At 37.2% G+C, this 288358-nt stretch overlaps 12 protein-coding genes, 1 long non-coding RNA gene and 2 other non-coding genes across 15 annotated transcripts; 8 read left to right on the top strand and 7 right to left on the bottom strand.

Moving 5' to 3' along the window:
- Window positions 1-3783: 3783 nt before the first annotated feature.
- LOC145786467 (S-adenosyl-L-methionine-dependent tRNA 4-demethylwyosine synthase TYW1-like) lies at window positions 3784-16232 on the bottom strand. The gene is made up of 14 exons (XM_082598130.1): window positions 16090-16232; window positions 12259-12453; window positions 11593-11778; window positions 11008-11126; window positions 10490-10604; window positions 9060-9178; window positions 8491-8588; window positions 8260-8374; window positions 7760-7926; window positions 7051-7178; window positions 6475-6660; window positions 6008-6119; window positions 5371-5540; window positions 3784-4346 (listed from the first exon to the last, which is right to left on the bottom strand). The coding sequence occupies exons 1-14, from the start codon at window positions 16177-16179 to the stop codon at window positions 4134-4136; spliced, it is 2013 nt and encodes a 670-aa protein (XP_082454256.1). The 5' UTR covers window positions 16180-16232; the 3' UTR covers window positions 3784-4133.
- A 9819-nt stretch (window positions 16233-26051) lies between these two features.
- On the top strand, window positions 26052-26163 carry LOC145787017 (U6 spliceosomal RNA). Its single transcript, XR_014291345.1, has one exon. It is a non-coding gene; the product is annotated as a U6 spliceosomal RNA (small nuclear RNA).
- A 31730-nt stretch (window positions 26164-57893) lies between these two features.
- LOC145786152 (uncharacterized) lies at window positions 57894-65860 on the top strand. The gene is made up of 12 exons (XM_082597802.1): window positions 57894-58020; window positions 58245-58336; window positions 58752-58911; window positions 59733-59893; window positions 59995-60053; window positions 60693-60810; window positions 61758-61919; window positions 62273-62403; window positions 62721-62788; window positions 63187-63370; window positions 63819-63904; window positions 64197-65860. Exons 1-12 carry the CDS (start codon window positions 57897-57899, stop codon window positions 64298-64300), a joined length of 1449 nt encoding a protein of 482 aa, XP_082453928.1. The 5' UTR covers window positions 57894-57896; the 3' UTR covers window positions 64301-65860.
- An 8667-nt stretch (window positions 65861-74527) lies between these two features.
- Window positions 74528-80228, top strand: LOC145786153 (uncharacterized). Its single transcript, XM_082597804.1, has 8 exons — window positions 74528-74769; window positions 76183-76312; window positions 76493-76622; window positions 77451-77585; window positions 78046-78209; window positions 79094-79223; window positions 79550-79700; window positions 80039-80228. Exons 1-8 carry the CDS (start codon window positions 74528-74530, stop codon window positions 80226-80228), a joined length of 1272 nt encoding a protein of 423 aa, XP_082453930.1.
- Window positions 80229-81807: 1579 nt separating this feature from the next.
- LOC145786092 (uncharacterized) lies at window positions 81808-93956 on the top strand. The gene is made up of 5 exons (XM_082597735.1): window positions 81808-81854; window positions 81994-82130; window positions 82484-82649; window positions 83859-83997; window positions 90200-93956. Exons 2-5 carry the CDS (start codon window positions 82000-82002, stop codon window positions 90394-90396), a joined length of 633 nt encoding a protein of 210 aa, XP_082453861.1. The 5' UTR covers window positions 81808-81854; window positions 81994-81999; the 3' UTR covers window positions 90397-93956.
- A 3284-nt stretch (window positions 93957-97240) lies between these two features.
- LOC145787011 (5S ribosomal RNA) lies at window positions 97241-97359 on the bottom strand. Its single transcript, XR_014291339.1, has one exon. It is a non-coding gene; the product is annotated as a 5S ribosomal RNA (ribosomal RNA).
- A 2847-nt stretch (window positions 97360-100206) lies between these two features.
- On the top strand, window positions 100207-130497 carry LOC145786089 (uncharacterized). Its single transcript, XM_082597733.1, has 15 exons — window positions 100207-100332; window positions 100589-100622; window positions 107081-107175; window positions 108258-108387; window positions 109340-109431; window positions 109638-109791; window positions 111309-111463; window positions 111721-111779; window positions 112245-112365; window positions 113655-113816; window positions 114165-114295; window positions 120292-120359; window positions 127482-127665; window positions 129338-129423; window positions 129715-130497. The coding sequence occupies exons 1-15, from the start codon at window positions 100249-100251 to the stop codon at window positions 129816-129818; spliced, it is 1659 nt and encodes a 552-aa protein (XP_082453859.1). The 5' UTR covers window positions 100207-100248; the 3' UTR covers window positions 129819-130497.
- A 3628-nt stretch (window positions 130498-134125) lies between these two features.
- Window positions 134126-142290, top strand: LOC145786154 (lactosylceramide 1,3-N-acetyl-beta-D-glucosaminyltransferase-like). Its single transcript, XM_082597805.1, has 6 exons — window positions 134126-134306; window positions 136444-136541; window positions 140162-140340; window positions 140864-140999; window positions 141404-141592; window positions 141850-142290. Exons 1-6 carry the CDS (start codon window positions 134126-134128, stop codon window positions 141967-141969), a joined length of 903 nt encoding a protein of 300 aa, XP_082453931.1. The 3' UTR covers window positions 141970-142290.
- Window positions 142291-142427: 137 nt separating this feature from the next.
- On the bottom strand, window positions 142428-161596 carry LOC145786783 (uncharacterized). The gene is made up of 10 exons (XM_082598525.1): window positions 161488-161596; window positions 152985-153130; window positions 152468-152526; window positions 151449-151818; window positions 151212-151291; window positions 150019-150101; window positions 149147-149323; window positions 147610-147708; window positions 144180-144319; window positions 142428-143493 (listed from the first exon to the last, which is right to left on the bottom strand). The coding sequence occupies exons 1-10, from the start codon at window positions 161592-161594 to the stop codon at window positions 143357-143359; spliced, it is 1398 nt and encodes a 465-aa protein (XP_082454651.1). The 5' UTR covers window positions 161595-161596; the 3' UTR covers window positions 142428-143356.
- Window positions 161597-171911: 10315 nt separating this feature from the next.
- LOC145786615 (uncharacterized) lies at window positions 171912-185935 on the bottom strand. The gene is made up of 3 exons (XM_082598304.1): window positions 185799-185935; window positions 180285-180633; window positions 171912-172599 (listed from the first exon to the last, which is right to left on the bottom strand). The coding sequence occupies exons 1-3, from the start codon at window positions 185817-185819 to the stop codon at window positions 172529-172531; spliced, it is 441 nt and encodes a 146-aa protein (XP_082454430.1). The 5' UTR covers window positions 185820-185935; the 3' UTR covers window positions 171912-172528.
- Window positions 185936-193213: 7278 nt separating this feature from the next.
- Window positions 193214-213819, bottom strand: LOC145786356 (synaptotagmin-like protein 4). Its single transcript, XM_082598000.1, has 15 exons — window positions 213713-213819; window positions 212465-212612; window positions 208182-208246; window positions 204288-204403; window positions 201741-201858; window positions 199637-199753; window positions 198964-199106; window positions 198573-198730; window positions 197913-198008; window positions 197519-197589; window positions 196503-196677; window positions 195888-196052; window positions 195275-195453; window positions 194729-194952; window positions 193214-194257 (listed from the first exon to the last, which is right to left on the bottom strand). The coding sequence occupies exons 1-15, from the start codon at window positions 213817-213819 to the stop codon at window positions 194148-194150; spliced, it is 1992 nt and encodes a 663-aa protein (XP_082454126.1). The 3' UTR covers window positions 193214-194147.
- An 11430-nt stretch (window positions 213820-225249) lies between these two features.
- On the top strand, window positions 225250-228271 carry LOC145786558 (uncharacterized). Its single transcript, XM_082598235.1, has one exon. The coding sequence runs from the start codon at window positions 225257-225259 to the stop codon at window positions 228269-228271; it is 3015 nt and encodes a 1004-aa protein (XP_082454361.1). The 5' UTR covers window positions 225250-225256.
- A 1722-nt stretch (window positions 228272-229993) lies between these two features.
- LOC145786508 (dnaJ homolog subfamily C member 27-A-like) lies at window positions 229994-237723 on the bottom strand. The gene is made up of 7 exons (XM_082598174.1): window positions 237587-237723; window positions 236942-237024; window positions 234579-234679; window positions 233625-233758; window positions 232126-232245; window positions 231364-231524; window positions 229994-231011 (listed from the first exon to the last, which is right to left on the bottom strand). The coding sequence occupies exons 1-7, from the start codon at window positions 237677-237679 to the stop codon at window positions 230882-230884; spliced, it is 822 nt and encodes a 273-aa protein (XP_082454300.1). The 5' UTR covers window positions 237680-237723; the 3' UTR covers window positions 229994-230881.
- Window positions 237724-258647: 20924 nt separating this feature from the next.
- On the bottom strand, window positions 258648-279117 carry LOC145786357 (RNA-binding protein 25-like). The gene is made up of 23 exons (XM_082598001.1): window positions 278953-279117; window positions 278608-278651; window positions 275642-275779; window positions 273541-273621; window positions 272999-273106; window positions 272193-272250; window positions 271936-272027; window positions 271522-271584; window positions 270909-271085; window positions 269561-269644; window positions 266011-266138; window positions 264698-264832; window positions 264341-264530; window positions 263503-263666; window positions 263028-263178; window positions 262229-262372; window positions 262034-262105; window positions 261791-261929; window positions 261439-261544; window positions 261049-261180; window positions 260614-260740; window positions 260050-260148; window positions 258648-258937 (listed from the first exon to the last, which is right to left on the bottom strand). Exons 1-23 carry the CDS (start codon window positions 279020-279022, stop codon window positions 258797-258799), a joined length of 2643 nt encoding a protein of 880 aa, XP_082454127.1. The 5' UTR covers window positions 279023-279117; the 3' UTR covers window positions 258648-258796.
- Window positions 279118-286257: 7140 nt separating this feature from the next.
- Window positions 286258-287475, top strand: LOC145786083 (uncharacterized). Its single transcript, XR_014291269.1, has 2 exons — window positions 286258-286483; window positions 286793-287475. It is a non-coding gene; the product is annotated as an uncharacterized LOC145786083 (long non-coding RNA).
- The last annotated feature ends 883 nt before the right edge of the window (window positions 287476-288358 follow it).

Genomic DNA, 288358 nt, shown 5'->3' on the forward strand with positions numbered 1-288358 from the left:
CCAATAAAAACAATGAATAATGACTATGTATACTATGTTCGTGACATGCATAACTTTAATCTTGAACTTTACATTGACGAATTAGACCGTAAACTCAATTATAATAATAATCTCAACGATCTTTCAGTGCATGAATGCTTTGATAAATTTGAAAGCATTTTCTCTGAAGTAGTAAACAATCATGCCCCTTACAGAAAAGCTACCCGTAAAGAAAAGCGCCTCAAGCTTAAACCGTGGATCAGTCGGGGACTGCTAAAATCAATTAAAACGAAAAATTCCATGTTTAAGCGTCTACATAAAAAATTTGAGCATGCAATGCATGAACGATATAAAACTTACCGTAATCTACTAAACCGTACTATCGAGGCTGCTAAACGTAAATATTATCACAACACCCTAACAGAAAACAAAAACGATTCCAACAAAATATGGAAAAGTATTTATGAATTATCCAGTATCAAAAAGAAAAAAGCAACAATGCCCTCTAAAGTAATTACTACAAATGGCAAACCTCTGACGTCTCCAAAAGACATAGCAGAGGAACTAAACAATTTTTTTGTTAACATCGGGCCAAACATGGCAAAAACAATTAAACAATCAAAAGACCAGCGTAATATAACTCCGTCTCCAGACAGTGTCAAAAACTCTCTTTTTCTTGATCCCGCAAGTCCAGAAGAAATATATAAGTTAATCTCTAATTTGAAAGACAAAAAGTCAACAAGGAAATCTGACTGTGAAACTAAATTTATAAAATATGCCAGCCCTGTGATCTCTTTCTTCCTAAGTAAACTATTTAATTTGTGCGTCACTACTGGAGTGTTCCCTGATGCCTTAAAAATTGCTGAGGTTATTCCGGTTTATAAAAAAGGTGATCCTCATAATTCCACCAACTATCGACCAATATCACTGCTATCTCCATTTAGTAAAATATTTGAAAAACTTCTTCACACTAGAATTTACACATATCTAGAAAAATTCCACCTTTTGAGTGCTCAACAATTTGGATTTCGTCAAAATACATCCACTGCAATGGCAATAAGCACGCTGTATGACGATCTGTTAAACAATGTGAACAAAAATTTCTATACCTGTTGCATATTCCTTGACTTGTCAAAGGCATTTGATACAGTTGACCACAACATACTGACAAATAAACTTCAACATTGCTACGGAATACGTGGCACTGCTCTTGAGCTGATGAAAAGTTATCTTACTAATCGATACCAATATACCAAAGTGTCTAATTCTGCTTCAAGCTTGCAAAAAATCCTTTGTGGAGTCCCTCAGGGTTCAACATTGGGACCCCTTCTCTTCCTAATGTATATTAACGATCTTCCTTTAATGTCTAAATTTTCTACCGTGCTTTTTGCGGATGACACATATCTAGCTTTACGTGGTGAAGACTTGGAATCTTTACAAACAGAAACCAATACTGAACTACAAAAAATTGATGCTTGGCTACGAAGAAACAAACTCTCTTTAAACTACTCTAAAACAAGCTACATTTTAATAAACAAAGTACCTAAGCGTACTGTTGAAACTAATTTCAGGTTGTGTATAAACCAAACAGTGATTGAAAGAATGAAAACAGTTAAGTACCTGGGAATCCATGTCGATGAAAATCTAACCTGGTCCTCACACATTAAACATTTGTCGCTGCAGTTGGCTCGATATTCCGGAATTTTTTATCGCCTTCGTAACTATGTGTTAGAGGAAACATTGCTTATGTTATATTATAGTCTGGTATATAGTCGTGTTCAATACGGTATTACTATATGGGGTACTGCAGGTAAAACACTAATCAAGGAAGTTGACGTAAGACACAATAATATTATTCGCGCAATCACTAGAAGTACAAAATTCAGTCACGTCACTAGCTTATACAAATCTTTGAATATTTTACAACGTGAAGATATTTACAAACTCGAAATTGCAAAATTTATGCATAAAGTTTCCAATAATAATCTACCGCCTGTATTGCAAGATCGTTTTATAAAACTTGATAATATTCACTCGCACAACACTCGACAACTAAATAAAATGAAGTATTTTCTTCCACAAATAAACAAATCCGTGGCACACAATCTTCTGACACATCGGGGTACTAAATTGTGGAGTGAATTGGATGAATGTATTAAAAGCAAACACCTAGCTTTGTTTAAAAAACTTTATAAAATTACCTTGTTAAGTTCTTATTAAATCGTTAAAATCGTTCAGTTAAATTATTTTATCTCATGTAACCTCGTATTTGTGTTCTTAAACGATATGATTCATTATATGCTCATGTTTTCCCAGCTGGTCTTGATTCAATATTCTACAAAACCTTATATATACAATTCGATTTCGAAGCTACTGTTCCATCCATCATTATATTTTATTGATACAGTTATAATGTCTGATGCTGCAATGTAAGATGACTGATGACAGGCAGCACCTTGACTGGTTAACCGCAAGGTTGTTCGGTGCTGCCAGACCTTTCTATTGCCATATTTTGATTTGTATGTAATTGTGTTTCTTTATATCGAGTCGTATTAGAAAGGCAAATAAACAATATCTCTCTCTCTCTCTCTCTTAACAAGTATGCAAAACTAGCAGGACTTCCAAATTAAAAAAAAAATCTCATCACTTAGCCTACAGGTCCACTTGGGCACTTCTTCGACCTTGAGGCTAATTAAGTGACATGGCACAGGAAAATTTTAGTGTATTCCATGCACAAACTTTCACTCTTTTTTTATTGCGCAACTTCCCTGTAGCTTAGAATTTAGATCTGAAATGGTTTCTTTTTCTGCATTGCTATCACTATCAGTCAAAGGACTGTGAACATCTAAAACTATTTTTTGAAAAGTAAATATTTGCACGCATATATTTAACCTGGTGAAAACCTCAAGATCTTCAATAAAATACTTGTAGGTCTACGACAGAGGTTCCCAACCTTTTTTACACGGCAGCCCCTTTGAAAAATCAATGGCCTCCCTATTTTTTTCAACCTTTTGAAAAAATTAAGAAACGTCATTTTATTTATAAAAAACTTGTTTATACAGTAACCGGTAAAGACCATTTCATAAAAATTTGGGCAAAATGTTCCGGCATTTTTTTAAATTTTAATTTATTTCTTTTGTTATATAGTGTTGGAGTGGACTTAGAGATGATAAAAAAGATTATGATTTTTCAAATTTTTCCATGGCCCCCTTGAAAAGGATAGCCCACTAGGGGGCTATGGCCCCCAGGTTGGGAACTCCTTGTCTACGAAACACAAATACTGCTGCAAAAGCTTTCTTAATGTGCTTTGTTCCATTTTTTTGCCCAAGCCTTTGGCAAATTTTCCATTAGTAGGCTATATAAAAAAAGAATTACTAAACCTTATGCAAAAGCTACGGTTGTGGAGAGAGCAGAAAATCAACTCCGCATTTTTTTAAAGAACCTACTCCGCAGAAAATTTAAAAAAGGTAGCCAACATTTTTTGCTTAGGGTTTTAAAGAAAATTTAATCCCTTATTGGGTTGAAGAACGCAGTGGTCGGATAGCTAGTCTTGCCCTTTGGATAGAGAAAAGCATTCTCATATAAAGTGCATCCATACTCCATAGATAAAAGTTTATTTTAGTCAAAAAACTCGCCAATCTGGAGTAGTAAAGGTTAGGTTGTTGGGCTAGGCCACGATTTTCAGAATTTTACCGAGAAAGGAGATATCCTTCCGTGGGGTTTTTACTGGTGTTTCTAACTCGAGAAGATTTCTTTCCTACATTCACTCCATCTAAACAAGGAGGTAAACTGAAGGCGCAAAAACCCCATTTGAATTTTATTCACCTACCACGTAAAACATGATTGCTACATGGACGTAAAAAACAAATCAACCGCAACGCTTCAGTAATGAGGTTCATTGTTTAGTCACGATCTTCTTACAATAAGCAATAAACATGCGTTTCTTTCAGAAGTTTCCAGCATAGTAGAAGTTCGCGTCAGTGGTATGGAAATGCAAAGACACTGCTAAGAGTGCCTGCTAAGTCCACCGAAAAATCTACAATTTGTAGAATTGCCACCGATGCCACCCGGCAGACGATGCTAGTAGCAACCTTCATAATACATCTTGGGCGTTACTTCAAGGCCAGCTACTTCTTGTAATCTTGCTTGCACGTTCAGCAGCCTTGAGTGACCTTCTCTTTGCGCCGCCACCTTGTTTCTTGGGGATCGAATCCTCGTTCTTTCGAGCCAATCACAGCCCAAGCGGGCGTGTCAGCCATGTAGTCAGCGGCTGTAAAACTTTCACCGGTGGAACAATACCGTTGAAACAGCTCATGGAATCTGCTGTAATCAATCCATGTCCGCCATTTTCCATCATTTGATTTAAACTGAAACAAACCGTTTGTATTATTCGTTTTATGAAATTAGTACATTGTGTAATGTGTTTACTTTACAAGGCTTCAACAGTAACAGATATTAAACGTTTACAACATATACAAATACATGTGAACCTCGTTGGCGGCCACTAATTACCGGTAGTTGGTCCGAAATAGCAAATTTAAATCTTCGCAACAAAAAATAGGGCACACACAAAAGAGAATATAACTGCACATTAATGACAAGTGTGAATAACGAAACAGTGTTTCCAATATTGCGGTTTTTTGGCAAATTTGGGCTTGTTTCTTGAAGTTTGCGTATGATTTTTTGATATTTTGAGCTGCTTGTTTTTCTACTTCAGCTTTTTTTAATTTAAGGTTAGTTTTTGGGACTGAAATTGAGAGTCTTCTAGTTGTGGTCAATATTCGGCTTTTCTTGTGTTTTCTCGTTTTCAGAATAATTGTTGAGTGCCAATACGTCATAGCAATAACCACATTTTTAACAGTTGCCAGATAAGAATTTTGTCGAAAACTTACAGGTTTTTGTGGTAACTTTTTTACAGGACTTCGACACACTCAAGAACGATGTTTAAAGATCACCTGTAACTTATCAGAAAACCACCATATTCCGAGCTTGTTTTTTTTCAGGTTTACTTGGTTATTTTAAATATATACCATGGCAACACTTAAAGAGTGGATATACGCGCTACGAACATGATGGTTAACAAACCCGCTGGCGCGAAAACTTAAATGCAGTTTTGTGGGTGGTCAGGCAAGCGGGGTTCGATTGTAGTTGATAATGTGAGTAATTAGCGAATGCCAGAGGTAGGAAAAAACTGCCTTATGAGATTGGTACCAAGAGAGATGGCCTCTAGTCCGATTACAATGTGCAAATTTGTGAAATGAAGAAAAAACTTCACTGGACTGTTAGCAGGTGCTATAAATTGTAACACAAGCTCAAAGAGTGACACTTGGCACCACGTTCGGGTAGAGAAAGACTCCACCACATAAAAGTGGTAAGCGGCAGCTTGCTTACCTTCTTATGAGCAAGGAGCACGCAATTTGAATGTTCATGCTCACAAGCTATCTCATAGTCAGGAAGAAGATTCTCGAGCATTCCGACAAAATGTAGAACTTCCTCGTGCCATGGTACGTTCTTTAACGTGAGACCGTCACTCGACTTACTGTCGCCACAGAAAGTCACCCCTGGATGAAAAAAATAACAAATTGCAATCACAAAGAAACATAATGGAATGATGCAGTTTTTAAACATTACTAAAATTAATGGAATCAAATTTTTTTTACTTTTTTGGGCCCAGCATCATCTTAAAATAATTTGCTGTTTGATGAGAAAAGCCCAGCATGATTTTAAACTGACGCTCGTTAATGTGCTTTATTTTGTTACAAAATATCTATAAATTTATTGATCGCTTGCAAATGCGTGTCGCTGGATTGAAAATATCAAAGTTGTCGGAAACAAAAATTGAAAATGGAAAAATTATCAGGTTTTGGAAAGTTGTATTATAAATCGAGCAGTGCAAAAAGAACCGGCAGAACCGCCTGGAATTTTCAGTCAAACTGGGAAAAAAAAAACGCTGGGCGCGAAAGAGTTAACTAATTGAGCAACCAGCTATTACCGTGAGAGGTATCACCATGATAGCATCAGCACAAACCTTTGACTTCGATGAAATCTGGGGTTCCATGAGATACGAGATCAGCATAAGCTTCTATCTCTTCATTATTCCAAGCCTTGACTATAGTCAACCTATACACAGTCCGCTGGCCCTGGGGAGTTGATAATATTGTCAACAGTAACAATGAACAATTGAACATGCCTGAACACTAAACTAAGTGGTACTTAACAAGTTATCACAGTTGGTATCAGTTATCAGTATCACAGTTGGTTATCACAGTTGGTACTTAACAAAGTTGAGGTCTCACAAAAAATGAATTTTTTTATCACAGCCGATGTCGCAAGAACCGCAACAGTCTCAAATGCTAATAACCATAACTGAAGTTAAGAGATCTTTGATTAGTAGTCCACCAATTTCCCGACGTAGCATTTGCAGAGATGGCAGTTGCTCACCTTGTCTGAGCAAGAATAATGCAACGTAATATAAAGATGATTATAAAAAAATACCTTGTCCGAGAGCGCTTTCAAACTGTCAATGAACCTCGGCCAGAAGTCCTTGAAGAGAGGTCGGTCAATCTTTTTCAGTGAGTCCTGCGTGGCGGCGTCAACGCTGACGTAAAGCTGCGTCACTGGCGTCAAGTTTTTGATTGCATCAGGAAACTGGGCATTTGTGACCAGAAAAGACGATATCCCCTGAAGTTTTGAACCATAACTCAGTAATATAATTTGGGTAGAGAGGTTACTTTTTTAACTATACACAGATATAACAGTTACGGTATGTCTATTTATAACTAAGTGATTTCGCCCATAAAAAATACAACAAAAGACTTGCTTTGCAGTGAGAACAATCAAACGCAGGTAGCTTGGAAATGAGATCGCAAAGCTCAACAATTCCAATGCCAACCGAGAAGTAAATCAGCAAACGAGCCAATCATAAGATCAGGTTTAAAGTTGGTTCAATGTGTTGTGCACTCAAAGAAAATCGCTCGATTTAGCGGAATTTAGTAGAATAGTCCACACGTAATCATCAGAGAGCAAAAAAAAACAGCATACGAACCACTCACAGAAGCTGTTGTTACTTACTCTTTCATGAAGCATATCGATGAATTCATTGATGTCTGGATACATGATGGGTTCTCCCACCAACGACAATGCACAATGTTGTATCGAGAAGCCTTCAGCGAAACGTTCGGGCTTTACTCCGGGAACACCTAATTGTTGCAAAGATGACTCAAGGTGGTAGAAAATTAACTCCACTACAAAAATGGTGAATAAATTTAAGAAACTAGAACTTATGTGAAAAGAATTTAGACTACTTTTGAGAAAAACGTAGATAAGACAAGCACTACTATTATTCTATATCGGAAGTGACCTAGACGCTGATGACTATTTCTCTTCCAGTTTCTCGATGTTATTGAGAATGAAAAGTAATACAAGGATCCTTCATTTAGGATGCAACCGAATAATTGAACAGAACAAGTGAATAAAACCAGCCAGGTTCGAAAATTTGATAAAGCTTTCGCCACCGTAAAAGCGATTTCTTCAGTATCTTTTGCGGAAATGATTTGAATAATATACAGAAGCAGGCTTTGCGAGGCGAAAGCTTTATCAATTAATTATACAGGTTTCCGAAGCTGTGTGGTTTTATTTACTTTCATTACGGAAAGGTTGGAAGATTTTACAGTTTCATCATCAAACGTATTGTGAGAGCACTTGGTGTAACCCATTGCTAACATATTAAGCGAGTTTGAAGTAGGTCTTGCTTCGAATGCAAATAATTAAAAAAAAATACCTTTAAATTGTTTTATCATGTCATAATGGTTTTGAATTGCCCCTTTAATGATGACATCAGCAGAATCCTGCTGCCATTTCCACTCGGTGCCCACAGGATTCGTGTGATGGCGCCAACAGAACACGCATTTGTTGGCACACGCCAGACTGGGGGTGGTTTCCATGCATCTGTTATCAATAGCTGGTTCAGTCAGTACTTTAACTTTATTCGAAATTAAACGGCGGTGACCTACGAATTTTGAAGTTGGAATAAGAGATGTTTTGCAGAGTATGAAACATTTCCTTGAGACTCAAAATTACAATGTAGATCGACCAGTATGATACGTTTGAATTTTTGAAAGCTAGAGGATCGCTGTGATCAAAAACACAGTGCCACGCACTAGAATAGAGTCACAAGAACCATAGCAAGAGTTTATGGTGTGGCACGTTTAATGATTACGGATTCGCAACATTCAGACAGTTTCACAAAGTTGTATCTAGGCTACCGTACAGGAACCTTACCTATGGCTCTCTATGCCGTAGAAGGTGTGTTTGTAGCAGCCTCCCCGACCCCGTAGCATCGACTTGGTCCACCTGCATAACTTGACACCAGAGTGAGATCCCACTAGTCGGTAACCTGGATGGGATAGTCAATGTAAATTTAGCTTCATTCAAATTGACAGTACATATTTTCTGAACATAAAAAGTTGCATAAAACATCAATATTTCAATGACACAAATCAGTCATCTTACCCTGTTTGGTCAAGTTCTTTCGAAGCTCTGGCGTTATCATCTCTCTGGGTTCTTTCTTTGCTTTCCTGTTAACTAAACTTCCACCGTTTGCTGTGCTTCTGTAGAAAAGAAATAGATAAAGAATCACTTTACATACTTACAAAGACAATTTTAAAAGTACAATATTGTGGTACTAGAGAGGTGACTTTTTTTAACCATAGACAAATAAAACCTAACAATCAGATGGCATTTAACACAATAATATGAAAATAAACCAAAAATTATGAACGTTTTCGGTCATACTCATGTCAGCCCTTTTCAAGTAACCAACTGACTGTTATTTCAATTTATGAAAAACATCAGTCAGTTGGTTACTTGAAAAGGGCTAACATGAGTAATTGAGTATGGCCGAAAACGTTCGTAATTTCTAGTTTATTTTCATGTTATTATGTTAAACGCCGTCTGGTTGTTAGGTTTAAATTTTAAAAATGACGATCTGAATTTAAAAATAGTTTGAAAGACGGTGAATTCATGTTTGAAAAGTTAAGCAAAGCTTATAAAAAATAAAAAGATTCTGAATCAAAACAAACCTTTTCTTCAGAGGATAGTTTGACATGGCTTGGCCAACATCTTCCACATCCACAAGTCCATCGCTATCTTCACCATCATCATCACTCTCACTGTTCTCCGCATCTTGAACAGTTCCATTCTGGGGAAATCCAGCTACTTATGAGCTAATTACCAGGATACGCAACTTTATGCCGCGGTCCGAATGACGCGATCCCTAGGCCGCAGTTCACGAATGACGCAAGACATGAATGACGAGAGATTTGATGTAATAAAATTAATCATTCTTCTGAATACAGCAGTAATTTTATTTGTCACAGCAGCAACTTTAATTTTTATTTTTTATACAAACAAAAATATAAAATGTTTTTTTCCTCTTAACGAAAATATGAGAACAAATAAGTGAAATTTTACCCACTATCCAATAAACGCATCTGTACTAAAACAGGACCATTCTGTGCGCAACAAGAAAAAAAATCACAACAGACGAAGGTGAAGACATATATGCGCGATTAGACAAGGTCTTTTGATTTTTTTTAAATTCAGCAAACAGGTTTCGAAAAACTAATTATTGGAAGTAGGCTGCAGTTCCTTCAGTATTGTCACGAAAGTGAAATACTGTGCATTCAATTCGCCAGTATATATGCTTATGCAATATGCAATTATGCATACCTGCGCGAGTAGGTGGTTCGCCTTTGTCAACAGTACCCTAGTTTTGCTTTTATCATACAGCTTCATTAGGCTAATAAACAACAGACACATAGCTTAAAGCAGGCGAAAAAAATAGAAATTTCTATATCAATCACACATTTTTTTAGTTGCTTATTCCGTCACAGAAAACTTCTTGGTTATAATTTCTGATATCAGAAGAAAATTTATGTCTTCCTTGACCTCGATGTGAACATAAATAACACTGTGCTACGCAAATTTCAAGGTTGCCAACTTGCCAAACTGTTGACGGGTCCTAGTGTACTTTTCGATGCTGAATCCAAAAATGTTATCCTTTTTTTTTAGTGAGAAATAACCAACTCCCATCTTTACTTCGTCAAGTGCAAAAAACGATTTTAATATTTCTATTTGCATAAAAAATGAACTTGCTACCGTGACAAATGAAATTACTACCGTATTCACAAAAACAGTTAATAAATAATCAAATCTCGCATCATTCCAGCGTTGCGGCATTCAGGTCTTGTGTCATTCGTGCCTTGCGGCCTAGGCATCGCGTCATTCGGACCGCGGCATTAACTCGTGTACCATAATTACCACAACACAATCACCACGTGCTCAATCGCAAAGCCTGGAAGAAGAATTTTGATCTAATTTAAATCAAACGCAGTTAAAAGATAAGTTAGACACTTCACTCATATGGTGAATAATTTTGTTCCCACTTGTTCATCTACCGTTACTTTACATTGAACATGTGTGGGTTTATGGTTTCAATTACGTGACTTACAGTTTGGCAACACGGTTTGTCAGCATCTCCTTTTGCTTGGCAATCACATGCTGGATCAGACTGTTCCTTTTTCAGCAAGTAATTGATAACATCCACTACACTGGTTTCCCATGCTCTAAGAACAAAAAATTCATAAAATATGTAAGCTAGTAGGAAAGTGTGAAGAAGGGAGCATTCTTCCAGGCTATCAGCACAAGGCTGAGTACTCACTGGTACGGCAAGCAATTGCAATTCGCTAACTATAACGGTGTAGCTTCCACGCTAGCCGTTTAGAGCATTCAATCAACGATATGTTTCTCGGCAGCCGTTGTGGCTAATAGTTTGTGGCAAAATTAGTGGTGCTATACCGACGAGCCCAGCCTCGTGGGCAAAACACGGTGTCTATCGCTGTCAATTCTTGCTACAATCGACTGTCGAGAAACTACCTGTAAGGAAGTTTTGCATAATTTTTTTTACATTTAGTATTGATTAGCTTATATTTCAATTTCAAACCAAATTTGCAATAGTTTAGTGCTTACTTGTAATCAGCTTCTTGACTCCCGTAAACACTTTGAACAACGTTTGCATCTGCTTCACTCAGTGGCAAAAACCTTGAAGCGCTGAGCTTATGGAGCCATTTGTCGACGTTTTTAGCCACCTGAAAATAGACCGTAACCATTAACATGTGAATTACTAAATTAGCCTTCTTTTAGCAGTCATTGTATGTGCAACCAAATCTACCATTTTTCTCTAAGCCCAATAATCACCGGAATGTCTAAAGCGCCGAAACGCAACTTGCAACTAGTATATTATTATGATATTTCAACCTCAGTTAATGAAATGGAACTTGTAAGAACTTTTTCTGTCAGTATTGATATATGCTAGGAGTCTTGATACAGTAGGCTATAAAGCTCAAACAAATCATTTAAAAAGGTACAACAGGTATTATCATTAAGTAAAATGTACAAATGTACAGTTGCTCACTCAAGCGTAATTTATAAAACTGCTGAAATATAAAAAGACAAGAGTAAAACAAGCCTTCATTCTTAGTTAAGAACCTTGAAATTTGGTTTCATAATCACAAAATCTTACACAAATGTATTGCTTGAAACACTGTAACTTACTACATTATAATGATCGCTATAAAGAGAGTTGCCGAGACCAAGAACAGTGTACTTCATTCCCATTAAAAGGGATTTTTGAATTCGAAAGTCATTGGAAGAGTCTTGCAACCATTTGTAAAACCAACGACAATCTTCTGGAGGAACACCGTCCGTGTATGTCGATAAAATGAACACAAAAATGCAGCCCTGTTGAAGATACATTTCACAATTACCTATCTACACTGTGACCCAATGCAAAACATTTAAACCACCTCACATCATCATCACAATGTCCACATAAGTATGTAGCCTACCAGTTTAACTTTGAAAACACTAAAAAGAATTTGTATATACATATTATATTAGCAATACAACCATGTCTACTTGAGCCAAAAGCACACTTTTGTGAGACATTCTACAAATAGTAAAAGACATGACATATATATATCAATTAAAACCAGCACCTGGAAAGACAATATGTATACAGGATAAAACTGTTCAAGTAATGTGCATTGGTATCTATTGTTCATGCTCGAGGGCAACTAGATCACATCTGATTTTGGTTACAAGAATTTAAAGTATAAGCCAACAAGATTCGACTAAACCTTCCCATTTCTATGCCCAGCAGGTATACATTTTAAAATACAACAACATAGAAATTTGTAAATTTTGAAACACCGAGATCACCATTTCCTTGGGGGACATATCTTCTAGGTCAAAGTCTTTAAGATTGCTCATTTGAGACGTAATTCCAATACAGGTGAGAGCTTCAGAGAGATTATTGGCATATCGTTTAGCTGTGCCAGTTTGAGTGGCATAAAAAATATGAACTTGCTTGAGTTTCGCTGAGTCTCCTTCAGTGTTTTCTGCAGCATCAACATTCTGCATAAAAATGTTTATACTTTCTTACCTTGTTATTAACTTTTAAACATTATAAGATGCCGTAGTATGAATCTTTTTCCAAACGTTTGTAGTGGCTAAAATAACCATAATGGTCAAGAAAGAAAACCATAGCACATGAGTTTATGGTTTTAGAATTATTCAATCGAGCACAAAGTTTGTGCTCAGTTTTGGAATCACTTGAACAAACAGTTTGCCATCGAAAACAGACCTGTCATCAGCATTGTTGCTAGAGGAAGTGTTTTAATCTAAATCACTTCAGCTCTTTTTAGTTTAGCAGAGGCTATATTCACCATATCATGTGAAAATATGGTAGCCTCTGAGGCAATGTTCCCGGTTTACTTTACCAAGATGCTTGATGTCAATGTGCAGTTGTGCACTCAGGTGTGTTGTATATTGTATATAACATCTAGCGACGTTGAATTATCATGAAATAACGTTAATTGCTCAATCAGGTACTGGTAACAAATCAATAGCTCCCTGCAAGAAGAATGCCTCGATTGACGTATACACTCACATAATGTCGGCACAATAAAGAACTACAGTCGAAATCGGCTAGTCGCATATCGGTTAAGAGCATAAATCGCTTTAGAGCAGGGGTTCTTAACCTTTTTTGTCCCGTTTACCCCTTGCCGAATGAAAAAAGTAAAATTTACCCCCACCGTTTTGGTGGCCTCTTATGATGTCATCGTGTCCAGTCAACCATGCGAAGAAATGCAAAACATCCTTTTTTGTCTGGATTTACCTTGGCAAATATCAAAAACAAGCTGTTTATTTGCCGAAGACACAATTGTTCTTGACGGGGTCTTGTGAAAAATAATGTCTACTCAAATGTCCTAAATAACTATGATAAAAGCACACAAGAATGTTTAAGTTTTTTTCTTTTTATTAATAACTGACACGCAATTTCAATAGTCAATCAGTGAGACTTTTGTGCTTGCTTTCCACGAGCAATTTTGGAGATTCTTAAAACAGTCGTTGAAAGAGCTACTCGCATGTCGTCTTTGGGAACTAAGCGAGATCGATGTTTTGTTTTAAATTAATAGTCAACAATGAAGAGAACCCTGCTTCACACAGATAAGTAGCTGGAAAAGGTAAAATAACTTCAAATGCACGCTTAGTCAGCGCAGGCAACTCTTCGACTAATCCATAGTCCACACCAAAACTTGGAAAAGTCACCATTGCACGATAAGAATTTGGAACAAAGCGTTGTTGAACATTAAAAATCAATCAATTCATCTTTGCAAAGATCATCGTCAGCAATACTTTCTAACTTGGCTTCGAAGGGATAAGTTATCCAAAGAGCAGTAGGCTACTGTTAAAACTTTTACCTTCGAAGTAACCGTCAAAGTTCTCGTTTAAGGCGACAAAGTGCTGGCATATTTCGACTTCCAGGTCAGAAATCTCGTTGCGACTTCTACTGACTTTCCAATCCTCAAATGTTGGAAAATTTGCGCAAATTCATTTTTGAACTCTTCTACTCTACAGATCTAATTTTGTCTGAAAGACCTGAATTTTATTTTTATCAGTACATCTATAACGATCACACTTTTTCCTTGCATTTGCATATTGAGCTGGTTCAAACTTGAAAAAATGTCTGTCAAGTAAGCCAATGCACCAATAAGTTTGTTGTCGCCAAAGTGCTTACTCAAGCTCAACGGGTATTTGCGTTCTCGAAGAAAACTCTTGATTTCACCATGTAGGCCTAGTTTGAAAACTCGACTCTAAACAAGACCCCTAGAGAGCCACCGAACTTCGGTGTGATAAAGGAGAACAGAGTGTTCTGATCCCATCTGATCACAAACCACTTTGAGTTGCTAGCAATTAGCAGAGTTGCAATCCACTTTGTGGTCGAAGTCCTAATTAGGCTGTGTACAGTAAAAATGTAGCAAACATACGGTGCTGAAATGAAACTGGTAGTCTACTTGCGTGGAGATAAAAGAAAAAGACGAAAACTTATATTAAGCATAAATTTGAATCAAAATCGAGTGCAACACTACCAGTTTTTTAATAACTGAAAAAATGAAGTTTGCTTGAATTTATGATTCAGTAAATTTACTCCCTCGATAGGTGAAATTTACCCCCAGGGGGTAAATTTACCCCCGGTTAAGAACCCCTGCTTTAGAGCATAGCATTGCATAATCCCAAACCATTCCCATTCACTTGTGAAGAAAATTCAACGGTTAGTCGCATAATGATTAATCGCATAAATCGGCTAAGCGACTAGGAATTCTTGATAGATTTGTAGACTTTTATCACTTAACCGCATATTTCCTTTGGCAAAGCAAAGTTGCTCAAGATAACACCTCAAGACAGACAGTTAGCGCCTACATGATTTAAACAATAAAGTAAAACCGCACGAAAAAAGGCCTTCTCTTCTATGATTTGAGTACAGTGCTGTATGAATCACAAGACCACATTTCATTTATGGATTGTTACATCATAAACAAGTATCATTACGTCGCAGTACGAACTGTAGAACCACAAGACTAAGGAAAATCTAAATCGCATGATTAGTGAATTTTCTTTCTTGCTCGCTGAAGCGAATTCGTTACGGTTGGGTGATTACGACAGCTACCCGAAAGCCACGAGGAACGCGCGTGAACAGTTGTTGCTGCGTCACACTTCGCTGACCAACAGCCAAACAAAGTAGTACCGTTATTTGAAATTCGGTTGTACAGTACTATTCTAGAATATTCTGTAAATCTCCTAACACTCCGGGTTACGTATTAAGGCTCAATGCCTTCGTTCATCGAAAAAGTCCAGCGGTCTGTTTTCACGCTTTTGCGTTAGATAAACGTTCGGTATTGACGTATAGGATACTGTCAAACAATGTAAACGGTTAAGCGCATATACCGTTTAAGCGCATAAAAAAGCTTGACAAATTGACTATGCGCTTAAACGATTTCGACTGTAGTCAGAATCGGAATCAACGGAGGATGAAGTTGTCGCATCGTCACTGGAATACTTGAAGACGCAAAACTGCCCTTTCATGAACGCGCGATGCCATATGATCGAAAGCATTACTTTTCTTTACTGCCGAAGAACCATTTATCCAATTTTGTACCACTTTTTATATTCGCAACCACACCGGTAAAATATAAGCAGTCGATGAAAGAATAACTTTTGCGTAACAATTAAGCCAGTATTTGTAAGGTTGCAAACTTTTTACAGTTCACAAGAGCATTGTCAGTGCATAAAATAGCTTGCCTGATGCTCTAAGCTACAGTCGTGTGACACACGATGAAGCGCATAAAATTTTGTTTGATTAAAGCATACGGCAATTGCTGCCGCAATCCAAAGTTTGTTGATTTGGCGACGGCAATGTTTTTGCCGTCGTATATGGAAGCTAATTTCGAGGGCTGACTCAGGTGTGTTGTATATATACATAGGAATTTAGCCTCAAAGGCTTTATTCACAAATTACAATATATACATGGTAAAAATAGCCAACTGCGTTTTAGTTTTCACACTTCTTGAGATATAGCCTAATTAGTTAATTACTTTTTCCCTTATTTATGCAGCTTGTGTGTAACTCTCCAACAAAGACAAACACAGCCTACTTAATAGAGTTGCACTTTGATTTTATTAAACTGGCCAAACAGCATTTACATCCTACCTGATTTTTTGCACGTTTCTTCCACCAAAGTCCCACCAAATGTGTCAGTATAAATGCTACAACTGCTATCAAAATTTCAATCCAAATCATTTTTGTTTGTCTATTAAATAGTATTTTAACATCATCTAGCAAAGTAAACAAGACAAAATCTGAATAAGAACCTTTTGATAATCCCACAAAGGATGAAACAGGCTGTTAAGGTTACTCTGATTACAGTGATTTTATGTACTACTCCCCATAAATAGATCTAACATATATAATAATAAAGTATACAATAGATTAAGTCTAACGTTCAATGCTTCGAACTCATTCATTAACTTCAAAATAGGAACAAATTCTAGACAGAAATTCCCTCATAAACAAAAGCCCTTGGAATCTAGGATGCAAAAACCTAATTCATACCATGAACAATTCGTACCGTCAGTTCGTACCTTAAGTTGCACCATTAAAGGATGCAACCTAATTCGTACCGTCAGTTCGTACCTTGAAAAGATCAAGAAAAAAAATTTAAAAAAGCCGAAGTCGCTGATCGCAGTTTCCGCAAACATTGTAAAATTTTTCGCAAACAAACAAAAACTCTTAGGATCATTACCAGAAGTTTTAAAATGTTTGCGGAAACTCCGATCAACCCTAACCCTTTTAAAATGTTTGCTGAAACTGCGAATCTGCGATCAGCGACTTCGGCAAACTCTTGGGATCATTGCCGGAAATTTTAAAATGCTTGCGGAAACTGCGGAAAAACGGAAACTGCGATCAGTGATGTTCTATTTTTTTTCTCGATCTTTTCAGTTTGTTTGTTTGCGGAAACACCCTAATCCTTTTAAAATGTTTGCGGAAACTGCAATCAGCGACTTCGGCAAACTCTTAAGGATCATTACCGGAAATTTTAAAATGTTTGCGAAAACTGCAGAAAAACGGAAACTGCGATCAGCGATGTTCTATTTTTTTCTCTTGATCTTTTGAGTTTGTTTGTTTGTGAATACCGATACCTAACCGATACTCCGAGGGTGCAACCTAGTTCGTACCCTAAACAGTTCGTACCTTCAGTTCGTACCCTGAAAAGATCGAGAGAAAAAATTAAAAAAAGCGGAAGTCGCTGATCGCAATTTAATAGCACAAAGCCGAACTCGCTGATCGGAGTTTTCGCAAACAAACTCGAAGGTTAGGGTTAGCGGAAACTGCGGAAAAATATTTGCGGAAACTGCGATCAGCGAGGAGAGAGAGAGAAACCTTTTATTTTGTCTGCTGCAAAAAATAGGGTTAGGGTTAGAGCATAAATTATGGTTAAGGTAAAGGTTAGCGGAAACTGCGATCAGCGAGGGTTAGGGTTAGAGAGCATAGATTACTCGATTGTTAGAGTTAGGATTAGCGGAAACTGCAGAAAAATATTTGCGGAAACTGCAATCAACGAGGGTTAGAGCATAGATTACTTAATGGTTAGAGTTAGGGTAAAGAAAAGGTTAGCGGAAACTGCGGAAAAATGTTTGCGAAAACTGCGATCAGCGAGGGTTAGGGTTAGAGCATAGATTACTTTATGGTTAGAGTTAGGGTAAAGGTTAGCGGAAACTACGGAAAAATGTTTGCGGAAACTGCGATCAGCGAAGGTTAGGGTTAGAGCATAGATTAGTCTATGGTTAGGGTTAGCGGAAACTGCGGAAAAATGTTTGCGGAAACTGCGATCAGCGACTTCGGCTTTGTGCTATCTTTCTCTCGATCTTTTCAGGGGGAAAATTTTAAAATGTTTGCGGAAGCTGCGATCAGTGACTTTGGCTTTTTTAATTTTTTCTCTCGATCTTTTCAGGGTACAAACTGAGGGTACGAACTGTTCAGGGTACGAACTAGGTTGCATCCATACTCCGATACCCGGGTGCAATCTACCGTCAACCGGGGCAACTTTGTTCAGTTTTCAAGGTTTTCGGTTTCTAATTTCCTCTGAACAAAATTTAAAAAAGTGTTGCCATGCTAAACGTAACATTACAGGTCCCACCTATCTAAGAAAAAATTTTGCGTTCGTCGTCCTAGTGACATAACGGCACAATTTCTAGTTTTCTACTGAACAAAGTTACCCCTATCGTTGGGGCAACTTTGATCACTAACTTGAAACCTCTAGGTGAACAAAGTAACCTGCCTTTTGAGGCAACTTTGTTCGTTGCATCAGAAAATAGAAACCTGTACATTATTTAGAAATGCGTAAGGGACTACTGTGATCACTATAGAATAGTTGGATGATAATTTTAAGGCAATAAAAGGGTTGGGTAGGGGTACTAGCAACTACCATTGTTGCATGTGATATTACATCATTAAAATATCTATTTTACTTGTAACTTTATTTGCAGTTGCTGCCAATCTTTGAGATAATATCTTCTTGGTGATCGAAGAATGGCAAAGAATTGTTGGAAAGATGATGTAGGCCAACCGGTATCTCTGGAGCAACGCGAAGAAGGGAAACAAGAAGCATCACTTTCTTTTTATTTACTTAATGATATTATTGTTGTTTTCAATAAAATCGATATGATGGAATTAAATTAACTTAGAAATAAATAAAAGAAATGCGTAGGCTACGTGCGGAGCGTGACATTCTAACATAGAAATAACATTTGCGATATGCAGCGGTATGCGTGATAGCGTATGTTTTGTAACGGTACGGTTCATCATTGCAAACGCATATTGCAATGCTTTCCTATCACGACGTGAGGTATACAGGGGTACCATATAGCCTATCACTTGAAAAGAGTGGAAGTGGACTGACTTCAGCCTACCCTAGCATAGGCTACATAGCGATTAAGCCCATGAACGATGACAGGTAGAGCACAGCACCGCAGAGGGAGAGCTCCTCTTAGCCTATTCGGACCTCGTTACCTTAATTGAATGAGTTCAATAACTGAAGAAAGCAGCCTTTTTAATGTATTTTTAATGCTTTTGTTTTAACAAAAGCATTTTATCAATCAACAAAAGCATTCAACAAAATCAACAAAAGCATTAAAAAAAACATTTTAATGAAATGCAATCAATAAAAATTAAGTAGTCTACAAAACACAACATATTAAGATCAACAGTTGATCATCAAGTCCACAGAAAACTGGTTCATATAATGTCCCTCTAACATTTTTCACATTGGAACTCCGTTCCTTCAATATCATACGAATAGTAATCTTGAGTTTCATAATCGATACCAGAACACTGAAGATGGTACTGTTTGTGACAAACATCACAAACGATCCAACGGTCGTCTCCATCTTCTTCCCATGCTTTATTGCAGCTGTTGCACACCCATTCTTCCTCATGTGTATCAGTAGATACTTCATGGTTGAGTGAAGTAGGAGTATCACGGGTTGGCAACGATACAATCCTTCTTCCAGGCACAATCTTTTTTCCTCGTTTGCGAGTTTTTTCAGTCGGTTGTTGGTTCAAGCCACAGTGAGTCTGCAGTAGACTAAGTACAGACTCATTCAAAGCAGATGAAGTACCTTCACCACCAGGATCTCTGGTTGCTGAGGTTGAAGGTAACCTTTTCAGCACCTGGTTACGATCCAGTGGACATATTCCACATGCACGAAATCCAGCAACAAGATTTGATGATGAAATAGTTTGATACAGACGTTTGAGCAATCCTGGAAACTGTGCTTTCGGAATGGTTCCCTTGGAACGTGTTTCGCTTCTGCATTGGTCGAGAATTCGACGCCAAGATCTTTTAATTGGAGCAAATGCCGCCACGTCCAATGGTTGGCATAAATGTGTCGAATTTGCTGGCATGGTCACAAAGATGATATTATTTTTTAGAGATTCATTTATCACCAGCGTAGAGAAATGCGACGGCAAGTTGTCCCCTATCAATAGTATCGGACTTGATGCACGATCTCCATTGCAAACGTTTGGAACAAACACTTTCATAAACCATTCCTCGAAAGTTCGAGAATCGAACCAACCACTTTTTGTTGCTTCATATACTGTTCCAGAAGGGCCGCCCACGGTCCAGTTTGTATACAGGTTTAGAGCTTTATATACGACCATGGGCGGCAGGTAAGAACCTTTGCCATTGCCACAAAACATCACGCTGATGCATTGCTTGGAATGCTCCACCTTTCTTTCCACTCTTCTCAACCCTCTACGTACAATCACTTTTTTTGAACCTGGATTGTCGCTTATGTTTGTTTCGTCGTAATTATAGCAATTTTCCGGTGGAATTCCTTCTATAGTGTTCTCCAGGCTATCGAAATAGTTGTTGATGGTGTCCGTTGAGATTTCTGCTCTGTTACTTTTCACATTATCGGCAATGCGTTTGGTTAAACCATGTGTTTTTATGAAGTTGTTCAGCCAATCACTTCCTGGCAGATTATCTTTGAAGACTTTATCTGTAACACCACGACGATCTAAATACCCTTTAATAAGCAAGGGAATATCGGACCCGGTCAGTGGAACTTTCCATATTGTTAGACAATTTATAGACTCCAAAATCTGCGCTGTACATTCGGGAGAGAGTCTAAGTGGGCGTCCAATCTTTCCCGAATGAAGTCCTTTTACTTTGTGGCGCAAAGTTCCAAATGGTATCTTATACTGTTTTGCTGCTTTTCGAATCGACATCTTGTTAGTTTTGACGTCATTCAGAGCAGCTTGCAATGCGTCTTCTGTATATCCGGTGCAGTAGTTCCTGCTACCGGCTTTCCTCTTGTAGCATCGAACCATTTTCAAAGCAAAAGTACCGTAATCGATTATAGTCTATATACACTCCTGAAAATAAAAATAAACTTAAAAATGAAGCTTATACCTGAGCGTTACACAGATTTATCTCACTAAATTTTGATTCTCTTTAGTATGAAAACTGAAAAGTTTGAATGCTCATCAGGACAATTATCGTTTCTAGCACTAGTTGCATCCTTCATCTGATGAAAGTGAAACGCACCATGGCAGAAAGTTGCTTCATCAACATTGCAATGTACTCAACCGGAACAATGGAAATCTATTACCAAAAGCTTATAAATCGTTATTATCTTGACAGGCAGGCTGCATGCCTATTTGAACACAGTTGGAAACGTTATTGTAATTTAATTTTCGTCTCGAATTTATATTTATTGGAAGTTTTTACGTAATTTAACGTCGAAAATAACCGCTCACACATCTTGGCCAATCTTTAAAATAATGTGTGTTTCATTTTTTCTTGCGTTTCACCGCACTGCGGTATATAACTTTGTAAATTTTATTTTGTGTGTTAATCGCTGAGGATGCGCATTGTCAAGGTGGACGAAACGTCAGTAAAGCAATAAATCAACCTGCTTATTGTCTCTTTAGTATACCATTATGTTTTAGTCTCTGTTTTTGATGTCTATTTAATTTTCCATTATGTTGTCATATATGAACAAACTTACCCCAATAGAACAAAGTTACCCCGCAGAACAAAGTTGCCCCGGTTGACGGTAGTTCGTACCCTGAACAGTTCGTACCCTGAAAAGATCGAGAAAAAATTAAAAACAGCCAAAGTCGCTGATCGCAGTTCAATAGCACAAAGCCGAACTCGCTGATCAGAGTTTCCGCAAACAAACTCGATGGTTAGGGTTAGCGAAAACTGCGGAAAAATGTTTAGCGAGTGTTAGGGTTAAAGCATAGATTACTCTATGGTTAGGATAAAGGTTAGCGGAAACTGCGGAAAAATATTTGCGGAAACTGCGATCAGCGAGGGTTAGGGTTAGAGCATAGATTACTCGATTGTTAGAGTTAAGGCCGAGTTAGGGTAAGCGGAAACTGCGAAAAAATGCTTGCGGAAACTGCGATCAGCGAGGGTTAGAGCATAGATTACTCTAGGGTTAGGGTAAAGGTTAGCGGAAACTACGGAAAAATGTTTGCGGAAACTGCGATGAGCGAGGGTTAGGGTTAGCGGAAACTGCGGAAAAATGTTTGCGGAAACTGCGATGAGCGAGGGTTAGGGTTAGCTGAAACTGCGATCAGCGACTTCGGCTTTGTGCTTTCTTTCTCTCGATCTTTTCAAGGGGAAAATTTTAAAATGTTTGCGGATACTGCGATCAGCGACTTCCACTTTTTTTAATTTTTTCTCTCGATCTTTTCAGGGTACGAACTGTTCAGGGTACGAACTAGGTTCCATCCCCGATACCCTAACCCTTTTAAAATGTTTGCGGAAACTGCGATTAGCGACTTCAGCTTTTTTAAAATTTTTTCCTCGATCTTTTCAAGGTACGAACTGACGGTACAAATTGTTCATGGTACGAATTAGGTTGCACCCGCAAAAAGCAGTCAAATCTCTCTTTCAAAAAGACAAAGCAGAGGTGTACGGAGTCATGTATTCTGGACTCCTCCTCCACTTTGATGTCTGTAACTCCAAATCCACTTCCTGCTCTAAACGTTTTTGGAATATTTATTGACTTCAATCTCTATTTCAACTCCAAACGCAAACCATAGTCCAGATTTTTTTATATCGTAACTTATACCTTATAACCCCTATAATAAAAAACATACTTTGAGATAAAAAAAGGACTGCTAGTGCTTGGAAAATAAAAACATAATAGTGCTCAAAATAACAACCGCACGAAGTATATACAGTGTAAATTTATAGCTTTGGTAGAGAGGTACTTTTTAAAAACCATAGACAGACAATCGATAACAACTTAATAACATTGAATTGCATAGGCTAATTCAAAATTAATATATACAGAAATGAAATATATTTTTGTCGAAAACGTTTGAAATTATGTATCTATTTCATTTCTGTATTAATTTTGAATTATGCAATTCAATGTTATTAAGTTGTTATTGATTGTCTGTCTATGGTGTAAATATTTGTACGCTAAAAGTATAAACTAGCAAAAAACTCAGACCCCAGCTCTTGTCTTTGCCACGAATTTCAGACTCCAGCTCCACTCCGACCAAAAGCCTAGATTCCGTCTCCTAAATGCTTCAAAATTGGCCTGGGACTCTTGTGCACCTCCAAAATCCAAATCTAAAGCAACTAAGCAAGCATGAAATTTATCAGAGTTTCCATTGAAGAAATAGCAAATGGCCAGCACCACACTTCACAGTTTGGACACTGCGTTGATAAAGTTGATTGGTGGTTGATTTGAATTTTCTTTTTTGCCTACCTTGCTCTTTTTGAAGAGCTAAACATCACGTATCAAAAGTTGTGTCCCCCACGTCCACCATCACTCTTGATAACGCACCACGACCGATCAACATGGCATTTGTCTGAAATGTCTGACAAGTTTGTTTTTTTAAGATTTGATTTTTGATATTCTTTTACATTTCCTTTATTGTTTAATTTCTCAGAGTGTTGCAAAAATTCTTGTATTTAGTGACACATTTTTTTCGAGCTTGCTCCATTGTTTGCGTTTTGTCGCTTCTGCTTTTTCTAGACCCTTGGTGACTTGGTCCCAAGAGATGTACGTATGCGCCGCATACTTGCGGCGTAGACTTTTTGTTTGCGCTAACGTTTGCGGCCACATTTTTTTGGATAGTTTGCGCTTGAGGCTGCGCCGAAAAATTTTCGCGGTTTTTTAGCGCATAGCGTCAACGCATACTTTTTAATGTTTTAGTTGTTGTTTGCAATTTTTTTTGTCAAACTGCGAAATGTTGACGTCTTCCAATTGCCCATTGTTCTAGTGTTGTGTCACAGTGTCATCTATTGTTCAGTCAGCTGGAGTTTGTTTGTATATCGCACTACTGCCTTTGACGCTAGAGTCTCACGTGGAGACTGAAGTCTTGCAGAAAAAAAGAAAGAATCAGTTAAAACAACTTAGGCCTACTGAGAAATTTGTAAATTACGGGTCAGAACAGGAATGTAATGTAAGCAAGCAAGTAGGTAGGTTGGTAATGTCCCTCCATGTAAAATGTAAACAATGACTTGGCTTCGTAGTGTGAAGTTTTTTTAGTCAAGCAGTGTTGAAGGCGTTTGTAAACACTTTAATTTATATTAGTTAAGTCTTGCATTTTGGGGCAAATCAGAAACTTCTCAGGCTTACCCGGCAACAAGACTTCAACAATCGGAAACTTCACTCCGTCAATCTCGGTGACCGGGCCTGCGTCAGTGATTCAAAGCCTCTACAAATACAAGTATGCGAAACTGCCAGGATTAAGCTCTGCAAGAAGCTTTCCCAGTCCGAGGATAAAGATTCAATCAATCAATGAGCAGTGCAGCCTATAAGTATCTAAACAAACTCAAATATTTGGTCTCCGACCGTGATTGCTTGCATGATGTTGTACTCTGTATGTTATAGGCTATGTAGTACATTACTTTGCCTTTGCCAGTTATTCTTGTTGTAAGCTATGTAGCGTAGTAATGTGTAGGCCTACATACAGTAGGCCAGGGGTCACCAACCTTTTTTGCATGCGGGCCACTTTGGCACTAAGGAGAGCTGTGGCGGGCCGCACTAATAAAATTTTATGTAGGTTGACTCTTATGCTAGAAAAGAGCGCATTTCGTACCTAGTACCAAGCGTTACATGTTGTTCATATGTAGGCCTATGTTAGAATACCGCAGCAACAAAATTAATCGAACAACGCTACTGCCAGGCCAAGCTCCTTTTACCACACTTTTGACTTTTTTAACAATGCCTAATAAACGAGGCCACTTGTTTGGCGCACTTATAGCCAGGCGAGCGGTTTCATCAGAATATTCATCGCCAAGCAAGAGTGGTGTTGTCACTTCGCTTCACAAATGATATCTTGCAATTAACAATTTCAGTAAACAAGGAAATGTTTGACACATCGCAATACAGGCAACCAGTGGCGGCTCGTCATAAGGGACTGCGGGACTGCAGCCCCCCCAACATTTTTGTGCATATGTGAATTATATTACATATAGATAGTTTTGCCATGTTTTTTTAATTTATTTCGCTTGAAGAATTAAAAAAACTCTTAATATTATATTTTTTTGTAATAAAAAAAAAATTGTGTTACAAAAATTAATTGGCAACTCTGGGTCTGCAAATTCTGCAGGTCCGGTGTTGCTTGTTCTTTTTTTTATGACGTAGGTTTTTCAGAAAAAAGTTTTCTATCGTCACTGAACAAGCGCTGTAGGGACTGCAAATAGAACAGACCCTGGTCAGGGATTCCAACTTTGGTTCTCGTAAATCTTTAGGGTAAGCGTGTGGAAGCTATCGGTGATTAGGTGAAGGGATCGTAGGTTACTTTACTTGATCTGTGTTTTGAGAAGTCACTGAGACAAACAAGTTTTAATGTGAAGTAAAGCCAAATACTGTAATTATTGGTGCTCTTTCACAATTCGTCCTTTTGGGATGATGACGTCATCATACGTCACACAGGTTGGAATGGACCATTATAAAGGAGGAAGTACGAGGTGGAAATGCACTGAAAAACACCTGAAGGAAATTGTCTCCCATTTATTCATTTGTTGTTCAATTTCAACAAATTTGCTATCTTTGGAAAGCACAAGCATAAATCTAACCAACTAAGTTAATACCAAGTCCCAAAATAGTAGGCTACTAGCTCCATCTGGTGACCACCTAAACTTGACCAAATTCAAGCCATTATCAAAAGTTTACTTTAAATGATAAAAACATTAAACGACAGCCAATTAAAAGAACATGTTACTGTGTTACTAACCCTAACTCGGTGCATTTATAACTCAGTCCGGTACAGGTTTATAATTATTTATATTAGGTTAGCCTACTGGTTGATGCAGCCCCCCCATGTTTTGAGACCACGAGCCGCCACTGCAGGCAACAATAGTGACCTGCATACATATCAGCGAAAAGTAGGCTCCAATAACAGGGAAAAAGACACTAGGCAGTAGGCACCATGAAACAAACGCTTGTGGAAATCACCGAAAAATCGTAATTCTATCGTAATTCATAAACAGTGTTCCCTCTAAAAAAGCAATGAGTTGTTTTTTCATCCTTTTTTGTGAGAGTCTATAAAACCGTCTTTCTTTTATTATAGACAACTGTCACTTGCGGTGCTTATCAGCGTGGCAAGAATGTGTTGATTAACAACATTTTGCAGTACTTGCTTCGGCAGTAGGCTACATATACTAAAATTGGAACGATACAGAGAACATTAGCATGGTCCCTGCGCAAGGATGACACGCATAATCGTGAAGCGTTCCATATTTCTTTAAAAAAAAAAGCTAAATGTTGTCATAATACAATCAGAAAAAGTCTTTAAATTTATATAATATTTTGCCAATTTATTATAAATTGAGTTGGCACACCGACCTATTTTGCCAACAGAAACTTGTATGAAGAGAACACTGTTCGTAAAACACAATAGCGGTGAAACGCACACTAGTGTTTACATGACATTTGCAAACTTAAAATAAGCAACCCTATGCTCACAGAAATTCGAAAACAGACGTTTTAATCAACCACTGGACATCGCATTGGAATAACTTTAAGCGACCCCCACCTAGAATTACAATCTGATTGGTCGGTCGGTGGAATCGTATGCAAAGGAAAAACTTGTATTTTGTTGATGTAAAAAAGAAAGAAACGCCTTAAGCAGTTTCTTTCGAAAAGGTTGGCAGTTTTTTTGTAACTAATTGGGCGCCAGCAGCGTTCACACTGCCAACGTGGTAAAACCTGCAAGTGCTAGTTTATAATACCACAAACTATTTAACTTTTGCTTTGAAAATTTAACAAATACTCGTACATACAATTGTGATCTGAGAATTAAAGCAGTAGGCTATAGTATAGCTCGCAACAATGATACCAAGCGAGCCATACAACTTCCAAAGAAGACTTATAGTGAAAGCTGAATGCCAAGGTTGGCTGAGCATAGACAATTTTATTAGTTTCTTCATGGAAGATGGCTTTCTAAGCAAGTATTCTAAAGGACTTGAAGGAGTGCGCACGTTAAACCTAAAAGAACATCAATTCGTTATCACACACACCGAAGCAGAAAAGAAAAACTTGGAAAAACTAGCTATAGATCACCAAACCCCGACAGCATATCAATTCCAAGGAGCTACAATAACAGTCACAGCATGGAAGCCCAAACCACCCTGTGACATAGTAACACTGTACCCAGTTCCAGTAGAGTGGCCGGTAGAACTAACAAGAGACATAGCAAACGACTGTAAATGGGGAAAACCCGAAAAAATCTTTCTTGGGAGATTTAAAAAATTCCCAAACGTAAAAAACGAATATGTCCATATCCATTTAAGGGACATAAACCTGGAAAACATCCCAGACAAAATCAAAGTACACGGTATATGGATATATATCACAAAGCCAGGAGAGGAGCATCTCCCCCTGTGCAGAATATGTAAAAAGCGAGGTCATTGGGCAGCAGATTGCGCCCAGTGCGATATATGCAAAAAGAAGGGGCACACAGCCCAACAATGCCGAACAACACAAAAAATGAATAATACTCCTCAACGTCATCTTTGTCGCTTCTGCAAAGGACTAGACCACCTCGATGCAACATGTCCCATGAGGATATTGTGTGGGTATTGCCAACACCGAGGACATCAAGGTACGGAATGCCCAAAACGTGCCCTCCTAACTCAACAAAGAAACGCCGAAACAGAAAGTGGTACTACAAGCCCTAACACAGAAGGACTATCCTCAGATAGAGAGTCCACTGACATAGCATCAAACCCATGGGAAAAGAAAAGCACACGAAGGAAGAAAAAGAAAAAGAAAACAACACACAATCAACAAAGACATCCGATATCTAAAACAAGAAATGCACCTGAAAGTCACCATTCACCAACATCCACCTACATCAGACCTAATAAGCGACCTCTTGAAGATAGTCCGCCCTTAGAAAACAAGACCCAAAAAATAGATCCAAACTACTCAAAAAACTCATCCTCCGATTCAGAACAAAGCATAATGCCTCTGATGATTGACACATCATCCCAGAATCAGACAGATGAAAACCCTCTCACGCCATCAGAAAACGATGAAAAATCTACCCTTGAACCAAACAAAGAAGAAGAGCTGCCAAGAGACAACGAAAATACTTACTAACTATAATATTTAAAACGAATTTTTATTGAATCCTTTTATCGCCTAAAAACCGAAAAAAACAAAAGGTAATAATAATCATAGTGTTAAATAGCCTATAATATAGCCTAATGTGATTGTGTATCATACTTTTGACACCTAGTGAAATGCTTTCTGAGGCAGAGAGTCAAACTTGTCACATGCAAGTTAAAAAGCTTAAAATTTGCTCAATCAATATAAATGGAATTTCCAAAAAATTTACCAACATTATAAAATTCTTTAAGCTTCATAGACTCTCTGCCTTAGCTATTCAGGAAACTCATCGACTTTTACCTAAACAATTAGAAAATTGGGAAAAATTTTATAACATAAAACTTTTCTCAAACATATATTCCCTGATTCTCCAAGCTTTCGTGCAGGAACTATGATAATACTAAAAAATGAAATATATCAAAAGGGTCAACCCAGACATACTATTTTAAAGAACAACCACCTTCACCAACTACATATCAATATTAATGGTGAAAATATGCATATTATCAATGCATACTTTCCACAAAATCATAAAGACAAAACATCACTATCAGAAATACTATCCACAAACTTACAAAAATGGAATGATGACAAAATAATACTACTTGGTGACTTTAACCTGATCACAGACCCTCTAGATACTGCAAACCCTCAATCCTTCTCAAACACCTACGACAAAAAGACATTTAAAACACTATTAAATAATTTTCAACTAATAGACATATTTCGATACAAACATCCACACAAAGCAATCTATACATATTCACACCCAAAGCAAAAACAAGAATAGATAGAATATATATAAACAACAATACCTTGAAGCACTTTGAAAACATTACACATCACACAAATTTGTACTCAGACCATAATAATGCACCAACCTTATCATTAAGCTATCACACACAGATAAAATGGGATCAACACACATATAAAGTAAATAACTCCATCTTTCAACATCAACATGTAATATCCGAAATAGAAACAACATGGACCAATTGGACAATAAGAAAACCAAACTTTCAAAATACTCTTGAATGGTGGGATAAAGGAAAAGAAATACTTAAAAATAAGCTGATAGAGCTCTCACAGCAACTTGCAACGATGCAACGAGAAGCATATGACACAGCAAACCAACAACTCCAGATCTTAAACTCTAAGATTGAAGACGAATTTCATCCAAACCTAGTATCTGATCGAGCAAAATTTACCGATGTTATTGAACAATTTCACAATAACACGCAAAGAGGAGCACAAATTCGCTGTAAAATACCTCAAAACGATTCAGAGAAAACAAGCAAAGGATTCTTTCATCTTGAAACGAAAAGAGGTAAAAACAATACTATCACCGAACTACATACAGAGGACAATAAAGTTGTAACCAACAAAAATGACATCTTAACAGAAACACACAATTTTTACCATAAGTTATGGGGAATTGATGGAAAAATTGATCCAACTGAACAAGATGAATATCTAAACATTTTGAACCACACCACAATACATGCAGATGAAGCACAAGAAAATGAAAGACTAATAACAAAAGATGAAATTAAGATCGCAATTGATACATTAAATAAAAATTCAGCCCCCGGCTCGGATGGCCTCAGCGCAATCTTTTATCAAAAATGTTGGCACATTTTGAAATATGATTTGCTTGAAATGTATACTAACTGTTTTCTAAAAAACACTATGACAGTAACGATGAGAGAAGCCATAGTTAAACTTTTTCACAAAAAAGGAGATAAATCATCGCTGAAAAATTGGAGACCAATCTCATTATTGAACACGGATTACAAAATTCTAAGCAAAATCCTAGCCAATAGAATCACCCCCTTAATGAAAACACTGATTCAACCCAACCAAAAATGTGGTCTACCGAACAGACGAATTGAACACGCTACAATGAATATTCAAGCAGCCATCGAAGCAGCAAAACTAAAAAACAGAAAATTATATATAATGGTAACAGACTTTGAAAAAGCGTTTGACAGAGTGGAACATTCTTTTCTGTACAAAATACTGCAAAAAATTGGATTTAAGCCAGTGATGATTTCATACTTAACTCTTATATACTCAAACATCTCTAGTCGAGTTGAAATGAATGGAGCACTAACAAAAAAAATCGACATTAGGCGAGGCATCCGACAAGGATGCCCTCTGAGCATGCTCTTTTTTATAATATGCGCCGATGTACTCACACGCCGCATAGAGAGCAATGCATCAATAAAAGGCTTCTCCATAAATAAAAAAGCAGTAAAAATCGAACAATACGCAGACGACACAACGTTTATCACAAATAACCTTAATTCTATTACTGAAATACTTAAAGAATTAAAACTTTACCAACAAATGTCAGGACAAAAAATTAACGAAAACAAAACACAAATGCTTGTATCACAACCTGAGTTACAAAGTGAAGTACAGCAACATTACCCACATATTCAAATTCAAAATGAAATAAAAATCCTTGGAATCTGGCTAGGAAACAACAACAAAAAACTAGACACTCTTAACTGGGAAAAAGTGATAAAACAAACTGAAACGACTGCCAACATTCATAAATTTCGACCACTCTCCCTTCTAGGAAAAATCACCATAATAAATACTCTCCTCGTGCCTATATCTCTTCACATGGGAAGGGTTCTTTACCCACAAAAAAAGCATATTCAATCCTTAAACAAAATCTTATACAATTTTCTATGGTATCCATCTCCAATTGAGCAATTAAGCAGAACAAAAATCATTGCAGAAGTTAAAAACGGAGGATTAAAAATGATTGACATAGAAACAAAATTTCAAACCAGTAGAGCTGACAGAATTAGACACCTGTCCACACTCGATAAAGCTACAGAACTATGGCATGAGTGGGCAAAGTACAATCTAAACTATAAAATAAGGCACATCAACCAAAAATTATATAACCTAAGTGAACCACACTCTGATTGCCCAAATTCGTTTTATTCTGATATTTTCCGCACTTTTCTCCAACTCCGAAAACACAATCTTGACTGGACTGATATATCATATAATACAATATACACAACCCTAAAAACACAAAAAGAAACTAAAACTGAAATTAAGAGCCAAAACAATGAACCAATAAGCTGGTCAGAAACGCTCCTTATGAAGAAAAATATCAAACCATACTTTTCAAACTCTGACATATCGATCTGCTATCGAATAGCACATTCAGCTTTTAAATGGGGCGATTTTTACAAACAATCTAACTCATGGCGTTGCAGCCAGAACAAAATTACTCAGTGCAAATTTTGCAAAATGGCTGTCGACAATATAAAACACCTGTTAACTGAATGTACCTTCACGAAATCAATTTGGAAAAAAATAGAAAAGCTATATCATTCAATAACAAAACAAAAGATTAAGCTTACAACTGATATAATCCTATACAACCATTTTCCAAGCAGACAGGCAGACAACCTACTGATTCTGCTGATCCTAAATACAGTTAAGAGTACCATAATTAAAAAGAAAATTTCACTAGACATTGGAGATAAATATATGTGGGACAACAAAAAATTTACCAAAACAACCCTCTGGGTTATTAAAACAAAAATTAAAGAATATCTTCAAAATGACACCTCTGTAATACCGACGCCCCTTACAAACTCCCCACACTGTAGCATAAGTCGAACATGACAACCAAGAACCCACTGTTCTCGAAAGAATTCTGCTATTAATTGTTATCATTTGCAATGTATGTACCTGACTTGTGAATTTTATGAAATGCGCCATAGTAAATGATACTTATTCACACATACCATCTGCATGTAGCATCATTGCACTACAAGAGAGCAATGAGGCAACATGCAGATCCTTCTTCGTTTATGCAATTGCATGCATTACATTATATTCCTACTTATTGATTTGTTTATTTTTGGCTACAAATGTGCGTTGTGGGACGCACAATAACATAGAGACTTTTATTGTGACTGGTAATGTGTTACCTACCTGCCTGCGCAATGCATCTGAATTAATGTCGAACACAACAACGCCTTTTGGCATATGCATGATAAGAATATCTTTTGGGCTACTATTGTATGAATGTACTTGTTAGATGACCGTTATTGTGGAGATAAAACACTAGCCTCAAACATAAAAGTGATATCATAGCTACAATGAATTTCCAAATCTATCGCATGCCTTTGATCTCTTAATACAGGTATAACTTATACTGTGCAACAGATTGGTATCAATAATATGATTGCATTCACCAATTGCTTCTTTTGTATTGTTTACTGTACAACTGTTTTTACTTTTCAAAAAAAAAAAAAAAAAAAAAAAAAAAAAAAACAGCCTCATGGGCGAAACACGTGTCTATCGCTGTCTATTCGATGCTACAATCGGCTGCCAAAATAACTTAAACGTTTAATTGGAGGTCTCAATGGCTGGCGTGGAAGCTACACCGTTCTGGTTAGCGAAGCGTCACTGCAGCTCGCTGTGCTAGTGAGTAATCAGCCTTGTGCTGATAGCCGGGAAGAACGCCTTTCTTCACATATGTAATTATATATGTTTTGTAACTTGATGAGCAGTTTAGCAAAACATGCATCCAGGGGCCAATTGTAAGAGGCTTTTGAGTAGCCTACTGCTAATAACACTAGTATGCTAACTATCCCTGAATGCTAATAACAAAGAGTTGTGCAGTTCAGAATCTAACCTTGCTTGTGTCTGGCAGTTTTGTCTTCCATTAACCCACTTTTTAAAAATCTTATCAGAAAAAAGCATAGAGCTTACTGAGAGAATTATGGCATTAAAAGCAACATTAGTCTTATTCAAACGGAATCATTTTAAAAATAGTGTTTTTTATAATGGATTTTTAGGGAGCGACAGTTAGTATATTGCTCGGAGCGACAGTTAGTATAATACTAGAATTTTCTTGATAGGCATATTCTACAGTTTCTTACACTACACTATTGTAGGCTATTCAGAGAATAACTTACGGTAATACTAATCTCCAAGTGAAATGGAGCATGATAATACAAATCCATGGCCCTACATGGAAAAGTATTTTAAGCTCTCTTTTTCGAAAAGCAAAAACTTATATTTTCAATGCCAGATGTGCCTTCTGGCCAAAAAGATAATTTCTTGTGACGAGAAATCGCGAAGTGGCTTGAAAAGTGTGTTGTTTCGAGTGGTTTATACCGTGTGAATGTTTAGCACCTAGCAAACAAAATGAGTTTGCGCTAGAGTATGCGCTAACGCTGACGCCGCCAACTTTTTTACAAGTTGCGTTGACGCATGCGGCGTATAGTTTTTCGAACGTTTGCGTTTGCGCTGACGGCGTCAATATTTTTTGAATGCGCGTACATCACTGTTGGTCCCTTTGCTATAAGTTATATAGCCTATTTTATGGCAAGTGAAATTGTTTTGTGTTTACTTTAATGGTCGTAGCGAATCTGTTTTAGATATCTCAGGATGGTCAAAAATAGTAATTAAAAACATAAATGAATCTCCATCTTCGGACTGACAAAGCCTTTGATAAGTTATTTCTGGCAGTTTTGCACATTTGTGGAAGCTTTGAACCACTAACGCAGGTCCAGTTGCAGAAATTGCCAGAATGAGGTTTTCTCTCGTAGCCTACTGTAATCTAGTTGTTGTCGTCTATGAATTAATTAATCTAGTTATTAGATTACACTAATTAAGTGCCTGTTCCCGACAATGGTTCACCAAATCAAACGTCATATAAAACCGTTCAGGTCTACTGAATCTTAGCGTATTACGTCATGGAATTTTTCCTAAAAAAATGAGCCAAGATTGCACCATCGTTCGTAAGACTTGTATCACACCTGTTGAAAATTGCTTCACAATGTTTCACTATGACGTCACAGTAACTGCGTACGTGAGTTTGAGATATAGCAATGTATTCTAGTCATTCGTAAAATGGTTCCTTGAAAGTTGGTAGCATATTTAACTGTTTGCTTAGTGCTTGCCAGCTGGACGAAAATTCCGTCTTTATCTAAGTAGTTTGTATCGTAGTGACAAGTGTTTAGTGGTGTACGGTGTTGCATCCCAATTTCGACAGCCAGGTGGCTAATTTTACAGAAATGCAATTTTGAATAGACGTTTTCAAAGGAGTGTTTCTTTCGGTCATTACATACAGACGAACGGATCCGAGAATCTTATGTTACAATTTTCCCATGAAGAGATTATGGTTTACCGCTGTGACCATAAATAATAAAGACGTGGCTTGTTAGTTGGTAGGCCAAGAAGCATTTAAAGCACATAAATAATAAAAGACGTTACTCTGTCTAGTGTTTGGTACAGAAGCAGAAATAATAAAAGACGAAGTTGTTGGTTTGGTAGGCTACAGAAGCAAAGAAATAACAAAAGAAGATCTTGTTGGTTGGTAGTCCACAGAAGCACAAGAAAATTGAAGACTTTTTTTCTCAGTTGGTACTGAAGAACTTCAAGCTAAAAATTAAAGGCGTTTCTTTGCTGGTTCTGAAGAAAAAACAACATTGACATTCATTAGCAAGAAAAAAGATTAAAGACAATCGATCTGTGCTTGAAGATTCAAGTGGACGAATCCAACCAAGTTTTGTGGAACTTTAGGACTTCATATTAGGGTGGGCCAAAATTGAGCGTTTTTCAAATTTATCTTTCAATCGCTTCAATAAATTGGTAAAAGTTGCCATTTTCTATATGGTTAACGATGGCAAAAAAATTTTTTTGAATAAAAAAGTTTTTAGGGTCCCGCAAACGCCCCAAAGTGCTCCAATTTTGTTAAATTTCGCAAAAAAACGACTTAAAACGCCAATTATACCATCTAAATCAGGGGTGGGGAACCTTTTTAGTATTGCGGGCCACATAAAATGAAAAATAACAAAGGCGGGCCACTAAAAATTTCGAAATTTTAGCTAGTAGCTTGACAACGGTGACAATGGATTCTTTCACGAATTCTCCATCTGCATGTGGTTTCAGCTTCTTTGTTATCAGTTCAGTATGGTAACTTCATAACTCGTTCTGACAATATCTTCACCCTGTTTGCAGTAGCCTACCTTGACAAAGTGCTTTGCTGCGCTTGTAACTCTCTTCTAAGGACACTAATCTTATCCTGCCTCGCCTGCCCTGTTAGCTGTTTAAAATAGCAGGAGTCATAATGACGCTCTAAATGTGATTTTTTCTTTGCTGCTACAGATTTACCACAAACAATGCACACAGGTTTGCCACTTAGGCTACTTCAACAAAGTACAAGTTTGTCCAATCTTTCTGGAACATTCTGCCTTCATCACTAATCTTTCTTTTCTTTGCAGAAGCCATTATACAACGTAAAATTTTGCTAATTTGAGAAGTAGGCTACTCTGCAAAACACTTTTCACGAATGGCATAACTGACCGATTAACAATAACTGGTCACATTGTTGTTACAAATTGCCTTCTATGATGGATTAACTAGTCATAGAAAGCCATTCGCAATATACCGAGAATGCAGAGCCTAGCCTACTCTTTTTTGAGCTGTTGTTTCAATATATTTTGGGTAAAGAAATATTGACGCGGGCCACATGGAACAGTCACGCGGGCCGCATTTGGCCCGCGGGCCGCAGGTTCCCCACCCCTGATCTAAATTATCGCCAATTGTTCTTATACTTGACAATTATATGGAGCAACTTGATACACAACATGTAAAAAAAAATTAATTAACATGGCTTAAATACTTACTGAGATATTCATGTTTAAAGTTTTAAAATTTTCAGCCACATGGTGGCGCTATAATTTTATATTTCCTTTAATAACTGGTGACACACTGAAGCCACCGACATATACAAGGTATCAATGGAAAGGTAATTAGCACGGCTAAACGATTGTGTATTGAACTTGGTCATGATAATGTTTGATGACGTCATTATGACTTAATATATTGGAAATTGAGTTCATATGAACGATTCATTTGCCTTTTACAGTATATCGAATTCTTAAAGTACAACTTTTAATTAGTGATATTTTCTTCCCAGTTTAAAGTAACATTTTCTTTTGGATGCAGGTGATCGGAAGTACGTGGTTTGTAATTATACACTTATACAGACAGTAAGTGATACTAATGCACAACACTATAAGTCAAGAAATCAGCCAAAGTTTTTTTGGTTACTGGTTCAGATGCAGTAGCTGCAGATCGTTGGAATTTTCTAACTGCATCAAACACTTTATATGTTGCTTGTAGCTGCTTTTCATTTTTTGGCTTTGTAGGACCATGAAGAGATGTTGCCATGCCGAGTGCTCTTTCGGCACAATCATTTACCACTGACAGATTCTTGACAACAGATATGGTATATTGATAGTCTGGTGACTCAGGCCATTTAAACGCTGACAGTTTTAGCAACTCTTCATTGAAATGTAGAAGATCAAAAAGTCTATATGTGTCGCCCCAACAAAATCTTTCAATTGCTTATTGGAGAATGAAGAGCATTGTGGCATCTCCTGACTTATTTGAAGAGGTTTTCCTTTGTATTTCACCAAAGCTGAGCGCATTGCTTCTTTGGTTAAGTTATCCACTGATGTATCGAAAAGAGCAAGACCTACCAGCCGTTCACTCAAGTACCAAGTGTGATCTTAAATCTTATCTAGAGCAGGTTGGACAATCTTTAAAAACTCATAGGGCAATATTCCTTTAGCACTGCAGATTTCCTCTAGTGCTTTAATGAAAGCCAAGTCATTTGAGGGAGCTTTGGAAGCAAACATGCATGTTAGCCACGCTTTGGCATAGTAAACGCTGTAGAATGTTGTCAAACTCCGGAGTCTATGTCATGGGCAAAATATGGCTTAAGCATTGCTAACTTCATAACGTAGAGAACTTTAGACATTCATCTTGCATGATGGTACCGTAGGCAGACGGTGCCCGCAGCTTAAATGGCATATATTTTCGTGGAAGAATACCACCAAGACACACGTAGCAAAGTTGGGCCATTTCTAAATAATCATGCCTTAACACTGTATCATTTTCCAACCAACTTTTCAAAAATTGTTTAGCTTCTTCAATGTGGCGGAATAAAGTGCGTGAAAGTTTCTTCTTATCCAAGAGTTCGAGATTTTGTGTATCTGTATTAATATCACTCCAAGCAGAACACAGCTTCTTAAAAAGTGGTTCATAAGGTGATGTGGTCTTCTTCTTATCTCCAGTTGTAGACAATTTTCCGAGGACGGATTCACTTGCTGCACCACAAAGCAACTCGTAAACATGATCCCGGCAGCTAATTCCAACAGTGCTTGGGATAAGGAAGTTTCCAAGCGTTTTACAATGCCAAATTTTACACCAGTATTAACTGCGGTAGTGTCAAATAACTTACACATGCGATTATTTTGTTTAGTTCTATGCCCTTTTCTATTAGCAGATTAAGAATTTTGAAGTGCTCTTCAGCTGCAGATCCATTTTTCACAGGTATTATTCCGAGTAATATCTCGTCTCCCTCAGAAGTGGTTGGTAGCTCGGCCACTCGCTCCTCCTTGTCAGCACAGTGAGTGAGAGCTTTGAATAATTTCCCGTCCCAGTGAAGTGTCAAAAAATCAGTAGCTGCAGCAAGTTCATTAGCTAAGAGATTTCTTTCTGCTTCAGTAGAAAGTTTTATCTGCTTTCAGCGTAGGCGTACAGTATTTACAGAGAGAATTTTGTTATTAAGACTATTTTCTGCAGTCGCGGCACCTACCATTTCAAACACTTGCCTGTTCGACAAATAGTATTTGGCTGCCAGGCTGCAAACTTGGGGTGTAAAAACTTTCTTTTTCTTGGTTTCCGTTGTCTTGCTTGTTTTTGCCGACAAATCCCCCACATAGGTTTGATCCAGATCTTCTCCACTTTCTTCTGTAGAAGTACTGGATTGCAACAAATCTTGCGGAAGTGGTGTATCTAAAGCATCTTTAAGTTTACGTTTTATACCTTGATCTTGTCTCGTTTTCTTTCTTTTCATTTTTATTTGCTCTTGAATATCTAAAGAACCCAAAGTGGCTTTTCGATTTTTACCCCGAATTGCTTTAAGATAATTCCAGTCCTCCATTTTCTTAGGGTTGGTAGACGTTCTCAAATCGTCTTCTACGTTTTTCTTAACAACCTATAGCGTCTTATTTCTTTCTGTTTCTCTTTCTTTTCCTTCTCTGTGTTTGCATTTTTTCAAATTTTTATACCGGTCTGTCAACTTCTTGACCATGTAAGTTATAGCATCTGTGGTTTTAAGACCGATTCCTGTTTTCTTCCACCATTGTTTAATATCTTCGACAACTAGAATTATTGCTTCTCGTTTCGGGGAAGTACCTTTCGATTCTTCTTGCTTAATTGTATGATAACCATGGAAGTGAAGCAACACTTCCTTCCCACATGGAGGATACTTTCCAATAAATCCAAGTCTATGGACACCAGCGTTGAGATTTAGCAAAAGTGATTCGTCAATTAGCCATAGTTTTTTTTTTGGATACATTTTATTTGATTAATTGCAGAAAGGCAATTTTAAATAGTATGACGTCATAGTGACGTCATTAAATATTAGTTTGGCCAAGTTTAATACATGATCGCTTAGCCCTGCTAATTATCTTTCCATTGATACCTTGAATGTGTCGCTAGCTTCAGTGTGTCGCCAGTTACTAAAGTAAATATAAAACTACAGCGCCACCATGTGGTTAAAATTTTCAATATTCAATCATCTTCTCCACATGAATATCTCACAAGGTACTTGAGCCATATTCATCAAATTTTTTTAATATGCTGCGCATCCAGTTGCTTCATACGCGTATCAAATATGAGGAAGATTGGTGGTAATTTAGAAGGATTTATTGGCGTTTTATGTTGTTTTTTTGCAAAATTTGACAAAACTGGAACACTTTGGGGCGTTTGCGGAACCCTTAAAAGTTTTTTAATCAAAAAAATTTTTTTACCATCGCTAATCATATAGCAAATGGCAACTTTTTCCAATTTATTGGAACGAAATTCCAAAGTCGTTTTTTTTGGCCCACCCTACTTCATATATATACCCCTACAACTACGGTATTGTGCCTTTAAATTCTTTTTGTATTTTTACGGTCTTTGCAGTTAAGTTTTTTATAACTACTATAATAATTTTGTGTGTTTGTGTAACTTAATTTTTTAATTGTTAAATTTAGCCCCAACATTTAATATGTCTACACTCGGTGGCTACAGGGACTCGGCCGCCGTCGACTCGACTGAGTTTAAGCCTGATGATGTTCTTTGCGGTCGGGCAGGCCATTCTGGGGAGGGACCCAGTAACGATGAGGCTAAGTCAGTTCGAGAGGCCCGGCATCTTAGAAGGGATATTTTGAATCAAATTGGGAAACTTTCTGTAGCCCTAGGTTCTTTGGGTGATAAGCAAGAATTGTTAATTTTTAGATCTAAGTTCTCTACTTTAGAAGAGGAATTACGGCATTTCCATGCTCTTTTGAGTAAAATTTTTAACTCTTCAATTTTGGCAGAACTTCGTGATAGGGTAGATCCCGAATTTAACTCGTTAAAAAATAACTTCGAACAAAAAGAAAGTGAGTACTCCGAAATGTTGAATGCTGACATACATCCTGAGGATAGCGCCTCAAATGTAAGCACTAGGATGTCTAAGAGTTCGTCTTGGATAGTGGCACAAATTAACCTGCAGCTAAGACGAGAGGAGCTCCAGATACAAGCCGAGGCCGAAGCGAGAGCTGCTGAGGCCGCCGCGAGAGCTGAGGCCGAAGCGAGAGCTGCTGAGGCCGCCGCCAGAGCTGAGGCTGCCGCGAGAGCTGAGGCCGAAGCGAAAGCTGCTGAGTTTGCACTCAAAGACGCCCAGTTGAGAGCTGAACAACGTAAGGAGGTAGCTTTAGCTGAATATCGATCAGAGTTGGGCTCCCGGCGTAGTTCTAAGAAGGGATCTTCTAGACATTCCAGAAGTGAACATCAATTTCGGTTAAATTTAGATAACCTTTTCCAGACGCCTGTTCAATCTGTAAGTGGACCAGTGCAATCCACACGTTTTCAAGCTGTTTCAGGAGGCCTCGGGGCCGCGGCTAAGGGTCTTCCGAAGGACCTAGTGCCAAGACCTGCGAATTTTAGCCGAACTCCTCCCCCAGAGCGTATAGGTCACGGGGCCGCCATTAGCAGTAATGTTTTGCCCTCTTCACAGTTTTCTGCGCCGCTAGGTTTTGATCGCCCAGCTACACGTAATCTGAGTGGTTGTGAGAGGCGTGTCGCGTCTACTGATTTTAGCGTTTGTGAGGATCTTGATCGGGCTGTGCATGTGACTGAGCCCCCTCAGCCCCTTAATGGATATAGCTTGTCTTCTCCCGCTAAATCGAGTTCTTAACAGCAGGATTGCTTTTTTGAATACCAAAATAGTAGGACGTTTTTCGATAAGGTGGCCTTGATTGGTTACGATGGTAATAATATGCCATTTGTTTTCTTTAAAAATTGTGTAACAGCCTTAATGGCAGCTTCGCCCTTTAAAGGAACTCGTTTGACTTTGTTGCAAGCAGCTTGTGTTAGGACAGCTGCGCAAACGATTGCTAATTTGGTTTCTGACACTCCTGCGGCTTGTCAGAGGAAGACAGGATAGAAATGTCATTAGCTCGCTTGTCCCAACGTTTTGGAGTTCGTGGAGGTCTTTTCGCCGAACCAGAAATTAGAAAGTATCTTTATGGTAGCAAATTAACTTCGATCTCTTTCAGTGATTTGAAGGAGTTTAAAGATGAATTGTCACAGTGTCTGCTTTATGCGCAAGCTTATGGTCAACGTGATAAATTTGAATAGACGTTTTCAAAGGAGTGTTTCTTTCGGTCATTACATACAGACGAACGGATGCGGGAATCTTATGCTACAATTTTCCCACGAAGAGATTATGGTTTACCGCTGTGACCAGTGCCGCTGAATGGACAGTAATCCTAAACCTCTGGTCCTAAAATACGTTGCCCAAGCACACACCCCGACAGCAGAATCAGCGCTGTGCGGGTTGGAGACTATATAAACCAAAAGCCTAGCTATAGTCCTCACACCCGTTGGTCGACGTTGCCTTAGGCTACATGCAAGAGTGGGAGCTCTTGATGTTGGGTTGCTCAGCGAAGGCAAGTCGACCCTTAGGCCTATGTGTTCTGTCATCAGAAACAACTTAGTCTTGTGGTAGGCTACCGAAGCAGAGCATAATCCCGAAAACAAATTTAATTGCTTGTGCCTCAGCTGCTTGATTTTAATGTTTATTCGTGTAGAAAGCTCGACGCTTGACCTCTGAGCAAACGGGATGGTCAAATTTGTCATAATCTTTTTGCCACACAATTTGGGCTTGATCAGGGCTGTTGGAAAAATGTGCCGGGCTTGGTAGGCTACGGTGCTTGAGGGTGCATGTCGAGCATTGGGTTTGGATGCTTGCGGCCACGTCGCCTTCTTCGTTGTTTCAAATCAAAGCGTTAAAAAAACCTACTTAGCCTACGTGTGGGGTAACCAATGCGGTAAACATATATATTAAGTATAAAAATGTAGTTACATTTCTTTTACGTAACTTATAATTAAAGATGGTAAAATTTATTTTATATGGTAATAGGCTGTCTAATGAAATTCTGTCTGTCTAACTCAGTGGTTCTCAAACTTTTTTTTGTTGCGACGCATCTGGAAAAGTTTTCTGGACTTGCGACGCACCAGCAAATAAAAGTTAACGAGGAAACTTATTATTAAAGTTTTGTTTGTTGATACAACAACAAAAAGCAATGCATATTATTTAATGTGACGTGTGGGCTTGTTTGTTTTTACAGAGTTCATTAAATCTTGGGAGAATTTGTGAAATTGCCACCCGCATTTTTCTTTCAGTGTTTATTGGTGATCGAAATTTGCTTTTTATTACCGCCAAGGCAGAAAATCCTGCTTCACATAAATATGACGTGACATATGGGATAATAATTCGTAGTGCTTTCTTCACCAAAGCTGGATAATCGCCATTCATTGAAATCCAGAAATTTGCCGGATTTCCTGAATTAAACATCCTTTTCAGGAAATTGTCACAAGAAAGGTCAATGTAGGCTTCTTTTTCTTGTGCAGTAAAAGACAGTGGAGTAGGTTGGACGAAAGGATCACGAATCCATTCGTAGTTTGTTAAATTTTTCGGGAAGTATTTTGCAAATTTCAACTCGAGCTTGGACAAATGTTTCCCAAATAGGCTATATGCTTCACAAATTTGAAGGCAGCGTCATACTTTTCTTTTCAAGCAAATTGGACAAGAAAGTGAAGTATCGAGAGCTTCCAGACAGGTTTGCTATATCTTCCTTCCACAATAGCAGCTTTTTAACGAATGCTGCAAGTTTATCTGAAATGTCATTTTTATTCGGCCCTTGCATAGAAATGTTCAGTTTGCCGAAGATATCACACAAGTAAAGTAAGCCAATTTCAATAAGAAATTGTTCTGAGCTAAACAATCTGCAAGTGGATTATTTTCTTGCTGCAAAAAAGCCTGAAGTCCATCCACCAATTCGTAGAAGCGTTCAAAGAATTTTCTAAGCGAAAGCCACTTGGATGAAAATTAAAAGAGCAAACTCCGATGCGCTGCATTCATTTCTCCACAAAGTTTTTTGAAAACTCTTGACTTCAGTGGGCGTGTTTTAATGAAGTTAACAACTTTGATGACAACTGAAACTACTAATCAAAGGATTAACCTCATCTTTATAAGATAAACTGAATTCAGCTACGAAACGAAACTCTTCTGCGACGCCCTTGGAAAATTGAAACGACGCACCAGGGCGTCGCGACGCACAGTTTGAGAACTACTGGTTTAACTAACGGATATTCTAACTAATTTGACCATCTGACTCCATTAACCATTTCCACACAATTAGGCTATAACTCTAATTATGATTTTTAGTTATCAGAAGGTGGTCATATTAGCCTATATTGTAGGTTTATGACAGAAGTTTAAATTAAACATTACAGGATAGTGAAACTACAGGACAGTGAAACATTATTACGAATTATTACATTTTAGCAGTCGTCCAAATGTTATATAAAAGTACACAATCGATTTGATGTTTTCTAAGCGGAGCTGAACTGATCTGACTGTGTTCTCTCCAAATGTGAGCAAATCACTTTATTTTCTGTTCCCTTTTTCCTACTTACAGTAGGCTACTTCGGGAGCAGTTGCATGGAAAATTACAGAATCTTTAGGACATTGTATAGGTTAAATCGGTTCACCATAGTTAAAGAAAGGGAAACCTGTTTGATGCAATTAATGGATCGCTACAAAGGGTAGGCTATGGTTTAGTTTTGAATCTTTATCCTCGGACTGACAAAGCCTTGATAGGTTATTCCTAGTAGTTTCGCATACTTTTAGAGGCTTTGCTTTTGACGCTGGACCCGTTACCGAGATTGGCAGAGTGAAGTTTTTCGATTGTTGAAGTGTTATTGCCGGAGAATTATTCCATTCACTAGGTGCCTCTGAATGGAGAGCAGTCCTGAAATGTGTGCTCAAGCGCACACCCCGAGAGCCGAACCATCGTCGCGTGATCTTGCTCCGGGCACGTAACCACAGAGCTAACGGGGCTTGGGAGATTTTGGACCAAGGCCTATGAGAGGGGGGTACGGAGAGAACGGCGTACCCTTGCGGGCCCAGGCCTGTGTTTGTTAGGGGGCCCAAAATTATGGTTTTATAGTTTAAGCGCAAAAATGTTTGGTTAAAACCATCCTATACGACTGATTTCAAACATAAAAGTTGTTATTCTTTAGTCCTGGGGCCCGTAATGTAGCAAAAGGGCCCAGAAAGGTAATCGAGTGCTTTGTGAGCAAATTAGGGGCCCAAAGTGGCAATAAAAAGCCCGGGTGTTTTTTGTTTTCTTTAAAACTATTTGACAAAGGTATTTTCACGCTTATTTCACTTCAAAATGACTTTCGGAGTTAGAGCAGGAGCCGGAGAATACTTTCGGAGCAGGACCGGAGCTGGAGTCAAAAAAAGTGACTTTTCTCGTTTACCTCTGCTAGTGCTGGGCATGTGGCGAATGCAAGAGTTAACCCTATCTGGTATTCGTATCAAAGACACGCGAAAAGCACAAGACGTGGCCGTTTGGCCACGCCCTGATTAATGGCTTATAACTCAGCCGCTAAATATCGCACATTTGAGAAAATAGACCTTTTGCATGACAAACCAACAGAGCGTGACGTTGGAGTCGTGAACGACTAGCCGCTGTTTGCAATGCTGTGCAATAGAGTTAGTGGCGTAGTTTGCAGGCGAATAAATTGTTTAACGTTTGCTTAAGCTGTTGTTTTGTGGTCTTTAGAGGCGTGTATCAGTGTTTCAGTATAATTTTCCAGAAAATAAAACTCTTTTAAGTAGTAAACTTAGGCTACAGAAGTGTTAACCTTCGACCCGTTCTTTACTGTATTGGAAGCGATCTTGCCCGGCAAAGATAGGAAGAATTTCCTGTATTACACAGCTTCAAAAGCTAAGCATGCAAATCAAAATGGTGATGCAGTACTTGATGACGATGCTACTTTCGAAATACCTCAAAATGATACAGGAGCACTGCATCTAGGCTACATAGACTAGCGGTGGAAGATGAATTTTTCTTGGTGTTGATGAAGCTTCGCCTGGGTTTGTTTTATACAGACTTAGGCACAAGGTTTGGTATTACTTCTGCATTCGTACTGTGCACCGTATTTTTTATTCATGAATGCATCTCATCTCATGTATTCAAGGTTGATTAGTTTGAACATATTCCGTCATCGTGATGTTTATCATAGCAGCCATGAAGCTAGACTTTAAAAAGGATTAGTCTACTCAAGCACCATGATCACCATCGACTGCACTGAAGTACGTCTCGAAACACCATCCTCATTTCACCGTCAGTCGCAAACGTACTCGAACTATAAAAGTACGAACACTGCAAAGGCATTAGATTAGTGGGAGTTGATCTAAGAAATGGGGCTATTATGTTTGTATCTCAGTTGTAGGCTACACTGGTAATGTGAGCGACAAAGAAATATGTCAGAGGAGTGGATGTTTCACCTTTTAAAGCAGAAAATAGCTGCTAATGCACTGCACTTCAATGATGCTGTTATGGCCGAAAAAAGATTTCTTATAGAAAAAGATTTAGCCTAGATGGTATTGGTCTACATTTGAATATCTCTCCTTTCCTAGGTAGGCCTCAAATGAGTGAAGACGATGTGTTGAATACACGAAGTATTGCACGCCATCGCATTGTAGAGAGTGGGCCATAAAAAAAATTCGTCAATTTCACATCTTCGACAGAAAAATACCTGTGACTATGCTTGGCATCACCAACGAAGTGTGGTTGGTTTGTTGCATATGTTATGCAGAATGAAAAGAAAATGTTGCAAGACAAGGTAGGCTACCACTAACGTGATCCATAATTCCCGGTCAAAATGCACACGCTCCACAATGGCCGTCCTAAATTGCCTTTCCTAGTCTGTTAGCCAACATTATGATTAAAACGAACAAGAACTGAAGTGTACCGATAACCTACAACAATTCATAAACACAAAAAATTTACTTTCACCTTCCAGCGACCTCACGCTTGCTTGCAATGACAAGAAACGCCTTCATAAACCGTAGAAAACAAGCGATTCTTAACCCTCAGACTCCGCGTAACTCAAACGTCACGCTCTGGTGATTTTGAATGTGCAAAAGGTCCAAGTCACATGCTTTTATTTTATATTGTATTTGTTTGTTTTCGAAATAAATGCTTAGTTTGTGTATTCTGAAAACATATGTTGCAAAAAAGCTCTAAAAACACGAATTTTGCTGTCATTTAGTCATTTTATGTCCGATTTTCTTCGTTCGAATTTTGATTTTGATGATTTGTGAACATTCAAAAAATACTTTGAAACAAATTATTTTTTCTTATAATAAATGCAGTATTTTTCATATTCACACTACATCAAGCGGTTTTGAGGTTATTGTGATGAATTGCTTATCCGCAGGTGGTCATGGCTGCTTAGCATCCTAGTATCTCTCATGACAAATCAAGATGAATGAAAGCATAAAATAGTTGTAGCGATCCCGGCCAGCAAATCATTTTTTTCACATTGATTCAACGTTGGCAGATTGATTTTCTGGTTGAAATAACTCTAGTTTATCACATTCTTTCCCAGCCAGCAAAATTGGTCCTTTTTTCATTTATTTAACGTCTGCCGACGTCAAATCATTGTTGAAAGTGGTTGATTTACTGGCTGGGTTAGAAGTATAGGTAACACGATTTCCAGTCAGCTGTTTTGTCAAGCGTTTCATTTCATAGAGTGTAGCTTTCATTTTAATCTGCCAAAATGTTTTAGAATCAAAAGAAAAAAAACTTCTTTTTGATACTTTTCAATGTAGCTAAACGTTGAAACGATATAAAAGCCAACTTTTCTGCCTGGGCTGCCTGCTTTTTGCTAAATTTCCCAGACAGCAAAACCCGTCATTTTTTAGACTTTGAATCAATGTAAAAATGACGGGTTTGTCTGTCTGGGTTGTTTAACTTGAGTCTGGCAATGTCGAGACAATGTAAGAAAAGTTAATTTTACTTTTCAAGATTCAAAATGAAATGTGCCACAATTCTGGATCAACACACATCGAATGATAGTGGAGTTATGAAAAATTTAGTTTAGCAAAACACAATGCTCGCTGTTCTGTCGTGAGCAGTCAGGTAGTGCTGACGCCAGGAAGATCGCTCATTCTCAACTGTACATGTCATGAATGGCAATAACATGCATAGTTTCAACATGTGCTTTGTGCAAAAAGGCTTGTTGCATGATGAGGAACTTTGCCGAGATTATTTCTTTTTTTGGAATAACCTGTTCCTCTGATGTCGTCTACACATATGGTACAAAACGCTTTGTGGATGGCTGTGGTTGATGATTCGGTTGTGATTAGCTTTGTTTTTCTTTTTAGAAGTAGCAAAGTGTAAATATTAAACTAAAGTAACGGATCATTCCTAGTTGCCAAAGTTTGCTTTTCATGTTATGAACACGTCTTATCTTCGTAAAAACTGGTAAACTTTACTTGCCTTGCAATGACGCAACAAAAACTGCTGGGTTGAGATAAAACGATAAATTGTACTATGAGTCCCATTGCGTTTCGTTCTTAGTTTTAATGTGTGATTGATGACTTGACTCGCGGTTGACTGCGGCCACTATGTATACAATAATAGAAGCGATGAGTCATTTCGATGCCGATTGCCAAAATCTAGGAATTTAGACAAAATTTCTGAACAACCTGTGACAAAATGGTTATTGTGAACCACATAGTGCTCCAAAAATAACAAAATTAGGTTTAAACGATGGTCAAATGATAAAAAGTAAAACTCAAGAAATATCAGCGTTTTAGGAAAATTCCTTCTATATAAAATTTCAAAACTAGTGAAGGGCGTGGCCATTTGACCACGTCTGATAACAGGTCGAGTTAATGAAGAAAGGTTAGGATTGATCAGATGATTAACTTGATTTGCCTATGTATTAACAAGATTTTATGTTTGAGCCTTGGTAGAGAGCTTGGCTTGTGCCAGATAGGCTACATATAACACTCAGTAACGTTAACGGATTTAACATTAAACACATAAAAAAAAGCATAAAAAAACTACTAAATCTAACGTTTTCGACACCACATAGTGTCCTCTTCAGAAATAATTACATATAAGCTACATCTAAGAGAAATAAACAAATGAATTTAAAAATTTTACATCAAAGATGTAACCTATACAAGCGACACTTCTCAACAGCACCATCAACAACTGACACACGAATTCAATGCAGGATACACAAATTGGCGAGGGACAGATCACATGATATGCACAACACAAAATAATAATTTTATTGCAGCCTGATACGATTATTGCGCACAGATGTCCAATTCTGCAGTAAAATGTTGTATGGTGTGTAATACGCCTACGCAAACATTACGCGTTTTGCACAAGACAAAGGGGGCCCGGAGTGAGAGGGGCGCCTGGAATGACTCTTTGTAGCCTACCCCTAGTGAAAATTTCTCTCAGAGGCCCTGACCCTTGAGGGCCCAGGACTGTGATTGTTGGGTGACCTAAAATTGTGATTTTATAGTTTACGCGCAAAATTGTTTGGTTAAAACCATCTTAAACGACTAAATTCAAGCATAAAAGTTGTTATTCTTTAGTCCTGGGGGGCCCGTAATGTAGAAAAAGGGCCTGGAAAGGTAATTGAATGCATTGCGCGCAAATTAGGAGCCCAATGTGGTAATTTAATGCTTTACGTGCAATAATGTTTTGTTAAAAGCACCCTAAATTAAATTATAAAAGTTGGTTATTCTCTTGTACAGGGGGGCATTATAGTGTAGCAAAAGCATGGTTGAGAAAAACCTGGGCTTTTTTTTAAAAGCCCGGGTATTTTTGAGTTTTTGTGTTTTTTAAAAACTATTTGAAAACGGTAGTTTCACGTTTATTTCACTTCAAAATGAATTTTGGAGCAGGAGCCGGAGTGAATAGCCTACTGTCGGAGCAGGAGCGCAGCCGAAGTAAAAAAAAGTGACTTCGTTTACCTCTGCTAGGCATGTGGTGAATACAAAATTAAGAAAGAAAGTTTCTTGGTCAGATGATTAATTTGATTATGCTTCAACAAAATGTTATGTTTGAGCCTTGGTAGAGAGCTTGACTTGTTGTAACAGATACCGTACGCATAACACTCAGTAACGTTAACGGATTTAACATTTTTTATTAAACACACACAAAAAAGAAAAAACTACTAAATCCAAAGTTTTCGCCACCACATAGCCTAGCGTCCACATCACAAATAATTATAGGCTACATCTAAGTAAAATGAATTTGAAAATTTTACATTAAAGCTGTAGAAGCGACCTTTCAACAGCGCCATCAACAACTGACACACGAATTCAATGTAGGATACACAAATTAGCGAGGGACAGATCACATTATGCACAACACAAAACACTAAATAATACTTTTATTGCAGCAGCCTGATACGATTATTGCGGACAGATATCCACTTCTGCAGTAAAATGTTGTATGATGTGCTATATGCTTAAGCAAACATCACGCGTTTTGCCCAAGACAAAGGGGGTCCGAAGTGAGAGGGGGGCCCGGAATGACTCTTCGTACCCCTAATAAAAATTTCTCTCAGAGGCCCTGTTTCGGACATCCTGATTTCGGACACCCAAAGTCTCCCCACAGCCATGTTTTTAAGTAAAAGGATTTCTTGCTCATTATATAGGCCAGAGATGTACGTATACGCCGCAAATTCTACGCCGTAGACTTGCGGCGTAGACTATTTGTTCACGCTAACGCTTACGGCCACATTTTTTTGGATAGTTGTTGCTTGAGGCTACGCCGTAAAGTTTTCATAGTTTTTTAGCGCATAGCGTCAACGCATAGCCTACTTTTTAAATGTCTTTTTTTCGCTACAACACGCCAATACCTTCCAGCGCTGCAGTTGAAAGAATGTTTTCAATGGACAAAGACATATTGGAACCAAAACGCAGCAAAATGTCAGATGAACACTTTCAGATGCTTGTGTTTCTTCGTGGAAATTCAAAATAAAACTTGTTTGTTTCGAGTGGTTTATACCGTGTGAATGTTTGGCACCTTGCAAACAAAATGAGTTTACGCTAGTGTATGCGCTGACGCCGCCAACTTTTTTTACAAGTTACGTTGACGCATACGCCGTATGGTTTTTCGAACGTTTGCGTTTACGCTGACGGCGTCAATATTTTTTGTATGCGCGTACATCACTGATATAAGGCAGATTACTCATCTCATGTTTTTGATCAAATTTTTCTTGATGTCAGCAGAAAGGTGCAAGGAGTCTCTCGCCTCCGAAGCTAAGTGTCCTCACCTTTCCCACAGTTTAACTACGCTTAGGCCAGAAACAACAAAAAGCATACCACAGCTTAAAGCAGACAAAATTTAGAAATTTGCATAGGCTACTAACTTATTTAGGTACTTTTGTGTACCGTTGCAGAAAATTTCTTAGCAATAATTTTGTTATCACACCATATATTTATGTCTTTCTTAACTTCGATTAGGCCTAGACAAAATAATTAATAATATGCGCTGATAAAGAAAAATAGATGCCTAATAATTAACCCATGTTAGAAAGCCAAAGGCCTAATGGCAGTCAAAAGATAGTCTCAAAAGTTCAGCTTACATGCTCAAAGTGTGCACTTGATCACCACTGGAAGAAAAAACGTAGCAAACTTTCAGCAATCATAGACTAAAACTTAGCCTACAACTTCACCGTGCAAAAAGCACCAAGTTTAATTAATTATTGTTAGACGGGCGTTTAAACGACTTTGCGTCACTAGCCTACCACAAACTGCAACTTATTCTATAACAGACAAAATAAAACTAATAATCTTAAGAAATCAAACCTTAGCATTACAAATGCATGTGGCTTTAAGCATCCCTTCCCATTTTAGAAATCTAACTAGGCTACCAAATTTACATATTTGCCTCAAACTTTTTTCGTTCCCATCAGAGATATGCAACGACGTAATAGGCTATATGGCTGTTAAAATTCTGCCTTGAACACCTAAGCCTGTGTTAAATCATGCACTGCTTTTTTTGCCACCTTAAAGGTTTTGTGTTTATTTATTATTCCATAAGTGTTTACTGCCACCCATTATAATGGAGAAACTAATATGAAAAGATTCAGAATTAAAAAAAGAAAGAAGTTCGATAACATTTGAAGTTAGTCAACCGTGAAGAATAAATTAATAAAAATCTTAAAGCGCAAGCAAACTGATTTAAAAAAAAGTAGCCTAATTTAAACGATGACAAAAATCTGGATAATCAAAATAAAAAAAAGTTACCTTAATTTTAACGAGTGTCAGTGAACACCTTGAACACCTGAAATATATGCCATTGGTTGCCAGGTTTTTAAAAACGCCATCATTGTACGGAATATACGTTGTTTTTGAAAACATCAACTTTATTTGTAACGTATTTTCGTGACGTCACTGCTATTTCTTTAACTTGCACTCCAGTTTTCAAAACAGAACAGTTTCAAGTGAATGAATTGCGCAATTTGAGAAACCCGGACCCTTTTCTTTCCATCCTTGATAGCCTACTTTGTAATCTAGAAAAAATTCAAATTAACTTTTAAAAAAAAAACTTGTTTTTTTTCAAATAGTAATAACAATTTTCACTGCAACTTTAAATAAAAGTTACATATCGCATAAAACTGAAACACAAAAAGTACCCTAATCAATTCAAGAAAAGCATGAAATTGCTTTTGCGAGAGCAGGCTACAGTATGGAAACTCCCAAAGCTTTTTCGTTTGTGACCATTGCAAACTGCCAAAAGACAATTGCATCAGCTAGCTTATGTCTATTTCGTTCCTAAAGTAATATTCCAACTTGCTCCGTGACAATTTCCAATTGATTTTAATGTCGCACCAAGACAGATCATGTTGCAATCAAAACTTTTCTTCAAATGACAAATCAATGGGAAGAAATTCGAGTTAGGCCGAATAAAAATGATTCTAAAAACTTTTAAGCAGTTTTGAAAACATAGATAGTCTATAGCAGGGCTACTCAACTGGCGGACCGCGGTCCAAATCCGGTCCTTCTGGGTGTAGATGATGGACCTCGTGCTTCTGGAAGAATAACCTCATTGCCACGTTTCAAGGCCTCTTTAAATAGATTTCCACTAGGAGGAAGCAATTTGTTTCTGTGATTATTCTAGTAACTGGGGAGTTTCGCCCCCCAGACTCCCCAACACTTTAAAAATCTAACCCGAGTTACATTTTACCCCCCAAAAGTGGTTTGGTACTGGTACTAATAGTGTAACTTTTGTGGTTGTGTGTGAAATTACTTATTCACCGGACCGCTAAAAATATTCAAATGGTCAAACTGGACCTTTGTTAAAATTAGTTGAGTAACCCTGGTCTATAGCCTATTTTTGACATAGAGCAGCAGCTCAATCGAGTTTTCTTGTTTCGAACGGAGGATTGGAATAGGCCTATAGAGCTTTATTTTATTTTCAAATGACAAAAATGGAGAGCTTTTGGCATGTATTTAAACGAGAAGATTAAGAGCTGGCATGGACTTTACTTGGTTGTCATGTTTGTTGTGTAGAGACTTAAGCAATAGCATTGTTTATTCTTTGGTAGCAACGAAGAAACAATAAACGACGAAGATAAAGGGAAAAAAATGATTTAACAAGATACTTGCCAAGATAACTTGTATTGCAAGTATTTTTTATTTAACACATTCATTGAACAAAGCAGGTCTTGATACTTTTTGTGATTTTATTTGACGCTAACATGGTGGAATTCAGAAATCACTTAGAGGTTGATTGCCATGCTTACTTTTCGTTTTGTAATGAACTAAATTGTATTCTAGCTAAAGTCCCTGGCTAAAGTCATAAAACAAAAAATGTAAAATAGGCAAATTAAAGGCCTACTTCGCTCGAATGTTAGTTAGGCTACTGACGTTTACTCAGCAGGCAAATATTGACTTTAATTGAGTTATCCTCAATTCTTTATTGAACTGTTAGAAGCCTATGCATTTAATTAATTTTACTTCCTTTTTTTAACGATAGTTGAACCTTCCACGTCTTTTGCTTTCAAAAATGATCAAATAGGTTTATTGTATTCTTTTTTTATAACAAAAAAAATATTCCATTTAAAATGAAAATTACGTTTTTTGCATTACTTCCATGCAAAAATGCGAAGGTACAATTATACATACGCCGCGTGGAGTACAAAAAAAATGTTGGCCCTTTATCCCGGGATAGTGTTGAGATTCTTTTCTAAAATTTGGCCTACGCAATTTAACTCAAAAACGTAGAGATGTCAGGAAATTTCAGGTCAATGCGGCTTCCATTAAAAAAGTTATCACAATTTTAAAACGAAAAAGTTACAAATGTAGCCTATCTATGTCGCCAGATGAAGGTTAAAATCAACGTTCGTATATTATGCAATAAAAGGCATCGGTTGCATCACGCTACCAAAAATCATATTTCAATAAGTAGAATGAAAATTACCACTTTGTAGCAAATAACAGCAGCATGATTCATTGTTACTAAAATCAAAGCTACTAAACAAATTTGTGTAAAATTTACTTTTGTGACACAAATAAAACTAAATTTTGCAATAAATCTAGAATTTTTTTTTAATAAGTCTGTGGCCCGCCTCATAATGTTTCCATGACCCACCAGTGAGCCATGACCACTGGTTGAGAACCGTTGGACTAGAAGTTTGGAAACGCTTGCGAAGAGGTTTAATTTCTGCAATTTGTGCACTGTAGGCTGCATTTCTGTAAAATCCTTTTACTAAATTTTTTTTTAAGCTTAAATCTTTACTTTGAAACTAACAGACTTCATTGGTAACCTGAGGTGAGAAGAGAAAAGAATTTTAGATCACTGAGACAAGTACAATGTAATATTTGTAGTCTATAGTAGTTCGAAACGATTTCTCAAAAAATATAACCTAATTCCAAATAAAATCAATACAATGGTGTTTGTGTCTGAAATATTTTGAAATTTCGGAATATTTTGTGCTAATCATTCATAAATCTAAATAATTCACTAATTGTTTTGATTCGAATTCAAAACGAACAAAATGGATTTTTTTTTGTGGAATTAAAATGAAACAATGACGAATATTTAGAAATACAAGACATCTAACAACTTTAAAATACTTTATATCAGTAGCTCATTTTTAATATTATTGTTGCATTGCTGACTTGTATGTCACAGACTGTGGTTTAGTCTATAATTAGTGAGTAATTAGAGGCAAACATATGCAAAAATTAGCCCACTGGCCAAATACAAACATTGAGGAAAACGTTTTAGATTTAGCTTGCCAGGGAGTGGGACGGTTTTCCCGCTGTCGGTAACGTTCTTGGTCATTTATAATTTGGCATGAAAGTCACCCAGTTTTCAACCGATTCTTGCACGATTTGCACTTTACGTCAAGCTGTAAGATGACAACAAAAATAGTTGATGCTTCTAGCCACGACTGGTTAATTACTGTCACTTCCGCTTGTCCGTCTCATCAAGAAGTCTTTCATAATTTACACGTTTTGACATACTGTGTGATTTATTCACATATAGAGCCACACATTCATCCCATTTCTTAATTTAGGATCTTACAAAAACTTCTTATTAGTTCTACTGGTTATTCTTTCTAAGGGCAAGGCCGTTTATAGGTACATAAAGTTAAAAGTCAATAACCTAAGTCTAAAGCTCGAGCAGACCTAGGATACAAGACAGGATGAAAATTAATGACAGCCATGTTGCCAAGATAACAAAGAAACGTTTGGGCGCCATACTATGTGTGACGTAAAAGCATGCAGTGACGTAGAGTACGCTAGAAAGTTACACCACAACAGCTTTTATTTAGAAAGTGTTGCAGTAAAGTAGACTTCAGCTTGAAATTTGTCTGAAACACTATGATTTAATTGTTTTCTTTTGTTTTGTTTCTTCAAGTTTTTGTTTCTTCTAGCTTGCTGTGAATAGTTTAGTTTAAAAACAAGGAAAAAAAACATTTATTCAACAGTAGTCAGCTGTAAATTGACAAAGAATCACTTGATGAGTTGAGAGTACAGTGGAAATCTTTAGCTAACCAAACTGGAAAAATAAAACAATGGAAACTGTGACTTGGAAGGCAGTTGCTTTATTGTCTCTTGTTGGTGCTTTGATCGCTTTAATTATTGGAGTTGTTGCAATAGTAAGTAATTTTGAGTTTTGATTGGAATAGCCCTAAAATAAAACTATGGGTAATTACAGCAAAGTGTGAACTTAAACAAATTTCAGCTTTGTTATCCAGCCTACTTCAACAAAGTTTTTTTTTGTGAACATGTCTGCATTTTATACTTAACTAAATTTAGGGAAGCAGTAAGCTCAACAAAGACCACTGACGATTCGTTAGCTAGAATGCATGTTGCAGAAATCATTAGAAGGCTACTCAAACATTTTTCTACCGTTTACCGTTCTCGTTTACCCCAAGCTACTCTGTAATAATAAACTTACTCCCTTGATAAATGAAACTTAGCCTACTCCTTGGGGGGGAACTTCCCCTTTGTTTAGAACCCTTCAATTCTACACTTTTTACAACAAAGCCATAGTCAATATTCGGCCATAGTATTCGGCTTTTTTTACCATAATCCCTTGCCCTAACCTTAATACTAGACTGTTTATACTGTGGTAGATCATTTTGTAGATTCCAATTCAAATTTAACACCATGTCCATACGTCACAGCACATGACTGGGAAAATGTATTCCGAAAGCTAGTGCATATCGCTATTATCACAGCGAACTCGTAGCATCCGGCTAGAACAGGTCATTAATATCTGCATTGTGAAGTGCCATGCAAAGGTTGATCACAATTTACAAGCTATGCTAGAAACATGCACGTAGATCACTGGTTATGCTAGCAAACTTTTTTCTTTGTCTGATTGTGGTAACAATACTAATAGCTTAAAGCAAAAGTATCGAACCCTGGGTTCGCGACTCGCTATGGAATTTTATTGCAAAATAATTAACAACTAAGGCCCACCTCTCTAAGCGCCACATGTTTTTATACTGCGAGTTGTTTGTGTTTTTATTAAACTTTTGGAAAATGGCAAAGATGTTGGACATTGACCGATAGTAGCCTTGAAAGGAATCAAAATCTTTTTACGAGTCCTGCAATTGAAAAGAAACTTCAAAAGCTGCTTTTTTGCGAGCTAATTTGTGTAATTTTGAAGTAGCGCTTTTGCATCTTTCCCAGCGTCTTTTAAAAACAAACACTGCTTTATTCTTTTCTTTTTTGTTTTTAGTTTTATTTGTTCAAAAATTTTTCAGCTGCAAATTATGTGGTCGGCCTTTTCATTGGTACCAGGCCCAAATTATTCTCTGAAAACCATCCTGTTGACAACATCTGGTGAAACCAGTCACAAATAAACAAAAAATTATGTTTGATAAAAAAGATGAAAGCTCAGACATATTCCTGATTTTGAAGAAATAAAATTGCTCTAAGATTAAATTTTAGCATAATCAAGATTAAATTAATCGTTAACTGGTTGAGTAAGCAACGTTTTCACTTCTGAGTATTGCAATCTTTTCTTAGTTGTTGAAAAGCACATAAGATTTGTACTCCTCAATTTACTGATGAAAAGATATGAACCACGAGCTTTATGCCGCCAATCATACGTTAGGAAGCAAAAAAACTTTCACAAAAGGAGAAAAATTGCATGCTTTTTTTCAGTTTTGGGAGGGCACGTAACCAAGTGCCCTCCGGATCCGCAAAATCCGTCACTTTTACATTGATTCAACGCCAACAGACATTGAACAAATGTCAAAAATGACGGATTTTGTTGTTTAGGTACCATGCATAGATCATTGAACATTATAGAAATATAAAACCAATAGCTGTCCGTGTCTAACTTTTTGTCGTAGGCGAGTAGTGTAAGATGTCACTAAAAATAGAAGTCAACTGGTGGATTTCGATTGGGAGGAGGGATTAATTTTGAAACAACAAATGAAAAAATAATGCGATTTTATATCTGTACGCTTTTAACAAAAACAATTCGCAAACTTATTCTATTTCGATGTTTTTATAAGGAAAGTCGATATGACGGAATTTTTCGAAACAATTTAGTTAACTACTGTGTATAAAGCTTAAGGCAATCTTTTACGTAATACATTTTTGACTTAAAAGTTGTCAAACCTCATCACTGATATCACCTTATTTACAGGATAAATCTGTTACTTTGGAGGATACAACGAGAGTATCTGCTTCACCCTGTGAGTCTAAAACAACTTTATCAAATATTGTTCAGTAAACAATAACACTCTTTTTAAATCAACCTTAAGAAGTTTCAAGAAATAAACATCAAAAGCTGATATGTTCCTTAGATCAACACTCTGTTCCTTGGTACGGTACTTAAATGGCTTACGTTAAAAAATGCTTTCGCTATTTGAAAGCAACGACTGCATTGCTCATTCCTGGTGATGCCATGCCAAAATTGAATCGTCTCAAAAAATCTTCATTATTCGACGTTTTTTGTTGTTGCTTCCAGACAGGCATAAGTACCCAAAATCGTGTACACACCTTCCTTCTGGGAGTCCCACCAGTTTATACATAATTCGTCCAAAGCCAGAAATGCTTGCTTTTCCGGTAAGCAGCGTCGTTTTAAATTGTGTGCATTTTTATTAAAAGCAATGAAAGTGAATGGCTTAAAAAATTGAAGCCAATCAAAACTGTTTTTGTAAACTTTATCTAGCTTCTTAAAACGTTTTAAAACCTAAAGCATGTTTTGTTGTGTTTAGGCTACCTAATGCTAGACTATCACAAAATGTCGAACGTAATAATCTGCACTTAATTTGACGTTTCATCAACTAGCCACGGTGAACTTCTTCAAGCAATTTGATTAAGAAGTCTGATGGTTACTTCTCCAACGCGTGGCAGCTCACAAAACCAGTTGCTGACAGCAACTTGCTGTAAATGTGAAGTCAAACCAGTCGATCGTGTCTGATTGACAAAACGTCGAAGCCAACACAGTTTGTCACGTAGCCTACAACATTTATTTTATTTTGAGTTTCACATCAGATAATGTACCATACTTTTAGATTGCAAACTATCAACTTTTGCTCATTAAGTGCAACATTAGTACAACCGAGACTAAAAAAAATATCGAGCTTGATGACGTGTAGCAACTTGGAAAAAGATCTTTTTTGGCTCCCTTAAGAATTGAACACTCATACAGTTATGAACCAGCCTAAATAGCATTATTATTAGCCTGTTCATTTTGTGTTTGATTTCGTTTGTGTCTGGTTGTATTGTTCAAATATCCAAAGTAGATGATTTTTATTCGGTGTTTTGTAATTGAACAAACCCAATCGGTTTCAAGAAAACTTACTCCAGGTTACTTCAAGTAATATAATAAATAATGATTTGTTCTAAATAGACTTAACCATTATAGTATTTTCGTGTTGTAGGTATATTGTGATATGAGCACGGCTGGAGGGGGTTGGACCTTAGTAGCTTCCGTTCATGAAAATAACATTGATGGAAAATGCACAGCTGGAGATAAATGGTCAAGTGAGCAAGGAACATCCGGAAATGGGGTCCTTGGTAAGGCGCTGAGTCACTTAGCTTGTATAGTAGATCACTAATTCTAAATTATTAAGCTAAGTAACTCAAGTAAACCAGTGGTTTAAAACCAGTAGCTACAGTATACACACCACCTTTAGAAAGAGCTATTTCAAGATTATCTGTTTCACAAAGACGCATCATGTTGAGAACAAAGCATTGATTGTTAGATGACAAATTCAAACATTATTTTCTTTCACTTACAGGTTCAAGAAACTGGGAAAATAAAAACTTTTTCGGAAACGTAGAAGGCGTAACAAGCGATGACTATAAAAATCCGGCATATTTTGCTCTAAACGTAAGTACCCTATTGCAATATGGAACTTTACAAAACAGAAAAGATCTTTAGTTTTGTCAAAGTTGACCGAAACATTGCAAGAGATAATAGACGATGTAACAGGTAATCTTTGAAAGGAAAACATTACGACATGGATTCTGAACGGCATCCAGCCCAGAAAAGTTTGGCTAAGTTTGGCTTGTTAAAACTCTTTTGATCAAAAGGTCTTTTAAAAATGTGCAAAAGAAGATTGAACTAAAGTGGCAACTTTTTTCTTAATCTGAGATCAAATTCAACACCCAAAAACCACACAAGTTTCAAAAACAATCTTTTCAAAAAACGTTTCTCAGTTGATAGTTTAATTTAAGACTTCTTCTTCTTGCTGAGTCATATTAAAAACGTGTTTCATTAATTCAAAAATATGTTTTGTCCTCAGGCTTCCGATATCATGCTATGGCATGTCCCTAATGGAAAAGACATACCTGAGATCAGCAGTTCAGCTTTTTTAAAGTATTACACAACCAATAGCTTTTTAAAAAAGTATGGAGGAAACTTGCAAAGTTTATTTCTGGAAAAACTGCCGCTTGTAAGAGAAAGTGAGTAAAAACTTTGTTCGTGCAATGACAATGTCTGCGTGCTTCATTGTTTTTGCCTTCAACCGTTCTGCAGTTATAAATATGTAAATTTTATTTTGTATGTTGTTTGCTCTGAGGATGCGCATTGTCATAGTGCTCAAAACGTCAGTGAAGCAATAAATCAACCTGTTTGTCGTTGCTTTTACTGTCACTTTTTACTTTCATCAGATGAACGTTACAACTCGTGATAGAAACGATAATTGTCCTGATGAACACCTAAACTTTTCAGTCTTCAATGTCTGCATTGTAAGGCGCTAAGGAACAACGCATATCTGAGATGGATATAGCGCTATATAAAAACCAATATTATTATTATTAACAAAGTATAGATTGCAACTGTTAGAACAAATAATGTAAATGTTGCTGACTGAAAAATATGCAAATGAATAAACAAAAAAGTTCGCCGAGCAAACCAAAATCAAGTCTTAACTATTGCTCATAATAAAATGTCTTTCACTCAAACGGAAGCTGCACTTTCCAACCCATCTTCGGGAGAGCCTGCAAAATCTTTTTTTCGAATGGCGATATTGTCTTGTGATGAATGCGTTTGCATTGGTGGTGTTTGCGCTGTTGCCACATCGTTTTTCATGTATGTTACTGTGCATCATATCATTGTTGTTGTTGTTCTGATGAGGCCAAGTTTAAAACTAAAGAGTTTTTAAATTTGATTTGTTTGAATGCAAATCTGCTCATCATTTTGATGACATTTCTTCTTGTTTCCAATTTTTTTAAATGTATGCTTATTTTAATATAAAATTGGAAAACTTTTTTCTAAATTTCAGTTGGGGGTCTTAATCCACTATTTGACTCAATTGCTGAGAACTTAACCCCCGAAACAACCAGTTCCATCATACAAAACTGGTACGAGTACACATACGACAACCCAACGGCTAACAATGTCATTGTGGACGGGGGTGGAGATATGTATGATGAAGGAAACAAGGTGATCAGCCTGTTGTAGAATGGAAACAACTCGCTTATTTGTTTTTAAACAACATTGTTTTTGCATAAAGAGATTACCATTTGATTTTTATATTTATCCAGGTATTCTTCAGAATAAATGGAAACTTTTTTACGAGGATGACGTACAACACACCTTACTTGTGAGCAGTCTACATATAATAATACATACAGTCACATGGCTAATTTTGTTGTTTTCAGGTTGCTACTGTTTTCACTTGTTTGCTTCTGTATCAAATTTACGATGCATGGCCACTTTCTTGCCCTTACTTTTCTTCTAGCTTTACAAAAGAGCGAAGGCAATTAACAGCTAGACTAGTTTTAGATTAGACTAGTTACTATAGTTTTAATATTTTTGGCATGGCCTGACTTACAATCTAAACAAAGGCGCACTGGTTCTTGAAACGAAGACTAAAACAAGGCGATCAATGGATTCGAAAGTTGTGTAATATTTTGCTCAGTCTTCTTTTACTTTGAGGAGTTTGATGCACCGATAGTTTCTGGCCGTTCTGACAGTTAAATTGAAACTAAATTGACTGTGAGATTACTGACTGTGAGCCCTGATGATTTCAACAACAACAAAATGTGTGCTGACAATATTATTGTGGGAAGTTTACGTTGAAATTACTGACGGCTTCTTTAAAGAAATTTGTTGTGGCCTTACAATGTGAGATTTTCATGATTATCTACCAATGCTTTGAGAATTGACAAAAAAAGAAAAATACTTTCTAAACGTTTTCAATCAGAAGCATTTATGTTGATTGAAAGTCTGATGTTTCTAGTTTGTACGCAAATGGAGTAGAAGTCAAAAGTGTTCAAACTCACCCGTTCCTCGCCTTGGCTTGGATTGGTTCTGGGCTGAATAACGTTCAAGCCGATGTGGATTCCTTTGAATTTCAGGTTCGTTTGTTTTTGTGGCATTTTGTTAATTTCTTCAGCAAGGCCCATCATTCGAACCTTATGCTGAAACCGGTGGCGGTAACTAGCTGACAAGAGGCAGGGTAGCACTCTCCAGTCTCCACACTCATTGATAAAAAATTTAAATTGGGAGCCTCCTTGCTTTTATTCAGGGTAAAAAATGAACCAGGGACTTCTTATTGGTTATGTTCGCTGTTTGTTAATAAGCAACGCGTCCTAAGGCGGAGGGTGCCTGCACAAAACAATCGTTGTTGACTTGGTGATTTTAAGCAATTTACAATATGACGCTGAATATGCAAGCCACGCATGTATCGTGGCTTCGACTGTAGCAAAACCGACAATGTATAGAAGTGAATGGGCCTGTTTCATGTTTTGAGGTTTCTCACTGTTACAGGACTTACGCAATCCAGTCTTTTTTAAAAATAAAAATATTAGTTTTTGTTCTAAAACAAAACAGGAAAGTTTGCCAAATAAATCTACTCACAGTCACTGCTATGCACAAGAAAAACTTTTGGCCTTTCTGAACTTCCTGAATTAGATGTTGGAATTCAATGATTTTGATCCCACCCCCAAGTTATGCTAATAGTACTCTAATATCTAACAGCCACTCTTACTAATGTTGAGCACTAAACCTGCCTGGAATACTGAACAAAAAGGAATTTTACTAATCAGCATAAACTTCCTTTTTGTTCTACAAGATGTTGCCTTTCAGGGTTGCTGTGGCAACTTCTAACTTTATATCATGGTCACTTTTTAAACCTTGCGATCTTCAGCGAGTTAAACGCTCATACCGAGAATCTCAAAGTCTTTGCCGACATAAACTCGTTCTATTCCTTTCTAGCGTTTGCAGTGTTTACCTTTCGATTTCCACTTTTCTATAATTCTTTAAAAAAATAATAATAATACAAAACAGTGGAAATTTTCAACAGGTTGTTTCTGACTTCGGTGCCGATGGTCGAGGGACAGTAGTGACGTATACTGATCGACCGATTGTCAATGGCCAAATGGTCGGCCAATATTCCGCTTTTAATATCCACAATTCGGGTGATCCTTCTGTTTGTGAGGTCTATTTTTATTTCGGGAGCAAATCGGTAGGTTCAAGAGCTTCAAAGTTATCAAAATACAAACAATTTTTATTTAATCTTGGCTTGTGTAACATTGCATAAGCAAAAGAGCCTGGATTTTTTTTAATCATGTTCAACAATACTCACCTATTAAAATCTTTTTACTAAAACCTTTTTTAATTCTAAAATACTAAATTTTAATTTTAAATTAAATAAATAATTCTTCTACTAAATTCTAAACTAGTTTCTTTTTTAATTCCAAAACAAAACTTCGTTCCTAAACTTTTCATCAAATTTTCCTATAATTCAACTGATGATCCACTGGGATGCGCGGTGTTCTTTTTACATTGATTTAACGTCTTCAATTGCTTTAATTTTAGATGTGGAACAGTTCTTTTCCAACTAGTATAAATAGGTTTAACTGGCAAGACACGACACTGAGCGCTATTAATGTGGTTCGGTATCCAGGAAGCCCTAGAAATGTTATAGTTGGATACACACTGCTCTCAAAGTAAGTCGGTTGCTGCCAGGGGCTTTTCAGTCCAGAGCGTCGTTACAGTTACAGTGCATAGTCAGATTTATCTTAAAATTTTCATTTTATGTACAGTATATTGCAGATTTAAGTAATTCCTGATGGGGACACTCGTACGTGTTGAAAACGTTTGAGTTGATTTTTAATTATGTAATATCTCTTTGTAATAAAACATGTTAAACCCGCTGTTCAACAAATTAAACTCTCTACCAAAGCTATATTATTTTATTAGTCGAAAATTGTAGCCTAAATGCAAGATGATTGATGCTATTTTGATGCAACTTGCGTATCAACAGACTACGTGGAGAGCTGGTAACACCACAAGAAATCGAAACAATTTTGATGATTTATATGAGTTCAGCTAGTAAGTATCCATGTTTATTAGTTGACACAGGCGATGCCATAAAACAGTGGTCTAAAATGAGAGTAAGAGGGTTGCGACTTGCGACAACTATCAGGCAGCCATTCAAGATGGCAACCATTGTTGAAAAAAATACGATAAATGCCACATTTGCATAAAATTAAAAAGTATCTGACCTTATTGGTCGGTTACACTTTTATCGCGGGCTAAATCAACGTTTTACATTTTGCTGATGACAGTTCTCTGACGGTTGAAGCGTTGCCAGTGTTTCGTAATACAACAACTCAACAAATCTATATGAAAAAAATATTACACTGGCTAATTTATTTTGTTCTTGCTTTGCAAATAGCCTACTATAAAAAACACAAACACGGTTAAACTGGTGTTTCTTATTGTTTCAGAAGACTTCCGTTTTGAAGTAACTATCCCCCACATTGTCACTCCGGTACGTTATGCAGTCGGGAACAATGATAAAGTAATGAGTGGCATTCCAACAATTCACAGAGGTTTGGTGGATCCAGGTTATATTCAGTTTCGAGCGTTTAATTCAGTTGGTCTGCCAAACGCCATATGTCCAGGGGTAGGGTAAGTTAACTATTGGGCTATTAATATTGTTCAGCAGTAAGTTGTTTTGATTCTGTTGCTGAGATTGCGTTTGGTTTAAATCGTGTAACTCATGCAGTGTCATAGATCAACCCATTGAGGCTGCGTTTCGTACGGTAGATCGTTAAAAAATAAAACGCGGAAGTGCACACTTTGCTTTTGACTTAAGTTACGTATCATGTAAGTTAACTGTTGTGCGATGTGTGACAATATTTCCTTTCACAGTTTTGAAATTCGTGACGCGTCATTTGTAAGTTTGCCAATGCCTATAAAGTGGATTTGTGACTAATCAGAACTGTTGTAGCCTAAATTACCTGATGTTGGTCAGTTATCTGATTACATATCACGTTGGGCAAGTTTTGTACAATTTGCGTATCTATTTTTGCATAACTTGACGACCATCAAAACCCCCCATGTTTTTGTTGTTTAGGGTGAGAACTAACAACCCTGAACAAATTTGCATTGGCGGATCAAGCACAGCAAACTTGGATATAGATGAGTGTGGCGATTTCGCTGGTAAGTTTTGGAATGAAAACGTACAGTTTGCTCATATGTTGAAATACTGTGGAAAAGAGTGTTCTTACTGTTATTGATGCACTGAATAGTTCATTAGATCGATTTGCTGAATATGATGCGAGAAACCGCTTGAGTTTCTTGTTTGAGTGACTATAATTCATTATGTGTTGGACACGTTTTGAAGGTAAGTTTCTCTTTATTGGTGATTTGTTGATGAAAAATGTCGTATTTGCTCTCAATGAAAGTGAAAGATACTTTTCAAAACTTTTCTTGTCAATTTTGAACTTTTTAGGTTGGGCCGGAGTTGCTGGAGACAGGGGGAACCAAACGACTCCATCAAGAACAGGAAGATCAATCAATGACATTGAATCTTCCATTCTTATATTTATTCGATGAAACACAACAGCCTAGACAAAAACTGAACAATCTAAAAATATCTTCTGAACAATCATGTCATGGTGACTTCGATGAAGACACTCGGCTTGAATTTTCCTACTCACAACTGGGAAAACGTTTGTAAAAAATCAGTTTTCAAATCTTTGTTTTACCTAAGTGCAAAGTGTCGTATGTAAGTCGGACGTGAGTAGTAGCCTGGAAAATGCTTTTATTTTCTAGTATCTGCCAACTGTTCATGTAGTAAAAACGTTACAATTAACTTATGTTACCGTGCTCAAGTTTGCACAAGCAATTTTATCATCTCATCTATTATGTTGTTTATATGTCAATGCTTTGTCATGTACAAAGAATTACTTGCCCTTGCTCAGTCTTTTCAGCACAACAGGGTTATTAACAATTTGCTATTAAAATGATGCAAGAATTTAGTTTGTAATGAAACCGATCTCCTGAACCTCTTTGGAGTTTTTTGTAAAAACCAACAGTTTTACAAAGCCTTTTTTGAAAACTACTGGCCAAACAGTAAATTAGTCGTTTTTTCGGCTGAGTGGTTTAGACCAGGGTTTCCCAAACTGTGGTCCGCGACGACTGCACAGGTGGTCCGTGGCGATATGACAAGAAATCAAAAAGTTACACATATACGTTGTACAGTACTTTATAGGCTACTCTGTCAAAGATAATTGCCACAGTTTTTTACAACTTAAATGATATCGAAAGCTTTTGCTATCCAGTCCAGTATCGTAAATATTACTTGTTGCACCTTCGTTGCAGTTGAAAAGTTGTTTACGAAAAAAAGTGGTCCGTGGCCCAAAAAAATTCACAAATAGTGGTCTGTGGCCGAAAGAAATTTGGAAACTCCTGCTTTAGAGGAACAAACTAAATAAAATCAAACTTGAATAGGCTTTTTTGAGAAAACTGGATCATTTTGTTTATTTAATATTGGTGCATGTACAATAAATGAATGAAAACTTTACATTTTGCAGCAAACATTGTGATATTTGTGTGTAGCAGCACGTTATCTCACATGCATTGCAAATCAAGTGTCGTCACTTTCACGCCAACTTAACAAATAAATGTTGTGCATAAACGTGATGCTGAAGTATTGTGAATGATTTTTAACTCAAGTTGGAAGAAACTCCGTTTTCTTACCAGCATATCAAAATAACTTTATGCTTTCTCGAAAACGATTTTCGTGCTGCTCTAATCCATTTGCTGTTTTTTCCCCCAGTCCCTGAGTTGAACAGCGAAAGCGATTTTTTTACATTAGTTTTACGTCTGTAGAGGTTGATGCAATGTAAAAACGACTTTTTATTTGATGAGAAATGACAAATGATCTGTTATTTGAAAGAGCTGAAAATGAGCCAAAATAATACAAACTGCAGATGGTGTCAAAAAAGTTGATGCCTGTAAATACATTAAAAACAACTTCTTGTTGAAATCATGTCCTCTAAGTTTTTGTATTTTTTACATGCCTGCAACATTTGTAATTTTAACTCTTCTAATGTTTTTTGTTCATGTTTTTGTTTTTATTGTCGTTGGACGCTTTAAACCAATAAAATGAAACTTGTGATTTACAGCCTTTTATATCGTGTAACCTTACATACTGTTGACTGTTGTAATTACTATGGACAGCCTCAGAAAATCAAAGTAATTGACACTTCGTAAGCTACAAAAACACTTTTTGGAATTTAAATCCCAGTATTTCGGATACAAAAATTTCCTGAATTTAGTAATTCGATTTTCGGTTTCCAGCTTTTTAAAAATAAACTATAAAAAAATGTCAATTTTAAAATCTGTCATTTACTAAAAAAAATTCTGAAAAAAAATCTTATTATAGATTGTGTAAGTACGGTACTGTAATAATTGGCTTGAAAATATCCAAAGCAGTAGGCTAAGTAAACAGTGTGCTTTGCATTGTAATATAACAAGCGCGATAGGTAAACTTATTGAAGGTCTTCATTATAGCCTACAATAGCGAAGCTTTTGTGCATTGCTAAATTTCAGACTCACTAAGAAACATTTAAGCTATATAATAATTTGGTTTTGTGTATATCATATTTTCCCCATCAGAGTTGGATTTTTCCCTTTCTTTTGGGTTTGCAAACGATTTGAAAATGCATTCCCTGGTATATATGCCAAACTCAAAACCTTTTTTTCAAACTGAATTGCAGTTGTTTTTGGACGAGCTCATTGCTTCCGGAAATTAACTTGGCACAAATTTCCTGCAAAGCCTTTGTTTTTGACCAAAAGGTGTTTATACTGAATTTATCCGCTGCACTGCTTTTTTGTCAAGACGTTTTTGCTCAAGCAAATTAATTTATACAGTTAGATAAAGAAAAATTAGCAACAGCTGTTTCCATAAAGACTATGCAAAATCTACTTGCTTTGCATTTTCAGTCACGTTTTTCACATAAACTCATTCAAGAAAAATATGCAAGAGGTCTTAAGTCAACTGGGGAAATTTTCGGATACATTTTTGGTTCAAATGAAAAGATTTATTTAAAAAAAGACAATTAAATGCACTTTGTAAAGTATGGTCTACAGAGGAAGCTATGAACAAAACTATGGCGAAAGTCAAATCCTTTTCCCAATAATACATTAAATTTACATCCAGATCGGTGAAACAGAAATTGCACGAACAATCGAAGGTGTTTTGAAAGTCCTAACGCTAAGTGCATTTACCATATTTCTGGCCACGATGCACATTTTTCGTTTCGTGGCTTGGCTTTGTTACTGCAAATTTTTTCGTACAAATCAATTTAATCAATTTGCAGCAGTATTTTGAATTTACGAAAAATTTCATGATGTAAAAAACTTCACTCTGCCTTCCACTCAGTCTGAAGTAAAGTTTGCTTCTTGCTTTTCAGCTTTTGTGGAAGTTGAGCTGTTAGCACAATTTTGGGTGTTTTGATTTCTATCTAAGGGAATGCTTATTTGGATGGAAGAAGATAGTCTGGAGTAGAAAAGAAGATTTAGCCTAAGTAACAGTCTATCAAGGAACAAGGCAGTTTTTTTGAAACAAAACTCAATGGTTTGAACGCCTGCACGAATAGCAAGGTTATTTAATATGGTGGGATTCGGGTATCCTGTCACAGTTCCCAAAGTAAGCCACTGTGGATGCCACTGTCGATGTTGTGAGAATGAGCATGCGACATTAAACATATGCACAGAGCAGTCTGCCTTGCTGCTGATTGTTGGGCATCAGCCCTTCTTTTCTTTCTGCAATTTCGGGAAACACTAAAAGGTGGAAATGCGGAAACGCGGAAATAAGCCGGGCGTGAAATGGCGTATTGTCCGCAGAAGTAGCGATTTAATGCCGATGTGGAAAATGCGGAAATACGATCTTGGCGTCCATATTGTTTAACATAGCAATAACTCAATGATATTTCAACATAAGAAAATGTTCGGTATTGAGTTGTGGCTAAAAATCGCATTTCTGCCTTTATCCTATTTCAATAAATTCCAGTAAATTTTGAAATTTACTCCAATAACTGCGGAATTAAAACAGTCAAAGTATTTAATGACCTCACAATTGCTTCTAAACAATATCTTTCAATAATATTTCAACATAAGATAATGTTCGGTATTGAGTTGTTGGTGAAAATTGCATTTCCGCCTTTTTCCTGTTTAGGAATCCAAGATCGTATTTCCGCGTTTTCTACATCGGTGTTAAAACGTTACTTCTGCGGACAATACGCCATTTCACGCCGGCTGATTTCCGCGTTTCCGCCTTTTAGTGTTGCCCTGCAATCTCTTTAGTTCAACAACGAAAAGTAGCAAGCGGTTTGGCTTGTGTTTTTCTACCAAGAGATATGTTTTGTTCAACTATGAAACAATTTTATGGTTTTCTGGTGCAAGCTAACTAGTGTGAAAATAGTTATCAAATTTTTAGTGTGTGAAAATAGTGTGAGTGCGAAACTAGTGTGAAAATAGCTTGCAAATTTTTAATTTCTTGTTTTATTTATTTTGTCTCAAAAAATTTGCTTAGGCTAAAAACATTTTAGCAAAGTAGTGGGACGCATTCAGTTACGTCTTGAAAGCTGGTGATAGCATGTAGGCTACATTGCACTGGTTAGGCTATAGGCCACTTGCTCTAGTTGCTTACAGTTCCACAATAGGTAAACTGAAACATATACGCTGGTAGGCTATATAGCTTAACGCAATTTGATCAAATACAGTAGTTTGAGCATGCTATTGTTAGAGCAAAATGCCACACGGACGTATTGCAAACTCTATGCCGTTTATACATTATTGATGAGTAGGTTCTGTTTGATCATCTGTTTGTTGGTGACAAGAGCAATACTGCAGTGATCAATTTCAGTGGCTAGATGAAAACTAGTAAAACTAACTTGGAGTTCAAACAAATGAAAACATAAGCAGTAGTGTAGCCAGAAAGCTGCGATGGTGCGTACTGTCATTTATGAGAAGGTCTTCACTGCACTGTATGCTGCAGCTGGTGCGTCCCCAGGCGGAAAAGATACTACGGTACATGCTTCTTCATAAGATTTGTTTAAAAATCTGGCAGGTTAGGTTTAAAAACAAACAGTTTGCTGTTTTTTTCAAAGTAGCTCCAGTACAATACTTTTTTTCATCCATTTAGTTGTCTTTATTTTTTCAATTTTTGAGTTGCCTGACATTTTTAATGTAAGGAGTTTTAATTTGTAAGCTAGATAAATTCCACGAGGTTTCAGAAACGTACAAAAAGAGCAACAGTTTATAGAGACCAATCAATGTTCTGCTGCAAAGAAGTCAAAAGCATCTATTCAAGCAGACCTTATAATAGTTGACAAAGCATGTCGTACCACATATGACACCCTTGCTACAAGAGGGTTTATCAGAGCAGCTGCATTGACGATACGTATGGGAGAAAGGTGAAGCTCTGCGGTGTTGTGAAAATGTTTGTTCCTCGTTGCTTATCAAGTCGTAAATTTGTTTCACTTCAAACAGACCTACGTTTTTATTAGGAAATTGCATGTGGGTATCGAAATCCATATGACAAAAGTTAATCTTGGTTAAGGAGAACACAACATGGTGTTATGTTTTACAAGCAGTATTTAAACATCATAGCTGAAGGACTCCTAATCCTTTTCAAACCAAGCCTTGTACAAAATCGGTAATTTTATCCACTTGTTTGTCGTGATTGCACACAAGCTGTATACAGGAAATCAGTGTAACTCGCAACCCTCACGTCTATACTACAGTACTGCTGCAGTTAATTTTCATCGAAACATCTGGCACTCTGGCCTCATTCTCTTTCTGACGAAACTTCCAGATCGTGTAAACAAAAACCATCCAAATTCAAAACTGGTACCTTAGTCATTCAAATGACACTGTAACAAAAGCAATAAATTGCTTAAACTACGGTTCTATCATACTGCAATAATGCATTGCACACATATAGCTCCCTGCCCGCAAAACTTTTCTTTTTTACATCGTTCCAGCGTCGCCAGACAGAATGTTTCTTTTGTAGATTAGCTTCCACTTTGTATATCAATTAGCTTTTCGATCAAACAATAAACCTGGTGCTATCATCATACATCATTTGCAAGATTCCATGCTTGGGCCTAATAATTCTCCGCTAAATTCGACATATGAAAAGCGTTTATTTAGAACCTGAAAACGTGCGATTTTAGGCGTGTCTACAAAACTAAAATATCACTGGAAATTAAATGAGACTGTTTATCAGATATATCCGATTTAAAAAACATGGTGAGCTTTTCTGCAATATATAAAAAAAATGCCATTGGTTAGTATGATGAATATTTAGCTTTGTGTAGAAGGAGTCGTTGAAACTGAAATACGTTTTATATTCGGATTGGAGTTACCAAAATGTGATAAAATGAAACTATGAGAAGTAGCTTCAGTAGGCTAATGTGAATGTTTCAGTGTAGTGAGCTTCTATAACCCACCCACCTCAATAGTGTGGTGCAGCCATTGTTTTATTGGCATACAGAAGCAAACAGCAAGATGTTTAAAGCTGAAAAAGAGTTGAAAGTAAAATGTGATGAATTGCACATGACTATTCTAAATAAAAAGCAAGAGCCTAAAAAGCTGAAACTGAACTTGTGATGTTCAGCAAATGTTTTGATAACGGCATTTTTCATCTTTATTTCCCCTTTAAAACAATGCACAGAGCAGGAAATCTCCAGATGGTTCATTATAACATATTGTCAACATCTCGAATAATCAGAAGAAAGCATGCGCCTGCTCTACTTACAACAGCCGGATATGATGTGCAGTTAAATCTGTAAGGAAGCCTGTCAAACGAACTCTGCAGCTAGCAAGCTGCTTACTTTAGAATGATTGTTGCTGAGAGGTTGAGTTGCTCCCTAGCAATGTGAATATGAAGTGAAATTAACTGTAAGAAAATTTTTTGACGTGTTTATTGTGTTGCATTTACTGCATGCAACTGAAAGCGATTAGAAAGCTTGCATATAGAATTATGGTCCATGAAAACTAGCAGCAGCAGAGCTCGAATTTAAATGTTTGTGCGTTTTAATCAGGGCTTTTTCGCAACTACTAATATTTGTCTCAAACATGCATTAACTCAAGTTATTTGTTGATTTGTTGATTTTGTTGATTTGGTTTAAAATATTGCTCGATCACTGAAAATGGTTAACCAGAGTTACATCAAGGTTTAAAAACCTAATTACTTCAATGCAAATAGCCAGTTAAGTCTAACAGGAAAAGAAGTTACTTGTTGACGCTGAAAGATTATTTTATCAATCAAAATTTTCACTAAATGAGATGTCTGATTGACAGGTTGTTTTCGAGGGTGTGACTGATGAGCAATGTTGTACGCGTCAATGAAATAAATTGACGGAGTCAGCGTCAGCGCGAATTGTGTAAAAACTTTACAGCGTAAAACAGCCTACTGCGTCAGCTCTTAAAGAAATTGACGGCGTCAGCGTCAGCGCTAATTTCTAGCGCTATTTTAGCCAGGGTCTCACAAAGCGGAAGTATGTCAATCAAGTGTAGGCTAACAATAGCTATAAAGAGCAGGTTTTATGTTTTGAGACTGTATTGTAATTAGCTGCTTAAGCTTATTAGTTACTTCTTTGTAGAAACAAAAGCATTTCAAAACGTTTGTCTGACAACCTGCTGCGTTTGGGACGCATAATGTCCTTTCCAAGCGAAATGCGTTCCACAACAGCGTTGAATGGTATTGGTGTGTTGCATTTCAAAAACAAGCCTTGAAAACGTTAGGCTACTGTGATGGCTTAGCATATAGCCTACGGTAAATCTTATTTGAACGAGGTTCACTGCACCAACATCGCTCTTTTCAAGGGGATAGAGCTCTTGAAATAAAGTTTCTTCAACCGCCGCAATGACATTCATTGATTTTTTGCTTTCTCTCTCTGATCCCTCGTTCTCGATACTGCTCACGATATGAGTGATCACCATTTGGCGAACTTCTTCCGCTTGTATTACAGGGAGCCATTCCAACCAACGCGAAAGCCGGTAATTCGGATGAGTCGCGCTGGCCAGAATACATTGTGAAACTCTCATTGTAAAACGAAATTTTCCATGAAAACAAAAAATGACACATAGCGCTTGACGCTTAAAATCGGCAAAATAGTTGACGGCGCTATCACTTCCGTCAACTAAAAAATAAACTGACGGCGCTAGCCTCAGCGTCAACAAAAAGTTGACGCCGTCAACGTACAACACTGCTGATGAGGGACAGGCCGCTACCTTCTCTAGCAAATTAAATATCAAACCTAGACCAATTTTGTGCATATTTTTTATTCAAAATTCTACATTTCGACAATGAAGCTAATGGTCTATTATAATTACGTCTCTCTTTTTGGCAGTACGAATTGTCGTCATCGTCGTGTGAGCCTCTGGGGTCGAGGGACTATCTTTTTATCACACCAGATTCACAGTGCTCCCGGGCTAAGCTGGAAAGCTACTGGAGGACAACCAGTATTTTGTTGCATTATTCCAGACATGCAGACTTTCCACTCTATTAGGTGGCTTGAAGATGATGCAATCGTTGATCCTGTGGTCTGCAATTAGTTCCTCAGCACCACATTCACAAGTAGAGAAAGAAGTCATTCTCCATTGGTGCATAGTTGAGCGGAATAGCCCGTCGCCCGTCAGGAGGCGGTTGAGGGGTAATCCCCTATCTTTTGTACTGTCAGACCGGTGGTAAGGGTGTCGTCATCGAGGATGAACGAATAGAGTCTGGTGGTGTTTGACTTGGCGCTACCGATTATATTAGCTAAAAAAAAATTTGTTCAACCATTTATTTAGATGAATAATAAATTTCAGTTACCAATTTATTTTATTACAGAACTGATTCTATTTTACAAACAGCGTATTTATTCTAAGATATACTTATATGTCAGCATAGAAAATTTGTCATGAAAACACTTGTGAAACTAAAGATGCATTTTTCTTCAATGCTGCTTGTCCTTTTAAAATTTACTCATAGTTCGAATTCAGAAGGAATAACGTCATCTTTAAACATTGGATGCACAATTACGACTTCTGATTCCACAATACCAGCTTCGCATGAAATGTAAGTGAACTGTGGACTGGTCTGATATCAGGAAGTATTGCAGCAGTAGCGTAGGCTATCATATGCAAAAGACCTTTCACAAAGGGCTAGAGTAGGCAACGTTATAATTTGCCATAACATTATTTGCCTTCAAATTGGTTGTAGTTACTACAGAGCTGAACTATCTTGTGGCATTGCAGTTTTTATGCTGCAATGTTAGCTGCTCGTAAAGGAGAAAGTGCCACCAAAAAACCTGTTACCTAATTCCGTCACGTCACTATTATTTTGTGGGCTCTCTATCTCAAAAGTTTTTTTTAACTATGTAAGCAATTTTTTGGTTTAATTTGTAAACTAAATACCTACGAGCAAGCAAGAATTGCTTATTTTGTACTGTTGTAATTTTGAAGTATACTGTAAGTAAAGGTAAAGGTTATTCAAATGTAAAATTGTGCAATATGCTACCAATGAAAATGTTTTTATTGAATTGTTTTTAGTTTATGTTCTATTTGAGTTGTCAATAAAAGCAAAAAGTTCGAAAAACAAACTACGACTATGTCTTAAAAAAAGAAATCACAGAAATGAAGATTTTTATGAGTTAGTAAAGTGAATAAAAATTACATAACAGAGTAGGGGAAATGTGGAACCTATGGAACGGTTTTTGTTAATTGGCCACAATGTCCACAAATTAAATTAAAATTTTCTAATTTTTTTTTACATTATTTTGGGACTAACCTACCTCCACAATTAATTAATTTTTTTTCTTTTGATAATTTATGACAAGAAACTTTTAAAAAGATATCATTGTTTTAAAGGTCCCATCCATGTGTCACCAATGAAACACTTAATGGGACCTTTGGAACAGTATTTAAACACTCCTGAAAACATGCTATCTGGAAATTTTAAATTTTTGTATCATTCGCAAAACATGTTTAGCAAACAAAACAAGAGTTGCCAAGTCTTATTTTTGAGTATTTTAGATAAAAATAAAAAAAATAAAAAATTTACAAGTAAAACAAATCTAAAAAATAAATAAACAAAGGCACAATGCAGACTTGGGCTCATTGTGTTTAAAACATCAGTTACAGTTTTCTGCAATTATTATTCAGAAAATAGACCGATTTTGATTTATTTGTCTTAAAAGTAGGCAAAACCTAAAAGACAAAGGTTCGATAAAACGCTTGGAAATAGTCCATTTCATTGGTCCCACATAGTCAAAAAATGTAAAAACGACATTGTAACTTATGTATGCTCAGCTTGGATAGGCTAAACGTATATTCACCTTTTAGTTTAATACTTTTACTTGTCAATGTGTCACAACTTATGGGTATACAGTAGGTTTAGTCGGACTAAAGAAAATTCCTTACATAAAGAGAGCAAAAGAACTTGTTTTTACCTATGAAATCACGCAAATGTTATTCACAGCCAAAAAAAAGAAATCTCCACTATTCTGGTTTTGATTTGAAATAGTTATAGAATTGATGTTTCTCATTCGGAAAAAGTCTTTACATTTTACAGGGAACTAAATAACCCGATGTTTCATTGGTCCCCCTGTATCCATAGGTGCCACATCTTTCCTATTTATGCTTATTTCGCTCGCAAAACATTTTGAAAGTAATTTTAGTTATAGTTTTGTTTTGTTTTTCTACAACTGCATAATTATGTACGTATGTACAGTTGTAGTTTTTGTTTTGTCTAATTTTTTTTTTCATTTCAGGGAGTGGTATGAAATGCCTCTACCTCATTTAATTTGTACTGGAGCAAATCAAACCCAACTTGTTGTTGAAAGTCTAAATGTTCAAACAGTCAAAAGCATCACTTTATCAGAGACTGACTTAGTGGAGCTACATATCGATGATTTGAAGGTCTTTATAAGTCTCGAAAAATTGAAGATTAGTTCTAACCGTTTGCAAAGAGTTATTCCGTCAAAAGAAAATCTGCTTCTTCCAAATGTTACCTACGTATCTTTTACGTGAGTTTTGATGTGTGGGTTTACGTTCACCACCCGATTTTACAGTGCATAGCTCGTTAATTAACGGAAATAGGCCAAAGACCGATTTTACTACCGATTTTAAGAAAATGACTTGAGAATGTTTTTATGTTTTGATAGAACCTGAACGCCTGTCTTTTTTTTGTGTTATTTGAGTTTGTACCAAAGGATTTGCACCTTGTTAGGCACCTGGTTTTCATTTTCCATAAATTCTCTGTACCCCATCTACTTGCAACGAAAGAACGAAGCAATAGAGGGGCATGCAACTCAGTATTTTATTTGTGTATAGCCTATCCTAAATTACTCAGAAAGTGGTTGATTCCAGCTTGCGGAATCATCACAGGTTACACACGTTCTTTTGTGACAAATAAAGAAAATACCCGGACAGCAATTGTCTGATGACCAATTTAAGTGTAGGCAGTGGTGGGATTTGGCCGGTAGGCTACGCACCGGTTCCGCCGAACCGCTTTCTATAAATAATATATTTTTCGAAACCTGTTCATGGATAACTTTTTCGAGAGTGCCTAATATACCGGTTGGTAACTATAAGTTGCTAATTAGATTGAATTCTACCACTGAGTGTAGATTATATGCTTACCGGGATTGCAAAGCCAGATTAAAGACATTGACCAACTCCGAGTCCACAACCATCATGCTTAGCCTATGCTTCCACAAATGTACTTTAGCATTTGTTTACGGTCCAATGCCAATCAGCTAAAGTGATGAGGAGCCAAAAATATTTAAATTCATTTAGAATAACATCGTCGTCGTGTGAGCCTCTGGGGCCGAGAGTTTATCTTTTTACCACACCAGATTTACGATGTTCCAGGAATATACTGAAAGGCTACTAAAGAGCAGCCAGTCTGTGGTTTCATCATCCATGACGAGCAGACTTTCCACTCCGTTAGGTGGCTTAAAGATGGTATACAGTCATTGATGGTGTGATCTGCGGTCTGTTCCTCGGCACCACATTTACAGGATTAGGAAGAGGTCATTCCCCATTTGTGCATATGGTTGAGCGAAAATGCCCGACGCCTGCATAAAGACAACCGATGCGCACCCACACTGTTTCTGCAGTGTCAGGCCGATGTGTTTCTGCAGTGTCAGCGCCAGATTTGAAATAACAATAACTCGCAATGATACCATACTACTATGAATAGCAATTAACATATTGTTCATACAATTGTTGTAGCATAAGTGTCAACTTTAAACAATGTAGTGCATATTTTTAAACAATAAAATATTGTCACACATAGTCATTGTCACCAGAAGTCACAGGCCTATTAGTAGACTATATAGGTCCATACCTTCGGTCACTCGTAGCCTACAGTGAACGTTCTTTGGCCTATGCTGCGCTGTTCCCTATCGCGAAACTTTCAAGCTGCTTCTGTTTAGGAACAACTTTCTTTCGTTCGTTCCAACTCAAGCCCTTCAAGCCTTCCCAAATTTGAACGTGCTTGTTCTTCATAGAAACGTCATTTCTCAGATTTACCAAGATGATTTCAGATTTAATTTGCATTTGATGGTAAGTTGAAAAACTGACTAAAGACGTTTCAAGTACCAAACACAATTTGAATAACTTTATGTGCTAATTAAATTTTATAATCGTACATTAGGTACAAGGTTACATAAAAAAAAAACATTTTATCTGAATCAACTGAATCAACCTGTAGATTAAATTTTTTTATTTTTTCCTACTGTTCAGCATCTTTTTCTTGGTTGGAACCCGATACTGACATTTCATGACGAATGGATGAGCACGACACATCTGAACACGCTCCACATACGTGGATGCAAGTTGAAAAAAATTCCAGAACGCATCAAGTCCTTGTCAAGTAAAGTCAATTATAACAAGTATAGTTTGCGCATCTTTATCCCTTTATCCTCACTAAAATAGCTTGCAAACTTATGAAATAACAATGAGTCGTATAGCCTACTGGTAGGCTACGTGTTTTTCAAAGGGTTGTACCTGGCCTGCTGCAGTAGCATTGTAATTTATTGTTTTAAAATGTTCAAAACGCTATGAAATTTAATCGTCAGATGTGAATGTTAAAAAATTTTAGTGAAAATAATCTTATCAAACAGTTTTGGAACCTTTTTATCCCCAAAGACTATATCCTGATGCAATGTCAAGGGCTCCTAGTACACAAAACCATCAGTAGCCTATATCGGTTTAATTTTCTTGAAATTTTGTGTTTTGGTTATCATCTCAAAAGTCAGTGAATTTAGTATTTGACTTAAAATGGTTTTATTAGATTAACTTTCAAGCGAGAGCGAAAATATCGATTGAAAATGTTAACCCACTTTAAAACTTCCGTGATAAAATATTAAGCTACTTAACTTGTCGACATTCACTTCAGTTCAGTTTGTTTTTATTTCTGGCCATTACAACGAAAAACAATATATGCCCAACATAGCAAAGGTCCAGAAAAAGGTAGAAGCGATAAAACACGGACTTTATAACGTGCATGATATCAAAGCTGGACAATTAGTTTAAAATATGGCTTGGTCACAATTGTTTCGGTCCGCATTTATTTTTGAATTGGAAATACAACTGATGTTCTGCGTACAGTAAGTACAAAAGTAGACTAATTTTGACTATGCTTTCAAAATTACTCTTGAATTACTTGAGAGGCGGTCTAACTCTAAACTGTGTTTTTTAGAGTTACAATTTGCTGATTTGTCGGAAAACCTGATTGAGAGCCTTCCAGCCAACGCGTTTTCGAGCTGCACATCTCTTCAGAGACTTCAGATGGCGTCAAACAAGATCAAAAATATTTCAATAGGAGCTTTTAACGGTATTGCAACTACTGTTGCTTGACGTCTTGTAATAACAATAACTTAACAACAACAAGTATTATTCCTAAAAACATATTTTAAACTTGGATTGATTACTCTCTAAAAATAGCTTTATCATCTGCTAATCTTTTTCATTAAAAATGTGATAAAGCGGGTCAACGCAATCATGTTCACCCACTGCGTATTCTCCTAACTACGTTCACTACATCTTTTTCATAATACCACAACCACAGTTATAGTTACACCATTGACGCTGCATGGACTTGACAAAATTCAGTTTCTTTTCGTTTCTCTTCCGTTCATTCTGATTGGTCGAGCATTCCGGCCATTTTGCTCATAAATTTCGAAACAGCTTGCCTACTTTGAAGCTGCTTTTAGGATCATTCTACTGCAGAGGTTAGAAACCCTGCTTCTGTCGCCCTTTTAACTTAACTTTATTCAAACAATTCTTTCATTCAGGCTTGCGCAACCTTGCCATTTTGGATCTTTCTGACAATTTCATTGACCATTTATCTGAAGGAACATTTGATCATTTCAATAAAGACGATTTGGACATTAATCTTTACGAAAATCCAATCAATTGCAACTGTAAGATGGCATGGATCACATCATGGCTGGAAGATGTGAGAAATAATTGTGTTTTGATTTTTAAGACGCTTTATTGATTTACAGATTGTTTTGTAAGCGTTTGATTTTGTGATTACGACGAAAACTCATCAACGGAAATAAAACTCACTTTAGGGAAAACAAAACCAAGTGTTGGTTACTGTTGTATTTCACTGTATTTAATGTAGCCTATGTTAAAGTCTTGAAAATGATTGTTTCGTGAGCAATTAAACATCAACACTGCCAATTACCTTATTTCAACTAAAAATTTTGTGTAGTGGTAGATTATTATCAATTGTCGTCTTTTTAAGAAGAACACTGCCATATGGTTCACTGAAATGCCAGTCGAAAGCTCGTTTTGTCTCGGTGGGCACTAGTTATTGGATATCATAATAAAGAAATAACAAAAAACATTTGTTATAATCATGTGCCTTACAAAGAGACGGCGCAGTGGTTTCAATAAGTGTCGAACCGATTCCTGATAGCATTATGTTCTATTCCATGATATTGTAACCTACTGAACCTCTTTTCAGTATTACATTATAGTAGATTATTGTCAGAAAATTGAACATGTATATCAACAACTACGAAACAAGCTCTCCACTTTGTACAGCCTGGCCAATTGTTTGATAGTTATCATTTAAGTTCGCATAGTAATGGCCAATAGCCTCAACAGATGGGTCAACGCTGTGTATCCGTGTCCGAAGAATTATTGAGGCCACAAACTTTTTCTGACGATCTAAAAACGGAGAAAAGGCAGCGTATTCTAAGTCCTATTGTTTTTTTTTACATATTTTTCGTTTGAGGGAGCAGGTCTTTAATTTGTACCGGACCTAAATTGTCCTTTCAACAATTTGCTTTAAGTAACTATTAAACTACAAAGGCCAGTTTGTTTTCTTAGATGAAAGACATCAACATAGCAACTGAAATCCGTTTGAAATGCAACCAGCCTGCTCGGAATCATGGAAGGAAGTTTCATCAGTTATCATCAGATGACTTCACCTGCCAATATGATGACATCCCATGGAGAGGTATAGGCTAGTATATAAAGTAGCCTTTATTTTTCATTTTGTAAACTGTTCTGGTCTATGCAGATTTATCACTTGACCTCAATCAGAACATAAAATTACGTAGATTATGGCATAAATGCTAAAGTTGTTCAAGTAGATTATTTTTTTAGTTTTACTTCTAAGTTAGCTTATCGGCAATTTTTATCCTACATCTTTACTTTTAACCAAAATAAAAGCCCTGCTTTAAAGCGCACAGTATATGCGACAAAAACCTTTGAGAAACTCATTGCCGTCTCAGTATTTTAATACAACCAATAATATGAAATTTCGTGGTCTGTTTTGTGAAGGTTGTGGTGAAGAACCGGCAAGAAAAATTGTCCCAGCCAAAAGGCTGTCTCGAAGTTGCCCAACTTCATGTGTATGTTATGATGAGAATGGAATGCAATACTCACCCAAGCCACCAGAGAATTCCACCAACGTTGAAGACAATTCGAAATCGTAAGAAAATATAATGCGTAACATAAGTTATGGTAGAGGATAAGAAATAGAAATAGTAAGAAGTTCCCTCAATATTACACTTTGCTTTATTCTTCCTAGTGTTTACAGTACTTAGAAGAATCTAGTACTGAATGGCCTGTCTTGATTTCTTCCTCCAATAAAGAAAAATGTACTTTCAACAATCGTGTTAGGACAAAAAAGATTCCATTTTGTAATGTCAGTAAACTGCTTAATTTCAAACGTATATACTGGATATATTTCAAAAGCTTATTTTTTGGCCTTCTTAATCTTTTTAAAAATAGCTTCGGTAATTAAACCATGTTTTTGTTGTTGTTCAGAAGACATGGGAGTCCACAGGAGTACCCCAAAGTAAAATGCTCAGATGCTGCTCTTAAAAGAATTCCAAAACCAATACCCATGAATGTGAAGACACTTAGCTTGCATGGAAATAAACTCAACGTTTTAAAAGTCAAGCATTTAAAACCATACAAGAATCTTGTTGTTTTGGATGTTCGTGGTATGCCTTAAGAACGTTGGATATATGCAAGTTCTTTGGTTTTCTTAAAAATTTTAGTTCAACAACCAACTGTTTGTTTTCGTTGTAGGCTATATCGTGTTTACATTGTGAAGAGTAACTAGATATCAAAACGCAGAACCCAAAATGTAGATGCTAAGTTCATGTACAGGAATTGTTTTTAAATCTAAATTGTTTTCATCTTCACTCCCATTGAATTCATTATTGTTTTGACAACATTGAAGATGAAAAAGTTTAGCTTTCAAAACGTTTGCTAAACATGAGTTTAGTATCTTCTACATTTTCGCTTATTTATTTTTGATTAGAATGACGACACTAGACGTTCCAACCATTTTGCTCCAAGCTGTAGGCTATATGTTTTAATAATTTGTACACATCTATTTTTCTGAACCATAGACAAGCAAAGCAAAGTAACCTTACCAGGTTTAACATAATGTATTACATACAAAACAAAATATATAACATAATGATTCAAACGTTTTCGGCACGTACCTATTTTTTTTTTTTTCTAAAAGGTTAAAACTAATATCTTTAGTTTGGAAGACTTTATGCGAGTTGCACCCGCTCATAAATGTTGTACAAGGATAACGTTTTCTGACTTCGTTTCAGAAGCATAAGTCTGCAGTCGATTGGTACTAGCCTACCTTCATTCATGTCCTATCTACAGGCAAAACCATACTATTTTAATTAATTAGACTTACTAAAACATTTCCAACATGTACACTTTACAGTTAGGGCATGGAAATAACTGTCCTTTGACTAGGTTGAAATTGTTATAGGTTTGAACTGTTTCATAAACGCCAGATTTTTTTGCTGCTTGCTGGTATCTCATTAAGACTCAATTACTTTTGCTTGGTTTTGATACAGATTTCCAGGTTTGTAGTATTAAGTAGCAAATAAAAATTCGAATTGTATCTTCTAGGAAATCACATTCGAACAATACTTGCGGACACAAGCGTCATGTTGCCAAAGGTCACGAGTTTAAGTTTGAACAACAACAATCTGACTTATTTGGACAAAACTTTTTTCTATGGCCTTCCAAAACTTCGAATGGTTGAATTTTATCACAACAAAATAAAAGAAATTCCGAACGATTTATTTATGTATACCAGGTAAGGAAATCGATGCAACGTTAACATAAATGAAATGGCTTTAGATATAATGGTATAGCTATCCATTTAAAGACTATTGTAAGTAAATATGGTCGTTGGTTTGCCAACCTTTCATAAAACACCACAAGCAATGTTGGTAAATGTTACAAAATTGTTCATTTGTCTGTCGGTTGTCAATTTTTCATTCAAAACAAAGAGATGTTGCGTAGTAAATATTATTGTCGAGAAATAAAAACTTCAAATCCAGTAACAAGTAATTACAATAATCTTGCTTGGTTGCTGAGAGTTCCATCTTCACCATAGATGAGCAGCACAGAATGTAAATTTTGCTATGTGAAATGTTTAGAAACTTACAAAGACTGTATGCTGGGCCAAACCCATTAAAATCCTTTCAAGAAGATTTTCTGGTAACCCTGAACTTGAAGTCAGTGGTCTTGCGGAAAATTTCTTTGACAGAAATTCCAACTTCGCTTGACTCTCTGGTAAAGCACTGCATCCAGTTATTCGGTGATTATTAATTTTCCGCAGTATAGCTTATGCAGTTAGTTGGTGAGTAGCCTTTTGACTAAAATCGATTCACTACGATTGACCTTATAAAATACATTGTATGTTTGATTCAAATACAGCAGATGTTACTTTGTGTTAGGAGGAAATGAGAACATGTGTGCTTAGCGACAACTTCATCACCAAGATAAAAAATTATGCATTTTCCAAGTGCAGTCAGTTGGATAAGCTTTTGCTGAACAACAACCAAATCGCCACTATTGAACCAAATGCTTTCGTGTAAGTTGATGTGTTGGCAGTGCTTAACTTCAGGTATAAACTTGAAGAAATTGTTCATTTTGTTCAATGATCCGACGTGCTGGAGCTAAGTTTTGTCACACGAATTTGCCTTTTTTAGTTTAAAATACAGTTAACTTAAATAGCTTTGTTATTCGTTCGACCTAAAGATGAACATTATTTAAAAGAACGGGACTCAGACTTGTTTTATTCAGATCATCTATCATTACTATAATAAGTTACCAATTACTGATAGATTGAAGAAGATAGGTTTGCTTATCGCTGTAGCCTAGGCTACTTGCTAGTTAGTTAATGAAAATATTTTTTGTGTAATGCGGTTTGATTGTATTTGTTAGGGGTGCTACCGTTCTCCGATACATAGACTTATCAGAAAACCGCTTGACAACATTATCACCAACGTCATTTTTAACCTTGAGTCTGGACGAATTGAGGATAGAGCTCTTGGAAAATAATCTTGAATGTGATTGTAGGATGAAAAAATTCAAAACTTGGATTGAAGAGGTGAAGTAACAAAAAGTTCTCAGCTGCAGTTAACTTACTTTGCATCAAAAAGTACCCACATGTAATTTTAACAAAACTATTATTGCCTAATCAAGTTGACAATATACGGCAGACGTAAATTGAATATCGTAGCCTATATAGCCCTTATTCGATAAGGTCACAATTATTTTAGTAACTCTTTTGATGTGTATAGTCTGCAGGGGCGCCAGAAGCGGAGGGGAAGGGGGGCGGATAACTAAAGATTGGAGGTGTGAACATGAAATTCTAAGACGGACAGAAATTGCAAGAACTATACTTGGAAAATGAAAAATGTTTTAATCAATCAAAGTTCAAATTTATCAATTCGTCAACGAATATTAAAATGCTATGTCTGGTCAACCCTTTTATACAACTCTGAAACTTGGACAGTCACAAAAAATGGAAAAACGGCCTTCGAGCTCTGGTCATACAGGCAAATGTTAAAAGTTTCATGGAAACAAAAGATCACTAACGATGAAGTATTATCCAAATTTAATTCAAGCAAAATTCTCTTACAAATAGTCAAAAGAAGTAAATTAAAGTATTTTGGACACACAATAAGGCAAAACTTGTTACAAAGATCATTAATAGAAGGGAAGATAAACTGTAAAAGAAACAAAGGTAGACCAAGAATGATTTGGACATCAAACATCACTAAATGGACAAAATTAAGTTATGAAAATGCAGTACGAACAGCTCATGGTCGAGAACAATAGCGCATTGTATCCAACCCTCAATACGAGGAAGGAACGTAATGGTGATGATGAAGCTATAACTGCACATTTTGCAATATAACAATTTCTGCTTTTCGCTTTTAGCCTAATTATATTCTTTCGTTTTTGCTTCAAAATAATATTTACGACACAAAATTCTGCAACACAGTTAGTAGGTTACATCATTATAACATAGCATGATGCCCTTCTTTGTATACCGGACACTTGTATCATTAGCCTACTCGATAGTGAGCTGATAGATGAGCACTATTGCTACCGTATATCTTTTCTTAAAACTTTTAAAACAAATTGGCCTTTCAGCAATAAAAGTGCCCCTTTTTATAATCCTTCCCCCCAGTCAAAAACAGTTCAGGCGCCCCTGATAGTCTGATTTGTTATTCATAAACTTAAACGAAAGGTTGGCACCAAGTCTCATTATTTTAGTCTTTTTAATGTCATATTACTTTTTTAAATACAGGCTCAAAACACCGATGCGACAGTAGACGTTAGATTTCGATGCAAGCAACCTTTGCGAATGCACAATCTTCTTTCGCACAAACTATCTCCAAAGGAATTTGTTTGTAGAGAAGACGATGTTGATTATCTTGCAACGCCAGGTTCAAACAATTTGTTTTAGAATGTTAGAAACCCGAAATTTGAAAATGTTTCACCAAAACGCAGCATGATTTGTAACCTATTTAAATAAAATATCGAATCGATTTAAGAGAACCAATATGAATACAACCTAATATTTTGATTTTGTTTGGTGCAGGTTTTGGTCATCAAACTTAATCATTTGAACTTTTGTGATTGTAATTTTCTACTGTATTGCATTGTAAATGCTACTCTGTGCAATCTCTTTGTGCACCAGCATCTGTTTAAACCAGGGGTGACGAACCTTTTTGCGGTCGCGGGCCACTTTGTCAGTTACACATTAGTTATCGGGCCACACAACTTAGCGCTTGTCAAAATTCCATGGCGTGATAGACTGGAATCGACCAAAAATACAAGGTGAAGTTGGTAAATAATGTTTTCACAACTTTACCTTTAGACCGAGAGCCTACGACAGAAGATTTCACCCCATAATGTACAAAAGGTTTGACCCCTTGAAGTTACTGGGGTCAACCATGTCACTCACAAAAAGTATGGAAGATTGACCGCGCCGAGTGGATCTGGTCCCTAGAGCCCCCTAAAAAGCCCAAAAAGGGGGTTAATTTCACCCCATAAGGTACATGGACCAAACTTGGTGAAAACGAAGTTCTATGTCAGGACATCACAAAAATATCAAATCTAACAATATTTTCGAGTGGAAAGGTGATGTAAGACCCCCCCGAAAGTGACCCCCCGGGGGGTTAATTTCACCCCATAAGGTACATGGACCAAACTTGGTCAAAACGAAGTCTTATGTCAGGACATCACAAAAATATCAAATCTAACAATATTTTTGGGTGGAAAGGTGATGTAAGATGCCTTCAAAGTGACTTCCCATAATGTGACCCCCTCGGAAGGTGTATTTCACCCCATAAAGTACATGGACCAAACTTGGTCAAAATGAAGTCTTATGTTTGGACATCACAAAAATATCAAATCTAACAATATTTTCGAGTGGAAAGGTGATGTAAGATGACTTCAAAGTGACTTCCCATAATGTGACCCCCTCGGAAGGTTTATTTCACCCTATAAAGTACATGGACCAAACTTGGTCAAAACGAAGTCTTATGTCAGGACATCACAAAAATATCAAATCTAACAATAGTTTTGGGAGGAAAGATGATGTAAGACTCCCCCAAAGTGACCCCCCAGGGGGTTAATTGCACCCCATAAGGTAAGCTACATGGACTAAAGTAGGTTAAATCGAAGTCTTATTTCACGGCATAACAAAAATATCAAATCTAACAATATTTTCGGGTGGAAAGGTGATGTAAGATGTCATCAAAGTAACCCCCAGAGGGTTTATTTCATCATAGAGTACATGGACCAAACGTGGTCAAAACGAAGTCTTATAGGACACCACAAAATATCAAATCTAACAATACTCTCAGTTGGGAAGATGATAAAAGACCTACCCAAAAGTGAATCTGCTCCTATAGTTTAACTTACTTCATTCCTTACTCGAACCAACCTTGGTGTAACGGAAGTGCTATGCCAGGACAGTACCAATGGATTAAATCGACAAATATTCTTATATAGGTTTTGGTGAAATACATTCACAAGCTGTCCCATGATGCATGAAATGGAATTATAGCCTACTTTACAAACAGTTTTTGTATAAATCATATTCAGTCAATCTAAAAAAGGCAACAGGACGTAACAATACATGGCTTTGTAACACCAAAAACAGAAAGTACATAAGAAGCATATAGGCTACAGTCATGGGCGCCGATCGCTCTCTAAGATTGGTGGGGACATTTACTAGGAAAGAAAGGGCAGACGAGCGAAGCGAGCTGAAAGATTGGGGTCTGTTCAACAAACAAACAAATAGGCCTACAGTAGATAGGCTACAAGTCTAATGCGATGTATTTTAATTGTCTGTGTCAGCATTGGACAGCAGAAGTCCAAACACTGCAACTCGGCAACGAGTCTCCGGCGAACTAAAAACGAAGTCCTTGGTTGATCCTTGGCTTGTAATGAAGGTTGATCGAATTCAAAACTTTATTGTGCACATAGCAGACCATTGCATGATTTGGCCGTTTCTGTGTCATGGTAGATCGTAACAAAGTTTTGATACGTCGCAAAGTTGAAAATGAGCGTTCAGCTGAACACGAGCGGGCTGGTGATATGAGCAAAAGTTCCACTTGCGGAAACATTTGCCGAACAGCGGATTGTATCTTCTTGAATATCATTCGAAAATCTTGTGCAAGGGACTCTGTGTCAAAGAACTGATGATAATCGTCTACCAAATGTGATTGTAGCTTTCCACTAAAGAGTGATTCTTGTAGAATTTTGTAGTGCTCAAGATCGGTCGACTTGAAATAGTCAGTAAGATTTTGCTGCGAGCTGTCAATGACTGCAAAATACTCTGACCGATCGATCTTGAAGTTTAGGAGGTTGACCATGGCCATGTCCACACTGAAGACGATTTGGAACGTGACAAGTCTTTTAAAAATTGAGTAGGGTAAGAGTTTTTTCAATTGAAAAAAAGCTGCCTGTCAGCCTTCCAACTGCTGATTTTCCTATATACAATTTTTTGCCAAACCGGTAAAGATATTTCAGCAGCTCTTAACCTCAATGTAATAATAACTGAAAAAATAGCTTTTTTCTTATACAAAAGTAACACAAGCTACACTTACTGCACTACATGCTGGTACGACTCTTTCAAAGTAATTCTAAAACTCTGCACTGTGTGGCCCTGGCGTAACAAAATTAAATACAATTTGCGAGTTACACTAGGGTTTCTCTGCCTAATAAAACATTTCTACTACGGTTGGGGCTTCCTCGCATAAAACAAAAATGTTGTCCCCTCCTTTCAACATATTTTAAACGTTTAACTGGTAAAATTGTGACATTCGGGTAATATTTTCCCTTTTACGTTACAAAAATAATGTAAAAAGATGATGGGGACATGTAAAAAGATGGTGGGGACATGTAAAAAGATGGTGGGGACATGTCCCCACTGTCCTATAGGGATCGGCGCCGTGGCTATACTGTAGCCAGAAAATTGATCCAAGATCTTGATACGACCACTAAATGTTGACTTAATAGAACAACTGACTATCCAAATAAGACGAAGAATAAGACGAAAAAAGTGAAAGCGACAGCAGTGACAATGAAGAATAAAGAAACGACCGTTTACATTTACACAAACAATCTCTGTTTATGAATGAACAGTTACAATAACTGATTAGAGACATGAAGCAAATGGCATTAAACAAAAATTTACTACATTGGGTTTATTGGGTTATTTATTGTAGCGGCTGGAAAATGTTCATTACTGCCTGAATTAACGTTCCGAAATGATTCACTTCGAAACGTTTTGATTTGGATAGTCAGTTGTTCGATTAATTCAACATTTAGTGGTCGTATCAAGATCTTCGATCAATTTTCTGGCTACTGTAGCCTATATGCTTCTCATGTACTTTCTGTTTTTGGTGTTACAAAGCCATGTATTGTCATGTCCTGTTGCCTTTTTTCGATTGACTGAACATGATTTATACAAAAACTTTTTGTAAAGTAGGCTATAGTTCCACTTCATGCATCATGGGACAGCTTGTGAATGTATTTCACCAAAACCTAAATAAAAATATTTTTAGATTTAATCCATTGGTACTGTCCTGGCATAGCACTTCCGTTACACCAAGGTTGGTTCGAGTAAGGGATGAAGTAAATTAAATTATAGGAGGAGATTCACTTTTGGGTAGGTCTTTTATCATCTTTCCAACTGAGAGTATTGTTAGATTTGATATTTTGTGGTGTCCTATAAGACTTCGTTTTGACCACGTTTGGTCCATGTACTCTATGATGAAATAAACCCTCTTAGGGTTACTTTGATGACATCTTACATCACCTTTTCACCCGAAAATATTGTTAGATTTGATATTTTTGTTATGCCGTGAAATAAGACTTCGATTTAACCTACTTTAGTCCATGTAGCCTACCTTATGGGGTGCAATTAATCCCCTGCGGGGTCACTTTAGGTGAGTCTTACATCATCTTTCCTCCCAAAACTATTGTTAGATTTCATATTTTTGTGATGTCCTGACAAGACTTTGTTTTGACCAAGTTTGGTCCATGTACTTTATGGGGTGAAATAAACCTTCCGAGGGGGTCACATTATGGGAAGTCACTTTGAAGTCATCTTACATCACCTTTCCACTCGAAAATATTGTTAGATTTGATATTTTTGTGATGTCCAAACATAAGACTTCATTTTGACCAAGTTTGGTCCATGTACTTTATGGGGTGAAATACACCTTCCGAGGGGGTCACATTATGGGAAGTCACTTTGAAGTCATCTTACATCACCTTTCCACCCGAAAATATTGTTAGATTTGATATTTTTGTGATGTCCTGACATAAGACTTCATTTTGACCAAGTTTGGTCCATGTACCTTATGGGGTGAAATAAACGTTCCGAGGGGGTCACATTAAGGGAAGTCACTTTGAAGGCATCTTACATCACCTTTCCACCCAAAAATATTGTTAGATTTGATATTTTTGTGATGTCCTGACATAAGACTTCGTTTTGACCAAGTTTGGTCCATGTACCTTATGGGGTGAAATTAACCCCCCGGGGGGTCACTTTCGGGGGGGTCTTACATCACCTTTCCACTCGAAAATATTGTTAGATTTGATATTTTTGTGATGTCCTGACATAGAACTTCGTTTTCACCAAGTTTGGTCCATGTACCTTATGGGGTGAAATTAACCCCCTTTTTGGGCTTTTTAGGGGGCTCTAGGGACCAGTTCCACCCGGCGCGGTCAATCTTCCATACTTTTTGTGAGTGACATGGTTGACCCCAGTAACTTTAAGGGGTCAAACCTTTTGTATCTTATGGGGTGAAATCTTCTGTCGTAGGCTCCCAGACTACTTATAGCTTTCCTATTTTCTAGTTTTAAACCCTGAAAGCAGGGGCGCGGGAATTAGGGGTGCTCAAGGGGCTGCAAACGGTGAGTAAAGATCTGATACTGAGATTAGCTTACCCGATGACATCAGAAAAGATCGCCTTAAAACGGAACTTACTTTGCTCAGCGTTGTTGCAAGTACAAAAACCGCAAACTTCGTTGAAAAGGTTGCTGAGATAGTATCGCAACTAAACCCTCAAACACTAGATCTTTTTAAAGAAACGCGAAAATTCGTGGAGCTCTGCCTTTGCTTTTCGGTTTCAGCTGCATCATCAGAACGTTCTTGTTCTGCTCTAAGACGCCTGGAAACGTGGTTGAGAAGCTCAGTGACACAAAAAAGACTCACGGTACTCATCTTGAGTTGATGCATGTCCAGTTGTCCACCAAAGCATTTTGGACACTGTCGATGTCAAAGAACTCATGACACAATTCATAGAGAAAACACCTGAGCGAAAATCAATCTTCGGAAGCGTATGAGAGCTCATTTCCACAAACTGTCGTTTTTATGTCCCTTTCTAATTTGTTCGTTTTAATTTTAATTTCCTGAACAGCTTTTTGTCGTTTGCCGTTCTTCATTTAATTGTTACAATTTCCAATGTGTGTGTTTTGGCGTCGTTTTTTTTACGCAGGAGGTGACCAGATGCTCACTACCAGTTTTTAAAATAATGCCCTCGCAGATAATGGGGGTCTGGGGGGCGAAGCCCACAGAAGCTGACAACGCTATGGCAGCTTCACCCCCCCTAAAGAAAAATAGTTCCCGCGCCACTGCCTGAAAGTTAGTGTTTAGGTCGTTAGGGTAAGAAAATAGCAAAGGAAAGGTGTACTAGTGAAGGCATAAAACAGCTTTAAGATGTCTTTTGTCTTTAATGCATGAGCGATTGTCATTTTTTTTGCGGGCCGCACAAAATTCTTTGACGGGCCACATGCGGCCCGCGGGCCGCAGGTTCGTCACCTCTGGTTTAAACGCAACAGAACAGGCCACTTTCCATTACCTTCTATACTTTACTTACTACACCTTGAACAATGGTTTTTATTTACGGTAGACTTGTTTCTTCACTGAAGTTTGATATCCACACATTAAAGAATCAGAAAGAAACACTAAGACCGTGATATAGGCTACGAGTCTTTTTTCTTCTTCTAACTTTATTTCCACTTCAGGTGGGGACGTCCGTGCACACTGCAGTCTTCCACTTCACTCTGCGACATTTATCATCATTTTGGTTTTATCTGTTTTAAATGATCCTTGTTTTATTTCAGGTGATTCTTGTCCTAATCTCATCGGAGGCATTGTGGCTGCTGTTGCTGTAACTTTTATCGTCTGTGTTTTGGTCAGCGGCTTTCTCTTGCGGAAGTTTATTCCTTCCAATCGTCACCGCATGCTGTTCAATGATCACAGTAGTAATGAAAACATTGTTAAACTACAAAATATAGAATTAAGTGGACAGCATATGTAAAAGAAAAAAAAAACCAGTAGTTGCAGTTACTGAATGCAACAGTTTTTTTGTTTTTTAAATCAACTTGTGGATGTTCTTCTGGCCGTTAATTGTTTTACTTTGTGAATTTTTCACTCCATTCAGAAACGTGCTGATGTTAAAATTATGACTCAAACTAGCGCTAGCCAATGACCTGCCGTGAGCTATTCGGTTGATGATGCAAATAAGCGATAATAAATTTTTGACTAATTTATGTGAAAACAAAGTAACTTAATATAATCAAAATACAAAACGTGGCATGGTTTTGCGTTTATTTGGTATATTAATGAGACTTACGGTCTAATTTATAAACATAAGCCCACCTTATGTTTTGTTTTGACAACTATTATCTTTACCTGGTTTGTTTGCAAACAAACGTTTTGAAAAATTCTTTTGAGGGAGAAAATATAGATTTCTTGTTCTTTTAATCGAGCAACGCAATCTACAGCATTTTAGTTGCAGCGAATATTTTGCGAAACCATCAAAAACAAATTATCTTACCTATCTATTCTGCATGCTCTGTTACTTTGTAAAAAACAAAACATTATAACAAGATGGTGGAAGCTTCTATAGCGACACAAAAAAGGGCAATATAAGAGATACAGCAATACACACAGAAAACAAATAAAACAATATAAAATCGTGGAACAACAGCTTTGCTTCCTTGATTTACTGCGATTAATACATAAGTAGTCTGTCATAAATAGTTTTTAAAGATTAATATAACGGTGTTTAAGATGAGCAGCCTAACGTAGCCGAGAGACAAATTTGGGGAGATAGAAACTATATGCAAGGAGCACCATAGACAGATAATTGACTACAATTTAATAGGATTGAATTGCATAATCCAAAAAAACACTTAAAATAAAAGATAAATACATAAATTCGAACGTTTTCGGCAAAACTTTTTGTCCTCGTCAGGAAAATAACTTAATTCATCTAAACAAAACAACAGATATTTGTAATTGTTGTTACCTCTCGCTACCTTGTCTTGTGATTGCACTCCCGCATAGTTTCTAACAGAATGTTGACACCTTTTGTGTTTGTTTTTCAGTTGTGTTTGTACGTAGCTCAGTGTAGATTGTAATTAATTTCAGTCATTTAGTATTAATACTTTATGAATGTTAAACTTGATTATAACTTTTGCTATACGCATGCTGAAATATTAAATATTACAACCCAAGTCCTGTAGTTTCATATACCAGCTCTGTTTTCCTACTTCTCTAAAACTACTTTTATAACGTAACTCTAGAGTCTAGAACTTATTTGTTTGTGTTATTTTGATTTATTTTAACGATTATTATGCAACTAGATCAGTGGTTTCCAAGCAGGAGTCCACAGACCTCTTGGAGGTCCACGGACCTCTTGAAACAGTTTCACGAAGTCAGTAAGTGCGCTATAAAATGGACAGAAATGAGTTATTGTATTTCATTGAGGACATCTTCATCAAGAACTTTATCACATTTCAATGCTTTGATGCTTAGAAGTCAATAAGAGCTGTCTCACTAACTATTTGTTCATGTTATTGTTAGTTTGTGTCATAGAAGTATAGCTTACTTTTACTGTCTTAAAGTTTTTTATTTTGTGGTTTTTGAATGTCTCATTTTATGTTTGAGCAAAGTTTTTCATTCAATTCGATTACAATATTTTAGAATGCTGAAAAGAAGTTTAGATGTTCATTGGGATTATCCAGTAACAGTTTCAACGTTTATCTGATCAATGTGAACGTAAAAGCAAAAACATCTGAGTTATTTTATTGCTTCTTTGACGATCTGCGCACAATGGCAACGTGCATCTTTAAAGAAAATACCAAGCAAAATAAAATTTCGAAGTTAAATGATGCAACGCGTGTGAAGGCAAAAGCAAACGTTGATTTAATAAATAGGGTTTGGCGTGGTGGGATGATACAAAAGATGCGAAAATGGTTCATATGTCGGATAACATAAATGTTACAAAAAGAAGCATAAGCTTTTAGATTCAGAATAATTTAGATTACAGGCTGCAAACGGGCAACTTGCTTATTTTTATCGTATGCAGTAGATTAAGAGAGTTTTATTTCATTTTATGTACTTGCGGCTTTTACTACGAGAGATTAGAGATGGCAAACCAATGGCCCTTGGGTCATCAAGTGACCCATCAATTTATTTTAGTTCCACTTGTCTTTTTCAAACTAACGAAATATAATCATATGGTCAATGTCGCTTTTCATTTGCTAAGGTCTTTTAACGACAGGACTAATTTTCAATTTGTATCATATTTATGAAGTTATCGCATTATTATCACCCTACTTATCTTCACTGCGTTATGCAAGAAAGAATACAATTGCTAACGTTTGTAAAGTCTTAGGCATGACCCAACCTGGAGTCGATCTTAGACTTGCACAGCACAAAAGCAAAAGGCGATAACCAGTCGGCCACTGAGCTAGTTACAGCAAAGAATAAATGTTTAACTAAATATTTGCAACAAGCCTCAACCTAATTTTAATCTTGTTCCTTACCGAATTGCCAAATAGAAATCTGACAAGTGATTTTTAATTGTGTACAGTAGACAAAAGTTTATCTTATTTTCAATGGCGTAAGCTGCTTGTTGACTGCAGCCGCAATTATTGTGATGAGCACATCTGCACAATGTTCACTGAATATATGTAAGAAAAAACCACACCTCTTTATAGTCTTAACTCTCAGTTTCGTTGGTCAGCTCAGTGGCCGAATGGTTATGACCTTTGGTTCTTGTGTTGGTAGATCTGAGGTCGGTTCATGCCACAACGGTACAAATTTGTTCTTTCTTGAGTAACGCAGTTAGAATAAGTTGGGTAATACTATGATGACATTGTAAACGTGATACAAAAATGAAAATGAGCATTTGTAAAGCGACAATAAATATAACCATAATATTATTATTTTACATCGGACCATTTCTTGATTTGATTTATACGACTACGCAAGTTGTCCGTGGCTCTTTAACAATTGAATAAATATGAAATTTGATGTCTATTTGATTTTATAATTTATTGATCGAAGGTGACACTCACGTGCGAATGGTTACCTGCAATGTTATTTATTTTTCGTTTTGGTTTATCCTTTCACGCTGATTGAGCGAAAAAAGATGAAGCGAAACATGATTGGGGTTCACGAGAAAACAGATTCACAAATTCGTTTTACCTGATTTCCCAACAGCGGCGCCTATTTCTTAGATGTGTAAACGGTTTAAAGCAGGGGTGTGCAACGTGCGGCCCGCGGGCCAAATGTGGCCCGGGAAGAAAAATTATGTGGCCCGCGAAGATGTGCTAATTTTGAATTGGGTTTTTTGAAACATGTTTATAGGGTAATTTAGTTTAGTCTGGTACGTTTGAACAATTCATTGTGGAGTGGAATATTGTAGATTTCGCACCTTCTGTTAACCATTTTAGAAGTCTCCCACCGGCCACCGCCAATCCATTGTATTTAATTTTCTATTCTGATGTCTCTGGATTTATTAATATTCAATTGAACACTGAGAATATGTCCTTATAATGTTTGTAATGTATTGTATTGAGTTTAAAGTTAACCGTTGTTATTGCGTTCATAAACGTAGTTGCACTGATGAGAATTTAATATTCGAAAACGCGTTCTGCAACACTGTTTTTTGCACTCTGTAATGCCAGATGCAGATTTAGCTGTAGCTTTCCATCACGCATTGAAGCGGTGATCTAATCATGAAATTTTCTACGGTTCGAGAAAAAGTTTTCTCTGCCTATAAAACGTTGAATGGTAGTTTAATCAATTATTTCTAAAAATGTATGGTCACATAAAAGGCATTATGAACAAAGTACGACTTTGGAAAGCTCACATACAGACAGGACATCTTTTCCACTTTCCAACTTTGAGAGACTATGGAATGCATCCGGAGAAGAAAACTAAATTTGAAAAATTGTTGTATGAATTTTTGGCTCGTTTCAAGGACTTCAATCTCATGAACATTTGTTTGATATATTCTCTTCGCCATTCAACACGGACATTGACAAAGCACCAGCTGATATCCAACTTGAACGGATTGATCTTCAAGAGAAAAAGGATTTGAAAGCAAAGTATTTAGAAATGAATCTTGGCGGTTTTTACCGAAAACATTTCAACTAAGATGACTTTCCACATTTGAAAAATTCATGGCTTCAAAAATGGCACTTTTTGGCTCAACGTATTTGTGCGAACATTTTTTTCTAAAACGGGCGTCATGAAATCTCCCTATTGATCGGTTCTGACAGACCAACACTTGGAAAATGGACTTCGAATTGCGACCACTTCCAAGTAAATTTGGAAAAAGCCGTCAGGAAAAGAAGCCAGCTGCAAACTTCTCACTGAGCTCGTTTAAAGACGGTGTGACAATAAATTTGAATAGCAGTTTTCTTCAGAAATTTATGCGTCCTAACTTACTATTTCTGGAAGGAGATAACCCCTAATATAAGAATAACATGAATAACAAGAAAAACTACTCTTTTGTGCCTGCAACTACTAGAAATCATATGTTAAATAAACGTGCGGCCCGCGGTTTCACCCAATTATTTATATCTGGCCCTCCTGTAACAAAGGTTGCACACCCCTGGTTTAAAGCCAATCAAACTCTTTTTTAGCAAGAGAGCGCGATGCGTTGTTCAGCAATCACACAAGTATGCGTTTTTATACTGCAGCCGTTACTGCATGCCCTTTGAAGCTTCACATATTCGTACAAGAGCTCTCGTTGGTTGGCCGTACAATCGCCTGCAAGTTGGTCAATAAATAATTCATTACCAAAAACATGTCAGACTAGGCAATACAACAGGAATTCGCATTATTTTAATTCAAGAACAACAGTGAACCAGCAAGCCACAAATAAACAACAATCGTTTTGATTTCCCATATAGGCTACTGTAGGCCTAGTCTTCAACAAAATTTTAACAGACCATTATCGTGATGGTGCCATACATGAAGCTTTTTTTTCTTCCAAAACTGCAAGCGACGCTTTTGAAAACTCACTGTACGACTCGACAAGTATAACAAACAAATGCTAGCCTACCCCGAGAGGAAGCAGATCAAGCGATAAGTAAAAACGCGGGAAACTAAATTAGCCTACTCTTTTCTGCTGCTTTTTTTCTGATTAACTGAAGAGTAGGCTACGATCGGTATGGTGAAACCGTAACTTCGACAAACAATATTCGTTTTCAATGGAGTAAGCAAAAATGTTGTCCTGGTTTATTTTAACATTTCATTATCTTAGTTTTTAAGTTAGGCCGACATTAAATTAATATTATGATGACTTGTCTGATCTCTGAAATAGAAACGAGGTTAGATTTATGATAAATCATAAAGTGTGAGCCTATATTTCTCACAGTAGTGTAGTACTGTAGTGTATGTAGAAAATTCTTATGAAGCGTTTTAAGGTGTTATTGCTTGTGCTGCTTTTTGGGGCATCCTTTGATTTGTAGTTTATGGCAAACCTTCGAATTTTGTACCAGGCAAAACAAGTCTGCTTTTTTCGAATAATTTTTTTTTGAAATACCCTTAACTCTTAATTTCCTGCCTCTCCGCAGACGTTTTCCCTCCACACACCCATGCCTTATTTATATTTTCCTCTTCATTTTCTGTTAACAGATCTTGTCGGTCTCTTAAATTCTATGATAAAAAATATCGTTTAGGCCAGGGCTACTCAACTGGCGGACCTTCTGGGTGTTGATGGTGAACCTTGAGCTTTTGGAAGAATAACCTCATTACCACGTTTCAGGGCTTCTTTAAACAGATTTCTACTGAGAGGAAGCACTTTTTACTGTGATTATCCTACTTGCAGGGGTGCTTCGACTCCCAAACTTCCCAACACTTTCTCAGAAATCCAATTCGAGTTACATTTTACCTAAAAAGTGGTTTGGTACAGATAACTTAGTTTAACTTTCGTGGGTGCGTGTGAAATAACATATTCACCGGACCGTTAAAAATATAGCCTACAGCTGGTCAAACTGGACCTTTGTTAAGATTAGTTGAGTAACCCTGGTTTAGGCTTTATTGAGTTGAAACGAAAACCAAAGAAAAATATATGGAAGGCTTAAGAAATCGTTAATTTTGGGAGCAAAGTCATGTACTTTATAACCAACTTAACGATACTTTTTGCGTTCTAAGATTTATTGATTTTTGTGTTAAGCGAACAACCAACCGAAAGATATTTAATTTGTCCCAAAAATTGGTTAAAATATTTTTCTGTGCTTGATGGCTTTCAAGCAGGCTGGCACTAAATTTCGAAAATCTTTCCTAAGTGGGCATTTCCCTGCATTTCGTACAAGGTATAGTTTACTTAACCCATATACGGTATATTAGTCGGTCAGTGATCATACTTCTATTAACCCTGGGATATGTCAACTTGGTTGTTAATTTTGTTGTTAGCCAAATATTTTCACATTTTTCGTCTCTTTATGTCGGAACAGTTTAAAACAAAAGTATCCCAATATGTGCTGCCGGTTTGTGATTCAGCAAGCGAAGTATATGCATTGCATGTTTTTTTTAAGGCAAGTGTCCATTAAGAACCAGTGGACCCCGTGGAATGAACTGGTGGAATCCAGATTTAAAACTACTACAGCTACAGAAGAGGAAGACATTAATGTCCGCTTAAAAAGATACTGCTTATCTCCATTTTAGTTAAACAGCTGCTAGTCTAAAACCAAATTGAAGCAGTCCCCGTTTCAAACGTAGCTGCCCAGGCTGGGATTCGATGCCAGGTTTTTCACGAAATGGTCTCTTTTCATGACGTAAAATGCATAAATTTTTGTCCTAAATGTAGTAGTATCGAGATATCTTTTATTAAAGATCAAAAGAAAAAAAAAGAAAAAAGCCTACAACACGTGGTATTCCCAGGCGGTCACCCATCCAAGTACTAACCAGGCTCGACGTTGCTTAACTTCCCAGATCGGACGAGATGGGGTGTTCTCAACGTGATATGGTCGTAGGCGTCAGTGCAGTTTAAAACAACGCTTTTATATTGCTTTCTGAACAAAGTTCTAACTAAATGATCTATGTATTGTTTTGGTAGCCACTTTAACAAGTCGAAATTCTGCCACTGAAATTGACTAGAATGAAACCGCCAACCAATCATAAGCTACGGTTTAAGTGACGTAATAAATGGGGAAAACAAGATCATTGAAAGCAAATTAAGTGATGGATTTTTTGTCAGCTGGTTGGTTTAGGGGTTAGGGTTAGGGCTAGAAAGTAGTCATTTCATTGACGCGTGTTCGATTCTCACCACTGCTATTGCTCTTTTACTTCTGTAATTACCAAATAAAGTTCAAAACAAGCATTAGCTCTCTGGATGAGTGCTAGAAGGGTCACAATTGGACAGTAGCCTCTTATAACACGTTCTGATTGGTTGGCGGTTGCATTGTAGTCAATTTCAGTGGCAGAGTTTCGACTTGTTAAAGTGGCTACCTATTGTTTTAGGGAAATCTTGTCCTGGTCCGATCGGAGGCATAGCTGCTGCTGTTGTTGACTGCTATTACTTTTGTCATCTGCCTCTTGCTTTGTTGCGTCATCTTGAGGAAGTACATTCCTTTCAATGGTAACCGAATGAACTAAATTATGAACAATGTAGGCTAACCTTAAACTTGTTTCAACCAGCCCAGAGAGCAAATCAACGGTTTGTTACATTGATTTTCTGTCTTGGAAGTTTGATCTCATCCGAATAGCGTAGCCAGTTCGCGACAAGCCAAGTAAGCATATGACATTGCAAATGTGTGCTCATTCTTAAATAGCCAGAATTTTTTCTTTTTAAGCTGACTGACTGAGGTACGTTCTTCAGTACACAGGTATGCCAAAAACCTGTTTTTGTATATAACAAAAACATTTGTAGTCACAAAGTATAAATGTTTTCCTCTGATGTCAATATCACTAATGATTGTTGCCTTCATTGAAATTAGATAATTTCTCTAATTATGCAACAATTATATGATCTAAATAGTGTAAGTTATATCTAAACCAATAACGATATAAATAGTAAGTCTGGGAGCGCACTTGGTCATGTTTCTTCTCCCCTCACAAAAAAAAAGAACAAGAAACTTTTTTGCTTTCATACATTTCGTTAGTCTAACTGGCGACATAGGATTCGGGTGTAGGCCTATCAGTGAACTTTGGGGTAAAAGTTTTACTTGCCCTTCAACAACTAACAAAATATTGGAAGATTTCGGAATACAGAAGTAATAACTTGTTAAATAGTATGGTGGAGGGTGGGGACAACTCTGAAGGATTATAGAACTTTTACTGAAAGACTATATAACACAATAAACCGTTTTGATAAATGAGCTACATTACTAAAATTATTTTAATTAAAACTTTAAACTTCCAACTTTGATAGAATGAAGTTTTAAGTGATAAATTTGGTCAAATGAAGGTGTGCTCAAAGTAAAAAATCATTATTCGGCCATAAAAGTCACCCAAACAAAATAACCTACATTTTTTTAAGTTTTTCCGGGCAAGTTCCATAGTCTCCCCACCAAGCTATTGTAATTGCTTAAAAGTCAATTAGACCTAGTACATTATCTATTTTGTCTTGGAAGATTCGTTTTTGATTGAAACTCTGGTGCCTCACAATTTCTTTTATAAACCCGGTACTGATAAAGCCTAGTTTTGTAAGTTTTAAAACTTTAAAAAGTTTGATATCAATCAAACAAAGGAAAATATATCTGCATACGAAACAGGATTTAGGCGAATTTTAGCTTCTAAAAAACGATTTAAATGAAATAATTCTTTTAGGCTAATTTCTTTTGAAGGAATCAGTGCTTGCAATTTTTGTGACAATGTGTTTGAATAAAATTGCAATTAGATTTATCTTTTATGATTATGATAATATGAAAAAATGTGACCTCATCGATTACAATTTTCCCATTTCTAGACTTAATCAGCCAAAGACAAAATTTGGAAGAATATAAATAAACAAAAAAAAAACTTCTACTATCGCAAGTTCTTGGTTGATGACCAAATGGATAGCACAATGCCAGTAACAATTAATATGTGATTAGTTTGGTACATGTTGATTTTTTTTGTATTAGTCTCATCTAACTGGCATCCTTGCCATGCCATATACTGACACGGTATTAAAAAAACAGTTTATCTTCTAGTTTGGTGAAAAATTACTCGAGAACACTACATAATCTATTTGAGTAGGCTTAACGTCTCCCATCGGCCACTGCAGTACAGTCCTATCAAATATGTGCACTAGTAATCAGAAGAAATTTTTTTTCCCACTTTTCTCCATGTCGTGCTTTTGTTGCGCTAAATTTCTCAAAGTTGATTTGAAACCGTCACGTTTCAAATGGATTAATTATTACAACTGTAACCAGATTGGCATGCCCAACTACTTTTTCGAGATTTGGTGTTATCGGGGAACTGACAGCAGAGTAAAACGTGCTTGAATCCACTGCTATTCGTTCAGTGATAGTTTCTGGTTCATTTAAAAAAATATTTTGGTTCAATCGAGTAACGAAAGCTAAATAAGAGAATAAAATTCTATGATATAAGATTTAAGACATTGCTTTGCACATAAAACAAAAATTAGTAAAAAATGGCAGTGCCTAAATTGGCTCAAGTCAGCTTGTTTTAAAATATTATTACTTTTAACGAAGAAGGGTTAGCCTAAGTGTCAAAAATAAAAAAGATTGCTTTAATCAGTTTAGTTCAGAAGATGTAGGCTACTACAAATAATGCGTTTCTAAAACACGGTTTTCATAGGTTTCTTTTAATGATACTGTTTTTAGTTTGTAAGTAGGCCTACAACCTTTGTCATTTTGAAGTGAAAGCAGTCAGCCCAAGTCCGCATCAAGCGACTTCTTTGAGCAGTGAAACCTGCAAAATGGACACGTTACTGTGGAAGTTTGTAACTGTTGTATCTCTTGTAATATCTTTCATCGCCCTTATCATTGGAATAGTTGCAATAGTAAGTCAATGCATGTGTTTTTACGATCTGTGAAATAATTGTTAATTATTAAATTAATAGCCGCTTAGCTGGTACAAATTACCTTTTATAGGCTACAGATGTTTTCAAAGCTTAATATGGGGTCCTATAACCTAACGGTGGCATAATACGGGATCAAAACTCTTGGGTCTTCTAGAACGCCATGTTACAGTGAACAATTAAATAACAAAAAATAAAACAATATGATTTGCTAAAAACTAAACTCTTATATTCTTAGAACCAATCTGATGGTGCTGCGCAGCCAACAATTGGTAAGTTTAAATTTTGACTAAAATTGTTATTGCAAGATTTCTTCTTGGTGTCGCCTATGACTGAAAAGTAGCTTGAGTCGAAATAATTTTGTATGTTGGTTGAAATGAAACAAAATTTTGAAACAAAAATAGACAAAGAAATGGTACGACTGTAACCTAGATTGCAAAAGCAGTCAGTGGCGCCGCCAGACCTTCAACATTGGGGGGGCAAAATATTGACAAAGCAAGACAGTAGCATAGTCAAAAATTTTGAAAGGGGGGGTGTTGACAGCCGGCGGGCGAAGCCCGATGGCGTGTTCGCCGAAGGCGACACCTAGCGGCGGGGGGTCTGGGGGGCCTCCCCCAGTAATTTTTGAAAAATTACTTTCAGTTTGGTGCATTCTGAGAGCATTTTCAACAAAATTGTGGGTATGAATATTTCTGTAAAATGGTGCTGTCTGGTGGCATAGCAAAAGGATAAGATCATGTTTTCTTCGGCATTTTTCGAAAATAAAGCTAAGTCTCTATGTTTTCTTGTTGCTAATTCCAGACTGAGATATTTGAATGTTTGGTATTGGCAAAACTCGCTCTTTTAATGCAGTTTCGTTTAAAATTAGGCAAACTTTGTTTTAGAGACATAGGTTGATTGCTTTTTTTTTGCGAGATTATTAGGCTACAGTTTTATTATTTATCAATTTTCTCCTTGGTTGATTCAAAAAACGATCTTATTCCGGTAAGTCACTAACTTTTATGCTCTGAAGTCAACCCAAAGTTTAGAAAATGTAACGTCATAGAGGTCATACATCTTGATGAGTGTCAAACAAAAAGCTTTGAGACAATGAAGTTACTTTAGGCTATAACGAATAGCTGTTTAGATGTTAATCTAGATCGAACAAGCGATCTCAGCAGTTGCAGATGGCTTGCATCCTTGCACAGTTTGAAACTACATCATAGGCTACAACTTTTCTTGTAAACAATGTATTAACATCCGTAAATTCAGTTTGAAAGGTTGAAACCCCCGAACCCCCCTCCCTTGGCTACGCCACTGGTGCAAGACAGTGGTATATTATTTAATTTCTCTTGTTTTCTACCAGGTCTGGAAAAAATGTTTAGCTTCCCGGGAATCTGTTTTTTAGAGAAAAAATTTCCCGCGGCTTACAATCACGATAATGAGAACCTTATATTTTACTGATCTCGGGGGCTGACGTAAACCTTAAAAGTCATGTCGACATATTCTTGATGCCCCCCTTATCGAAAATTGTTCTTTGTAATACCGCTTTGAAGGAGGGTTACGACTATGAACAAAAGAATAAATTTTAAACTTCATTTTGAATTGAAAAGACATGACGTAATGTCTTCCATCCAACCTTAGTTATATATTTTTTCATTACGTAACGTCTTGTAGGAATAAATTGAAAATCAGTATGATCACTCAAAATGAAAGCAATGAGACTACGAATCCTCACTAAACCAATCAATCAATGGTCTTGTTGCACTGAAGATGACAACCTTATATTTCACTGATCCCCGGAGCTGACGTAAACCAGGCATAGATTTGTTGACTCAATGCAAACCCATTGAAGGTTGAGGGGGGGGCCTGTCAATTCAACTTTTTTGTATCAACAGTTGTATCTCTAAAACCACTGAGGCTGCGACTACGAGATTTCTTGACTTTTCCTAACTTTTATTCACCTCTATTGAGCAGAATTTTTGAGCGAATAAAGGTTATAAATTGAAAGATATAAGGCATTTCTTAGCACATCCTCTGAAATATTTCATATTCTTTTGTGAAACATTTTCCCACCAGCTGGATGAAAGTAGCTTAATTAATTTGGCCCATGTCTCGTTAATCCTAACTGTTTCACAGCGTGAAGAGCATTGGCTGTATGTAAAATAATGTAAAAAAAATTAATCACAACATTACTATGCACGTTCTTCATTACTCTACCAAAAAATAATGTGTAAACTCACGATACAAATTACACTCATAAGTGACCTCGACATTTCAACGTATATGAGCAGTTCTAAAATTCACATAGTTTTAATTTTCGGATATGCTCAGCGTGAATAATTTTACAAAGTGAATCCCAAATTTTGAAACCGTGCCAAAATAACAGAAATATCACTCCTAAAGCATAAGAAGAATTGACAGCCCCCCCCCAAACTGAGCAAGACTCCAGGAGCCCAACCTTCTAAGGGTTAAAAGTCATGTCGACTTATTCTTGATGCCCCCCTTATCGAAAATTATTCTTTGTAGTACCGCTTTGAAGGTGGATTACGACTATGAACAAAAGAATAAATTTTAAACTTCAATTTGTATCTTCCAACCTTATCACATTTTTTTCATTACGTAATATTTACCATCACCAAACCACTTTTGACGATCGAATTTGTTAATTTATTATTCGGTAAAATGTTTAGATGATGTCACGTCATTACGCCGATTTGAGATATAATTTCATTCATGAGGTCGTATGGATGAAAAACTTTTACAAGTTTTATACTCTGCTGAGATTAAAGAAGAAACATAAATGATAAATATTGGAGAAATTGAGTCTCCTTTACAACTTAAGAATCGAACAACTCAAAACTGCTGAAACAAAACGTTTTGTTTAAGTGAAAGAATCACTACAAGCAACCAATGCCAAAATGCGCGCGGAAGAAGTCATGGGAGTGTGAGGTATCAAAAATTTAACAGGTTGTTATTTTTCTACATCAATGTGACGTTAGTTAAAACTTTAAAAAGTCTATATCGTTGCTTCTGTAGAAAATCTTTTTATCTACTGTACAATTTAGTCATCAAGGTTTTCCATACTTTTTTTTTAAAGAGAGAGCTTTTACCCCCCTTCCCCCCCCCCCCCCCCCCCCCCTTACAACTTGAGTTGACTTACTTGAGGTTGGGATCTAAATATTAAAAAATAATATTAATATGTTTTAATAAAAAAAAAATTAAAAAGATGATGCCCAAAACATTGGGGGGGCAGCTGCCCCGCCTGCCCCCCCCCTGCCGGCGCCACTGAAAGCAGTCAATTTTACATTGATTCAACGTCTGCAGACGTTGAATCAATGTAAAATTGACGGCTTTTGCAGTCTGGTAAGATTCCATGTAAAACTATCACCAGGTGCAAGCTTATTCAAATAGAATTTATATTTGCTGCATCCCAATTTTATATGAACAATTCTGTGACTAACGCTGAATAACTTTTTCTTATCAGGTTTTGTTATTCTGGCCATTCCAATACACTGCATAGGCTAATTCTTCTGATTAGGCTTGTGATCTTATGGCAATTTTGCACAGGTTTCAGACATGATACTATTTTTTAAGTTATTTGAACTTGCAAACAAAGCAAGGACAATCGAAAATTTGTAAAATTCGTTTGTATGGCCAGGTGAAATCAATCAAAACATACGACCAATCAAAGATATTTTTCAAAAAACCACAACTTTGTGTGTCCATATTTACAATATAGGCTAACTCTGGTAGAGAGATAATTCTCTATTTGTAATTGTCTAGCTTTGGTATCCATACTAACAGCATAGATGCTAACAGTTCAAGGTTTGAAATATGTTGGGTAATTGAAAAGGCAATAAAAAATATAAGATTATGGAGGCACGTGTAGGAGTAAAAAATATTTACTGCACCTTCAGTGGACCATTGAGTTCTAAGCAAAATAAATAACGACCAAAATTGTACATGAGAGATAAGAAGTGAACACAAACCATTTTTAAGTCGTCTTAAAAATATTGCTTTTTTAAAGTAAGCATGTTATCACAGCTATAATAGACCTAATGCTGATAATAATACTAGAATTTACATAGCGTCATATCGACGATGCAAACTATGCGCTTGGGGGGCTGTACAGTGTACAATGTATACATGACAATAGTGGTAAAATAATACACTCAATTATAATGTCTTCAAGCGAGTTTTGAATTCATTTAAATTTCTAACTTTCTTTGTACCAATAGATAAACAATTCTTGCAACTGGAAGCAACAACTGCTAAGCTACCATTTCCATATCGCGTCTTACATAAAGAGTTACCTATGAGCAATTGATGTTGGGAACGAATAGTGCTAGCAGGCTTATAACATATAAGTGAAATTTCGATATAACTCGGCGCCAAACCATGGAAAACTTAGTATCCCCACAAACATATTTTGAAACTTGTACGATACAATATAGGGAGGCAACGTAGCGATTTAGAGCCAAGGCAGCGTGTGTCATGGCAAAGATAAAATAAGTCAAATGGTGCTTGTCAGACAAACTTATCAATGCAAATACATTAGTTGCTGCATACAAATGATTGAACAAGGCAATTAACCTTTTTTCTCAATGAAAGTTTCGTTCATTTTGTAGTGGAGTGTGACTGGTACCGGGAGTTTTACATTTGAAAGCAGTCGTTTTTCGAGTATTCATTTTGCAATGTGGACCAGACACTGATTAAACACCACATTTGAAATGAAAATAAGATTGATTGCTGCAAGTTTGACAGGCGCGTGAAATTTAAATTGTTTTTTGTCATGTATGGAAATGATATCTAAAGCTTTAATACTTTGTAAATAAGAAACTATTTGCAAACTGCTGGGTCATGGCTGTAGTATGAAAAAATATTTTTCGAAAACGATGCATCTACTTTTTTATTGAACATTGACGTGAAAATAGATTAAAGGCGTTTTTTTTTTTGTAAACAACATTTAAATGCGTAAATGTGTTACTTTATGTAAAGAGTTGAAATAAGTTTTGTGTTCTGGTGAAATAAGCCATCAGTTCTTTCAAAACAAAAACATTCTTTTTGGATGTTTTATCGGCAAAATTGTTTCAATGTATCATGATGAGTCCAACAATGATGAGTCCAACAATAATTCAAGAATAACAATAATTCAAGTTCAACATTCAAGAATATCATGTTGAGTCCAACAATATTTTCACTATGATATTTGTTTGCGTTTTTATCAGACAAGCAATGCAGTTGGTGAAATGTAGTACAGTTTAGGCTTACAGGTAGCTGAAAATTATTTTCAAACATTTCCTGGCTGAGGTTTCAGCCTGAACTGGTTCTTTCCGGGACACAACCTGTTTCTTCAGGACGTTACATTCAAAAACGGAAAAATGTGGGCAACCGTTCTCTACTGTCACATTAATAAAATGTTTTCCGATGTTGTGACAACAAAAATTGGCTTCTTATCATCTGGGAACTTCATTTCATCGACAGGCGCCTAGCATCACGTGATTGGTGAAGGAAATGACGTAGACAAATGTAGAAACATCACAAATCGTGACGAGTTTGTTTCGTTTCTCAGTTGCTTCTAAAGCTTTTGCAGCAGGAACCAGTAAGGCCTTGCGGTAAAATTAGCCAACCATACTTGGATTTGGAATCACAGTAATTGTTACTTTATTGAAATGCTGAAAACAGCATCGTGACCACAAATGCTTTCATTCACATTTTGGTTTGTTCCATTTAAAGGCCTACTAAATGAAAATTTCAAACGGGAATTAAGCATTAAAATGCGTAAACTGAACATTCAAGAATACATTTCAAGAAAAATTACCGAAAAAAAAATGTTTTCAATGGCGCTGGCAAGGCCCAAAGTCCAATGTTTCATTTATTTTCATTTTTTTCAAAATAACTAAAAGTGCAAACACTGTTCGAGAATACGTCACAAAAGACAGCAATATCAAAAGCCACGTTACCACATCTGATGTTTTGAGCAAACTGTCTGATGTTTTGATGTTGCAGTCTGATGTTTTGATGTACATACATACATAGCCTACAGTCAAATCGCCCGCAGTAACAATTATTGCGAGATCAGCTGATTGCTAGTCTCTAGTGACGCAGACTGTACAGTCGCACGCTTCGCTGCTCTTGCCCAATCTTGTATTGAAAGCTCTGACAAAAGCACGCGCGCCATGGTAGTCCGACCGCAATGGGGAAAAATTTTATTGAAAATCGTTTTATGGTAGCATGTTAAACAGAAAGAACGTGGAAAATCGCCAAGTCAGGTTTTTCCTTTAGTATCCCTTTAATAGAACTTTTTGAGATTCTTTCGTGAAGCAAAATTGCATTATGAAAAATGAATCCGTTAGTTTACTGATAAAAGCATCTGGTAAATCATCTCGTAGTGGCAAACAGAACCAATGCTTGTTTTTGTGGCATTGCAAAAATTTACATTTGCAAAAACTAGTTCTTGGAAAACAAAATATAGGCCTATTAAAGATCGGATGAGCTTCCTACACTTTTGAGCAGACTACTTACGATTGGGAACCAAACATAAAAATATACATTTCGATTACAAGTGTTCAGATTACATAAGTGATTTATTTTAGAGCTTGTTCAAAACTGGTAGCTTACGTAGTCGTAGCCTATGAGCTTTTTTTACTTCTTAATCTAATCAATGTTTTGAGTAGGCTATAAAAGAAAAATTGCAACAAAACGTATTAGCTTTAAAATAATTTCAGTTTTACCTTTTAATTGACAGCACCAGCTCAAAGCTATCCAACATCATGTCAGAACATCAAAGGGCCATCTGGTTTGTATACAATCCAGCCACAGCCCAAAGATCTACCTTTCCAGGTAGGCCTGTTAAACATGTGAGAATAACTGGTTTGGAGATATACATTACCGTATACTGGTTCAGTGACTTAGTGGTTATTATGTCCGCCTCTGAAACGTTAGACATAGGTTCGATGCCCTGTTGGGCTATACCAAAGACATTTTAAAAGTGGTACTGAACATTGTTTCTGCTTGACACTCGGTAAAAGAAATAAATTCAAGAAAATACTGCACTCGGCTGCGCTTGTGAACGACTGAACTACTTTGTAAAGCGCTGAGGAGCAACGCATGTCTGCAATGGATACAATGATCTGCCATGTAAAAACACACATTATTAACATAACCCAAGTAAAAATATTCTTTAATACGATTGTCATAGGTTACCAGTCGTAAATCGATTTATTGAATGTTGAAAACGTTATCTTTGGAAAGTTTTTGGGTAGCTTAATCCTAACAGTTTTGCATGCTGGCAGGTGTTATAAACTGCTTGAATCAATAATATAATCACCGAGATTGCCAGAGAGAGCATTCCACTTGTTATTTTGCAAATTATTACATCCACAAGGTGCCAGTAAATGGAGACAAAGTGTCATAAGCTTCTGCCATTTGTTTTGAAAAACGAATACTCTTTTTTACTTTTCTAACTGCTAAAGGAGTCTATATTATAAGGGTCTGTCCTTGATGGGTTAATTTAAAGATGCAACAATAAAAACAGTTTGTCTCCCTTTCACCTCACAATTGCAGAATGATAAAAGATAATTTGGTTTCATACTTGATTCTAACCGTTGAGGAATGAAAAGATAAAGTTGATACCAAACCTTCGGCATTGACAAATGGGGTATAGAAGTGAGCGGTGTTTTTAATAAGAAGCTTCAGCTGAGATTCGAACCAGGATCGCATAGACTAAAAAGCGAGCGTCTTACCCACTGCGCCATCCAACAGTACAATATTTACGTTAAACATGATATAAAATTCTATTTGCATTTGGATTTTATTTGAATAAGAACCTTCTGATGATCCTTATTTAGGTGAGACAGGCTGTTAAGGGTTCAGATAGTAATAACTATATTTGATTTAAACATGATATATATTTTTTGAATCAGGTGTATTGCGACACGGAATCTGCTGGAGGAGGTTGGACTCTGACTGCTTCCGTTCATGAAAATAGTATCCAGGGAAAATGTGCTGTAGGCGACAAATGGTCCAGCGAACAAGGAGCAAACAATCCAAGAGGTGGAATACTACTTGAGCTTTGTTTAAAAAAATTTCTAAATGTAAAAATTCTGGCGTACTAAATCCAGACAGAAATGTAAGAGTATTTTTACATTAATTCAAGGTCTGCAGCTTTGAATAATGCAAAAACAACACATTTTACTACCTAAAAATACTTCATCAAGCACAACATTGTGATAATTACAAGATCCAAGCACAACTTCCAGACTTAAAACCAGGCCTTGCATTACACAATCACAATATCTGGATCTTGCTTTCGCTGGCAGGGATTAAACATAACCTTCTTTTTAATCACTACATATTTTACGATGTTGCGCTTAAATAAAAAATAAATCAAAATTCCCTTTAAAGCTATTTGTAGGCCTATGTTTACTTTGTATGTATTATTTAAAAGTATGTTTACCGTTTACGATAAACAGATTATTGATAGCAACTTGATACGATTGAATTGCATATTTCAAAAACAATACATAAACCTAACAAAACAACAACATACTAAAATCGAACGCTTTCGTCAAGACTTTCTGCCCTTTCAGGAAATAGTTTAATTCTTCCATGATTCATCTAAGCAAAACAAAGAAAGTTATTCTTAAGTTTTATGTATTGTTTTTGAATTATGCAATTCAATCTTATCAACGTGTTATCAATCATTTGTCTATGTCTTATTTACTCTATGGTATTCAAGAATTACCTTTGTACTAAAGCTTACCGTTCAGTATTACAAATGGAGAGCTTTTTTACATGGTTTTGGAAAGTTTATTGTTGACAGGAAGAGTGAAAAACGATACAGGTCATGCCAAAATTTTTCTAAATTAACAAAAAAGCTGCTCAAATCGTCATATAGCTATTCCAAAATATAGTCCACAATCAACATCAACATTATGCTTTTTTCTTTGCATATTAAATTTAAATAATATTTCAGCTCTAACCTCAATATCTTTCTATACAAAAGGTTCGCTAAATTGGGAAAACAAAAATGTGTTTGGTCAATTGGAAGCGATAACTAACCAAGACTACAAGAATCCGGCTTATCATTCTGTTCCTGTGAGTCAAGCTGTCGTAAAGCTATCTGCTGTATACTAAAACTAAGTAGCTGAGTTTGTATTTCATTAGTTCAACATAAATATAATTAACATTGGGGTAATTCATCGATATGATACTATTAGGTAGCAAGCCTATAGCATGGCCTGTGAATCTCCTATAGTAAAGGGCTTTCTTTACCATTCGTTTTTTTTTTTTTGCAATGTCAGGCTAACAATATCATGCTTTGGCATGTGCCAAACAACAAAAAGATTTACGAAATCAAAGATAGCGCATTCCTGAAGTACCACACCACCAACGACGTATTGCAAAGCAAAACGCTGCACTGGCTCTACAAAGAAAAAATTCCACTGACAGGCGCAAGTAAGCATAGGCCACCACCATCCTTTGGGAACGTTTACCCTACACATATTTTCAAATAAAAGCAAATTTTATTCCGTTTTTACCTTTAAATCAAGAAGCTCAGCCTAACTTTCAATTAAACATCAGTTTAAAAATGCATTGCAGAATCTGGTAACAATCGGACATCATACATATTGTTTCACACCCGCCCCGATAGCTCATTTGGTTAAGGAGTGACTTCGTGAACGAAGAAGCTTCAGATCAAGCGGCGCTGGCTCGACTCTCGGAGTGCTCGCTTGAGCAATGCATTCTAAGGACTGCTCTCCATTCAGCGGCACCTTATGGATGGAATAATGCCCTGGCAACAACAATAGAAAAACTTCATTTTGTCAACTTTGGTAACCGGCCCTGCATCAAACGCCACTGCAAGTATGAGAAACTACCAGAAATAACTTATCAAGACTTTGTCAGTCCGACGATAAAGATTCAAAGTCAATCAATCAACCATAGCACCAATAGTAACCACGATCACTTCTCTGTAAAAAATCAAGAAATAGCACTTTTAGCTTACAATTTAGCACGCCAATTACTAATCTTTTTATTTTAGTAAAAAACTATTCAATAGTAGGCTAGTTATTACGTATACATTTTTCTCCTTTTTGTTTAAATTTTTTCTCGCCAACCCAAGGGTCTTGGGGCTCTACCTTAACCCCCTTGAGAAGCGACAGTGATTCTGTTAGGACAGACGTAAATCAGCCATTGTATTGGTTGAGCATTCAAGTCATTCAAACCATGCATACCATTTAGTGCATCATACGTGGCGCGGTTAATGGTGTGGTCTGCGGTTTGTTCTTCCTTGACGTACTTACAGATCGCGGATGGTGTCACCACCTATTTGTGCATGATGAAGTGAAATAATCCAATGTCAGTACAAAGGAGATTTAACCGCGCCTATGCCTTTCTAAGCAAAAGTGTTCTGACTGGGTGGAAGCCAGTGTTGGAGAAGAAGCTTTAAAGTCTTATGCAGTTCTTCTGCAGTAGCCTACTTCAAGCTCCATTGGTGATTGGCACATTTAGCCACACTAATGAATTGGTTTTGAGCAGTTTTCATTGCTAGTTGTGCGGCCTGAACAAATGGGTTTCTCGATTTCAATCGAGGGATTCCTTGCTTGCAGACTCATAGAATCTTGAGTGAAGCAAGTGCGGTTAAAACTAATGATGCGACAAGGAAGAGACAAGGTGGCTTCTTTCTCTCGACGCATCGTAAACGGTTGAATGCCTGTGCGGCATTGGACAGAAAGGTTGTCCCCTGGTGTAAGTCACAGGCATCCGGTCACAATACACAAGGCGTCCCCTTTAGCAGTGTTGATTTAGTGGTTTTAATAGACACAGCGACTCCAGATGGTACATGTCCAGTACATTGTAAGCCTACATGATCTAATTCCGTCCATGAGTTTATTCGAATGGACCATGGTGGTTTGTTGTCAAACTATTTTGGTTACTTGATTTTACAGGATGATTTTACATTTATCTTTCAGGTGGGGGGTTACAACCACTCATTGAGTTGTTCAATGCCAGCAGCTCTTCATTTACATCGCTGCTAAATACGTGGTACAACTACAGATACGACGGTGGAAGATCGGCCAATAGTATCAGAGATGGAGGCGGGGATATGTACGATGGAGGAAATCGGGTAAATTGGAATTTACCCGATTTGTCTGTTGTTTGTTGTTCATTGTTCAATGTGTCTGTTGTTTCAAACGAAGCAAACGTTTCTTTCTATTCAAAACTTCAGCACAGCCTAAACCTAAATCTTTTGCAGAAATTACAACATAATCTAACTCAGAAAGGCTATTTTTTAACAGTGAAGAAATTTATACCATTTATATGCTCGCAAAAAAACAAAACAAAAAAACAATGTTTCTTTTCATTATAGATATTTTATTTTAGGTGTCCTTCGGCACAGACAGAGAAAACTTCACACAAATAGTCTACAACACGCCATACTTGTGAGTGAATAGTCATTTTCTCAGCTGTTTATTTCATTTCACACAAAATCGCTTAATTGTTTTAACACTGGCTGGAACTACAGCATCCTGCTTTAATTTTTGAACAAAGGTTTCATCCTATAGCAAACAAGATTTCTTTTGTAGTTGTTGAAGCTCTGTTCAAACATAAATCAGTTGTTACAAAATATTAGATATTTGTAGTATCCGGGAGAAAGCTTTGGAAGTCCATTTATTTAAATGAGCTGGATTTTACACTAAACTTCGTATGGTAGATCACTTGACCTAGCGAGATGCGTCATCAGGTATTGACCACATTTATTAACTGAAGTTCAAGACATTTGTAAGAACACTAAATTAGAATGTTTATGCTACGGCAGGCCACTTATAGATTTGCGAATGGTCTCATACCTTAACGACTCCAGTTAACTAAATTCACTAAATTTATGTTACGCATTGAACTTTCAGTCTATACGGCAGTGGAGTGGAAGTTATGAGTGGGGCTAGTCTTCCTTTTGTTACAATAGCTTGGATCGGCCAAGGTCTTGGTGACAGCTTACCCAGCCCTGTAAAATATTTTGAGTTAAAGGTAAAACCTTTTGTTGATTAGAAATTATACCGTTCTTAATTAGACTATATTTTTTTATTATAAAATGTTCTACATTGTAGTTTATTGTTGTCATACAAATGATATCAAGAAAGTATTTCTAACACTTGGATGTAACTGTAGTAAAAGATAGAGTTGTGTGGAAACCATAGTGACGCAACTACTGTCAAAAGAAAATATAAAAGGGAAAAGCAACTGTTGGGGGAGCGAATATTTTAATGTTTGAAATAAAAAGTTAGTTTAAAAATAGATCTATTAAATGCAGGCAAACATTTGTAAAACGTTATTCAACATGTAATAGAATGTCATTAACAGGCTGTAATAGCCCTGTAATAATCCACTTTTAAGGGCAAGATAAAATTTCGGGGGGATTGCTCCCTCAAGCCCCCCGTGGCTACGTCCCTGATGGAAACATATGCTAACTGTAGCATGACAGGGAAATGTTCAAGTTACAAATTGGATTAGGTAATTCGGAACAAGCTAAATGTAAAACAATAGGTTGCATTTAAAATGCAAAAAATGAAATAGTAAGTTAGGCTATGTTGTGCTTTGGTGTTAAAAGCTCTATTCTCGGACTGAGAAGCCTCTGAAAGATTATTTCAGGCAGTTTCGCATTTTTGCAGAGGCTTTAAAGAAATTTAAAATTACTTTAGAGAATTTAGAACTTAGAAAAAATGTAGAACCATCATATTTGTAAATTTAATACTAACATCTGTGTCTCTCGAGATAGACTCAAGACCAAGTTGTAAAAATCTGGAATGGTTTGAAAAATGAGCAGACCGAGTCCAAAATCAGGAAACTAAACTAATGTTCATTTTAGCAAACTTTTCGCAACTATAATCTATTATAGTCTATAGGCTATTGTTTCAATTTGCAACATGGGATAGAGACACAGTGGGCTGACGTGTTCGAAACGTTTGTTGAACATGGGTTCAGTTTTTACGTTTTAGTTCCTTTATTATTTAATTATTTTAAAGAAAAAAAATCTTTTTTACACCGAACATGTTAAGAATATTATGACAATGCACAACTTCGTACGTTTTGCAGCAAAACAAGACTTACTACTTTGGTTCACTAAAACGAGGATATCCTTTTTTCTAAAGTTTTCTGAAATTGTAGATGATAAATTAGTTCTAAAAATATTATGATGATCTTTATTTTGTCGAGGAGTGCACTGCTTGCTTTTTGTCGTCTGTATGATCCAATTTTGTCTCTTAACAACATTGATAGCTGCTTTTGTTAAAAAATATTTCACTGCTTTTCTTATTTAGGTTCAATCTAACTATGGCGCAGATGGCTTCGGAGGGGCTTCTACTTATGAAGATCAAGAAATAACCCAGGGCCACATGAAAGGAATGTTCACAGCTTTCAATGTCGTTAACACTTCAGATCCTTCAGTTTGTGAAGTTTTTTTCTATGTTTCCAGCAAAACGGTAAATCACATAATATTCTTCTAACCTGTTTTTTTTACACATTTGAGTAAGTTTATTAAGAAAACACATCAACAGAGAGGTTGTGTACCAGTATTTTCTGTGATTCTTATCTTTTTTGTTGTTACGGACACAGATCAAAAAATATCAAAGTCATGTACCCTTCAGCATCTTCAACAAACTGACGGTTGGTCCTGTTTTAAATTCCACAATCTAATATTGCAACTTTATTTCGTTCCAACGAAACGGTTTTTGTTTTGTTTTTTAAAAAGTTGAAACGCTATTTTGTTTTGTGGAACATTTCTCTCTTAAATAGCTTGTGGGTTCACTGGTTACGTTTGTTTGCCGCAGCAATGGAATTCAAACCCTCCGACATCTATGCAAAAGATTTCCTGGGGAAACACTACAAGAGACGCTACGAACATCATCCGATTTACAGGAAACCCATCGGGTGTACTAGTAGGCTACACCCTGCTTGCCAAGTATGATGCAGTGTCAATGAATTTTAACGTGACATACTGTACAACACAGTAAAATCTTATGGTTTTAAATCTTCTTCAAAATTAAATAAATGTTTGAAATGAGAACAAGACCTATAGATTTACCTTATAAGCGGTTAATTTTGAGTATAGGTTTATTTTATAATAATATGAACCCTTTGAAGGTTGAAGGTCAATTCAAATTTTTTGTATCACCAGTTGTATCTCTAAAACCACTGAGGCTGCGACTACGAGATTTCTTGACTTTTCCTAAATTTTATTCACCTCTATTGAGCTGAAAGTTTGAGCGAATAAAGGTTATATATTGAGAGATATAAGGCGTTTCTCAGCACATCCTCTGAAATATTTCATATTCTATTTATATGTTATTTTGCATTATTATATGTTATTTTGTATTATTATATTATTTTGCATGAAAAATATAGATTCAAATTGAGATTATGTAAAAAAAACTTAATCACAACATTGTAATGCATGTTCTTCATTACTCTACCAAAAAATAATGTGTAAACTCACGCAATCGCAAAATAATCCAAAAGCAATAAGTCACCTCAACATTTCAACCAATTCAACGTATATGAGCAGTTCTAAAATTCACATAGTTTTAATTTTTGGATATGCTCAGCGTGAATAATTTTACAAAGTGAATCCCAAATTTTGAAACTGTGCCTTAAAAAATAACTGAGATATCACTCCTAAAGCATAAGAAGAATCGACAGCCCCCCAACTGAGCAAGACTCCAGGAGCCCAACCTTCTAAGGGTTAAATCTCTTTCTTACCTTTGAGATGTAGGCCTACGATAAAATCCTTTTTCTTAACTAACAGTAAGTTGCACTCTTAAGTTAGGCTACATCAAAGGCAAAAAATTTCAAAACAAATTTAAGTGCTAAATTATAGACCACGCTGTCTAAGTATTGACAAGCTTTCGTGAATAACAAAATACTGATTTGATGCTTGTTCTTCACAAGAGTAATGTTTAACTGTTTGAAGGTTGGGGGGGGGCTGTCAATTCAACTTTTTTGCATCAACAGTTGTATCTCTAAAACCACTGAGGCTGCGACTATGAGATTTCTTGACTTTTCCTAACTTTCATTCACCTCTATTGAGCTGAAATTTTGAGCGAATAAAGGTTATAAATTGAGAGATATAAGGCATTTCTCAGCACATCCTCTGAAATATTTCATATTCTATTGTTCAAAATTTTCCCACCAGCTGGATGAAAGTAATTAATTTGGCCCATGTCTCGTTAATCCTAACTGCTTCACAGCGTGAAGGAAATTGACAGTATGCGTGGACCTTTTGTTCTCACCACGGCTTATAAGCGACGTCGATACAAGAAAAGCTTCAACTTTGATACGATGAGTTACCGTCGCTTGCGGTTGAAATTGCGTAAAATTAAACATAAGACTTGGTGCCAATGCATCTAGAGCGAGAATAGTTTTTCGCAGACAATTATGTCCTTTCAATCAAACAAAGCATAGGCTACAACGTTATTGCCTACTATAGAAGCTGCTCTGTAACATATTATGATTTTGGTTTCAAATTTTTCCTTTTGTCCGACACACTATCAAAAGCAGAAAAGGCGTCGATGTTCCCAAAGCTTCTCACATATACTTGTAAACATTTATTTCCAAGTCGACATGTAAAGATTTGAAATGCAATACGCTTCTCATTTGTGTAGGATAAACCAGAACATCACGCTTTTGTGAAAAGGACGATCGTTCCACCACGTTTATACGTGATGCAGCTTAGTTGAATCAATATATTCGAGGCTTCTTGTACCAGGTTCACTGTCACTGATAAACTAAACCGCGATGCAGTACCTCGCAAAGCAATTGTAGCGTAACATTTCCATGTGCTATAACTCGTTCATGCACATGGTTTCATTCAGCGTTATAATGTTGTTTTTCAAGCCACGTGGCGTTCATGGTCATAACGCAACATTGCAGAAACAGCCAATATTGATACCAGGTAGGCCTACTAATTATTACGCCGCTTTCGTCGAATCTACGTCGCTAAACGACGATATTGTGCAAACGCCTGTTGGATTTCCCTTCTACGTGTAGTTTATCATAAACGTGAAGCATTGCTCAAAAAGCTAATCTGAATCACCATAGATAACCATAGCATTCATATAGTTTCATCATCAGTAAATATGTAAAGTGCACTTCACAATTTTTAACAACGGTCTGACAATTTATTATTTTGCAAAGTTTTGATTTATTCTCGATTTTTATAATTCTGTGTAACAGTTTTTTTCTAACTAGTTTCTATGGGACTAACAATTTGTTTCATTATACATTTTCTTTACTTTTTCAACGCCATTATTAAAAAAATTACGTCCTTTTCACTTTTAAATAAAACATGGCAAGGCAAGGATTCAGTGCTGAAGAAATATTGCAACATGTTTTACTGGATTCTGACGACGAAAGCCAGGCGGATGATTTGGAGGATTTATGGCACTCCGATTCAGATGAAGAAGCGGATTCTTCTCCGTCAACTTCCGCAACAGCGATTCCGATCGAGATTGACGACCAGTTACCTTCCATGGGCGATGTTCAAACGGAGTTTGCGCCATCAGGACGGATTATAACATCGAAAAGACTGGTGAACAGCATAGATTCCTATCTCGACATGAACAACTACGATGCTGTTGAGTTTTCCTGACACACTGAAGTCTTATACAACTTTTGTAGAAAAGCCAAAGAACAGACAAGAGGGCGGCGTCAGCATTACTTGGTCTAATGCGAGACCGGTGCACAATGGGAGAAGGGGCCGGGCTAACATTATATCTGGCCCGATTGGTGTTAGAGGAGAAGCCAAAGAAGCCAAGACCCCTCGGCAAGCATGGGAACTATTTTTTTCTTTAAACATTTTGAACATTATTGTTCAAGAAACAAATAGAAAAATTGCCACACCCATTTCTCAATTGCCAGAGAGAACTTTAGATGACAGCAGGTACTGCTATTTTGGCCCAACCAACAACGAGGAGATGCTGGCCTTTGTTGAATTGGAGTATTTTCGGGGACTTTTAGGACAGGCTGGTCATTCCACGGATGTATTGTTCAATCAACTGCAAGGACATCCCGTGTTTAGTGCAACAATGAGCAAGAACCGCTTTAAATTTTTATTTTCGAACATTTCGTTCGACGACCAAAATACTAGGCCGCAACGTTGGAAGAATGACCGGTTGGCCGCATTTCGAGTCGTTTTCGAAATGTTTAACGAAAACTGCGGCAAACATGTCATTCCAGGTGACTACTTGTCGTTGGACAAAACGCTATACCCCATGAGGACACAAATTGCCTTCAAGCAATATAATCCAAACAAGCCTGCGAAATATGGCCTTCTGTTCAAGTCGGTAAACGCCAGCAGATTCCCATACACATTTGCGGCATCGGTCTATTCAGGTAAACCGAAGGAAGAGCCATTTAATTTTTACGTTCGTGGAACAGAAGAACTGGTAAAAGGAATGGTGATGAGCCTGGAACAACACGGTGACCTTCAAGGTCGGAATATTTTGTATGACCGCTTTTACACCTCCATACCACTCGCGCAGTGGTTGCTTGACAGGGGTATAACGTCAGCTGGAACCCTCAACGCTATACGTAGAGGAATACCCCTGGAAGTGAAGCAAGTGAGTGGTAGGGAGAAATCTTCGTACGAAATTTATTGGCAGACGAGTGAGGCTGATCTCAGCCTACATTCTTATGTAGTAAAAACGAAGAATTCTGGCATGCGGAATGTGTTGATGTTGACGACCATGCAACCTCTATTGGGGATTACCAAGGATGACGGCAAAAAGAAGCCAGGCTTGTATAAGCTTTACGACTTCACAAAGGGTGGCACCGATATCATCGACCAAAGGATGGGTTGGTTCATTCACGTGCAAAGCGAAGTCCCCACGGTGGACAACTACTGCGTTTGCTTATTGAGAAGGTGCCAAAGCCACAAAAAATAAACTACCAAAAAACCGTGGCCAATGTCAATGCTGTGAAAAGCCTTTATGCCCTGCACATTCCATACGAGTATGTCAAGTTTGCTTTTGCGCAGAATAAACTATTTGAATGATTGCGGTTTTATAAACTTTGGCTTCAACCACAGCCTAAATAAAACGCGGAGCTCAATGAGAGATTTTCCTTTTTTCCTTTTATTAGACAGATAGCTATTTTTACGTTGATTCAACATATCAAGACGTTGAATACTTGTAAACATGTGCGGTTTTGCAATTAGATTGCTTATCAAAATCATCTATCCTTTTTTGTATAAAAAGTGGGTCATAAAACTAATCGTAATACTCGATGTAAAATTCAGCATTTTTATATGCTGAAACAGTATTGTATTCATATTTTATAAATCCATTTTCTATTTAGAAAATATCAATATAATGCGGTTTGAGCATAGCTGAATTTTAGCACGGATACAACGACTGATTTTATGACTTTTATACAAACAAGGACAGAAGAGAAGTAATCTAATTGCAAACCCGCGCATGTTTACATCGTCTTGCAATGTTGAATCCACGTCGAAATGATTGTATTAGCGTTGTATTCAATTTCTCGTATTATCGAACTGTAAATGTGCAGCCACTTGTAATTTCAATGTGCCTCATTGCATATTCTTAAATATTTCTGAATTTGTGTGTACATAACCTGACAGAACACAGGTTGCTTTACCATTGAATCAAGTTGAAAAACGTTGCTGCAAGAGCCTTGTGCCAATTGCTGCAGTCCGGTATTGCTGTAACCAAATCAAAATACTTATCAATATTTTGCTGCCAAACTGACATTTTTATCGCATAAACGCCCATTAGGCAACAAAAAAAGGCAGCTAATTCTTTGTAAAGTATTTCTCCAGGTTCACAATGATTTGACGCATAATAAATACTACTTTGAATAAATCTAAATATTGTTTGGATTTTAGTGTGTGGCATATGAATCTTAGAGAGCTTATTGAATCCACAAGAAAATGACCCGAGGCATTACAGATTTTCCTTTTGATGAAAAGCGTTGTGACGTTCTGTTAATTAATGAACCGTAACTGTTTTATTTTGAATTTCTTTCTGACTTCTGTTTATGTAAAGCATCATCGACTTTATCGGGTAATCTTACTCCTAGTACTAGCCTTGTATGTAGCCGAGTTCACATTGAACTTACATTGAGAGACGCTGTTGCAACTACAATACATTGCATTTAAACCGCTTTTTTTGTTGCATGATCTTCCATTCGTTTCGTGGATTACATAATAGTATTTGATAAACGCCACTCTGCTTCTTCAGCTGGTCTACATTTGTTAATAAAGCGTAGGAGTTGCTGTTCTTGGAACCGAGGTCACAAGATCATAATCCAAATTGGTGTGACACGCGTTCAGAAATCTCATTACTGCATGTAATTGATGAAGCATTGTTCTTTTAGTCAAGAAGCGAGCTTTATTTTGAGCGTGGGAAAAGTTATTATTTTGCATGAAAAATATAGATTCAAATTGAGATTATGTAAAAAAAATTTAATCACAACATGGCAATGCATGTTCTTCATTACTCTACCAAAAAATAATGTGTAAACTCACGCTACAATTGCTTTAATCGCAAAATAATCCAAAAGTCATAAGTCACCTCAACATTTCAACGTCTATGAGCAGTTCTAAAATTCACATAGGTTTAATTTTCGGATATGCTCAGCGTGAATAATTTTACAAAGTGAATCCCAAAGTTTGAAGCCGTACCTTAAAAAATAACAGAGATATCACTCCTAAAGCATAAGAAGAATCGACAGCCCCCCCCCCAAACTGAGCAAGACTCCAGGGAGCCCAACCTCGTAAGGGTTAAGTGATAAAGAAAATTTTCCATAAACATTACCTTAAAGCTAAACGAATAATTCAAGACTAAATCTTTTACATTTTTTTTTTATATTAAAGGCTTTTGAGTCTCTGTGGCATTGATCTGTCTGCATGTCAGCTAAAAAAAAGTGCTTGCTTTGCAGACCAAGAGGAGAGCCTGTTACAGTTGCAGAAGTTGAAGCAGTTGTTCGACGATATATGGTGTTAGCAAGTAAGTAACAACCTATACTATAATTTGTTCGATGACCGCTATATCTAATTGCCACTCAGAGGCCAGTCAGAGATCGTCAGTATTAACTCGCAAAGGATGTACTTCCAGAGTCTCAATGTGACTTTAGAACTTCTCGTGGAACTGTAGTCGTGATCTTTTGTGCTCGACAACTCCAAGAAAAGTGTCAAGAACAACAACAACCTCTTTCATTTATCTTTTGGGACCTGAAGGAGGCATTTCATAAAGTTCCTCGACCTGCTATGTGGTCTGTTCTTGCTCGACTTTATTACCCTGATCCGTGCTCTGCATGATGACATGATTGGCAGAGTTTGTTACCAAAACATCCTCTCCGATCCATTCCCTGTTACAGGTGGTCTCAAACAAGAATGCATTCTTGCACTTACATGCTTTTCACTGTATACGGCTACAATGCTAAACGAGGTCTCAGTCTCACAAACCTCCCTTGGTAGTAACATACGCTGTCGCACAGACGGAGGGTTCTTCAATCTTGCTCGCTTCTGTGCAAGGTTGAAAGCCTCTGCTCATACAATCAATGAGTTGCAGTTTGCCGATGATAATGCCACACCTGCTTGGCCTCCTGATGATCTCCAAACGATAGCGACCACTTACAATAACTCTTGAGCATTTTGGAATGGAAGTTAATCCCGATAAAACAAGGATACTTAACCAAACACCACCCGATCACACTTCTCCTAAGATCAATCTCAATCAAAGACCTTTAGGTGAAGTAGACTACTTCTCCGATCTTGGTAGCATAGGCTACTTTCAACACCACCAACATCTGGAAAGGATTTTGAATAATGCGTAAAAGCAGCACATTGTGCCTATGGAAGACTTAACCATCGTGTTTTCAACCGTGCACGGACATTTTGCCGAAAAGACATTTTGCCGAAAGACATTTTGCCGAAAGACATTTTGCCGAAAGGACATTTTGCCGAAAGACATTTTGCCGATGGACAAATTGCCGAAAGGACTAATAGACCGAGAGCCTACGACAGAAGATTTCACCCCATAAGGTACAAAAGGTTTGACCCCTTGAAGTTACTGGGGTCAACCATGTCACTCACAAAAAGTATGGAAGATTGACCGCACCGGGTGGATCTGGACCCTAGAGCCCCCTAAAAAGCCCAAAAAGGGGGTTAATTTCACCCCATAAGGTACATGGACCAAACTTGGTGAAAACGAAGTTCTATGTCAGGACATCACAAAAATATCAAATCTAACAATATTTTCGAGTGGAAAGGTGATGTAAGACTCCTCCCAAAGTGACCCCCCAGGGGGTTAATTTCACCCCATAAGGTACATGGACCAAAGTTGGTCAAAACGAAGTCTTATGTCAGGACATCACAAAAATATCAAATCTAACAATATTTTCGGGTGGAAAGGTGATGTAAGATGCCTTCAAAGTGACTTCCCTTAATGTGACCCCCTCGGAAGGTTTATTCCACCCCATAAGGTACATGGACCAAACTTGGTCAAAATGAAGTCTTATGTCAGGACATCACAAAAATATCAAATCTAACAATATTTTCGGGTGGAAAGGTGGTGTAAGATGACTTCAAAGTGACTTTCCTTAATGTGACCCCCTCGGAAGGTGAATTTCACCCCATAAAGTACATGGACCAAACTTGGTCAAAACGAAGTCTTATGTCAGGACATCACAAAAATATCAAATCTAACAATATTTTCGGGTGGAAAGGTGATGTAAGATGTCATCAAAGTGACCCCCAGAGGGTTTATTTCACCATAGAGTACATGGACCAAACGTGGTCAAAACGAAGTCTTCTAGGGCACCACAAAATATCAAATCTAACAATACTCTCAGTTGGAAAGGTGATAAAAGACCTACCCAAAAGTGAATCTCCTCCTATAGTTTAATTTACTTCATCCCTTTCTTGAACCAACCTAGGTGTAACGAAAGTGCTATGCCAGGACAGTACGAATGGATTAAATTTAAAAATATTTTTATATAGGTTTTGATGAAATACATTCACACGCTGTCCCATGATGCATGAAATGGAACTATAGCCTACTTTACAAAAAGTTTTTGTATAAATCATATTCAGTCAATCGAAAAAAGGCAACAGGACATGACAATACATGGCTTTGTAACACCAAAAACAGAAAGTACATAAGAAGCATATAGGCTACAGTAGCCAGAAAATTGATCCAAGATCTTGATACGACCACTAAATGTGGACTTAATCGAACAACTGACTATCCAAATCAAAACGTTTCGAAATGAATCATTTGGAACGTTAATTTAGGCAGTAATGAACATTTTCCAGCTGCTACAATAAATAACCCAATAAACCCAATGTAGTAAATTTTTGTTTAATGCCATTTGCTTCATGTCTCCAATCAGTTATTGTAACTGTTCATTCATAAACAGAGATTGTTCGTGTAAATGTAAACGGTCGTTTCTTTATTCTTCATTGTCACTGCTGTCGCTTTCACTTTCTTCATCTTATTCTTCAGATTCATACAATTCTCCTGTTATATACAGAGATAAAGCAAGCTGTCTGCGATGTACCAGCCCCAAGCAATGTGGTTATCCGCACGTCTGACACTGACTGTCTTGTAATTGGCCTAGGTTGCTATGGAACTTTTGATCCTTCATTAAAGATATGGATAGAAGCTGGCTTGCAAAGCAATAACACGCAGCGGTACATCAACATCAACCAGCTGCATAGGCCTACCGCACTTGGAGTGACGATTTGCAAGTGTTTACCTGCATATCATGCCTTTACAGATTCTGATTACACCTCGTCATTTAGCAGGAAAGGGAAAGTGCGGCCGCTGAAATTACTCCAAGGAAACCACGAAGCGCAGGCTGAACATTTTCCAGCTGCTACAATAAATAACCCAATAAACCCAATGTAGTAAATTTTTGTTTAATGCCATTTGTTCATGTCTCCAATCAGTTATTGTAACTGTTCATTCATAAACAGAAATTGTTTGTGTAAATGTAAACGGTCGTTTCTTTATTCTTCATTGTCACTGGTGTCGCTTTCACTTTCTTCGTCTTATTCTTCAGATTCATACAATTCTCCTGTTATATACAGAGAAATAAAGACTGTACGAAACAATTGCTATTATGCACTACAGATATGCGTAACATACAATAGTAATTTTATTATCTTTTACAGACGTCTATTTTTCTTCGAATAATGCAACATTGCAACTTACTATTAACTGGAAAAAGTTCAACATTTATTTGTTATTTAGTGCACCCAGGCATTTTTCTCAAGATTGCAGAAACTATTGGTTATAGGTTCCTAAAACGAAACTTTACAGCCAGTTATTGGCTAATGTTTACAGTAAGAAAGTAAATGACAGATAGACCAGGAGAAAGTTTTATATTTATAAAGGGTAACCCAAGCGACATCCAATGTTGTTTACCTTCTTCTTGACTTTCCTGGATGAGATCAGATTCCACGCAGAGACATCTAAAGATGCTTTATACCTTTACCTTCAAACCACACCACTTTATAACAACCTCCTTCTTCTTTCCAGCCATAGCCTACTCTAGCAGCAACGTTGCTGCTTGTTCACTTCTAGTTGAAGATAACCACCATCTTGTGATGAGATGTGTGCGCCTTGTCTTCTGGAGAAGTACTCGTAAACAAAGTGGTAGAGTACTACTATCTACAGTAGCTTCTGGTATGCATGATATCCTTTCATTTTCTTTTTTGGGTTTGTAGCCGTCTAAAAACATTTGTAAACGGACTTCGTTGACATAATTAATTTTCTTGTTTTTGTACATGTTACACACAAAGTTCTCTATTGCGATGATAATGTCTTCACTAACTTCTTTGTCTTGTCCGAGTTGGCTAAAAGCTGCCTGCGCTTCGTGGTTTCCTTCGAGTAATTTCAGCGGCCGCACTTTCCCTTTCCTGCTAAATGACGAGGTGTAATCAGAATCTGTAAAGGCATGATATGCAGGTAAACACTTGCAAATCGTCACTCCAAGTGCGGTAGGCCTATGCAGCTGGTTGATGTTGATGTACCGCTGCGTGTTATTGCTTTGCAAGCCAGCTTCTATCCATATCTTTAATGAAGGATCAAAAGTTCCATAGCAACCTAGGCCAATTACAAGACAGTCAGTGTCAGACGTGCGGATAACCACATTGCTTGGAGCTGGTACATCGCAGACAGCTTGCTTTATCTCTGTATATAACAGGAGAATTGTATGAATCTGAAGAATAAGATGAAGAAAGTGAAAGCGACAGCAGTGACAATGAAGAATAAAGAAACGACCGTTTACATTTACACAAACAATCTCTGTTTATGAATGAACAGTTACAATAACTGATTGGAGACATGAAGCAAATGGCATTAAACAAAAATTTACTACATTGGGTTTATTGGGTTATTTATTGTAGCAGCTGGAAAATGTTCATTACTGCCTAAATTAACGTTCCAAATGATTCATTTCGAAACGTTTTGATTTGGATAGTCAGTTGTTCGATTAAGTCCACATTTAGTGGTCGTATCAAGATCTTGGATCAATTTTCTGGCTACTGTAGCCTATATGCTTCTTATGTACTTTCTGTTTTTGGTGTTACAAAGCCATGTATTGTCATGTTCTGTTGCCTTTTTTCGATTGACTGAATATGATTTATACAAAAACTTTTTGTAAAGTAGGCTATAGTTCCATTTCATGCATCATGGGACAGCGTGTGAATGTATTTCATCAAAACCTATATAAAAATATTTTTAAATTTAATCCATTCGTACTGTCCTGGCATAGCACTTTCGTTACACCTAGGTTGGTTCGAGAAAGGGATGAAGTAAATTAAACTATAGGAGGAGATTCACTTTTGGGTAGGTCTTTTATCACCTTTCCAACTGAGAGTATTGTTAGATTTGATATTTTGTGGTGCCCTAGAAGACTTCGTTTTGACCACGTTTGGTCCATGTACTCTATGGTGAAATAAACCCTCTGGGGGTCACTTTGATGACATCTTACATCACCTTTCCACCCGAAAATATTGTTAGATTTGATATTTTTGTGATGTCCTGACATAAGACTTCGTTTTGACCAAGTTTGGTCCATGTACTTTATGGGGTGAAATTCACCTTCCGAGGGGGTCACATTAAGGAAAGTCACTTTGAAGTCATCTTACACCACCTTTCCACCCGAAAATATTGTTAGATTTGATATTTTTGTGATGTCCTGACATAAGACTTCATTTTGACCAAGTTTGGTCCATGTACCTTATGGGGTGGAATAAACCTTCCGAGGGGGTCACATTAAGGGAAGTCACTTTGAAGGCATCTTACATCACCTTTCCACTCGAAAATATTGTTAGATTTGATATTTTTGTGATGTCCTGACATAAGACTTCGTTTTGACCAACTTTGGTCCATGTACCTTATGGGGTGAAATTAACCCCCTGGGGGGTCACTTTGGGGGGAGTCTTACATCACCTTTCCACTCGAAAATATTGTTAGATTTGATATTTTTGTGATGTCCTGACATAGAACTTCGTTTTCACCAAGTTTGGTCCATGTACCTTATGGGGTGAAATTAACCCCCTTTTTGGGCTTTTTAGGGGGCTCTAGGGTCCAGATCCACCCGGTGCGGTCAATCTTCCATACTTTTTGTGAGTGACATGGTTGACCCCAGTAACTTCAAGGGGTCAAACCTTTTGTACCTTATGGGGTGAAATCTTCTGTCGTAGGCTCCCAGACTATAAGGTTGTGAACGATAGACTAAAAGTCATTGTGGAGAATATTGATACATATAACCCAAAAATGAGTTTCGGAAAAATGTCCATTTAGCAAAATGTCTTTCGGCAAAATGTCCTTTCGGCAAAATGTCCGGGTACCTTTTCAACAACCATGCTATATCTATTCGCACAAAACTTATGGTCTTCTGGACAGTCGTTCTCTCCACCCTTCTCTATGCTTGAGAAGCCGGGACATTATACCGCCGTGAGATCAAACGTCTTGAAAACTTCTAGCAGAAGAAAATGAGGCAAATGCTAAGCACTTGTCAGGAGGATTGTCTCACCAACAATGCAATCCTCGATCGTGCCCGCTGGATGTCATGCAGATGGACCCAACGAGGCTTCCTCGATTAACGCTCTATAGGGAACTGGAGACAGTGAAAAGACCCAACCCACCCCCCCGGAAGACCAAAATGCATTACAAAGATCAGATGAAAGTCTCTCTCAACCAAGCAAGCGTCGATCTGAAATCATGAAAACACCTTGCTGGTAACAGGTCACTTTAGAGAAGGAGAAGTAGAAAAGGCACTGAATTTTTTGGGAGAAAACAGAAAACATAAAGCTCAGGAAAAACGAAACATTACAACCACGTTCCTCACCCTTCATACAATGTGACTTTTTTCCACGCCATTTCCATCATAGCATGGGCTGCTAAAGCCAAATCCGCCATCATCATCCAAAGCCAAATCCAACCTTAAAACAAAACCAATGCTCAGACACGAGCTGGAACCGACGACGACGGTAGGCTACATGCGGCTACGTAGGTAAAGAAACTTATTCATTTAAACTAATGGTCTTTTTTTGGTGAAATCATTGACAATCTGTTTTCAAGATGTTGCAAAGTTGAGGAAAAGCTTTGCGTTTGTTAGGTTAGCTAGTAACTAACTAACTATGGCCACCTGTATAAGTCGCTTTCAGCCTAGTCACTTGTGTAACGCAGTGACCTAGCTAGAAAAAATGTTACGAGGGCAAAGCCTCTCCCCCGTTTGGCTACGACTCTGGTGTAACGTATGCGATTAAAGTCCACCCCGTTAGCCTCAGTGGTTACGCGCCCGGCTCAAGATCACGCGGCGCAGGTTCGACTCTCGGAGTGTGCGTTTGAGCAACGCGTTTCAGGACTGATCTCCATTCAGCGGCACCTAGTGAATGGAATAATTTCCCAGTAACAAGACTTCAACAATCGGAAAATTCACTCCGCCAATCTCGGTAACCGGCCCTGCGTCAAGAGCCATTACAAGTATGCGAAACTACCAGGAATAACTTCTCAAGGCTTTGTCAGTCCGAGGATAAACATTCAAAACCAACCAAACCAACCAACCAGTCTCTGCATAGAGATATTTTCTGTATTGCTTTTGTACAATTTCAGGTGACTTTAACTTTAAAGTCGTGGTCCCACATGTTGCAGCTCCTATCAGTTACATTCTTGGAGATAACGAAACAATTATGAACAGTATTCCTACTGTCCATAGACCAAACGTGGTTCCTGGATATATTCAATTCCGTGCTTTCAACTCAGTCGGTTTACCAAACGCTCTATGCCCAGGTGTAAGGTTAGCAGAAATCTAAAGACAGTGTATGGCTCGACTAGCTAAATGCAGTAGTGCTATTAATTGTTGTAGCTTAAATTTAGTAGTATTTGTTCTTCATCTTTTCTAGGAGTAGTAGGCCTACCTAATACTTATTTTTTATCCTTAAAAACACTAACCTCTTTTTGGTTAAATGAGTTTTTCACCCATTACAATTTTAGCGACATGGAAGGCCTCACACCATGGCTCATCACTTTGTTCGGAGAGATTCGTGCAACTATTTAAAAAAAACAATATTTTAATTTTTTCCATAATTTGTAGCTACGATGCTTAAATTCAACTAGCCTAAATTCTTGTTCTTGAAATACTTCATTTATAACTTAAACTCCAAAATATGTAATTCTGAGCCCAAAAGCTACATTACATAGCTAGGGGAAGGCGGGTCAAAACGGACATGCTAACTTCAAAGTGCTCTATTCGAGCAAACAAATTAGATATCATAGACCTGTTACGTTTTTTGAATGAACACGTCACTTAACAACAACTGCCCAGAGATTGAAACTTAAAGTTCTTTTGTTTTGTTTATTTACAAAAAAAAGATTTTTATTTGGGTGTCCGTTTTTCCCCATGCCCGGGACAAAACGGACATGGTATAAGACTAGTCGGCCTTGTATTTCATTTTGTTAATTAGTTATCAAGGTCAAGCAAATGTTCTCCAAAACAAACTATAGCTATCCGCTTGAAAATTACTTTCACGCCAAAAAAATATAATTTCTTTTAGGCTGTGTTACAAGTGACATCTATGTTACAAGTGCGCGGTTGGATGGCGCAACGGATAAGGCGTTGGCTTTCCAATTATGCAAACCTGGTTCGACTCCCGGCTAAGCTGGTTGTTGAAAACACCGCTCACCTCTACCCAGGGTGTAATAAATTGGGTGGGCGTAGTTACTGAAGTAAAGGCGACCGAGAGAAAGGAACTGGCCACCCTACTCTCCTTAGTTCCGAAGATTTAGTATAATGAGAACCTTATCTTCTCGTTCCCCAAAGCTCAGTATCTGAGTATGGGACCTTTACTTTACAAGTGATATCGATATGTCCGTTTTGCCCCAGTCATCTATTGTCCGTTTTGTCCCAAACTAGCTACCTAAAAAAGTCTATAATTATAAGTAAAACTAAAATATGTGTAGAAAGCTCATTTTTTGGAGGATAGTGAATCCATTGTTCACCGATATTCAAAACTAAAAGAGAAGCAGAAATTTTCAACAAATACCTGAATGTCATCCCATTTTAGAAAACAAGTTTTTATAACAAAGTACTGAGAGAGCTATTTCGACCTCTTGGCCGCCGAGTGTGGCACAAACGTTTCAATTTTTTTGTGTGGAATATTCATTTTAGTAGTTTTAAAAAATAGAGAAAAAAAAAACGTTATTTTTATTTGAAGTTTTCAAAAAAGCAAAATGTCCGTTTTGCCCGGCCTTCCCCTACTCTTAGAAAATGCAATCCAGCCTACGTCTTTAGCCTTTCATTAGAAAATTTTACCTCCGACACACAGTAGGCTACAATATTGTTATTGTTGTTTATTTGAAGACTCCTTTGTTTACAAGTCTTCACATTATTGTAAACTGCTGGTCTAAAGTGAAAGAGCGTAGGCTACTTCAAAAATGTTGATATTTAATCACCAAATTGTACGTTTTAGAGTAAATTCGGACAGCCCGGAACACATGTGCATAGGTGGTAGTAGCACCGCTTTCAGGGATATTGATCAGTGCGGAGACTTTGCGGGTAGGTGGAAGTGTTTAGACTAATTATTATTTAAGTTTGTGACAATCCTCGTTTTTCCTCTGATACATGTTTTGGTGTTGTTGTTTTTTCACAGTAAGTTTGTCTTTGAATGTTTAAATATAGTATAGGCCTACTACGTGCTACTTTGTAGCCTGACTGATTGTCTCGTAAAAAAATCTATCTTTTCTCTAACTTACTATGAAAGGTAAAACACAGGTAGCAGAAAACGTATACTTGTAAAAGTTCGTTTCTGCGTGCAAATAAATATTGCTCTGACAAAGATTTTTTCAGGTTGGGGTGGAAATCGTCGTGACAAGCCGACATTCGATGCTCCTTCCAATACAGGGAGGTCCTTGAGAGACTTAACCTCCAGCATTTTGATCTTCGTCCGATGAAAACTCCTGTTTTATGATGGCTGTTGGCTGATGAAGTTAAACTAGGCGCTCTTTTATGTCCTTGCTCACACCATTATTAAAAATCACTTTGGGCGCAATTAACCGCACAATATTTCTAACATGACGTTTTCTGATTTAAATTTTAATCTTTCAATCAAGCCTGACTTTTAAGCATTAAACAAAATTCAACTAATGGATATGGCCTGAAAATTATTTATTAAATATCAATGCAAAAATATCGCTCATCTCAAGCAAGGTATCATGCTTGTCACACTTTTTCTCGATCTATATTTTCCGCGTCTTAAGCTTTCTCAATTTTATCCTTAAGAAATGAATCATCAAAGCGTTAAGGAAAAAAAGTAATAACAACATCTATTGCTCTTGTAATTAGATAATTTTAAAAACTATTTTTTTCTTTCTTGAACGCTGGCCATATTTAAAAAATAATACTTTTTTAAATTCGTGCCTTGCCATCTAACAAACCTGTCAAATATGCTTTCAGAGTGAAGAAATTAATTTTGTAGTACTACTGTATTGTATACTGTATACTGTATAGCATAGTTGTGAAACTTAAACTTGAGCGGTTTTTGGAAAAACAAACAATTAGTTAGTTGGCTACATTGAATGCTTTGTACATACTTATGTGTGGTTTGTCAATCGTTGCATTGCCATAATAAATTATCTCTTGAAGCTGACCTTGTATTTCGGTTCGACACCGGTCATGATCGCATGTGGCTATGTCTTTGGCAGGACACTTAAACGCACGCCTGAAGATCGACACAAAGATTAGCTTCCTTGCCTTCCAGCCTACTTGATCTAAATCTTCAACTACCGAGCGCAAGCCTGGTTCCAACAAAAAAAAATTTTTTTCTTGCTACAAGATGGTCAAAGTCTTTAGGATGATGAAGTGTAGACTGTAGGCCTACTTACAAAGTATTGAAAAAAATTGCCAGACTTGATACCAGGAGTACTGGTACACTGGCTGTCGGTTGCTGACTAACGAAGTAGGCTAGGCTACTTAGATTGTCAGATTTATTCGTTTAAACAATTATTTTTGTGTAAATTGCCGTTCCAGTGCAACACATGCTCCCTTTCTTGAAAAAAAAAAAAAAATCAAGCAAATCTGAATGATGGCATTGCCACTGGCATTTATTTACTGAACAGATAATAATGCAAAACTAGCGACAAAGTTATCTTGGTGGCTACGACGCCTGAAGCAATAACTTCACACAAAAGCCAAGTTTACTGCAGCGTGAATAATGGTTACCTTGAAAGGTTGCTAGGAGTATGGTTAAATTATGTTGTGAGTTTGTAATAGAATGGATAGAAGGGGTTGAGATATTTTTATGCTTCCAAAAGATTAGTGGTATATGGTAGGCTACGTTAGCTGCGTGTATAAATATATATTCAGTTAACTTTTGCTCTACGCTAACTTGCTTAGATAGATAATCCTTTTTTTCTTGTAGTTTATTTTGATAGCCGGTTGTAGGTGGACCTATTGAATTTAAAATTGATTACCGACCTATAGTTTGAGACAGCTTTAGACATTTACAGTTTGAGAATTGATTTCATATTATGGGATGAAATCTTTTGTATTTTTATGGTTTAGAAGTAAGTAATTGCTGACTGAACTTGATTGCATTTCAACACTTGCATTTTAACTATTTGTGATTAATAGAAGAGAGCATAGTTTTCCTGCTCAATGTTGAAAATACAGAGTTCTATTCTAGCTCTTTCATCGAAGCACAACAGATCAAAAATTCATGCTAGAAAGTAGAACATTTCTTTGTGATTTGCTTGCGGTTCAAACGGTTTCTTGCAGCAGCTACGTTTTAGGTAGTAAATGTAGTTACCATGGTAAGAAACATAACTTAACCTAATAGGTTAAGAAACAAAAGGCACGCAAAGGTTAGCTATATCGTAGTCTAAAGTTTGTGGAATTTTATCGTAAAGGTTTTAACGTCATTATAAGTTACAATTTAGCCTATTTATTCAAATACGGCCAACAGGTAGCCTACTGCCAATAGGCTTGGCTAAGAATTTTATGCCGTCAGTTAGAAGATGCTGCAGGAAAGGTCAATAACAAATTGGTAAATCGGATTCAGATGCTTTTAAACCGATTTCCAAAGGAGAAACTGCACAAAAAAATAATAAAGCTTAACATTTTATCAAGATCATTAAAAAGTTTACCATCTTTCCTACTTGCAATAGTGAAATTTTGTGTTTATAAAATATGATGAAGATGCACCAAATGTGACATCAAAATGTGATTTAAGTTGAGAAAATGTTTCGAAAAAATGGTCAGTGTCATTTCTCTTGTTTGAGTGGACATTGGGTTCAGATGTTCTTATTTCTTGCAATTTTATGGTACTTTACAAGGTATGTTACAAAATTACAATTATTTCTTATTACAAAGTTGCAGTCCATGTGCTGTAGGTTATTTTGTAGAGCAAGTTTTCCCGGCTTGTGGTCCATGGATCACCAGCAGTCCATGAAAATAAGACTAAAATTTTGAAAATGTCGAACATATAAGCTATTGAAGATAATTTTAATTGCAGCAGTGGTAATTGAAATGCGTTCATAAGCTTTTGCAACAAAAATCTTGCTGTTTATTGCGCTGTATTGACGTTTGCAATTAAAAAGTTGTTTCAAATTCTGCAGTGATTCTTTCAGTTTTAATGTGTCAAAGTTATGAATTTCACTCATTCACTGTTATAAAGTTATGAAGCTTAATCGAGCCTTGAATGTTTTCGAAACATTGCAATGAACTGCAGCATAGGTTCAAAACACTTCAATCTCTAATTTCTTATAGAAGTTCGATGACTGTCCAGAAAAAAATTGTAGAACGCCTGTTTGCATTGCGAGAGGAGCGTTTATTTTTCCTACAAATATACAACATTGTCGTGGTTCTTGGTTAGGTTTCTTTTCCGACTGTAACAAGTCGTTGAGCTGTGATGGATACAATTGAGAGAAAATTTTAAAATCATAAAATTATGTTTTAAGCTGGTTTTCTTTGTTCTGAGCAAAAAGCAACGAAACATGGGGTGAACATTTTATACTTTTGCTTTTTTTTCAGCTGTGGATACGTATATTTGTACGAAAATGAAACCATTCAAACAAAAGTTGGAGTTCACAAAACAAATTATGTTGCAAGAGACGAAAAATCACAGAAACAACTTTTAAAGTCAGATGTAACAAATCAATTTGAAAGAAACATAGGAAAAAATGAAGCAGAAAAGGCAGCTTGGAAAAGTAGAATCCCTCTTCGTTTTGTGGAAAACATTTCTGAGTCTTCAAACACGTTCAAAGAACATATTTCTATTGTTCCTGACGCGTCAACCTTACACGTTGACTTTTTACATCTACCAAAAAACGTATGTGACCCGGGTGAGTTCAAACAAATTTACAGAAGCCTAATTTGATGTAAAAGTATAAGTTTTCAAAAAATCTGCTAGGAAGTCAAATTTTCAGACAAAAAAAGTTTCAAACAGTGCACAACCTTTTGACAGTAACCTTATAAATACCACTTGGTAGTTTGATAAATCTTCGAGGAGATACTTTTGAAATTAACATACATGGCATAGAAAACTCTTTTGTTCTAGCCTACTGTCAAAGTAGGAAAGAAACAAAGAAGAAGACAAAATAAACACAATAAAAGTGGATACCAAAAGTTGAACAAACAAATAAAGAAAGCATGTAACAAAGCCTGTGAAAAATACTTAAATGAGGAGCGTACTTCAATCGAAAAATTATATAATCTCAGTCTAAAAGAAACACGTCAAAGAATCAAGACGTTAACTGCAAAGCAAAATTCTACGTCAAAGTCAGGATTTCTGAAGAGTAAAACAGGTGAAATACTAATGGAAGAAAATTAAATACACAAAAGGTGGCAAGAGTATTTATCTGATCCAGATCGAACTGTAAAACCTTTCAAATTCAGCGAACCATTGTCAAGACCAAAGATTCTAAAAGTGAAATTGAACATGCCATAAAACAAACTGAACTGAATAAGGCTAGGGGACCAGACGAGATCAATACTGAGGTGTTAAAGACACTGGAACATGTAAGTGTGGATGCATTGCATGAAATCTTCAATAACAAATATAATTCTGGAGAGATGCCTACCGATATGAACAAATCAATTTTTATAGCATTACCGTACCTAAAAAACCGGGAAGAAAGGAATATGAAAACCACCGGACAATCAGATTCACATCACATATTACAAAACTTTTACTACGCACTATCATGAATTGAATCGAGAACAAAATCAACGATGAAACTGCTGAAGAACAGTATACGGATTCATGTCAGACCGCGGCACAAGAAATGCTGTATTTGTTTTAAAAAATATCGCACAAAGATCAGTTGAAACGAAGAAAGATCTGTACATCGCTTTCATTGATGATAAGAAAGCTTTTAAGCGAGTGAAACATACCAAACTACTGGAGATGCTAGATAACATTGGAATTGACAATGCGAACCTAAGTATTATTCAAAATTTTACTTTGATCAAATTGCAGCAATAAAGGTCAATCACAACATCAGCGATTGGATATCAATCAAGAGAGGCGTTAGACAAAGATGCGAGCTCTTCTCAAGCCTTTTTTCATTATGCAGGGAGATCATCCTCCGAAGTCTTGAAGATGCTGGCTTAAATTTTGGGGGATTAACTTTAATAACCTGAGGTATGCTGATGACACTGTCTTGGTGGCTGATTGGGGAAAAAATACAAAATCTGTTGAACAAAGTAAATGAAAGAAGTAGAGAATTTGGAATGGAAATGATTGAAAAGAAAACGGAAACAACGGTAACCCCAAAGAAAAAAGAAATTGAAATTCCAATCTGTCAAATTAAAAAGAAAGGAACAACTACAAAACAAGTAAAAAGTTTTCACTTTCTTGGGACAACAATAAACTGAGACTCAAAAGATGATAAGGAGTTGAATATACGTAGTAGTAGTAGGCATCCTTCCATCTTTTCAGATGATGGTAGCACTCTGGGTACGGCAGCTTCTCATGTGGCTCTGAAGTCCAATCCTGGCGTGGCAGTCTCGTCCACAGTTTGGACATATGAAATCAGAGGAGTTCTGAGGCTGCTGTCTTTCTTTTCTTCTTTGTCTTCTTTGCTCTAGTTGCTTCCTCCGCCTCGACTGACCCTTTGCTAGACCCGCACTGACTTCGTAACGCCATCTGTTGCGGTTTGCTGCGATCAGTTCCCAGCTGGCAGGGTCTATGTCAGTTAGCTTCAGGTCGCGTTTGCAAACGTTTCTGTAACGCAGTGCAGGTCGTCCTACTGGGCGTTTCCCTGTGGCAAGTTCACTGTACAGAATAGCAACGAAGGTGAAAGCTTTCAAGGATTGTCTGGCATAAGTAGTCCAGGACTCACTACCGCACAGCAGAGTACTAAGAACACACGCACGGTACACTTTGAGTTTTGTGTTAAGTGTCAAAAGATAATTGTCCCACACTCTCGCCCCGAGTTGAGTCATCACTCATGCAGCCCTGGCTATCCGTCTGTCGATTTCCTTATCTAAGGACAGGTTGCTGGTGACCGTTGAACCAAGGTAGGTGAAGTGGTCTGTCACTTCAAGCACTTCTGGTCCTATGGTGATGACAGGTGGCTTGTGGACATCTTGGCCCTTGAATATACGTATTGCTCAAGCAAAAGCCGCTTTCAGCATATGAAATCAATATAATGCAAAAAGCTCATGTGTTTCTCAACCAGATACAAAGACAAAATATTAAAGTGTTATATTTATCCAATTTTCAACTTTTTACTCCTGTTACTACCGAAGGCTGAGTATAATGCCAACCTTATCTTTTCATTCCTCAAAGCTCCATAACTGAGTATGGGACCTTTACTGTCAAAGTACTTTAGGCTACTTGTTGTTTTTGTTATTTAGGCCTACTATTAATTTAAAAAAGAAGAATGAAAGGTACCGCTATGAAAGATTTTAGCTTAAGAACTGTTAATTTACACTTTTGGAATATGGAGTTCTACATTGTATAGTTGACCAATGCATATCCAAAAGTTGATTTCGTAAACGATTCGATATTGTTACAGTAACCAGTGCTATGCAGTAGCATTGCAATCCTTCGACTTTGTTTTTTTTTCGAACACTAGGCTATTGTAGTTCTTAAACTCAAGTCTTCTTTTTTCAAATTGTTGAAATGCGTTACTATCATAACCTCTTGCGCTGTCGTGTAGCCTACGGCAGAGATTTTCAACCGGTGTTCCGTTAAAGATCGTCTGGTGTTTTGCAAGAAATTTCTTAGTTTCACTAGTGTTCCATAGAACACCGGTCGAAAATCAAAATCACAAGAGCTTTGCGTTTGTCTTTCTGCAACTCCTGCTAAATTATCAACTTTGTGCTCATCCAAACAGCCGAGATATCGTAGCCTACTGAGAAAAACTGAATAGATTATTGTTGTGCTGTTAACTTTATTGCATCATTATAAGATTCTGTTTGATGTTCCGCGAGATTAGTTTAATGCATAAAGTTTTCCATGGCTCAAAAAAGATTAAAAAACACTGCCTACGCTAATGAACTCGAATTGTGGCAACCAATGTAAACTTATAGCGAAACAGAAGCCTATTTACGCCCTGCATTTTATTTAAACAGCTCGGACTCTTATAGTGGCAGTAAAGAGCTCCATCAATCACTTTGATCAACGAGCAACAATTCGGGATACTTGGGGTACCTTTCAATCCAATTTTTCGGTAAGTAGGGTAGTGCGGGGCAAGACTAGTCACACTTTGGTATTATTGTGTATATATTCACATAAAGTTAAAAATGTCTCAATTTTTAGTTTTTTTGTTTTAAAAAAAAAAAAAAATTTAGTGTTAAACAGTTGTACTAAGGCTTCCTTAAACAAGATAGCAAAAAAAAGTGAAACTTATTTTTAAGTTATGTTAATACAACATCATTTTTACGACAGAGTCAAATGACTGGTTTTGCCCCTAAGTAAGGAAAAACAGGTCAGTGTTTTTTTGATGAAAGAAAGAATCTATTTACACATAAAAAGTGCAGTTACACATACAAAGTGCACTACTGCAGCACATTTGTTCAGAACAGACATCAGCAAACATGCTTGATTCTATTTTATGACATTATTTGTTCAGTTGCTGTGCCGAGTATCCATGGTTCTTCTTGACGACAAAACAAACTAAGCAAGGAAGATTATGACAAAATTTTCCATTTTGTTCACTGACAATGAAGTCCACATGGTACATTACAGTTATCAAATGTTAGAACAATTGCTTTGTGAACAATTGATAGAAACACAATCAAAAATACGCTTCAAATGTTTTCTAGTAGCCTATAGTTCAATATTGTTACTTTTTTTTTTAAATCTTTTATTTGTGATTTTTTTGCGGTTTTGTCCAAACTTTGACGCACACTTTCTATAAGAAAACATTGAGAACCATTGATAAATTTTGCATGGTAGACTTACCATATCTTAGTGAATAAGTAGACAAAATTAATTTCAGTGCAACTTTTCACTGGGGTCATGGGCAACCAAGATATTAAAAGGACCCCACTGTTTGCTTTTTTTTATTTCGACCCACGTTTCACATTAAATAAACTCCCAAACCCTTTAATATTTTATATTGATATTTTCTCAGTTCATAGATAATCTTATAAACAACATTTCTACCAAATTTCAACCCAAACCAATCAAAAATGGGGTCTTGGCAAGGTTTCAAAGTTTTGGAAAATCTTAGCCGAGAGCTGGAAACGGCCAAATTTTGGATGTCTATGACCTTTGATCTTTTAAAGTGACAATGTAAACGATGTTGTTTTTTCAATATTTGGCAGAAGTACTATCACCTGTAAAAAATTTGGGTTGTTACCTAATTTGGTTTAGCAGTGATAGGGCCTCAAACATGGCCAAAAATCAAAAAAATCGTGCCCCCTCGGCAGACCCCCCCCCCAAACTAAATGCTTCGCTCACACTATGATAAGCTGATTTTTGATTTAGTAGGCAAATAATACCCTATGAACCAAATGCTAAATTCTTTGGTTAAAGAATTTAGCATCACCAATTGAGGCAAAAATTTGGCACAGCACTTCGTGACTGACGTGTGTTGCCCCAACCAAAATAGCCATGACTGAACAAAAATAAATACCCAATAAAGCTAATTTCCAAGGAAGAACTACAAGATGAGTAGTTTTGAGACAAAGTACAATAATTGTAATTTCGTTTAAACTAGAAAGTCTTAGTTTAATTAACAATTTTCATAGTGTAATGCTCTGTTAGTCGAAACCACAAAAAAAAAGTTGGTCCAAAATATGAAGGTAAAATTTTACACCAACTTACGTTTCGCAGCCTAGACCGAGACAGCAAGCAAAAACTGCACAGCAGTTGCTGTTGTCGCATCACAAAAGAACCACTAAGTGCGCTAAAGCATTTTTTGAGTGTATTATTTCCAAAAAAAAAGTTATGCTTGATTAAAATCAAACTGACCGGCTTTACCCGACGACTTGTTTTGTCCTGAACTACCCTAACACAAGTGGTTCAGTGAAACCCTTAGCCTATACCTACTAAGCATCCTAATATGTTTGTAATCTGCATTGTTGTGTATTAATATATTTGTTCGTTGCGACTCTACAGAAATTTGATTATCCAAGAAGATGATTTCTGCCAATCTCCCATCTCTGTGGAGATGCTTTATGGCAGTATAGTGAACCCAGGCTTACAGCGAGAAATACTTCTAGTAATCGTGGGTTCAACGGACACACGGAAAATTCCACAAGGGCAATGTATATTTTTGGCGGAAAATAGCAAGCACCCTAGCATGGGACTACGACGTAGTCACTACGTGTGGGACCACCGTATGTATGGGACTACCTTTACCCTATAATGCGGTTCTTAATAGACAAACCATCCTACTACCCGTTGCAACTGCCAATTCTGGTTCGATACAAGGCTAAGCTAGATGCTAAAGACAAGAAGAAAGGCATCAATTTACTTTTAGTTTAGTGCCTTGAACACAGTTAGGCTACAGTTTCATATCTCATACTCAATTGAGTAGGAGAACAAGGTCTTGTTTGTCTTCTCAAGTAGGCTAGGGAAAGGTCTTGACCTATGAACCGGGTTTACCCATGAGCCACCCCCTTCAAAAAAAATTATGTTGCACTCTAGCGCCAACTTGTACCATTTCTGAACGTGCTAATGCCTCAGAAGGTTCCATGGAAAATTCTGGGTTAGAGCTCAAAGGAGTTTTCCAGTTGTTAAGAAAGTTCTGTTTTGAGCCTTCCAGAGTAAAATTTTGGTGCCATTGATTTTTTGTTCTGGTACCTAAGGTTTAGCTCAGTGCAGGAAGCTGTATTTCGGATATGCAATGGTAGGCATTAGTGCTGAATCTTAGTCAGACTGTGGCTAATAACTTGCTCTAATTTTTTTAGTTCTGATGCAAAGCATACCTATCAGGCTGGTCTTGACCCATGAACCACCAAGGAGCATGACTCTTGAGCCATGGTTCATGGGTGATGCCATTATGTCATAGTATGTAGGACTGTAAAGGTATATTATGTTGTAAGGTTTAAGTGTAATTTAGCTTGGTAGGGTTAGGGCATGTTCAAATCATATTTAAAATTTTTGAGAGTATCAATAAGTAATGAAAAGATTTGATTGGATTACGCGCTTACAAATTCCTCGCAAGTTGGGTTTAACTGAAGAATATCTCCCCCATCGAAATCTGTAGAAATTCCGTCCTTCCTAGCAAATCCTCAAATGGGGTGGGGGAGGGAAAACGGTCTGCTGAAATCTTTCCCCCACTTGTGCTCAGCCGAACTATTTCCCTCTCCCACTCTTATTTTGAGCTATGCCAGGAGGTGCGAAAAAACTACGGATTTCGCTGGGGGAGGGATTGTTCAGTTGGTCAATTAAAAGTAGGCTACCTTTGTAGCCAACTGTACTTTTTGTATGCTTGTGTTTTTTTGCGTCTAAAGTACATTTCATAACAGAAATCAAACAAAGTTGGTTTATTTAATTGCAGTGGCTCATGGGTAATTCGGGGTGGTTTATGGGTCATTCCCAGCAGGACCTTTGAGCCACTTTGGAGACTTTCAGGAAAATGTTTATAACTGATACGCTATTAAAGGTATTAACCTGAAACTTGCCCATGATCTGCCACAATATAGTTATGTTAAATGCTTTAAAAATTTGAGCATTCTATCTTCAGCAAAAAAAAAAGTTAACGCAAAAAATTTAAAAAGTGGCTCGTAGGTCAAGGTCTTCCCCTACTGTATTGCTTTTATTGACCAACCTGAACTATTGGACTAGATTCAAAAGTTGATATTTAACTTTTCCTCACATGTTTCTGATTTTCTTCAGGTCAAGGTGGTGTTTTTACTTGGGCTTCCGAGCCTTGCATTAGATAAAAACACGGAAGAGCGTATTTCCTTTGAATCAACTTTACACAATGATGTGGTGCAAGGATCATTTGTTGATGACTATTCTAATCTCACTGTGAAAAGCGTAATGGGACTGCGATGGTTTCATGAACACTGCAGGTGAAGTACCAAACCAAATTAATTATTTTTGCTTCATCAGGACTTGAAAATACGTTTCTGGACTACGCATTGTTTTGGAAATCAACAAACTTTTAATAAACTTTATTGAAGCACCTTTTGCTGTTATCATAATTCATCTCGTACTTGCAGAAAGTCAATAATTTTATTTAAAAATCGTAACCAACAAAACCTTTTCCATACCAAGCTGAAATGTTGCCTTCTGTTGTTAGCTTTTCAGTATTCAGTTGTTGCCTTAGGTTACTTAATTTCGAAATGAAAAACTCGGATATAAACTAGCTTATAACAAAAACTAGCTTATAACAAATCAGGCAGTTTATCTGCATATTAAATGTCGACGTCATAAATTTTTCAATAAAAACATTTTGGATTAATGTTCGTCATTGCACAAAAGTTGTAGAGCAATCGAAAAACTTGTAATGACTTATGGCCAGTGTAATCACTGAAAGATGCCCTATGAGGCTATTGCAAAAACAGCATAACTCTAACAAAATGATATTTTTAGAGCATCAAAATTTTTCATGCTTGTTGATGACGATGTATACCTTGATCTGAAAAATATTTTGTCTCACTACACAAATGATAAAAATTCCACCACTAAGGTTCTTCACTGTGGAGAGAAGATGATAATGCACGCAAGGGTAAGATACCGTGTTTTGAAATTCTACTTTTCTAAAATCATAACTTGTTCTTCAATGTTTAGAACAGATTTAAAACTATTTTTGCATCTTTGCAGTAGTCTATGTTGGACAGTACCGTTAACAGGGAGGTCCAGGGGTGCTTTTGGGTCCGAGAACCTCAGGGTCCAGAATCTTTCCAGAAGGGACAAGAACAGTGAAAAACACAACATATTCTTCGAAGCTTATTTTTTCTTTGAGTGTCTTGTTTAGGGGGCCCGGGCTTTCCATTGGCACCCGGCCCTAATGATTCTCTCAACGACCCTCATGTTAGATGAAATATTTTCTTACAAGACTGAAACAGACACAGTAAATGCTCAAATACAAAAAATTCTGGTTGGTTTTTAAATTAGAGTGACTTTTAACAGGTGGTGAGAAGAGGAATATGGGCTACACCATTCCAAGTGTACAATTTCACTCATTACCCTCCGTATTGTGGAGGAGTGTGCTACATCATGTCACAGGATATCGCTAGCAAGTTATACGTCCTTTCGCTTATGACCCACACTGACATAGGTGTGGATGACGCAATGATATGTGGAATTATTCGAGAAAAGGTAACAAGACGTTGTATATCAGTTAACAAAAAAAGTGATTCTTGTCGCTTTTACTTAATAAACAAAACCAAATTTTGGTTTTTGCAGGTAATTTCTTACAGTTCAGTAACAGATACCTACCATGCTGGTGATATATCGCTTTATTTTGAAAATTGCTACTAACAGATTAAAATTCTTTTATAAATTTGACTTCAATATCAGATTAAATTTAAATTTCCGTTGAGAAACTGCTTTTCTAAACTTTCAATGGTTTTCAGGCAGGAATAGAAATGGGAAGGATGCAGAAAGGATTTTGTGTAAACTTAGTCAATACGCAAGACATTAAAGAAAAAATACAAGATTTGTGGAAGAAGCGAGAAGAGATCAAATTCAAGTGAACGACAACAGAAATAAAAAAAGTGTTATAAAAGTTCCATCACCTAACTTCTGTTGAACGAAATGTGTACGTTCTCTAAACATAAGCATCAGAGTGGAGTAACAATAGAAGATATTATGGAGGAAGAACAAATCTTAACTTTCTTGTGGTTGATAAAATAAAGAGAATGGAGGTTCTTGGATTTGATTTTTTTATTTAGTTGAAAACTGAGTTTCTAAAGGTATTTAAATTTCAAAGTATTTAAATTTGCTTGAAAACTTATTTTAACAACGGGATGCGTACATCAGGCTATCACGCTTGCGAAAAATTACTGCATTTTTCTCATTTATTTACACACTTATAATGATTCACGAGTTAATACAAAACATGTGTATAATTATTATTAAATAAAAACAATTCATAACACGCATTTGTAAAAGTAATATTTTTAATCGTATTTGAAATAGCCTATAAAATAAAGTTCAAAATTCGTGCATTTGCAAACAATTTCCGAGACTTCCTTTCAACTTCATATTCTGATGTATTTTGCAATACACAGATTAAAAATACATGTTCTCGCCACATATTAATGAAACACGTTTGTAAGGGAACACTGATGTTTTCCCACTCACAAAAAACGCTTTGTCAGTGAGAGGCTGTCGTTCGTGTGCCTGAAAGAAACCAGTGGCGTGACCAGTATAGTAAGTTCCTAAGGTGTAGAATAACAACACCTAAAAATTCTCCATTGGCCATACTTTTTATGAAGTCTCCGAAATTTTAAAACAATATTTTGGAAGCCTACGTGAACATAGCCTAGCTTGAAAATTTACCTCGTCAGGAAAGACGGCTTGGTTCCTACGCTCTGGGCTAATGACTGCAAAAGGTTATAACTAAAGCCATCTTATGGGTGCAATGCAACGAGAAATCGCATTGTGGCAATACTTTCACAAACACAAGTACATTGCACTGCGGGGAAGAATTTCTTTCCAGCCAGCAAAAATTTACTGTTTTTCTCAACGTCAAGTGATGTTGAAACGATGTATGCAACGGATTTTTGCTGACTGAATAATACCATCCAAGAAAACAAAAACTGACGAAATAAACCAAAAAAAAAAAAATTGACTTTGTCATGCATGTCAGTAGGCTATGATGATAGGAAGTAAGACCTGTACAATACAGTGTTGTCCACTAAACAAATTTGATAACAAAATACATTGAACAAATGTTGGATAAGCACTTCGCTTTATAACAATCAATACGAAGTTGCCGTCAAAACATTGCCTTTGACAAGATCTGATAGCTGACCATAGATTTCGTAAAATCAATAAAGAACGATAACAATGAATTGAAATTTGATTTGATATCTGACAACAACAAATGATATACGATGGTTCAATTGCGAAGGATGGTTATTTGTAAGTTAACTTTATCTTTGCGCGGAGTGGAATGATGGCAGACATTTCTTTGCTCGGGTTCTCAAACACGCTGTTCCAGAACTTTATCTCCTCTTCATTCGAATCTTTCAGAGATGCATATTTTCCGATTTCTTAAACATACAAGCATATGAGCAATCACAAATGGCATTAATAATAATCGGTCATGTCAAATTTTTTATCAATGAAATTGAATTCTGGTTTGACTAGAATGTAAATGTTTCGGAATGTCAAGTTACGTTTTTTATCACCAAAGAACAAGCAAGAAGCTGAATCGTAACAATTTGAACAAGCAGAATTACCTTCTTTTTTTTTTTTTTTCTTCTACAAACATAGATTTTTCATGCTTTAATAATGTCTTCCTACTATGGATAGTTAGATACAAAACAAAAACATTCTGAACACACAAAAATTTTTTTTTTTATATCGCTTCAACGTTGTCAGATGTTCAAAAGATGTGAATATGACAAGTCTGGTCAATTTTTAAGTCTCAGAATATTTCATTATTTGATTTAATTGTTGCAGACGTGTAGGCCTACCGACGAAACCACACTTGTGTGGTGAAATCTTTTTAAGAAACTTGTCTTCATCAATTTAGTGATACTCTCTGCTTTTTTTGAAATTTTTGCCACGCTACGCATCCTGTTGGATCATTGTGAATTTAAAGGAAGATTTTCATGGAAAAGTTTAGTGAAAAAAAATCAGTTTAGATAATTTTTTGAGATTTTACTGAGTTTACAAAATCAGTAGCCTACTAAAGGTTAAGTTTTGCCAAAAAGAAAAACCTAAAATTTCTCACGTTTTCCATCCGAAAGGCGAAGACCTCCGATCACCAGATGTCGCCCGTTTGTTGCGGTAATTCCACCAATCACGATCTCGATTGTCCGATCGTTGAACTCCGCATGGGAGAAACCTCTAAACACAAACCTGTGGTCGTACCTGCAGAAAAATTCCAGTTAATAGCCATTTTTTAATGCTTTTGTTTTAAAATACACTGGCAGCCCTGCAAGGAATTTGAACAAACTGATCATGATCGGCGCGTATACTATTACTATGATACTATCACCACGTAGGTGCCAGCAGCCCATTTTCTGCGCCAAAGAAGACCTGCTCCCCTCACAGCTCTATTGCTTGGCCCAAATCAATTTATGATCAAATATAAAAATGCGTTGTAAACAAAAAATTATTATCGTGGTTCAAAATGCTATCAAAACAAGGTAAAATAGTCAAAATTTTAAGGAGAGCCTCCCAAATCTTCAACTAAACTCTCTGATTCGAACCTCAACATTTATATTGTCTATTGCTTTTGGGTCATTTCAATAGGATAGTAGTTTGCTAAGTAAATAAAAGTCTCCAGAGCCAAAAAAAGAAAACAAAAATCTTTGGGAAAACGTAGTTGTTAAATGGAGGACAAGAAATATCTTAGTAGGCCTAGAACTCCAAACATTCGTGCAGGATTAAAATGGTTTGTAGTTTGGTACGCAACTTGTTAGGCGCCCAATTGGCCTAATCTGAAATATAAAGGCCAAGCATTTCTTTTTGATATGATTCTCCTTCCTTTTAGTGTGGCATGATTGTTCCAGTTTAGGCTCTTGTCTCTACCGTGTGGCCGTTCCTGTTGATTACGCGATTAAACTATTCTGAAGACTTCCTCTGTCGCAGAATGAAAATGGTTTAAGAAGTGACATATTCATGATGTCATAAAATTCTATTGTAATCTCTAGCGGTGATGGACAAAAACCGGCAGCTGGCTAACTTCAAAGGGTTAGAAAAAAGGCAATGACAAACTACACTTGGATACCCTGTCAAAAATGAAAACACATACTCTGAGAATACTGTTAGATTACCAGCCGCACAATCCCTATTAAGGCAAATTATGACATGTCAACACAACACATACAGTAAGAGGCGAGCGCTGACCATGACAAGTATCACCTTGTTTTGTAGTCGCGCTTACTAACCATTTTATTAACCATGAATAATAGATGCGTTTGCGACTTAAAGTTTCAAATACTATTGACCTTTCAATAGGTAGAATGAAAAGAATCAGTCGAACTGTTGTCTAATGCAAGCTATCAGATTGAAAGAATGTTTCTATTGGTCACTGCTCTGTTACCTGCTTTGTTCCTGTCTATCAAAACTTCGTTAAAGACTATCTAATAATTCATTTGACAAAATGATCAAAATTTAATTTCTACTCAACAAATATTCCCACTGTCCAAAGCTATAAAGTTTTACAACATATTAAGTCCACTGGTAGTCTACAGTAGTCATAATTATTGCAAATGAGATAATAAAAGCTGGCATACTCTCCCTAAAAAGTCATTTTCTGCAGTTATGTGGCAACGTATCAAAACAAGAAACCAAACATCTGTAGTTATTAACGTTCACAAACGTCGTATGCAGTATCGCAAATAATTAAAAACTCTACGATGTTTTGCTTTAGGTTAGCCATAGATGTTTAAGAACTTCGATTTTGGAAAACTGTTCAGTCACATGAAATTAATGACTGCGTGCACTGCAGCAGTCACTGCAGCAAAGGTTTCAGCTACAATATCTTCAGATGTCACAAAGAATGGACTGGTTTTGTTCAGTGTTTTTCCACGATAAACGAGTCAACATTTTCTTATTTTTACAGAGTTATTTCCATTCCATGATGCTAGTAACATTTCTACAAAATCAAATGCAAATTATCAATATGTTCAAATTTGAAACAGCGTTTCACAAGGGAAAATAGCATCTGGCAAAAATGAAGTATTTTATTTGTATCCACTGATGACTAGCCATGTTCTGTCATTGCTAATAATAGCTTCTCGTGACGGCTGTACTGACAAGCATGAACATTCCAAAAACAGATTTGTGACGTCACTAGAATAGCCACAGAAGACAGGCCATCAACATGGTTAAAACAACCCATATAATATTGTATCCCATTGCTTTGAATTGGAGAACAAAGACTGCTATAAATTGCCAACAATTTTATGCATAATAATAATAATTTATTTCACACCAGTTGGGTGCAAAGTAGCGTTATACAAAGTCTTCATAATTGGCGATTTTCAACCAGCTGTCGCAGTTCTTCCGGCAGTGCTTTGTAAGAGATCGAACCCTTCGTATGAAAGATTTCGTTTACATTTGATCAGTTTTGATTTTATGCATAATACAAATAAAAGCAGCCAGATGCAAAAGCAATTCCATTCAGGCGTTGGCTCTATACCCTAAGTTGTTAAGCCATGCCAAAGCTCTTACAATAGTGATGCTTCACTTAGTTCTTGCCTAACACTCAGCATTGAGCAAATGGATCCAGAATAGCAATGTACTCAGCTTTGCCTCATACACGGTCGTGCTGAAACTGTCTGTTTTGTAAAGCGCTAATGACAACGCATATCTGCGATGAGTACAGTTTTTTTTTTTTTTTTTTACAAGCGACTGCCATCATAACGTAATCTTTTTCAGCAATCTTGATCAAATACATTCAATACTATACGATATACAATAATACAAACATGTTAGAGTAGAATAAATATACTGTATCATCGTATTTGTCATTATTTCCAATGTATGATAATTTCCATCTCATTAATGATAATTCGAATATGTGCGCTATAGCAACGAAGTAAGGATTGAGTGACAATATCTCCGTATGTCACAAAAATCTACTTCGGTATTCCTGAAAGTAGTGGTATAAACATATACAAGCTATTATACAGTGTAACTTCACTATTTTTAAAAGCAATCTCAAACCTTTTTATGTAGCGTGTCCATGAGCGTGCCTTATTTGAAATGGCCAACACACACTCAGATCAAATAAAAGTTAGTGAAAAATAGTTAGTCAAAACATCGATTTATAGTATTAAGTTTTTCAAAACCTAAGCACTAACTACTACTAACTATCACTATAATTAGTAAACTCTATACATGATGCTCGTTTTCCAATCATGCAATCTTGGTTCAACTCCCGGCTTCAGCTGGTTGTTGAAAAATACCAATTCCCTCTATACCCAGGGTGTGATAGATTGGGTGGGCGTAGATGCTGAAGGAAAGGCGGCCGAGAAAAAGGAGCTAGCCAGTGGCCACTCTACTGTCGTTAGTGCCAAAGACTTAGTAAGTTATAATGAGAACCTTATCTTCTCATCCCCCGATGCTTGGATCAAGTATGGGACTCACCTTACGTTACACATGATTGTTTTATTGTTCATTATTATTGATTGATTGCGTCATGACCTTACCTTGGGTTTTCAGTGCCTTTAACAACTTCAGTTTTCATTTTGGATCCATGATAGCGGTCGGGAAGAAGATAACATTTTACGTATGTCTTAGCTTTGCTCCTAAAAGAAAACATAAATATACATATGTACAATGTACATATGATATAAGTAACACTGTAACAGTGTATACGTAATAGTGTAGGCAAGCATGTGTGTAAGTGCATAAGCTACACAATGCGATGATAGTGTATTCCCTTTAGCACTCTTTCGGGATCCGCTATTCCTGCAGATCCTGCATTCGTTTGTCACATGGTAAGCCTAAGAAAGTTTCCGCGAACCAGAGTTCATTGTGAAAAGATGGATAACATGAGCCTTAACTGGTGTCGAATTTCAGCAACAAGACTGGGTGGCCCCAAACCACTTAAAAATAAAAGTCCATGGCTTTTGTATGGTAAGTTGAAACGTGAGAACCTCTGCTGCATGCCAGTGTGGTGCAATAGAGCAAACGACCAACCACATAATTTTTGGCTGCCTAATCTACTCTTTTTCCAACAAAACAACTGGCATTCGCCTGTTAGATAGCTTGGCAAAATGAATCTAAGGTTCTGGCAAAACTGATTCATTTGCTTCATATAAAAGAAGAGGTCACACGTTAGCTGATGTTAGTTTTACAGCTGTAACGTAAACAACTTGTTCTTGTTTATTGAAAATACGATAAATTAAATCCATTAAAAGGTTTTCTTTTCATCCATTTCTATCACTTGCATCCGGCAACACTGTCAGTAGCTTGACCATGAGGCGTTATCCTCTTCATAGGAGGTTTTTCTGTACTCTGCGAACGAAGATGTACCTTCACCACATCAGATCAAATGTTGAAAAATAGTTCCTTCTGGGATTGTTGAGAAGTTCTACTTATTGTCGCTTATTTTTGTTGTTGTTTTTTTTGGGGGGTCACAGTCTTGAATCATAGAACAACATCACTCTTTCTAGTGTAGATGATTGCATCTTCTTTTCAAGAATTTATAGTAGTTTGTTATTTATTCTTTACGTTGCAAAACTAAGCATACGTGAGTAAGTAAAATGAGGTCATTGTTAAGTCAAGTGTAGAGAATATGAAAGTTTTCCAGCCAATCTCAGTGATGGTAGACGACTCAGTCTCATGCAGGCAATTAACATGCAAGGAAACACAACTATAATGCTTTTTATTTGTTTTCCCGTTCTCTAAACCCAAGCCCACCACCAACCATGCGATTGGATGAAGGTCTTAAAAAAGTAATTTTATTTTCCACAGTTTCGGAGGAAGACAACATATCTGGCCTAATTACTGCAACACTTTTCAATCTTATAAATATTGTGAATGTTAACAATAAAAACAACTTTATTGATTTTACAACAATCAGGTCATTACCATTTCCAAGAAGCTCTTCTATTAAGACTTATCAATTATCAATGCTTTGTACCGCAATATCAATTTTTTGTGAAGTTCTTATAGCCTACTGTTAATTTCAATAATTAGGAAAGTTTAACATTAAAACAGCGCTTAACAACAATACTTCACCTCACTGCACTCGGAAGACGAAGATCTGTAGCTCCTCTAACAAGTAAATGTAGTTCTCCATCTTTGTCGCGTCGTGAACCACTCTTGGTTAATTTGTCCACTGGTACTTTCGAGCCAGCCAAGATGACGTAGGTTTTGCGAGTAAGAACATCCAGCTGTTTGTTTTGAGGAAAGCGTCTGAAGCGAACATAGATTTATGCAACTCACGGCAACTTAGGCCGTGTGCAACTCATGTCGATCAATTGCACCCACACAAAGCAAGAACGACTGGATGTCGATACCATTGCCCCAAATTTACTTTACTTTAAACTTTACATTTAAATCTTTGCAAAATTTGTTAAACATAGACCATAGATAACTCGTGTTTCTCTCTCCTCTATTCTGCCATGTCAAAATGTGATAATTGTGTCGAAATATTGTCCTTCGAGTAATGTAAAATGCTGTAGAGCAAAGACAAAAGCAAGATTAAAATCCTGATGTACAATTGATAAATACCGTAAAGCATAAATCAAACAGGAATACATTATAATCGCGTAATCGTAGCTACAGCATAATATAGGTCCACATAATTATATCGATATATCATCTGAGGGCACCGAGCCAGTGACTTCCAAGCTAATGTTCAATAAAGGAAGTCTGAAATTTTATGGTATTTTTTATATATCGTAAGATCTCAAAAGTTTATAATGTGATTGCTTAATCTTCGGTACATAAATTTGGTTTAAACGACTTGACAGCATTCTGGATTAATCCCTCGAGCATTTATCTGAGATTCATTACTTAACTCATCCGGATCAAATAAATGAAAAAACAAGATAAAAAGTATGCATATTTCAAGCAACAAGCCGTAGAAAAACGATTGCGAAACATACGTTCCTTTGGAAGGGAAAGTTTTCTGCTTTACAGCGTCTGGTGGGAAATACGTCAGAGCTAATTCAATCTCTCCAACAAAATCCTGAAACAATGTGCAAATAAGAAAGTTCTTCTTCGCCCGGCAACAAAGCGCTTTTTTGTCATGTAAACATAAATTCAAAATATTGTGACTTGGCAAACGTACAGTGCACTAAAGCGAGCCACAATGTGACTTGCAATTAAATTATAGTCTCTTGGCGAGCGGAATTTTCGTCATGCAACTTTTTTTTATTAGACAGTTAATCGCGTAAAGTTCCAAACAGTCACTGACAAAATGGAGACTAACCGACTAGTTCTAGAGAGTAAATGCTAAAACCAAAAGGATCGATTCTATTCCAGTGTTGCTGAAAGCAGATATTTGCTGAAGGACAATATTTAACTTCAGTGTTTCAATGTTTTAAGGCAGCTTTGTTGAATGCCAGTAAGGTTTGTACAGTACAGTAGGCTACATATGTTTTTGTAGGCCTACTGTGGTTGCACTTAAATCATAGACATCAGCAGTACAGTGCATGGGTAAATTACATAACAGGGCTCCAAAAGCGGTAGGTCAGACAAAGGCATACGAGACAACCCACTCCTAAACAACAAAGTAGGACTTTTAACGATATTCAAAGTATATTAAAGTTGAGATACAGTTGTAGCCTAAATGCATGAAGTAATTTGTCAAATGATCAAATTCTTATTAAGGAAAGCTTGTCAAAATGTTTGTATTTGACCAGAGTCTTTGTGGGGAATGATAGAATTTCAGTTTTTTCTTGCAAGCAAATACTTTCGCTTTTGATAACTACATCGTGGTAGTTCACCATTGTTAGATGGTGGCATAAAGAAGAAATTGAAAATAAAAAGCAATATTATTATTATTATCAACTAAACATCAGTACCATACTTTTAGCAAGGTATAGTGGCATTTGCCTTGGCCCCATCAACCCTCTAAGTAAGTCATACAACGCAACTGTTTCATTTACCACTGTTCAGCAGGCCAAAGTAAGCAAAATTTCTTTGTCTAAAATAAGACCACTGCTGTCTATGTTAAGTTCTTTGTCAATTCTGCATCGATCTCACTCCGGTCAATGGTAACGTCTGAGCAATGGTGATCAAATTATTAACTAGCAATAGCCTACTTTAAACGATTAGATGGTAATTACAAGCTTACCTCTGCATACATAGCTGATCTTGATCGCATTGATCTGCCATTGCTGCGTGGTAAATGGGGAAGTGGGGACTCCGAGTTTTCTACGGACAACAAATATACATTGACTTCACCTAAATTGCTCAGACGATTACTTATCCACCGACCAATATCGATGAAGCGACTACTTTTTCACGAAAATGTATAATTAAAGGCATTGAAATTGGTACATTAGTTCAATTATTATAAAGAAAACCTTACCTGAAAGCAATGACACAACACGGTCTCTATCCTCAGTGCTTTCGCTGTTGTCCTCTCTTAACTTTAACCCTTCGATTGGTTTGACATCGGTTCTGGAAGAATTTGAGACTGGAGTGTAGCTGATACTGTGTCTTGGCATATCTCGGTTATTTCTAGGAAGCCTTGGTGTTGATAATGAGTTTAGACGTGTTTGGCTTCGTTCATAGTTGGAGTTTCTTGGTGTTGAGATTTGCAGTGATTGACTAACTGTCTTAGGAGCAGTGATGGCAAGTTGGAGTAAGGTATTTTCGCTTTCACTGTCCGGAATTACTTGTACTTTTGGAGGTGGTCTGACAATATCTAATGATTCCATGGATGACGAGTCTGAGATCTGAAATATGTTTTAAGAAGCTTGGTGGTTAAACTAAGTGTACTAACTAATACAGTCGTAGCCTACTATACTTCAAGTAAAAAAAATCAAACACAAGAGTTCAATACTCCGAGAAAAGAAAAAATAACTCCAAACTAATGTTGGATAAAAACTTTACAATTACAAAAAAAGCTTTGTCATTATGATGACCTTGTTTAATGTTAAACTTTTATCAGAGGAGAGAAAAGCGTTTTTTTGTGTACGAAATAATGTTGCTTGGCTATTGCGAGGTTAGCAAATCAGTCCAGTGACGGAGTCAGAATGAAAATTTCAAGGAGATAAAAGAAGGAAATTTTCTTGGGAGCAAATATTTTAATGACAAAAATAAAATGCATCTATTGGTAGGCTAGATTTGATCAATGTATAGCTGAATTAGTGTGCAATATTATAGGCTAGCCATTATGGCTTATGACAATTGATAGTTTAAATGACTTCTTTTTGACGTTTCACAGCTTCAAATCTTTCATGTCAGCAACATAAATTTAAACTTTATCACAGAGCAAAAAGCAATTGAAAAATGGCAATCAAAATAAAATACTACAATGTGATTGAGTTGTTCTAGGTTAGCTATTAATAAAAGAAGTCTTGTTGTTCTGTTGCTTAGTCTTACCCTTCTGTCATGAGTTTGGTGGGGATACGTTTCGACTTCATTGTCGATTATTCCTGTTGCTGTAAAAAAACAAAGACAGCTTTGAATTCAATGTTGATCTTGTTTTTTTGCAAATCATGTAATTTGTTAAAGCATCATAGGAACAACTTTTTATGCATCTAAAACATGAGATGGCGCAGCAAATAAGGCGTTGGCTTTCCAATAATGCAAACCTAGTTTGACTTCAGGCTTAAGCTGGTTGTTGAAAACACCGCTTACCTCTACCTAAGTAGGGTATAACAAATTGGGTGGGCAAAATTGCTAGAGGAAAGGCACCAAGAGAAAAAAGAATCAGGCACCCTACTCTCTTTAGTGCCGAAGGCTAGTACAATGAGAACCATATCTTTTCATTCTCGACCATTCGAATCAAGTATGGAACAACCTTCACCTTTTAAACGTGAGAACACACTGCCCATAGTTTCAGCACGGTAATTTCTTAGGATGCACTTTCTGTTAAAAATGTCAACAAAATATTTACCCAGCGGTTCTGACACCCTTTCATCTCCTTTCAAAGCAGCTATCACCACGTCCTGGGCAGGAACATAAGACTCGCACTCAGAACTGTGAGCTTGCTGCCATCGTGACCTGATGACGTCATCAGAAGTGACTTCCCGTTCGCCGTTTCTGCAACATGCAGAATAATCGTTATGTGTTTGTATTTAGCAACAACACTTAAAGTAGGTTACGACTTGCTTTCAGATTAGTAAAGATCTTTGGGCTTCAAACGAAATTCACTTTTTGGGTAGGCTAGTTCTTTCTCGGTGTTCACACTGTTCAAAACTATAACAGGTTTTGTGAGATGTTATTCTCAAAATTGCTAAGATTGTTTCAAGCTTGATCTGAACGATTCATGACGTGGATCTACTGGTAGAAAACTAAATAGTACAAAAATACAGACACCCTACCCTACGACATAGGCTACAGAAGCAAAATGCTGTGTGTAAAAAGTCAACACTATATTGTTGTTGAGTTACATGGGGGAAAACAGCTTTTATCAAATCATGCTTAGTAAAATAAACTTTATGAATTCGACCCTGAGTAGTAACTCCAACTAACAGTAACATCACCATCATGCGATCTTGTCTTTTGTATTTGCATGAAACAGGTTCTTACGAGATGATAACAGTAAAAACGAAGCTATGGATATTGTAAATTAAATGTTTTATTCCATAAACAAACAATGCATCTTATGAACATTTTTTTGTAGTCTGGACATTGTAGTAACGTTGGAAAAATGACTAAACGTTAAACAGGAAACGAGACTATTGCATGGACTTCTAAATAGTAGCATCTGGACTGGAAACTAACTGGACAACATGAGGCCAAACAGTTGGTACAACAGTTGGCCAACAGTGGGCCAATAGCCAAGTAACTAACCCTGTTGGCCCACTGTTGGCCAACTGTTGTACCAACTGTTTGGCCTCATGTTGTCCAGTTAGTTTCCAGTCCAGGTGCTACTATTTAGAAGTCCATGACTATTGTCTGCTGGGTAACATTTGACTTGATGAATGAGATCTTTGCGCAGGTACTTATTTATCGCTTTTGTAAGCTAAGCAAGTGAGAATCCCTCAGTTCACTTTGTTTTTATTTCTGACCATCACAACGAAAAACAATAAATGCCAAACATAGCAGAGATTTAGAAAAAGCTAGAAATGGTTCAAAATTGTCAAATGGTATCAGTTTCTCATTAAGAAAAGCATCTAGTCGCACGTTTTTTTTTTTTCAATTAACGAAGGTACGCGCACGAAAGAATCAAACAAAATTGCACCACATCAACGTAACCTCCAAGAAACATGACAAGAACACGTCACAATGCCCAATACCACTGCACGTCGAACACTTTGTACTGCTAGTTAGTGTTATATACAATTAAGTCGATAGTAATTAATATTTCCCTAGCAAAAATACAGCATGACTGAAAGCCCCGAATATCATTGAGTTCTTTTGAATATCACAATTGTAACAAAAAACTATGGCTACCTAGGTGGCCAAGGAAGAACCAAATACTGTACATGGAGTCAATAGAATTTTTTATCTGACAATACAGAGTTAATATCATTGGGGCTGTTCGAAACGAACATTTTTTGAAAGAAAAAAATCTCTCACAATGAAATTTAACTCCAAAAGAAATCAAGATTATCTCTTTCCTACCTACTTCACTACAAATTTTAACGCAAACTATTTTTCGCTATCCATAAAAAATTAAGCCTCAAAAATATCTGTAGTGATCAGTCCATTGAGTCGAAAGCCTATGATTATAACCATAGGCATACGAAGCCGAGCAACGTTATCAAGTTTATTACATTTACAGTAACACAAAACTACGCAACAAATTAAATATCGAACGTTTTCGACATCACAAGATGTCCTCTTCAGGAATAACATACATGCAATTTAACTACATCTGAATAAAATACAATGGTTTACTAAATCTATAAACAGGAAAAAGCAAAGACTGCACACTGCACAGTACTTCTGACTAGCTCAAACTCAACGATATAGGTGCTGATCAACAATATAGATATGATCAGTGGCTCCGAGAGGGGGGGGAAGTCGGGCTACTTCCCCCCTAGCATAACATTGTAAAGGAAAAACGAGTAGTTTTTCGTTTTGTCACTTTTGAGGGGGGCCCATTTTTACTACTAAAACAAAAATTTATCATCCTAAAAGTAAACAAAATATTGAATGAAATGCGTACGGTAGTTACAACTTTACAAGTATTTTTCGATCATTCTTATGTTGTTCTAACTTGAAAACTAGTGCTGCTTTGGCTAAGCGTGTATTAACTTATGTTTGCTTGACCAACTGTACCTTGACATGAAAAACTGCGTTTGCCAGGCATATGATAATGGATCCAACATATTTGGAAAAGTGTCCAAGCAAGATTGAAGAAAGTAAACCCTTCTTGCCTATTTTCTTCTTATGGATGTCATTGCTTAAATGCACTAGAGTTGGAGTTCATGGTGTGCAGTGTTGTCCAAACATTATATCATTTTTTAGCAGTGTAATTGATCGACTAAGCTTATGTCATTTTCAATTGCAGCCAAGCCAGATAGGAAATTCTAAAGAAAGCTATACCATTTCCAAGCAGCCTACTTGAGCAGTTTCAAACCTGTGCTTCTCTGCATTATGTAGATTACAGTCCTAAGCGAGATTCACCCTACTAACCTATTTATGCAGCGATAAAGAACTGTTCAATCTTTTCCGGCCCCAGAGGAGGCTCACACGACGACGACGACGAATGGACAATAAGCTGATGAATTTAATGAAGTTGAAGGAAGATGTAATCAAAGTTACAGAAAGCTGAAATGTAGGCTGGAAAGTGTTACAGGAACTATGGACTAAAAAAAAAAATTTCTGGGGACAGAACGCTCCTACAACTTCGCTTCACCAGCTCAATCTTACAAACGAAATTTATTCTACTGTACTCTATGTTGCAAAGGATTCACTAGCTGTTGGTAGTTTATTCACAAATGTATCAACAAACTCAGATATCCTTGATAAGTTTGAAGTCCTATGGAAATATCATTGTATGTCTGATGTGTAATTGTAGGCATGTGGAACAAATTTAAACAAGTTGTACAACAATGACATTTTAGATAAGTTGGTAGGCTACTTTTGAAAGAAAGCTACCCAGCAAACCGGAACGCATTATCCCACGATGTCTACTCAAGGAAATCATTGATTGCAACTTTCCAAACACTTTTTCAAATATGTTTGTTGCTTTGAAAATTTGTTACATAAACCAGTAGCCTACCCCCAACGGTTGCGAGTTGAAAATGTGGTTTTAGCACACAGAAATTTGTAAGATTTGTTTACGCACCACCACGACTCAAAACCGAGTGAAAAGCTTATGCATGTTGACGTTGTGCATCAAATTAGACCTTGCAAAATCTTTATTATTTGATGCTGTGATCCGTAACTTTGCGTGGCAAAAGGTTCGGAATGGATTGAATACTTTGTTGAGCTGTTTTCATTGCCGCATTGTGTGTTTACAATTTTTCCTTTATCTACTGTAGGTTATACTAAAATTACCACCTATAGCAGAGCTACTCAACTGGCGGACTGCGGTCCGAATCCACACCTTCTGGGTGTTGATGGTGGACCTTGAGCTTTTGGAAGAATACCCTCATTGCCACGTTTCAGGGCTTCTTTAAACAGATTTCTACTGGGAGGAAGCAATCTTTACTGTGATTATCGTAGTTACTGGGGCCTTCGACTCCCAGACTCCCCAATAGTCACTCCCAGATAGTTTAACTTTCGTTGTTGCTTGTGAAATAACTTATTCACCGGACCGCTAAAAATATTCAACTTGTCAAACTGGACCTTTGTTAAGATTAGTTGAGTAACCCTGACCTATAGCAATTTCGATTCACAACATGACTGGACCAACGCGACGCAGACTTGTCAAGGGAGGAGACGTTATCACCGACCCAAAAGCGGCTTTTGCAGGATACCACACAACGAACAGACAAGAATTCATCAGCAAACAATCCCGCACTGCCTTGACACTAGAGAGTTTGAACAAACTATACTGCATTCTTTGGATATGGTGCATCTTTCTTGGAAGTGTCTTTATTTGGGGCCGGAAAATCGTTTTGGTACGGGACCTAAATTCTCCTTTCAACGGCCGTGGCCAAAGGCACCATGTATGATTATGAAGTGTGCATGTGCACATCATATAACTTTACTGCAATTCTTTCAAGAGAAAATATTGAGCAACATGGGCAATTTTGCTGCAAGCGTAGTCGAGTGATTTTTGTTTATTTTCATAATTATTGAAAGAAGTTTTTTCATATAGATATTTATACGTTGTTTAAAATCGAAACTTTAAAGGAATTCAATTTCACGATGAGGAAAGTAGCCAAGTTCGGCTTAAGACACATGATGCAACGCATGATACAAATTCGTCACTTGTATTTTTGCTGAAAAATGTTTTTTTGGAGCCCACTTTTAGTATTGTTTCCCGACCAGTCATGATTTCTCTCGGAGGCCCTGGATATGATGCAAGCCTGACATACATCGGTATACCGACAAGACATTTATCGACTAGAGCTGGGAAACACCTGAATTTGAATTCTATACAGAAAAGTGCAATTAAAGTTCACATTTTCTCAGGTACAGAATGCGAAAACAAAGTTTATATCAAGTAATTTGAGATCATGTCCAGAGGCAGGTCTGAGTATCAAGCCAAGATCTTAAAAATCTTGTACATAAAACGTAACAATCCACCTTTGAACAGACAATTGTATGCTTGCGGTTTATCTTTCTTGCTCTCTGTATTTTAAAATTAGTTTTTTCGCACCTTGCCTTCTACCATATCATGTGATTTGTTGAACACCTTTTGATGCAGTTACCTATAATTCTCGTAGATAGAGCCTATATCGTTGATTTTGAACTAGTCGAACTCGTCGAGATACCTTGTCAATGACATGATCAATTTCTAATATTATATGAGGGCAACATTTCAACGTTTTCTCCTCTTCTATAACACACGTTCTTCAAGGAGCTTTTCCCAGTTTTTTGCTCTGTCCGTCATCCAGAAATCAACTGCAGATATCTTCCACATCTATATCTCTCAAAATGGCAAGGCATCAAAGATTATTTATTCATGTGCAGCAGCTGCACCATCTGCTCCACTGTGGCTTACATTTTCAAGATAGTCGGTGGTAAGTATTTTACGCTTGTCGGGATCGCTTCAGTTATGTGATTGGCCTTAACATCATAAAGTTCACAACCTGCTGCTTTTGTGGTATCGTCTGATCCTACTGTAACAACTTCATCGTCACTATAATTAGCGGCTTTTTGTCAGTTAAGATAAGTAGCATTCCCAAAAAACGGTTAGCTTGGAATACGTATGAAAGATCTTTAGCAGAACGACATTGCTTCTGCTCTCATCCGACTCGTTCTGCAAATCGTCATCCGTTGATTCACTGTCGCGTTCGAGAGATCTGCGAACTCGGACCACTGCTGACCAAATATAATATTTATTTTTATAATTATACCAGGGACAATTTTGCGACTAACCCTATGGTTCGTCAAGCTCTAGACGTGTACCTGATACTTCTCGTCAAATTGCCATCTGCTGCTCACAGACCCATGTAGAAAACATTCCTAGTATCTTGTTCCCTTGCACTTTCCATTCTCGAACCTTTCATCAAACGAGAAGTCGTTGAAGACCTTGTGTGTGCTATTTTGATCTTATGTGCACATGTCTTGTAAACAAATAACCTTTTTCATCAGCATAACGCAAGGTTACCCACCCAGCAGTCATTTCACCCGAGCTTATAAAGGGGGTAATTGTGACGTAACAATTAAAGTGACGCCAAAGACAATGCTTTGTGACCTACGTATGTAGGCTACTGTCATGCGTAAATCACGTAATTTGGTAGCTAGTTTTAAAAAAGGTTACTGCACTGACCGAAAACGACACAATATATAAAAGCCTTCCATAAATTCGGATTCTACACACAATTTCGTTTGAGAAAACCCTTGTTGAGAATACATTTTCATAAAAATCAAATATAGTTATTACTCTCTAGAGTTCTAAACCCTTGACAGCCTGTTTCACCCTAAAAGGAGGATCATCAGAAAGTCCTCAAAAATATGAAAAAGCAATAAATTGGTAATAGTAATACCTGAAAAGATATTAAATATTATAACCTTAATTTAATCTGCAAAAAAACATCACAAGTACAAATGTCTACCTCCATCCGTTATCACAAAAGCCTCAATTAATAAAGGTGCTCACTGCTTATTTACCTTACTATTACTTCGGCTTACAAAACATCTTAGAATCAAAAAGAAGTTGATTATTAAAATTGCGGTGATGTAATGCTGAGCGAGTTTCACTCTCAAACCCGGTTAAAAAGAATACATTGCTTCTATGCATCGTCATTTGACATGGTTTGATCTCCTCGATGTGGGGCGTCTAAATATCTAATCTAAACTTTTAGCAAATGTTTGCAGTAAGTAGCGATCCCAACAAAAAGTTAGAGAGTTCTCAACAAATGAATGCAAATATTTCAGGTCACTACTCAAAGTTCATAAAAAATTTTTGTTCAACGATCGCTCTCCCATTTTCAAAACTTCTGGATACCCCAGTCTGCACAAGTTTTTGATGGCGACTTTGAGAAGAAGCACGTCAGACGGCCTCGAAAAAGTAAAAGTTGAACAAGCTCGTACAAAAATGTGACCCGCAGGGGCGATTATAAACACTGTCTTGTGATGGAAGTTGTTGAACAGCTAAAACCAAAACAAAAATTTTACCACCAAATGACTGACTAGACTTGAAAATCGAATTTGACTGACTTTTCGTTTCAAAATGCAGAAACAAGAACAATCACGATATTGCATGATGGAATATAGGGTAGGCTTACTACCGTAGTAGGCTATATAACTATATGTCAGAGGGTTATAGGTGAATTGTACGTAAACAGTTGTTCGTAAAACAATTGTTCGTAAACAGTAAGTTGTTCGTAAAACAATTCTTCGTAAATCATTTCTTCGTATACATCAGTTGTTGGTATAGTGAATTGTTTGTTTGTTTATCTTTATCCTGCATTGCGGGAAAGCGGACTTGAGCGCTATGCATCGGTGTACGCCTTCCGACATACACCTGACCCACGCTGCAGCCGACGGCAATGTCTGTTTCCGATTGTCTACTGTACTTATGACTTAAATTTGGTACTACCCATTACTCGAAATCGATCACTAGGTAGAGGCAATTATCGTAAAGTTTCTTGCCCAGAGAAACAACAGCAAGTGCGGGTGGCTGGAGTCGAACATGCAGGCTCTCGACTGCGAGCCCAACGCGCTAACCACTCGGCCACGGCTGCCGAATTGTTCGTAAATAGGTGATAGGTCAATTGTTTGTGAACATTTTTTTCAGTTGTTACTCAGGGGCGCCGGAAGCGGGGGGCAGGGGGGCATCATGGAGGGACAGGGGGGCAATGGTGCCCTTTTAAAGTCATGTAAGCTACTGCACATTTTGCAATATAACAATTTCTGCTATTCGCTTTTAACCTAATTATAACACAGGCCAACAAAAAAATTTTGGCACAAATAAAGGTGAGAGTCATTTTATAGTATTTCAAGGCCCCTGATTACGAAAATGCACTTAGTTTTTTCGAATTGGCTCTAGTTTTCGAGATATTCGACAATGAAAATATTTTTGAAATCGTTAATCAAAAGCTTTCAATCAAAAGCTCAAAATAATATTCACAGCACAAATTTTGCAACACAGTAGGTTACATCATTATAACATAGCATGATGTCCTTCTTTGTATACCGGAAACTTGTATCATTACTCGATAGTGAGCTGATAGATGAGCATTATCGCTATATCTTATCTTAAAAGTTAAAAAAATTGGCCTTTCAGCAACAAAAGTGCCCTTTTTCATAATCCTGCCCCCCCCCCAGTCAAAAATTGTTTCGGCGCCCCTGTTGTTACTCGTGCAGGACATTTCCTTTAAAAATGCTCAAATTTTCAATAAGTAGTTTCTTGCCCTTGTGCGTTAAGTGCGCTATAATCTTTGTAATAAAGCTGGCCACCATACAAAAGTTTTGGCTTTCCTTTGTCGTTGCCATTCTGAATCAGGGACTCTACACTCTGTCTGCTCGTCTACACAGCACGTCACATCTAGCACATCTCTAGCATATAGGCTACGCTACCCTAATTAATTGTCCGTAAAGAATTGTAACTGTTTTACGAACATTTAGTCTTACGGTCAATTGCATGCACGAAGAAATGCTTTACGAAGAATTGTGTTACGAAGAATTAATTTTACGAACAATTGTTTACGAACAATTGTTTTACGAACAACTGTTTACGAAAAAAACGTCGGACACCATGTCAGAGCAAACTCAATATAATTCATTTACAATGCTAAATTGAATCAAACAAATGCTAAGTTGAGATTAAAATGCTGAAACTATTAACAACAGTTTGAAACAAAATCAAACAAAAGATTGTAACATACTTTTTGTTTTTGAGATTTTCTTCTAATTTCTTTGATCTTTTCAAAACACCGCGAAGATGACTGATTTCTTCAGGTGTCAGAAAAGTAAGATCCAATTCATTAGCCATAGTTTCTGAGGCTATTCTATATAAACACTTTTGTGGTAAATAAATGAAAAAAATCTGTTCAATGTACAAATGTAGCCTGAACAAAAAGCAATTAAACAAAAAGCAGAACAGTTGTCCTGAACAAAAAGCAATTGTCAAATCTGCAGAATTATCTGAGTTTGATTTGTGCAGGTGGGAATAGTAATGATTGACACAAGTTTGCCAGCTTCCTGCCAAGTAAGCTTTTACTTCAAACCGCACAGTCGCTTTAACGCGAAAAGCAACCCTTGGTGACATTGATCTAATTTGCAGACTTGTAGTGCTGACAAGGCAAAATATTTGAAAAAATTTAAGATGTTTTCTTTCAAATAAGCAAATTTTGAAATCGTTATTTCATATTGTTTATAGAACAAGGCTGACAAAGAAATACAGTAAGATAATACAGTATTCCAGATTAAAAATTCTTTTCACCCACGACAGCTGTCGCCATGATCAAGGCAAGTGATGGAGAGGCTAATTTAACACCCTTACTGTTGGGCTGTAATTAATAAGAAAAAGATTTTTAGTGATTGATTAACTTTATGCTATGCAAGGCATGCAGGAGGCTAAACGAGAACGAGGACCTGAATTGACAGTGGACTGCACTCTGCAACCAAAGCAAAAAATCTTTTCATGCACAGATAACCAAGCACGGCGGAGCAAATCATTTTGTAAAAGTAGGCTACTTATTCTGTACTGATGGTTCACTAGATTGTCACACAAGTTCATAGTGTTGCATCACATCTTTTTTACAAACGATGAAACGCGATACCAATCATTATAATCTGCACAATCAATCTACTTAAGCCATAGCATCTTTTCACATATAAACTAGGTGGGCAATTGCCCACCTAGTCCCTTTGCTTGCCCTCCTAGCCCTTTCTTTGCCCCCCTAGTTTGAAACTAGGTGGGCAATTTTTAAGACTTAGCTAAATGGAAATCTTCAGCATACATTTAGAACTTATGAGCCCACCTTATAATATCCTTAATGTTCTATTCAAGAAGATTAATTGTCAATTTGTGTTGTGAGTACCTCAAATTTTGTGTGAGATTTTAAATGTCTGAATTAATGAAGTTTGTTTCCTGATTTTCATCAAAATAAAATACCAGCTCTTTAGAATCATCTAATTCTGCAAAGACTCAACTCATTATAATATCTTAGCAGTTGTGTTTCATATACAGTAGGCTATTATCATAGTTGTTTCTTTTTACTTTAGTACAGAGACCTCTGCAACTAAATGTTGCTAGATTAAATTTTATTAGGCCTACATTATTATTTATAAAATATTGTGGGCGAGGATGAATATAGTAGGCCTACCATACTTTCATCGCCTAAAAAGAGGACACGTTTCGCCAGCAAATAGACTTTTACGCTTGAAGAATCGTTTACATCATTTTTATTTAGATCATTACAGTAGGCCTACGCAGCAAAAGCTACCAAAAAAACAACAAGAAATCAGATTGACTGAACGTTTAACTTATTTTTTCCTATTTTTAGTGCTTCCTTAAGACAAAAAATGATTTTATATTATTAAGAGTCAGCAAAAAGTAAAAAACATAACTAATTTTTAGACAATTTCAGTCAGACAACCATAATCGCAAAAATCTGCAAAATGTGACAAATCAGGCACGATCTCCAGGTAGCCAAGCCTTAACTTTTTTCAACAAGGAATGGCCAGCCTCAACGAAATTGTTATGTTACTTGCAAGAAATATGATAAAAAACAGTAGGCTGCACAAGTGCACATAACCATTAAGATGCTAAAAATGACGTGCACTAAAAATCTGCCTTTCCTAGCAAAGCTGTAGGCCTATCCATGTCACGATTTCTTTTGCTGGAGGTTAGGTGTTATACACATTGCACTTATAGACATTCGTTTCGATTTGTTTCAAGTAACAAAGGAAGTAAACTGAGTTGGTAATTAACAATGTCTAAAAGCGTTGTATCAATATAAAACGTATGTAGGTAAAAAAATAATTTTTGTGAAAGTGTAAGCATGGCCTTTAAAATGTCGTTTAATATCTTTATACAGTGAACCAGGCAATGAACGTTCAACAACAGTTCCTTAAAATGCGCCAATTTCTTGTAGAATTTATAAATCAGCATGTTACATTGGTAGCCTATGCAAAATGTTTAGAAAAATACTAGCCTACAAACCTTCGCTGAAACGTCATCAAGCAATATAATCCCGTTGAAAATATAAGCAAGAAAAACAAAACTGTCAAAAAAGAGGACATTTGAGCATTTTTAGTGTCCTCGGAGGACAGTTCATTTAAAAAAAAGAGAGGACAAATACTTTTAAAAGACGACATATGGTAGTAGCCCTAGAATATAGAAATCAATTATGGGTCTCAAAAGTTTAGTCTAGGTATAATATGCCTTTTTACCCACAATTTGCCTGAGAAATCTACATTTTTAAGCTTAGCCCATATGTTTTAAGCTCGGGAAAAAAATGCCCTGTTTCCCATCATTTACGCGCGAAAAGTACCCTTTTTAACATAACTCTCGCCGTAAAAGTGCCCTTTTTTGAACATTTGCCCACCTAGTCCCAATTTGTGAAAAGATGCTATGACTTAGGCTAAATCATATTTGCTGTGCAAGCTTAGGCTAAGATTGGGCTGTTCGTAGAGATGATGTTTGTCGAAACGAAACAAAATTTTTCGCAAAGAAACTGAATCGAAACTAAATCAAGGCTATGAATTTTATGACGAAAAAATCGCTGTTATATTTTGTGCCAAACTCTCGTTTGCTTATTGGCAAATCGTTTTGTTTTCAATTCACAACGAAACGAAGTTGACAGCTAAAAACTTCTTGACCTATCCTATTGAAACGCAAAATTAAAAGCACCTGTGGTGTGGTTCACTGGACTTGGTTCTCAACTTTTTTGTCTTAGCGGTGGTGCCTTCGAAGCGGACGCGAACCCTTAAAATATTTTTGTGAAAACAAATGTTCCATAAGTTTCGAGCGACACGCAAGAGTTTCTGAACTCGCGACGCACTTATGACGATTAATGACATCGACGAAGTTATGTTGTGAGCTATATGTTGGCTCACACAGTGCCGGTCTTAGGGTATTTCCGGCCCTGTGCGGAATATGCTTTGCGGGCCCAATGACAATGTTCAATTCAGTAGCGTAACTAGGTATTTTGAAAGGGAGGGAGTGGTTTGACGGTCGGCGGGCGAAGCCTGACAGCGGGATCGCCGAAGGGCCGAAGGCGACACCCAGCGGCGGAGGGGTCTGGGGGGCGTCCCCCAGAAAATTTTAAAAATTACTTTGAATTCGGGGCATTCTGAGAGCATGTTCAAAATTTGGGTATGAATATTACTGTAAAATGGTGCTGTCCGTTGGCATAGCAAAAGGATAAGATCATGCATTCTTTGTCATTTTTCGGAAATAAAGCTACAATATGTAGAGTCTGGATGCAACCTATTTCGTCCCCTGAAAAATTTGTACCCCGCTTTCGTACCCTGATATCGGAGTAACAAAATCAAATTTCGTCCCCTGAAAAGATCGAGAGAAATTTGAAATGTTTGCGGCAACTCCTATCAGCGACTTCGGCTATGTTGTTTTTTTTTCTTGATCTTTTTAGGGTACGAAATGTTCAGGGGATGAAATAGGTTGCACCTGTTGAGTCTCTATGTTTTCTTGTTGCTAATTCCTTTGTTGAATTCACTTATTGAATTTTTCCATTGGAAATGACAAAATTACTGCATTTGTTTGAGTAAATTGCGGGCCCCTTTATTTACGGGCCCTGTGCGATCGCACGGTTTGCACACCCCAAAGACCGGCACTGGCTCACAGGATAAAAAATCACTAAGCTGTATGCTGATTTATTGTTTTTCAATAAATTTTATCAAAAATTAATGGAATTTTGCGATTGTTACAAAGAATTTCTCCCTTTTGTCATTTGTAATCAATATTAATATAGGCTAATAATCATTGTCATGGCAAAACTGTGAGTGGAATCGACTGCTGACTAACGTTTGCATTTCTAAGCTAAGCATTGGTCAACAATCTGCTGTCTCAAAAGAAAGAAGTAAGTTTAACATAGCCAACATAATTTTAAAGATTTAACTCGTTTATATCATTTTCTTTTAATTACGAAACCGAACCTAGATGTCCTTTGAAATTTCAAGGGCGTTTCGTCGCAGCCTACAGTTTGAGAATCACTGTATTACACAAATAAAACACAACCAATTTTTAAATTCAATTTGTAATTTATCAATCATGCTGCAAAGTCGAAAACTTTCACGGACCCCTGAAATAGCTTTGCGGAAACTTTGGGTTCCGCGAAACCCCGGATAACCGCTGCTATAAGGTCAGTTTTAAAGCCAGGCTGAGGTTTATAGGCTACCTGTTGAATATTGCAAACTCAATACGACGTTTTGTACTTTCTTAATGACCACTTTTGGTTTTCAAGATAAGTGTGGATTTTCAAAAAAAAAAACTTGCATTATCCCACTGTAATTTACGGTAATCGGTGTTGACTGAAAATCGCTGCCTTTTAGAAAAAGAAGTGTATGTCTAAAAATGTTATTTTGTACTTTTATCTTTATAATTTTAGGCTACTACACAGTGCAAAATCTATTGCTACATTAAGATAAATTAAATAGGCCTACTTGGTGTTGGTACTTCAAACCAAAAAAAAGCATTATGAGCTAATTAACTCTGTTAACACACATTTTTGAAATTTTTATTGTAAACTATTATTTAACCTTATTTCTTGACTTTAGTTATTTATCTATTTGTTGCAGTCCTCTTAACTTACTTTAGCCTATTTTTGCTGAAAAGTTTTCATATATTCCGGCTGATTCAATTGCTTCTTGAGCTGGATCTATCAGCCTCGTGCGACTGCAGTCTAAAAGAAATGCTGATATAGGCTCTTTGAAAATTTTGGAAACGTTGATCTACCACGAGTTGGTTGACAGGAAATCGCAGTTCATCTCATCTGCTGTTGCGTTTGCATGTTTGCATGTCTGTTTCACGTTAGTCTGTAACTTATTCTACTACCGAAAGAAAAAATGCTTAAACTCTTCAAAAAAACTTGATTTCAATTTTGTTTCCTTTTGAAATATTTTCCTTCTGAAAAGTTTCGTTTTAAATTAGAAAAATGTTTTATTGTGGGACCCGAATTTCATTAAGTAAAATTTTAATTGACCAAAAAAAGCTTTTACGATTGCCGCCTAATTTATTGTTTTTGATTATTTTTTCATTGGAAACAACAATCTAGAACTTTAGAAAATGAATTAAATCTTAAATAAACCTCACTTGATCTGACGAGTACAAGTCCTGATCCGACGGTTTTGGAAGTTTAAAAGATGTGAACATCTTTGCTTCCTGGCAACCCTATCATACACTCCATAATCCTTGGAAAAACCGAAGTCCAAATGACATGTCAATGTGATTTAGAATCTATACTAATGTCATTTTGAACTCGGGTGCACACCGAAACTATAACTCACTTCATGTCATGCATAGCCTACACATAAAGAATAAAGTCTGGTAAGTTTGTCAATAATTTAGCTGTTTTCAACCATCAATATGCTGCAAAAACTTTTGAATCCTGTCCTGATCCTGCTTTTCCGCAAAAATCTAGACCCTGATCCAGCCACTTTTCAATGATTCTGCAAGATCTGGATCCTGTGAACATCTCTGCTACCCTCGCGTAGGCTACGCCTCTGTGTGTAAACAGCAATTTTCTAAGTCTGGGCCATTTTAAAATATCCTAGATAAAGCGATTAAAGTGCGGTATTGCAACATTATAGCCAAATTATAAAACATCCTACTTTACAGACGGCGGTTACGGGTGAGTAGGCTACTCTAATTACTTTCATCGAACGGAAAATGTGAAAATGTTCCGGTTGAACAAAACTTTCGACCAACCCGCATGAATGTATTGTTAGTAACTGTAGATTGCCGCTGATTTCTTACCATTTGTAGCGCTAAGCGTTGTCTATTTTAACTCCATTTCGTTGTGACCTATTCTGATACATTTTAGCTAAGTTATAATATGGACCCTTGCTGGGAGAGTTGGGAAAAAACTATTTCGTTTCGGACCCATTGTCTTGATTTTGTTTCGAAGTAGTCCTACGAGTAATTCTGTTTTGTTGTCAACTTCAGACAAAAACGAAACGCTCGAAATGAAACAGAAACTCACGAGAATCCACAAACGCAAACAAACCACCCTGAAGCTTAAAGTAGGTTCTTCTTCTTCTTGCGTTTGAGGCCGCCACAGATCACATTGTTACATCCAGGCGCAGAAGCCAATGGATTGTGTATTCATCGAGCGTTGTTAGGTCCACATGTCTATCTTGTGGTTGGTATACAGGACATTGATAGATAATGTGGTGTGCAGTTTGAAAATCTGAGCCACACGCACAAGATGGTGAATCGGCGAGGCCCCACTGGAACATGTTGCTGCTGAAACGGCCCACTTCAGTCCGCAGGCGATTGAACTTCACCCATTCCTTCCGGGGTAGTTCTGCTCCAGGTGGGGTGTTGGTATTGGGAAGGACTGTGAATTGGGTTGGTCTCGCAACTTCTCTCCATTCACGGTTCCAAACTTCGGAAATGTGGAAATTCGATTTGCAGATAGCTGCAGCATGTCGGGAGAACGGGCGTCGAGATTTCAAGCGCAGGGGCTTTTGGGAGTGCGAGTTTAGGACAATCTGGTTGAGGAGGTGGTCATCCCTTGACATAGCTTGTAGGACCAGACTACGTACGTGGTTTTCCCTACGAAGTCTACCTGGGGCGATGCCTGATAGTACCGGCAGAAAATCAGTGGGAGTTGGAAGCAGGCAACCGGTGATTATTCTCATGGTGGTGTTGAGGGCAGTGTCAATTTTGGAAGTGTGTACACTGCGGCACCAAGTGGGGGAAGCATATTCGGAGGTGCTGTAAACAAGTGCAAGAGCACTTGTACGGAGTGTGGATGTACTTGCACCCCAGGATGTTCCAGCTAGGCATCTCAGCAAGTTGTTGCGTGTTGATAGCTTAGCATGGAGGGCTTCAGCATGGTGTTTATAGGTTAATTGTCGGTCGAGCTTCACTCCTAGGTAGGTGGGACACGGGTTGTGTGGGAGTGGGTTTCCGTTGAGAGAGACTGACAATTGGCGCGTAGATTCCATGTTGCAAAGGTGAAAAGGTGTGACGGTGGTCTTTGCCAGGCTCAGTTTCAGCATCCACAGCTTCAGGTGGTCTGCGATTTGGGCCATGTCATCTGTCAGTGCTTCCTCTACCACATGCCAAGACTTGTCAGAATTGAGTAGTGCCAGATCATCAGCATGGCCGTACTGGCGTGACGTAGTCTCTAGAATGTCACTAATGTAGATGTTAAATAGTAGGGGTGATAAGCATGATCCTTGTGGAACACCGTTTTTTAAGCGGCGTGGCCGGCTGCACTGCCCGTCACTCGTCTTAAGCAAAAAGGTCCGATTTGCAAGAATATTTGCGAGAAATCGCACTACCTTTTTGTCTGGGATCATGCGAAGGAGGTTTAGGGTTAGCCCTTGGTGCCACACAGTGTCATAGACAGCAGTGAGGTCCACCAAGATTACTCCTGCTTTGTTGCCCTTCTCGAAACTTTCCTCAATATCCTCGGTCAGCTTGACTGCTTGATGAGCCGTACAGCGTCCGTGCCGAAATCCAGCTTGTTCTTTTGGTAGCTGGGGATCAACAACTGGCTCGAGTCTAGTTAGCAGGAGCCGTTCCAGGATCTTGTATGGGACGCAGAGTAGTGATATTGGGCGATAGCTCTTGGGATCATCAGCTGGCTTGTTTGGTTTAGGTACTGCCACTACAGTTGCTTTTCGCCAGATTTTAGGTATGGCCTGGAGGGTCAGTAGGTGACCTTGTGACTTGCATTTGAAAAATTAGCTATATCATTCAAGCGCAATCTTTAAACTAGAAGGTTTCACAAAACAAAACTTCATTTCAAATTATATTTCTGGTAAATAACTTAGTTCACAAAACTTAATGCATAATCTCTTTTTTATGTCATTTGTTAGCAATCCAAATAAAGTGAACATAAAAATATTTTTCAAACTTCTGTAGTGTTGAAGCGTGAAAAAAGCCAGAAGAAGTAGTCTATGTAGGCTACTTGTTAATCATTTGACAAATTATTTTGTAAGTTATAACAATCTGTGATAATAAGATTTCACCAGTGCTGTGTCAAGGGGGGGGGGGGGGGGGGGGGAGCACAGATAACAGACTTTTATGTTTCAGTAACAACATGTTTACTTACTGTTTTAAACTGCCATTCTGATAGGAGTGTGATTCGGTCAATGTATTTTTCGTAAAATGTTTGGTGCATAGTCACTTGTAGTAAACTAGTGATTTAAATGAAGTGGTCATGTGGTAGTAATGTGAGCAAGTTAGTTAGTGGTTTTAGCATGCATGTTCTTTAATATCAGTAGCCTATTCTCTAGTTTCGATCATTGGTGTTAGGAGTGTGGTTATGGTTGTCATTCAAATGTTCTTTCAGTCAATAGTCTTTCGGCTCTTTATTGTTTGTGGTCCGATACAATGTTCGTAGTTATTTTTGAATATATGTTTTTTGCTTTTAGTTTGTGTAATAGGCTAGGCTATTCTCTAGTACGGTACCGGTATTCTTTTTGTTTGGTGGTAGGCCATTAGGGATGTGGTTGCGAGTCAATATTTTTCCAGTCAATGGTTTTTCGACTCTTCATTCAATGTTAGTAGGCCTAGTTAGTTTTAGCATGGAGGTTTTTTGCTTTCAGTTTTCTCTAGTATTATTTTCGTTTGTTGGTGTCAGAAGTATAGTTCGGTCAATGTTTTTTTTTCGTAAATTATGTGGATCAGAATCACTTGTAGCAAACTACTGATTTAAATGGAATGGTTGTATGTGTAAGTAATGCTAGCAAGCACAAATGGGACAGTGTTGGTAGGTGAAGTTGGTAACTTAGTGCTAATTGTTGTGCCCTTGTAGCCTACTACTGTATTAATTTAGCAGTCAGGTAGGTTTATTTGTGCATGATCTTACAAAGAAGTGGTTTAAACCTATAGGTTTACCAGGCAAAACATAATAACCACTTGGAAAAAGTGTTGAACCATTCTTTTTGCTAAAGCTAATTTTTGTTGCACCCCAAACCAAAGTGTTTTGCTCTGCCACGCCTACCTAGCCTATTTGAAAATAATAGGTTAATAAAATTTCGAATAACTGTAATTTTAGGGAATAATCCCTTTCAAATCTAAGCAAATTAAATCTCCTACTTTGTCAATTCTTGTCCGATTAAAAAAAAACTAAGTCAGTTTAATAATGAGCATGCCCAATTTTCATGCTAGCTTCTACTTACTGTGTGATACTGTATAAGTTTTGGGTTGAATGACCCTAGTGTTCATGGCCATTGCCAGCGTTTTTGATTAAAAAGCTTTAATGCTTTTAGCTTTCATTCCGAGCAAAGGAAGTGTAGCTATGACATAATAGACCTGTTTTTGCTATTAGCCTAGCCTACATTTGTGTTGCTTTCCAAACTGGTTAGAAAGTCTATTAAAGTGGACCACCTTTCCATATCGATGCAGTGAAAATGCACACTATGTTATCATAGATTTTATTGCCTTTAGGGGCCTATAAAGCCTATGAAGGGTTTTACACAGCACTGGATGTCACTAATTCTCAAAACTGGTTATGAAGATTGAAGAAGCCAATATACAGTAACAAACAATCAGATTTTGTATAGACAGTAGGCTTTCAGAATTACTGATGGTTTCTAATTTAAAATCTTCGTTTGAACGTCTGGTGACGAAGGTCTATTTTTTACCACTCAAAATTTTGAGGTTGTTTCGGATTACTCTGGCTATTAGGCCTACAAAGCACCAAACTACATTATAACCTATTATCTCATCACTCAAGAGTTTCCACTAGCCCCAGTCTAGGAAGGTACCTCTCATTTGATGCGTGGTTAGGCGAAAAAGCTTACCTTATGGCTTACAATCATCCATGTACAATATTATACATTGCTCTATCTATCTAAATAACAAACCTAAACTTATAATTGTTGTGGCTTGCTAAAAATATGAAAATACAAAACGTGTACGTAAGACTGCAGTTGGCCTCTGTCTTAGAAAATCAAAATGCTTTACAACCAAACCCAAAGGCCATGCCTCACCCTATTCCACATTTACACAATGACTTAGAACCGCATGGACCGAATGAGATATTGCGTGGCTAAAATGAACCTGGACAAGACCAGTTCAAGCCAGTCTTTTCACATTTTGTTCATTGATGCGCTCTGTATAAGCTCTCTCATCTGTGTGCCTGTGTTACGGATAATCCAAGGATCAAATGACAAAAAGTTTATTGAAAATTTTATTGGAAACCTACCAGCAATGCAGCCGAATAGCGACAAAAGACATCACTTCGACGTCAGAACAATTATAAGCATCACACATTTGCTGGCGTTGAAAAACTTTTCTCGTCCTGAGAAAGGAGTTTTTTTTGCAAGCAAGAAAATCGTAAATACAGATCGACTAATTTCACGATCAGTTGACAAATCAATAAATAGACTGAATAGACTATTGAACTTCGTAGGCTACAACAGAATTATCACTGCTTACAATTTCAATTTTTGCAAAACCAAAATACTGTATGTGGTGCTACACAACTTAAAAAGTTCAGTAGCCTACATTGTATACAAACAATCGCTTGCACGCAAAAACACACAAATACAGAAGCTTGTTCACGTTTACACCTCATTCGCAACATACAATGAACACAATAGTTAAATTTTCCTCTTCTGTAATACAACTGATGACAAACAGCGTCTCATCACTCAGCGGCGATTGCTTTTTTGTTGAATAAAGTCAAGTTTGATTTCAAAAAATAGTTTCAATGAAAAAAAAACAGTCACCAACATCACACCTATGTATTTTTTTGAAGAGGATTGCCATGATGTTGTTTACACGAGCAACAGGGATGAGAAAACGGTTAATAATCCAGCAGCAAACGAGACCCGGAAGACACTTCCACCTGTAAAAATAATGAATTTCTTTTAGAAATAAAATAAACTCTTAAAAGGTTCTGCAGATTTATGTGTACTGAGGTCAAAGCATAGAAATTGCAAAAAAGCAACGTAATTATCCAAGTCAAAGCACGAAAAAGCACCAACTTGGCGATTTCCGTCTAACTAGTTTGCAATCTGCCTCGGTAAAAAAACAACGTCTCACTTAAACCTCAAAGTGCTTTGTTTATTTAAGTAGCAGACCCGATGCCACGCCCTAAGGTGTGTGGCATCGGGTCTGCTACTATTTGGCGAGTCCGATTCGGAGAGTTTCCTATTCGGCGACAGCCTTTTTCGGAGAGTTCCCTATTTGGTGATTTTTTGAAAATCCAACGACGCCTTTTGTAAATCCAACGAGGCCTCCTGTTTATTTAGAGAATTTTGTATTTTACTCCACAATATCGTTTCAACGTATTCAGACATTGAATCAATGCAAATACGAACTGTTAGGCTAATTGGGTTCTTTGAACAAATCGAATGGCTTTTGTAAATGTTGCTCAGGTACAACCTATACCTGGTCAGCAAAATTTCCCTTTTGTACACAATTTCAACGTCTGGCGACGTTAAGACGATGTAATTTCCTTTACATTACATTCAAAAGTTTTGTTCACATCAAAAATTCTTTGACTGTTTTGAGTTACAGCATCGTTTTGTGAAAAAGGTTGTTTTGGTGTAAAATATATTTGAAATATCATATAAAATCAACAAGTAGCTTATTTAAAAAATGAATGACATGACTAATGACATAAACATGACGCAAAGAAGGTGGATGACGTAGGATACATTTCAATTTTATGTGAGCAAGCATTTTTCGCTCGTCGTCGTGTGAGCGTCTGGGGCCGAGGGTCTATCCTTTTACCACCCCAGATTCACGATGTTCCCGGACTACATTGGAAGGCTACTAGAGAGCAGCCAGTCTTTGGTTTCATCATCCATGACACGCAGACCTTCCACTCCGTTAGGTGGCTTGAAGATGGAGCAGTCATTGATGATGTGGTCTGCGGTCTGTTCCTCGGCACCACATTCACAGGAGGAAGAGGCCATTCCCCATTGGTGCATGGTTGAGCGGAAAAGCCCGCGCCCGTACGGAGACGGTTGAGGCGCACCCATGCCTGTCTTGGAATGCTTTATAGGAATGCAAAAGAAAGGATATTGTGGAAGAAAACACAAAATTCTCTAAATAAACAGAAGGCGTCGTTGGTTTTATAGAAGACGTAGTTGGATTTTCAAAAAAACTTGCCGAATAGGAACTCTCCGAATCGGACTCGCCGAAACGGGCCATTTCGTGTGGCATCAACTCACCTTTTTGCCTGCAATGGCTTTGTGTAAATACACCTCAGAAAACGTTTTAGAAAAATCAAATAAACTTTACCTCTAACAGGATAATAGAGCCATTTTAGTCCTGGAAATGCCTTCATGCCTATAATTTTTGAAAAAAAGATTTTTAACAGCACTCCAAGTTAAAACTAAATTTGAAGTTTCAATTAGCCCCACAATGAAGGACAAAATACGCAAGTAACTGATAAGGGTTTGACAATCTAACCAGAGACATGTCAAAATACCCTTTTTACCCTATTCTTAACTCATTTGATGAGATTTTAACATTCCTGGATTTTGATTATAACTTGAAAGATTTTATCAACAGTGTGATGACAACATTCGCAAGAAAAAGTGACAAAATATGTGTGATCGGTATCATACGAAACCTTGACATTCGTTTCATGCTCTTCCCTAAGAAGTCTAGCATTGAACACTCTAAAGTTCCAACTCATTTTCAAGTGCTTCTTTTAAAAATCTGGGTTGAAAAAAAAGAAGATTTTGAAACCTTCCTGTTAAAGATTGCCTTTCTAATGCTTGGTTTAAAGCTGAAAAAGAGGAAGTTGCCAGTCTTTCGGTAGTATATGACGTGTCAAATTGTCTTATGACTGGATGCTGAAAGAAAAATAAGTTTGTGAAACACCTTTCAGATTGTTGTAAATGATATTATATTCATCGCCCAATCAAAGAAAACGAAAAATCAAATCCCATTGGTGGTTCCTTGTTTACAACAAACTTTCGCTGTGTGACATATTTTATCCCATTCCATATAGGCTATCTTGCTTCAAGTGATAGCTTGCATTCTTGTAACATTATCACGGACTGCGTGCTATTCAACAATACGAGTATTCTTAATTCAGTGCAAGCCATAGGCCTACTTTGTCGGCCCTTTAAAATTCCTCACAGATATCGCTCAGTTCACCATCAAGGCAAATTCAGCGTCTAAACCTAAACATTTAATGCGAACCCACCAAGACTCGCGAATAACGAAACGCGGCTCGTGTCTAGAAAACTATGGACACCTCTGGTCAGTAGACTTCTTTGGCAGTATTTTGTATGCTTATTATTCTCAATTTGTAGTTTGTGGTTAGATTAAACTGAAAACCAACACACATAAAATATGACCATAAAAAAGTCAATTCTCTTCAGAATTGTTAGACGCAAGACTATTTTTACGACGAAAAATCGTCATATTGCCCTGCAAGTGGTTCTCAATTGAGGAGGAATTTCTCGATTTCATGGATTTAGAGAAGGCATTGTTTCTTTATATATTAATCTATAAATTATTCGTTTCCAGTAGGCTATAAGCATTCATATGTCTTTACTTCGACGTTGGTTCTTTGGTAGGCTGCTTAGTGGACTGTCACATCTACCACCTTGGTTTTATGAATGAAAGTTATAAGATAGCTAGGAAAAAATTAACATTTTATGTATATGGGTTTACGTCTGGTGGTAAAAACATTTAGGTTACATTGACGGGAGAGCAATGTTTGTCTCTAACTTGAAACAGCATGAACTAAAATGATATGTGTTGCAGTTATTGCACGCTCACGCTTTCCAGTGTCGGGCTGATGCTCTCACTACTCAGCCATGTAGACAAATTGAAAATAATCAAATCTATTGACCAAGATATCCACTGCATTTTCATATGGTGTATTACGCAAAGACATCTTCAAATGTTTTATAAGTTATTTCTCAAATCATGCAAGTTTTTGTGACACATCACGTGACCTTCTGCAGGGTGTCATTATGCAACGACAAGTAGTTTGGAAAACTCCGGTATGACTGCAGTGGCTGATTCAAAGATGCAACAGCACTACTAAAGGAGTTGGTTAGGAAAAATGTTCAACCTTCAATATGCGATCGGAGATATCCTAAAACCGCGGAATGGCCCGTTTCAGCGAGTCCGATTCGGCGAGTCTAATTCGGCTAGTCCGATTCGGCGAGTGCCCTATTTGGCGAGAGCCCTTTTCGGCGAGTTCCCTATGTAGAGTAACATATCCAAATCCTTTTTAATCGGCTTTGAGCAAAAAATTTGATAGCAAATTTAGTAAAGGTAGGTATTTCTATCTAATTTTGTCAAAACACACTTTTTCGATTTTCAAATAAAGTGAATACTGAGAAGTTTGGATATTTACCAGGAATATTACGTATCTTTTCTAGCAATAATTGCAGCGTTCATCTGATGAATGCGAAAGGAAAAGCAGAAACAGATACGTTGTTTATTGCTTCACTGACGTTTTGCGCATCATGGCAATGCGCATCTTCAGAGCGAATGATGTACAAAAACAAAATTTCGGATTTATATAGCCTACTGTAGTGGCAACAAAAAAAAAAAAATTAATAAACAACAATTTGTGTGTGTAATGCAATGCAAAGTCTTCTTATATAATTGTAACGACCAAAAATCTCTTTTCTATGTAAAACTGGGTTACTTTAGCATTGTCGGCTTGTCATATGTGATCTAGGTGATAAAAACATGCAATTTCGACGTAAATCACAGGCTCTTTGTTGTGCGTAGACTGACTTGAACTTCAAACCAGATGAAACCATGATCACCTAGTTCACAATCACAGTTGTACCGTTTCAGTACGAGGAGCAGTTGATATCTGAAGGCGAACTGCTTTAGAGTGTCAAACACGTGCATTCCTGTTGGTATGGTCGGTAGGCTACTACATTGATTCTATTTCGAAAATGTAATGCTGACCTGGGTACACACGATGCATGTTTGCGCTTCAATACATGACGCTATGACAACATTAACTGGGAACACACATAAAACAAGCAATCAACATGCAGAATTAGGAACAAGCCGCATGAAGCGAGACAATGATGATTTGGTAAAGATTCGAGCTTGGATTGAAAGGCATAACCCCTTCTATGAAAGTGAGCCTTTACTAAGAAATATTGCAACAGGAGTTACAGCAACAGAAGGAGATGGAATCAATTGTGATGATGCAGAAAGTGTTGGTGAAGCAATCCAGCATGAACTAGACGGTGTTTCGTATTCAGAAGCAAAAATTAAGAAAAGAGATCAGATCAAGACGCTGAAAGCACTAGAGATTGGTGTAAGAATCGACAAGGAGAAAGTGCATGTCGACCCATTGCTCCTATTTTCCAGGTTGCTTGTGCTGATTGAGAGAGAAGAGGATATACAAAGCTATTTCCAATATGAGCTTGCAGCCGTTTCTACCTCGCTGTTTCAGAATTCGATGATGCAAAAATCAAGCAAAGCAAAACTGGGACAGGCTTTAAAGAAAGATGTTACATCCTCCACCTACATACGGGATCAATCATTTCATATACTGGATGGAGGTGCTCTGCTGCGTAAAGTAAAGTGGCTCAAAAATCGTCCATATTGATCAATTTTGGATCAATACACAAAGTATGTAAACAAGAAATATGGACGATCGTGTATAGTTTTTGATAGATATGATAATGGTCCCTATGTAAGAGATCATGAACACAAACGAAGAACAGGGAAAATGAGTGCCTTTGTAAGTTTGGATAACTTAGAAATGATCCCAACATTCAACCAAGAAGTATTTTTGAAGAACGAGCAGAATAAATCACAGTTCATATCTTTCCTATCAGACGAGCTGCGAAGAGAAGGTCATGATGTTCGAAACAGTTTGGGAGATGCGGACACTCAAATCGTTTCAGCAGCATTGTGAGTATGCAGAAGATAACAACAAAGATGTGGTTGTAGTAGCGGCTGACACTGATATTCTAGTGTTGTTGATGTTTCACTGGAAAAATGGTATGCATCTCTACATGCTTTCTGATGCTAGCAACAAAGGTGACAAAGAAATCTGGAAAATTGAAGATCTGGTCAAATCAACTGGAGATGTCATTACAAGTCATATTTTGTTCGTCCATGCTTGGTCGGGTTGCGATACTACGTGTGCATTGTTTGGACAAGGTAACCTACAATTTTTTTTTGGCAACTAGGAACTTTCATGATAAACTTGGTTTTACTTGCTTGAAAGATGTAAATGTGACTTTACGAAATATTGTATTTAGATAAGCCTTATCGTATTCTTTTTAATATAATTGTACACGATCAACATATTCGGAATTGCCTTCGTTCTTTACTAATTTTTCGGTTAAGCTATGCACAGGCTACTTATATCTATAATCTTTTATGTCAGGAAAAACTAGTAGGCTACCCTGAAGAAGTTTGGGAAAAGGGAGGTGTTCCAAAAAACTGCTAAAGTAGGCTATTCGAAGACGAAACAGCCACTGCAGAGGAAGTAGAACAAAAAGGACTTAAATTGTTAATGTTTAGGTAACTTAAAAAGTTACATTAGTATTATAACGATAATGTCAAGTTCCTACCACCAAATCATCAATAAAAGTTTAAGAAGTGTGTTCAGTTTAATATACAATTTTTATCTTTTTAGCTATGGTGGGAAAGAAAACTGGGCGATGAAAGATTTGCGCTACCATCAGTTTATGAAGGCAGCAGCAACATCTAAAACGACAATCAAGCCACAGTCTCTCGCTCCAACCAAAAATGCTGCAAAGTATCATTTTCTTCGAATCCATCTGCAGGTGATTGAATGGAAAACACTGAGGAGCGTTGAACTAATTCCGCTCGATTGGGGCTGGAAATTATCCAATGGGAGTTACGATCCTATTCTGACAGATTTGAGTGCGGCTCCTGATAACATTCTTCGCTTTGTACGATGTAACTGTAACGTCACTAAGAAAAGTCCTTGCAGTACCAACGTTTGAAGCTGCAGGCGGCACGGGCTAACATGTGTTTCTGCGTGTGGTAATTGCAATGGAGTGGATTGTGAAAATTATGACAAAGACGAAGTTTCATCAGACAAAGACAGCGTTGGAAGTGACGAGGAAGCGGATAGAAACATATTTGATGTTGAAAAATAAATATCAGATTCAAATTTGGTCAAAATTATTCAAAATCTAGCTTTTTTGAAGTGTTGGTTGCAAAAAAAAAACGATTTACAAGTCAGGAAAAGAAATCATGAAAACAAAACTTTTGAAACAATTTTAATTAATTTCAAACGCCTTCTACTGATATGATATGTTTGGTTTGACATGTAGATTATTGTTCATAAGTATTTGCAAAGATTGATATTGAATTTTACTATTTACCTTATAACAGTGATATTCGTGATCGTCCATAAAACATTCCTTTTAACCAGTGCATTATGACGCCATTGCTACAGCAAGTATTACAATTTTTCATTGATTTTCTAAATGCTCTGAAAGGTTTACTCAAGTAAGTGAACACAAAACAATATGCACATTGCACAAACCAACGATTGCATTCACTGGAAATTCTCGATTGTCAACATTTACATTTTCTGCACTAGATGGCGCAACATGTGTTTTAAGTAGCCCATCACTCCCCATTAAACTTATTGTATTCAACAAAGTAAAAAACGGAAAGAAAAAGTGGCTTTACTGGGAGTATTCTTGCATTCCATTCATTCCCTAGTATTGAAGAGTAATTACGATATTCCAATTATTCTTATGACGTCATCATGACGTCACATCCAGAATTTTTTACCAAAATGTTCTCACAAAGCTACAGATTGCGATATTTGAAAAAACAAATCAGAAATCAGTATGGAAGTATTAGAAAAGATGATTATAGTTCATTTCCGTTAGGGGGCGCTAGACGCAAATTTTAAATGCCCCCCATTCCATTTGCTCAAAGTCGATTGAAGAGGATTTTGGATATGATGATCTACAAAAAATTTCGCTTCTTTTGGTACCAAATTTGTTAAGTTACGAATTTTTTCCGGGTCAAACCCTAATATGACTATTGACTACACTATAAGTAATAAAAACTTGCAAGCAAATCAAGAGAAATACCGGTAGCTTAAACCAAAAAAAATTCGGCTCGCTTCGCTCATCTGGTGCGCCATCACATTTTCAGAGGTCTGCAAGTGCGCCCTGAGGTAAAAAAGGTTAAGAAATACTGGTCTAAGAAAAGGAATAAAAATTTTCAAAATCAGCACAGGGAAGAATATGCATCAAAATAGGTTGGGAACCACTGAGCAAAAGGTAAGTTTGAATCAAAAAATCTGAACTGTAGCGTTTTTTTTTTTACAAAATCGTCGCAGAAGCAAGTAGGTGTGATTGGACCAAATTAAATTTTTTCAGAGGCGCCTGCAACATCGTAATGAGTATTGGGTATAACCTACTCAAGAAATGAGCATTATAATAAAACTGTCTCAGCTCCCAAATTCTAGATTTTTAATCATTACACATGTAACGTCTGCAGCCGCTGAAGTAATGTGAAAAAATAATGAAGTTTTTTGTAGCTGGGTTTGTGTTAAAATGCATTCAATGTATCACCAACCTGACGTCGTGGTCACTTTCAAGGTTGTGGCTACTGTGTTATCGACATTTTTTCCGTCATCATTTTGAGCATCTGCCTTGGTAGAAGCAGTGGAGGTGGCAGTAATAACGGAGGTGGTAGACGCATCAACTTGCTTTTCTGCCACAGTGACAGTAGTGCTGTCAGCGTTTTCGGGGACAGCGGTGGTACTTGCAACTTCTTCAGAAGCAACGGTTTCGGATTCGTCAGCTGCGGTGGTGGCAACGACATCACTTCCACTTCCAGAAGCCGATCCTACCATTGCAGTGGTCTCATCTGCGTTGGTGCTGGTAGCGAAAATTGCTAACAGAGCAATCATCAGAACAAATCCCTTCGAAAAAATAATGCAGGATTTTTCATTTGCATTGATACATTAAACAACAACTAACTACAGCTTTATCGTTTTATGCAATTGGTTTCACAGCTTTTCGTGTTCAACTGAATGATAATATTCGACTTTCATAGGAAAATATTTCAAAAATCGTGATGAGCTACTTTTATAGGCTACATTGCTTCGAAATTGGAACGCTTCGAGACGATAGGCTACTACTACAAAAGAAAACTATCCTGAACATGGGTCAATGGTCGGTAAACTCTTTTTGCTTTTAAGCCATCCATCAGGGATTTGTTAGGGATGCCGTTACCTTGAAGTTGTACGAAAGTTTACACGAAAACTGTACGAAAGTGTATATTAAACCATAGCCTACTTCCATAAAGTGTTACAACTGGGGTTATACTTTAAGTGCGTTTTCAGACGTTTATTGCGCAAATTTCAAAACTCAAAAATAATAATGCAAATGCAAACCCAGTGCAGCAGATTATCTCAATCTATGCTTTTATAGTGCGACATTGTCATATGCAAAATTGTTATGAGTAATCTATAAACATGAACGACACGATGTATGAGGTATTTCGATAACGAAAACTTTTTCGCTTTTGATCTCCAATTTTGTGGTTGCTTGTTGTGGACATTACAAGAACTAATGAGCTATTGTCAAGGAAGTAGGTTACATAGCTATACAAAGTCATCGTTTGAGGCTTCTCTACTGAGTGCAAAAAGTAAAAATCGTATAGTAAGCTACAACATTGGCAAAGAGCTTCTTTCATTAACGGCAATTAAAACATCTGCGATTGTTTGCGATGAAAAGAACCCAAAGAAATGCGAATGATTGATTTATCAAATAATACTGTGACAAGGGGCAATTCTGAAATTTGTAAGGATCAACGCGAGAATTTATGTCGGAGCATTAAAGCAAGTTTTAAATGTTCTATTCAGTTTGATAAACAACATCAACGAAGATTTACTCTCTTTTCGCAATTACTGCCTGTAGACTATGCTACTACGGCTGCAAGTTGGAAAATGGTTTAAAGTAAAAGTGGGGGTTCGCCATGGCTCAGTTTTCAAACCTCTCTTTTAGACGAAGTAACAAAGGATGTCAGAGAAGGTTTAATAAAGGAATACCGTACTTAAAATTACTTATATTAGAGGTAGGGGATAAAGTGTGACCTTCTCAGATTTTTCTCTGTCCACATTTTTGGAAAGTATTTGTGATAACTATCAACAATATGCAAAAATTTTTGAAAAATATTTATTTTTCATCAGTACCGTAGACACAATTTTTAAAATTTTGACCATATTTGTGAGAAAAAACGTAAATTTCGGCTTTCTGCGTGTTTTGATGAATTCATAATTAGGAGTCTAGGTCCTCTAAGTCTACATAGCTACATGCACATTATTATGTTACGTTCCACTTGAACCACTTTATTCTTCCGCACATCCCTAATTTTAATTTGACCTTAGTTGACCCCTAGAGCAGAGGCATGACCTTTCGTTTCGTGACCTTTAAAATAGTGAAAATTCCTACATTTATGAAGAACTAGTTATAAAGTTGAGTTAGCCCAGGGGTCCGCAAATAGTGGGTCGCGACCTAAATTTGGGTCACGAGACCATCCACGGTGGGTCACAAAACAGTTTAAATTTACTATCAATATAACTTGTATAACAAAAATAAATACAATCATACACTCTTTGATGTGCTGAGTTTCGTAGAAAAAAAATGTATATATACTTTCGATTGTAGTACAGTAGCCCTCGCTTATTAAGCCTACGGTTATAAAGTCTAAAAGACACTTTGGGCCAGGACATGAAAACTCTCTCAGCTTATCCCCAGAACTGGCGACTGAAACACAGCGAAACCAAAACTGTGGCAGAAGCTTTCCACCTACACAATCGGGAAGTTGATCGTGAGCTACATGTTCAAAACAATGGAAAACCTCTGTCTTTCTGTCCCGAACGAAAATATCTTGAGAGGGATACTGGACAGATCACTCACATACCACCACCATTTGGTGTCACTGCGCAAGAAACTGACATCCGGCGCTGCGCTACTCAAGCGCCTGGAAGGCTCCATCTGGGGGCGAGGGCTGACACTTTGCGTATAGTAGCCTTAGCTCTTGTCTACTCTTCAGCAGAGCACTGTGCAGCTGTTTGGTGCCGCAGTGCTCACTGCCAAAAAAAGCGCCCTGCGCACAGTGACTAGATCTCTGCGTCTCACACCCTTAGACAATCTCACCATTCTCGCTGGCATCCAACTTGCCGAGCTTCGTCGCGAAGAAGCCACTTTGTCTCTCGGCCGACAGGCACTGGAGCCTAACATCTTCTCCACCACAACCAGACGATTTCTGCTCCTCCAAACGAGCACCCTTGTCGAATGAAATCCTGACATCCATTCGTGGCAGCCGCTCAACTACTGATCAACGAAGCTGGTGAACAAGACATCTATGCAACTATTTGGGTAATGGACAGACCATAAATGGAATTCTGAATGGAAGTCAAATAGCCTACCATCACACTTCATCCGTTTATCTCCGAAGCCAACATATGCCACATCGGCCTGACACTACAAAAACAGACATGGGTGGGCTTCAACTGTCTTTATACGGGCGTCGGGCTTTTCCGCTCAACCATGCAACAATGGGGAATGGCCTATTCCTCCTCCTGTGAATGTGGTGCCGAGGAACACACCGCAGACCACATCATCAATGACTGTACCATCTTTAAGCCACCTAACGGAGTGCAAGGTCTGCGCGTCATGGATGATGAAACCAAAGACTGGCTGCTCTCTAGTAGCCTTCCAGTGTAGTCTGGGAACATCGTGAATCTGGGGTGGTAAAAGGATAGACCCTCGGCCCCAGAAGCTCACACGATGACGGTTAGTAGGTCCACCGGCTTATTTAGCCCAATTTGGTCCATTCTGGAATTACTGAAGGTATAGGAGTGGTAGAAAATTGTCTCCCGCTTAATAAGCCCGAAATCGTCCAGTTCCGATGTGGGCTTAATAAGCAGACGACCGTATTGAATTTGATATTAAATTGCAAAATATTTTCTTCAAAATTTTATGCTTCTAAAACGTTTGGGTCGCGAAGGCTTCAAACGATTGTTTTTTGGGTCGCGCCAAAAAGTATTTGCGGACCCCTGAGTTAGCCTAGTTAACAAAGCAATCACCTTTACTTATTGATGATGACTGAAAAACTGAATCTAGTTTTTGTGTTAGGTGATAAGTTGCCATTTTTATCGGAAACCGTTATTGCAATATTATCTTATGCACCTGGTGGATCTCCAAAAAAAGATAAAGAAACGAAGCTTCAGAGAGAGGCGATCAATGCATATGTCGTATCAAAAATTAAAAACGCATTTTTATCTTTGAACTTAAAATAAAAAAGATAAAAATGCACTTGAATTTAATGTGTATATTCTAAAAGTGACTTTTTTCCAGGCTCCGTGCATGCAAGTGTGAGTTTCATGCTACGGTACCCAGATTCCTGCTACCGAAGTGTGAAACTCACATTTCCGTACAAGGAGTCTGCTACCAAACTGTGAAACTGTAACTATGGTACCCGAAAACTGTTATGCAGGATGTGCAGGGTGTGTTTTCACACTTTGGGGAAAGGAATCGGGCATGCAACCGCCGTTTTCACATTTGCCCCCCCTCGAAAGTTTTGTTACCGAACTTCCATTTTCTAGCTTCAATTCCAGGAAAAAAATGGTCATGGTCATACATCCGAGAACCGAAGCTTGGAAACTAGACCGGCGTACCCGATTTCTTTGAAAATTGAGGCTGCTATATATTTTGAGTTGTTGGTGTGAGTTAATTGTATACTGTATATCATTGAAATTTAGCGTGATTTTTCGTTTCGCGAATTTGATGAAGATAATCTTACGAATGATGTCTACTGATGTGTATTTGACGGATTTTATTATTTTTTGAAGTTTTGAGGCCGTACAACCAAACTGTTTCCAAAAAGGTTGGACACTGATGTTTTTGACACTACCCCCAAAAAAATGTGTTGTATCCCCTACCTCTACTTATATGCGGTTGATCTGGTAGGTCTACTTCTTGGGGACAACTGGCTAGAAATGGTTTGGTTAGTTTGGAATCTTTATCCTCGGACTGACAAAGCCTTGATAGGTTATTTCTGATAGTTTTGTATACATATAAAAGCTTTTGGTGCAGGGTCGGTTACCGAAGTTGATAAAGTGAAGTTTTCCGATTGTTATTGCCGGGGAATTATTCCATCCACTAGGTGCCACTAAATGGAGAGCAGTCCTGAAATACGTTGCTCTAGCGCACACTCCGAGAGTTAAACCAGCGCCGAGTGATCTTAAGTCGAGCGCGTAACCACTGAGCTAACTGGCTGAAAAAGCGATATGCTAAATGGAAGGACGCATTAAAATCAAAGCTTGAAGATAAGTTGCCAGCAAAACAAAACGATTTCATAATGGTCGTCGTAGGGAATTTTGAGTTGGCATAAGCAGGAAGATAGGAATTTGCGCAGCCAAGACGTCATGGCGGTGCAGCATGGAGTAGAAGTTCGGGGCAGGTGTTATCGGGACCAGGAGCCTTACGGGTCTTACAGAACAGTCACCTTCACGCGGTTCCCCCCTGTAAGTAGCATCATAAAAATGCGAAACGAAGACTGTCAAAACCACACCTCTACCCAGAACGCTCAGCAAAAGTAATTTAGCACCGATACTCAAAAATAAATTTACCGACGGTATCGGTACTCAAAAAGTAATTCGGTACTGCTCACTTTTGACAATCATACACACAGGTGTGTGCAGAGACAGGCAAACTACTTCAGTGTGAAGAAAAGAGTTTAACCACTGACGTAGAGAACAAGCCATTGTAGGTGTGAATCTCCATCCTCAGACTGAGAAACCCGAAGATAAAGAAAAACGTAGCCTACAGCGTTCGCTGAAGTTTTACAAAATAACGGAGAAAAACGTAAAGGACACCACAATGCAAACATACATAAATGGAAGTGATTGAATGATTTGTAGTTGTAAAGCAGACTCATCAGGCCCAAGCCACAAACTATATAGGCTACATTTAAGATTACTAGCAGCTTAGTTCAGAGAAATAACCGAGCCTGTGAAGTTTTATCATTGTTGTTTCCTAAAAAAAAAATTTTCAATCTATAATGTAGGCTACTTACAGTTTTGGGATACAACTCCATCTTTTTCAGCTTTGTGGCCTACTTTGTTTTTGTGTATAGTGTTTGATCTTCGATGACACTAAGCTGAAGCTTATTAAATGCAAGATTACTTTACCTGAAGACTGAAACTAACCAAGATTTTTTTGCTACAAAAACATTTTACAAAGATAAACAATTGTTATTTAACAATTACATTATGATGCAATAAAATTGATGAATAAAAAAGAATAAAAGCGTTACTAGTAAATTAGACCCATAAAACTTTTCTGTTTTTGTGAACCGACCTAGCAATCTGTCCGCTTGAAGCGGTTGACTGTCTCCTATCATTACTATAAGCCTTGTTACTCAATGCAACGAACAGTGTACCAATTTTTTAGTCATAGATCGATTTCGCTATCACAGTATGACCATAGAAAGAAAACACCATGCTCTCCTGGGCCACATCGAAACGGGCTTTTGCCGGAGGATAGGTTTCTTTTATGTCCGGTTTTCTTTCTCCATCATATTATTATTATGATGACTGCTCATCCACATCAAGATTGAAACTGGCAAATTCAATCCACAACACTTTTCATTAGGCTGTCATTCATTACTACACGTGTGCTTCTCTTTGTTGCATTTTTTGCTGTTTGTTTTTTGGGTTTTGTGGCCGTGCTAACTACAGACATGTAGCCTACTACATGATTTACTATTCAGGCACGTTTTAAACCTTTCAAGGTTTTGCCACTATTTCCCATTCATTAACGTGCTGCTAGGTGTAGGACAGGTCTATATCGACTGTTGTAGTTAGTATCTTTTTCGTCCCGGACGCGTTAATGACGAAAAATAAAATGAATGAAAATGTCAAGAGCAAAAATAATACAATTTTTCAAAGGTTTTTAGTTTAGATATAAATTGTGGCGTAACAACTGCATGTTGCGCCATCATAGAAACAAATTATACATGTTACGTATCTTCATTAGTAATTACGTAGTAGTCAATTATATAATTTGTTTAATTGTTTCCATGATGGCGCAACATGCAATTGTTACACCACAATACCTAAACTCGAAACCTTTGAAGAATTTTATTATTATTTTTGCTCTTGACATGATCATTGATCATACTGAGGATGCTGTGATAGCGAAATCGATCGATGATTAAAAAATGAGACGTTGAGACTGAAGATACTATAAGTTTATAACCATAGATAGTAATCTCTGCTATGACCATAGCGATGAACAGTACATACCGGCAGCAGCGTTGACATGGGGTTCAGGTAGGGCCGTATTAACCTCTCCCAGGCGGAGAAGCCCACGGCTAATTAGGGGTCCACTCATTGTAGTCTGTTTAATATTTGTTGACTGTTTGAAAAAACTACTACAGAAGCTCAATAATGAATAGCTTAGATTCAGAGGCTCTTAACCGGGGGTGCTCGCATCCCTTTGGGGTACGAGAGCTTGTCCTAGGGGGTGACGCAACATTAAATTATTAGTTTTAGTTATAAAGCACTAATTAGAGAGTCATGATGTTTGTGCCTGCTTCACATAAAAGCAAAAAATCGATTGGATCCTTGACATGCGAGTAGCACTCAGCACCAACTCACCATGATTCGATGCCATCAACAGAAAACAACAGCAAAAACGTCACTGGACCCGTTGGTTAACCACCACTACGAAGAAACTACTTCGCATTTTTCACACAACTAACGAAATAAAGGTAGTTTCGGAGCTAACTGCTGATAATTGGGAATGCAAAACTCGACGTCGTGCCTGCTTTTTGCTATCTTGGTGACATGACTGGGCAGTCAGCAGGCCCGGATTTAGGAGGGGAAAGATGTTGCCCCGGCTTCCTTTTGAAGGGCCCTCAGAGGTAAAAAAAAATGTGATTTTGTGTTATTTTTTTCTTTCAGCCTTTAAAATTTCTGCAAAATGCCTCATTGATTTTGACATGATTCCCTTTCCAGCACCTACCGCAAAGTATTCAGAAAGACAAGCAGTTTCTCGGGAGCATTTATTGAAGGATTGAATCTTGCACCACAAAAAGATCACCATATTTTCTAATAATATGTTACAACAGCACAGAATATCTGTAACAATATGCATCGTTCAACTATAGTAGGTATGCCTATGTTGTAGTAACTTATACGGAAATACATGACAATAATTTACATTTGGGCTTGTGGGAATGCTTAGACTAAAGTCATAAAAAGCCATTTTGATGCTTTCGTTTACCGTTCCTATAAAAAGCCAAATAAGACGATCGTCCCATGTGTTACATCAATGGTTTTCAACGTGGGGGTCGCAAGACGCCTGAAAATCCAGTGCATATTTTTTAATTCTTTTTTTTACCAGGAAAGAAAAATAGTATTGCAACGGCTGCAACAATAGGAAAGCTTTCGATATTTTTCGCTTAGTAATTGTAAGCCACATTGCTTTGTGCAGACTGAAGTTAAGCAGCGACCACACTATGGATAAAAGGCAAGCTTATTTGGAATTCTGTGTCAAATATGGATTTATCGGCGTCGTTTACAATGACATGGAAAAATCTGCTTGTAGTTTGTTTGAAAGGTCTGTTAGCAGCAGTACACGTATTGACAAGCTTGTTAATAAGATGCAGCACCAACCATCTCCCTCAAACTGATTTCAATAAATTCGTTACTGCATAAAATATTTCTATAAATTCAACCGGTAAAAATGCCGAAAGGTGGCTTTATTTACTATTGTTTTGTCTCCTATAAACTAGCCAAGCTCGATAAAATATGGAAATGATCGGAGAAAAAGTAATAAACTGAAACATCGCTCAAAAACGTTTTTTATTTCAGAAATTTACGTCAGAACAGCAAAACGAGACATAGACTGGATGTCGGCATGAAACAAATTTTGGTTAAATTTTGCATTAAATATGCTTTCATGGGATATTTCTATGGGCAGGTAGCGAGGCTGGACTAATTGCTCTGAGGGGGTCGCGGTAGAAAAAGGTTGAAAACCACTGTGTTAAATGATATTTAAACATTCCCTTGTTTCTGATAGATTGTAAGGAAGCGAACAACTGTGTAATAAGAAAAACATCAGTTAATCTTTTAAACAAGAAAAAAAAATCTTCTAGCAGGTGTCGCACCTACAACAGTCCTCGATATAAATGGCTCATATCTTTGGGTTGTCTGGTAATACAAATTTATTCTCAATGGAGTCTATTGAATCACATTTAACTAAAGATCGACTTTGCAATTATAAAATCATTTTTCAATTGAACATATACAAACGGAATCTAGATATCACGCAGTGGAGCTGTATAGTATAATTTGCAACCAGTGAAACTATCTCATGGCACAAAGGCAAAAGCTGTGCTACCACAAACAGAAGTCAAACAGGACAATCGGGAAAAAATATCTAAACCCGATTGAAAAGATATCTACCTGTTTTTACAACTTGTCAGTTGCAGGCTACATGCTTAGACTGCAAAATGGCCATCATATGGTAACAGATATTCATACATTTCGGAAAAATCGATTTAAAGCATTGGATAGATATAAGCGAACAGTAAATGCGTGCGAAAAATAGCTAAAATTTGATCTATCAACTAACTAAGGCACCGATCAGAGAGAAAAACGAAAGAAATTGGGTTAAGTGCAAAAGTATCGACAAGTAAAAAATGTCTTCACCAACAGTTACAACACCGCCTTCCATTAATTCAACCTCAATAAGACATAAAAACAACCTTTTTTCAGACCGGGATTGTGCCTGGTGGTTGAAGATTTGAATGAAAGGAGCGGGAAGACAATCTTCCTGCCAACCTTTCAAGCGTGACATTACCCCATGTTTGATTAGTAGAGAAACTACCGAACATCTGCTACATCGCCTCCATACCAAGATTAAACCAAAACAACGTACCAGAGCAAAATCCGTCATTAACGCCTGCAGACGTTGAATCAGAGTATAAATGACGGATTTTGTTATCCAGATAATAAGACAACGCAAACTAATACTCTTTCGCTAATGAATGTAAATGAACATCAATTCATGGTTAAGAGAAAACTGTTAGTTTAGGAAATTTAAACGTAATTACAAGTGATACAAAAGCACCACCACAAAGCCAAGTTACACCTATTTTGTTCAATTGAAATTGATCTAAAAGAATTGCAATATGCAGCATTTACAGTTAACGATAAAAAAGATAAATCAGTTGGCACTGAAACGATCCAACAACGTCTTTAGACAACAAATCAACGTAAAAAACAGAATGCATTCTGCCAGTTAAAACATTAGTACTTTTTATCATGCTCAAGTAAAGACATGGAAGCGTCAAAATTGTTGCACAATAAACGGACTCTTGACAGTGCACTGCGAGCAAAAAAAACAGTTCAACCGTCATTTCACTGGAAAGCACCACTCTAAACGTGAACAACTGAACATACTGTAGCACCACTCCTTTATTTTGTACTGTAAGACGCTGTTCCAAGATAATATGTTGTCATTTTAGCGCTTTTCTTCGCAACTACTCTCCCATATAATGCAATATGGTGATTGGGCGACTTCCATGGAAGCATCCTGTCATGTCAGATGTAGAACAGTCCCTTAAAAAATGCTATAAAAGTATTTGCATTTCAGTGAGAAGCTTTTGTATATAAATTTCCAGAAAAATTATCGCGGTTTTGTATACGACGTTAAAGTATTGAAAACGTGTCACTAATATTTCGAGCCGTTTCCAAACGGTGGTGTTGTGAAAGTATATTCGGTATGGATGAGGCAGCGCTTCAAAATCGTTTAATCACGTGACAATAACGGACTTTAGTAGCAAGCACTTCAAGCTGTATCGTGCCATGGAGCCCAATTCCAGTGTGGCAGAACGAATTCATATGAAGACTTATGTTTATGCGCAAATAAGTAAAAATTCAAAACATTTGTAATACCTCAAAACTGCGTGTTGATGACCCATTTAGTGGTTGATTGTAGCACAAGTGGATGTTAGCAGACTGTGCAACGGTTTCAACATTTATCACTTTCGTTCGCAACAATGTTAGTGCTGTAGTTCCGTTTATTCTGCCCACCGTTACTAGGCACACCCGCTTATTAAGTCCAATTTGGTCCGGTCCAGAATTACTGAATGTATAGAAGTGGCAGAGAATAGTCATCTGCTTCCAAAATTGTCCGGTCCCGGGGTGGGCTTAATAAACGGGGACTACTGTACCAATCTAACTAACTCCAGCTACGAAGATGTATGTTTACATCGATGTCAAAATGGCATATCTTGCTAGCTGCTTATTCTTAATAATTACTGCAATCGAAACGCGTTGCTGGACAGAATGAAAGCGTAATGGTACAGTAAACTAAGCGTTTTCACTTAAATTAACATTAAAAGAATGAAATTAAAAACATTCAGAAAAAAAAATAGGATTTGATCGTACTGCATAATTGCCACATAATTTCATTGGAGTGTTTTTAAAAAAAGGTCAGAAAGCGATTTTAAAGTAGCAGAAAATCAACGTCCTATTATTACAAAATTATAGTTTCCGATTAACAGATATTGAAATCGAGGGGCAAGACAGATTATGGAACATACGAATGTAGGGTGTTTCAAAATTTCACCACTTTTAAATTTCAAAACGAGTACCTTTTTTTCTGATGGAGTTTTGGCCGCTGATTACGAATCTGGCATTATTTTTTCATTATGACGTCATCTTGAGGGTGCCCCACGCGATTTTTCACGATTTTTCGCGTTTTTTTAATATCTCGAAAACTACTTGGGCTAGACGTATGGAATTTGTATCAAATGATGCAGAATATACGATTTCCTATCTATACTTACGAGAGTTTAAAGTCGTATCTGCTTCAGAAAAAAAGTAATTTGAGAAAAACACCTTTTTATTGTTTTTATATCCATATCCATAATCTTCGAGCTATATGACAATTACAATTTTGATTTTCGATTTTTTAGATGACATGAGTGAAATATATTTCATTAACATGAAATAAGCATTCCAATGTGTGGATGCCTCGACCATGCCGTTCCATGAAGAAATCGGCCAGGCACTTATTTATACCAGATTTTTTCCCTGTGTTTAATGCAGTAGTATCTGACATAACTGAATATATTTTACTTAAAGTATCCTCACAAATTTGCTCGGTAACACAGTTAAAAATGGTCTGAGAAGTTACCGAAATTCCTTCCAAAAAAGTTTTCACAGCTATAACTTTTTCACACTTGACTCCTGTATCCACAAATTGTCCCAAAAAGATGTACCTGTCCATTTTGTTTATGATTATTCCATCATAGCATAATTGAATTGCTTTAGCATGTTTCAGCTCTTACTCACATTGATTTAAAGCTTCAAGTCGACACTGCTCGCGCTTTCGAAGTACAGTTGTTGGCGAAGCAGAAATATTTTTTTCTCCAACAGTTGATCGCTGCAGATCGGATTGTTGGCGAATCGACACTAAACGACGGTCTGCTTTAACACAGTCACTGGTACTGATCGAAAATGAACGTTTTTTAAGGTAAGCTTTTCCTCCTGCAAGATGCTTGGGAGCAGGTTGGTAATCCAGGTCGAAATAGGTTGACGTGTCCCTAACATTATCACTCGTCTCTGCTTCCAAAACATCATCATTGCTCTCATTAGAATTTATATTTAAATCGAACTGGCGCGGTCTCGACGAATTGAACAAAACTTTAGAATTGGATAGGCCTCCGTTTATTGTAGCTCTTAATTTACTGGATGTGGGGTTCTCAATATCATCTTCCGCCGTGGTGCGTCGCTTGAGCTTGATTACACTCTGCAGCTTGTGTATATTAAACAGTGCATCTTTGGATGAAGATAAAATCATTCTTCTAACGGATCTTTGATCTTTCAGAAACATAAGTTCTTTTTCTGGAACTCTGTGGTCAAAACTGCAACTACAAATCAGCTTACCTTTATACGTTTGAAATATATCTGGTATTTCACACCGGCACTTGGTTATATCAAAGAGCTGGTCGAGCCAGCCATCGCTGATTGAAATAAGTTCAATTTCTTGGCACAGCAAACTTGTGAATAAGTTGCTTCAGTTTTGTATGGATACTTCTCAACTCGATAGCAGGCAAGCTGGCTCTTCCCCACAGTTGAACTATGTCATTCATAACTACATCTTTGATATCATTGAATCCTGGAGTTTTCTTCAAAAATTTAGTGTCTGTATCCATTAAAAGCTGCTGAATATAATGATAGTGCTCTATAACTTCTCTACACGTTGGTAATGTATTTCCAAGTAACTTTTTCGAGACTATCAGAGACTTAACCTCAACAGATCTCAACCATGCCATATCCCTGCTTATACTGCATTTAAAACTGACCAACTAAATTCAAATTGGAAATTGTTTTTATCCCTTAAGACCCGTATTGTCAACAAACAATTATCATCGTTGATTTACAAACAATTACCATTGTTATTACCAATTACCGAATTGACGTCACAATGTATTGTCATATAGCTCGAAGATTATAGATATGGAATGGATGTAAAAACAATAAAAAAGTGTTTTTCTCAAATAACTTTTTTTCTGAAGCAGATACGACTTTAAACACTCTTAAGTATAGATAGGAAATTGTATATTCTGCATCATTTGATACAAATTCCATACGTCTAGCCCAAGTAGTTTTCAAGATATTGAAAAAACGCGAAAAATCGCGTGGGGCACCCTCAAGATGACGTCATAATGAAAAAATAATGCCAGATTCGTAATCAGCGGCCAAAACTCCATCAGAAAAAAAGGTACTCGTTTTGAAATTTAAAAGTGGTGAAATTTTGAAACACCCTAACTCGAATAGTCCAATAAAAAACAAAAGGCCAATAAAATACTGCAGCAGAAGTTAGTAATTCACTAGATACGATTGTGCAAAACATTTTTAAATACAAAGCCTATATGATATAAATAGAAGCTATACATAATATGCACCTTTTCCATACATAATATGCACCAAAAAAGAAGGAATTCTCGTTACACTGAGTCTAGAATTGCTAGACAGAAAAACCTTTCGGCGAGCAATTTCGTTTCGTTTTGAGTTCAAAACGAAACAATTTGCCAAAGTCGAGTTGTCAGCACAAAACTATTTCGTTTCATCACAAAATTTGTAAACTTGATTTTATTTCACATTAAATCCTACGTAAAAAACTTTGCTTTCACAAAATATAATTCATTTGGAGCAGCTCAAAAAAATAGCTTCGATCGTTTTGTATTTGTCATATTTTCCGTAGTATCCGTAAGTTACTTGGGGAAAAAAATATCAGCGTTAACCCTTATTCTAAAACGTGAAACAAAAATGCTGATACGTTATTATTCTCCTAAAGGACAGTATAGCGTTTGTTCAATAGTGTTTTGACAAATATGCAAACATCACAGTAGAGATCTCAAACTTAGAGTGGCATCCACCCAGTTGTTTGGAGAGTAGCAAACTTTCTCCCAGAACAACCGTTCATCGTCTGTCGCCGTTGCCTGCTTTCCATCTGGAATGCAAAAAATCGGAGTTGAAAAATTGGAACTCGTCAACAGAAAACGTATCGAACGTATTTTTAAATAGCGCGGTACCAATCGCAATAATTTGAGTGCAACTATGTTGATGAGCATGAGTACTGATCCATTCCCTCAATATTGTGCAAAGTATGGAGGAAGGTTAGTGCACCTTTTACAAGGTATTTGACCTGGCCAAGTAGGGTACCATACCCGCATCCGTTGACTTAGACGCGGGTAATTTATCCACTAAGCCAGATAAATAGTTGAAATTAATAATACATGGAACCTGTGTGGTTTTAACTTTCTAGAAAGCACTAACAAAAAGATACAAAATAATCAACACTTCACCAAAGTGAAGCTATTGTTTATCATTGCATCAATATTATCAGACGTCAGAACAAGTCAAATTTTGCAAAACAAAAACAACACCTTAAAACAATAAAACCATCGAACCAGTAGCCTACCTTTCAATCCAAGCAGAGACAGCCTGACTCCTCCTAGAAGGTACTTCCGAGACTTCCTTGCCGTGGCATGGCCACGTGGCTTGTGCCACACTGTGATCTGTAGACCGCTCGTCTCCACCGGCCGGTGCAAGAGGGGCAGACGGAACTTCGCGTTCCACAGGGGGCTAACCCCTCCACCGATGGCAACTGTTTTTTCTTGAACTTCTTTTTCAGGTAAAATGGACCTAAAATAAAAATGCATGATATTGCAGGCTTCGAAAGCCGGTCCTTTCTGTCACGTAAAAAAAAAAACAATTTGCTGGCTGGGTGGTTTCTAACATCAATAAGCATACCAGGTCTGATTTATTCCTCGTTACATCAACACAAAAATCCTAAGAAAAAATAAAATCCCAGAAATTATCAACAAGTAATGGGAAATTTGCTTACGAAACACAGCAAGTCAAGGGAATCTACAGTAGCGAACTCGTAATGAACCAACCGTGGCTCTATTACTCACACGAGAGCTTTAAAGAGAAACAGTCAAAGAAGTCGTTAAGATGTTCTTACACTTTGGCAAAGGCTTCCACCGTTCCGTTTGGTAGCATTGGCACGAGATTCTTAGCTTGCTTCACCATGACATGCACTTCGCCGTGTTTGTTTAAACAATGCTGTGGAGACTTGTACGAAACACTCAGCACAACATCTCCTCGGTAAGTGTCGGATTGCGCAACGCCGGACTGTAATATCTCCTGGAAAAAAAAAAACGTTAGTTGACGACACGGCGAAACATGATAGGCCTTCCTACTATCATTATGACAGCATTGATACACCGGCAGATAGCGTATCAAAACGATTTTGTCAAAACGATTTTCTGTGATTATGTAAGATGTCCGACGCCATACGAGCATGAGAGAAAACTCAAGTGAGCGGAGATTATATACTACAAATCCGCTCTTCCAAGAGATGCAAACAGAGTATACGGTAAATGATGAAACATTTTGCAGAGAATAAATCAACGAAAAGCTACTGTCGTTGTCAATAATGAGCTTGTAACTGGTCCTTTACGGGTCAAACTACAAATGTACTGTATATCAAGGAGTTAATTTTAGTGTAAGTTCTCATTTGTAACGTCTTGCCAAGAGGAGGTGCCAACATTGTAGGACTGTCAACATGAAATTACCTTTCGCTTTAAGGGGTACCAATGAGGGGAGGGTGCAGACTGCCACTTCCACGAATCGAGGGGGATCTGTAGGTGCCCGAGGAAAGAGTTTTTTGAAAAGGTTGCAGAATTCCAAACGGACATTTCCAAAACTCGATTTCCTAGTTCCGACATGCTCACGGGAAACTGTCGTAGAAATTGTTGTTGACATGACAATCCAACTAAAAAGAGTCTTTTATCATCGCATCAACGTCGCCACACGTTGAAGCGATGTTAAATTAAGCACTTATATCTGGTAAGTCAATCCACAACTTTTCAAATGGTATCTTTATCAAAACTATAAAGTTAAAATATCAGTTATTTTTTTATTCTATGTGTGCAGTGTGCACTGTGCAAGACGTTGAATCAATGTAAAAAGGGGTTGATTTGTTGGCTGGGTGACAAAAAGACGCAACACCGCAGTAGTTGATAACCGTTTGCACATTGATGGTGAGCAAAAACACACAAAAGGTTGTGCACGTGCAATCCTGCATTGAAAGCAACATGTGCTTTCCTATTTACTTAAGCTTTGTCAAGTCTTCAACTGTCAAGAAATAATTCTGCATATGGCATTACTGAAAATACAATGATTTTTACACGAAGCTCTTGGTTGAATTTCGGAGATCTTGTGTTCTTCTTGGGCGAGGTTTTCTTTTTGACGCTTCGATCAGGTAGAAGGTAGCACTTGACGTACGAGTCGCAACTTTTTCGGTGCATATCGACGAAAGAGAGATTACGACATTCGGCAATGAAAACAAGAAGATGGTTTTCCCTGAGAAATCGAAACTTTAATGTTTAAGCGCAACCGAATACTAAAATAACATTTGAGGCACGTTATCGAATCTATAGCGGATCACTTGATGAACAAAAGAAATGCGCCGTTCCAGCATTGCTACAATTTATCAACAAACCACGAAACCTAAAGCTTGAGAATAATAGTGTGGTTTAACCTGATAAAACACAAAAGAGATTTAACTCACAGTGGGATTTCACAGTTCATGAGCTTCAATAATGAGTTAAACTAGGGGATTTTCGTTGTGTTCTTTAAGTAAGCTGAACTCAAGACATTTTTCAGCAACACTAATCGACGTGAATGTGAGACATTGCCTGAGTATTTCCGTCAGCAAATGCTGACCTTGTCACGTTTAATATACAACATCATAAATGCTAAACCAACGTAAGAAAGTTACATTCTCAAGTTGGCTGCTTACAAGTGTTTTTGCTCTAAATGTCGGCAGATTAGTAATGGTTGCTTGAATAAGACACGGCCTATTAAGCATGGAAGCTAATTTCGCATATTGCAATCATCACACAAAGTTTGTGACAATATCATATCACGTCCAGGGTAGTAAGTTTCAGAACCGTCATATTACACAACAACATAACCGCTGTGTAGGAATAACAAATGTCATAGTTGGTGTCATAAGGTGAATAAAATGATGAAAATGAAGCCATAGGATATTTGAAGCATTCCTTACGTATTCAAGATGCTCTGTAGATTTTTTTTATACTCTCTCGAGTGTGTAGACAAAATCTAAACTAACACAAAGTAGTACGCTATCTTCCAACACTGCAGTTGCTGCGTTGCGGGATAAGATACCACGTCAGCTTACTTGTAATCAAATTTCAAAGAAAATTTGATTTCACCAGAGTCCAGAGAAAGACTTTCAGACTTGCTGCTTTCCTGCAAAGCATAACATGACAAAGTTGAAAAACAACCGGACAAAAACAAAAGTTGTTTTCAAAACTGTATGCAAACAGTATATTGGATGGTCACAATGCCATGTTTCAGACGCTTTTATACGTGATGACAGTCAGAAATTTCAGGTAAATTTCAATAAAAGAGATTAAATAAGTCATTGGTCTTCCGATGCACGACATTCACTGTCTGCAGACGTTCAATCTACGTAAAAGTGATTTAATTTAGTAGCTGATTAGTGGCCTGCCGTGTTTGCAAAGCAAAGGCTACACACTGAAGACCGCAACTACAGCACTCATCCTGCTTACCGCAATGTTGGAAGTCGACATGGACATCTGTTGGGAACGGGGCACAGATAATCGCAAGTCATGAGTTTCGGGAATAGACATGGGTCTTCCTATTTCCTACAAAACAGAAGTCTTAAACATAGAGATAATTGTATTTGAATCAGAAGTAACGAAACAGAACAAACAGAGGACAACACCTCTAAGTCAACAGTGTGCCATTTTCTACGCAAGAATAACAGTATACGTCGTGGAGAAATGATTATTGTCAGTGGCACAGAACAGATCAAGAATACGCGTATGATACGAGCGAAAAAATACTCTCAATTTGGAGTTAACAAATAATTCCAAAATCCTGCGTTAATGCATCCTAAGTGGAATCCCAACCTGAAAACATAGCTGTTGTTTGTAAAATGACAAAAAATTGGAAAATCATTGCCAGCAAATCTCGCTCTTTTGCAAGCTTGTAAGCCGGGTCTATGACCAAGCAACTACAGTTGCAGTCAATCTAGTTATTGTGGACAACAAGAGCAGACAAAAGATATACATGATTTCACTGCACATTCCAGATCTTTATTCCTCAAAAGCTCCTATTCCTCAAATGACAACCTGGGAAACACATAGGCTCGAATAGCGCAAAAATTTTTAATGATGTCACCAAGCACCGAAAATGGGATGCCTCACCTCAATTACAGGGGTGGTTGAAGGCCTTGCGAGGGAAGGAACTGACCGGCTCAAGACTCTCTGGCTGTGTAATTTTCTTGCGGCTATGTGGAAGTTTTTCTTAGCATTTGAATCATTTTTATGATCAACGCTTTGATGCAAGTGCGTGTCAGAAGGGTCTGCAAGCCATAAAAATTTTTTATTAATATTTAGCCATTATGAGACCAATATAAACTTGTGATCGTAAGTATAAAGTAGGTATGTAACTAAGTAGAAAAAAAGAATAAAGCACAAAGTAAAATTGAAAAGTTTGAAAAAAAAACATCACACAGCTGAATTGGTATGTCGGCAAAAAAACTACAATAAAAAAGCATCTTCTATAAAGTTTAACACTCACAACGGCGAAGCATACCTCGGTCAGAAGTTGACTTTGTGCTGACGGAAAGGTGATCCGGGAATAGCGAATCACGTGAGTTGGAATAACCACTCAGAGAAGGCTTCATACGTGGCATTGTAGCACTGGGTGACGATTCTCGGTCATGTTGTGATTGTAATCTATAAATACAAGTGTTGTTGAGAAGACTGCGCCATTTGTACTCAAGATTCAGGCCACTAATCTCTTCGGGTGTTTCAAATCATGACGGTAAGCTTGAAGATTACAAATCGCAAAGCCATGACGAAATAAAAACACTACAGTTACCAAGATCAATACAGTTACAAAGTTTGTTTCACACCAAAGGTTTGCAAACGTAGAAAAAAATGTAGGCAATCTTTGTCGAACTGTATGCCATAAAACAGTTATAGTTGCGGGCAACGGTAGGCAGTAATGTGTTTGAAAATAATGTTGTTCGTACCACTACACGACCAAAGTAAAGTCAGCATATTGGTGGATTTATCGACCGCCTACACCCTACAATGCGATTGCTGCGACCCGAGCTTTTGAAAGGGGGTCACAGAGGACTTGTCTTCGGTTCAGTCAAACATACTTTGTCATGAAAACCTAAGCTTACACTTCTACCGGACAATTTCCCTATCATTGCTGTTGCCTAGACAAGATCAAGATTACAGCCTCTAACTCTACGTACCTTCTGGACATCGAAGGCGTGGTGCTTTGGGCGGAGCTTCTGACTGGAGACAATGGATAAGAGCGATTTGATTGGTCAGAGTCGGAATAATAATCTCGGTTGATGTATCGCAAGCTCCTGAATATGATGTGTAACAAAGTCTTTACAACATGAAGAAAAAGTTAAATGGGTTTTCCGTTTACTGAGACTAGGAGTTTGGTAAACAACTGGACTTTATGTTTATTGTCACCAGATGGTTGAAGGTTATTGGAAAAAATATAAAACTGATTACACAAAATAATGAACAAACACAGCCATACTGGTACAAAATAGAACTTTTTTCAATTAAACTCAATAATTGTTGACGTTAAATCAAAGCTAATCCCGAGTCTAAAACAAATTAAAAACCTACCACTGTATGTACCAAGACAAGAGCTGTGCCAATGTACCAATGCAAGCTGTTAATTGAAGGCAGTAGAAACTGTATTGCTAACTGAATTAGAATCATAATTGCCAATTACCAGCTGATAGTCAATTTATCTTAGCTGGCAAATCAGTTCTTGTTCACATTCTAGTTGTAAATCAGAATGAAAAAAAGGAACTGATTTTCTAGCTGGGAAATAAAAAAAAAAGTCAAGCAGCACTAATATAACGAAACCTAGCAAACCATACAGTCAACGCAAACCTTCAAACAAATAGTAGTCAAAAAACTTCTGTTATTGAAAAGAAAATTTGAGTTATCAACTTCAAGTGACAACACACGAACATTGAACTTCAAATTCAAATTCGTCACAGCAAGGTGTGAGGTGTGGAGTTACATAATTTACGCATGTGGCAAACGGTAAAAGCTCCCTAGACAGCAAATTAACCGTTTTTTACATTGTTATTACATGTTATAACATGACGATGTTAAAACGGTTGATTTGCTGTCTGGGTCTATTGTCACTGTCGGAGGCGTAAAACGAATGATTTGTCAGTCAAAGAACCAGCCTTTGTACTTAGAATAGTACAATAATTATACAGTTACGTTTGCAATTTCAAGCAAACTTTAAACGTCAAAAATATGTGGTGTTGTATATATTGTAAAGTTCGATGCTACAAAGATCAATCACCAGCAGAAACGACACACAACAGTCACATTTCGATGACATGGGTTCGAATCCCACGGCTGCCAGAATGCTCACAAAAAATTACATTTTCTTTGCGTGTCAACTTTATATTGTGTAGGTGGACACTGGACAGTGAGTGCAATTTACAAAACAAAAAACACAACTTTGACCAATTATGACGTCTGCGCTCGATGACGTCAGGTTCAAAGGTCAATAACAACAAAATCGCGGACTACGTTGGAGATGTTAATTTTTCTATTTTTGAAGACGAAGTGTTCACAGTCAACCCGTTTGCAACATCACGTCTTCAAATCATCCAAGAGCACAAAGTGCGGTATGTACCCATCCTATATCACAGTGGTGTCAAGCTGAATGCACTTAACCATTATTTCTGTTTCTCTTATGCACTGATACTTTTACAAACTTTTCCTTTAAGTGTTGAATCACGGAAAAAAACAATTCATTCGACGATTTTCACAGGTACAAAGTTTCCCAAGCTTATATCTTAAATGTGCCGACAAACAACGACACAGTGGTGCCCAACGATTGCAGAAGATAACCGATACATTTCGTACTTTTGACTCAGAGATTTTGTTTGTGATACTTGAAAACAATCTTCACAAACCCCATAAGTGTTTACTCACAAATGATAACATCGTAATAAGTTTTGTATTTATTAGTTCATTAGTTTTGCGCTAAAAGTTCGTCAGATAGATAAGAATCGTGGATTGAAAAATATTTTTCAGGAAACGTTAAAGATTAATTGAGACTGTTCACAAAACGTTTAATTCAACAACATGGTACGCTCTTCTTTTGTATACACCGGAAGAGGGTATCATGTAATCGAAACGTAAAATGGCATACTTATGCAAAACAAAGAAACAAACGTGCAAGACTACAACCGACACGCGATAGCTAATTTTTCTCAACTTAAATTTCCCCAGATCTACATTACCAACTTATTCAGAAGTTTTCCTAACCACTAGTATCACATAAAAAAAAGCTTTATAAAATACCTTAAAGATTCAATGGAACCGGTTTCAGCTGGACCAGACCGGCCGTATCTGTAAGGTGAGTAAGAGTGTGATTCTGTAGAGCTCGGAAGGCTGTCCATACTGCCCATGCTAGATAAATCTGCACAAAATGTTGTGATAAAACAGTTACTTTGACAAGTTGGTTTGAAAAAAAAATAACACAATCATCACAGCCAGCAAGGGTCGCTCTTTTTACATTGTTCGAACGTCGCTAGACGGTAAAACGATGTAAAAAATAGCTGTGACGTTGGTGTGAGTTGGCAATCACATATTTTATATATTTAGATGCTTTTGTATTCCATCACGTGCAGCTACATTAGATAGATGCAACTACATCATCTAAAACGGCGAATCATCGGTGATAGCTCTCTTCAATACACACTATTTGCTTACTGGGTAGAGCAGTGAAATAAACACACACGACAGGCTATAATTTGCTCAGTCAGAAGCAAGAATCATTGTAAATTAATATCACAAAAGTTAATTATAAGGTTTAATACCAGTTCTTCAAGTGCGACTTTTTTAAATCAATATTATTCTTACAATTGAAAGAATTTTTCCCAAAAACAGTTCTAAAACAACGCATATTTCTGTTTTTAATTAGTAGCCTAGATAGCACTTAGTGCGTATCACCATTCACTCAACAAGCACCTTTGCAAGTGTGTTACAGTGCAAAATTCGCCTCCATAGAACAACTTCCAATACACTGGTGCTTATCAGGAGTACAAGATACACGATAAATGTGCTAATTTCCTTGGACATTATGGAAAAGTTGAAAATTTAACCGAAACACACAGTGTGCAGTATGTCGTACACCGTATTCAGTTTCACGTTCATTTAACACTTCACAGCAAAAGTACAATGTAATCTTGACACTGTTGGCCAACTGTTGTACCAACTGTTTGGCCTGCTGTTGCCCACTGAGTTTCCAGTCCAGATGCTACTATTTAGAAGTCCATGTTACAGTATACTATGGTGCTTGAAGATTTGAAACTTGAAAGTAATTGGACCAAACAGGGTACCGGCATGAAAGTGAAATTTTTTTACTCAAGGGTGGATGTTATCCAAGTGTGTAAGTGTTGCGTTCAAATTTATACATTCAAAAGCGGAAAGCTAGGATCTAACTAACTTTACTTCAGAAAAACAGGAACAGCTAAACTACTGTAAATACAAGCCTTGCAGTTTTGTCTCATACCCAGCCTTCAAATCAATCCAATTTTACATTGACTTAACGTCTACAAACGCTGAATCTATACAAAAGGGGGCATGATTTCCTGGCTACGTACTCGCATAATTGCTTGTAATTACAGGAGGATGAAAAGACTGCCAGAACATATCAACTAGAAAAATGATTGCTTTGGGTTTTTATAAAATGATCATATTACAAAACAAGCTTTACATTACAGCCAAAAATTAAAAACAAATATATAATTAAATTGTAAACCAAGGGAGCGCAACCTTTTGCTACATGGCTTCGAAGATTACTGACAAAGGAATGACAACGCAATCAATGCTGACAAATTAAATATAATTCAGTAACTTTAGGGTGTTTTTATGTCAAAAAAAATTACACTGTATATCACTACCAGTAATTCTGAAGATTGCTGCAAATAGTATTTTTTTGACTTGCCAATAGTTGTTAGATATTTAATATTCATATACTTTCTAAAGTTTGTAAGCATTTGATCACCATTGCAACAAATGAACTCTCAGAGGTCAGCTACAGAATTAAAACGCAGCTGCAACATCACTTGAACACTTCATATGACACTGATTACAAACGACACCAATGTTAGTATTTCGATGCATATTTTAACACTTCATGCCAAGCGGCGCCTCTAAAGGTAACCTGGTGAGATGTTAAAGGAGGAATGGTTCGATTCAGAGGAAGAGGCAGGTGTGTATCTGATCTCTGGCGTTGCTACGGAACGTTCCGAGGGAGGAGAGACTTCTATTGTGGCAGAGAATTTAGTCAGAATTGCAACTGCTATGTTGTGGGTTTCGCCAAGGACATGTCTAGAGTTTTTATCAAGCATGTTGACTTGTACCTGACAGCAATTAACTCTCGGATTGTACATTTGAAACGTGTGTGGATGACTCAATATAAGTTTCTTTAAACTTTTTAGGTTTCGTCTGTAGTTATTCTGTAGTTTATTACGAATTGCCTTTGCAGCCACAAGTGAGGTCTACACAACTGTCACAAAGCATAACATTGGTTGTTAACATTAACATATCAGAAGAACATTGATTTTCTTCACACGATCGACATTTTGTTATCACGACTACACGGGTCATTGAAAAAAAGTAATTCGGAAGACTTAAAAAAACACACACTGTGCAACTATACATGGCAAATCAAATACCTGCGTGCTCTACAGAGCAAGATACAGACCCAGGTGGTAAATCAGTCGTGTCTTACATTGATTCAACTTCTGCAAACGTTGTAAAATAGGCTACGTTGATATGTAAAATACGACTGATTTGATGTCTGGATACCGTTGCTCGGTTATGGTTCGAGCATAGACTTACTTAAGCGATTTGTATCCAGCACTGCTTGTTTAAGCAATGTGCTTCCATCAGCCATCGGTTTCAGCTCCGCTCTCATGGCGTCAAAAAACCATTCACCAGTCTTGGCTTTAATTTTGCTGGTAACGAAAAGTAAAAAGTTAATCTTACCACTTTTCCAGCAGAATTGCTACAAATTAGTCTTATCGTATTACAACAGCAATTTTAATCGGTGTAAACTAAAACTTACCCAGACAGCACATCAACCGTTTTTTTTATATTGATTCGAGGTATTTGCTGCCTGGGTAAGGATTCAGTGCACTTTTGTTCAATTTCTCAAGTCCTTTACCGTATGAGATCATCAACTGTGTTTCTGAAAACCACGTGAAAATCTATAAAAAATGTTCAAACAGATTTACTTACGTTGTTCTTTCCATACGCAGAAGAAAAAAACAAAGTATGAATTCTTCATTGAATGATTTGGCGTGCAACAACGCTATATAACGTAATAAGCTAACAGTACATTTAGGCGTTGAATCAATATAAAAATAGATATATTTACTGGCTGGGATTATAACTATTATTGAAACGGTATTGCTGGTTTTATGAAACACAGAGTACACCAGCTGCAGTCGATAACAGTAATACTCGGGGCCAATGGTACAAATTACGTCAAAGATCAAGAAAAGTTGGTTTGTTTGAATGATATAAACTGTGTTCAATGAAATGACGACTATAATAAAGAATCTGTTAAATATTTTATGAGATACGAGCAAGCACATTGCACATCACACAACTGCCACGACACACAGGCAGAATTTGAAATATGTTGTGAATGAATAACCCTCATAAACGACGCAACACTTTATCTTTAAAGAGCTTGATAAGTCAGTGGCAATAAATAAGAGTAGCCGTAAAGTATTATTTTCTTTACAAGATTGACCAGATGAAAATAAAATTTCAATCAATTCGAGCTCCCATATACATATTGTATAATTTACAAGCGAAATGCAAACTATATTTATGTAACTAACATTGTTATAGAACAGTGGTTCTCAAACTGGGGTCCGCGGTCCTTTTGGGGTCCGCGAGACAATTTTCTGGGACTGCGAAGCACCTTCCAAAAAAAAAACACGATCCCGAAGAAAAAAAAATTGTGGAAAGTAAAAATGTTCAGGCAACTTATTTTCCAAACCAAAGTTAAAAGATATATTTTAGTAAGCTGGCTTGGCATACCTCCACACAATTTTTTAAGCCTGGCCTTAATTTCGTTATATTGTGATAGCCATTGTTTTGTTTCTATCGCTTTTGTGACATCAAAGAGTGCATGGTGCCTACAACACTCGTGTTTACTAGATCAGAACAGAATTACGAAACATACTTGACTAAAAAGGAGTTAGGCGAAGTTGATTAAGGCTGGTTACTTTTACTGATTTAAGCTTTGAATTGAATGCCTTTCCGAACTTTTAGCTTTTTTAGCCTTAGTCAAATTAGCCAAAAATTAATAACTTTTTAACTTTACTAATTGATTTTTAACTTAAATTTGAGTACAAAAAGTGAAAATGGCTCAGCCTCGAAAAATCAATCATCAATCATTTTATTTTTCTTCATTAACGCGTCCGGGACGAAAAAGATACTAACTACAAAAATCGATATAAACCTACCAGCACGTTAACGAATGGGAAAAGGTGGCAAAACCTTGAAAGGTTTAAAACGTGCCTGAATGAAAAATTATGTAGTAGGCTATATATATCAGTAGTTAGCACGGCCACAAAACCCAAAAAAACAAATAGCACAAAATAAAACAAAAACAGAGAAGCACACATGTAGTAAAAAAATTAAGATTCAATGATTCCTATGTTCAATTTGGCTTCACTGTGATACATTCTGGAGAAGAAAAGCCGCAGTGCGTGCTATGCTGTAAAGGTTTAGCAATTTCTGCTCTAAAACCTAGCAAGCTGAAAAGACATTGGTAACACATCATCCAGATTTTCAAAACAAAGATGCAGATATTTTTAAACGGCAAGGTAATAGTTTAGTTAGGTCAAGATCTGATAGCACTGGTGATCAATGGAAAAAAAATACTGCAGGGTTAAGGGCCTCCTACGAAGTTGCAACAAAAATTGCTATCGCTAAGAAGTAAGAAGCCTCACACCATCGGAGAACAACTGATCTTGCCTTGTTGCCAAGTTATTGTAGCCTATCAAACGTTTTGGGAGAATCTGAAGGTCAAAAGCTGAAGCAAGTGTCTCACTTTGAGTAGGAGAATATCTGAGCTATCGGAAAACATTCTGTCTCAGGTGGTGTCAAAGATAAGTCAATGTCACATTGATAGGCTACCTAGCTCAAAACATATTGGATTTAATGCCCAATATCAAGATCATATTAAACCAAACGGAACCTAACATAGAACTGATGACACCTAAGCATGTGTACCCATTTTATTGACGTGTGCATTTTTAATTGCATGTAATAAATAAATTATTATTTACCGTTTTTGCGCTAATTTGCCTTAAGTTTTTGGTGGACCGTGAGTCGTTGAAAAAATCGCAAGGGGACCGTTCAACAAATTTTTTGAAAAAGTTTGAGTAGAATTTCAAACCAACAAAAAGGCATTATCGTTAGAAAAAGCAATTACGTAGTGATGTTTAACAACAAAAGATGCAACACGTCAAGTGCTTATTTGCTTCGTAATCCACAAAGAAATCACATCAGACCACAAAAGCATGTACGTCATAGCATGACACAATTGTTTAGTTAGGTTTATCGCTGAGTTTTATACGTTGAAAACAAATTCCAAACATTTACGTGCTCACAAATTCTATGACTAAAAGAATTGCTTATATTGAGGCCATTCAACTTGCAAAGTTTTTTAAGAAATTTGCACATAAAAATGAAATCACCGAAACTTACTTGAAGTACCGTACAAAACATAACAGCGGTTCACAGCAAAACTTCTCTTTATCTTAAAATACATTCTTTATTGTGTAGAAATAGTAATAGAATGTGTCACTACAGCATGTGACCACCAACCAAGGACCGTATCAACGTTATTTGATGAAGCACACAGGATAAGTGAAGATTAGAGTCAATAAAAGTTTTTTAAAAATTCGAGTTTAGGTCGTTGGTCGTCGAACGTTTACCAAAATTTGTTTCGGTTACTCAGGACTCTTTTGAGTGAAATTTCAATTGCAAAAGACCTAATTTCATGTTTAATTGCAATTTTTTAAAAGCCATGAATAACATGCATTAAAATTGGTGTAAACGTTTCCAATTCTAAAATTTCTGAGGATGATTCATTATTATTAACTCACCTTTCCATCACAATAAAAATGCGCGCCGTAACTAAGCTATAAGCATGCCAGTGAATGTTATTGCAAACATGACTACAATATCTGCTTTGTAGCATAAATGGACAATTGTCGCCCAATTCTATTGAGATGCTCATCGACTGCTGACCACAAAACGTGAGTAGTTTTTTACAGCTGTATAAACTGCCTTTACGTCACATTTCCACTATAAATCAGAGTTATGGAAGTTTCAGTACCGGTATATAAAAATCGTTGCTTACGGCTAGGTCAAAATAAGATGAAAAGGTATCTAATCCATAGTCAAAATTTTCTTGGATCAAATAAAAATGGTCCAAGTGAAAATATATATCACTGTATTAATTAAAATCTTATTATTTTGGACAAATTGTAGCCCACACTAATGTTGTATAATGCATAAGCTATAGTTATGCACAAGGAGGTTGGTTATTTAAAAAGATTACACTGTTGTATTTAATTGTTGGAATCACCCTGGCAAACACTATGCAGTATGCACAGTTGCACACTGTTACACATAATGCATTTCCCAACATACAAGAAAAAATTCAAGCAGACAAAAGTACTGCAACGTGAAAGTTATTGAAATTACCTTTCTTTGTAGCAAACAATGCATATCCACATGTCTTTCGAAGACACTCGACAATTTTCACAGGTCTAAACAGAAAATACAAACAAGAAAACATTTTTCTTGATACGCTTGTTGATCCAGTGAGGACCATTTCAAAACATAAAATTCATCAATTAATTTCAGTGATATATTTCACCGTTAAGTGTAGTAGTGCTTCGACACTTGTAGGTAATTATACGAAAGGAATATATATACACCAACATAACACTAATGTGCAAGTACCATTTTGTTTTTCAACATTTAACTCATCAAACTAAGGTCCTCCTTTCTGATAAGAACCTCAAAATCGAAGCTGACTAGCTACAATACACAAAATTACATCAAATTCAGTTAATTCTAATAACCTCTACACTAGGGTGATTCAAAAAAAACTTTTTTCTAAATTTGATCAGTTTGGTTGTTTAGACCTGTGCATTTTGGACACGAAAAACACCTCGTCAAGTCTCAGGTCAATCGGTCGACATTTGACGCCCTAGAAGTGGACCCCTTTTTTGCCCGGGGCTCGAAAAGGGTATTTTTGCTGTATCTCAGTAGCCAATTGAGGTAGAAGGCTGGGACTAGGCTTAAAATGACCAGAATACATGAGTTCCTATTTAACTTTAAGAGGAACATAGGGTCTATCTAGCTTATTTTCCTCATAAACCTTAATAAACTGATTTTTTAGCCAAATTCACTACGACGTGATACAAACCAACCCCCTATTGCCATGTTTATACTTAATTATAACTTCAATAAACTTTAAATATATTTGTTTTCATTTGCTCAGGCTGTATATTAATTTGAAAGTAGTAATTAACTTGAAGTGTTTGATTTCTAAAACCTGAAAATCTGATGGCAATGAAAACAAGAACAGAAACCCGCTTATGGCCATTCGATCGATGTCTAAATGCCACTGATTTTTCATATGTTGGATCACTACCTCCAACAGTTGAAGATGTCTTGTTTAACTGCCGCTCTCGTCACAAACATCACCAACTTGAGACAAGCAGGCAGTCTTCTTTAAAGGATTCAGCAAAGGAAACTGTGGTGGAAGTACAAAAATGGTGGATTCGAGCAGGGTACAAATGTAAGAGAGAGCATGAACTGGTCCTTGACATTTTGAATATTGATAAAAGGTGGAAACAACTCACCCAAGATCACAATAAAATTGTTAATAGAACTAAGAAGATGACAGACTCTATCAATAAGAAGCAGAATGATTTCATCAAAGATTGTGAAATGACTTTTCGTGTTGTACCGATCACCTATGAGAAGTATCTCAGTGAATCTGCTGTGCAAACCCAAGACTTGTCTGCTAAACAAAAGTTTCAAACTGACTTGAAATACTTGATGGATATGCATGTACTTGTGGGCAATGATAGGTATGGAGGTATTGGACCTCAAGATAAGGCTCTTGCATCTGCTAAGAAACAACGAGATGAAAGAAACTCTAAAAGACTAAGATTTGTCAATAGCCAAACTGATGTTGCTTCAACTTCATCTAGCCCACCAGAAGTTTTCAATGCTATCTTTTCCTCTGAATATGAAGCATCTATCTCATCATGTGATAAATCTGATGATTATGTTCCAGTAGCAAAAAAGAAGACTGCAACAGTGACTTTTGGTAAAGAAGCATTGAAAAGGGCAAGTTTACAAGCTGAAATTGATGGTATCAGTACTCGACAACAACTGAAATACACAGCATGTTTAGTTCAAGCTTCAGGTGGAAATATTGATGATGTTGCATTGTCACAATCAACTATTCTTCGATACAAAAAACATGCTCGAAAAGAAAAAGTATTGCATATAAATGACGATAATACTGAATTGTTGCAAAATGAAAAAGCTGTTTGGATGCTCCACTGGGATGGCAAAACAATCAAGAAGAAGACTCACACTGGGAAAAACAAGCCAGTTCTTGCTGTAGTACTACATTGCTTGAATGATGATGAAGAAGTGCTGGTGGATGTTATCAACGTTACAGGCCATGGTGGATCAACAAAAGAAACTGAACAAGTGATTGAGTCATTGAAAACAGTTGGTTTTTGTAAAGAGCGCATTCTGGGTGTCGTGTTTGACACTACTGCAGTGAACACTGGATATAAAACTGGAATTACTGTTCAACTTCAAAATCATATAGGACATAGTATTTTACAAATGGCATGTCGACACCATGTAATGGAGTTGGTATGCGGTGGAGCAGCTACTGTTGTTTATGGTGATACTGAATCTCCCTACGAAGCAGTATTCAAAAACTTTGCAGAAGTCTGGAACGAAATTGTTACAGCAAATTATGATATATTTACTTCAAAAAGCAGAAAACTGTATGGTATCAAAGAGACAGTGCTCGATTTTCTTTACAAATGGCTTGAAGATAGCAATAATATTCGTGAGGACTACAGAAAACTGGCTGAGTTATCTGTTCTGTTCCTAGGTGGTGCTTTTCCTCAGGAGTACAACTTCACTTTCAAAGCTCCTGGTGCATTCCACCATGCACGTTGGATGGCCAAGGTCATCTACACCATACAAATTGCTCTTTTTAGATGTCAATTATCTCAGGTAACAGGCTTTACACATTGCAGTTACCTTGACAATATATATTCACTTGCTTCATTTTTGACCATCTTTTATGTCAAGTACTGGTTTAAATCACCAAATACCTTTGATGCAGCAGTCAACGATTTGGAAATGTGGAATGGTATTAATGAAGTTATACATGCATCCAAAGGAGAAATATCCACCTATCCTAATCTCTTCTATGATATGTCTGTTGCTGCACAGAACAAGCTAAACTCACATTTATGGTACCTTACAGAGCGTCATGTTGTTTTAGCATTTGCGAGTGATCGAGTTCCATTGACAACTAAAGTACAAATGTGGAAAAAATTACAATCATACAGGTCAAGTTCTAAACGTGCTGTCATTGGGAAAGGTTTGGTGCAGATGCCTGTGTTAAAAAAGTCTACTCGACTCCCTGATCTCATTGGAAGTGACTCTTTTGAATTATTCAAAGTTTTGCCACAATTTGAGTGCTTGACATGGAGCAATCCAAGATTGTGGAGTGAAATGGAAGAGTTTGCTTTATTCCAAAGCCTTCTCCAGAACATACCCTGCACAAATGATGTTGTTGAAAGAGTTCTTGGTATGGTGACTGACATTGAACTGAGACAATCTGCCCCTAAAAGCGAAGCTGGTATCAACGAAGCTATCAAACTTATGTATGCTTATCGTTGTCAAGTCAGAAAAGCAGCTAAACAGTCCTTGACATCAAAAAAAGCTAACACTACTAGTAAAAAGTTCTTGAAAGACTTTAAATGGTGAACGTCCTTATACTGAGCAAACACCATCTTGATAAACTGAACACATGAAACTGCTAATCTTGATTTTTTTTAAACGTTTCATTTTCTCATATCTCTTATTTAAATACGTTTTACCAGTACCTAACAGTTGTATAATTTGTGTGTTATCAATGCCCTTTTTCTATACATGTGAGAGGGAACATATGCTATCAAAACATTCCTTTTAGCAATGAATTTCTATTTGGCTTTCAACCAAAATTCCAAACATCACCAAAGTTCTCTCTAAGTGCGCTGGTTTCATGAATTTTGACCATTTTTGCCCCTTCGAAGGACCTAAAAAACGGTTTTAGGGGATTTATGAAGAAAATGAGCTAGATAGACCCTATGTTCCTCTTAAAGTTAGATAGGAAGTTATGTATTCCGGTCATTTTAAACCTAGTCCCAGCCTTCTACCTCAATTGGCTACCGAGATACAGCAAAAATACCCTTTTCGAGCCCCGGGCAAAAAAGGGGTCCACTTCTAGGGCGTCAAATGTCGACCGATTGACCTGAGACTTGACGAGGTGTTTTTCGTGTCCAAAATGCACAGGTCTAAACAACCAAACTGATCAAATTTAGAAAAAAGTTTTTTTTGAATCACCCTACTCTACACTACAGCCTGTTTTAACTACAACAACAAGTACAACTACAATGAGGTTATTAGAAAATAGTAACTGAATTTAATGTAATTTGCTCTGCTTGGCTTTTTTGCTTGGCATTGAGCACTTTTTGTAGTTACTTTAGCATTTATTGTTCAATACATAAAAATTATACAAAATGATGTAATTGGTCTGAAGATAAAATACAAACAAGCACGACTTTAACACATTCGGTGAACAAATATTGATAAAAAAAATATTGAAAAAAGTATATACAATAATAATATTGTGAGTTTATCAAAAGAGTTTATCAAAAGCAGGTGCGAACCTTATGCTTGCAGATAGGACAAGTATGAGCTTTGTGAAGAACATGGCCAGTGCTTGTGTTGCAGCGAGCACATACATGGGAGCCATAGCTGACATCCACCTTTTTTGCTCCTTTCCGGCGAATGTCACGCAGCTCGCACTTCAATTGACTAAGGAACAAACATGTTTCAATAACAGAATAATACATAAGTTTTACGCAAATTTGAGAGTGAAGACTACAACTGGTTTTGATCAAAAATCTAATTTTCAAGCATATGCACACAAAAAAAACATTTTCAATAAAATTTAAGTATTCATACATCAGAAAAAACGCCTTTTGCAAAACTGAGACTGGGTGCAGAACGCGGTTTGAATGCACCCGAGAAGGTGTTGGGATGGCATGTATAGTGGAGAAATGATAAAATATGAATGAAGAGTGTGATAGTCTTTGGTAAGTGAATGACGACAGAGGAAAAACATATCACGCTTTTGACAGGAATGCAAATAGAAATTTTGTAATCACAGGAAAAAAATCAAAAATTTGTTTTGTGACACAAATGTAATAGGCTATTTAAGGTTCAGGAATACGCTACCTTTTAAAGAAATACATCAGAATTTAAGAAACAACACAGTTAGGAAAAACATAAAAGAAAGTTAAATGAAAATTCAATACCTAGCCTATCTGCCTACAAAACAACATCCCAATGACTGTTTATGAAACGTTTATAAAAACATCACAAAACTGTACATAATGACCATACAAACCCCAAAAAAATATCTAACAAACATAGTAAAAACTAAACAAACATTTTTCTATATACAATTGCTTAACATAAAAGTATAAAACAATCTTCTTCTTTCGTTTGAGACTAGACCAAATTTCAGAGCAGGTGGTGGAGAACCAGGTGAGTGCAGCCTCGTCCAGCGCCGCCACGCCATGCGCCCCACCTGGTGCCCTGCAAATTGGACACTCAAGAACGACTCGGCCAGCAGTTTGTTCCTCCACGTCGCATTCGCAGGCCGATGAGGGAGCCAGACCTCACTTGTGCATGTTGGAATGGAAGCGATCGACTCTGGCCCGGATTCTGTTGAGCCCAACCCAAGTCGGCCGAGGCAGGTCCACACCAGGGGGGCAGCATAAAACAATAAAAGATAGTAAGAATAAACACTTTCAAACATTGATTGAAAAATACAATTCAATGTCAAAAACAAATAAATTCTTTGACACACAATTGACAAATGTCTAACAATGTACATTGTATATGCTCACATGACTCGTTTCTTTTCACATGTTCTCAACTTTTCATCGCGCTTGAGTACATCAATGATCATGTCTCTCTCAGTCTCAGTTAAGAATCCAATGTCCACTGAGCCCATACAAGCCTAGAGTAAAAGAATAAAAACAATGTAAAATTACTTTGTATAAGTTTAGCAGTAAACATGGATTAAAAGTGTTTCATACACCAAAGAAACATTTCAGTTTTAGAACTATTTAAATAGCCTAAAGAAGTTAGTTAAATTAAAGTTTCATTTAGTTTAATTTTATTTTTAAACATAACATTTTGTGATACAGACGAAAGTAAGTGGTTAATCGTATCAGCCATTTGCCAAACGTGTTGATATGATTTGATATTTTTTAATCAATTCGCTCAAGAAAAGAGGTTTATTATGATCAGGAGTTATTGTTAGGAATATGTGTGACGTGTGTGCTAATTTGGTTGCACTGGACTTCACAACTGTGTGGTATAATCCAACTGTTTGCAAATCTAATTAAACTTGGAGCACCTTGACTGGTTAACCGCAAGGTTATTCAGTGCGGGTCTGCTACTATTCGGTGAGTCCGATTCGGTGAGTCTGATTCGGTGAGTTTCTAACCTCTAACCCCTAACCCAAAAACGGCAATGATAATTAGGCTACGGTATCCGATAATTTTAAAAAAAAAATTGAAAAAATCATTGAATATGGATCGGACTCACCGAAACGGGCCATTCCGATTCAGTGCTGCCAGATCTTTCTATTGTTATATTTTAATTTTCATGTAATTGTGTTTCTTCTTGACTCGTGTTAGAAAGGCAAATGAACAAATATCTCTCTCTCGGAGGAGTTTATTCATGCCTTGTTACACAACTAAATGCATTGTCAAAGATCGGTTGTATGATCAAAGTATTTTCCCACAAACTACAGCAATCGAACTCCTTTTGTGTTTAACAATCTCTGTGATGTCACAAGATGAACTTTGACCGCCTGCGTGTTTGTTTCAAGCATGCTTTAAGTCTCTACTGCAGTCTCTGCAGCTTCATACAAACTGCATGCATTAATGTCACACTTTTGCGCATAGCCATACATACAAATCGAAATGACCACTTTCCCGTGTTTTAAGATGAAACTAAAACCAAAAAAATGTCTGCCGCAATCTTACTTTACGTGGAATACGTTAAACCAATCCTATTTGCTTAACATTAGATAGGATGTGGTTGGAATTTCAGATTTTGATACAATAAAACCATTGATACGTTTAAGCAGTATGCGCTTAACTGATTTCGTCTAAATTAACAATTTAAAGTTTTATGCAAAAAACTGCAAGCCATACATACAACTTCTAGTTCTACAATCATGTTGTCTGATATTCATATTTTACCAAAACAAGAAAAAGAAAGGTTTTTAGAGAATGACAGTGACTAAATAAGCATTTATTTACAAAATAGAAATGTGTCACTACTTTAAGAAAAAGATCTCAGAGTTCTCCAGTCAACTTTGCAAATAAGTTTCAAAATGTAAATCTGATAAGGACTTATGTGTACACTGTACAAGTGTACACATGTGTCTCACATTCTCTTATCACAGTATCAGTTGCTTTTCGCCAATACAAATGATTGGAGCAAAGTGAAAAGTTTGAACCAACATGTTGACGTTTGATTCTGTTTCAGAGTTTGTGCATTACGATTTTGGGTAATGTTTTACATATGTGGGTAACTTTTGGGCAATTATGTTTTATAATGGTGACTCACATAACCAATTTGGTAATGCAATTAAATATATATAACACAACCAACAAGTTATAAAAAATAGTTGGTTTATAAGAATCAAAAGCACAACTGGGAAATATTAGCTTGTTACAATGCTAAGCTGCAGAACTTTTTTTCCTTGCAAGGCAATAGCCGCATTCAGCATTACTAATTGAGAATATATTAAATGGAGGGTGTATTCTATTACTAAAATAATAAACAATAATGACTCTTACCAGCATTAAGTTGTACTTACATTATAATTTGAAGAATTATTCTTATTTTTTGCCATCAAGTTCAATTTCATACAACCAGTGTAAAATGACTGATGTTAGCCTGGATATAAACAAAGAATTAATTTGCTTTGTCAAATTTATGATAGGAACTTGACTCGTAGTAGAATACTGGTTTCAAGTAGAACTGCTAATTTAAAGTCTGCATTATAGAATAAGTTAATCATAAAAAATGGTTTACCATTTGGTTAGCAAACTAAAACGGTTTAAGTGAAACTCGAAAGTTCCAAATGTAAACCGCATATATAGCATATAACAGAAATGAGCAACATACAGTAAATCATTGACAATATCCCTGGCATGACCTTAGAAAAAAATTGAGCAATCTTATGTTTTAGAAAAATAGCACTCATTCTCATATCAAACCAACAATGAAATATAGATTAGTTTTAGTTTAATTTAATATATCTTGCATATTTGCAACTGTTTTGTTAAGCTTGAGTTTTTGTGTTGAATGGAAATCTGCTGTAGTTAATCTGCAATCTTGTTTGCAAGTACAAGTACTTTTGCACCTTGAAAAGAACTATTTGCCCAGTGATGTACGCGCATACAAAAAATATTGAAGCCGTCAGCGTAAACGCAAACGTTCGAAAAACCATATGCTGTATGCGTCAACGCAACTTGTAAAAAATGTTGGCGGTGTCAACGTCAGCGCATACACTAGCATAAACTAATTTTGTTTGCTAGGTGTCAAACATTCACACGGTATAAACCACTCAAAACAAACAAGTTTATTTTGAATTTCCACGAAGAAACACAAGCATCTGAAAGTGTTCATCTGACATTTTGCTGTGTTTTGGTTCTAATATGTCTTTGCCCATTGAAAACATTCTTTCAACTGCAGCGCTGGAAGGTATTGGCGTGTTGTAGCGAAAAAAAATACATTAAAAAGTATGCGATGACGCTATGCGCTAAAAAAACACGAAAACTTTACGGCGTAGCCTCAAGCGCAAACTATCCAAAAAAATGTGGCCGTAAGCGTTAGCGTAAACAAAAAGTCTACGCCGCAGACTGCGGCATAGAATTTGCGGCGTATACGTACATCTCTGGCCCAGGGTCTATCTCTGGCCCTGGGTCATCTCTGGCCCTATCTCTGGGCCTATCTCTGGCCCAGGGTCATCTCTGGCCCTGGCTAAAGAAGAGGATAGGAAGGCTTTAATTATATCTGACAATGTTTCTTCTGGCTTGTTTTATTATGTTTAATCTGGCTTCTGTTTATAGTAAATAATCTCTGTTTATCATAAAATAACAATTGGCAGTGATAGTAGTTTAATAAATCTTGTTATGATCACCTGCATTGGGCTATTAGCATCAGGCCTTGATATTCTCTGCATGCTTACTTGTTAATTCAACTACCCATATACTTGCTTTACATCTAGCCTAATGCAAAGGTTTTGTTAAGAAAAACAGTCTTCTGTGCCATAGCTGCCCTTACCAGCTGTCCAGCTGCACTACAAAACTTTCTGCAATTAAAAAAAAAACTACATGTATAGTGTAACACACTACAAATTACCGCCCTGGTAGTGTCGTGAGCACAAGGCCATCGCTACGAGCCTTCGTATCCCCTTCTTTAGATATCCCTGCATTCGCATTCAATCTCAATCTGAAATCTAAAGAAGTTCTGACTCCTGAAGTTTTGTTGGGGAAATTCACTGTTGGAAATCTGGCAACACTGCACGCAAAGAAATTGAAAAATATGGTGAACAATTCACCATATAATCACTCCAATACCCCAGTTTGTGGGTATTTTTAACCTCCCACTGAGAAAGATTTTTAAGAGTTTGATCCTGGTAGTTTCGCATAGTCCAGTTTATTTGTTTTTGTTGGCAAGAGAAAAAATTGCACCGACACAACAGGGAAATAGTTTGCATCAAAATCTGTCATCTTCAATATGTCTGTTTGATTCATTGATTGAATCTTTATCCTCGGACTGGAAAAGCATCTTGCAGAGCTTAATCCTGGCGGTTTCGCATACTTGTAGTCGTAGAGAGGCTTTGAACCACTGACGAAGGCCCGGTCACCGAGATTGACAGAGTGAAGTTTTCGATTGTTGAAGTCTTGTTTCCGGGGAATTACTCCATTCATTATAGATGCCGCTGAATGGAAGTTACAGTGATTTACAGTGACGTTCGGTGGCTTAAACCGTTGGGAAAGCAACTTGGAAATATGCTGCAGCAAGGTAGTAGGCACGAAGGGCGTAACCGTCGGGCGAATCCCGACGGCTTTTCCAGCGGGGGGTCTGGGGAGCCTCCCCCCAGAAATGTTTGAAAAACACTTCCAATTTGGTGCGCTCTGAGAGCATTTTCAAAACAAATCAAAAATAAAAATCTGTCAAATTGTGCTTCGCCTATGTCGTGATCATACATCTATTTAATGTTTAGAAGTCATGAACAATCTTAATTTTAACGTTGCAGGACCAAAATCCTGTGTTAGACATGGAATAATAGTTGTCTAAATATTTAATTCGTCATGAATGTTCATTCTCAGATATTCAGTTAGGCCTACACTACAAAAACTAACACTTAGGCCTAAACATTACAACCGCAAGCAATTTGTACAAAAAGCTGGATAAGTTTGCCTCCTGCGCATAGCCGTACGAGACCAAACCATTTTGGGGGGGGGCAGAACGTAAATTTGCCCAAATCTGCACGCTTTTATAAAAATTGCCCAAATATAATGTATGCGGTGCGTGATAATAGTGAAAAACTAACAGTTTTATAAATACACTATGATCAGATAATTTCATATTTTTTTTGTTGCCCAAATCTAAACGATACAGTTATGTAAATGGGAAACATTAATGAATCTGTTCATTTTGTGGAAACTGCCTCACGCTAATTTGGGCAGTTGCATAAACAGACTAATCAGTTTCATCAGATAATTTTATGTTTTCAGCTGCCCAAATCAACAAGATGCATTTGTGAAAATTAATAAAATTAGCTATATAGCAAATTTTGCGTTTTGATTTGGGCAGTTTCACAAAAGTATTAGAGACATATTTTGGTGGCTGCCCAAATTGGCATGATGCAGTTGGTTAAATGCATTTTGTACTACAGTTTGATCACCATGCAATACAATACATCAATACGGGTGTGCCAAATGAAAAGTTTGCGGCGCATTTCTTGTGCAAACAAGAGGCTGTACTAGTGTAGGCTACTTACGTTTGATAGGTAAAAGATATTAATTTATAGTTTTTCTTAATTCGTACAATTTTGTAGCTTTTCATATAGCAATTTTTGCTCTAATAATTGCAAGATTTTGCCCAAATTTGCGACGTTTTGAAACAACAGGGGGGCGGCTGCCCCCCTGCCCCCCTGGCTCGTACGGCTATGCTCCTGCGTAGGCTGTAGAAGCTTAACGAACTAAATATTGCATCCGCACCTGAACGTTCATTGGCGAAGTAACGTTATATCAACGCTGTAAAAAGGGCAAAGGCATGACTATGAAAGCTAGTAGGCGAAAGTACATGGCGAGGAGACATCAAAAAACAGCAACAATCTTTTCGCTTTTATGATGCTGTGTTGTGTACCGTGACGAGAGGCCATTCTGTGCGTATGACGATCATAGTCTAGCGATTGTACGCATTGACGTCACTTGGAAAGCAACTTTAACCATAACACATCTGATTGGCTGAGCAGCTGGTGACGTTTTGCAAAACGGGTGAGAATTTGATAAAACAAAAGCGTTTCTTGACGTTTTTGGACGTGGAAAAAGCAACTTTGAAAGTTGATTTCCCTGAAGCCTCAGTGGTTGTTTTTGACAGGAGCGTTTGCGTTAATTGGCATTTATAGGCAAGACATGCGGTTTGGTGAGGACTTAGACTACTCACAAGCGTTACGAGTAATTCTAGTCACAAACACAGTAATTTTTAAGTTAAAATAGACGTGATAAAAATAAGAAGTTAAACCTAGAATTCAGTCATTATATTTTGCATAGTTTTCGCTCAGGTAAGCACTGCTTTCCTTGCTTTCCCTCACCGATCGTCACTGATGATTTATGACAATTACAAAAATTTTAAAATCAAGCTTTTAACAGCTTGCTTGAGTTTTGGACCCATGATAGAATTGATTAAATCACCCTAATTCAAAAAAGGAATCCATCAACGGCAAACAAAATAAACGCTATTTAACTTGCTGTTAGGAAAATTAATGCACTGTGACTTCACATTGACATATTTTTATGCTCAACTGCTTTCTTTTTCAGCAAACAATTTCACTTCTTTTATATTCTAAACACTATTTTGGTGCAACCGCACCATGGTTTAAACTGATTATCTTGTTTCGGTCTCAAGCACGTCGTAACGTTCGCTTTTACCCTTTTTTTAGATCTTTTCTGTGTTTGGCATGTGTTCTTTTGCTGTGATAGTCAGAAATAAAAACAAACTAAACAGTTACTACTTTTAGGAAATGTAATAGATTTTTGTTTATTTGGTTAGAAAAAATGTTCAGTGGCAACACTTTCTCCCCGCGAAAGTCAACTTGTTTTCAACTAAACTAACTAAATTGATCAATGAGTTTCAGTATTTGTTTGTTTGTTTTTCATATCTTTATCCTGCATTGCGGGAAAGCGGACTTGAGCTCTATGCATCGGTGTACGCCTTCCGACGTACACCTGACCCACGCTGCAGCCGACGGCAGAATAAATATTTATTACATGACTAGTTCAGTGTAATCAATCTATCGAGTTATTTGAGTGTAACTGTAGCCTCACAATAGCTATGTATAAAAGCTTAAAATTCCATATGCTTTTGTTCATGTTGAAGTTGCATTGTGGAGGTTGTAAAAGCTGTGTTGTTGTTTAGACTCTCTAAGTCTAGTCTGAAGCATGGTGCCCCCTCTCATTGGATATTTTGTTGTGTATAAGTTAGTCCAGTTCTGAATGTAAATACTACAGCATATCAATTGTAATGAATCAGCTTAAATATTCTCATGTACGTAAAGTTTCTTTTGATATTTTTTTTTAGAATAAAAGGAAAACATTGATGTTTTTCCATCATGCTTCACTAGTACGGTAGGTACCGTAGCCTACTTGATAGATTTGATAAATGTTCATAACTTTTATCATTTATCAAATTACTTGATACAGAAATTTATTAAACTACTTGATAAATTTCAGCAGCTGCAGGTTTTTGACCTAGTTTTGATGCTACATGATCTCAAAACAGTGTTATTTTACAAACAGTTAGCGAATAGCTTCTCTGCCTCCATTTTGGTCTTGTTTCAACATGTATTATATCAATAGGACTAGTTTTTGTTGTTAATTTGATTGAAAACTGGAAAGATATCTTGCAAGACAGAAGCAGTTTTACACCACAAGCTGACCTCTACGATTAGAATAATCAGTTACAACACGAGTCCTTTAATAGAGTGTTAATTATTATATTGCAACCATATGCGCCGACTTCCGGGGGGCGGCGCCCCCCGTAAATTTATGGTTAAGGGGCAACAAAAATGGTAATTACAAGTGGTGTTTCAAAGATATAACACTTTGCGAAAGAGATTTAGATCATTTAAACGGACTTGAAGAATGCCGAAAGCGTAAAACAGCCTACGTTGCTCTTGCCTGCAAAACAGCAGCTGATCGCATGGCTTTCTCAATTCTCATACGGTATGGAAATTTCAAAGTAGATGGTAGAGTAACTTACGCTGCTGAAATAGTCACGTAACTATTCACTGCAATATTAAGTAAACCAGCTAAATTAGACCCGCTCTTTTCAACAAGGTCTTCCCGCTGTGAGATCAATTATGATTCAACAGAACACATTGTTTTGTTCGCAATGTGTGAGAATTAAATCGAAAACCGATAAAAGAAAGGGTGTTGTTTAATGGTCTTAGTCGCAGATATTGCCTGTATTAACGATGTATCTTACCGCTATTATCACCTTGCTATAACCTGACATCATTGTTTATGCGGCCGCTGAGGTTTGACATCGACTTCAACAATCATGGAATGTTACGTAATAAGAACGATTATATCCTACACGCAAAAATAAAAAAATTGATCTCTTAAAACAGCTCCTTCTGCTGTTTTATCTCGTGAGCTTTGCATATTGCTCAACAAGTGCATAAAGTTTAGAATTGACAAGAAATCATTAAATTTGAAAATTAAGTTTGAATCACTGCAAAATGCAAATACTGTAAATACAAATACTGTATTCAACACTGCAAATAAACGTATTCAAAATTTTTACTTTCGGCCGACGCTACTTCACACTCCGTAATCTACGTCGCAATGATCTTGCCGCAGCAAAGCAAAGTGAACGCAGCAAAAATGCGTTCACTTTGAAAACTGCCGAGCTGGAGAGAACAGCTTGTCCCGTGTGTAAGTTGAACTGTGGGGTTGAACCTGTTTTTTTGAGGTGAAAATCACTTGCGAACATCTCAACCTATACTCGAGTATACACAGTGGCGCCAGACCTTCAACATTGGGGGGAAAAATATTAACAGTGCAAGACAGTAGCATAGTCAAAAATTTTGAAAGGGGGGTTGTTGACAGCCGGCGGACGAAGCCCGATGACGTGTTCGCCGAAAGCGACACTTTGCGGCAGGGGGTCTGGGGGGCCTCCCCCAGAAAATTTTGAAAAATTACTTTCAGTTTGGTGCATTCTGAGAGCATTTTCAACAAAATTGTAGGTATGAATATTTCTGTAAAATTGTGCTGTCCGGTGGCATAGCAAAAGGATAAGATCATATTTTTTTGGCATTTTTCGGAAATAAAGCTAAGTCTCTATGTTTTCTTGTTGCTAATTCCAGACAGAGATATTTGAATGTTTGGTATTGGCAAAACTCGCTCTTTTAATGCAGTTTCGTTTAAAATTAGGCAAACTTTGTTTTAGAGACATAGGTTGATTGCTTTTTTTGCGAGATTATTACAGTTTTATTATTTATCAATTTTCTCCTTGGTTGATTCAAAAAACGATCTTATTCCGGTAAGTCACTAACTTTTATGCTCTGAAGTCAACCCAGTTTAGAAAATGTAACGTCATAGAGGTCATACATCTTGATGAGTGTCAAACAAAAAGCTTTGAGACAATGAAGTTACTTTAGGCTATTTCTGATATGATATATTCAAGTTTTGTATAACGAATAGCTGTTTAGATGTTAATCTAGATCGAACAAGCGATCTCAGCAGTTGCAGATGGCTTACATCCTTGCACAGTTTGACGAGAAATTACATCATAGGCTAAAACTTTTCTTGTAAACAATGTATTAACATCCGTAAATTCAATTTGAAAGGTTGAAACCCCCGAACCCCCTCCATTGGCTACGCCAGTAGTGCAAGACATGCAAGACAGTGGTATATTATTTAATTTCTCTTGTTTTCTACCAGGGCTGGAAAAATGTTTAGCTTCCCGGGAATCTGTTTTTTAGAGAAAGAACTTCCCGCGGCTTACAATCACGATAATGAGAACCTTATATTTTACTGATCTCCGGAGCTGACGTAAACCTTAAAAGTCATGTCGACATATTCTTGATGCCCCCCTTATCGAAAATTGTTCTTTGTATTACCGCTTTGAAGGAGGATTACGACTATGAACAAAAGAATAAATTTTAAACTTCATTTTGAATTGAAAAGACATGACGTAATGTCTTCCAACCTTAGTTATATATTTTTTCATTACGTAATGTTTTGTAGGAATAAATTGAAAATCAGTATGATCACTCAAAATGAAAGCAATGGGACCACGAATCCTCACTAAACCAATCAATCAATGGTCTTGTTGCACTGAAGATGACAACCTTATATTTTACTGATCTCCGGAGCTGACGTAAACTTTAAGGCATAGATCTGTTGACTCAATGCAAACCCTTTGAAGGTTGGGGGGGGGGGCTGTCAATTCAACTTTTTTGTATCAACAGTTGTATCTCTAAAACCACTGAGGCTGCGACTACGAGATTTCTTGACTTTTCCTAACTTTTATTCACCTCTATTGAGCTGAAATTTTGAGCGAATGAAGGTTATAAATTGAAAGATATAAGGCATTTCTCAGCACATCCTCTGAAATATTTCATATTCTATTGTGAAACATTTTCCCATCAGCTGGATGAAAGTTATTAATTTGGCCCATGTCTCGTTAATCCTAACTGTTTCACAGCGTAAAGGGCATTGACTGTATGTAAAATAATGTAAAAAAAATTAATCACAACATTAACTATGCACGTTCTTCATTACTTTACCAAAAAATAATGTGTAAACTCACGCTACAAATTACACTCATAAGTGGCCTCAACATTTCAACGTATATGAACAGTTCTAAAATTCACATAGTTTTAATTTTCGGATATACTCAGCGTGAATAATTTTACAAAGTGAATCCCAAATTTTGAAACCGTGCCAAAATAACAGAGATATCACTCCTAAAGCATAAGAAGAATTGACAGCCCCCCCCCAAACTGAGCAAGACTCCAGGAGCCCAACCTTCTAAGGGTTAAAAGTCATGTCGACTTATTCTTGATGCCCCCCTTATCGAAAATTGTTCTTTGTAGTACCGCTTTGAAGGTGGATTACAACTATGAACAAAAGAAAGTTTTTTAAGTGAAAGAATCACTTTAAGCAACCAATGCCAAAATGCGCGCGGAAGAAGTCATGGGAGTGTGAGGTATCAAAAATTTAACAGGTTGTTATTTTTCTACACCAATGTGACGTTAGTTAAAACTTTAAAAAGTCTATATCTTTGCTTCCGTAGAAAATCTTTTTATCTACTCTACAATTTAGTCATCAAGGTTTTCCATACTTTTTTTTAAAGAGAGAGCTTTTACCTCCCCCCCCCCCCTTGCAACTTGAGTTGACTTACTTGAGGTTGGGATCCAAATATTAAAAAAATAATATTAATATGTATTAATAAAAAAATTAAAAAGATGATGCCCAAAACATTGGGGGGGCAGCTGCCCCGCCTGCCGGCGCCACTGAGTATACACAGTATTCGATAAAAAACAGAAGAGAAAACACTTCGCCCTTGTTAACGCTTTGAAGGTAAGTAATTAGCAAAACGAGCAAAATGAGGTTAATAAAACTGATAGCGGGTTTCCACTCTGCTTGAGATCATGATTTTTTGCGTTTTATTTCGATAACTTCACTGTCTCAATCGTTGTTATTCAATCGCATGAAAAGGAAATGAATCGGCTTGTTTTCCAACTGTTCCAAAAACTTATCGTTTCAAGCAGCGGTTCTAATAAATTCAGTTTGTGACCTAGGTGTCAATATAAACAAGACACTAAGCTTAATCAAAGACTATTTTAATTCAGTAAAAAGCGTTATGGTTATGACGTCATCACCTTTCTCACCCCCCAAGGTTTTTTGAAAAGTTGGCGCCTATGATTGCAACACTTTAAAAAGACTATTTCAGCCTGTATTTTTTTTTTGTAATCAGCCCATTTGTTTCTTTTCAGAACAATTACACAAAAGAAAAATTTCTGGTTAAACAGCATGGCTAATTTTTTACAGTACAATTTCAATAAGTTTTTGCATCTACTTTGCTAAGTTCAGAGTCTTTAAGACAATAAGATTCTCTCAAATATGAATACCCCTAAAAATGATTTTTCTTGCTACTCAACAACTTCTACACCTGGCACTCAACCAAGCCGAGAAAACAATGAATACTTTCTTGTATTTAAAGAATATCTTTTACAAAACCATGTGCCAGACATTGTCCGAGTTCTGTTAGAAGAAGAAATTAATGTCCATTACTGTTTAAAAGTTGATGGATCAGATCTTCTGGAAAATTGTGTGGCGTTATCAGAACATTTATTTTTTCAACCAGAAAGAGTTTTGAAACTTTTTGACAAAGTCTTTCATGCAGCAACATGTGTTGTTTATGGTGGTCATCATTTGAAGGAGCATATGACATTGAAGCCTTTTCTACATATTCGTTTAATCAAACTTCCTTCTTGTCCTGAGATATGGAGAGATAGGGTCCCCAAATCAATCGACATAGGTCGCTTCCTTGCTTTAGAAGGAACAGTTATAAGAACAAGTTCTGCCAAGATTTTAGAGTATAAAAAGGAATACATGTGTTCAAAATGCAAAAATGTGTTTTCCTTACAAGCAGACTTTCAGCTTCACTATACAGTTCCAACACCAACATCCTGTCCTGTTAGCTCGGAATGTTCTGGAAAGAAATTTATAGTGGTGGCTGAACATGATGGGACAACTGGGCCAAAAAAATGCAAAGATTACCAAGAAATTCGCGTTCAGGAGCAAGTTCGTAAATTATCTATGGGGACTATTCCCAGATCTTTAACTATAGTCTTTGAAGATGACTTGGTAGACAGCTGTAAACCTGGAGACGATGTTGTTATTTTTGGTTCTGTAGCATGTCGATGGCATCCTTCAACTGTTGGAAAACCATGTGAATTAGAGTTGGTTTTAAAGGCCAACAATGTGGAAGTGTGTAATGAAAGACATTCATCTGCTAAGGGAATTGCCTTTGACGAACTACAAGATGAATTTGAATGTTTTTGGGCATCTCATACAGAATCATCCATGATGAAAGCTAGAAATCACATTTTAGCATCATTGTGCCCACAAGTATATGGGTTATATGTTGTTAAGTTGGCTGTTGCTCTTGTTCTTGCTGGAGGGGTCCCAAGAACTGATGCTTCAGGGTCCAGAGTAAGAGGAGAATGTCATCTTCTGCTTGTTGGTGACCCAGGAACAGGAAAGTCTCAATTTTTAAAATATGCAGCAAAGGTAACACCACGTTCAGTGCTCACCACAGGTATTGGTTCTAGTACAGCAGGACTAACTGTTACTGCAATTCGGGATGGTCCACATTGGACACTAGAAGCTGGAGCCTTGGTTCTTGCCGATGGTGGTATATGTTGCATTGACGAGTTTTCAGGCATCAAAGAGCATGATCGATCTGCTATACATGAAGCCATGGAACAACAATCTATTAGCATTGCCAAAGCCGGCTTGGTTTGTAAATTAAACACAAGAACAAGCATTTTAGCCGCCACCAATCCAAAACTCGGAAAATATGATGAAACTTCTAGTGTTTCCTTTAATATTGCTATGGCCAGCCCACTTCTCAGTCGGTTTGATCTTGTTCTAGTTCTTCTTGATGTGAAAAACTTGCATTGGGATTCAGTCATAGCTGATTACTTGCTTTTAGGGAAAGATGCTCCTGAACATGAAAACTCAACTGCAACTGATTTGTGGAATCTGGAGCAGATGCAAGCTTATTTTGGCATGATACGACAGTTGAACCCAAGTTTATCAAGTGAAGCCGATCAGGTATTACGAGCTTATTATCGTTGCCACAGGCAGTCGAATTCTCGAAATGCAGCTCGTACTACAATCAGACTGTTAGAAAGTTTAATACGGCTCTCTGAAGCTCATGCTCGATTGATGTTCAGAAATGTCGTTACAATTCAAGATGCTATTGCTGCAGTTACTGTGATGGAATCTTCTATGCAGGGAGGATCCTTGTTGCCTACTGGGAGCATTTTGCATTCATGCTTCCCAAAAGATGCTGATTTAGAATACAAAAAGCACAGTCACCTTGTTCTTCAGTGTTTAAATTTAGAACATATTCTTGAATCAGAATCATCTCCCCCGATACAACATCCTAAGGAAAGTAGTAGCACTGCTCAAGCCACACAACATATGAAAACTGCAGCAAAATCACAAGAAACAAAGCACGTTGATGTATCACAGATAGAACAGTGTGAAAATAAAGTCAATTTGCGCATTGCTGATTCTGTCAATCTTCAGCAGACGTTGCCAGGTTTCTCAAACCAATCCACACCTTTGCCTAAATCTTCAAGCAAAAAAGATGACGATATCAACAAGAAATCGTTTGCTAAACCATCACATTCTGTTTTACAGTCTCAAAATACTCAAAGTGTAGCCACCGCAAAAAGATCACAAGCTAATAAAGAAAACACTTTCGACATATTCCGTTTACACACGGAAGACACTGAAGCAGTGTTTGATTTTGAGTCATTTGGTGAGGCACAGCCGAACAAAAAACGTAAGATGTTTCAAACTTTCCCGGATACAGGCCACAATTTAAATATTTTTTCTCAAAAAGTGTCTGCTGCGAAAAAACATTCAAGTAGCACACCACTAGACTTCCCCGCGAAAGTGCCAACAGACCAACCTCAGAATCACATTCCTTCCCAGGAGTCGCTGTTTTCACTTAGTGCTTTGAACAGTCCTAAAACTGCTACGCAAAATTTGCAGATTAAACCTGCTCAAAGAAAATGTCAGTTATTTTTTAACCCGAATCGAACCTCTCCGACACGCACAAAGGGTCAACATTCTTCTACAGACTTTTCGTTGTTTTTAAACAGTCCCAAACAAGAAAATCGCAGCAGTGTATTTCAGTTGCCGGAGAGTGAAGCCGTTTCTCTGTTTTCAGCTAAAGATTTTGACTTCAGTTTTTCTGAGGCAACCACTCCGTCCCATCCATCTCGTGCGGGACCTAATGCTCTTGTATCATGCACGAGTAACGTAAAACGGAACTCGTTTTCTTTCACACTCGATCCTTCAATGATTGAAGACATGTGCAGCGACTTGGATTTCTAGTGGTTTTTTTTTTTAACTTTGACTGTAAATTTTATGTAACTGCAAGTATTTTACGCGGTGTGCTTGCTCATTCATGTAAGGGAACGTTCAAATATTACGCAACGCTTTTTTTCCGAATTTTTGACCCCCCCTCCCCCATGTAACGCTTTTTCACTACGAATTCAGCACAAAAAACTACCATTCCGTACTCGAAAGCGTTACGTAACGTTTTGCTTGAACCCCCTCCCCCCCGATGTGACGCTAACGTAACGCTTTGCATAAACCCCCCCCCCCTCCCCCTCGAAGGCGTTACGTAATATTTGAACGTTCCCTAACCTAGTACTCTTGTCATTAAATGACAAGGATGTTTTCCCTAGTAGGTGGCTGTGCACTGCGCAGCAGGACGCTCCCGATCCTGGTTTAAGTTTTAAACAAAATTGAAACCAATGTTGGCTATGACCTTGGTGGGCCTTCCTTCATATAAATTAACCAGGCTAGTCTACCAATTTTCTCAGAAATTTTAAATAATGGTGTAAATGATAATGATTTTCATTTTATGTTTATCAAGTTGCATTTAAGGCATGATAAATTTCATTCAAGAGTTTGGATCACGTATTATATTCACTTTGCAACCAATGGCCCCCAATCTTCGATAAAATGGAATGTAAAAGCGGAGACTTACAAATAAAATTCCTTCACGTACCAAGTGCATACTGCTGGTGGTGACTTGTCGCTCCTTGCACAGTAGGCCTACATGAACAGTATGTAGGGGAAAGTGGGGCAAAGCAGGACATTTCGAGAAAATCTAATTGTTTCTAATGTAATCACTGCGAAAGCAATCCACTGTCCCTCTTTACCCCGTGTCCCGCTTTAATGATTTGACTTTATTTTTTAAATTGTTTTTGGTGTTCACTGTTCATGTCTGTTGCCTGCGTATTTCAAGTTCATAGTGTTTTGTTTCTATTTTACTGCCTACCATTTATTGTCGATTTTATGCCCTTCAGCGATTTTGTTTGTTGTATAATCGAAACTGAACCTAAAACAATATGTTTGTGTTCATATATCTACTGCAATGGAACGAACATTGCAAACTACTGGTCCACAATCTGACTGAGCTTATAAAATTATTGTAGTAATCGGACCAAAAACATGCAGACCTACTTGGTTATTATTTTTGAAAGACTTAACCCGATACAACGGGGTAAGAATTAAGACTTTTTTGCTACAATAGTTGAAAACATCGTTCAACGCTACTGACACTGCACGTATTGCCGATATGTCCTCACCAGCGGAATGGCCCGTTTCGGTGAGTCCGATCCCTATTCAGTGATTTTTTTAATTATTGGGTACCGTAGCCTAATTATCATTGCCGTTTTAGGGATACGGGTTAGAGGTTAGGAACTCACCGAATCAGACTCACCGAATAGTAGCAGACCCCCTCACCAGCCACCATGCTATATTTTCTCCACGTGTTTAGCATTTCAACTAATGTGTTATTTAAAAGTACACCTGCAATAGCAACTATGCCTTGTGATGACCACATTTCGATTTTTGGAGGTATCGCTTTTGACATTAAATTTAAAATAACATTTGAGCTGTCCCTTAACGCACGGCACTTGCTACTTCTGCAGGTCATATACAGTAAAATGACGTTCTACTGCATCTCTCACGGCGCTAACGAGCTTTTCGAGCCTCTAACAAGGCACCTTAAACTCACGACTGGAACACAATTAAGCATTTCAATGCTTAGCTATCGTTGATGTACTATCAGAAAAACAAGCTATAGCTCTAATGAAAATACGGTCAAATCAAACATAAAACGTAGGTGTCAATGTGATAACAAAAATACTTTAACACTTTGATATAATGAAAAACTGAGAGGTTGCGTAACCGCGAGTATATGACAAAAACAATGCATGGTAAAAAAAGTCGTTTATCATTACACTGAATATGATAACGTAATATTACTGTCCAGATGAAAATTAATGTGCAAAAATACAACGCTGTACGTAAGAGTATATGCAGTCACGGCGAAAATTTTGACAATACAAATGAGAAAAAAATAAAGCTGTTGTTTCCTTCCAGATTCAGCAAATGACGTATGTTTTGTTATCTGAACAATCCAGAGAGTTTGCTATTATACACGAACACTTTGCGATTTGAGTTGCAACCATGTAGCATTGCAGAGGTTGTGAATTCTATAAAAAGCTTCGTAAATTGAAAATGAGTAGAAAGTTTAAGCACCACGTATAAAATTGAAACTGAAGTCCCAAGAAACGATATCGTAAAAAAATAACTAAATCATAGCATAGACGCATGCTGTTCTGAAAATATATAAAAAAGCACAACTACTTTAACGTACCTTATGCTAATGGACGTACAGAGTTTGCTCATTGTTTTGTAATGCAACTACTGTGAATCATTCCAAAGATACCGTATGCATACGCAGTATAAGTACAAAGATGCTGTTAAACAAATACCGCAAAACTTACGCACACACACGCAGCAGAATAGCACCTTGCCTCAAAATTCATCATGACAAACGCTGTACCCACTCTTTCAGCAGGTCACATTGATAATAATCTAATAAAGGAAATGTGAAGATATGCGTTACACTCTAATTGACAAAAATCATTTGTTATGTAATAAAGCTGTTCTTGCATTGACTAACATCTTAAAAGCGTCTTCACTTCCGGGAGCAACGTTCTTGTCGGGGTGTAAAATGACAGCCAACTTTCTGTAAGCCTTGTTGATGTCATCCCTGCAATATATTTCGGAAGTTAATTAGTTATGCCGCGTATTAAGCAGCTACACGGCGCTTTGACTCTTCAAGCGCACGTCGCTGGCCTGATGAAAGTCTTTCAGAGTGACTTCGCTGAACTTTAAAAAGCCTTCTAAACCGTAGCTATAGTTCTCAAATGGTGAAGAATTAACAAGAGAAAGTGATTAAGCATGACGATCGACGCTAAAACTGGTGTGTCCGCCGTGAGACTTAATTTGTCCGCCGAGATAGCTACTCAGACCGGACACGTTTGTCTGCCGTCAACAAAAACTAATTTCGAGGCCTGAGAAAACGACTCAGCTTACTTTGGAAACAGACAACGGAAGCTTACCTAGTAGCACTGTAATGAACTCCGAGTTTTTCGTAATTATCTCTTCCGTTCTTTATTCTTAAAATCGCATTTGCTTGTTCTTTCGTAAATCCCAGGTTTGTGTTAACTGAAGGAAGGCAGCCGCCATTTTCGGAAACTTCCACCAGCTTATTGAACAACTCCTAAAATGTAAACTCATAATTCATCATGAAGTTCAACTCGTTTCATACTGAACAAAATTTTCCAACCTTAACAAAACTATCTCAACAAAAAAAATTAATCAGTTTCTAAGAGGGTCAGTGGAATATCGAGATGACTCACTTTACTAATGTTCCTTGCGATATGGAGGGTCACTACAAAATTCAAACATTGACAGAGCTGCAAAATTTTTTCTTTACTTTTAGGTAAATTTATTCTCGTGACAGAAATTGCTATGTATTTTGTTTGAAATTTTGAGTGCTAAAACATCGGCAGAACCGCACTGCTGCATTGTGAGGCCACCTCTCATTACTACTGTAGCGGGAAGTCTACCGCGCTGCATTATCATGACTGGAATAGTATTAAATAAACATAGTATAACGTACTATTTCCATACATTCATTGTGGCAATACACATGAAGACATACGCTGCACCTGGGTAACGCGACATATGGCCGTAAACCTTAAGCAGCACTTGCACCAAATTTTGTCATTGACCCTCCAGTTGCCCACCTGTGACCCTCCAGTTGCCCACCTCCTTTTTGAGTGAGCAATCCCCTACTCCAACCATCCCTAGTTTCTAACCTGAAACATTTCATTTATTCCTTCACCGGTTGCAGCAGATGTTTCAAAATAGAAATACCCCTTTCCTTCAGCCCAAAGTCTTCCTTCCAGTGGGCTAATTTCACGTTTAGGCTTATCGATCTAAAAGTATAAAAAGTCGTCTATCATAAAAACAGACATAAAGGCAAGCTAAATGTACAAAATTACTTGCGGAACATTTCCTGGTGTATTCCAGCTTATACCCAGAACTAGTAACGTACGCAGGGGGGCATCGAGCCATACGAAGATGTTCAATAATGGCATCCAGAAGTGTTGACAGGGATTATCCAGCGTATACTTTTGCATTTGAGATTTAAAAAAATAATAATTAAAAAACTTTTGAGGAGATGGGAGGCGGAGGGCGCTTGCTTACGGAAGGAAACTCCACGATGCCAATTTTTTTGTAACTGCCTTGTTTTGCATTCAATCAGCATCTTTTTTTTTTCAAGATAAACACTTTGTCATTCTTTTTACTAGTTTTTAGTATCGTAACATTCAAAAGACCACCACCTATAAAGCAGGGGCTGAAATCAAGACGCCCCTTTGTGCCTGCCGCACAACAACTACTTAAGAACGTAGAAGAATTTGGTTTAAGTGCGGCACACTGGACGAACCGCATGTGAGCACGTTTTTTAGGTGCAGACTGTTAGTTGCCTGCCAAATAGGTGCACACACTGTGGCATCAGGATATTTTGGTGCGACGCCCAGCCATTTAGGTGCTATTCCCAGTAAAGTCTATTTCATTAGGTGCTTGATGGTAATACTGCAGACAGAGGTGTACGCAGGATTTTCACAAAAGGGGCATTAGAAATGCTTCTCAAAACGAATTTAAATAAAAACGCTCATTTGCTGATTATAACCAGCAAAGTATAAGATTAGCTCAGTGGTTTCTTGGCTGTACTTGCATAGTCACGCACTGCACATTGATATGTTTCAAACTGAATTCACTTTGTAACACAGTGGGGAGAACTGTCGCATACTCAAGCATATCTGATAAATGATTATGAATGTAATTTGACACACCGAATAGCACCCAAATGACCGGACGCCACGCGGCCACAGTGCCAGCACCTATTTGACAGGCACCTAGCTGCACCAAAAAGACGGCTTGGGACAGGTGAGCTGTGGTCAATTATCTCGCATCAAGTTGGCTGCGACAAAAGACCCTGATGCCCTAGTGTGGAGAGTACATTGCAATAGTTCTTAACGGGATCCCAGGGTCTGCAGGCCTAGCGAAAAATCTGGATCCTTAAAGAGAATAAAAATTGCCCTTTCATTATTATGCACTTCCTTTGTATGTTACATAAATGAAAGCCACTCTTAAAATATTCTATGAACGCACAGTCGCATACATTTCCAACCTATTTACATTACAGTCAAGCAGACTAAATAAAAATTTGATCAATCAAAAATAAACAGACGTTACATGATTTAAATCTTATAATAGTCTTTTTGAAATAAGCGATATGCCAAGGACTAACTTTGTTGGCACACACAAGAAACAAGACGTTATCCAAGCTTTGCGGTTTTCCGATTTCTTGTTTCATCTCCAGTAACCAGGAATCCAAAGTTTCAAAACTTTTCCGATCAGAAACATCATAAACCAAGATTGCAGCTGTGAAAATGATTCAGTTACTTTATTATTAAGCATACTTTTAAGCAGAGCGTCTGCGTTAATAATTACGACAAACAACACTATCAGTGCTCTAGGGCAGGGCTACTCAACTAATGTTAGCAAAGGTCCATTTTGACAAGTTAAATATTTTCGCGGTCCGGTGAATATTTCATATGCAACCACAAAAATTAAACAACCAGTAGCCTACGGGCACCGACGGTAGCCTAACAGTAGCCTACGGTACACTTTTCAGGTAGTATGTAACACGACTTGGATTTTTGTCTGACACAAACAAAGAAATAAAAAAAGGAAAATATGTATTGTGTTTCTTTGTAGTGTAGATTGCACATCAGAGAAGACGGCAAAGCGTTGGGGGGGTCTGGGAGCGAAGCCCCCAGCTCCCTGGATAATCACAAAAAATGCTTTTCCCTAATGGAAATCTGTTTAAAGAGGCCCTAAAATGCGGCAATGAAGTTATTCTTCCAGAAGCCAGAGGTCCACCTTCAACACCCAGAAGGTCCGGATTCGGACCGCGGTCCGCCAGTTGAGTAGCCCTGCTCTAGGGTGAAACATTCACAGGTTCGTTTTTTGAATAAATTTCCTATAGCCTACAATCTTTTAAAGCAAGTAGTGCTATTGATAATCTGACTATGGCCTACACTACAGTCCTACATAATATATGGGAATATTAATCAGAAGAAATATTGTCACACAATGTCAACATCCAAAAAATGTACTCTTACAGCACTCAAATAAACAAAAAAAATAATTATATATAAATATAAAAATAATTATATTTGGACAATGATGAAACAATAACCTTGTGCATCTTTATAAAATTCATTGCGGACTTCAAAAAAATATGGATGTCCAGCCATGTCAAATATGTTTACTTTCAGATCTTTTTGATTGACATGTACCCTGTAAGGCACAAAAATGTTAGTGAAAGGCATAATATTCTATTATGTTGTTAATAGTACAAATACTATAGTAAAATGGGACAAAAAAACAAGGGGGTAGTTGGGGCCAAAAAAGCATCCCCCGGACAAGTTTTCATGCTGCACTACATGAAAAAATGTTCAATACTTTTACAATATATTTATCTATGAAGCTTTTCTCCCAACTGGATTGTTTTATATTTACTGCTTCTTTTTCTGACAAGTTGGTTTTACATGAAAGGTTCAAAAACCATATGTATCGATATATACCGAAGAGTATACTCAGCGTATCTAGATGGCAGTATGACCGACTGTACAAAAGTTTACTACAGGGTTACTCAACTAATATTAACAAAGATCCAGTTTGACAAGAAGAATATTTTTAGCATTCCGGTAAATACGTTTTTCACACGCAACCACGAAAGTTAAACTATCAATTCCAGTACCAAACCATTTTTTTAGGTAAAATGTAACTTGAATTGGATTTTTGACAAAGTGTTGGGGTCTGGGAGCAGAAGCCCCCAGTTACTAAGATAACCACAGAGACAATTGCTTCCTCCCAGTAAAAATCTGTTTAAAGAGGGCCAGAAACGTGGCAATGACGTTATTCTTTGAAGAAGTTCATCAATCATCATCAACACTCAGAAGGTCCGGATTCGGACCACTAGTTGAGTAGCCCTGGTTTACTAGCATACTTTGATATGAGTAATTGAGTACAGTATCAGTTTTTAAGTTTGATTTCTATTAGTGGTTTAAATTTGGGAGAACGGTCACCCCTTTGTTCTGATGGTGTCAATTCGTTTTCTTATTGCAATAGATTGTACTACTACGCAAGAGTATAGACTTAAATGGCTCCTGATGTGTTGGTGTTACAATGTAAGTTGGTGAGCTTACATTCTAATGGGCTAAAACGGTCATTGTTTTTTTGAGCTACCCAGCGCATGACTGGAATATCGTGGCATATTGCTCTGTGTGGTGTTGTAGCCTCTTAAAATCCCTAAAATGATGGCTGGTAATACAAGCAACACAACATGCAAGAAAACGAGGATCATTGAAACTGTTCAACTTTGATTTAAATGTCATTCCTCTTGTGTAAGCGTAGGCTACCATAGTACCATACCCTTCTTGCTGTCAGGAAATATTTTTCTATGCTTTTGTACAATTTGAAGGTACTGAAGCTGATCCTCATCTTTTGTCATTAATTCACAGTTCTGTTGAATAATTGTTACGCTCTGCGACTGCGTGATCGTTAATGCCTTTTTAGGAAGAATCAGTTTTTGAAAAAAAAATAATTTGAAGTTACAAAGTCTGTTAGCACTCAGTCATTAATTGATTCCAAATTAATATGTATAATTGTATATAATATACTTTCTTTGGTAGATCGTCTTCTGCTTCAATTTCTAGTGACTGAATCATTGAAGTTTCACAGAGCATGACATGCTCCAATAATAAAAAGCCAGGCCGACCACCTTGTAGACAAATACCAAATGTGAGCTGCCATCTTTGATAAGGCAGTTTTGGAAATGTCTTTATTGATTTTCTTATAAATTACCAACAGTTTCATAAGAAGTAGGTCATTGTTTGGAGTGCAGGCTGCTAATGATGCCACTAGTCAAGCATTGAGGAATTTGCATTGCAATGAATTTTTCTCTCTTATGTAATTTTTTTGTCTCACTATGTGAGTTGCATTTGACTTCCAAAAACTCAAACTTTTAAGGTACCGGTATGAATCACTTTGCCCATCCATCTGACTTGGTGGTTCGGTCCAGGAGCCATAAATTTAATCCTTCTGGGAATAACTTCACCAAGAAAAGTCATAGCCAATTCAAAAAATCCCCGCTATCATCTAATAGCTGTTCTTTTGGCAGTTAAGCAATAATAAACATGTTCATAAAATTTTTGCAATCGACTTTTGTTGCAGTAATTGCTCATTGGTAGATGCGCATGTAGATTGTAGATTGAAGCAAAAAATTGATGGTTATTTATTTTCATCAAACTGGCTATGTGGAAAATATTATATTAATTTTTTGCATTGTCAGATAGACTAGAAATTGCAGAACTTTATTAATTGTCATTTCACGAACTGAAATCTGTGTTTTTCAACTAATGGAACACTTTAAATGCCTGGCACCAAAAATGTAATTTTTAAGGACCACCCTAGTGCTTATGCACAACAACTTATACTTTGATCACTTCGCAAAACACAATTTTTGTGGACAATACATTCATAAATTGAAAAACTTACTTGGTTACACCATAATCGATTCCAACAGTTGGAAGATATTTACTCACAAATCTTCTTTCACAATATCTTTTAATAATGCAGCTCTGAAAAGTGCAATCAAAACTGTGACAAAATTTTCCAAACAAATCAATTGATCTTCTTCACATAGGCCTATTCAAATGTGAAAGAGGTTCCAGTTTAAAACTAAAAATTTATTCAAAAGTGAATAAAGTATTTAGGCCTATGGGATAAATTACTGCTAACACTTTACCAATAAGAGGAAACTACATTCAGTCCACCAGTCCAATAAGAGGCAACAACATGGACACCACGAAAAACCAAAAGAAAGAAAGGAAAACCAAAAGTGAGATGGAGGGGCGACACTGACAAACAATGCAATACAACCAATTGGTACCAACTAGCACATAATCATGTGAATTGGCATGAAAAGGGGAATGCTAACGCTCTGCAGTGGGCTCTCACAGGCTGAAAATGATGATAATGACATTCAGTCACCAGGCCTGTGTCAGTGATTTAAAGCTTCCACAAGTACAAACCTGCCAGAATTAGGCTTTTAAAGAGGCATTGTTAGTCCAAGAATAAAGATACCAACAACCAATCATATACAACAAACTATTTTATCAGCAAATACTACGGTACCGATACCTTTCCAGATTCAGCATTTCCCATGCTAATTATCTTCACTCTGAGACGCTTTTGTGATCCTTTTCTGTGATTAATATTTGATGGCACACTCATAACTCAATTCAACTATGTGCAACAATATTACGATTTAAGTGAGTTTAAACTGTACCTGAAGAGAGTGTTTGATTGAAAAACTAAACAAATAGAATTTTTAACTTACGATGCATTAAACAAGCCGAGCAGTATTTTGCACCAACTGAGGTTTAATTTTACACTATGTGGCCAGCATGCAATAAACTTTTAATTTCTTTACTACATTTTTATGTGATTGCTATGTGATGTATATAATTTGGAAAGTGAAAAAATATACTGTAGGCTATGCTTTTTGGAATTCCAAAATTATTAATTGCAAATTATGAAGAAATTCCCAGTGGTAAACTGCAATGTATGTCATTGTCATCTAACCTACCATTCATATTTTTTGCGGCTGTCTTGCTAAATTTCAGAGAATTTTATTCGGATGCAACCTATTTTGTCCCCTGAACACTTCATGGCCGAAATAGGTTGAACCCTTATTAAAGGTCATTGCATAGCATGAACAATTGTTGCGAGAATATAATTTCCAGCGCGTTCTAGCACGCATCCAGAAAATGTTATAATACTGTAGTGTATCCCTTAGCTTCCTTTTCCACAGGAAAGCTTTCAATTTTTCTTGGTTATTTTTGCATTGTGTCACGTCACTTTCTTTCCTTGTGAACAGCCAATATTTACTGCTGTTGTAGAATCAAGCCACATTCAAACATAAAAATCTACATGGAGTCTTGTGATACTTTTATGTTACCTTCCTAATTGTGCACTACCGGTATATCATACCGTATCAATCAGCTGGTGTGCTTGGACCTTGGAGAGCTGGAGCAGTGCACTCATACTCAAGCTATGTGGCTACTTTTCTAAAGGTTCTTTAAGTCTTGTGAAGTCATTGAACAGGCCTACTGTTATTCAGTTACCAGACGGCTCTATTCCTAGTTTTACTCAGTTGCAGAGAAGTCAACCTTTCCTATTTTATATTCAGTTCCCTTTGGATTCAGTTTATCTTCGTTGAAGCGGTGTTATGTTTTACTTTCTTGCTTGAGGTTGCACCATTGAAATAAAATGAAGACCTTGTGTTCCAATCACCCCTTGCCACCATTGTGCTCAGGGATCAATTCAGTTTGTTTTTATTTCTGACCATCACAACGAGAAAAAAAACAATATATGACAAACATAGCAAAGGTCTAGAAAAGGGATGTCATCGTCACGCTGACGGGTAGCATATGAGCGGTTGAAGTGGACTACAACACACCACGCGCGTTACACAAACCTATAATCAAATCTTTATTGAAGGCATGCCATCCATACTCAACTCAAAACACCACCCTCATTCTGGCAGAATAATTCTGCGCGATCCGCCTAAAAAAATGATCCGTAAAAATTTGCGCGATAAACAATGCGATGAAAGTAGCAACACTCGGAAGCTGATAAAATCACTTCTCGTTACCACATCAAAGCAAATCTTATATTTTTTCCATGGGCAAATGAACAGTGAACTCAGAAATTTCAATAAAAAAATCGGCTTGTCAAAGATAAAGCAAGTGCAACTGCGAAAAGTAAAACATAAAATCGTATATTAAGACTGCTATGTGTAATTTGGCAAGAAAAGTAAGCATCACAAAAACGTCTATAAAAATATTTTCCCGAAATATTTTTCGGAATTTTATTTTTGAATCGTGTTCAAAATTAAATTTACTTTCCAGAGGTGGCAATCTCGTGGTGCGGCAGACGAAGGAAACGCGAGCAGAATGGTTTGAAGAGATTCCCGCGCTTTTCAAGTAAGCAGCTAAATATTTACTCTTCTGGTTTAAATTTAAAATTTGGACAAATAACAAAATCAAGAGTTGGAGACACGACAAGATCAGAAAAACTGAATAAAGAATTTGTTTGCAATTACTCCAATAGTAAGTTTTTTTGAATTTAATCAAGAATTGGCAAAGAAAAAGCAATTGAAGAAACTTTGATTCAGGATGGCTGTAAAATAGTTGAAATCGGTAGCCTTTTATGCGAAGAAACTTATTCATCAAAACTTAAAAGAAAAAAGATCAAGACTGGACTGTAATTCTTTGGATGTTGCAACTCTTTTTTTTGTTTAAATTTTTTTTTTTCCTATAATTTGTAAATCTGTACTTCGGTTAACTGGTAGCCTAACTGACCACCGTCATTCTTGTAGAATAATTCTGCGCGATCGGCCTAAAAAAATGATCCGTAAAAATTTGCGCGATAAACAATGCGATGAACGTAGCAACACTCGGAAGCTGATAAAATCACTTCTCGTTACCATATTAAAGCAAATGTTATATTTTTTCCATAGGAAAATGAACAGTGAACTCAGAAATTTAAATAAAAAACTCGACTTGTCAAAGATAAAGCAAGTGCAATTGCGAAAAGTAAAACATAAAATCGCATATTAAGACTGCTGTATGTGATGTGGCAAGAAAAGTAACCATCACAAAATTGTCTATAAAAATACTTTCCCGAAATATTTTTCGGAATTTTCTTTTTGAATCGTGTTCAGAATTAAATTTCCTTTCCAGGGGTGTTACTCTCGTGGTGCGGCATACGAAGGAAACGCGAGCAGAATGGTTTAAAAATGGGGTAAATATCTTACGTATTTAAAAATAAATAGAGATTTCAACGTTTATAGACGCCTTCAATTAAGCGTTTATAAAAATACTTTTCCGAAATACTTTTCGGAATTTTATTTTTGAATCGTGTTCAGAATTAAATTTCCTTTCCAAGGGTGTCACTCTCGTGGTGCGGCAGACGAAGGAAACGCGAGCAGAATGGTTTAAAAATGGGGTAAATATCTTACGTATTTAAAAATAAATAGAGATTTCAACGTTTATAGACGCCTTCAATCAAGCGTCTATAAAAATACTTTCCCGAAATATTTTTCGGAATTTTATTTTTGAATCGTGTTCAGAATTAAATTTCCTTTCCAGGGGTGTCACTCTCGTAGTGCGGCAGACGAAGGAAACGCGAGCGGAATGGTTTAAAAATGGGGTAAATATCTTACGTATTTAAAAATAAATAGAGATTTCAATGTTTATAGACGCCTTCAATTGAGCGTCTATAAAAATACTTTCCCGAAATATTTTTCGGAATTTTATTTTTGAATCGTGTTCAGAATTAAATTTTCTTTCCAGGGGTGTCACTCTCGTGGTGCGGCAGACGAAGGAAACGCGAGCGGAATGGTATAAAAATGGGGTAAATATCTTACATATTTAAAAATAAATAAAGATTTCAACGTTTATAGACGCCTTCAATTGAGCGTCTATAAAAATACTTTCCCGAAATATTTTTGGAATTTTATTTTTGAATCGTGTTCAGAATTAAATTTCCTTTCCAGGAGTGTCACTCTCGTGGTGCGGCAGATGAAGGAAACGCGAGCAGAATGGTTTAAAAATGGGGTAAATATCTTACTTATTTAAAAATAAATAGAAATTTCAACGTTTATAGACGCCTTCAATCAAGCGTCTATAAAAACACTTTTCCGAAATATTTTTCGGAATTTTATTTTTGAATCGTGTTCAAAATTAAATTTACTTTCCAAGGATGTTAGTCTCGTGGTGTGGCAAACGAAGAAAACGCGAGCAGAATGGTATAAAAATGGGGTAAATATCTTACGTAGCCTATTTAAAAATAAATAGAGATTTTAACGTTTATAGACGCCTTCAATCAAGCGTCTATAGAAATACTTTTCCGAAATATTTTTCGGAATTTTCTTTTTGAATCGTGTTCAGAATTAAATTTCCTTTCCAGGAGTGTCACTCTCGTGGTGCGGCAGATGAAGGAAACGCGAGCAGAATGGTTTAAAAATGGGGTAAATATCTTACGTATTTAAAAATAAATAGAAATTTCAACGTTTATAGACGCCTTCAATCAAGCGTCTATAAAAATACTTTTCCGAAATATTTTTCGGAATTTTATTTTTGAATCGTGTTCAGAATTAAATTTCTTTTCCAGGAGTGTCAGTCTCGTGGTGCGGCAGACGAAGGAAACGCGAGCAGAATGGTAAATGGGGTAAATATCTTACGTATTTAAAAATAAATAGAGATTTCAACGTTTATAGACGCCTTCAATCAAGCGTCTATAAAAATACTTTCCCGAAATATTTTTCGGAATTTTATTTTTGAATCGTGTTCAGAATTAAATTTCCTTTCCAGGGGTGTCACTGTCATGGTGCGGCATACGAAGGAAACGCGAGCAGAGTGGTTTAAAAATGGGGTAAATATCTTACGTATTTAAAAATAAATAGAGATTTCAACGTTTATAGACGCCTTCAATCAAGCGTCTATAAAAATACTTTCCCGAAATATTTTTCGGAATTTTATTTTTGAATTGTGTTCAAAATTAAATTTACTAGCATTATACAGTACGTGCATATGTAGGCTAATGATATCACTGTTTAAACCATAGAGAGCATAGAGAATCATTATATTGATTGATAGATTGCTCCACCAGTCACGCGCAACCACACCCACACGTGCTGCCCATCAATAGTCTGCAGCCGTGGCCGAGTGGTTAGCGCGTTGGGTTCGCAGTCGAGAGCCTGCATGTTCGACTCCAGCCACCCGCACTTGCTGTTGTTTCTCTAGGCAAGAAACTTAACGATAATTGCCTCTACCTAGTGATCGATTTCGAGTAATGGGTAGTACCAAATTTAAGTCATAAGTAAAGTAGACAACCGGAAAACAGACATTGCCGTCGGCTGCAGCGTGGGTCAGGTGTATGTCGGAAGGCGTATACCGATGCATAGCGCTCAAGTCCGCTTTCCCGCAATGCAGGATAAAGATAAACAAACAAACAAATAGTGGACTCAACAGAAAAGTTTGAAGATTGGATTTCATCATTGAGCTATCAAAGATAATCAAACTACTGTGTATCAAATGAGTATTTTGGAACTCCCTCTCTGATTTGCCGTTTTCGCTGCCTTTTCAAATAAATTTGGCTTTCAAAAATGGGTGGGCCAGGCCCACCCAGAAAATAAAGTAGGTGGGCCCAGGCCCACGTGGTTCCTCCATCCCTGGGTAGGCTACAATCAGCTACAGAAGACATTTAGAAAACGTTACATAGAGCATATTTAAAGAATATCGTTTGGAAAGACAGTTGAAAATTTACCAAAAAGCCGTTTTTCTTTTTGCAAAGCCGTTTTTGTAGGCTAAATGTAAAGCAAGTATACGGGTAGTTGAATTAACAAGTAGGCCTAACCTTGAGCATGCAGTGAGTATCCAGGCCTGATGCTAATAGCGCAATGCAGGTTATCATCACAAGAGTTATTAAACTACTACTGGTGCCAATTGTCATTTTACGGTAAACAGAGATTACTTACGATGAACAGAAGCCCTTCTATTGTCAGACCATGGTCAGACGTATTAAAAGCCTTCTTATCCCCTTCTTTAGATATCCCTGGTCAAAACAAATCTATGCTTGAAGCAGTGTTGGGCGCGATAACTCATTTTTCAGTTAAGCGATAACGATAATCGATAAACGAAAAATGCCTAAAGCGATAACGATAAACGATAAATCAAAAAAAAGTTAAGCGACAACGATAAACGATAAATTATCGCCGATAATGTCCGATAACAATATTTTTTTTTTCTTGATTAGCGCTGCCCCATCCCATGCAGCACGAACTGTTTTCATCAACATGACGAAAAATCGAACATAATGTACTGCAAAGGGACAAAACTTTTTGTAAGTTATGCATGAATAGAATCGCAACAGCGGCAGTAGATATCGAATCTTCAACCTCTTGATCCAGAATCAAACCACTGAGGTAACCGCCGTGCTTATAATTACACCTTCAGATACCAGTTGAATGCTTTTATCAATTGAGTTACACTGCCGCTTACGTGCAGTAGGCAAAATAATTAAATCAAATGAAAATACCATAAAAAATTCCAAACTTTGTATTTTGCTTTTTACGGGCTGTTTACAGCAAAGTCAGCAATAATTGAAAAAATTCCAAAAAACGCAAAATGCTTGAAAATTTATCAGTAATCTTAAAGTGCCCCTGACAGGTTGGACCCAAGTATAGTAACTTTTCTACGCATTTTCTAGCGCAGAATTATGCTTAGCGAAGTTTTTAATCTTAACCTCGAAGCTCGACTGGTTAGGGCAAAATTTATCCAAAACGACAGTTCCGCAGCGCCACCACAGGCGAAACTCCATATTTCACTGCTCTGGGACGACTTTGGTGGTGTTACGTCATCGTGGGTGGGCGTCGTTAGCGACGAATAAAACAAATGCTTTTTAGATGTAATTGGTGGATCACAGTTTGGTCAGACTTGGTACAAGCGGTTGCTTTTTTCGAAAATTTATGTTTTTGCGGTTTAATAAAACTGTACTGAATACGTTCCTACAAAACCTAAAATATACTTGAAGTGAAAAATGAAGAAATCGTACCAATCATCATTCATATTTAATTCATCATCATTCATCACTATTTATAAATAAATAAAAGTTCTCTCTCTCTCTCTCATAATGTGCCTTCAGTTGGCCATTGAAATCCGGTGTAACGCCATCTGGATCTGGAAAATTGTTTCGGATTCGCCAAACAATGCATGACGGCAGCACAATCCGATTGTTGCTTCCGAGAGCACCACCTTGTAGTATCCACTCCAATACATGCCTGTCAGCGACTAATTGCCGATACTGCCTGCAAGGAAATAAAATCACTTCGTTTAGTGTGCATTCTTTAGCGTTGAGGGTATTTTTAGCCTAATGTAGCATCCTTACTCTTTTGATAGGTCTTCGTTTTCTCCTTTCGGTTTATTGCTTTTTCTCCAGTTCTTCCTGCTCCTCATAAAAAAAGTCCTCAGAACTGCAGGATGTAAGTGTGCCTCAAAATTGGTCAAATTGGTAACACAGCTAGATGCGTCTTTCTTCAAAAGTTCTTTCGTCTGTGGCACTTCATGGCAACATACACATTCATTGGGCTGGGACATAGACTCGTACTTGTGGCGAACGCACCACCTACAGTTCCCAGCACGCCACTCATAGCTGAGAAGATCCAAATCGGGTTGGTGGTGTTAACAAAATTATCTCCATTGAAGTAAAGAGAACATATACGACTAGTTTTGTATGGTCCATCCCACTTTCGAACACTTGAAGAAAACTTTGACTATTTTCTTCTCAGCACCTTGTTTTGTTTGAAAGTGCAGGGGTTTGAGGTTTTCAATGCAGGGGTTCGAAGTTTTATTTGTATTATAAAGTTTATTCCCCTGATGACAGCAGAACCGCTGCTGGCGTAACAAAGCTTCGATGACAACAGACGTAACGCAAATGAGTCTCAAGTTCTTTTATTCGTGAGTTCGAATTGAATTTAGATTTGGAATTTGAATTTTTATGAGTAAATCTTATATTATATTATTTATATGTCAAAATTGTTTTGTGCAGAGGTATATAAAGCACTTTCAGAAAAAGGAAAAAAAGCAAACAGTTTCGTAATTTAAAATTGGCAAATTCCAAAGATGTTTATGAACTGGGTTGAACTCCTGCTAGTGAGATTCCGTCACGGGGTGAACTGCGGGTATACTGAATAAGCAATAAATGGCCATTTTAACAGACTCACTTGAGAAAGCTGCCGGTGAAAGGTTATTTGAGTAAAAAATGATCCATCAATATTATCTCGGTGCACAACAAGTGAGTTTTCTTAAGAAACGCAACTAGCCTAGATTTATTCTCACTTTTGGGTTCAGTGAGTTTTTAAGAAACGTAAATGTTATGTAAGAATTACATCTGTACAGAGCTAAAAACAATGGAAATTCATTCTGGTCCCTACAATCACTCCCTGCAAATTTTAAGACCGTGGGATCGAAGATCACACGTCTTAAAATTAACAAAAAGGTGAAAGTAAAACTAAAAAATAAACACGATAATTGATGCAATAATGTGGTTCTGCAGGTCATCAAAATCGGATTAAAAAATCCTTTTAAAAAGCATGAAGAAATGGCGTTAAATGATAAGCAAACAAAGGCACAAAAATATAGAAGCGTGTTAAAAATAATCGCAAGTTTCATCGGATGAAAGTCTGGCGCAAGCAAGCCTTGACTTGCTATGTTTTTTTATGTATATATTTTTTTTGTTTTAAAGAGAAATCATGCGAGCATGGCGTGTGTTCGTCTTTAAGTCTCTGGCTTGATTCGGATAATGTCTTTATACTTCAGAGTTCGATATGATTAGGCTTCTCGTTTCTCACTTCATCAGAGTGTTTTGTTGCATTTCGAGCTTTCCGAATCGAACCAGGCTTTGTGCGTCACTGCCAGTAAATATGCTCTGTTGATTTCTCCTGAAAGTAGTAAAAATACAAGGTGCAGAAATAATGTGTTGTAGCTAAAACAGTATATAAAAAACGACATCAAAACAATGCAAAGCGAATTAATTCACGCAAGAGCAATTAACATTAAAAGGTGCGCTCACTACAGGACTTCTTATCCCGAAAAAAACAAACAGTCGAATTATTGGTGGCGAATTAGAGATAATTTAGAAATACCGTCTGGGATGTAGAAAAAGGTAAAGAAACATAGAAAAGGTCGCAAGATAACGTTGAAAGAATGTAGACGTAGAGTATTGAAACGAAGAGAGAAAAAACACACACGCATTTGGCTAACGCGATCGATTGACAAGAATCAAAATATCTGACCACAACTGAAGGATGGCAACTGTGCAGAAGTTGAACTTCGTTTATGAAGTTGCAAAAAGCTTCGGCAAAAAAATACAGCCAGCGATTTAGCTTGAGCTGCAAAAAAACCTGCTATAGTTGCAGTGTATCGCGATGCGATTGAGGGCCTAAGCAATGTTGTTTTAAAAATGAGAATAGACTGTGCTATTTCTCAGGCAATGTCAAAACATGCCCTACAACATATCAGGTTGACCTCGATAAAAAGTAAAAAAATGCTATGTGGGGACCGTATTTAGGTACCATTAGCCACATGCTTTGAAAGGGTACGTGGGGGCCAAGTTTGGGCTCCATTAGCCACGTTGCTCAGACAAGATTGCGTGGGGGCCTGATTGCTCCATTAGCCACGCTGCTCAGACAATAAACAAAAAATGTTCAAGCATAGTAGCTTGTAAAAATCAGTGCTTATCAAAAAAGGCGTTATTACGTCAGAAATTTTGTCTCACGTCAACAAAATGCGCCAGCGCAAATTTGTATATATTTAGAAAAAATAGAGATTTGTTTATACTGTAGTAAGAACTATGCCGAAATTTTGTAGAACAGGGAATAAAGATAAATGAGAGAAAATGCGAGAGAGTTTAACGCGTACCAATTCATAATACTTTTCAAAAAGCTGTCAACCAAAATACTACGTGTTCAATTCCAACAAGCCATTTTGCGAGTGCATTGTGATTCGAAAGCTAAAGTCGTCAACAAAAGTTAGGCGTTCCGTTTGAATTACAAGCATTTGTCTCTATCGACGATCGACGGGGAATGACGTTGTTTTTGCGAAATAGGCAAAGGCGCTTTTTGCTTTAACATTAAAATACAACATGAAAGACAGTGTGCGAGACAAGCATACAAGTTAATTATCAACATACTTTCTACAACGTCTAATAGTGTTGTAAATGAGAAAATATTTACCAATATGAGATAAAACATTATCGCTTCCATTTGAAAATTGGGCTATGGATGGAAGGCAATTGTTAAATTAAAAACAAAATTGAAATAAGCACTTGCCGTAGGTTGAATTTCGTCGATGGAATGTTTCGTATAGCGGAAAGTCTTTGCTTTTCGATCTTCGGCTTGAAGTTGACTTTAAACTAATATTCCCTTTTGGTTGAAATTTTCTTGTTCTAGTAAACTAATAATCCCTTTTGGTTGAATTTTCTTGTTCTTCTTACTTCTTTCTTGCCAAGACAACACTCGGGGCACCAATGCAGGGGTTTGAGGTTTTCAATGCAGGGGTTCGAAGTTTTATTTGTATTATAAAGTTTATTCCCCTGATGACAGCAGAACCGCTGCTGGCGTAACAAAGCTTCGATGACAACAGACGTAACGCAAATGAGTCTCAAGTTCTTTTATTCGTGAGTTCGAATTGAATTTAGATTTGGAATTTGAATTTTTATGAGTAAATCTTATATTATATTATTTATATGTCAAAATTGTTTTGTGCAGAGGTATATAAAGCACTTTCAGAAAAAGGAAAAAAAGCAAACAGTTTCGTAATTTAAAATTGGCAAATTCCAAAGATGTTTATGAACTGGGTTGAACTCCTGCTAGTGAGATTCCGTCACGGGGTGAACTGCGGGTATACTGAATAAGCAATAAATGGCCATTTTAACAGACTCACTTGAGAAAGCTGCCGGTGAAAGGTTATTTGAGTAAAAAATGATCCATCAATATTATCTCGGTGCACAACAAGTGAGTTTTCTTAAGAAACGCAACTAGCCTAGATTTATTCTCACTTTTGGGTTCAGTGAGTTTTTAAGAAACGTAAATGTTATGTAAGAATTACATCTGTACAGAGCTAAAAACAATGGAAATTCATTCTGGTCCCTACAAAAGCATGAAAAGATAGCACACGTCTTTGTCACTGACTCTGTCACATAAACAGCAATTTCCAGGCATTACCTCAACCATAAATTAAGGGTACTGTCTGTGAGATACTGCTGTTACACTGCAAATGGCTATAGCCAGATTAGGACAAATAAAAAATTATCCAAATTGTAGCCCTCCAAGAGTTTAGAAAAACTGCAATTTCAATTGAATTGAGATGCTGTTTGATAAAAATAAACTCAATCTATTTGATCTAAACCTGATAGTAATAATAAGTTGACTTTTTCATTTCGGTAATTCTCATTTTGGACATGCTTTAGACCAATAGAGCCCCACACATTGACGTTTTGGAGCAGTCGTACCATACCTTACCAACTCACCACAGAGAAAGAATGTATCCTTCCCACCCATGGTGACGTCACAGCGAAGTTGCCGTTTTTATTTTCGCAATTGAATGAGTGCCAGATTTGCCAAAAGTGAACTAAAGTTTGCAAGCGTGTAACTTGGTAGCATGTTGATATTTTTTACGATTTGTTGGTCAGGGAAGTTTGTTAGTGTCATCTCTTTAGTATCTTAGGTAAATTTAGCAAATTTATTTTTCTGTCAGAGGCACTTTAAGCGTTATTGGTAGTAAAAATGTGCATATTGTGAAATCCATCAAGCTTGTCAAATTAGTCGTGTTTGTTCAAGAACAATAACATAATTATCGTAATTTACTGATAATTTCAGATAAATTTTTCTGTTTTCTTTGTGAACACCATCATTAAAGCAATGGCAGAACGCTGAGTTGTTGAGATAAGAATTACAATATAGGCACTGTATACTGTTAGGCACTAATTATTATTATATTTTTATTAGTGGGAATAAAAATATTTGATTAAGCGTTGGCTATGTCGCATAGGTAAATCGTCGTCGTATCCAGGCTTACGCCCGGTGGTTGAAGATTTAGATTAAGTGGACGGGAAGGCAAGGAAGCCAATCTTCATGTCCACCTTCAGGCATGCCTTTAGGTGTCCTGCGAAAGACAGTGTCCTGCCCTTTCGATTGCCGTTCCAGCGCTCTCACCACTCGGCTATGCAGCATAGGTAAATGAGAAAGGGTACTGGTATACTGTACTTAGCATAATTTTACCACGCAACTCGATGCTCCTATTGTCATGCAAAAACTACTACAAGATGCAAAAAGTGTGATGTCGGTCTGCATGTCAAATGCTTCATGCAATATCATATTCTGCAATGACTTGTTTCAGTGATGGTGGCGCGAAAGACCATGTTTCTGATGTAAAAGCGGCCTCGTATTGCGACACTTTCATAAACCACTTGCCAATTTCTTTCGCTTCGCTTCAAAGGAATCTGTACCGCCTGTGCGCTTACATTTTAATTGTAAAATTCACTCGCGATTGCAGCAAAACCACAAGAGACTTTTTGCATGCATTTCATTGCATTGCAATTGGCAACTCTAAAAATTATTGTGTTGTCAGGGCCGTCGCTGCAGGGGGCGTGCCCCTCCCATGACAACGACCTGTGCAAACACACTTCAGGCACTGAAGAAGAACTGGTTTTAATTTTAGTTTCATGAACTAGGTGGCTAGTAAAAATATTAGGCTACTTTTCATGTTTTTTCCACTTGTGTGTTGATCCGAAATAAAATTGATCGGCGATTAATTATCGGCGATAATCAAATATTGCCTTTGGCGATAACGATAAACGATAACTGAAAAAATAATTAAGCGATAACGATAAGCGATAAAAATTTATCGCCGATAATTGTCGCCGATAAATTATCGCCGATAATGCCCATCACTGGCTTGAAGATAGTTTGAGTTGGCTCATTTTACACCGTTTTTATAATCCTTACCTGGTTTGACACCCCGTTTCAGCTGATTGTTGAAAACACCGCTCACCTCTACCTAGGGTGTAATAAATTGGGTGAGCCTGGGCATAGCCTAATTGCTGCAGGAAAGGCGGAAGAGAGAAAGGAACTGGCCACCTTACTCTTCTCAATGCCGAAGGCTTAGTACAATGAGAACATTATTTTCTCATACCCGACACTTGAATCAAGTATGGGACCACCTATACCTTTTACCACTATTTCCGCAAACTAGGCCACTCCCAGAAATTCAGAAAATTTTGTAACACCGCTTTATCTGAATTCTTTGCTCTTGGCAGAAAATTAAATTTTTATCTGGCAACTGTGCCTTCAGATAGACTCAAACCAGCAGAAACAAGTTCACATAAAATTTGGGAGGAGAAAACAGTTCGGTTTGTCAATTGGCTTGCATAACGGTAAGAAAATATATGCGATTATTTATGTTTCGTTGTCAATCATGTACGCATTTAAATCGTTTGGGGTTGTTGAATACGCTTGTTAAACAGGAAAAGTTAAGTTTGTTCAAGCCATATGAGGCTGTAGTAGTATCATTTTCGCTGGATTGAAGACCAATAAACATATCCTTGGAGCGAAATCGATGTTGCAAAATCCAAAAACGGACGAATGAGATGATGTTTAAATATGCATAAGTCTTCATAATTGATAACAATACTTTAACCACAGTTCAGTTTGTTTTTATTTCTGACCATCACAACGAAAAAACAATACCGTATGGCGTACCGGTGTATGCCAAACATAGCAGTGGTCTAGAAAAAGGTAGAAGGGAAAAAAACGCGGACATTACAAATAACGTGCATGATACCAAAGCAGAACCGTCATTACTTTAAAATATGGCAAGGTTGCAACACCTTACCCCTAAATAGCAACCAGAGATTCCACTACAACATGAATATAATTAAAAAGCTACGGTATTTGATATGAAGACTGAAGAGTTAATCAAATAATTTCTCAATTACTATTTCACATTAATTTTTTGCTTTTTTTTCCCACCCCCTTCTATATTCTATTTGTTCGATTCATGTAACTTTGATCCAATTAATTATCTTAGCAACCCTCTTCCCAATGATTTCATATAATAATTATATAATATTTGAATAATCCTTTCCTAAAAACTATACTTACAGTAGTCAGTGCATCCCACCAGTGTGAATAAACTCTCTCGAATTATAAAACAAAGTTACCAAGTATTGAATTACTAGTGCAGGCCCAGTTACCGAGATTGTCACAGTGTATTCATTTGTTTGTAAGTTATACCATCCACTAGGTCAGGGTTCGACCTTAACTTTTTTTCGCACTGGCCAACCGGACCATTGGCTCACCATTTGCACTGATCCACACAAGATCGCAATGGTCTGTCTCGTTTACTGATAAAAACAAGATTGTCGTGGGAAGCACAAGGCCAACCCAGGGAAAACCACCTTAAAACGACAATAATGAATGGTGGCAATAACATGGAAATATACAATGGCAATAACAGTAACAACAGTTTATCTAGGCAAGACATTCAATCTACGTTGAGTTTTCAATCTACTTGGGGCTCTTCTTCAATTTCTGAATCCGATGATGGGTCATAATCGAAATCTGATGACGGGACGATCACGGGTCATAATCAGAATCCGATGTGTGTTTGTCTGGCCTTGTAAACACATAGCCAGTGTCGGGCCTTCTTGACCTCACAGATGAATCGTTTGCCATGGCAGATTTGGGGTCAAAATCTTTTATTTCTGCTGACTGTAGCTGGATGGTCGGAAGATCTGTTACGACGTGGTCAGCCCGAAGCCTTGACCTCAGCTTCGTTTTTCTTACGATTTAACACCGTCATGTGATGTTGCGATTGCTTTTTTCTTACGATTTAACTTGTGATGTTGCGATTGCCTTTTTCTTAGGGTTTAACACGCACGGATCACGTGTTTTGTTGTTTGAAGAGAAGCGCAAATGAGAACCACTCACTCTAAACGATCAAACGACATAATACGATGATATTTTTGCACTGGATTGTTGGACCAGTGCGAAACGATTGGTACTGGTCCGTGGGGAACTCGCACTAGACATTGGCCAGAGGACCAGTGCTAAGATCAAACCCTGCACTAGGTGCTGCTTAATGAAGAGCTGCGTTTGAAATATAGTATCTAGGTGCATACCCCTATAATTGAACCAGTGTTGCTTCATCTTGTCTGTTTTTATTCACGAAGTTGGGCTATATAAGTGTGCAACCCACAAGCTTTTTCTTTTGGATCCAGAATTTAGCCTATTTTTGATATTACGTTACCGTATTAAGGATGATTACTCCATATTCTTCAACAACACAATTCAATTTAACTTTTTGTTTCTTTTCAGATTACAGTAATCTAAGATTTTTTTATGCTGATTGCTGATACAGTGAATTGATAACATACAAAGTGGTTGAAAAATGAACTCCACTCCTTCATCTGTTCATATACAGAGCGCCCTTAAACTCGTGGATGAATTAAGGCACCACACTAATATTCAGCGGCTTCCAGTGTCGACTGCTGCATCCCAACTACTTCAGTATGTTGTGGAAAACCAATCAAGAGATTTTCTTCTTGTCAAGCCCCCAGATAATCCTTTCAAGCCCAAAAGCTCTTGCATGTTTTTATGATTATAAAACTGCTTTCCAATGAAGGTTAACATGCTTGACTTTTCTTGGCATGGACATATTTTCCTTATCGTCAGAAAAAGTGCAGTTTCATGCTGGAATGTTTTCTGTGTTCACTATTTGAAAACTTCCGTAGATTTGTATGTGATATGGAATCATGTGCATGATTAAGTAAATGTTACCATCATTAATTCTATGTTAGTAAATAATCGTGACTTCATAATGTTATCTGTATATAATGTTATTGTATTATACTGCATGACGCATTGGATGTAAAGCAAAGGTAACTGCATTGGCACCAATTTGAAAGTCATTTTATCATGTTTGAAGGCTGAAATGAAGTTTTGATTCATACCTTTGATGTGAATCAAATTTAGTTTGCCTGATTAAAGAAAACATGACGAAATGCTATTGTTGTTTTTTCTGTCTTTATTAGTACCATTGGATCAGTTTTTGTTGCTTTGTTGAAATGAACATACCGGTACATCACAGTTGTGGAATATTGTATGTTTTGAAATAAAGTGCTGTATGCATTTACATTCATTGCAGATATGTTTCAATGCTAAATAAAAATTTTGTTGAGGTTCTTTCCTTGTAAAATTAATACAAGTACTACAGATTATTGTTCAACTGCCCTTTCATAATGTTGTATTTCATTTTCTTCCCAGCACAACTTTCAGCAACAACTCATGATTTTGTGACATTAGTATTCCTTTGCACTCTGTTCACACAAAATAATGGATTTGCAACATTTCAATTAATCAACAAAAGTTTTATGGTAGAATGCCATTTTAGTAATTTCATACACTAATTGCACTCTACCTTTATCTAGAAAGTGAAATGATATTTTTGTTAGCATTTGTGTGTCACTATCACAGCTAAAAGTGTTTTGTCAGACTGACTTTTAGCAATTAGCATGGTGATAATTTGTATTTCACCCTAGGAAACATTAACCCAATGTCTGTTATTTATGCTTTTTAACAAGTTAAGTTTATGATGTGGTGCTTCGAGTGCGATGAATTGATTAGAGGCAGTCAAAAAAGGGAATTTTAGGACCTCCATTGCTTCCTTTCACTATAGAAATGTATTCAAATCATGTTTGCATGGTAATTGTGTTGTACTGTACTTGCTTTTGGACAGCCTCACATGTTTTGTTGTAAAACTTTTAAAAATATGTAAATGTTAATTTAGATAAGAAGATAGCCGCCTAGTTGAGTTTTACCTCGCACCAACGGCTTTGTACTTTTGGTTTTTAAGATACTTCCAGACTGTCTACAAAATAAATATTATTATGTGACAGAGGTGCTCGTATTCCCATCTAACGTCGTCATGTTAATACAAGCAAGTCAATTGTACAACGGAGTGATACTCACTACTCAGGGCCGTAGAGAGAATAAGTCAGCTAGAGCCGGGTTCCAAGCAAACACCCCGCTTCCCCTGGATTAAAGCAAGGCACCTCCAAAAGGATTACGGTATTTGAAAGAAAAGTTCGGTGTAAAACAGCAGTTCTCGCCTTTTTCGTAATCACGGACCACCCATCACCTCCTTTTATGCTACTGTACAAGTCGTGCTTCGTAAACAGACATGTTGGTTACACACCTTACCTTGTGCCATGATGATTGATTGGAAATATGACCTAGTTTTAACCTTACTTTTCAGCGTTTGTTGTTTAATCCATTGTTCGGTATCCATGGTTGTTTGTTACGTTTTTGTGTGAAAGTTGCTTTTCTGCACTTGCAAGTTATAGTTGTTTTTATTTCTGATCATCACAGCGAAAGCAATACACGTCAACATAGCACAGGTCGAGAAAAAGGTAGAAGCGACAAAACGCGAACCTAGAGTAGTGATGCAAGCCGCGTACGCGGCCGCTTTTTACTTTTTCGCCGCGTGGAAGGTTGAAATGACAAAGCCGCGCCGCTTGCCGCGGAAACTTTCAACTTTTCAATAAAATCAGTAATGAAACTTTAAATTGGAAACACGGATCATTTTTTTTTTCCTTCGGAAACCCTAAGCTGGAAAGCTATGCAAATGGCTTGCAGTTGACAGGGTTTTGGGCAGAGGTGGGCAGTAGCGCGCTACCTTTGTAGCGGCGCTACTTTTTTGGTAAAAGTAGCGGTGCTACTTTTTAGTTGGAGTAGCGGCGCTATTTTTATTCCAAAGTAGCGGGAGGCGCTACTTTTTTTCAGTCGCACTCCCGCTACCCGCTACTTTTTAATTTAAATTGAAAAAAATGCTTGTTTTTTTGCAATACTGGCGTGGTCAAGCAGTTATATAATCGGCTTGGTTGCAAAGTTTCGGTCTTTTCTAGCTGACGTCAACTTCTTCGCCGAATATCTCCGTGTGATGAAGCCTATCTGCCAGGCTTTAGACATTCTCCAGGGCCAGTCCAAGGCATATTACGGAGTCTTGCTTCCAACCATCAAAATTTGCGGAAAGAAATTGACCGAGATCAGTGATCTTGTGACCTGTGAGGAGTTGAAAGTGAAAGTCCTTGAAGTGGTGAAGAAACGATTCAACAAGTGCTTCAACAACATGAAATGCGTCATGTCTTCATCTCTCCTTCAAGACGTCATGGCTACAATTTCTGCACTACGTTTCCACAAATGATGCTGACGCACTGCGAGAAAAAGTCAAGACAGATGTAATTCGACTGTTGCGGGAGACATCAAGCCAGGTTGATACCGAGAATTTACGCGAAGAAGTTGACCGAGATCAGTGATCTTGTGACCTGTGAGGAGTTGAGAGTGAAAGTCCTTGAAGGGGTGAAGAAACGATTCAACAAGTGCTTCAACGACATGAAATGCGTTATGGCATCATGTCTTATCCCTCCTTCAAGACGTCGTGGCTACAATTTCTGCACTACGTTTCCACGGATGATACTGACGCACTGCGAGAAAAAGTCAAGACAGATGTAATTCGACTGTTGCTGGAGACATCAAGCCAGGTTGATACCGAGAAGAGTGACACCAACACCAGTCATGACTCCGAGGATGTATTTTTTGGAGTGTTTGCGCCATCCCGTGAAACGTCGGTGCAGAAGGAAGCAACAATTATGGACGCCTTTTTTTCGGACACGAGCAAGTCCTTGAGCTTTTCGAATACCGAGTTAAAACATCTGTTCATTAAATACAACACCCCCATTCCTTCCAGTGCTGCGGTGGAGAGACTTTTCTCTGTTGGAAAAGATGTGCGTAAGCGAATGCGGGCAGGACTTAGTGACTTTCATTTTGAAATGCTCGTGTTTTTGAAAGATGCGTTTTCAAGGTCATTTTTGCGTCACTATAGGGACTTGAGTGTTTCCTAGTGACATTTTAGACAAAAGTAGCGGTAGAGCGCGCTACTTTGGCCCGAGTAGCGGTAGCGCGCTACTTTTGTAAATTGGTAGCGGTAGCGCGCGCTATTTTGGCCCAAGTAGCGGGTAGCGCGCTACTTTAAAAGTAGCGGGTGCCCACCTCTCGTTTTGGGGCTGACTTGTCAGGGAAGCTGTACGAATGTTTTTGGTTAATAGCCTAGCTGATAAGCTCAGTTACCAGGCTATAGGCCTAGCGCAACTACCGCATTAGTTGCTATAACAGTTGACCCAGTGAGTTCAGGCTATAAGTTTTACTCTTGTGTGTGTAGTTCATAAGTTATAGCCACTGACATTAAAATTGCATTATTGCTTACAAAAAGTGTTCAAAAGTCCTGATACTGGATCGAGGATCATTCTATTTGTCTTAGTTTGTACAGTATTATGTCTTAGAACTTAGATGCATTGCTGATTCAGAGAATATGATCTGGTTAGCCTAGTCAATTAGTGCACAACTGTAGCCTACTAGTAGGTTACCAGTTATATGCCATGGGTGCTTTTTGCTACAATTGACTTTCTAAAAAATAACGCGTTAAAATATTTTTAAAAAATTTTGTAATTTGCGGTGTGCGGTGCAGTGTCAAAGTTCCAGATAAATTGCGGTGTGCGTTGCGGTGCGCGGATAGATGAGTCAGTTGCAGTGCGGTGTGAGGATAAAAATTTTGGGTTCGCTGCATCTCTAGGCTATAGTGCTCGAGACCGAAATGAGCAATTAAGTTTAAAAAAAAACTGGCGCGGTCGTTAAGTATGAAGACACGAGCTCGAAACAAACTTAATGGTGAATATGATACGGTATGCGATTACGTAAGTCAGGAACTAAACTGCTGGCCTTGACAAGGCAGCCAAGTTGCATCTCTTATTAATGCGAAGAAAAGTATATTGTAATCCACTTAATCTTTTGATTTATTTATGATGGAAAATAGATTTTGTTTCAAAATCCAAAACATATAAAATTTATGCAGTTTGACTTAGATTTATAACTAAAACGAGAAAAGACGCCATAAAGTTTCAGCCCACAGGTGACGCCGAGAGGTGCGCAGTCCAAAAAGGTTGAGAACCCCTGTGCTAAAGCTTTCCATGATGCTCCAAGAGGTTCATAACCACTGAAAGAATTGTAGTGATATTCAAACATATATTTTGTGTTTGGAGCAGTTGCGTTTTTTTTAATGCACTATTTATCACCCTGATGTTTCGGGATAAAGACCAGGTTTCTTTGAAGCAAAATGGATGATAATTTATCACCAGCAAATGCAACGACCCTATCATGAAAGGTGTGACGCTGTTCATGGCTTAGTTTGCAAAACAAGTCAAGCCGTAAGTTTATGTGATGTCCCCAGAACGACAGTTGCCTTATTGGTAGAAATTGTTCGAACTCGTTAGATCAGTGTTTATGTGCGTCTCTTCATTCTTGACGCACATTTCCGCACGCTCGGAACAACGAAACCGAACTTCCTTACTGCCCGTGTCGAAAAAAACAAGGAATTTTGCGTTGAAACAAAAATCCGGTTTCGAGATAAAATATTTTTGCTTCAAGCACCTACAGTCAGGGCCCACAAGAGGGGGGGACAACCGGTGCATTGCACCGGGGCCCGGTGAGTTCAAGGGGGCTCGACATAATGTCTAAATCCACGCGATAAAAAGATTGATTTCAACGATTTTGCATAAAATATTGTTTTTATATTAGTTCCGTATGTCGCACGGGGCCCCCTTTATTGGTAGCCTAGGCTATGCCTTTTTTTTAAATTACAGAGTTTTCAATTTTTTGAGTTTAGGGGGGCCCGACAAAATGTTTAAATTTGCGTGCTCAGGTTGATTGTGCATAAAATATTGTTTTTTGTATGAATATTAGTTTTGTATTTTGAATGGGCCCCCTCATGGGTATGCCCTTTTTTAGAACAACAATATTTTCATTTTTTGCGTTCAGGGGGCCAATAAAATGTTTAAATTTGTGTGTTAAGGTCAATTTTGCATAAAATTTATTTAATATTTTGAAGTTGGTATTTCTTATATGAAGTTGGTATTTCTTATATTGAAGTTGGTATTTCTTAATGTCATGAACAATAGCAATGCATTCATCCTAAGTTGGCTGCCCTAGTCTCTGCAGATTTCAAGGTCAGAAATGGTATTGTATGTTAATATAAAGCTGTAAGCACACATATGCAATGCTATGTCAGCCATGTCGGATAGTATTGCAATTTTTATCTTCGAAATGGCTAATTTTACCCACTTGTTGCCAGAGTTAGAGTTAGGAAAGGTTAGGGTTTTGATGTTTGCCCAGGACTAAAAAAAATATCCAAAATACAAGTTTTCGTTTTCAACAGCTATAAACTTTTTCTCAAATTAGGGCAGAATTCCATATCTGACAACGCTATTGAGGCTATATTTACACTATGTAGTGTTTTAGCATTTTATCTTTGTGTATAACTAGTGTGTATCCGTGAATTTAAAGTTATATTTACAATAGTGCATTGTTTGTGAAATAATGGAGTGTTAATACTTTAACCTAACTTATCCTTTGTAAGAACGCGCACCGCAAATTTTGCTTGTGATTGGTGAGATATCACGCGACATGTCACGCTGGGGGGCCCCGGCAGGGCTCTTGGAGGCCTTGCCTACAGTCCCACACGACAGAACAAATTACCAACTTTTATTGACAAATTTTACAATATTGAAAGCACAATAGTATCCTCGAGAGATGATTCTGTTTACCATATTCCATTGGTAACCTCGGCTGGCGACGAAACGGACAGCTCTACTGAAGTGGCGCTTCATATTTACGAACTATTTGGTCAGACCCTCTTTTTTCGCTTCAGTTTCATAGATAAGTAAGCGCCACATTTTAACTACAAACACGTCAGCCTCCTCATCCAAAACCATGGAAATATCTTCGAGAATTTTCTCTGGACTGCTTTTGGTCATAATCTGCAAGGTATTGCAAGTAACGACAAATGAAATGTTAGTATTTCAGCTTAAATCTAACACTGGTCAACAAAAAAAAAATTTTTTTTTCTTGCATGGGCTTTGAGAACTGAATTGGGGTAACCTTGGGGTGCTGAATCCGAATCTGACCTCAGATTTATCCTATCACGTCAGGTTTGTGAGATATGATAACAGCAAATTGCTACTTTTGTCAAAAGTGGAAGATTTGGCGTTGCGTTTACCACCAACATATGCAGTGCTATAACGAAAGGTTAGTGTTAGACAGGCCAAAAAAGCTTAAATAAGATTACTGAACAAGCATTGCCATAGGCCTGTTTAAATCTTTGTGCTTTCATGCAAAACATTGACGGGGGTGGGGGTCAGTTATACTTTTAGCCTTCCTCTTAGCTTGTTACTACTGTATGGTTAATAATGTTGCTTAGAAAACAAATTGGTATCAAAATTATAGTTGGTGGGTGTATTTCAGCTACTTATGTACTGCATGGCCTGGATTTCTGGATATAGCACAATGTGTATGTGCAATAAACGCAACGTTAAATCTTCCACTTTTGACAAAAGTAACAATTTGCTGTTATCATATCTCTCAAACCTGACGTGATAGGATAAATCTGAGATCAGATTCGGATTCAGCACCCCAAAATTACCCTAAATCCATTGAAAAACTCCATGCAAGAAAAGTTGTGTTGACCAGTGTAATCATTGAAGCGGATTACAATGGACCTCCTTGCCATAGTACAGTGAGGGACTAGGGGTGAAAATAAGACAAATCGCAAACGCTAGGACGTGCTTGATACCGTCATAAGATATACCGAGTAAAAGAACTTAACGTCGCAGCACTCACAAAGACATCAAGTCATTACACAAGGAGAGAGCGAATCTAATCAACATAGGTCACAAAAAAACTTACAACTACGTCACAGACTAATCAGTTTTTACTTTTTTTCTACACTAAAACCAATGTTTAAAAATAATTTTCAAATTTTATTCAGCAGTTGGTAGCTGCTGATTCAGTGAGATAATTTTCTTTGCTATAGGTCTAAAATTCTTGTTTGAAACCGCACGGGTTGACTTTCGAAATGAAAACGTCGGCTCACCTTGCTGCATATAAATTCCACCAGAGTGGGCTCCTCTTCACCTATATACTCGATTATTTTCTTGGTTATCCAAGGCCGGATGCGCTTTTCCATGAGGCTCTGTTTAGAAAACAGCTGTAGCTTAACGCAAACAGTTGGTACAAAAAAACAACTGCAGCATAAAAATACATTATCTCATGCTACGTTCCTAAAGCATTTAAAACGGTTGATACACTTAGTGTGTGTCGATTTAGTCTTTTTTCTGTGCTTAGCATGACAAAAGGGCTGCAAAAACTGGCCGAGCCAAACTCAGGGTCTCATCTACTACAGAAGGGCAAATGGATGATGATGATGTTAAGTCACAAAGAGGTTGTTTATGAAGGCAGTCACCACCGCTGCACTGTGAAGGATGATACCACGTCGAGTCGTCGTCACAGAGGAGCGACACTCAAACTTTTGTAAGCTTTTGGCAAATTGTAGTAAAGACAACACATCATTCGAATGTAAAAAACAGCTGTTATCATCGGAAATTAGCCTTAGTCACAGTGGAAAAACGTTCGCTAGCTCGGTGGTTGCGATACTTACGCTATCAACCATGGACCAATCCAGGCTGTAGTCGAATAGATCGTCTTTTTGCGTTGGAATGCGCTCAATCAAAGCCCGGACCAATTTCCTTTTTTCTTCAGCCAACTTCCGCTCGTCTTCGGCTGTCCTGAAATTGAAGAGACAGATCGATTTGTTAATGACATAATTGCACAAATTAGTGCAAAAATAGCAATACTGGTATAACAGTTTATAATTGTATGGAAAATTTCTGAAATAATGAAGCGTTGAGCTGCTGTTCAAGCACGTTTTATCAGATGTCAAGTTTAGCTACGTTATCAAACTTGACATTGTTACATGAAAACAGTAAAATCTCCAAGAGTAGAGAATTCGGGCTCGTCTATTTCAGGCTGATAAGCCAAAACTGATCGGTAACAGAACAACAAAGCGTTCTTTGGTTTGAGTCTGTGCACTCACTTCGCTGGATTCAGTGCTTTCCTCTCTTCGTCGGTGTAGGCGAGAGGCACAAGCTTTCGGCGCTTCGGCAACTCGTCTTCCTCTTCATCTTGATTGAAAACGTCCGACACTGTCAGCTTGCGCCGCTTCGAGCTGTGAAGAAAATACGACGTCACGAATTCTTTTTACGCTAATTAAACGTCTGCAGACGATGATGAAAAGAACGAATTTACCGGTTAACTGGATTAACATGCACTCCTTTAATTTACGTGAGCACAGAGATTTCTCGAAACATCTTACGCGTACGACTATGAACGCCATAGAAAGTAAACATCAGCGTCATTTCTGTGAGCGCACTCCGCGGCTGCAATAAACGCTGGTGAAATTGAAGGAACACAAGTCATGTATTACCTGAGCATGTTGGCTGACAGTTCCGGTGTCGATTCCTTCTTCGCCTTAGCCTCCGTCTTTATGGGGACTTGTGGGGATAGGGCAGCAGCGGTTTGACTTGGCATTTCTGAACAAACAGTCAACATTCAACACAAGTTTGCAGACACCTACGCCAACGACAGAAGGTATTTCGTACAACAGTTTTTAGCAAATTTTCCTTCCCTTTAACTTCCCAAACAGCAAAATCCGTCATTTTTACATTGATTCAACGTCTGCACAAGTCTGTTGGAATAAACAACGTCTGCCAGAAAAAAACAAAACATTCTCTTGAAATTAAAAAGGTATTACGACATTATGAAATGGAAACACTCACGGGCAGGTGAAGAGCGGGAACCAAATTCGATCTTGACGACCGGATCGCTTTTGACGTCAGCGATCGGTTTGTTCAGGTGATTGGTGACTGGGGCGATCTCTAACGGCTCCTCCTTAACTGGTTGCAGTGTTGCCACCATCTGTTTAAAAAAAAACAATCAGTGATCACAGTTGCAGGGTTACAATCCGAACAAACTGGGTTAACTTGTAAATAGCAACGTTCTGGTGATCCTCCACTGCCCACCTGTTCCTTTTTCATTTCTGGTTTCTTTGGTGAGTCTTTGTAGTTGCTATCACTCGAATCAGAGTCGGACTTCTGAAATTTTTCAAGCAGGTTAGAAGAGCCTTCTTTGCGATGAATAATAATATAAGCAAAAAACAAAGAGGTTGGATATGAAAGGGCAGGAAACGTTACTTTATTGAAAAAAGTTGATCTTACTTCTGCATCTGTGTCTTCATCCGATCCCGAATCGTCATCATCATCGGAAGATGAAGAGCTAGTTGCGGGTGGAGGTGTGTTCTTACGAGGAGGAGTGTCGGGCTCAATTAATGGCTTCCAGATGTTGTCGCTCTCGGCGATCACCTGAAGAAGAAACAGAGAAAAATAACTTGATTTGCAAATCAGATTCTATAATAATGGTACGGTACACAATACACTTACATCACAATACACTTACATCACAATACATATAATTTATGAACATAGAAGAACGCATAAGTTCTTGATGTTTAAGGAGTTTACGTTTAAGGAACGCATTTAAACATAATTTTTGCGATTTCATGTTTATAGATGAGGTGTACGTAACGGGTAGTACACAACACTTCTGATAGAGTGGAGCTGCTGTGGTTGTTCGTTCGCTGAATGTTATAGCTCGTATAATTCTGTTTTGCAAGACCAAAATTCGATTCTATTGTTGTTAAGATAATATGTGAAATAGGAAGACACAAAAACCACGTTGAAGAAGACAGGGCTGAGATAACTCATGTTCAACGGTGACTTGGCCACAAAATGTAAAGAAGCTACATTTATGAATGACCATGAAGAAAAAGATGTTCCCATCCAAGTAAAGTTGCCCATTTCACATTGTTTCGTCGTCTAGCAACGTTGAAATCATAAAAAAGGCAAGACTTTCCAGCTGGGTTAGTAATTTCTTTGATAGCGAAGACATGCAAACATAACATTGTTTTACTACACCAAGCTATCGTTAACACAATTGCATTGATGTTTATCAAGCTACCTTTGCAATTGCAGAGTCAGGGTCGGTATGATTTTCTTCTACTAAGCGTTTACGAAGAATTTCTATTTCTTCCTTTTCCTTTTTGCGATCTCTGTCGTCCGCTTCGATCTCTCGCTCTCTTTCACGGAGTCGTTTCGACAACGAATTCCCTCTGAAGTGTAATGGAAAGATAAAAAATAAATACAACTTTCAAGCTCCCATGTACTTTCATGAAAGTCTTCTATTTATTACAGAATAAATTGATAAAAAAAATTATGTGTCGTGTCCATGAAAGCAAACGAAAGTTGGGTTTTAAAAAAATCAACTTTGAAATGTTTTTATACTGCTGAAACGCATTATCACAAATATGTACAGATGAAATTCGAACGCAAACTATGTAAGGGTGTTGCTTGTTAATGTTTCCAAATACCCTTCCGAAAATCAACGCGTGTTGGGTGATTGACACACGCACCTACATAGCAGCCATGCCACTTACACGTAATATTTGGCATCACTGCGATCATCTTCGTAATCGGCAAGAAACTCGCGGAGTCGTTTGGCTTCCCGGACCATTTCCTTTCGCTCGGTCTCTTGTCGCTCTTCACGCTTTTCCAAAAGCCTCTTCTGTCGCCTTTCGCGTGCCTCGTAAAGCCGTAGCCGCTGATAAAGAAAGTTTGGTCTGAGACGCCAAGATATTGGAAAACAGTTTTTTCGTCAAGGACGTCTCTAGCGAAGTCTCTAGCGTCTCTATAAGCTGTTTTTAAACCAAAAGTACAAAAATTTTTACTTCTTCCATGAATTACACTTAACCCTAGCTAGTAAAAACTGCGGGGACAAGAAAAAAAAAATTTTCCTAATCAATCATTAAGTACTCTGAAGTCGCTATTTTGTAATTTCAAAAGAGCCATGGCATATGTCAGGGGTGTCCAAAGCCCGGTCCGCGATACGTTTTTGTATAGCCCGCGCCTGTTGTTGCGCAATATGTTATTTTTGGGCCGCAGACACACAGAAATCATATCAATTCGACTTGCATTTAAATAAAATTAATCAAGACAGCATTTTCTTACAAAAAAGGAAAAAGCCGGACGAAAAGTTAGAATCATTATTGCGTCATAATTGCAAAATCAACCATTATTGTCAAGAGCACAGTGCTGTGCGATACCCTGATACAGTCGAGCATTCATTCATTTCCTTGTTGTTAACGAATTCAACGACCGTTTTCGGGATCTTGCTAGTCGTTTTTTGCATTGATTCAACGTCTAGACGTTGAATCAATGTAAAAAAACTTGTGATTTTCGGTCTGGGTAGTTCTGTCATTGCATGGTCAGACTCACTTCCTGGTACGCGGCTTCCTTTTCCTTGATCTTTCTTTCAAGCTTGCGCCGTTCATGTGCCTCAAAATCTTCGTCATCTTCACCTCTCCTCCAAGGCATCGGACTTCGAGATGAACTTCTCTTTCGTCTTGGAGGAGGGCTTCTAGTCTTTCGTCGTGGAGGAGGACTTCTAGTCCGTCTTGGAGGAGACCTATGGATTTATTTTGCGGAATATTAAAAACACAAAGACATACAAGAGTAAGACACAGAGTTCAAGCAATGAAGAGTTTTCAAATATAAACCATTAAGTTCAGCTCACAATCATATGATCTGATGCTTGCTATCAAGTAGTCTATTATGGCTTGGAATTAAAGTTACCTTCTGATTGGCACTCTCACTGGGGACCGGCTGCGCTTTCGACGAATCATTGGTGACCGACGTGAATCGCTTCTGCGCGGTGGAGGCGATGCGCTCCGTGATCGACGAATGCTGGTCCTTGGACTGCGGGCTCGTCTGAACATTTTGAAATTGTGCGATATTTATTTTTGGAATACAAACAAGGGTATGATCACATCTGTAAAAATGTACTGGTGCAATAGCTCAGTCGTCAGATCACTCGGCATGCGACAACTCAGCAAGTACATATCAGCTACTGTTCAAGTCAGCAGATGAGGTTTTCAGCTAGTAGGCTATCAAGTCCGCAATCACCAGATCAGCAAAGCGACAACTCAAAAAGTTTAATTTCGCAAGTGATATCTGAACAAGTCTAAACTCAGCGAGTTCCAATTGAGCACGTGCCAACTCAGCAAGTCCCAACAGCAATTTACAACTGAGCAGTTTCCACCCAAGCAATTTCTAACTGAGCAAATTCGAACCAACTAATAACAACCATGTTGTCTCTGTCTCTGTAACTGTGGTGTAAGAAATCTTTTTGAACTGGTAGTAAAAAGCAACACAGCTTATACAGCTTGCATCCCATAGCATGTTTGAACATTTTTTCAAGATTCCACACATTTCGATAGAAACCCTCTATCATCATGACTTGCTCGGCTGGGACTTGCTCGGTTGGCACTTGCTCTACTGTAGTTTCTCAGTGCGGACTTCCTTGGTCATCGCTTGCTAAATTGAATTTACTGACTTGTGACATGCCGAGTTTCGGCTTGCTCAGTCTCATCATTTGCCAACTTCAGCCACTTGCTGAAATGTTGTTAGCTCAGTTGTCACATGCTCAACTGTTATTTGCATAGTTCACAACTGCCGACTTGTAGAAGACTCATCTGGCAGTCATTGCCGTCTTTCAATGGTATGAGGTACAATACAGATCCACGAAAAATGTCGTGGTAAAAAGTGGTGGAAATCCACATTTTAAAAATAACACAACCTAGTGTGGAAAGCCTTAAAAATAGCCATTTTAACAGCACATCAAATCAATGATATATGACCCGGGACCTAAGCAAGAGAACATCGTTCCCTTCCTACTACACATCGGAAACTGACCTTACCAAACTCATTTGAATGATAAGCTGTGTATGATAATAATGCAGGGGTAGAATAACTTTCTGCTCAAAGAAAGGTCCAGAAACATCATAGTTGTCCTAGCGCAATGATACCCGAATGTTGCGCCTCACACCAGTGCCGATGTATGAGACAAAGGAGGCAAGAATATGCGTCTTTCTCATTGAACACCTCACCTGTCCCGATCTTCTCTTTCGCTCCGACTACTCCGGGAAGATGAAGATTTATCCTTAGACGAGTGATCTTTATCATCTCTAGAGCGAGACGATTTCTCTTTCTGAGTTTTTAGTTTTTCCTCATGCAACTGTAAACAGGAGTTTATTTAGTTGAGGCTAATTTGCGTCCGAAGATTGTTGGTGAGTTCATGGTACATTGTATCTATGTCAATAAGCGATTTAACAGCAAAACGAAAGTTTTGCTGCAGGAATAACTAAGATGATTATGTCAAAAAAATCCAATCGATTGCAACCTGCAAGAAATGTGGTTAATACAAAAAACAATTAGAGCAAAAAGCTTCTTAAAAATAGGAATAAACACTAATTTCAACTCTAAACATTGATGAAATATCAGTTCAAAGCATGAGAATATAGTCGGCCATCGTTATCATCTTCGTTGATTAAAGTTGAAATTTACAGGGGGAACTCGCACACAACGAAAATAAAATGCACAAAAGCTTTAAAGAAACATCAATAACACAACAAGCAAATATTAATCAGTCTTGACACTAATCTATTTTACTCCAGCATATAAAATGGGTTATCCTCAAGGTGTTTCTGGGAGATTGTAGCATCCAAGGGCCTGGTATCTTGAAGCCAAGAAAATGCAACTCTGAAATCTGTTAAATTGCGTTTTGTAATGTAATTTCAACGGAAAGATTAAGCTAAGCCAACAGTGAATTCAGCTTTCCTAAAACTAACGAAAAAAAAGTAGCAGTGTTTATTTTAACGAGCTGTAAAAATTACAAATTTTATTATTAAGCTAGGAAGCCATTTAATCATCTTCACAACGACGAAACCTTTGTTTCACTAAAATATTAGACTTCAGAAGTAAAAGCTTGATTTTAAAAAGTTCCAGCACAATTTTTTTTTTTAAAGGACAAAAACATGTTTTCAGTTGGGGTGCCAGCCTTTTCGAGAAACTTCTAAATTTAGATCACACCATTGCTTCAGGAAGGGGACATATCATAAGCTTATTTACTATCTTGGGAAGGTGAGTCTCTTGCAAGTAGAAAAAGAAATTATCAATCAACCCCACAATTAAAATCAAGGCCTGTATAAAGTTTCGTTTTTCTACTTATCAGAAAACAGAAAGAAATTGTTTAGCTTGCATAAGCCTGGGGATGTTCAAAAATACAATTTGCCGTACAAAGTTAATTTTTTTTTCTTTTAAGTAGACTTAACAGACCAATGTTTAAACTGGTTCAAGAGTAATTTGGTGATGTTTTCACGTGGAACAGCATGATGATCTATATTAGAACAGTGCAAGGCCTACAAAAATAGATGGCCTTTAGTTCTGAAGGCTTGTGCACTGTGTTTAGGCCATCTACTTTCGTAGGCCACGGAACAGTATCTTAGCTTCCCTCAAGCCTTTCATCAACTGATTGAAAAAAATATGTTGGTGTTTTAGAAAAGACTTGTGCTGGAACTTTGCTGTGTCAAAAACCTTCGTCCATATTTCAGCAAAAATGAGTACTAGTTTTGTTAAGCAGCATGTTTAACTTATACACTCAGACCATAAAAAGATATTATGCTTTGGATCAAGCCTAGTGAACAGATGGTATTTGTTTAAAGTTTTATAGTTATGTTCGTAACATTTAAACGCAAGCAGCGTGCACAGTTCTCTAATCACCTTAAGGCTAATATGATAATTTCACCTTCAAGCGCGAACCATGAAGAGTATCAAAATTCCACCTTGCAGTTCGCCATAGTTGGTAGAAGAGCCAAGAATGGAGGCTGGGCACCTCTTTTAGTTTTTTTTATTACAAATTTCTACCTAAACTTAGCTAAAGAACGAAAAACAATGTTGTTTTCTAATCGATGATGCTGCAAGTTATAGGAGTAAATTGAAGAGTCGGTTATGCTCAAGCCACAAATTTATGTTAATTTCTGTATTCTGTAACTAAAGTAGAATTGTGGTACATTTTTTTTGGAAATCCAGTCTGACTTTAGAAAAAATTGAAGACTACAATCTACAGTGTATGATTATCTGTTAAAAGCGGCGGTGTATAAGGGTGTAAGGAATGCTCTATTGTAAATCACGACTAGAAATATAACGGCTTAAGAAAGAATTCCTATGTTACATCACACATTTTTTTGCATGAATTAAAAAGCGTAATAGCTTCTGCTGCTACTGAGGTGTGGTAAAAAAGACGTTAAGCTGGTTTTGCTCAAGAAGCGGGATTATCATCGATTATTATCGAGGAACAGACCGCAGACCACATCATCAATGACTGCTCCATCTTAGAGCCACCTAACGGAATGGAAGGTCTGCGTGTCATGGATGATGAAACCATAGACCCGGCCCCAGAGGCTCACACGACGACGACGATCATTTATCAAAACGACAAAATGATAATAAAAAAATAAAAAAAAACTGCAGCTCAATGTGTCTGTAGTGCATGCATTTTGCAATTGTATCCACATAATGTTTTATCGATGCTTCTCTGTTACATAAAGTTGTTTTTAAATCGCAGAACAGCACTATCGCAGAAGTAATTGAATAGATGCTGAAGTTCGTGTGAGAGATTCAGCATTATTTTGATTCATCTTGAGAAAAAACTGAAGGCGCCGAGATAATGAGAAAGGACAAGAACTTCCTAAATCGAACTAGGCTGTTGATGACATCCCACTAAGAGAGAAGTTTCTTTAGTACCACACCTCAATGCAACGTAAGTTGAAAGCAAATCTTCACAAATAAAACATTGCTATTATGTCTAGACTCTATGCATAAAAAACTTTAAAATCGAATCAAACTGCTATGCATCAAAATTAGGTGATGTCGGTCAGGAAACACACGTCACATAACTACTTGCAGGGCAATGTTTCATTCGTGAAAATTTTCTTTCGTCCTAACAATGACACATTGAAATTGCACCCTAATTTCGAATGCACGGCCCAATGTTATGAAAATCTGAGTTAAAAAGGTCAACGGTTCGACACCCCTCCAAAACTGTGTCTTGGCAATGCACTTAAAAACATTCTTAGTAGATAAAGTTTGACTTTCTTGCCATCCAAAATTCAAATCTTCGCCTTAGGACGCGGTAACACTGTGGCAACTAGCTGTAAAAGTAAACTAGAATTCCCATAGACGTAAAGACAATGCAATCAATGCGGTTTTAACTAGAAATGTAAATAAAAGTACACAGTTTGACATACGCTCGCTGAACCTCGTCATAAAGTAGGGAAACAAAAGAGAAACAATCAGACAATAATCTTCGTTGCTTCTTGTTGAAAGTCCACTTTCGTAACCAGCATTGTCCTTTGTTTGCGGTACATCAGTTAGAAAAGGAACGAGAAAACTATCCAAGTCATTACTTCCACTAAATTTTACTGTTATTTGCTCAAAATTAAATTACAAATGTTACTTCAACTACAGTTACAAATGCATCGATTTTAATCATAGTACAAACCTCAAAGAACTTGATATTCCTTTTTCTCTCTGTTGAACTTAGAAAATAGATTGGTTATAATTACATGACATTAAGCTTAGATGTTACTTTCCACAAACCTTTTGAGTTTCACGAAAGGAGCGAATTTCCTTGCTGATAAAAGTTTTTTGGTCTTCTTCTAATTCAAGCTCTTGTAAGTTTTCCTGCAAATAAGAGAAAACGTCTATCAGAGAACAAAAAATGATATCTAATTGTCCACCAATGATGATGCTAGTCTGTCGACTTAAAATGCAGAAGAGTTTGACGTAAATAAATACTGATGCTTGCTGGATTTAACTACGCAACTGCGGCATCATTTCTTTATGAACTTATCTGTATGTACCGTACTGCATTAATGAATGCACTGCATGTATGAAAGGACTGTATGTATGTACTGCACGTATGAAAGCACTGTGTGTATGAATGTACTGCATGTATGACTGTATGTATGTACTGCAATGTACGCAATACCCCAACGGCGAACAGGTGGATAAATTCCATCAAGCTCGAGGCTCAAGTTGTCAACCTCCTTGTGGTGAGACCTGGTAATTGATTCTTGCAATTAAGCGAATGACAACAAGTCGAGACAGCAATTGTAGCTCACAGAGCTCCATCCCGCACAGAGTGATGCCGACCCAGAGCATGCACCACCCTTCATGTCTCATAGCTGTTCAGGGCGGGCAACTTCGGTTGTCGTATGGGAAGGCATCACTTTGCTGCAGTTGAATGTGGAAGGTCTCACCAAGTCTAAAATCGACATCTTAGTTCAACTAGTGAAGGCCAACCAAGTAACGGCTATTCTTCTACAGGAGACGCACGTCACCAGCAGTGCTGTTCTGAAAATTCACTGTCCAGTGTTTCGACCGGCAGAACATGTGGATCTCATAGACCCTGATATGAAGACATTGCACTAATGCAACAATTGGGAGATGTTGCCTGAATAGCTGCCTCATAAGCAAGAAGAAGAACGAATGTGAAGGCGGATGAAGGCTGCAGCATGTCACCACTCACCAGCTCCAATCGTTTTGGCTTGTCTTGCCATTGGACAAAGCTGATGGTCTTGTCAAGTTTATGCGTGTTTGCTGAGTGTGCGCCATCAAGTCCACGATAATCAAACCACGCACATTGCACAAGCGTCTTCGCAAGACTTTATTGTGAAGATCATCATCCTCGAAGACGAGGGATAGCCATCATGTATGTACTGCATATGTGAATGTGCTGCACTTATGTATGTCCTGGCTACATGTATAAATGCACTACATGTATCAATGCACTGCATGGCATGTATGAAAGCACTGCATGTGTGTATGTACTGGATGTGCTGTGTATGCAATTATGTATGTACTGCAATGATGTGCAGCTAAACTGGGAGTATCTCTGCAAACACCATTGACCAGCATCGCGATTATGCAATGAAGAGACAATTACCTCAACGTTTTGGGACTCGCGCACAGTTGGGTCAGGTTTCAATATTTGCATCACTTCTTTTTCAGCGTTAGCAGGTTTGGGAGCGTTCAGCTCACTGGCGTACTCCTGGATGAGACCGTTCAGGCCTGCACGGACCTCATCTACGCCTGGAGGCTTACTGGGAGATTCTTTGTCATCCTGTTATTGGAATGTTTTTTTTTTATGATGCAAAAGAGTGAATGATAAAATAGGTTAAATCATTAAAGGGTTATTTACTCACTTTTATTGCATTAAAACTACTAACCAATACTTAGTTATTTTGATGTAGCTGTTAACTTTGAAGTCTAAAACTGGAGGCGTAAATGCTTTTGGTTGGCATAAAGTCATACATAACATTTTAAGCTTGAGTTTTATGTAAACACATGGGTTGGAGACTGACTTTGTCGGCAATCATGACACGACGGCAATCAAAACGGGTCATGTAAAATAGATGATGACTTCACCACTAAACTTGGCGGCAAAAAGCTACAATGAGCAAATTTACAAAACAGCAGCTTTTTACATCAGGTTATATAAGTTTAGGCTAACGATTACATTGAACACAAAGCTTGAATGTGACATAAAATTTTCATACCGCAATCCCTTTTTGCTTTTTCCATTCATCGATAAGATCCTGGGTTTTTGAGTCAACTTTCACCTAAAATTGAAAAGGAATTTCATACTCTTACTCTTGTCATGCTCAGGAACTTCAAAATGGTAAAATTAATCAGTTACCAAGCAGTGGACTTTAGAAATTCTGAACATAACTGCAATGCCGACACGAATCGAAACAATTTGAATACTTATCCCATATCCCAACTGCACATGTCAAACAGACACAGTAATAATGTAAGTTTTCTGTGCCGTGTAAAATGGTCGTGTGCCATTACTTGGAACCGAACAGGATCCTTTGACCAGCCAAACCAATAGTACGCACTTAAACTGAAAAGTTATGTTGAGATATCATAAGTTTGAATTTCTCTGATCTTGGGTAAATAATCTAACCTACCAATAGTTTTTTATCTCCTAACATGTAGTCTTTCAGCACGAAAATGGCACGCAGCGCCGACTCCGGGTCTTTGTATTCGCAGAAGCCAAATGCTGAGAACACAAATAAGATTCGTTTAATTACGAACTATCAAAGCTCGAACTCTTGTAAGAAACCACAAAACAGAGATTTCTTCAGTAGGAATCGATACAAACACGCAAATATATCTCATTTTTCGATTTCAATCAGCTAATACTTGTCCACAAAATTATGCCAACCTTGAAGTTTCCCAGAAGGGCCTTGCACTCGTTTCCAAGTGTAAACTGAACCGCATTTCTGCAAAATAACAATCTTGTTTTGATGCAACTAACGAGAAATTACAGAACAAAACTCAAACACATATGAAAAAGTGCATATTCTGTATATCGATACAAATAGTATAGGGCAACACTGACACTATTGTTGCCCAAAATGAAATCAAAGCTCTCAAATTCGTGTTTGGAAAAAGAAAAATAGTAATATAATCGCTTCAGTCCTTTAATATTTTTAACAACCATTTAAATGTAGGTTCACATCTAAATCATTAAAGACAGGATTAAAGAGCTTTGGAATAAAGTTCACTTTGTTGTACCATCATCATCCACTCAGTCCATTTGGACTCTCGGTCATTCTACAAATTTTTTCCCTCCACTGTGTTAAAACCAACCGTTCTCCTGAAAGTGGTGAGAGGTGGCAACAACATAATATGCTACATACGTTGGTTAACGGCTCTCTGGTCATGGCAACCTACCCCAGAACTTTGCGAAAATACTCTATTTGCTGTACTACAGACATACAAATCTGAGTAACGCCAATGGGTTCAACATATTTTCTATTCAATTCTTTTTTATGCATAAAATGTATGAACATAACATAAACAATTCAGGGAAAATCCTTTCAACACATTGTTGTGTTATCAGGAGAGCACAAATACAAGATAGGCAAAAAATACCTAACCAAAACCATACTAATGCATCGACGCCACAGAAAAATTGCAGTTATAACATGGTAAGTGAAAGTAATAATCAAGATACTCATTACTCACCATTAACATTTGCCTGACCAAGGTATCGGATGCACGGTCTGTTATGTTGCCAACAAAGACTGTGATGGCGGGATCATTGGAATTGTCGGAATTATTCTGTTGGGTAGTCTGGAAAATGTAAAGCTTTTGGTTAGATTGAAAAGTTGTGCAACAGAAATGGCAACTGAAAAAATCCGCTTGATTTTAACTATAAAACCACAATATAATGAGTTTGAAACAAGTAAAGCACCGGTAAGTCAAAAAAGATTCAATCAAAAAGATTAAAGAATATGTTGGGTGTAACCGATGTAGTAACAAATAACATGTTGTATAATATATGACTATATATTTTGTTATAATAAACACTGTTAAACAGGGTATTCAACTATTCATCTGGTATAAGAGATTGTAGCACACACTTTTCATCTGCTAGTATGTCAATTAAGTGAGAGAGAAAGGTTTAAGAAAAAGTAAAAACTGATTGTTTGATGTGATGGGTGCCCTGATAAACAAGATGAGGAACACACAAAAATAATTCACAACCAGATGCAAGAAACACTCACACTATCGTTTTCTTTCTTAGCTTCTTCTGTCGTTGCTCCAGAAGTAGCATTTTTCTGAACATCAGAAGACTGTATCCATATCTTAGAAGAAATACCGTACATTATATACTTATTTTTCTTTATTCAACCATTGTCAGTAGATCAGAAGTGCTCATTTATTTTAAGCATTGTTTAATGATACGGTAGCTCACAGTTGACTTCAGTACTATTCTAAACATTGATCCAAACTTGTCAGTAGAATTCATCTAATTTGTCAGCTTACCTTATTTGTCACATCTTGTCGTTTCCGGTAGAAGTTATTATTATTATTATAATAATTATTGTTTTGGCCTATTTGTATAATTTGTCAATTTTTTCTAATCGCTTTGAGGTGACAAATTAGGCGAATTCAATTGTATAAGACAGCGGTTCTCAACCAGTGGGCCATGGCTCACTGGTGGGCCATAGAAGCATTTTGAGGTGGGCCACAGACATATTTAAAATATTGAAAGATTTATTGAAACGTTTTGTTTCATTTTTGTCATTATAGTCAATTTTACACTTGTGTGTTTGTTTAGTTACAATGAATGATGCTGCTGTTTTTAGCTACAAAGTAGCAATCATCATTCTAATCATTGGAACATACAGTTTTACATCAACTCAGTTTTTACAACACTTTATGATGTAATAGACTAGTTTGCGGTTACAATTAAGCCATCTTTATAAGTGGTAGCCTTGTTGAACTTCTGCAGATCCGCTTTTTAGTACGTGCAGCAGTTTATTTTGTGGATTCTTTTGGGGAGGAATTGACAATACTTGAGGCTTTAAGTTTGATGAAAATTACATTCAGTATGTACATCAATTTTTGATAAATAAGAAAGAAAGAACAATGTGTAGTATGTTGTAAAGTTCTTAGTCATCATTCATTTGATACACAAACAAGCCCCTGTATCGAAAACTCTTTCAGAATCTCTTCAAAAGGTTCTGAACACAGTTATCAAGACGGTTAGCTTTGTAAATGATGGAGCATTAAACACACGACTATTCAGAAAATTATGCTCTATGAATGCTGAATACTTAACTCGGGTCCGTTGTCTGTCCAAGGGCAATGTTTCAGCAAGATTTTTTGAACTACGGGAAGTATTAAAAGAATTTCTGAACATGCAAGGAAAGTACGAATTGGAACCTTGCTTTAGGGATAGTACCTTAATGTCCAAACTTGCATATTTAGTTGATATTTTTGACCAATTGAATTTGACCAAGCTTCGTAGCTTAAAGCTCAAGCTACGAAGAAGGAATACAACTGTAGCCTACTTGACTTTATCAACGCTCTAAATGCGTTTGTTCAAAAGCTTGAAAACTGGAAACAAAAAGCTGAATAGTAAAATTTTGCAATGTTTGAGACCCTTTTATCTGTGGTTGAAGATAACTTGGATTTATCGTCTGAAATGTAGCAACATCTTGTTAATTTCCGAAAAGAATGTTTAAACTACTTTCCTGAAATATCTGCTGTTGATTTAAAGCTGGTGAGAAACCCCTTTGCAATTCCAAATAAAAAAGTTTTTGACGACTTACAAAGTGAGCTCATTGACTTGAGAAACAACTGTACTTGTAAAGACATGTTTGAGACCTTATCAATCTGTGTATTTTTGGGCAAGGGTTTGTGCTTCTTATCAGCGTATCGGTAAAGAATGTATAAAAATGCTGCTGCATTTCAGCAGTACGTATTTATGTGAAGCAGGGTTTCCACTTTGGTGCAGATGAAAACGAAGGCTCGGAAGCGACTTGAAGTGGAAGATGGTTTTTTTGAGCGCTATCTTTAACCCTTCCAGAAATTGATATGTTGTTTAATAATGTTCAGGAGCAAGCATCTCTCATCTCATGGTCGGATGAATAAATAATCTGTTTTGAAATATGTTCTGTTGCCTTTTGTTTATGAACCTTTTTTGTAGTTTTTTTTTTTTATATAAAAATTGAATGGGCCACAGAACTTTTATGCAAACAAAAATGGGCCACGAATGAAAAAAGGTTGAGAACCACTGGTATAAGAGATGAAGAGCAGTTTTTGAGCCAAATTGAATAAATTTACTAAGAAATCAAGGTGATTGTGATTACTGCATACCTGTTGATTGCTGGACTGTACAACTGGATTAGTCATCATTTGGGGCATTGGCTGGGGCTGTATAGTCTGTACATACCCTTGTGATTGGCTGATCACTGGTCGCATCACAGGCCTCACCATCACTTGAGAAACAGGCACCTGTATGGCAGATGTGGCAAGAAAAATGTTATGAACTAGTCCAATTAAAACATGATTTATCACATAATTCATAGTAAAGTAGTTTAAATTGAAGATATGGCAAATGCAGGTATGCAGTCACTACAACAACCCTTTTCAACCTTTAAAACCACAGTATGCACTTTTTTTCATTTTGCAATATTTTTATCACATAAAAACATATGAACACACATCACATCAATATTCACATGAAAACAAATTGCTGCAAACTAACTATTTTTGGTTTATGCAATTTGTTTTCATTCTTTGTGGAATAACAATGGAAAGGTTTGTTTAATAAATTTTTCATCAATTGACTTTTAAATCAATGGTTTAAGTCATAATGGATTGATTTGAATTCAACCCTGATTTACTTCACTCGCTACTGCTCTCAGGCACTTTTAAGACATGTGAAATAAACTTTGCTTTAATAGCAGCAGCAATGAAAATTATTATACAACTATCAAGAGTAGTAGTACTTTTTATTTAACTGTTCAAGTAGCCTATAAATCTGCAATGGTAAAGTGGGGCTACAACATGGGCCCAGTTACATGTATCTGTGGCACCAAATCCCTAATAGCCGACCATCTTCTTGTGTGCTCCCAGCTTACCAGTGCAGCAAGTGGGATCTTTCAATATACAACTCTGTCGCAAAAAATAGTGTTGATCTGTGGTGTAAGACTTAATACTAATAGATGAAGAAGCTGAGTAGGTACCGGTAGTGAGATTTTACACAAAAACTTTGAGTGCTGGGATTGTAAAGTGTTTTTAAAATACAATTTGGGTTTGGGTAGCAAGGTAACTTTTTTAAACCATGTTGTTGCTGAGTTATATCTTTTTAAAATCTACCAAGAACCTACACCCAAAACTCAACATGTTTTCCACGATTAAAAACATTATTAATCACTTGGACTAAACTCACAAATGTGTTGCAAAACAAAAGAACAAGCAGCATATTTCTAAATTACAGTATGAATTATAAAAATGCGGCCAACCAAAAAGAAAACCAGCCCAAAAACCCTCGACTGCTGAATTTGATATTATAGTAGCCAGCCGTTTTTAGGCATCACTGCATTATCAATTAAACTGAGAAGTACCGTAATCTTGTTGCATTTTTTAACTCTGATTCTTGTTACTTTATTCATTTCGTCAGTATGTTTTTGTGTTGTGCCATTTGTTACTGAATAGGTTGCATTTACCTGGTTCAGCCCCCTTGATAAAGTCAGTCGTGCTGACTGATGAAACATCGGCAATATAAGCTAGGTACCATCCTTAACATCAAGAGGTAACCTAGTATTCGATATATAGCCTATAGTCACCAGAAGATTACAAGTCACTTTATATATCATTATCAAATGCCTGGTGAATAGTTTCACTATATTTTTATTACTTATATATTTGTGTTCTCGTGCACCATGCTGGAGTCAGGGATGGGCAATTCAGAATACTGAATCCAGAAGGATTCGGATCCTAAACGGTAATAAAACCGGGTAATAAGATTCGGTTTTAAAGATATACATTTAAGTCTTGTGCAATCTGTCAGCTTGAGCCAGTGAATTGAAAAAAAGTGTGGTTTACTCACTTTTTTCTTTGCACTGACACCATCCGCAGTTCCGCACTTTCAAAAACATTTTGCACGCTTTGTCCGGGCACGGCGCATGCAACCCTACGTCACTCCCTCGCATGAGCAATCAAAGAAACAAAGCGCGCAATTTTTTTCACGCTTTGTACACATGCACAATCGTGCAGTGCTTTTTTTCAATCCACGTGCGTATGCAACTCTGCGATAGTTTGACTGGTGGGCGTAACAACATTGAGCAGATGCCCCTGCTAAAGGAGTTGGCTCTAAAGTATCTCAGCATAATTGCCACATCAGCATCTTCCAAGCGATGCTTTTCCACTGCCGGCTTGACGTCAACTAAGCTGCGCTCCCGCTCAGCGTTGCCAGATGGAGAAATAGAATATCAAATTAAAAAATGCTGGTGAAATTTAGAGGTCTTTATTGCCAAGCTTTTTGACCTTGGAACCAGATAACTTTTTGGTGAAATCTGGTGAAATTTTCCCCATTCAATTTTTTTCGAGAAAGTTTTTTCAATTTTTTAACAAATAATCCCTGCTCGTATAGAAAACGTTTTGCAAGAGGTTTGCGTATGCGTGATGGCAGTGTCTTATGTCTTAAAAACTATTTGTATTTTAGGCAAAATTGCTTTATTTAGGGTGTTTTAAATATCTGGTGAAATTTTAGTTACTTTTTGGTGCCAAGCGGCTTCCATCATCTGACAACACTGCTCCTGTTTGGCTGGCAGTCATTTAGAATGCCTTAATGTGTTGCATTGCAACAAACATTTACTTTGATTGTGTAGCTTTTGTGTCTGAAATTTTTTTACTTTTTGCGTTGCTGGAGCCTGGAAGTTAATAAATTCGGTATTCTGGATTTGATTTAGTATACCGGAATAATTCTGGAATAGTGAATTATTCTGAATTGCCCATCCCTAGCTGGAGTAGACCTATGCAAACGTAATCGGTGCATTGTGCTTTTGTGTCTACATTACATATCTTCGCAATTTTCTCAGTTTTACATACACCATTGTTGAGTTGTATTGTTAGTGGATAGCTTGCAGTTGCTAGTGCTTACAGGTGTTCATGTCAATGCAACTTCTTGAGTGCCAGTTTTGCTCAGTGTGAAATTAGCTAGTTTCATCAATGAAGTATCTTTCATTAAGAACTATGCTTATGAGTATGTTAATTTTAACTTTAAAAAAATTTGAATATTTTATTTTTTAAAAGCTGTTTATATTCAGTTGACTTACCATAGTCACAGGCCGCACAGGTGCCATTTGAACCATCATTGTACCTGAAAAAATATACAACAAAGTTGCAGACAACAGCTCAGAAATATTAAGAAAAAAAAATTGTCTCAACTAAAATATAAATGTACTATAAAAGAGTTTTGTAAACAGCCTGGATGACATTACTTCCTTTGAACAGCTTTGCTCAAATTCTTAAAAATATTGCATCAAATGAAAAAAAAAACTATCTAATAGGCTACCGTACTCAAATAAATATGGTAATTCATTGTCTTGTCTAGTTTTTGACCACAAACCAATACAATAGCCTAAAGTAACAATAAAAAAAATTCAAACAATAAACAATACCTGACGGAACTGTAGTTGTTGCGTACAGTGGCCTTGTCATAGGCAGTGGCACGCCAGGTTGAAACGACATCACAAGCTTTTTTAGTTTTCACTTTTTTTAACAGCTTGTTGCAAAACTATATGGCAACTGCTTGTTATTTTGGTTAAAGTGAAATTAATTTTCTGATCACTTAATCAAATACTTTTATTATATACGGTACATATGCAGTCTTCGAAATTAGCCTCGGCAATCGGCAATTGCCGAGGCAGATGCATGAATGGCACATTAGCCTCGGCAATAAAAATGCCGAGGCCACACGAGCGCTTGTAAGGACCACAAGATTACAAAAATAGCCCGAATTTTCTCAGACCACACCAGACTAGGAGGTTGATTCAATCTTACTATTGCTTAATGTTTTTATTTGGGTTACTTTCTACTTCGCCGGCGCTTATAGAAATATCACCCTATTTGCATTGATTCAACGCCAGTAGACGTCAAATTGTTGTTAGCATTTACTCCTTATCGCGCTTCGCCTTCCGTTATCTCGTCCAGCTGTATCAGAAACGATCGCGCCGCTTTCACAACGGACCACACAACATCAACAGACGTCGAATACATGTAAGTAATAGCTATAGGTTAACACGTTTTTTAGGTTGAGCTTTGTTAATTGCAGTTTGTGATAGACGTCTGGTTGCGTAACAACAACAGGTGCAATTTTATGCGCTGACAATGCTCATGTGAACTATAAAAAAAGTTTGCAACCTTATAAATACTGGCTTAATTGTTATGCAAAAGTTATTCTTTCATCGAATGCTTGTTCTTTACCGGTGTCATTGCCAATATAAATCATGGTAAAGGAAGAGAAGATATAGCTAAAAAGTGGAATTTACCTACTATTGGTTATGAAACAGAGGGGACAGAAGGAAAAGTTAGTATAGTATTTTGCAAAATTTGTAAAGAATTTTATGACGGAAACAAATCGGAATTAGAAAAGCTACGGGGCCCAGTTAAAAAAGTAGTACAAAATTGGATAAATAGTAGCCTACTTCGGCAGTAAAGAAAAGTAATGCTTCCGATCATATGACATCGCTCGTTCATGAACGGGCAGTTTTGCGTCTTCAAGCGTCTTAAGAAATGACGTCGTCGTCATTTCTTATTGGGTATTGTTGTTACGCAATACAACCGGTCGGGAAAATTAAATCGATTTGTGCTGACTCGAACGTTGAATCAACCCAAAATTAACATACTTCCCCCGTGAGTTATTTAACATGAATTATCGTAACAGCGTGGGTATCGCGTTGCTCGCTTTATCGCTACTTTTGGTATTATTACATCACAACAAATCAAACAATGCGGTCGTGATAGACTACTCTATTATATTTTTCGCTTCTCGTTGTGGTAGCCTACAATTTTTTCGTAATAAACGTTCACAGCAATTGCCGAGGCAATTTCAACTTTTGCCGTTTGGCCTCGGCAACGTTTTCGCCGAAATAAAAATATGCTAATTTCGAAGACTGCATATGACAACTTTTGACTACAGCACTTTTTATTTGTCGGCTTTTGACATCTATATTACCGATAAAAACATGTTAAAATGCTACCACTGAATTCGGCCTTCCAGCTTGCTCCTTGATAAAAACATGCTTTGTAATACAGTAGTCCTAGCTTATTATGCCCATCTCAGCACCAAACAAGCGGGTGGGAGACTATCGAGGGATGATTTTTTGTTAAATCTATACCGGTACATACAGTTTTTCAGGATCAAACCAAATTGGTCTTAATGAATGGGTGGGCCTTTCCACCATTGGCTTAATAAGCGGGGACTACTGTCATTCTTTAAGCTCCAATATTTTTCCAGCAACCAAGCATGTCCAGTTGTCCACCACAGCTTTTTCTCAGCAGTCAAATTCTCGCACCCAGCAGCCAAAATAAAAAGTTTGTCAAAAACTTGGGTTTTTAAAAATCCATTAATTGGTATAATTTTGTTTGCGTTCACTTAAGAATAATGCAATCATGATTAAGATTGAATGCAACAATCATGAAATGTTTGTTATGAGCACGATTATACACGAAAAATCGATCGCTTGAAACAGCTCTACTGTATTTGTTTACTGAGCAGTGAAATATTTTTTCCCAATATCATCATATTTTTTTTCCAATCACATGCTTGCAACATCATCATTATTATTATTATAATTAACAGTTACCGGTATTTTATCTCATGATTTTACTTCAGCAATGCTGATGCAACTTCACAATCTCAGGAATTTTACGTCGGCAATAATTTTACTGAACTTACAATATGTTTAAATTTTGAAGATTGATACCGCACTGCTGCGCCTGCCTTTTTTCACTATAGTTTCATGCAAGCACAGTGTTGCAGAGATAAAAAAAAAGAGCATGGAACGGTTTATATAACTACTTTCTATTTATATTATTATATTATTATTATATTTATTATATTTTCTACTTTATATTATTCTATTTGAATAAGACCTTCTGATGATCCGTTAGGTGAAACAATTTGTAAAGGCTTCAGATAGTAATAACTATATTTGATTTAACTACTTTCTATATTTTTATTGAATAGCCTATCTAAGTGTGGTGACACTACAGTACTGGGAATTGACATTTCTAGTTTAAAAAAAAACAGTATAAACAACCAGGGGAAAATCAAAGGCTATGGCTACTTTAGAAGTGTTTTTTCTGCAATCCAGTGTCACCAGAAATGAAGCGCAAACTTTTCAATATACCCAAAGCTCAACGCTAACCCTTTGGCGTTTGGCCCTTCACAGATTACACAAACTGTCCAGTCTTTTTCACTTTTGTGTGCCCGGATGTTTCCAATCTCAAAAGAGATTAATTGACTTTTTCGCCAAGCCACCCAAGGGGTTGATTTTCCGGAGAATAAAGTGGATCATGTTTATCCGTTCGTCAGAGAAAACTCGCACATAAATTAAATCTTGCTTGCAGAAAATATTTCATTATTGGCGAAAAAATTTTAATCGAAAGCCATTTTTTATATTAAGTTCTATGGTTTTTTGTGAGGTAGGGCCTACACAGCAACCTGCTCACAGTTTCTTAAAACTAGCCTACCATTATTAATGGTGCAGAATTTTAATGTGTGGCTGACGTGGTGTAGTCTAAACCACCCACTCATATACCAATCATCGGTATGACGACGATACCCTTGGGCACAATGTAGCTAGGGGTGATTGAAGCACAAGGTCCGCAAGTCCTCATATAGCCGTACGAGTGACGTTTATTCCTCTAGTAGGCTACTAGAACACAACTTCAAATAGAAAAAACCAAGCATGACGCCATCTCAACAAGAACGCAACAGCACAAAACAAAAATAGTTGACCGGCTGTAACTGAACAAAACTCGAAAACGGTGAACGACTGCGCTGCGATCGCACCAAAATAGAAATGCGAACCACCCCATATCTGAATAAACTAGCAATCCCTGAACAGCAACACAGAGATGGAAATACACTGCTTTACACTTCTAGCAGAAGCGCCGGTTGAATACAGGATTGCTGTGGTGCGCATATGCACAAATGTTTGGTGGTTGCTGGGTGGTTGATAGCCTAACCCTGATGACAGCAGAACCACTGCTGAGCGTAGGCCTAACTATATTCCTTCAATGAGCCAGAGGTAGCTAATAGTTTTTGTGCCACTCAATGTTTTTGAATGCGAGACTCTCAAAATAAAAACTTCAAGAAGCTTGTCACTTTTTATGTTTTTTTTTTGTGTTAAATCGCTTTTGTTGCACTTGCAAGTGTTGATAGTAGACCTATTTTACAACCGACGAAATAAAAATAGGCTATTATTTTTTCTCTAGTGCTTTCCAAACAATGATTCATCGATGGATAGCTTATGTTAAACCTTTTGGCTTGGTTATCTTTCCCTTTGTTAGTGTCAGATTTGATGTGTTTACTTTATCGTTCTCTATATAGAGAAATAACTGAATATAGAGAATGACAAGGGCCGGGGAGCACTTAAGCCCAAACTTAACAACCAAAAGTGCAATTAAAGAGACATCGCCTCTTGTGAAACGTGCACTGACAATGTCTCGATCGACCAATTTAAAATCATCTCTCGAGGCAGATCTGAATTTCAGACTAAGATCATGGAATCCTTAAGAATCAAACGTAATAATCCGTCTCTTAACCGGCAGTTATTCGCCTGTGGCTCATCGTTCCTCTTGTGTGTGTTCTAATTGTTTGTCAAATGCCTGTAGTTTACACCTCATGTGATCTGTTTCCACCGTATAATTTACTTGTAATCATTCCTGTGACGTTCAGTTTCTGTTTTTCAGTCTGGAGTGTCGTTAGTATACAGTTACAGTTATAGGCCTAATGCAAAGTCAAATTTACCTTACAATTGTCATTTTATTTATATTGTAGATAAGTAATTCCTGATGAGGACACATGTACGTGTCGAAAACGTTTGAGTTTATTTTAATTATTTCTCTATGGTTCAACAAAGCAAACTCTCTACCAAAGCTTTATCGTTCTCTATATGTTCGCGCCAGCAATTAAAAATAAAATTAACTTGAATTGAGTCTGAAAGACTTTTTATTTTTGTGAGTTCGAATTAAGAATAAACATAAGAAAGTTTAAACGCTTGAATGACTGAACACATGAATCGAAAAAACAACAACACATGAGTCAAATAAAAACACATGACTTCTATGAGCATAAGAACAAGAAAACTTGTTACGTAGTCGAAAAGTAGGCTATTTACCGGTAACCTATACTGTCAGATTAAAAGATATGTACGTGTTTTAATAATTCCAAATTTTAGCAACAATCAGCAATTTTAAAAAACCATTTTCAGATGAAGTATTTTGAACATTTTAGTCATAGCTACAATAAATTGATTGATTGATTGAATCTTTATCCTCGGACTTGGAAAGCTTCTTGCAGAGCTTATACTTGTAAAGGCTTTGAATCACTGACGCAGGCCCGGTCACCGAGATTGACAGAGTGAATTTTCCGATTGTTGAAGTCTTGTTGCCGGGGAATTATTCCATCCATTAGATGCCGCTGAATGGAGAGCAGTCCCGTGCGTTGCTCAAGCGCACACCCCGAGAGTCGAACCAGCGCCGCTTGATCTTGAAGCTTCTTCGTTCCAAAAGTGACGCGCTAACCAATTGAACTATCGGAGCAAATTAGACCTAACTCCCTAAGAACTCATAACTAATAACCTGCAGTCGACGCTTTTTTGCATGTTGTGATTGATGAAGTCACCTATAGACCTTTCCATCAGCCAACCAATGAAGTGTGACGAGGAAAACAAAACACTTCATAAATAGTCTGAGCGTAAAATGCGAAAATATAGGGCCGGCTGGAATAAATTGCGACCTTAACAAATTTGGTATCGTTGGAAAGCTTAATTCCTCTAGTTTAAGATTATCACTCTCCTCCAACCAGGGACCCTTGGCAAAAAAAGTTGTGGCCGTTTTTTAAGCAACACCTTGCGCCGCTAGTGGCGCAGCTAATCTAGCTATGTTTTCAGCAGAAACAGCAAGCCGTGTAAAATTTTGGCAGTCGAAGTTGCTCCGGTGACCACTGACCAGCTTATTAGCCATGTAGCGGTATCCATCTTGAACTCTGAGCGTTGCGCAAAAAGAAAAAAAAAATAGCCATGAGGTATGTACGTAACTAGGCAGTAGCCTACTGAGTAGGTTTGGGACAGCAAAGATTCTTGATCTACCACTCTGCACTGGCTGCAGTACTAGCCTAAATATCACAGAACTGAGTGCCACACCAGGCAAGCCTACCGTAGTTTAATTTGTTTTGGGAACTGTTTGCAAGAACATCATTATCGGTACCGTAAGTTATGTCAGGTTATTCATTTAATTTGGTTTGCAACAGAAGTCAAAACGTTAGATAGGGTACCGGGCAGCAGGCGATACACATTACACAGGTGCACTAGGCCTGTAACAGTGTACAGTACGGTATGCTGGGCTATGATGAAAGTTAAAGGAAACAGGTCTAAATGTTTTTTACATGCAGCATGTCTTATCATCTCTAGCTTATGTTAAATTTTTGAATTTACTGTTGTTCTTTTAGTTGAGTTCTCTTTCATTTAACATCTTGGATTTTAAATGGCATTGCATGCAGGTGTGAAGTATTTGTACCAATGAATGCAGTATGGTAGTAGTAGTAGGCCACTGTTACCAGTGCACTGGTGCACAAACTGACAAAGGAAGGGTGTTTATTGAGACCTGGTAGCTTCTAGTGATATCCATGCAACAATACGTTTTCTGGTAATTGCACACACTATCAGTTAAACAAGGAGGCCAGCCTACCAGTAGGAGCTATGGTTCTTGTTTCTTCTGAGACCACCTGTAAAGGCTATAACATATTCAGATATAGATTAAGTTTGAAAGAGCAAATGTTCTGTGTGGCCATTTTTTTCCTAGGTCTGATGTTAGTTTTCTCTCTTTACAGCTTTAAAGATTTTTATGAAATACCGGTAATGATTTCTAAGTTGTATAGCTTAGTTTAAATAAACAGTTAGAATTGATAGACTAGTTTTCAGATGTTATGGAGATAATTGAATAATGGAAAATCAGAATCAAGCTTTTTGTAATGAAAGTTTATGCATCAAATGCCAATCTCATAATTTATCAAAGCTACAAGAAGTGAAACGAGGTGGACTGAAGACATTAATCAGCTATGCACAAAACATTGGTGACAGTCATCTTTATCAATATCTAAAAGAAAAAGAAGAGAGCGAAAGTAGTTGTAAGGTGCATGAGGTGTGTCAAAAATTACTTGCTGTTTGCTCATGCTTGGAGTGGATGTGGTACAACTTCTGCAATATATCAACAAGGTACCAATATAATTAATCAGCTTTGGTAGCAGTACATTTTAATCTTGATTTCAGTGTTTTATCTATAGTGTTTGTTACAGTGTTTTATATATTTCTGAACTGCTTACCATGCTTGTCTGAAAGTACATTTTTACCATTTTCTGATCAGCTTTTAAAAGATATGCAAGAATTCAGATGGCAGTCATTACCAAATCCACTCAATATTATTCTAATATTGTAATACTTTTATTTGGAATGCCAATGTATGGAGTGTATGCACACATTATTTGGTGACAATGATTAATTATGTCATCTGTCTTGTTGCTTAGGAAAGCTAAAGATGTTCAATTACCTGAAGAAGGAAGAATTTCAACAATCTGCTGATGTATTTGGGAGATGAGATTCTACACGTGAGCAAATAGCTGATGCTGGAAGAGATTTGTTATTGAAAAGGTTAGTTACTGGGACTGTATTGGTGCACAGTTAATTAAATAAGAAGAAATGAAAATGTTGCTGAGTAGCCTACCAGTCTGAATGAGATTCACCGATAGTAATGCTATATTTTGTTGATCCATCAAGCTTTAGTGCAAAACCTGCCGATTCACTTGGCCAACTACGGTACGTCAAGTACATGCAGATGCTTGCAACAGCTTCCACTGTTCATCCTGAAAGATTGCCACCCACCGAAGCTGCAATTCGTTTTCATTCCTTCAGAGTACATTTGCAGGTGAAATAATAGTGTGTAGCCTAATGGTATTGTAACACAATACCCATAATCATTTAGTATAAAAGCGTCTTTGCTCTATAGATTATACCACTTGAAGATATTTTTCAAGAATTGTTTATTGTCGGTAACTTCAAAATATTACAGCAAATTGCGCTATTAAACTGCGGTAAGGAAAAGATGCAAGTTATAGCAAAACAAGTTGCGTTACAATATGACTAGCATAAACATGTGGTGTAGGCTACTACAAATCAAAAATTTTATGGCAGCAAGACTTGATTTATCTAAGTTGATATAAAACTGTTGCTTCAGGTATGTCAGTGGAAGCATCTTGACACTGAAATCTTGGATCTCGCACAATGGGGATAGAAAGCTGACGCAGCAGGTGCAGTTATGCCAATAAAGGCCAATTTAGATCCGGCACCAAAATGGCTATTGAACGTTGTACGATGCAAATGCAAAGAAGGAACAAAAAATCAATGTGGTACAATGTCTTGCAGCTGCAGAAAACATGGCTTAAAGTGCGTACAGCATGTAGAGAGTGTCGTGGGGAAACTTGTTGCAATCTCAGTTGTGTACAAGAAGACTGCCCTGAGGATTGCGACGGTTTGATCATGTTTCAATAAATGATCTGTTCTGCCAACAAATTAAAATCAAAATTTTACAAGTGCTCCAGTGATATTAAAAACGTTCTATTCCGTTCATATTGTACTCCAATGTATGCATGTCATCTGTGGGAAAATTATCATCAACGTAACATTAATCGCCTGCGTGTTGCCTTCAATAGCCTAATGCATTTAGAATTATACACAATTTGCCTAAACATTATAGCGTACGTGAACATCAAGTCTTGTGCAACATTATAACATTTGATGCATTACTTCGGAAATATGTTTTTTCTTTTGTTGGAAGATGCGAAGTATCCGAGTGGTTAGCGCGTTGGGCTCGCAGTCGAGAGCCTGCATGTTCGACTCCAGCCACCCGCACTTGCTATTGTTTCTCTGGACAAGAAACTTTACGATCATTGCCTCTACCCAGTGATCGATTTCGAGTAATGGGTAGTACCAAATTTAAGTCATAAGTAGAGTAGACAACCGGAAACAAACATTGCCGTCGGCTGCAGCGTGGGTCAGGTGTATGTTGGAAGGCGTACACCGATGCATAGCGCTCAAGTCCGCTTTCCCGCAATGCAGGATAAAGATAAACAAACAAACAAACTCTATTGTTGCCTCCCTGATGAGGTCCGATCGCCATCGTATATCAAATTATCGTCTTCATTATAATAATTCTATGTATGCTGATATCTAGTTTTGATGGCTGCCATGTCATCTGATTGTTTTTATCGTTCTGAATACTTTTAGTTCTTCTAACTTGCAACACTACCGTACCATTGTCTGTAAACTTGTAACATTAGATAGCCTATTTAGTGAGATTTTGTGCATTTGCAGTTTGTGTATTATTTCGTTGTTGTTGTTCGTTATTTGTGCATTTGCAGTTTGTGTATTATTTCTTTGTTTTGTATATTGACAGCTTTGTCTGATGCAAATAAATATTATTATTTGTGTAGCCTATTGCCCAAATTTGAGCTACCCGAAAGATTCCACTGGATAGTTGAGCTGTACTCCTCAGACATGGCATATCCACTAGCAGTGTGAGTCGAATTTTCACCGTCGACAAGAACAATAGTTACACGCCTTGGGCACTGGCAGCAGTGACCGAGTGGTTAGCGCGTTGGGCTCGCAGTCGAGAGCCTGCATGTTCGACTCCAGCCACCCGCACTTGCTGTTGTTTCTCTGGGCAAGAAACTTTACGATAATTGCCTCTACCCAGTGATCGATTTCGAGTAATGGGTAGTACCAAATTTAAGTCATAAGTAGA

Source organism: Aplidium turbinatum, chromosome 17 (assembly GCF_918807975.1).
Source record: "Aplidium turbinatum chromosome 17, kaAplTurb1.1, whole genome shotgun sequence".
Classification (NCBI taxonomy): Eukaryota; Metazoa; Chordata; class Ascidiacea; order Aplousobranchia; family Polyclinidae; genus Aplidium; species Aplidium turbinatum.

What these genes read in the sequence shown, in the direction of transcription:
- LOC145786467 (XM_082598130.1), bottom strand. Translation starts at nt 16,179, where the DNA reads ATGATTTGGATTGAAATTTTGATAGCAGTTGTAGCATTTATACTGACA. An exon ending in ATATGTCCCCCAAGGAAATG is followed by an intron (nt 11,779 to 12,258) that starts GTGATCTCGGTG and finishes TATCTTCAACAG; the next exon opens with GGCTGCATTTTTGTGTTCAT. An exon ending in AACTATCCTCTGAAGAAAAG is followed by an intron (nt 8,589 to 9,059) that starts GTTTGTTTTGAT and finishes TCTTTTCTACAG; the next exon opens with AAGCACAGCAAACGGTGGAA.
- LOC145786152 (XM_082597802.1), top strand. Translation starts at nt 57,897, where the DNA reads ATGAGCACGGCTGGAGGGGGTTGGACCTTAGTAGCTTCCGTTCATGAA. An exon ending in ATCCGGAAATGGGGTCCTTG is followed by an intron (nt 58,021 to 58,244) that starts GTAAGGCGCTGA and finishes TTTCACTTACAG; the next exon opens with GTTCAAGAAACTGGGAAAAT. An exon ending in TGTATGATGAAGGAAACAAG is followed by an intron (nt 59,894 to 59,994) that starts GTGATCAGCCTG and finishes ATATTTATCCAG; the next exon opens with GTATTCTTCAGAATAAATGG.
- LOC145786153 (XM_082597804.1), top strand. Translation starts at nt 74,528, where the DNA reads ATGCCTCTACCTCATTTAATTTGTACTGGAGCAAATCAAACCCAACTT. An exon ending in GTTACCTACGTATCTTTTAC is followed by an intron (nt 74,770 to 76,182) that starts GTGAGTTTTGAT and finishes GCTTCTGTTTAG; the next exon opens with GAACAACTTTCTTTCGTTCG. An exon ending in TCACATCATGGCTGGAAGAT is followed by an intron (nt 78,210 to 79,093) that starts GTGAGAAATAAT and finishes TTGTTTTCTTAG; the next exon opens with ATGAAAGACATCAACATAGC.
- LOC145786092 (XM_082597735.1), top strand. Translation starts at nt 82,000, where the DNA reads ATGAGAACATGTGTGCTTAGCGACAACTTCATCACCAAGATAAAAAAT. An exon ending in TCAAAACTTGGATTGAAGAG is followed by an intron (nt 82,650 to 83,858) that starts GTGAAGTAACAA and finishes TTTTAAATACAG; the next exon opens with GCTCAAAACACCGATGCGAC. An exon ending in TGATTATCTTGCAACGCCAG is followed by an intron (nt 83,998 to 90,199) that starts GTTCAAACAATT and finishes GTTTTATTTCAG; the next exon opens with GTGATTCTTGTCCTAATCTC.
- LOC145786089 (XM_082597733.1), top strand. Translation starts at nt 100,249, where the DNA reads ATGGACACGTTACTGTGGAAGTTTGTAACTGTTGTATCTCTTGTAATA. An exon ending in CGGCTTATCATTCTGTTCCT is followed by an intron (nt 109,432 to 109,637) that starts GTGAGTCAAGCT and finishes TTGCAATGTCAG; the next exon opens with GCTAACAATATCATGCTTTG. An exon ending in TGTACGATGGAGGAAATCGG is followed by an intron (nt 111,464 to 111,720) that starts GTAAATTGGAAT and finishes ATTTTATTTTAG; the next exon opens with GTGTCCTTCGGCACAGACAG.
- LOC145786154 (XM_082597805.1), top strand. Translation starts at nt 134,126, where the DNA reads ATGTCAGACCGCGGCACAAGAAATGCTGTATTTGTTTTAAAAAATATC. An exon ending in AATTGACAATGCGAACCTAA is followed by an intron (nt 134,307 to 136,443) that starts GTATTATTCAAA and finishes TTATTTAAACAG; the next exon opens with CTCGGACTCTTATAGTGGCA. An exon ending in GTGGAATTATTCGAGAAAAG is followed by an intron (nt 141,593 to 141,849) that starts GTAACAAGACGT and finishes AATGGTTTTCAG; the next exon opens with GCAGGAATAGAAATGGGAAG.
- LOC145786783 (XM_082598525.1), bottom strand. Translation starts at nt 161,594, where the DNA reads ATGGCTAATGAATTGGATCTTACTTTTCTGACACCTGAAGAAATCAGT. An exon ending in AAGGGTGTCAGAACCGCTGG is followed by an intron (nt 152,527 to 152,984) that starts GTAAATATTTTG and finishes GTTTTTTTACAG; the next exon opens with CAACAGGAATAATCGACAAT. An exon ending in ACCAAACTCATGACAGAAGG is followed by an intron (nt 151,819 to 152,467) that starts GTAAGACTAAGC and finishes AACATATTTCAG; the next exon opens with ATCTCAGACTCGTCATCCAT.
- LOC145786615 (XM_082598304.1), bottom strand. Translation starts at nt 185,819, where the DNA reads ATGGAGTTGTATCCCAAAACT. An exon ending in TGGAGTTGTATCCCAAAACT is followed by an intron (nt 180,634 to 185,798) that starts GTAAGTAGCCTA and finishes ATTTTTTCGAAG; the next exon opens with GGATTTGTTCTGATGATTGC. An exon ending in GAAAGTGACCACGACGTCAG is followed by an intron (nt 172,600 to 180,284) that starts GTTGGTGATACA and finishes TTATTTTTACAG; the next exon opens with GTGGAAGTGTCTTCCGGGTC.
- LOC145786356 (XM_082598000.1), bottom strand. Translation starts at nt 213,819, where the DNA reads ATGGGCTCAGTGGACATTGGATTCTTAACTGAGACTGAGAGAGACATG. An exon ending in ACGCCTTCGATGTCCAGAAG is followed by an intron (nt 199,107 to 199,636) that starts GTACGTAGAGTT and finishes TTGTATTTATAG; the next exon opens with ATTACAATCACAACATGACC. An exon ending in AATTCAACCAAGAGCTTCGT is followed by an intron (nt 196,053 to 196,502) that starts GTAAAAATCATT and finishes TTTCTACGACAG; the next exon opens with TTTCCCGTGAGCATGTCGGA.
- LOC145786558 (XM_082598235.1), top strand. Translation starts at nt 225,257, where the DNA reads ATGAATACCCCTAAAAATGATTTTTCTTGCTACTCAACAACTTCTACA.
- LOC145786508 (XM_082598174.1), bottom strand. Translation starts at nt 237,679, where the DNA reads ATGAGTGTGCCATCAAATATTAATCACAGAAAAGGATCACAAAAGCGT. An exon ending in ATTTTATAAAGATGCACAAG is followed by an intron (nt 233,759 to 234,578) that starts GTTATTGTTTCA and finishes TCATTTTCACAG; the next exon opens with CTGCAATCTTGGTTTATGAT. An exon ending in GAATAAATGAAATGTTTCAG is followed by an intron (nt 231,525 to 232,125) that starts GTTAGAAACTAG and finishes TTTACATTTTAG; the next exon opens with GAGTTGTTCAATAAGCTGGT.
- LOC145786357 (XM_082598001.1), bottom strand. Translation starts at nt 279,022, where the DNA reads ATGTCGTTTCAACCTGGCGTGCCACTGCCTATGACAAGGCCACTGTAC. An exon ending in CCCTTCTGGGAAACTTCAAG is followed by an intron (nt 272,028 to 272,192) that starts GTTGGCATAATT and finishes TTGTGTTCTCAG; the next exon opens with CATTTGGCTTCTGCGAATAC. An exon ending in ATGAAGACACAGATGCAGAA is followed by an intron (nt 262,106 to 262,228) that starts GTAAGATCAACT and finishes GAAAAATTTCAG; the next exon opens with AAGTCCGACTCTGATTCGAG.